This window comes from Neovison vison, chromosome 4 (assembly GCF_020171115.1).
Source record: "Neovison vison isolate M4711 chromosome 4, ASM_NN_V1, whole genome shotgun sequence".
Classification (NCBI taxonomy): Eukaryota; Metazoa; Chordata; class Mammalia; order Carnivora; family Mustelidae; genus Neogale; species Neogale vison.
This window is the reverse complement of record NC_058094.1, coordinates 19,140,218-19,384,010: the sequence shown is the minus strand read 5'-3', so window position 1 is coordinate 19,384,010 and position 243,793 is coordinate 19,140,218. Positions and strand designations below refer to the sequence as shown.

Genomic DNA, 243,793 nt, shown 5'->3' with positions numbered 1-243,793 from the left:
AGAAAGAATTAGCGATATAGAAGACCAAATGACAGAGAATAAAGAAGCTGAGCAAAAGAGGGACAAACAGCTACTGGACCACGAGGGGAGAATTCGAGAGAAAAGTGACACCATAAGACGAAACAACATTAGAATAATTGAGATTCCAGAAGAAGAAGAAAGAGAGAGGGGAGCAGACGGTATACTGGAGAGAATTATTGGGGAGAATTTCCCCAATATGGCAAAGGGAACAAGCATCAAAATTCAGGAGGTTCAGAGAACGCCCCTCAAAATCAATAAGAATAGACCCACACCCTGTCACCTAATAGTAAAATGTACAAGCCTTAGTGACAAAGAGAAAATCCTGAAAGCAGCCTGGGAAAAGAAGTCTGTAACATACAATGGTAAAAATATTAGATTGGCAGCAGACTTATCCACAGAGACCTGACAGGCTAGAAAGAGCTGGCATGATATATTCAGAGCACTAAACGAGAAAAACATGCAGCCAAGAATACTATATCCAGCTAGGCTATCATTGAAAATAGAAGGAGAGATTAAAAGCTTCCAGGACAAACAAAAACTGAAAGAATTTGCAAACACCAAACCAGCTCTACAGGAAATATTGAAAGGGGTCCTCTAAGCAAAGAGAGAGCCTACAAGTGGTAGATCAGAAAGGAACAGAGACAATATACAGTAACATTCACCTTATAGGCAATACAATGGCACTAAATTCATATCTCTCAATAGTTATCCTGAATGTTAATGGGCTTAATGCCCCAATCAAAAGACACAGGGTATCAGAATGGATAAAAAAACAAAACCCATCTATATGTTGCCTCCAAGAAACTCATTTTAAGCCTGAAGACACCTCCAGATTTAAAGTGAGGAAAAGAATTTACCATGCTAATGGACATCAGAAGAAAGCAGGAGTGGCAATCCTTATATCAGATCAATTAGATTTTAAGCCAAAGACTATAATAAGAGATAAGGAGGGATACTATATCATACTCAAAGGGTCTGTCCAACAAGAAGATCTAACAATTTTAAATATCTATGCCCCCAATGTGGGAGCAGCCAGCTATATAAACCAATTAATAACAAAATCAAAGAAACACATCAACAATAATACAATAATAGTAGGGGACTTTAACACTGCCCTCACTGAAATGGACAGATCATCCAAGCAAAAGATCAGCAAGGAGATAAGGGCCTTAAACGACACACTGGACCAGATGGACATCACAGATATATTCAGAACATTTCATCCCAAAGCAACAGAATACACATTCTTCTCTAGTGCACATGGAACATTCTCCAGAATAGATCACATCCTCGGTCCTAAATCAGGACTCAACTGGTATCAAAAGATTGGGATCATTCCCTGCATATTTTCAGAAAACAATGCTCTGAAGCTAGAACTCAACCACAAGAGGAAGTTTGGAAAGAACCCAAACACATGGAGACTAAACAGCATCCTTCTAAAGAATGCATGGGTCAACCGGGAAATTAAAGAAGAATTGAAAAAAATCATGGAAACAAATGATAATGAAAATACAATGGTTCAAAATCTGTGGGACACAACAAAGGCAGTCCTGAGAGGAAAATATATAGCGGTACAAGCCTTTCTCAAGAAACAAGAAAGGTCTCAGGTACACAAACTAACCCTACACCTAAAGGAGCTGGAGAAAGAACAAGAAAGAAACCCTAAGCCCAGCAGGAGAAGAGAAATCGTAAAGATCAGAGCAGAAATCAATGAAATAGAAACCAAATAAACAATAGAACAAATCAACGAAACTAGGAGCTGGTTCTTCGAAAGAATTAATAAAATTGATAAACCCCTGGCCAGACTTATCAAAAAGAAAAGAGAAAGGACCCAAATAAATAAAATCATGAATGAAAGAGGAGAGATCACAACTAACACCAAAGAAATACAAACTATCATAAGAACATACTATGAGCAACTCTACGCCAACAAATTTGACAATCTGGAAGAAATGGATGCATTCCTAGAAACATATAAACTACCACAACTGAACCAGAAAGAAATAGAAAGCCTGAACAGACCCATAACCGGTAAGGAGATTGAAACAGTCATTAAAAATCTCCAAACAAACAAAAGCCCAGGGCCAGACGGCTTCCCGGGGGAATTCTACCAAACATTTAAAGAAGAACTAATTCCTATTCTCCTGAAACTGTTCCAAAAAATAGAAATGGAAGGAAAACTTCCAAACTCATTTTATGAGGCCAGGATCACCTTGATCCCAAAACCAGACAAGGATCCCATCAAAAAAGAGAGCTATAGACCAATATCCTTGATGAACACAGATGCAAAAATTCTCACCAAAATGCTGGCCAATAGGATTCAACAGTACATTAAAAGGATTATTCACCACGACCAAGTGGGATCTATTCCAGGGCTGCAAGTTTGGTTCAACATCCGCAAATCAGTCAATGTTATACAACACATCAATAAAAGAAAGAACAAGAACCATATGATACTCTCAATAGATGCTGAAAAAGCATTTGACAAAGTACAGCATCCCTTCCTGATCAAAACCCTTCAAAGTGTAGGGATAGAGGGCACATACCTCAATATCATCAAAGCCATCTACGAAAAACCCACCGCTAATATCATTCTCAATGGAGAAAAACTGAAAGCTTTTCTGCTAAGGTCAGGAACAGGGCAGGGATGTCCATTATCACCACTGCTATTCAACATAGCACTAGAAGTCCTAGCCTCAGCAATCAGACAACAAAAGGAAATTAAAGGCATCCAAATCGGCAAAGAAGAAGTCAAACTATCACTCTTCACAGATGATATGATACTATATGTGGAAAACCCAAAAGACTCCATTCCAAAACTGCTAGAACTTGTACAGGAATTCAGTAAAGTGTCAGGATATAAAATCAATGCACAGAAATCAGTTGCATTTCTCTACACCAACAACAAGACAGAAGAAAGAGAAATTTAGGAGTCCATCCCATTTACAATTGCACCCCAAACCATAAGATACCTAGGAATAAACCTAACCAAAGGAGCTAAGAATCTATACTCAGAAAACTATAAAGTACTCATGAAAGAAGTTGAGGAAGACACAAAGAAATGGAAAAATGTTCCATGCTCCTGGATTGAAAGAATTAATATTGTGAAAATGTCTATGCTACCTAAAGCAATCCACACATTTAATGCAATTCCTATCAAAGTACCATCCATCTTTTTCAAAGAAATGGAACAAATAATTCTAAAATTTATACGGAACCAGAAAAGACCTCGAATAGCCAAAGGGATATTGAAAAAGAAAGCCCAAGTTGGCAGCATCACAATTCCGGACTTCAAGCTCTATTACAAAGCTGTCATCATCAAGACAGCATGGTACTGGCACAAAAACAGACACATAGATCAATGGAACAGAATAGAGAGCCCAGAAATAGACCCTCAACTCTATGGTCAACTAATCTTCGACAAAGCAGGAAAGAATGTCCAATGGAAAAAAGACAGCCTCTTCAATAAATGGTGCTGGGAAAATTGGACAGCCACATGCAGAAAAATGAAATTGGACCATTTCCTTACACCACACACAAAAATAGACTCAAAATGGATGAAGGACCTCAATGTGAGAAAGGAATCCATCAAAATCCTTGAGGAGAACACAGGCAGCAACCTCTTCGACCTCAGCCGCAGCAACATCTTCCTAGGAACATCGCCAAAGGCAAGGGAAGCAAGGGCAAAAATGAACTATTGGGATTTTATCAAGATCAAAGGAAACAGTTAACAAAACCAAAAGACAGCTGACAGAATGGGAGAAGATAATTGCAAATGACATATCAGATAACAGACTAGTGTCCAAAATCTATAAAGAACTTAGCAAACTTAACACCCAAAGAACAAATAATCCAATCAAGAAATGGGCAGAGGACATGAACAGACATTTCTGCAAAGAAGACATCCAGATGGCCAACAGACACATGATAAAGTGCTCCATATCACTTGGCATCAGGGAAATACAAATCAAAACCACAATGAGATATCACCTCACACCAGTCAGAATGGCTAAAATTAACAAGTCAGGAAATGACATGCTGGCGAGGATGCGGAGAAAGGGGAACCCTCCTACACTGTTGGTGGGAATGCAAGCTGGTGCAACCGCTCTGGAAAACAGCATGGAGGTTCCTCAAAATGTTGAAAATAGAACTGCCCTATGACTCAGCAATTGCACTACTGGGTATTTACCCTAAAGATACAAACGTAGTGATCTGAAGGGGCATGTGCACACGAATGTTTATAGCAGCAATGTCCACAATAGCCAAACTATGGAAAGAACCTAGATGTCCATCAACAGATGAATGGATAAAGAAAATGTGGTATATATACACAATGGAATACTATGCAGCCATCAAAAGAAACGAAATCTTGCCATTTGCGACAACGTGGATGGAACTAGAGAGTATCATGCTTAGCGAAATAAGTCAAGCGGAGAAAGACAAATATCATATGATCTCCCTGATATGAGGAAGTGGTGATGCAACATGGGGGCTTAAGTGGGTAGGAGAAGAATCCATGAAACAAGGTGGGATTGGGAGGGAGACAAACCATAAGTGACTCTTAATCTCACAAAACAAACAGGGTTGCTGGGGGGAGGGGGGTGGGGTTATGGACATTGGGGAGGCTATGTGCTTTGGTGAGTGCTGTGAAGTGTGTAAACCTGGCGATTCACAGACCTGTACCCCTGGGGATAAAAATATGTTTATAATAAATAAAAAAATTTAAAAAAAGATATATGACGTACAGACATTTTTCTCCCATTCTGTGGGTTATCTTTTCACCTTATAGTTTTATCTCGTATATTTACGTCTGTGATCCATTTTGAGTGGATCTTTGTGTAAGGTACGATTAGGTGCTCACGCTGGTGGTGGAATGTCCAATTCCAGGTCCCCACAAAGTGAAGGGGAAAAGGGAGAAGAGGTGGGGAAGGCGGCCAGCAGAGCAGGTGACACATGACTCCTGGGCCACGGCTTGCCCTATAAGCGGCTCAAAGAACACAGCCCGTCGTCCCCTGGCGGGCCTGTTCTCAGTCACAGGGAGTGTCTAAGGGCAAACAGTGTATGCAAAAACCATGGGAAGTACATGGGAAGTACACAGAAGGACAAAGAACATTCTTTTCCCACTCGGCTCCTTCCTGTTATGAGCTCCTGTTGGGCCCCCCAAAGCTTGAAATCCTGTACAGTGCCAGACTGCTCAGGTCATTCGTGGCCGCTCAGGACATAGTTCTTAGGCCCTACGGTGTGTGGCTTTTCGCCCAAGTCCGGAATTGATGGCAAAACCCAGAGATGCGAGGATGCATCTCCTCCGCTGGCTGCCTGGTGGCAGTAGCCAGCGGACGCGGGGCTCGGAGGGGCAGCGTTTCGGAGCAAGCGGCCGGTCGGGTCTCAGCGGCACAAGCCCTCGGGGCAAGCAAAGCCGGCTGTGGTGGGGCCTCAGGCTGGGCCAGCAGCGGAGCGTCTCGGACGCCGGACAGTGGCCTGGAGGGAATCTGCTGTGCGCAGCAGTAAGCCTCCGTGCGCTCAGCATTGTTTAAAATCGATATTCCCTAACTGCAAGGTAAGGAAGTTTAGAAAAGGAAAGTCATAATCATAAAATACGATGCACTTCAATATGGAGATGCTGGCGCACAACCACACTGAAAGGTCAAAGAGCTCAGACGCCGTGTCCCTGAGGTGCGTGTACACGGAGTCCGGTGTTCCCTGTCGATGACTCGAGCCCCGCGTACACATTGGCTCTAGGTGACTCATTCTGGTAACATGTTTGATAAAACGTCCTGAATGAACCAAAACCACAGTCTTCCTTCCATATACGTGGTAGGTCCATACCTAGAAAATTCAGAATGTATTGAATCGGTCAAAACATGTTTTCCTGTGTCAGGTGTAGTCAGGGTCTAGGCTCAGATAAATCATGGGTTTCACCTACCCGAACAACTCACAGGACAAAACAGTTGTGTGGGAAACGGTCCCCCGGGATGCGGGGACTGTCCTCCTGTCGCAGGACATCTACTGGCAGTGGCTCCTGTTCAGTGAAGGCCAAGTGTCTTCCCCCGCCCCCCATCATCGTGAAGACAGAACGAGCACAGATCCCCAAAATGTCCTGGCAGGTGCCGTTCTTACGGAGAATCACCTTTTAAACAACACATGGACTCCATATCCGTATCCATATGTCTGTGTTTTTATCTGTATTTTGCAGAAGTTGCCCTTAGGAACTTTGTCACAGTAGCACTTAAGAGATGGGTCCTTGTCACACTGCGGAATCTAGTGCATCTAAGCGCTGGGATTTGTTTGGCTTTTAATGATCTTCCTGACCTTTTTAGCTTCATTTTACAACGAACGCCACCAGGATGATTCTCCCATGTTAGTCTTTGTGCACTTTATCTCTAGAACAAATTCTTACAGTCAAAAGGTACATTATGTTAGAATTTTTCTAGATATTGCCAGATAACCTTGCAGATAGTTGCCAAATGTAGACCTACTAACGGCCTTATAAATAAATGCCTGCTTCCCCATCACTCTCCACCACTAGGTAGTATGGAGAGTTTTAATCTTGGCCAATTGGTTCTTTAAAGATAAAAAGAAGGAATTCGAGGTGTCCTACTTAAAGTCACTTTCAGATCATTTTCTTTTCCCTGGTTTCCCCCAGCCCTGATATGTCTTTTTATCCTATAAGACATTCATGTGGAAAAGAGATCAGACTTCCAGTGCCTTCTAGGGTAGAACAGGGTCATGACTGAAAGGCAGACCTAAATTTTGGCTCTAAGAGTAAGAACTTTGCAACAACTCTCACTATTCAGCAATGGATGGACCTGCCTTGGGAAAGAAGGAGCTCTCATCCCATAGCTGGAAACTTTCCATGTCAAGCAGAATGAACCGTAAGGGATACATATACAAGGTTGGCATTCCCCCAAACGTACTACTTAGACCAGGAGCGTATGTGGGATGACTCTGGGTGGTACAGACTTCTTAAAAAAATTTAATTGGTGCACATTCATTTTTATATGTATATATTATGTTGCACTGTTACTAGCAAATCATATACCCTAAGATGCTAGGGTAGTATTGCTAAAATTATAAATAAACTTTGGGCACTAATGGGCTTGATGACCTCTGAAGTCTCTTCAAAAGTGAGATTCTACAGTTCTAAATGTAATCTCACTACTCAATTTTCAAATAGTAGAAAGACTTCTCAGCCATAGACTAAGATTAATAATAAGCAACTGAAACACAAACCAAGTTGTCGTAGGACAGAGAACTTAAGTATTTGGAGCTTGGTGGACAGCTTAAATTCCATGAAACTTTTTAGTTAAAATGAGAGCCAAGATCCCCAAGTCCCAGATGCAGAGGCATCCTGAAATTATACACACACCCCCCCCCAAAGCCAAATTTTCCAGTGGCATCCTCCTTTACCCATTAGCACCTTCTGGAGCCAGTCCTGGAGGAAGAGAGCAGCAGGTTGTGTCTTCACACTCCCTCTATGGCTTTGATGAAACCACCAGCCAGCCGGTCCACCATATTCAGAGGTGAATATTTATTTAATTCATATATAAATTTTACATGACATCCATGGTGCTATAAACATAGGCACATTTTTTTAAACTCAATGTACATTCAAAAATTACTCCCTCACCCCCGTCCACTCCAATCCCCTCAAGATATTTGTAAAAGGCAGGCCAGAAAGGCTTCTCATTAATTTTAGGCGAATGCATTTTTTAGCATTTTAATTATATCAATTGAAAGAATTAATTAAACGCCCTACCTGGGTGTTCTTAAGAGGTTTATGGTTTTTTTCTTCTACTTGGTTCAAGTCAGGAAGGAGATTGGTAACTATATTTCTATTGGCCTTCTTTATATCTTTATATCCCTGGGATGCTTAGAGCTCCCTGAACCTCACCAAGAGCAAATGGGTGGCTTCCTACAAGTACAGCTGAAACATCAGTCATTAGTATTGATTGGCCCTTAAAGGGACAAACGCAAATTTAATAATTCATTGATTCCAATAAGAAACGGATTAAACACAGAGCAGATTGGACAAAAACAAATTCCCCCAAATGAATCAGCTGATTCTCCAACTCTACCCAGGCATGATCCAGACGTCTGATTGTGTGTCATTCACAACATTCAAACACACATCAAGACAAGATTAAAATCTACAGTGTAAAATCATTATGTAATTTCTTCAATTCAGAAACAAAGAAAAATGAGTATTTGAAATTGATTAACCATAGCCACTCTGATATGACACACATAACTTTGAAGGAAAAAACAAGGATTCATATACATAATTCTCTTAGTAAAATTGTCTACTTCTTGCTAGTACATTTTAATTCAGAAAATGCATTAATTTATTCAAATGTATTTTTTCTAAAATATAAATATTTAAATTAAGTTTTTATAAATGCAGAGAATGTAATTTGTTGACCCCACCCAGATATTAATCAGTCTAAAACTCAAGTGATGAAGAAATATTTGTAATTATGATCATTTTAATTCATCTATAAATATAGAATAGGATCTTTGCAATTTAATTATGAGTAATTAACTCATACTTCCTGTAGTACTGAGCACCTTAGATTACATATTGTTGAATTGAACTATTGGCCTTAATATATGTATTTTAATGTTATTTACAATGCATAATTCTCTTGTATGACAACATTCCAGTGACTTCGAAAATACATAATGAAAGAGTGCAGTATAATTCACAAACGAATCAAAGCTTCCCTATAATATTCAGGTGGGACTTCACTCTTAGCATTTTAAAATGGGAAAACGAAAAAAAAAAATCAGTGACCTAAAGCTGTGTTTCCCAAAGTGTTTTTGTATTTTATTTAAGTAATCTCTACTACAGCCAACATGGGGCTTGAACGGAAGACCCCGAGATCAAGAGTCATATGTCCTACTGACTGAGCCAGCCAGGCACCCCTGGTTGGTTTGTTTGTTTGTTTTAAAACACTTGCTTCCCAAAATGCTGTCAGAAAGGAGCTCTGTAAGCTTTAAAGTGTAGGAATGGTACAGGGGGTCCCCCCTTGAAGAATCACAATGTATACATTGATGTCTTTGAGGAGGCCCACAGTCATGATATCTGTTTCACTTTCTTACCTCTATTATTTAACACATTTTTGATCATCAAAACTCTTATTCTCACTGCCCCCCCTCCCCCAACAAAACACAACAAAACACCACTCAGTCAATGCCCTTTGGAACTAGTATTACTTGATACACACTTTGGATGCTGCTTTGTAACTCAATAAACGTATGTGTCTCCGTGGGCAAAATTATATTCCTTTAAAACAGTTTTGACTTTAAAAGCTCTTTGCATAGGTAGTTGCTGAAAGACAATTCTGAAAAAACACACAGATCGAATCCAGAGCATTTGTTTACGTAAAGTACAAGGGAAAGGAGAGTTACAAATGCTTACAGAAACTCTAGAGCTAATTTTTAAGTTCGAGGAAGGCGACTCCAAAATCAAATAATACAGGTGTCTTTTGAGTGAATTTGAATTGAAAGGTAAAAATAAAAGCATTAAATCAGCAATACACTCTATGTTGTCTGAAAATATTCTTGTAGAAAAATACCAGGTCATTATATTATTTCCCTGCAATTCCTAAGAGCTGTGGAAGCTGTCAGAAATCTATGAGGCTACTCTAGGACTGGTCTGAAAACACATGCACGCGAGCACAGGCAGAAACAAGGGTCAAAAAACTGCTCAGTACTTCTGCTGAAAACCACAAAATGGGGATAGTTAGTTAACCTCATGTGAATTGTTTATATATATATATATGTATATATATAATATGTTATATATATGAGATATATATGCCACATATATATCTCAAGTGACAATCTTTTAAAAAAAATATCCGTAATTTCCTTTCTCTAAGTAAAGCTATGAGTCTTGGCTCGGAGACAGCACGCGTTGGTCTGAGTGCAGTCGCCCGCTGAACCACTGCTCAGGCACATCACCCTTCTGCACCGCAAAGCTTTGCGACATAAACAGTCTACTTTGGCTCAGATTCCACCAGCTTCCAGCTCAGATCAGTAGCTGAGGCTTTATTTAATTCCCACTCAGCGTACGCTAATGAGAATACCGCTGGGTCATTCCACGTCACTGAAAGGTAAGTCATTAGGAAGAGAATTATAGCCGCTTCATACTTCAAATTGAAAAGGTGGGTTTCCCTTTGAAGCACTGCTCTTTCATTACAAGCGAAAGTCAACTCAATTGGAAGGAGGCAATAAATCACAATAAAACAAAAGATCACTGTCACTGAGGACAGAGAGGTGAAAATGTCCATTCTTCATCTACTGAGTTCTTGCTTAGCTGGGTGAACCAGCTGCCTAGGACTGGTAGACGAGTTCTCGTGGTCATGATATCCTTGACTGTCATTATTTCAAAACCAGGTTGCGTATTTATTCCCATTCGCCCTCACCTTGTTACCCTTCTACTGTTCTAGAAAGCCAGTTTTCTTCTGATATTCCTCGTGGTGCTTTCTTGCCCTCCCCTCCCCCACCCCTGTGGTTGGCGAAGCGGACAGAGAAGTCTGGGGCAGTGGAGAGGACTCGGGGATCCAAAGCCGACCATGGTATGCCACGCCTGGTGCGCCGTACACGGTGTCTGATGGCACCCGCCGGGGGCGCAGCCACCCTCCTTTTCTCGAAGGCAAACCCCCCCTTGGTTCAGGCCACCAAGCCCAGTCTTGTGATCTTCGCCGAGAGGAAGGAGTGAATGATGAAAACAATTGGCTTGGGGCAGGAATGAAGGTCCAGTTGCTGAAATCCCAAAAGAAGAGAGCATGTGAGCAATTCTAAATCGACGCTTGATGCAGAATTATGGTTTTATTTTTTTATTTTATTTTTTTTAAAGATTTTTATTTATTTATTTGACAGAGAGAGATCACAAGTAGGCAGAGAGGCAGGCAGAGAGAGAGGAGGAAGCAGGCTCCCCGCTGTGCAGAGAGCCCGATGTGGGGCTCGATCCCAGTACTCTGAGATCATGATCTGAGCCGAAGGCAGAGGCTTTAACCCACTGAGCCACCCAGGTGCCTCAGAATTATGGTTTTAAATCCTTGCCCCCACCGTGAGGTTTAAAAAAATAACTCTGTGAACTTATTTTTTACATATATCTTTGTTCCTGATTAGGTTCTGTGAAATTTACATATACCAATAGCATAAATGTTGATGTTGCCTTTCTTGACTATTGAAACTGTTTGTTTTTGGTATCCAAATAGTGAGAGGTAAGCTTGAAGCAAGACTCAATGTCACATCAGAAGATTCAGTTTGAGTCGTGGTTTTAACATTTTAGGGGAAAAAAAAAAAACCGTTTTTGAGATATGTAATCTTAGACAAGTCACTTAAAATTTTTCCTAGTCCTACCTAATTCACAGGGTAATTAGAGTATTCAATGAGATACTGCGTGTGACCCCTCAGAATGGGGAAGCCACGCCGCTCAGCGGCTGTGTCCCCAGTGTCCTGTGCCCTTGGACTGTTGTAACATGTGTGTTGCCTGTCCGTTAAAGCCCCGCTAAAGTCTTTCCCTTCTTAGCAGTTCCTACATGTGGCCCAACCTGTGATCAGAGAGAATGAGAGAGAGGAGTTGTTCCCAGTCCTCTTCTGCTGACGACACTGTTGGGGGACAGCCACCCGAGTGTGTAATAACACCTAGCAAAGTTAGGGATGTATTAATCATGAATGAGGCTGAATATTTCCTCTACATCATCTTATTTAATTCTCACAAAACCATTATGAGCTAATGGCCATTATCGGCACGTTTTATAGGGGAAATTGAGATCTGAAGAAGTTCTAAGACTTTCTGTGATGCCAAAGTTGGGGAGAACCACAGTGTTCTGTTTCACTAACACGGAATGCAACTTTTGGAAGGAATCTAATTTTATGGACAGAGACCCAGCTCCAAAGACATAAAAGGACGTGCCCAAGACATTTGGTGAGTTAGTTACAGAGACAGAAAGAGAACAATTTATTCCATTTCCTGCAGCCCGTGTCTGCTCCCTTCTCCAGAAAGGGAGAGGGAAGGCCTGGCGGGGCCTGCCTCCTGGGGCTGGAGAACCAGGCCTGGGGAAGCTGTGCGTGAACTTGCCCTTCTAGCCGGATGGACTGACGGCAAATGTGCAGTCCTGCCTACATCTTCCAAGTCAGGTTGTAATTACAGGCTTCAGAAAGGCAGAAATTTAGACATAAGTGATTTTCCTCACTGGCAAAAAGAACCTTGATTTTTCAAGCCAAGGCTAAGGCCAAGAGCCTTTTGTTTTTTGGTTGCTTTGTTCTTGTTTTTGTTTTGCTAGGGAGCCGTCACCTTCAGGAAAGAGCACTGGGTCGAACAATGGATAGAGCAGCAACTGAACTACAAGTATTTCGAGTAAAATGGACTTTCAGATCACTTGTGTCTTTCCAAACTGCTGCTTCAGGCTGAACTTACTGAAACATACAAACAATAAGACAAAAATCCTGTAAAACCCAGCAGATCCATTTGTTAAAAATATTTTTATTTATTTATTTGACAGATAAAGGCAGAGAGGCAGGCAGAGAGAGGAAGCAGGCTCCCTGCTGCATCCCAGGACCCTCACTGAGATCATGACCTGACCTAAAGGCAGAGGTTTAATTCACTGAGCCACCCAAGTCCCCCACAGATCCATTTTAAAAGGAAGATGATAGGCTGGGAACTGTTTTCCGAAAGCGAGTTCGGATGGGGGGGGGTTGCTGTGAGGCGCCCCTTCCACAACAGCCCTGCTCAGACTTTGAAATGAAGGCCTCATGCTCTCGAGTGTGGTCTCGGTTCCACGCTTCCATCAGCCCCTGAATTCTTTCCAGAGAAGTCCCAGTCCAGTCCCACTGGAGAAACCACTGAAGGGGCTGGAGGCGGAGGGAGGGATTACGGAAGGCCACAAGTTTCACCGAAATTACTAGAGCTTTGAGATTGAGGTTTACCTCTGCATTTTATATATTTCCCATCCCTGTAATCAAACAGAAGTCAATGAATATTTGTTGACTAACCTAGTGACTTAGGAAGGACTTAAAGAGAGCCTAGTTATTACAGATTCAAGGTCCTCTTAAAAGTTCAGCATTTGACAGCTTAAATGAGATGCTAGGTCTTCCTGAGAATGTCAATAGCTACGCTGGCTGGAAAGAACAGGTAATTCTCACCCTTCACAGAACTGAAGAAATACACTTTTTTTTTATTGTAATAGGCAGTGACGATCGATCGCAGAAAATCATGAATTTAAATACCCTGGCTATTTGCATATTATTGATAGAAGTCTAAAAGCTACTTTACCGACAAATTTGCTAATTTTGTTAGGCATTATTTGCCATTAGCCCGAAACTTCTGGGCCCTCGTCTGGCCTTCTCTGCACGCGGGTATCGCTGACCAAGTTTCTCTTTGTTCCCCGCTGCCCCTTCTGCTCCGCCCCTGTTTCCAACCGTCTACCTCTGTTCTCCATGTGCTGTGCTCCTCGGAGACCTGCCCCCGGGGCTGGCCCTGCTCAGCTTCCATCCTTGTAACCCCGACCAGAGCACAACGCCACGGCTAGGTTAGAGACTTGATACTTTTTAAAAATGAATGGTGCAGGGGCGCCTGGGTGGCTCAGTCAGTTAAGCGTCTGGCTTCGGCTCAGGTCATGATCTGGGAGTCATGGGATCAAGCCCCATGTTGGGTCCCTGCTCGGTGGGGAGTCTGCTTCTCTCTCTGCCCTCTGTGTGCTCTGTCTCTCAAATAAAATAAATCAATCTTAAAAAAAAAAAAAAAAAGAATGGTGCATTTTGAAGCCGGTGGGACCCTATCTTATAAGAATTTAATTCTAACTTTCTAAAAGATTCCTTGGTTCAACTATTTAATTGGTATGCTAGTGTGAACAAGACCGCAGTAAGGAACTTTGGAATAATTGGATCTCATCATAGTTTTTCAAGGATCAAAGAAGACATGAACTTGCATGTACTACTTCGTAAACAGTCAACGGCCACATAAATAATAAGGCCATGGTGCAGTCACAAGCCCTCACGGATGTGCTGCCCAGTGAAAAAGATAGGAACTCACGCTGTCTGTAGAAACATACTTACAATCTCTCCATCCTTGCCTCCAAAATCTAGATACAGCATCCTGATTCCATCATCTGAAGACATTTTCAGCTTTTCATAGGGAGACTGGATGATTGTCTTGGGAAAGGTACCCTCCTGTGGTTCAGTGGTAATGGAAAATCCGTTCTCATAATGTATGGTCAGGCGGCACTCCTGGTTTTTGTAGGTGCAAGCTGAAGGGGAGAGGGGAGAGAGTGTAGTAGCCACAGCCAGGTCCGTCCATTTTCCTACGCACTTACCCCGGTCCGTCTCCTCGGTCCCAGGACCGGCCACACATTTCTCCCCAAGTTGAAAATTAATCGTTGCTCACGAAAATATTCCCCTTGGACTGATTTGGATACTGTCATTTAACTTGACCCATGAAACCAAGGGAAATAAGCTGAAAGAATTCCTTTTGCTGGGATTTACTGAATTTTATCTGGGCTCTAGCCTTTCTCTGACCGTGCGAGCGTACTTGCCTTCTGCTGGCCTTGTCCGGGGGGAAAAAAGACCTGACATCTGATAGAGGGTGAGCCAGCTCTGAGTCGTCATCGTCATCGTCATCACACACACACACACACACACACGCGCGCGCGCACAGGCACGCACGCACGTGCACCCCATTGCCACACCCCCACCCGGTGAAAGGAGTGCGCATTCCTCCATCCTGTTACCAATGTGACCCACCGAAGAAGTCGGGAGTGAGCAGCTTAAAAATCATCCCATTTTTATTTTTTTATAAAAAAGTCCAACAAATCTCATTTTATAAATAGAATTGAGTGTTTTAGAAGGTTCCCTGGCGATCTGAGGATCGTGGGTCCTGGGGAAGCTGGACTGCAGAGAGATTCTCAGACGGGGCCCCTTCCACGGAGGAGTCTGCTTCTCGTCTCTGCTCAGGGGGTGGTCACAGGGGACCTTCTGATCCCAAGGAACAAAGCTAACACCTCTTGATCAGGACAGCCGTCCGCTTTTATGTGTGGTCCTCACTGCGTTTAGGAAAAGATATCAGGGCTCGAAGCGTCTGAGCTGACGGGGGACTGCCCCAGAATCCTAGTTCCTATTTAGGAAGACTTGCAAAGGTTTAAACCTTTGATCAAAGAGTTCTGGAAAAGGTTATTAAGTATCAGGTTGGATTTTTCGGCTCACAGAACAACGCATTTAACAGACCCCAGCAGGCAAGTAAATTGGCTGAGACCTTCATATACATCTGAAAGCTCTTTAGGGAAACCAGACGTTTTTCTGGGAGGGGAACCGAGTCAGGGATGGGGTGGGGGGTGGGGGTGGGCGGGGGGGGGGTTGGGAGGAGTAATGGAGCATTAAGACTGCTCTGTCCCATCCTTAGCTCAACTCAGCTTTATAAAGCAAACCGAACCTCACCTTACCACCTTACCACAAACTTCTAAAGCAGGACCTTAGCTAATATATTATAGGTGAAATGTGGCCCAATTGAGGTGGCTTAGAATTCGAAATTCAAGTTCTTTCCACTCTGTGCCATGTATCTTTCTCAAACTCTGGCAGTCCGGATGGAGAGGGACCTTGGCAAAGAGTCAGAGTATTAACTGTACGGCTGGGGGACCTTCCAGGTTTGGGGGAAAGGGACAGGGGACTCTATCTGCTCACAGAATAAGGTAGCCTTTAATTGGAGCTCTGGTTAAAAGTGTACCCCTTCCTCCGACTTCCCATAGGCATCTTTCAATTTGTAACTAAGGGTTAATATTTCCCAAAGGTCCACTACATTCTCTAATAGATTTCTGAGTCCTTCTGAGCAGAGCCCCTCCATAAATCTCATCTTTTCAGAAGGTCCACAGACCTCTGCCATCCCTGCCGTCCCGGGATAGCCAGAGACAGTGGCATGGGTCTAGGTATGGTTTCCCATCTTGAATCCTTATTTCTGACCCTCTTTACTTCTACTACCTATAGAATAAGTGGGCGAATGAGCTTTAAACAGGTTTTTCTTTTTTCTGCCTCTGTATTTGAACTTTAAAGCTATGCTCTCAGACATTCAGAATCAACTGATTGTGGTTACTTTCAATTCTAGTTGACCTCAGCTGGTGTTCACGGCCTTCCTGTAATGGAACTGATTATCTGAAGATGTTCTCAGTCCACACAGGACAAATCGAACACATTAGCAAGTTAATTGAAGCTCTGATTAAAACACAAGGCCCATTCCTCAACTCTCACAAGGCATCTTTCTATCTATAACAGGGATGCACCTGCGGTCACGGCAGAGAATTTCTTCTCTCCCACCACCGGGCTAGCTCAGTGCACACAGTTGTTTGTTGTTTCCTTTGGCTGGTCCACCAACCGCTCTGTGGCTTTCCTGTCTAAGTAGAGTTCAGCATACTGAGAAAGAAAGATTTTGCAAAATCTGCGGAATGTAAACTAAACCAAATCCACTTGGCCTTTTCCATTCTTTCCTAGAACACTCCTGAATTTGTGGCAAGGGGCGTGAACTTCACCAGCATTTTCACATATCACGTATCACGTATCATTAGGTCTAGTTTTCTGGTCTTCCAACTCTCAGGTCCAAAGCTCTAATATTTTTTGCTGTACAGATACAGCATAAGAGTAAGAGCTTTGGGGACACTCTCAAAAGGTTTCCGGCAATGACGGGAAATGGCGGGGGGCACCAATCAGTTTCAGGGTAATTACAAAAAGACAGCCATTTTGTTGGAGTGTCTGCAGCAGACAGTCTACAAAACACCTGGCTTTTCATGTTTGCATGAGTAGAGGGAATGTGGAGAAACCCTGCCACACACTGACGCGTGTCCCATCTTTTCGACTACTCCTGAGTGGGAGTTGCTCCTGGGGGAGGCTGCTCCCTGGTGCGGTGCTGCTTCCAGAGAGCCCCACAGCCCAGGAGCAGCTGTAACACTGGGATGTTACCAGGTACAAATTCTCAGGCCCCAACCCCAAACGGCTGAATCACAGCAATCTGAGGTTTTAGGAGTAAAGCAAAAAGAACTTTACTTCTGTTGTTTGGAATTGCTGCACCTAAGATGACTTACGGGAAATCTGTTCCTCTAGAGCACAGCAGTACAGCAGCACTCTGGGCCATGATGGAAATGTTCTAGATTGGCACCACCTTTCATGGTAGCCGTTAGGTAGGCACAGGGGGTGACTGAGCCCTGGAAATGGGGCTCATGTGATTAAGGAATTCATTTAGTTTTAATTCATTTAGTTTTAATTAATTACACTGAAATAGACACACAGGACCAGAAGTTAGCATACTGGACAGCACAGGTTTGGGGACATAATGACAGGGTAACAACTAATTGTTAATAAACACAGAGAGAGCTTATGTGTCAAGCACTGGGCCAGGAGATTCATGTGGATTATTTCTCTTCATTCTCGACAACAACTCTGTGAGGTGGGTACTATTATTTCCTTCTTTTTACAGATGAAGAAAACAAGAGATTCGAGTAAGAGTAAGTAAGAGATTAAGAAAGAAATAGGAGGCATCCCTGAGTGGCTCGGGTTGTATGTGTCGGCCTTTGGCTCAGGTTATGATCCCGGGGTCCTGGGATCGAGCCCCACATCGGGATCCCCAATCAGCGGGGAGCCTACTCCTCCCTCTGCCTTTCTCTCTCTGTTTGTCATGAATAAGTAAATAAAATCTTAAAAAAAGAAAGAAAGAAAGAAAGAAAGAAAGAAAGAAAGAAAGAAAGAAAGAAAGAGATAAGACTGGAATTTGAATCCAGGGCTTTCTGGCTTACATCCCACACCATGGCTGTCTCCTTGTACTGGCTCCCCAGAGACAAAGAGAAGTGAAAGAACAGGAGAAAACCTGACAGAAGGGGGAAAGGGGACAGTATTGTAAGAAGCAGCTGGTGAGACTGAAAGGTGGATTTTCTGGAAGACTGTTGCTGAGGAGAGCAGCTACTCTGTCACACATGCCCTTGTTATGAGTGATGGCAGGAGACGTGGAAGAGAGCTTGGCCTTCAATCTCAGAAACAGAAACAATCCTAGATCTCAGGACCAGGAGCAACAGCATCAACGACACTGTTAACTGTACATGGTGGGGGCTGCTGAAAATCACCAGGTTCATGTGGACTCCACCTTAGCAAATATACACCATTAAAAAAAAAAAAAAAAAAAAAAAAAAAAAGATTTATTTATTTATTTTAGAGAGGTGGGGAGGACCCGAGAGAGAGGGAGAGAGAATCTCAAGCAGACCCTGTGCTGAGTGTGGAGCCCACTGTGGGGCTCGATCTCATGACTCCAAGATCACGACCTGAGCCAAACCAAGAGTTGGATGTTTAACGGACTGAGCCACCCGGGTGTCCCAATGTCCAATATTTTACAGTATATACTTAGCTTATTCACTTTAGCTGAAATTCATATTAGTTTCTAGTCTCTAATTTTATCTTTGGCCAATAAAAAATTAAATTATCTATATATTTACATACAGATGCATTTCTATCTATCTGTCTGTCACCTATCAATCACCTATCAATCATCTGATTTGGAGAGTGGCATGAAAATCATTCATCACAGCTGCCTGAACAGAACTGCTGGGTTTTGACCAGCGCTACAGCAGTGCGTCCAGGCCTCGGTAGGCCCTGGAGTCAATGAAGAATAGGCTTTAGAAGGACACGACGTAGTGTTCAAGTCGGTCCTGACATTTATTAGTTGTGAGATCCTGGACAAGTTACTTAACCTTTCTTAAGGATTTGCTTCCAGATTCGGTAAAGTCAGACTGGCAAGAGAATTGTGAGGATTCGATGAGAGAAGGCAATGATTTATGACATGGGACACACACAGCCCTGAATCCAAAGTTCCACAAATCTAAGCAGTATTTACACTGATATGTGCATTCCATTTCATTTAATTTTTTAAATGTTGGTCTTGCCTCGACTCATTGAGTTCTGGACCCATAATAGGGTTGTTTCTCATAGTGTGGAAAACACCAAGAGACATTATATGAAATGCCTGGCACGTCCTGAGAACACTCAATAAATAAGATGGTATAGAAGGGGTCTTCCTGGGGCGCCTGCATGGCTCAGTCCTTAAGAGCCTGCCTTTGGCTTGGGTCATGATCCCAACGCTGTGGGATGGAGCCCCGCATCAGGCTCCCTGCTCAGCGGGGAAGCTGCTTCTCCCTCTCCCACTCCCTCTGCTTGTGTTGCCTTTCTCACTATGTTTCTCTCTGTCAAATAAAAAACCAAAATCTTTAAAAAAAAAAGTGTGTGTGTGTGTGTGTGTGTATGTGTGTATACATATATATATGTATGTCTTCCTTCTACAAACATGTAATCCATGTAAAATAACCCACTTAAATAGTCCTTTCTCAGAGCTCTGCCTGCACAGGGCCGCTGTGCGCTCCTTCCATCCCACCTCGGCGTCAACACTCAGACCAGGGGCACCGGTGTCTCTTCTCAAGGCTCTGCCCTTTGCTGTTGAAACCCACCCCCCACCCCCAACCCATGCCTCTGCTTTCTGCTCTTTTTCAGAAACTGGTGCTCCAGTTTCCCCCACCAACTCCGTGAGCTAGCAAAGTTATTATTTCCAAGAATTTTACTCTGTGATAAGTGACTCAGAGTCAGTCTCTGCTGTTAAAAACAAGAACCCGGTGGGAGGTTGGGGTACCAGGTGGTGGGTATTATAGAGAGCAAGGATTGCATGGAGCACTGGGTGTGGTGAAAAAATAATGAATACTGTTTTTCTAAAAATAAATAAATTGAAAAAAACAAAAAAAAAAACAAAAAAACCCCACAAAAACAAAACAAAACAAAAACAAGAACCTGGTGGGAGGTTGGGGTACCAGGTGGTGGGTATTATAGAGGGCACGGCTTGCATGGAGCACCGGGTGTGGTGAAAAATAATGAATACTGTTTTTCTGAAAATAAATAAATTGAAAAGAAAAAAAAAAACCAACAAAAAAAACAGTAACCCTGCTAGTCGGTCTGAGTGCCTCAAAGCTTGTGCCTGCAGGAAGCCCCCCGGGGGGATCACAGGTAGGAAAATGACCTCTGACTCTCTAGGTGACCAACTCTTTTTTTGAAGGGAGATGGGAAAGACTGACATTTCAATAGGGCACACGGTGCCCTAATCTGAAAGCATTTAAGGTCACTTCTAGAATTCCAAACAGCCCAGAAGGCCAAGCCTGGAACTACACTGAGGAGGGTGGAGGACGGGGCGCACTGGTGCCCAGGGAGCCGGTGGGACTCACCTGTGGTGACTTCGGTGACCAGTTCCGCCGAGTTGTGGCAGCCCTGCACAATGGTCCTCGTCCAGTGGGAGAGGTCCCTGCTGCTCTCGGCCCTGAACAGGTGCGTTTCAATCCCCTGCCTGGTGCCCGTTCGCGTCGCGAAGGACAGATCCACACCAGCCTGAGGCGAGCCTTTGCCCGGACCTGAATGGACCAGCCTGTTGAGAGAGAAAGAGAGAGAGAAAATCATCAAACCGAAAACCACTGTGTTCCCCTGACTTGTCACCTGGTAAAAAGCTCCCAGATTGGTGATTTGCTCTCGGTTTTCCGCCCTAGACCCAGAGGGTCTGCTCTCGAGCTAGTGTTCCTCGTGGTTTTTCTGCCTTCTACGGAGCCAGCTTGTCCCCAGGGCTAGAGTGGGACTTAAAGGTGCCCGGGGGCCTGCGTCTGGTGACACGTGCAGAGTTGTTGAATGACATGCTTTTAATGAGACAAATTCAACAACGCTTGCTCTGCCAAAAAGAGAATTAAGAAAGCGCAAAAGAGAACAATTGGAAGCACGTGTCAGTTCCTTTCTCTGTTCCATTCCTGGGCATGTGTATGTCCCAGGGCGAGCGTGACACTGTTTCCTGCATCAGACTGCCTTCCCCTGTGTTCCTTGTGGTTCGCAGCATCAGGCTGCGCCCAACGTCCTTCTGGGGACATGTCCGACGGGCGCACAACATCCAAGTACAAGCAAACCAGCAGGAGACTCAGTGGAGGAAGCAGCGATCTGTGCCCTTGTGCGAAGTGATCCTGTGCCCAGGAAGAGCTGGTGATACTGGGCTTCCTGAGAAAAGGAGAGAAGTGGGGCACCGGGGTGGCTCAGTGGGTTAAAGCCTCTGCCTTCGGCTCAGGTCATGATCCCAGAGTCCTGGGATCGAGCTCCGCATCGGGCTCTCTGCTCGGCAGGGAGCCTGTTTCCCCCTCTCTCTGCCTGCCTCTCTGCCTACTTGTGATCTCTGTCTGTCAAATAAATAAGTAAATCTTTATTAAAAAAAAAAAAAAGAAAGAGAAGCAAGAGAACTGTACTTTATGGGAGATTTCAGGGGATTCCGAGGGTGATCTTTACCGCGTGATGTTCACGCTGGCCTTAAAACACACGCCCAGCATAAAATGTGACTCGTGCAGTAGATGTTTTCCGAGAGGCCAGACGGAAGAAAAGAGGACTCTCAGATTCCAAGTGCTACCCTTCTGAGCAGCCACTGGCTCCTACTTCTCACGTGTCCCCTTTAACCCCCTGGGTCTCTCCTGCTCTCTCCTGCTCCTTTATATCTCTCAACCTCCTTTGGAGAGAAATGCCGCTATCAATAATTTGCAGGCTAGCACGAGTATAATTTAGTAAATGTTACCTCTCCCCAGGATATTTGCATTTCCAGCCTTATCTTTTAATACAGAAAGAAACACGATGATTTGTTAGAGGAATTCCAGGTGTCTATTCACTTGGTGCACGGGAGAGGTACTTTCTTAGGCAAAGGGCTTATTCTCTCCAGATTAAGAACCGCACAAAGGAAATCCAAAAGCTTATTTTCTCTCGTAAGCTTAAATATTGTAAAGCAAATGTACTGGTGAAATAAAACATCGCATGCTGTTGAGTTTCTAGCAACGAACTTGTGGTATAACTCCGAGGAGCTTTCTTTTGTCCACAAATTGGTGGGAGGTTTGTTTGGCAATGCTGACCTGAAGAAAAGGGTTCACTGAAAAGCTTTTTGGTTGCAAAATTCATTGAGGATAGAGAAGTATCCAAGAGACAACGAATGTGTGCAAGAATAGGGAGAAAAGGGAACCCCTGCACACTGCCGGTGGGCATGGAAATTAGTGCAACCAGATTGGAAGACAGTATGGAGGTTCTGCAAAAACAAAATTAGAATTAGAACTACCAGATCCACCAATGCCACCTCTGGGACTATGTCTGAAGGAGGCAAAATCAGTATCTGAAAGACATATCTACAACACCACATTCTCTGCAGCACTATTCACAAGATCCAAGATACAGAAAAGATACAGAAACAACCTACATGACCACTGATGGGTAAATGGGTAAACGGGGCACGTGTGCCCAAGCATGCTTACCCGCACACACAACATGTAGTATTCAGCCTTAAAAAGGAAGGAAATCCTGCCATTTGCAACAGGATGGATGAGCCTCCAGGGCATTATGGCTAAGCAAAATAAGGCAGACAGAGAAAGACAATGTTGGGTGTGACCATTCAAATGTGGAATCTGAAAAAGGTCCAGCTCATAGAAACAGAGCAGAATGGTGGCTGCCAGACGCTAGAAGGTGGGAGAAATGAGGGAGATGTTGGTAAAAGGGTACAAACTTTTAGTTATAAGATGAGTAAGTCCCGAGGATCTAATGTACAGCATGATGACTGTACTTAATGATAATACTGTATTACATACTTGAAATTTGCTAAGAGAGTAGATCTTTTTTTTTAAAATTTTTTAAAAAGATTTTATTTATTATTTATTTGACAGAGAGAGATTACAAATAGGCAGAGAGGCAGGCAGAGAGAGAGAGGAGGAAGCAGGCTCCCTGCCGAGCAGAGAGCCCGATGCGGGACTCGATCCCAGGACCCTGAGATCATGACCTGAGCCGAAGGCAGCGGCTTAACCCACTGAGCCACCCAGGCGCCCCAAGAGAGTAGATCTTAAGCATCTCCCCACACATACATGCCCAAAAGTAACTAGGTAAGGTGCTAGGTGTATTAATTAACTTGACTGCAGTAATCATTTCACTATATATGTATATGAAATGATTATTTTATGTATTTTAAATTTTATCGATTACATCTCAACACAAAATAATAATAAAAGAGAAGGTCCATGAATCTCATGGAGAGAAAAATCTGGGACAGTGTGCTGACATGGTTTCCAAAATCTAGGAGAGACTAAAGGAGAAGTAAAGCATTTCTCAAAAGCCTGCCATAAGTTTTAAAGGGACTGAGGGCCGGGTAAAAAAATCATTAAGAACAGGTATAAAAAACAGAGTTTACAGTGTTTTCTGAGTTGCTCAGAAGTGCTTTTATACTCAATGGCGTTTACGTTTTAGTTGCTTCAGGAAATACACCTAGTTCTTCCTTTTTTAAAATCTTAAAATCTGTATCAGTTGGGGGCGCCTGGCTGGCTCAGTCAGAAGAACACGCAGCTCTTGACCTCAGGGTGGTGAGATCAAGCCCCACGTGGGGTGTACAGATTACTTAAGTAACTGAAATAATTTGTGAATTCTATGAAATAACAGTATTAATAATAATACTGTAAACTGTCCACGTTCGGCACAGACCTAGCGTACGGTTTGTACTAAGTATCACTCCCATAACCCCTTCCCTACCCTTTGTGCCTCCACCTTCAGAATCCTTATTTTTAAAAATGCAATTCATGCCTCCCACGCTTGGGATTCAATATCATAAAATACATTAAGCCCTTCATCCAGTGTTTAGTGATCATAAGAAACATTCCGTAAACAATAGTTCCCTTATGCCTTCTCTAGCCTGGCATGTTCTCACTTTCCATCCCTAAATTTCCACCGAGGGGACATCAGCTCTGCCACAACCGAGGGCCAGCAGAAATGTAACACAGAGGCACAAGTGAAGGGAGAAGAAGATACACTGTCCTCGTGGAGAATGTCACTTGTTTGTGAATTTCCTACCAATATTAATTTTCCTCCAGGCAGACTATAAAATTGAAGCCAATAACTGGAAAAATGCAATTTATTGGAAAACTTGCTGTTGGCAGATCTGGGTATAGGGAATGAAATTATTAACCCAGTGAAACAAGGTATGAGAAAGGCCTGGATCCAGCTGTTGGGTACAGGGCACAGGGAGTCCCTGACGGGGAAACTCGGGGTGTTACAGGCAGCAATGATGAGGAAAGAGCCGTCGGAAGGAAGACTGCTGCCGTAGTATTCGTCTCATCACCAAATTTCATTCATTGAAAATAGAAGAGGAGAAATGGATTTTTCCACTAATCAAGCATGGATTATCTAGTCTCTCCGTCAAAGAACAAGTTGATTTGGGATCTGAAGAACAGACATGCTGAATAACGCGTTCCTTTGAATACACCAGCACCAGTTAATGAAGCATGCAGGGCTGTCTGTAAACAATCAGAGAAAGCAAATTTCCTTTTCCGCTACCTAATGTGCATATTGGTAACAAAAAGATACTTTTCCAGATTAAAATCGAGTGATCTACAGGGTGGCGCACTTGGATAAGCATCAGACTCTCGATTTCAACTCGGGTCCAGATCTCAAGGTCCTGGGATCAAGCCTTGTGTCGGGCTCTACACTCAACACGGAGTCAGCCTGGGCTTCTCTCTCCTTCTCCCTCTGCCCCTCCCTATTCCCCCCTCAAATAAATAACTAAATCTTTAAAAAATATCAGGTGAACTACACCCAACATCCACACAATGTGTATGGGTATACTCCTCTGCGTGGAGTATTACACAGACCTTGAAAATTATTTTATAAACACATATGACCAGTGTGGGGAAATGTATATAGATCGATGGAAAATCTCTGGGTATGCAATTCAACTATGTACAAGAAAAACTTGGAAATGAATCCATGAAAACATTGAGCGATTTACTGGGTGATTTCATTTCTTCTATAAAGTTTTCCATTCCACTGAAAATTTCCACTCCGCTGAAAAATACATACGTTCCAACACCGAGCGTCATATGTGTTTTGTCTGTCGTTTGTTTAACACTGGTGTCACGTCGGGGTTGGAATACCAGATGAGCTCTTCTATGTCCTCCTGCACGTGCTTATGTCGGGGTGGATCTAAATGATCCCCATCTAGCTCTTCAGCCTTAACACATGCAGTGGAAATGCCTATCTCAACGTGAAGCTAACTGAGCCACGTGGGATGAAACCTACAGCTCATTAATCCCTTACGCGAACCAACGGGCCTCCAGCAAATGAGAAAGAAGAGATGCTGAGACCTGCCAGTTGAAGTTACAGGACACTTCTGGATTTGGGGGTGCTCCGAGGGGCCTTAGAAGAGCTTCCTGCTCTGTTCAAGTCTTTTCTATTCAAATGACCACCAAAAAAGTCCCAAAGTCATTCATTCATTCAATCAATAAAGATTTTGCCATTCGCCCACTGACATATCCTACCCGCATTTATGGGACACTGCTATGGACTGAATTGTGTCCCCCTAAAACTCATAGGTTGAAGCCCTGACCCCCAGTGTTGACTATATTTGGAAATAGGGCCTATAATGAGCTAATAAAGGTTAAGTGAAGGCACCAGGATGGGGCAGGGCCTCAGTCAGTAGGAGGGTGGCTTTTCATGAGAAAAGAAAAGATGCCAGAGATCTCTCTCCCTCCATACACACACAGTGGAAAGGGCAGGTGAGGACAGAGCAAGAAGGCAGCTGTCTATAAGACAGGAAGGAAATGCTCACCAGAAACCAACCCTGAGAGTACCTTGATCTTGGGCTTCTAGTCTCCAGAATTGTGAGAAAATAAATTTCTGTTCTGTGTGCCGCCTGCTTTGTAATATTTTGTTATGGTGTCCTAGCCGACAATAAAAGCACCTACTCTATGCAAACCCAAGGCTACCCATGGTGTGAGTAGAAAAGATGAGTCCAAGTTCAAGAGGAGAAGTGCCCTCTTTCCTCTGATTCTCATAGACTCGTCACTCCAGGTTCTGTCCCCGTTCTTGGGAGTCTCACTCCTAGAACATGGAAGAAAGTCGGAAACAGCCTCTGGCAGATGTCAAGTGGAAGAAATGAACCAGGGTCAGGTGGCTGGGTGGAGAATTATTCCTCTTCAGTGGGGCAACCTGATTACTATGGAGGTCTTTCTCCAGAGGTTGAACCTGAACCTGGAGTAAAAGCCGTCCCATCACAACAATGGAGAGCAGTGGATTTTGGCACAAGGACAGAGAAGAACCCTACATTTGTCAACATATTTGTCATTTCATTCCTATCAAGATGTTGGAAGTATAGATTTCTTTGCTCTTTATATCATTCCCAACTAATTGCTTCTGTCAACAGTAGGAAGCCGGAGACAAGCCACAGAGATGTGGACATGTACTGCTACGCTATCTTGAGAAAGTCCAAACAGAGAGGTTTTATAAATCATGGCAGTGCAGAAACGAGACAAGGCCACCTGACAAGGTAAGACCAAGATCCTTTCTCTTCCCTCTTTTTAGTCATGTGGGCTGCCATGGGAGTAGAAGTGGCAGCTACAAGGAAGATACAGAGGAAAACAGTGGCCTGATGACATTTATAAATGTTCCGTGAAATCTTTCGCTAGATGAATTTGTATTGGCATCCGACTCCAACCAATTAAATAATAATCAGCTGTATAACACTGGATACTGTATTGTCCAACTGTTCCCTGAGCATCACCATTCAGGGCTCACAGGCATCTCCAATCAACAGAGGCTGAAGCCACATTGCCCAAGTTCCTTGAGATCTTAAGAACCCAATACCTGGGTTCCAAATGAAGAAACACCAGGACCCACAAGCGCTACGTCCACTGCGAAGGACAGGTTGTTTTCACTGGGAGTCAAACCACTATTCAAAAGAAACAGTCATGCAGAGGGGAGATGGAGGCTCCACGCAAGGGAAGGTTTCCTGACGATGGCAAGGATGACACGAGTCGCTCTGTTTAGATGTCGGTGGTGTGCGAGGATAAGGAAGACGCAGCTGGCCTCTCCAGGCTAATAGTGATATTGACAGATGCCTGAAGGAAGATAGGACTTGAAAATCCTTGCTTTGCTGCTTTAATGAAAAGAATGCTTTTGAGATGGGAGCCTGAGTGAAGAGACACAGAAGCGGAGAAGGGAATGGCACTTGGAAGAGAGCTGCCTGCTGCTTCCGATGAACTCGAGTCCTTGCGGGGAGGCTTATACACCGAGGAACTAACTGTAAGGGCTTACACGCTGCAGAAAGGAAACTTGGGCCAGGGCAGGGCGGTGATCTTTAGGAACTCAGGGAGAACAAGTCAGAGGTTCCAAGACTGGAAAAGTGAAAATGATATCCTGATTTTCAGAGCACGGAATAAAGTGGATTCTTAGACCTCATTCCCAGGCCAAATTCAGTAATGGATTCCTTTAAAGTAGCCTTTAGTAAGTAGACTTACAGCAGCTCTCCCTGATTCTGTTGGCTGAGTAACTCCATGAATACAAGTTTTCGAAAATGTTTTAAATATGTGATGAGTTCAGGGGCGCCGGGGTGGCTCAGTCAGTTAAGCCTCTGCCTTCAGCCCAGGTCATGATCCCAGGGTCCTGGACTTGAGGCCCACCTCGGGCTCCCTGCTCAGTAGGGAGGGAAGTCTGCCTCTGCCTCCGCTCATGGGTTTTCTCTGTCAAATAAATAAAATCTTAAAAATAAAAAATAAAAATGTGAGTTCAGTTTTGGAAAGGAAAACACACACACACACACACACACACACCCCCCGACCTATTCTGAAATGCTACGGAACACGGGGCAGCGAAAAGGCCCCCCTCATGGGGTCTTTGTTTGCAGGCCATACTGGTGAACACATCACTGTAGCTGGATTCTGGACACTAAATAGCAGGTGAAGGTCAGCCGGACATTAAGATGTTTTAAAGTCATCAGGTGCCCATTTGAAAGGCAGGGCGTCGGGAAAGAACGTGTCTGCTAGAATTTGTTCCATTCTGCCGGGAACAGCCTTTTGACGTTCCTCTCAAGATTCTTCCCAAAGATTTTTTCTGATCTGCAGTCTCAAGGGAGACTCTGAAATAGCTATTATTTATGTTTCAATTATTTTACATTTTAAGCTATTTGTGTAGTTTAAAAATACGACCATCTGTCTCTTATCTGTGGCAGGGACAAAGCAACAGCAACCAAGAAAATGCTCTCTCCCAGAGAAGATAACTTTCTTACTCAGTTGGAAGAAGACACGGGCAGGCAGCCTGGGACAGGCTTTCAAGTTGCAATTCACACCCAGTTTCTAAGTTTTATCGGAACCTGCGTGAGAAGCCCAAGGACATGCTCTGTTCCCTGGTCATAGCATTCAAACACACGTTCCCATGGTTGGAACCAAAGCCACAGACTCCAGCAAGACTCTGTATTTCCTATTATCTGGGTATATGAGTTACTGAACCACTGAAAGGTTCATATAACATGAGTGGGGCGAGAGAATGAAGACTTGGATGTGAGGGGACAGAGCAGAGTCAGAGAGCCCAACCCGGCTCTCTGCCAACCGGGTGACCTTGGCAAGTTACCTACACCCTCCATGCCTTGGATTCCTCGAATGCAAACTGGGGATAGCTGTATGCCTACCTCATTGTGTTGTTGCTAAGGATGAAATGAGTTATGTGAATACTGCATGGAACAGCACCTGGAACAGAAGACACAGGTGAAGCAACTGTTACCATTAGCTCGATCAGGGAAGCAATTTTTATTGGATTGTTCCGTGCTGTCCGTGTACAATCCAAAACAATTCCAGGTCCGTGGCAAGCACTCAGTAAATATTTGCGAAATGAGTAGCCAGAATACAAGGTGGACTCTTTTCCAAGAAGTCTGTGATTAAGGGCTGCCATGAGATACCCTGACTTCTCTCCCACCCTGGGTCTTCCATCCACGTGAAACAGTAGCTGATGCTGGATCCAAAGAACTTGGATTTTGATCCACGATATGCTCATTTCCAGATTAAGTCAATCCTGGCGAAAGGGATCTAGAAAGGTAACTGGGATGCGATGTTTTATGGGATTAGCCTAACATCCATTTCCTATTCCTTCCTTCCAATCTACCTTTAGCAACTTTAGTGTTTTCAGCGGTGACTTGGTTGTTTAGGGAGTCAGAGTTATCTTCTTTTCTTCTTTTTTGGTCTTGGAGTAGAAGGTGACCATTTTGTCAAAAACAAAAACAAAAACAAACAAGTCCTTAAGATTTCACATTCAAGGTTAGCTGCATCCAAGCCACCTACATTTAAATATAAATGGGTCTCTCACCCACATTAAAAAAAAAAAAAAAAAAAAAAGGGTGAAATGTTTCTGAATTACTGCAATGTCCCGAAGTGGCTCACAAGGAGGATTCTACAAGGCTCAGTGTGGCTATGGGATAAACCCATTCACGGGTCAAATTCTTTGTCTGAGACTTGGGGGAACTTGGCAGTAGGAAATCCCCTCATTCCCACAGAAGGCCAGGCAAAATGCATCTCTACCAATAACCGAGATACTAGACTGCACACGGTTTCTGCGTCTTCAGATATATCCCTCTGACTGACTGGTTTTGAGAAAAACAGAAACAAAAAAAACCTGTCTCACAAAGGATGCTCATGCACTAATTTAATTCTGGATGGGTGTTAGAGAGTGTTGCATAAAATGTTCCATACAAAAACATTATTATTAATATCCTTAATTAAAACAAAAACAGTTGCAGCACACAGATTCCGCCAAATTAGTGAAATTACATATTAGGTAACTGGGTTGCTAAGCAATATTACATTCTCATTTTACTTAATTGCTGTAATTAGCATCTCCCGGCAGATGTCACAATGCAAGCCACACACACACACACACACACACACACAAAAAAAAAAAAAAAAAGAAAGAAAGAAAGAAAGAAAGAAAGGAAAACAACTGGTCCGATCTCGTAAATGGTTCAGGTGCTCTTGAATACTTCTATCCGTTGGCCATCCCAGTGGGACCCAGCAATGAACAGGGTGTCTAGGCAGGTGAGGGGAAGGTCACTAAAAAGCCCACGATACCAGAAAGAGGGGCCACACTCCAGCCTGTCAACTATATGCAGAAAGGAAATTACAGTGAGAGACAATAATGAGCTCTTCAGGTCACCCACAGATTTAATTCACCTCCACACCCACACACTTGCTATGTCTAGAAATGAACAAGGGTTACCATCTGATGGGTCATCTCACATCGTGACCATCCATGGTCTTTTTATCATTTTAAGTTAATAGTCTTTTTATCATTTAGCGATCTTAGAACTTTTTTTGCGGGGGGCAGCAGGTGGAAGGAGAGGAAGAAGCAGGGGGAGCAGCAGCAGACAGAGGGAGAGGGAGAAGCAGACTTCCTGCTGAGCAGGGAGCCTGATGCGGGACTCGATCCCAGGACCCTGGGACCATGACCTGAGCTGAAAGCAGATGGTTAACCAACGGAGCCACCCAGGTATCCTGCGATCTTAGAACTTCAATTTTTAAATATATTCTTTGAGTTTTCTGGTTATCTCTTCCATATTCCCTTATCCCATCCATGTTTTAATTACCTCAACGTACATCACCATGAATACTGAATATGTATTATAAAAAGACCTTCAAGAACTCCATGGAAGAAAATGACAATTAAAATCTGTTCTCTTTTACTGGGAAAATGAAACCACGAGTGGATAACCTGAACAATGAGCTTTTATAACTCTTGGCTTTTAGCTCTCATATTCAGCACTCTTTTAAATCCCCCTACCATCGGCACTTGGTACAATGCTGGCCCCTCACAGGAGACCCTTAAACATTTCTTAAATTGAACCGGACATCCCTGCTCCAAGGAAGAACCCATCAACAGGCCTGCCGTGTTGTCACAAGCATCATTCAGAGCTGGCTTTCTGGAGCAGCAGGAGGGGGGGGGGCGGAGAGTTCCAGTCTCCCTACTCATCTCTCCTTATCTCCCCCACTTCTCACTCACCCAACTCGAAGAAGCTGCTGGATTAATAGGAGGCAAGACAGGAGGCCGGCAGCTAGTGTGAACCCTTGGATCCCGAGGCCAACGGGATGGGCAGATGTGAAGGCGGCCTCTGCACTTCTCAGTGTGACAGAGTGTGCACCTACGGGCCACGCATGCTACCCTAGGGAGTGCCCATGGTGTACGCTTGCCCACCTTCCCTCCCTAACAGAAGAGGCCTCCCAGGTTTAGCATGAAAACCACAAGCTGATTGTAATTTAATGTATGACCCACACAACTGGCTCAACTTCCCCTGGTGTAAAGCATTCCTGAAATTTCTAGGCTGGCCTGAGGCAGCAACTACTTTTAGCACTCAGAAACGGGTTAGTTCCTGAGGCACCGAAGATAACCCAGGGTGGTTAAGCGAAAGGCCGGTGTCTTTGGCTCCCCGTGGAATCAAAGGAGGGAAGGGCACATTCATCCACTCCAGTCTCCAGCGACCCCTGCCTTCTCCAGGGCCCCCAGGTGGGAGAACATGGCACAGAGCAGCAGCATCCCCACCACCGCCACGCCCCCCCCCCCCCCCCCCCCCCCCGCAAGCTCTGTATCAGCCACCCGGACCAGGTGTGGCAGAATTCCTGGCTTGCATCTCCTCTAGCATTTCAGAAGCACTGCGACCTGAATCCTTATTCTCTGTAGGCCTAGCTCACTCGCCAATTCTGACGACGGTGACAAAAAAAATAAGCTTCCTCCATATGGGCAAGAGTACCTTTTTTTTTTTTTTTAAATGTTCAGCAACATCAAAGAAGCTTTGGCTAAGCAAAAAAATGTTTTCCCAAGGACTCATAAAAACTGAGGGATGAGAACAGCTAAAATTAGTGTTTGAAGACTTCCCAAACGCACTGTTACCAATAATTGAGCTACTGAGGCACACAGGTGCCATCCCTGTTTTCCGGCAGGAGAGGTGACAGCTTGGAAACTTCTCCACATAGGTGTTGACACCAAGAACATGTCGCGAGCAAGGCTAGTGCCCCTCTTATGAAACACAATCAAATTTTCTCTCTTCCAGAAAAATATAAATTAGATGTGCCTGGGACTACCAAAAAAAAAAAAACAACCCCAAAAAAACCCCAAACAAACTAAACAAATCAACTATGAATTGTCTGAGGGAATAACTCGATTTTCAAAGAACCCTGTTTCCTTCTGGCTCTGGCCCTGCCGGTTCTTGTACAAGAGAAAATACCATGTCTGACCTTCTGAACGAGGCTGCCCAGCCCTGCTAAGGGGGAGGGAAGGGGACTGGAGGTTGCCCATCACTGCTGGGCCCCGTGATGCTAAATAAGGCGGTTCTTCTGTCATGGCTGTGGACTGAATCCTTTCCTGCTGTCATCCCACTGGCTCTCATAGGCTGAGGCCCTAACCCTCCGTGCGTCTATGTTTAAAGATAGGGCCAACAAGGTGATCATGTAGGTTAAATGAGGTCATAAGGGTGTGGCCCAGCTCCGGGGCAAAGAAGTCACAGAGGCACACAGCAAGGGGGCAGCCACCTGCGACCAGAGAAGAGGGCTCTCACCGGAAACCAACCATGCCGGCGCTGTGGTCTTAGCCTCCTTAGCCTCCGGGACTGTGAGAAAAGAATTACCAGTTGCTTTAGCTCTCCCGAGCTGACGGACGCAGCCATTAATTCTGTCATTTTTCTGATCACTGCAATAGAGTTTCTGATCCTGGTTTTCAGGTGAGGAACCAGGATCCGAGGGGCGACAGGATTTGCTCACGGTCACACAGCCTGTAAACTCTGGGGCTTGACCAGGCGAGCCTGGAATGTGAAGCCCGGGCTGTCAAACCCAATACTGTGATCTCTCCTCTCCACCAGCAAGTTAAGTTGCCGTTTTTCCTTTTTAAGGAGCTGTTTTTTCAGGCTTTCTGTTTGCTTGCTTGCTTGCTGAATGACTGACTGATTGATTGCTAGGATGGGCTTTAAAAGGTTTCTTCCATAGTGCTCCAATGATAATCTGTGCATTTCAGTTGCTCCCAAGTTTTTAGTGTGATGAGGTTGTTTTTCAAATGTGGCCATTGTACTGTTAACCCCCCCAAATAGAGAAAGGGTTTAAAAACAAGAGTAATAATAACTAAATTTATTTAGCACTTAGCACGCATCAAGCATTGCCTTACGTCTTTACGTTATCTAATGTAACTTTCTAATACCTTACCAAGGTAGGTACAAATATTATGCCTGTCACAGATGAGGGACACGAGGCAGTAAGAGATTACAAAGTTTGCCCAAGTTTCGGCAGCTGGTACGTAGCTGGGATTTGGAGCCATGCTCGAAGTTTCCAGATCTCTGTACCTGGGATCATCCGTGCAATGGGGTGCGAGGCAGGGTGTCAAAGAAAGCTAAGGCAGAGTACAAAATATCAATGGAAAATTCCTACAGGATTATGTTAGGTGAAAAAGCAGGGCGAGCAAACGGTACATTTGAGGAGCTTCCGATGACTCGGCGAGCACTGGATCCAGGACAGCCTCTGAACGCATGCATCGGCAGTTGTCACTACGTGGGGCGAGAAAGTGCTTCTGCAGGACGGCAGGGAAGGAAGATCCACGTCCCTGCTCAGGGTCTTCCAACCGGAGGCTCTCGAAATGGAGCCTGGGCCGGAAACACCTGGGCGGTCTCAACTCCAGTGCCTGAATCCACTGGTCTAGAGCCCCGGCCGGGGTTGGGGGACATCTGCACCCCTAATGAGCTCCCAGGTGGTGCTCGTGCCCATGCTGAGAACTGGTCACAGCCCAGGGCAGAAACTCCAGGTCTCCAATGGCATCCAGAGCCCTGTCTTCACTCTGTCGTGTGATCTGGGTGGCTACCTTGTGCATGACACAGTTGTCAGAAGGGTGAAGGAAAGATCTATATAGCTCTCCTCAGCTACTTCAAAGAGCCACTAAAACTCCAGGGAATAAGAACGTGCTCTTTTGGGAGGCTGCAGGGAACAGTGGTTAAAAAAGTTTGCTCAGCTTGGGGCGCCTTGGTGGCTCAGTGGGTTAAGCATCTGCCCTCAGCTCCTGATCCCAGGGCCCTAGGGGATCGTGACCCCACTCAGCGGGGAATGTGCTTCTCCCTCTGTCCCTCCTGCTCTCTTTCTCTCACTCGCTCTCTCTGTGTCAAATAAATAACATCTTTTTTTTTAAAAAAAAGGTGTGTTACGAATCTTAGGTCTATCTCTTACTAGCTTATGACTTATCCTCTTAGCTCGTCAGTTTACTTATCTGTGAAACAGGAGAGGCAAGGGGTGGAGGGTCAGTTAAATGCGGCCATTTGCCTGATGCTTTCGGAGAATACTTACTCCTGAACCTTGCCTACTGAGCCAGATCTCCAGGGCAGGGTCCCCAGGACCAGCCTCTTTAGTAAACAGCCAGGTGATTCTTAAATTGGGCATGTTTTGCAAAATTGAATCGAATCCATGTAAAGCACCAGGCCTGTATGTAGGCTCCTTCTACGGAGGTCAGCCACTTGCTGATTAGCAGCTGGGCCTGTTTGCAAGTAGTCTCACCACGGCCTTCTTGATAATGTCACTCAGCATGATTAATTAGTAGATACTCTGTAATAAAATTTTAGAAGACACAGCTCTATGTCCATAAATAAAAATTACTTGAAGTGTACATTTTAGATTTGTGTACATTACTATTTACAAATCATATTTCCTTTTAAAAGATTTTACTTGACAGAGACACAGGGAAAGCAGGAACCCAAGCAGAGGGAGTGGGAGAGGGAGAAGCAGGCTCCCCGCTGAGCAGGAAGCCCGAAGCGGGGCTCGAACCCAGGACCCTGGGATCAGAACTGGAGCAAAGGCAGACACTTAACACTGAACCACCCAGGCGCCCCTACAAAGCATATTTTTTTTAAAAAAGATTTTATTTTAGAGAAAGAGAGTTCACATGTAGGGAGAAGGAGAGGGGAGATAATCTCCAGCAGATGTTGCACCGAGCTGGGAGCCTGACAAGGGGCTCAATGGGGGCTCCATGTGGGGCGGGACGCAGGGCTTGTTCCCATGACCCTGAGATCATGACTTGAGCAGAAACTAAAGTTGGATACTTAACCCTCTGAGCCACCCAGGTGTCCCTATAAATCATACATTAAAAAAAGGTTTTAAGAGGAAATTTTAAAAAGTCACAAGTCCTCTTCTTTTGAAAAATGCACTCGGGGCGCCTGGTGGCTCAATCAGTTAAGCGTCTGTTCCGCTCGGATCATGACCCCAGGGGTCCTGGGACTGAGCCCACATCGAGCTCCTTGCTCAGCGGGGAGCCTGCTTCTTCCTCTGCCAATCTCTCTCACTCTCTCTGTCAAATGAATAAATAAAACCTTTAAAAAAAGGAGAAGAAAAATGCACGCAAAGACAAATCACGCAACTAGACAGGCTACATGTCTAAATGCTCATCTGTGCAGGACACGCTGCCCCGTGCAACCGCATGGAACACGGCAAGTAAATGAGTCACTCGATGGACTTAAATATGTGGTTGGGAAGCAGCCAGTAGAAGTACTGGGGTAACGTGGTAATGGAAGGATCCAGAATTTCCCTTTGACTTCTACCACCTCTGGCACTGAGTTCTCTGCCAGAAGCGAACAGCTTCAGCCCAGCCTCCCATCTCCAACAGCCCAGGGGGAAGCACTCTCCTGGCAGGAGGAAAACAAAGATGGAAACTCCAGCTCCTGCAGGCGGCAAGTCCGCCACTAACTCGAAGGGACGAAATAAGAAGGAACCACCAGGGCCACCATAGCAACTTGGATGTCCTCTGCCTTCCGGGCTACAGCTGGAGGTCAGGGGCATGTCGATAAGCCTAAGCTCCCCATTGCCCACAGGGCTCATACGCGCCGACAACAGTCTTACTCTGCAGTTCAGCGGCGAGGCGGGGTGATGAGGGAAAGAGACAGTAAACTGAGAGGTCAATTACCGTCACTGCATCTCCTTTGCATTTAGACGGTAGGCGCCGATTTCTTATGATGCCTCTTGTTCTAGACAAGCCCAGGTGGCGCTGAAAGGGTCTCCGTTTTTATCTCCACGGTGGATGCAGGCTCCTGGTTTCAGGCTACTCCTGTGCTTTGCTCACAGCCCAGACCTGGCATGCCCGTGGCTCCTGAGCCTGTCACAGCTACTTTCGGTGCCCCAGCCGGACCTCCTCAGATGCCATTGGCTGCGCCTGTGCACCCCTCCCCCCGGAGACACCGATGGTCTGCTGTGTGGACGGCCAGAAGACCCTGCAAGATGACCTCCCTTCAGACAGCCTGAGCTATGGACATACGGTCGCTGGAGTGAGTCAGTCCAGTCACTCGCCTGGATCAGGACAAATTCAGAGGTAGTCAACCGAGGCTGCAGGGTGGTGCTGTCCAACAGAACCTTCGTGGGGATGGATATGTTCTACAACACAGCAGCCACCAGCCACAACTACTGAGTGCCTGGAACGTGGCTAGTGTGGACTGAGGCGCTGGATTTTTTAAAATCCCAAATGCAAGCCTGCATGAATAAAAAGGCAGCCTCCGTGTCAGAATGCCTAGAAACTACGAGGAGAAAGCTATGCCTGAGGGTAAGTTTTATCTTCAAGTTGCCTGAGAGTTACAGAGAAACTTAACCTTTCTCAGACTTCTGTTCCTGAAAATCAGTCTACGAGGCATGAGGCCCATTTCTCTTCTTAGTACCTGGAAGACAGTGACTAAGGTCTGATCTTTCGTTGGTTGCAGTTGGGAGAATGTCTCAGAATCTGCACATCAGTGCCCGTAGGTGAGGGCTATGGAAAGTGCTGGTGGTTGGGCTGAATTTGAACGGACCCCAAGACACAGCCTGAAGCTCCACAGGAACATTTTAGGGTGTCTGGACTCTGATTGTTGTGATTTTATTGTAAGCATCAATAGTGTTTTCGTAGCTACCCTGCCAAAGATTTTCAGGCTTGGGATACTCAAAAATTAAATTACTGTTTCGCTTCATTTCATTTCATTGATAGCTGAATGATCTAGGTGTGGCCCCTGACCCCTGACTCCTTGAAGGCCCTCCTCCTCTACTCACCTCTGGGGCCAATAATCACCTTCTTCGGGTCACCCTAGCTGTTCTCCATAAGTGGAATAAGAGGGCTTTGAAAGGCGTTTCGGCTCCACACACCATTGCCATTTTACTCTCCTGTCCCCTCGTGTTCTGCCCCTGGGTCTCATTCTGCTCCCTGCACCCAAGCCTTGGCTATATCCTGTCTGGCACAACTCGGTCCCTTCAGAACTGGAGAACCCACCTTGCTTCTATCTCTCTCTCTTGCTCAGGACTGATGCCCCCAAACCTCCGTCCGCTATGCTCTCTGTCTGTCAGACCAAACTCCTTCTAGAATCTGTCCCACATTGTTCAGTAATTCATTCCACAGACATTTTAGGGCCCAGTATCACCAAGCCCAATGTGGGGGAGGCCGTAAGCGTTGCGTTAGCATGCCTGCCTTCTAGGTCAAGAGGAGAGATAGAGGGGAAATGAAAGCTATGCCCATTATCCTAAAGCACATATGGAAAGAGCCGGCAACGGGAGCCAGGAGCGCTCAACTGCTTGGACCAAGACTCAGATCTGATGCGCTTTTGTGTTCGGAATTCAGACCTTCAAAAAGAGGGTGAGCCCATGGTGCATTAAGATAATGTGTCGCATGAGCAATAAACAGGCACTGAAGGTCTTACGAAACAGACAGACGTGGCAGCACCACCAACCAGAAGCTGTGGGATCTCGTGCCGAGTAAAACGTAGAAAGCCCAGTCCCGGCACACTCCCGCATGACAACCTCTGTGCCCCACGTTTGAAGACCCTTGCTTGACCATGCTACCTGAATCTCAAGACTGCAAACACAGGGGCATAGTTCGTCTCAAAGGAACCGGGGAAGGTGACAAGGCGCAGGCCATCTCCTAGATGTCACTGCTCCTTCACGATGGACAAGCATTTTGTTCTGTGGCCCTGTGTGGCCCCACGCTGGGCCATAAAGGGTAATTCACCTATCTGGGTAGAAATGTGTGGTTACATTCTGGAAGCCCTCTCTGTTCCCGACGCAACAGGAAGCGGGAATGTAACATGCTGATATACTCGTAATTGACTAGAAGGGTTTCAAACGGAAAAGACATCAGACTCAAACACAAGGCCAAGGCTACCTGGTGGCAAGAAGAGGGTACGTGTGAACTGGGCTGAACCAGGCTTCCTTCCTCCGCGGCATGCTGTCGTAGATTAAAAGGTCCTTCTCGGTCAGCACCACCAGGGCTGGCTTCCACTGCTTCTCGCTCTCCCCGGGCACCTGGAACAGAAAGCAGGGTGCTGTCGAGTCACAGCCTGAAAGGAGGAGGGACTGGAAAGGAGAAGCTGCCTGCCCCCACTCCCCCAACACCGATCAGAAGACCCGACCATAGGAGACTTGTACTCAGGTCATGAAATAAAAAAAGAAACCATGCTTGATTCTGGAAAAGATGTTTGCTCCAGGGCCCTGGCGTGGATCCTCAGTACAGCAAGAAGGAGCCCAGCTGCCGAACATCTGTCACTGTTTCTCACCTGCCAGTCAGCACTGAAATCATTATTTCAGAGTGGGATGCAGATGCTTGGGGGAATAAGCACGCCCAGATGGTTCTCTGATAGAGCGCATTGTTTTTATTAGGAAACGGTAAGGTTTGAGAGCTTCTGAAGAAATATCCAAAGGCTCCGAAAATGTATTATGGAGGCAAATGTCTGTCTGTCTGGAGAGGTAGGAGACATCACAGCCTTTCATTGACACTGTTTCTGCAACTCAGGCAGCATCTTAAAATTCTCTTAGTTCCACTTGGCACAGAAAATTCCTTAACTCTGGGGCTCAGGCTTATAAGCCACCCCCCCCCACCCCACCACCGCCAGTGTTGATCATTGCAAACTCTGTACATGTTTTTCATCTATGAAAATCCCCTCTTTCCAACATGAACTCTGGGCCCTGTGATAAGTCTTTATGCTCAGTCTTAACACACTCAGTGTGTTAACCTTGTGACTCGAAGCTCAGATCCTACGGCAGAAGCATGAGCCTCACATGGGAGCCTGCTAGAAATGCAGAGTCACAGGCCCATTGCAGACCTATTGAATCAAATCTGCATTTTAGCAAGACCTTCGGGTGGCTCATTAAAGATTAAGAATCACTGTGCCAGATGAGGTCAAGGTCATCTTTGACGCTGGCGATTCAGTGAAGATTCCACCCTTTCATGACAAACCATGGTCCAAAATCTATTCAAAATTAAGCTAGGCAGCAAGCTGCCTAAGTGATAAAGCTAATTTCTTCCCTTTGTATTCTTATCGTTACTTTTCTTAAGTGCCACAGTGACATCTGTATTGAAGTGGCTTTAAGACAGAATGATCAAAGCCGAGAAGATGGGCAGGATGGCGGAAGGGGGGACTGGAAAGATCCGTGGTTTTTATGGGCTGCCTGAATCTGGGTCCCTGCTCCATTATTTATTGCCCGGGTAACTCTGGGAGACTTATTATTCTCTGTCCTTCTATTTCTTCACCGATAACGATAGTATCATACACAACAGTGGTTTAGAATGTTGCTTCTGGAGCTGGAATGCCTGAACATAAATCATAGCTCTTTCCAATTTACTAGCTGGGGGATCTCGGCCAAGTCAGCTCATCTCTTTGTACCTCAGTTTCTATACCTGTAAAATGGGGAAATAACAGTATGCATATGAGAGGATTGTGGCTAAGGTTGAGTTAAAATGTCTAAAATGCTTATCACATGCAGAATATGCATACCTCTTAGTAGCATATACCTCATAATGCTAGAGGGGAGATTAAATGAGACGGTACACGGGGGTGCCGGGCTAGCTCAGTCAGTAGAGCATGTGACTCAATCTCAAGGTGGCAAATGCAAGCCCCCAGTTGGGTGAGAAGCCTACTTTGAAAGAAAGAAAGAAAGAAAGAAAGAAGAGAAAGAAAGTAAGTCTATAGTATGCTTAGCATAACATCTGGCAGATGGTAAGGCCCTCAGTGAACCAGAGGGTGGGAAACTGACTCACTGGTTTCTAAACTTGTCAAAAGGAATTCTTTGGATATGGCAACAATATGTCAAAGTACAGACTTTCTTTGGAAAAAAAAATGTATATAAGGAAAACCAAGAATATCTTTGGTGCTATATAATTTCTACTTAATGCTTTTCCTATCCATCCCAAAGTTCTTCCAGGAAGAATCCATAACACAATGATCATGCATCCCTTCCAAAAATTTAAAATAAAAACTCCCCTTCGAGGGCACCTGAGTGGTTCAGTCGGTTAAGTGCCTGCCTTTAGCTCAGGTCATGATCCCGGGGTCCCGGGATCAAGCCCCACATTGGGCTGGTTCCCTGTTCAGTGGCGAGTCTGCCTCTCTCTCTCTCTTTCTGCTCCTCTCCCCTGCTTATGCTTTCTCTCATTCCCTCTCTCAAATAAATAAAATCTTTAAAAAAAAAAAAAAGCCTCCCTTTCTAGAAAGAAGAAACCACTGTAAAGTTATTTATACTAGAATGTGAATGACTAACCTGATTCATTTCTCCCATTAAGCATTTGATACATAATTTTAAAAATCTAGTTTTAGCCTAGTGCTTTTTCCAACAGAACAACAGCATCTTTAAATAGATCAAAATGAATTGTTACAGCAGACAATGTACTAGACCTCACAAGGTAACCAAGCTATGTTCTCAAGGCATAGTATCTGGGGGGTTTGGAATAAAATTTTTCCAGTCTCTATGTTATACCTAGTAAATTTCTTTTCCAGTTCATTAAATCAGACTGAAAAAGATACAAATGATCCTCCCAAAGTGCCTTTCTTACCTAGTCGGATCTGATCAATTAACTTTGGGATCATTTAAATGTGAACACAACTAAGTATCATTCTTCAGAAACAATTTTAAGTTTGCAAAACAAACCTTAACAGTGAATGCCAACAGTAAAATGCAGACCTTTCTAATGGTGAAATCACCAGCTCAGCCACATGTCAGATAGTATATATAGGTATGAGTAATTCTAAAGCCCTAAAACATTTTCTGTCATTTGTTAAAGAGAGCTTCGTGGATTTGTTATCTGTGCTGTGAGAATACTCAGTGAGCATTTTCCACAGCTTCTGTGTGCAGAGCTTTCATTTTAATACTATGTGAATGCTCAAAGCTAGAAATCTGCCCATGAGGACAACTGACTTTCCAAGGAGAAAAATGTTATGCTGAAAACGGGGTTTTAATACCATTCTTTGTGTTGCGTGAGCTTACACCGCAAAGCCTTCCGAGAACACTTTCTTTTTCAGGCTGGTGCATTTGTGCTGTTGTTCGGTGACAACTTCCATGACAAATCGCAATTTCCAGGCACCCAAAGGTTCTCCAGCATGAATGCAACCATTCGGGGATGTGTCTACATTTTATTAAAACGTGACTCCTGAAACAGATGTGACAACTTCCATCTTGATCCCAGCCACCTGCAGTGGCAGTATCTTAAGAATCAATAGTGCTTCTCATGAAGAAGGCGAAGGGGAAGACACGGAAACAGACACACTGTTCTGAAATGACCCTAAAGCACAACCGGGGTGAGCTGAATGCTGTCCCCTCAGTCCCTTTGGCAGAGCCTGTTTACAAAATGACAAGAAGAAGGCGGGGGGGGGGGGCGCCTGGGTGGCTCAGTGGGTTAAAGCCTCTGTCTTCAGCTCCGGTCATGATCTCACGGTCCTGGGATCGAGCACCGCATCCGGCTCTCTGCTCAGCGGGGAGCCTGCTTCCCACCCTCTCTGCCTGCTTGTGATCTTTCTCTGTCAAATAAATAAATAAAATCTTTAAAAAAATGATAAGAATAATTTGAGAGAGTGGGAAGAAGTCACTGGTAACAACCGAGGGAAGTAGAAATAAAGGTAGGAAATCAGCACGTTTTATCTCTCAAACTTACAAAATGTTACATGTCAATTCTATTTCAATTAAAAAAGATGAAGGGAAGTAGAATCATTAAATCCTCTATTTGGGACAAGTCTCATAAGTCATCTACATCAGCAGCTTTCAAACATTTAAAAGTCTTTGATTGCTCTGATCAGATTCAATCACAGGTCAAAGAGCAAAATGTAGAACAATGGAAAGAGGCCCTATATGAGGGTACAGCCTGGCGGAGATCTGAGACTTCATGTATTTCTTTGTCCTACCGCCAGCCACGTGCCAGCCACACCTCTGAGCGAGCTTCCTAGCAACCACTGGGATACAGCTGGAAAATTTCTGACCTCGTTTTCCCTAAAATATCTAGAATCTGCAGATCACTTTTAGAGAGACTGTTGCACCAAAACCTCTCCCTACCTTTTTCTGTGGTTATTTCCAAAAAAAGAATACTACTGCAGTTGCCTAGACAAAGTTGTAATGATACAATCAATAATACACATGGAAAGCTTAGAAAAGTGTCTTGCATAGAGTAAGCAAGCAAACCTTTAAAAACAGTAGTTATTCTTGGGCGCCTGGGTGGCTCAGTGGGTTAAGCCGCTGCCTTCGGCTCAGGTCATGATCTCAGGGGCCTGGGATCGAGTCCCACATCAGGCTCTCCGCTCCACAGGGAGCCTGCTTCATCTTCTCTCTCTCTCTCTGCCTGCCTCTCTGCCTACTTGTGATCTCTCTCTGTCAAATAAATAAATGTAATCTTTAAAAAAAAAACAGTAGTTATTCCAAATTCTAAAAGATAGATACCCCTATATTTATAGCAGCATTATTTACAAAAGCCAAGATATGGAAGCAATCTAAGTGTCCATCGCCAGATGAATGGGTAAAGAAGATATGATGTGTGTGTATACACACATATATAAGATGGAATATTACTCAGCCATATAGAAGAATGAGATCTTGTCATTTGTCACAACTTGGTTGGACCTAAAGAGTATTATGTAAAATGAAATAAGTCAGATGGAGAAAGACAAATAATGGTAGATTTCACTTATATGTGGAATCTAAAATACAAAACAATGTTAAAAAATACAGAAGCAGACTTAAATATAGACAATAAACTTGTGGTTGTCAGGTGAGGGGGGGATGGGAGAATGAAGAAACAGGTAAAGGGGAGTAAAAATTAAAAACTTCGGTTATAAATAAGTCATAGGGATGAAAAGCACAGCACTGGGAATATAGTCAATAATGTAACTTTCTATGGTGACTGAGAGTAATGGCACTTACTGTGGTGATAATTTTGTAATATATGTAACTGTCCAATCACTATGCTACATATCTGTAACTAATACAGAATTGTATGTTGTCGACTATACATTAATTTAGAAGAAAATGCTAGATATTCTACTACCACATCAAAGTAGGAGTAAGTGATCAAACAAAAGATCTGAATAAACGTGGGCATGAATTCCTTGCCTTTCTGGGTCTAATGTCCTCCTTGGCCAAAGAATGTGGTAAGACAGAGGCGCCTGGGGGAGGGGGCTGTCAGTTAAGTGTCCAACTCTGGGTTTTGGCTCAGGGAGTGATTTCAGGGTCCTGAGATCGAGCCCCGAGTCAGACCAAGCTCAGCGCGGAGTCTGCTTAAGACTCTCTCTACCTCTCTCTCTGCGCCCCCCACTCCCCCCCCCAAAATAAATAAATAAATCTTAAAAAAAAAAAAGGGTAAGACAAAGTTATTGCTAACAGCCTTCCAACTTGAAAGTCAGACCGTCTTTTTCAGTTTAAAACTCCCAGCTCCCAGGCTCGGACTGCTTTATAGGACTCTTGCTTTATTATCTCTTTTTTGTTCCGTGGACTCTGTTTACAGGGCAAAAACCCCAATGTATGGATTCTTTTTTCCCCACCCAGGCCAACCCACTCTTCCTAACACGGCGATTTTCTGCCTTCTACTTGAGCACAGGGCGGAGGTACAGCTCCGAGGCTTTGGAGCCAAACCACAACGTCTTAGAAATCTGGCTTTGTCACTGCTCAGCTAAGGGATCTGAAGAGATTTCTTAACTGCTGTAAGCACTTGTTCACCGATGGGTAACACGCCCGTAATGGCCTCCTGTGCATGTACTATGAGGATTAAATGAGACCGGGTATACCAAGTCTCCCATATGGCACACACTGGAGGTGCTCAACTATCCCCATCACACGGCTCCCGTGCACGCTTGCTTCCAGCTCCCCGGCTCCGGGAGGAAGGTCTGGATGCGAGGCGAGTGGCTAATGGCAGAATAAAGAAAAGTTCACGGAGAAAGAAGGTCAATCGCAGCTTGGGTTTGGGAGCTCACGGCTATCTCAGCAACTTTTTAATTTAAGTCTTTTCACCTCCGATTGCAAGGAATGTAGAACAAAGGATGAGATAGCAGGGTAATAATAATTAGCGGTTATCAACTTCCAAACGCTTTACAAACAGGAGATAATTAATCTTGCACCAGCTCTCCGAGAGGCCGATGGAGACCCCCTCCCCTTCACCGAAGGGAGAGGAACACGTCTCAGAGTGGCCACGGGAACACGGGCAACACGCGAACAGGCCGCAGTCCACAGCCCTCTTCTAGCTGGTCCCCAACATCCCTGGGACCCAGCAGTCGGGAGCCAGGTGGGACCTCCCCACCGGGATGTGGAACCGAGTGGAAAGGAAGAGAGGGCAGAGAACGGGAACGGGAGCGGGAATGGGAGCGGGACCAGCCAGCATGCTCGGAAACAAGGCTCGTGGGAGCCTCAGCTCTGCTGGCCTCACTACTGGGTTTGCTTCTCTCTTCTCACCCAGCTCCCAAACTGTTGGCACCTGGACCACATGGTGAATTCACAGGTGGATGGCATTGGGGGGCAGATGGAATGAATGTGTCCAGTTCACTAGATGTCAAGACAATGCTGAAAAATGTTAGAGCAAGCAGAATGAAAATAAGGAAAAGAGAAACACGGTTCGGCTGCGGGACGCTTCGGGAGGGTCTCATTTTTACATGCCAGCGTCCCAACAGTAGCAGTCCCCGATTTCAAACATGCTCCCTCCTGCCAAATTTTGAAACTGGCTCTGCATTTCCGTAAGCTGTCTGCAGTCAAGCCCCAGATTCAGGGTTTGTAGGTAGGACTTGCACTAGAGTCAACGTACGAATTAGCACAGCAGGATTGTAGATAAGTCACTCCCGGGGTGGCGGGGGCCACGCTCCCGCTCAAGGCTCTAGAAGGAAGAATTCTCCCCTGCCTCTCCCAGCTTCTGGTCACCACTGGTGTTCCTTGAAGCCGCGCCAGTCCCATATCTGTTTCCATTGTCACATAGACCTTCTGTGTCTTCTCGTGGCCTTCTCATCAAGACACCTGCCGCTGGATTCAGAACCCCCTCCCCCCCATTCCAGTATGAACTCAACTAATTACATCAGCAAAGACCCTATTTCCAAGTCAGGTCACATGCTGAGGTCCCGAGTGGACATGAATTGGGAAGGGGCGGGTAAAGCCAAGACATTAATCGTAAGACCACAGCCAGAACCCACAACATTTTCAGTTAGTTTTCCAGTTTTCTCTTGGAACATCTGGCAACATGGAGTATGTTTTTTGAAAGGTATCTTGTTTACTGAGTATGCAGAAGGTCAGATGCTAATGTACTCTAATAGGAGCCTTCCATGGCTCTCTTAAAAGTAATGCTTTGGTCCCCGGGATTTCACAATGGAGCCAACCTAAGGGCAGATGGCACATATCCAAGGAGATGAGTGCAGAGCCTGGGTTTTACATCTTCTTTCGTCATACAGCATCATGGAAAGAGGAGACAGAAAGCACATGAAGGTCTAGTCCCCATCGAGGCACAGAGCACTTCAACCACGTGAATCTGGCCTTTCAACTGTTCTGTCTCGTTTTGCTTACTGCTAATGAGATGGGTGTATTCTAAGATATGTTCCAGGAAGTGATTCCGAGGTCTCTTCTTGCTTCCTAAAGTCTGCTGGACTCTACTCGGTGACTCTGTATCTCTGTGTCACTCCCAGCTCAGGCGACCCACAATCATTTCGGACTAACAAGTTGGAAGAACCAGACCAGCCACCCAAGCCGCTGTCTTGTTAAGCTGGGTCTGATTTTCTACCCTACACTCTTCTCTGCCTTTTGAACAGCAGAAGGACAACCTTACCGGAGAATCCAACCACAGGAAGCGGGAGGGGGGCTCTCCGCCACCTCCTTGTGCCCATTGTCTCTCTCAGTCTAATTAACTTCCCCTCTAAGGAAAGAGGGGCTGTGACTCTAATTGTTTGGATCTAGACCTGTCACGGGGTCTTTTTTTTTTTTTTTTTAACAGTGGGCATTGTCATCTTCATCACAGGGGTAAACGTGTATTAAGAACTGTGGTCACTACCCACTCACTGCACATCGTATTTGCATGACGGGAACACATATGCTGGACTGGTCCTAGGACAGACTGGTCTTTTTGGTCCACACCGTTCACTCACTTCAATACCCAAGCATCCTAGATTCAAAAGAGGCCACAGGAGGAAAGACACATCATTTCGGCCATGTTCTACAGGTTGCCGCATTTACCTGAGCTTGGTATTAATTAGGGTTTATTGGGCACTTGCTTAGCTACTAATAAATATGGGGTTTTCTTTTCTTGTTTCTCATTAGTACATCATTCCTTCTCACTCTCAGTTGGGAATCCCAGAAAAGAGAAGGGGTGTGTGGTCACACTACCTAAATTCTACTCTGAACCACCTAACACTCCGCATTCTGGAAGAAAATCTGGCCATGAACTTGGACGCTCCAAACTGGATTCTGCTATGTGTTCCCTTGTCATGCCCATTTTGAATAATTCTGCCTGGTTTTTTTTTTTTTTTCCCTCTCCTGCCCACATTAGTTTTTACCACTAGACAGTTGATTCTCTCCTTCCTTCCAGAGATGCTCTGGCTCCGTGGCCATTAGCTGTTTTCACCTCCCTCACCCAGCTTCTTGAATCTCGAGTTGCCCGACCTGTCAATTCCTTCTCTCATTAGGGAGCCCCAACTCCTGGGAGCCTATCTCACCAACCATTTAATTTAGAGGGAGAATATATTTGCTTCTCCACTCGGTGTCTTGGCTCAACTGGGAACAACCCGAGTTTCCCCCCAGGACCTGGCGACTTCCTTTGGACACGTCCAAACACCAGCTGTTCGAAGTGGAGACCGCTGCGGCTACGAAAATGAATTCCTTACACGGCTTCGTATGGGTTTGTTCTTTGAAACTTGTAAACATTCCCTTTCATCTTGTTTACTTGTGTGCTCAGCTCAACCTTTTCTGAGGGAAGTCCAAAAGTAAATTTCAACGCTGTGCCCTGCCTGAATTATACAATACTGTAATTGAGCAGTGTTGGAATTGTTTGAGATTTGCTCTATCTTCGGACCTCGAGAGTAGAAGCAAGTTAGAAGGGGCACTTAGGAGAGAAAGGTTTAGAGAGAACATGACATGTTGGATTCTGAGCCTTTCAACCTGACGGTTTCAAAATCTACATCCCAGGAAAATAATTCTTTTATTAAGGGGGGGCTAGACTAAAGGGGTAAACGTGTATTAAGAACCGGCCGTGTGATGAGCATGGTGTCCCTCTCTCCTCCAAATTCAGATGTTGAAGCCCGAACCCCCAAAACCACCGAATGTGACCATTTTGGGAAAGATGGTCATTGCAGATGTAGTTCATTAAGACGAAGTCATACTGGAAGACAACAGACCCTAAACCAATATGGCTGATGTGCTGATAAGAGGGGAAATGTGGTCTTGGGGAGAACGTCATGTGAACATGAAGACAGTAGTGATCAAGCCCCAGGATGCCAAAGCTGGCCCGCAGGGAGGAGACAGGCATGGAGCGGATACTCCCTCACAGCCCTCAGGAGCAAGGAAGCCTGCCAGTGCCCAACTGGTGAGTTACTGGCATCCGGAACCTCGAGACAATCCACTGCTGTCGTCTGATTGCTGGAGCTCCTTACGGCGGCCTTAGGAAACAATACAAGCGCCGCGCTCAGCTTCCCCTCCCTCAGTCCCTTCGACACCTTGAGGCGTGCGTTATTATCTGTGTTTTACAGAAGGAGAAACTGTGGCTCAGAGAGGTCCCACACTAGCCAAAGTTATGCAATGATAGTTACAAAGCCACTTACGTGCCTTCCTGACCTCAAAACTGTGATATTTTCAGATCACAAAGCTGCCTCTCAGAAGAAAGGAAAAGGGGGGTGATGTGGGGACGGGAGGAAAAGGCAGGAGGGAAGAAGACCAGCTGGGAGCTCGGCTGTAGTGTCTCCCACGGACTGGGGTGCAGGGGGTCCAGCTCTGTGCAACTCGGCAACACACTCCTCCTTCCTTCTTTCCCACCTCCTGGCCCACGGGGCTCCACTCCGGCCAGACGTCGGCTCAGCACAAGTTCCTCTGAGTAATCAAAGCTCTTTATTCCCCAAGTCTCACATCTGATTAAAGTAATTCAAGACTAAGTTGTAAATGACTCATAACCCTTAATACGTCTTTCCACTGAGGGATATTTCTATTTATAACGAGCAGCTGGGACAAAATTAGTCTCCCATGTTTATTCTTCATTGCACAATTGAACGGCTAGTAAATGAACCATGTCTGCTTTCTAAAGGCAGTGAAATATTCTATTATACTATAAATTTAATTTGCATGTTTTTGTTATTTTAGCACACCTTATTCTTTGCTGGTGGTGTTCACTCTGGTACCAACATCTGCCAGTTTTAAGTCCAAATTAATGAGCTGTGCAGTTCTCAATCAACCATGTATCCTATGTTCAGCAACACAGAACAGAGCACAGTAGGCTATGAAATTTGGATATTTGTAGCTACCATACATTCCTAGATATTTGAATCACTAGGAAGTTAAGCGGTTCCTGGTCCTTCTAGCTCCTGGCTGAGAAAACTCCAGATCCAAAGCACATGCTTTCAGCAATGTTATAGTGGCTGTATTAACCATAGAATCTTCTAGACAAGGAGTCACAAATTTAGAGACTACAGAGAACCAGATGTAAAAAAGAAAAAAGATAACCCACACCCCATTTATGGGGGAGATTCTTTTTAGCATTGGCCAATGCTAATTACCATTACCAGGGAAGGTAGTAGACACAGTATTGCCAAAAGAAGCATTTCAAGAGAGTTTGTATTTTTTAATGTGAATTCTCCTTAGTTTTAGAAGTTCATATATGAGTTTCCTATCGCTGCTCTAAGAAATCACCACAATTTATTTATGGTATTTATTCTCTTATAGAGAATATTCTGGTATTTATTATTATATTGTGGTATTTATTCCCTTATAGTTGTGGAAATTTTAAGTCCTAAAATCAAGGTGTTGGCAGGTCTGCTACTTCTGGAGGCTCTAAGGGACAATCCATTTCCTTGTCATTTCCAAACTCTAGAAGCTTCCCTAATTCCTTTGGTGCATGACTCCACATCAAACTGCCTTTTTATCCTTTGCTTCCATCACCTACCCTTGACTCTGACCTTCCCACCTTCCTCATTTAAGGACCCATGTGACTAAACTGTCCCTCCCTCTGGGACAACCCAAGATAATTTCACCATCTTGAGGTCCTTAATTACATCTGCAAAGTCCTTTTTCCTATGTAAGACAATGTATCTATAGGTTTTGAGGATTAGGATGCGAACATCTCTGGGGAAGCATTATTCTGCTTATCAGTTGGCAACTAATTCAAATTAGAAAAACAGTAATATGAAGTGAAGTCATATGAAGTCTGGCACTTCTTTAAAAATCTCCAGCATGTCCTCTTCCCTCCATCCCACCCCCAAAATGGGTAAATGGAGAAAACAAGATAGATAGACTATAGGCAGCCATAAAAATTGGGTTATGTGTGAGGCACCTGAGTGGCTCAGTGGATTAAGCCTCTGCCTCTGCTCAGGTCATGATCTTAGGGTCCTGGAATCGAGCCCCGCATCAGGCTCTCTGCTCAGTGGGGAGCCTGCTTCCCCCCACTCCCTGCCTGCTTCTCTGCCTACTTGTGATCTCTGTCAAATAAATAAATAAAAATAAAATTTAAAAAATTGGGTTATGTGCACCTGGAGGTTTATTATTGGTTTTTTCTTTTTAAATGAAAAAAGTTCCTTTAATAAAAATTAAAATAACTAAATAATATGGGGACTGAGAAAATACCCCTGCAAGGCAGCCAGGCATGGCCCACAGACTGCCAACCTGCTGTTAAGTAAAGACACCTACTTGAGAAATACACAATGCACAGGTGCACAATCCTGGCAAACAGATTTGCAGAACTCACAGGCAGGGTTCCCCCGAGTGCCTTGTGTTCCTCTAGGGCCCCCAACAGTCCGCTGAAGTACAAGTGTGATCTGAATTAACTGAAGGCTGAGGTATAACAGGGGTATTAGCTGTTGAGACAGATTGGCTAAGAGCAGCCTCCATCCTCAAAATCTGTGTGTGTGTGTGTGTGTGTGTGTGTGTGTGTACGCGTGTGCACGCGTGTGTTTATTCATTGTGGTTGAGCTCATGGCTCCCTTGAAGAAGTACCACCTCTGTCTCTGCATGAAAATGGATACCAAAAAAAGTGGCCATCTAGTGCAGGGGATCAAGTGAAGGGTCAGGGAAAGATGTAAGTTAGTGATCTTGCAAAACTGAAGTTTACTGGAGAAATTCCTATACAGTGGCCTCAAGATCTGGGGATTCTCCAGAATAATCCTCTGGCCCTAACATGCTACCGATTTCTGCCCCTTACTCATTCCTTCTAACTTTTGAAAACACTGCCTCCGGAAATTCTCATCTTGGGTGGGATGACTGTCCCTATGGGCTCTTGGTTCTGTATTTTTGCGAGGTGTCCATGGTACGTGCCTAACGCCTGGGATCTAGGGGGTGTTCCACAGACTCCAGCTGAACTCTGAAGGATGGAAGTCATACCCAGATAATAGGAAACCGTCACCATCCAGTCCTGTTTAAAGAGCCCAGGCGCCCGTGACCAGGCGCCCGTGACCTCTGTGTCTTTCGTGGGCTTTCTTCACCCAGCCAGGGCTCCGATTCCCTGTTTCTTTCACAAGGAGTGAGCTGTCCAGACTCAGCTTCCAGAAATGGATGAAAAGCTGCTTCTAATCTGTGACCCTCACAGATAATTAAATTAGACTCTTCTCAGTCTGGTGGGGAAAGCTATTTTATATTTTCATTAGCTCCAAAGGGCCTTTTCAATTACAGTCCCTGTTTGGTAAACAAGTTATCTTTGACTAACAGCCTTTCCTTCTCTAACACCCGGGAAACATGGCCTTTACAGGGATGCTGATGTGCAGCAGAAATTCATAATTTGGTAAAAAGTTATCTTTTGAAAGGCAGTTGACATTATCATTAAATCCGAAAGGAGTGAGTTCTTAAAAAAAAAAAATCTCTGCTTCAGCATCTTGTTTTGTTCTCACTGGGTGTGTCTGTGGAGAATTTTATTTCTCCTTCAAAGGAGAAAGGAAGGGTGCTTTGAAGGAGGAAAACTATTAAAATGTAGGGAGTGTCTAGCTTCTCAACACCATGTCAGCATTTTCTGAAGTCATGCCGTGGTCTTACGGCTCTCCAGTAACGTCAGCCACCGTAACACTATTTACTGTATGAAAGAAATACCAACATGTTCGCTTCCAGTTGGCAGATTTTTAAAACTAAACAAACAGAAGCAAAAAAATAATTCATTTCTTAGAGATACCTCAACATTCGCGTGACCAAGGATCTCAGTGACAACTTCCAAAGTCCACTTATCCTACTTTTAGTTTAAATGCCTTTATAAAACCTGCCCCAACTAGGAAGATTCTTTTTTTTTTTTTCCCCCTCTCTGACCTCCTGGAAGCAAAGATGCAATGTAGTATTAAGACCATAAATCTTGCTGTCAGACAGTTCTGGTCTGCAAGTCAGCTCAGCTATCCGCAGTGTGATCTTGAATGAGTTACTTATCTCCTCCACGCTTCAATTTCCTCATCTGTAAAATGGGGGTAATAAAAGTCCCTCTCCCGTAAGACCATTAGGAAGATGGAATCACATAATGTGTATAAATGGCTTATAGTACAGTGCCCAGCAAAGATCAAGTTTTCAAAAAATGAGTGTTTCTCAAAATGTGGTCTGCAGATCACTTGCATGGAATCGGCGAGGCTGCGAGTTATACATTCTGATGTCTGCACCTTCCAAGACCCAATTATTCAAAAGTGCTAGGGGTTGAAAAAAGAAAAGGCGGGTGCAGGGGCGGGGGGAGGGAAGAAAGTGCTAGAGGCAGGATCAGGAACTTGCACTTACAGCAAGGCCCTGGATCGGTCTGGTGTGTGCGACTGTTCGAGAACAACTACAATGAGTGTTAATTACAGTCACCATAATTCTAATGTATAAAGAACTCATTTTCCAAAGACCAGTCCCCTTGGATTCCCTGCCTCTGTATCACTGGGGCACTTGGTGGAAAGACCAATTCTTGAACCCCAAATCCACTGAACGCTGCTATCCAGGATTGAAACTATACATCTCTGTTTCTGCAACTTCTCTGGAGACTGTGATACACAGCCTGCTCTGGGATTCCCTGGCCCATATAACTCACTGTGATACTGGCTCCTAGCCCTTCATTTTTAAACCATTTAGCCAGTGTCCATGATGCTATGAAAATGTCTGTTGTTAAAATCAGCTGACCTGTGGGGCACCTGGGGGGCTCAGTTGGTTAAGCAACTGCCTTTGGCTCAGGTCATGATACTGGAGTCCCAGGATCGAGTCCTACGTCAGACTCCCTGCTCAGCGGGGAGTCTGCTTCTCCAGCTGACCTCTCTCCTCTCGTGTGCTCTCTCTCAATTAAGTAAATAAAATCTTTTTTAAAAAATCAGCTGACCTGGGGACGCCTGGGTGGCTCAGTTGGTTAAGCAGCTGCCTTCGGCTCAGGTCATGATCCCGGCATCCTGGAATCGAGTCCCACATCGGGCTCCTTGCTCGGCAGGGAGCCTGCTTCTCCCTCTGCCTCTGCCTGCCTCTCTGTCTGCCTGTGCTCGCTCTCTCTCCCTCTCTCTCTGACAAATAAATAAATAAAATCTTTAAAAAAAAAAAATCAGCTGACCTGAATGAGGTGTGTCTGCCCGAGTATACCTCTGAGCTACGATGGGCTCTTAGAAGAGGAACCCCTCCCTATTTCTTCCTAATGTGACATCCATGAACATTTGATTCCTGCATAGTTTTTCCAAACCCTAGTCATTCATGTACCATTTTCATGATTTTTGTTGACTTCACTTATACCATTAATGGGATTCACCACTAGCCACTCACCCAGTATCTATTTTCTTCTTCTTTTAAGTAAAAGGACTCCAAGATTATTAGAAGTGACAATATGTCCAGTTACAAAATTCTATTTCCCAGATCCCAATTATACTTCCTGTCCCCCTATCCAACAACCCCAACACTGACGTCTTCTGTCTTCACCCAGTAGGCTTGTTTCTATATCCAACTTGACACTCATTTGGTTGGACCATATGCACAGACACATCCCTCACGCCTCTTTCAAGTCCATTGGCATGCTCTTTGTAGCCGTCCAACAAGAGATGATATAAATGTTATTTCTGAGCCGTAAAGTAACTGTGAAAACAGGGTGACGTGTTCTCCCTCCTCCTTCCAGCCTTGCATTCTCTTCCTCAGATTGCCTTTCTGCAACACACAACCTATTTGTGGCCGACATGTTCCCTTCTGGAGTAAAAGAACCACAAAGAAAATTCCAAGGGCATTTGAACATTCTATGGAAGCCCAACAGCAGCAAACGAGACATAAGAAGGCAGTGAATGTAGTACCATGTCAGTGTGGAGATCGTTCCAGGCATAAACATTTTTCTCTCCAAAGGCTTATAATTACAAGTTTCATACAAAACTACCTTTATACTATTTAAATAGTAGATCCAACTTCAGATTTATAAAACTGTAAATGCAGTACACTGTTAAGAATCTAAAAAACAGGGTGCCTGGATGGCTCGGTCATTAAGCATCTGCCTTCAGCTCAGGTCATAATCCTGGGATCAGCCCTGCATCAGGCTCCCTGCTCAAACTGTAAATGCAGTACACTATTAAGAACCTAAAAAATGGGGTGCCTGGGTGGCTCAATCATTAAGCACCTGCCTTTGGCTCAATCATTAAGCACCTGCCCAGAGTCCTGGGATCAAGACCTGCATCGGGCTCCCTGCTCAGTGGGAAGCCTGCTTCTCCCTCTCCCACTCCCCCTACTTGTGTTCCCTCTCTCTCTGTTTTCCCTCTCTCTCTGTGTCTACTTGTTTTCCCTCTCTCTCTGTGTCTCTCTCTGTCAAACAAATAAATAAAATCTTAATAAAAAAAAAAACTAAACTAGAAAACGTGGCTTTTTGAATAAGGAACACTTTGTCTTTTTTTTTTTTTTTTTCCTGTCCGGCTTTCCAAACACATTCATTCATTCAATAAACATTTTTTTAAAAAGACTTTGTTTATTGAGAGACAGAGCAAGCAGGGGGAGCAGCAGGCAGAAGGAGAAGCAGGCTCCCCACTGAGCAAGGAGCCCAATGTGGGACTCTATTCCAGGACCCTGGGATCATGACCTGAACTGAAGGCAGATGCTCAACCCAGATGTCCCTCAGGGAACATTTCTATAGCGTATAGGTCTGCTGGGTCCTCTGCTCAGTGCCTCGCTGCCACGGAAAGGTGGTATAAGGCAGACAAGCCAGGAAGGAGTAAATAAGCAGAAATATAAAAAAGTAACTGCGGCAAGTGTTACAAAGAAACAAACAGGCTAATATGATTTGAATACGCTTTGAATACGCTATAAAGTGTAACAGAAATTTTCTCTTAGGAACAGTTCAGTTGCTGTCCTCTGACAGTTCAATGCTCTAGCTCTGTAGAGAATTTTTCTAAATCTAAATTTTGGCTTCCGTGATATTAATCATCCATTAGTGTCACTTGCAAAAGTACTAAGGATTTCCTTAATGTTTCTAAAATAGGGATAAACACTTTTAAAAGGACTATCTTTACTTTGATTTAATAATTTATAGTCTTTGAGAATATTTACACGGGAAGTCTGAAGTTGACCAAATATTTTTAAGACGTGGAAATCTACAAAATATTATGGTAACTCTTTTAATAATGGATGGTTATCCATCCATTCATTCAATTACGTAAGGAGTCCTTACCAAATTTCTACTACAAGCCAAGCCCTGGGCCAGGCTTCAGGGACTAAACAATGAGTACGACTTCACCCTTACATCTAAGGGGATCACCGTCTCAGGAACACAAGCAGGAGGAGACCCGAAGGGCTGGAAGAGGAAACGTTCGGTGTGTTCCAAGCAGGAAGACACTGGTCCTGCCTCATAAGATGAGGGTTAGAATGGAAGAGAAGTCATCTGTTCTGAAGCGACAGCAGGGACTCTTCCAGACACAGAAGAGGAGGAAGGTCCAAGAGAACAGTAGTGGTGTAGGGAGAGCTTAGGAAGAGAAATAATGCATCCAGAGAATGGTCGCCAGTTCTACGGGGCAGGCGTGTTGGTTGAAGAGGAGAAGAGACGACACGGGAAAGACAGCAGCAATCTGAGGGGTTACAAAACCACTAACGTTTTTTAACAAAACATGACTTAACTTCCCCAAACCCACATGTTCTGTGCTTACAACATACTCCTGGTGCAGGGTCTCGCCTTTTAAGCCAGGCAGTGTTGCGGTGAGTGAGTAGGTCCTCGGCAGAGTTTTGGTGAGAGTTGTCTCTCTTGAACCTGGAGCACAAAGACCACACCAATGGCGGAACCAGGCACCATCACTAAGGCCTGCTCCCCTGCACCGTGGAACCCCCTCATCAGAACCCTTTTGGCAGCTCCATTACCTCAACAAGTTGAGATTCTGTGCCCTGGTTATACCGGACGCGTGACTAGGAACCACCCTAAACCTTTCTCATAACACGGCCATGAATTCGTGCCTCATACAGGGTTGGGCGCCATGACAATATCTGAGCCTTGGTTTTTTTGGCCACGTGGGGTGGCGGAAGCAGAAGATTGGCAGAGGAAAGGCGGGGAAGGCATCTGGCTAGCCACCTGATTGGTGATGCTGGCTGAGAGGCCAGCCCTGTAGCAAGATCTAATCTACATCATTTTGACTTCTCTCCCCTCCCCTCCTGCTCCCCTCACTCCCTCTGTATGCCTTGCTCAACTGGCAGCAGGAATCCCTTAGGATGTCTTGCCGAGGCAGAGTCACGGCGCTGGCTCTATCCCTCGAGCTACTTTCAGGGGATGCTTGCGGAGCTTAGCGGGTGCTTCCCACTCAGGCAACACCCTGGACTTCTGCGTGTACCCCAACTGCGCGGCTCATTCCATTTCGCTTTTCTTGGTATCGTAAATATTTTTTATAGACTGGACCTAGCGCTACCCCTCAAATGAAACCCTACTGCCTGACTCAGCCTTATTCCTACTAGAATGAGCTACATGTTTTCATTTAGCTCTTCTCCTTCAGCCCCAACTTCCTTCTGTGGTACCACCCCCGTTTTACTGAATGAGCATTCCAACACTGCGGCAGAAAGAGTTTCCTTTGTGAGAATTTATTTGAGTTTTAATTTAAACATATGGTAAACGATCTCCACGGTGGTTCCTGAGTGTGTATTTAGGCAACAGACTCTACAGTTTCTTACCACTTTAGTTAAGTTGCTATAATAATATTATTATTATTATTATTTTTATCTTTTATTATCTTTTTTTTTAATATTTACCAAACACCAGGCATTACTTTATAAGCATATCTCATTTAACCTTAAAACAATCCTGTGAGGTACACAATTACCATCCTCGTTATAAAATTAGGCAAGCTGTTGCTCAGAGATATCGAATCCCATACCCAGTTTATACAACTCTACTTTATTGTTTATTATGCCACCATATTCTGTGGTTTATTATTGATGGACACACAAAGGATGCCTGACCCCAACACTTAACAGTGCCTAGCATATAAGAGATGCTCACTATGGTCTATAGAAGGCCAAGTGGTAACAGGAAAATCCCTCCCTGAGGAAGAGGAACACGGTTACAGAATAGCTTCCCTCTACGTTTTACTCCCACTGGAAGGAGAACCAGAAACGCCTACTTCTGTTGGGTAATTGGTCAAGGCCAGATCACTGGAATCTACGCCAGCTTCAGAGGCAAACGCCCTGTGTTTAGAAGGGTCTCACACTTGGTTTAATGCCTTCTATTGCTGTCCTGAAATTCTTAATACCTTTTTTTAAAGATTTTATTTATTTATTTGACAGACAGAGATCACAAGTAGGCAGAGAGGCAGGCAGAGAGAGGGAGGAAGCAGGCTCTCCGCTGAGCAGAGAGCCCAATGCGGGACTCGATCCCAGGATCCTGAGATCATGACCTGAGCTGAATGAAGGCAGAAACTTAACCCACTGAGCCACCCAGGGGCCCTGAAATTCTTAATTTTTTTGAATAAGGGGCCCCACATTTTTACTTTGCAGTAGGTCTCAGAAATCATGTAGCCAGTCCTAACTACTCTGTAAGCTCCATAAACATAGACACTATTTTGTTTACTGTTATATCCCCTAAGGATATAAAGATTAACTTGACACCCAGGACAAGTTGGGTGTAGAGCAGGTGACCTGCGTGTGTTTGTTCAAACAGTAGTTCTTCCTTATTTGTGCTTCCAGTTGCCTGAGGTCAACTGCAGTCCAGAAGCAGATGGTCCTCCTTCTGAAGTATCATCACGAGGTCATACAACAGCCTAACACTGTGTCATGATGTCCCCACCATTCCCCCCACTTCATCTCATCACACGGGTGTTTTATCATCTCGCATCAGAAGAAGAGGGATATAGTATCATATGATAGGGGTACAGGGCAATAAGATATTTTGAGAGAAAGACACCACATTCACGGAACTTTTGTTATAGTACAGTGTTGTAACTGTTCTACTTTGTTCTTAATCTCTTTGTTATTAATCTCTTACAGTGCCTAATTTTTAAATTAAATGTTACCATACAGATATTTATAGGAAAAAACAAAGTTTATATAGGGTTTGGTACTATCTGTAGTTTCAGACATCTAGTGAGGGGAGGGGGGTCACATCCCATGGATGATGGGAGGAGCTACAGTGTATATTTGTGTGTGTGTGTGTGTGTGTGTGTGTGTGGCTTAATGAAAGATTAACCTGAAGAAGAAGCCAATGACTTACTCAAGAGACTCTAAATTTTTGGCAAGAAGCTCAAATTAGATTGAAGGCGGGAGAGTCTAGAATGTTCAGGAAACCACAAAAGAGCCCTTGGCTATTACCAAGACTACTAGACAAGGGGGCACTGGTCTCAAAGGGAGTGACCTAAGAGGTAGATACCTGTAGACTTCACAGACAGGGTTAGGACTCTACCAAATGGTTGAGACTGCCATCACTGCTGTAAGCATACCTGTGCTCATATTGTGTTTTTGTAATAGTGTGTGTGTCTTCAACCAGACAGTGAATCACTCATTTGTCTGTTTGCTCTCTGTTCCATTTCTTGCTCTCCTCCAGTGAGATGGTTAGTTTCATGTGTCAATGTGGCTGGGTTATGCTATCCACTTACTCGATTAAACACTAATCAAGGTATTGCTGGGAACGTATGTGTAGATGTGGCTTACATCTATAATCAGTTGTTTATATTATACTCCATGGTCCTCTGAGGTCCCTCTGATGCTCAGAACATCGCGGGGCATACTCTGCCCGCCCCTCCATCTGGACCCAAACTTATTCTCCCCAACACACCCAGAACCACCTAGAATCACACCTGAGGGCTCCAGCACGCCCTGCTTCCCTTCCTGGGAAATCCCACACTACACCCACTTGGACTATGCCCTGGGCCATGAGCATTTCCCATGATAGATTTTTTTTAAAAAAGGAGATTATCCTAGATAATCTGAGGACCCCATCTAATCAGTCCGAAAGTCTTATTGGCAAAACTGAAATTTCTTTGAGGAAAAAGAGGTTCACCTGTGGAAGACAGCTTCGGGTCCACCCATAAGTCCTCTAAGTCTCTCAGTTTCCAGCCTGCCCTTCTCAATGGTCTACCCTATTGATTTCAGATTTGCCAACCCCCACAATCACACAAGCCAATTCCTTGAACTGAATCAATCTCTCTTTCTGTCTCTTTCTCTGGCTTCAGAAGCACAGGTAAACACCTGTGCTCCCTGACACTCAAAAGTCATCTGGAAAGTAGTATTTACCTTGAATGTAATAAAAATCAGTCTACGATGTATTACTCAGGGTCCAGTCAAGAAAACAGAGCACTGCCTGGTAGTCCAGAGGACAGATCCTATGGAGCTGGTTACAAAGTCTTTGGAACAGCTGAAAAGTCAAAGTGGGAATGAAGGATCAACCCTAGGCCAGCCAAGGCTTGAAGCTCTTCCCACGGTAGAGCGAACAGGATGGAGAAAGGGTAGTAACAAGAGAACAGCTCAGGAGGGGGAGCTTTTGAGGACCAGAAAAGGAAACAGAGCCATGGTGGGAAGACAGGGAGCTGGCCCATGGAAGAAGGGACTGTCAGGAAGAAGCTAGAACGAGACGAGGCATAGCTGCTCTAGGAGATGGTCCTCCAAGCAGAGAGAGGGAAGAAATACCTCAGCTCCTCCATGCTCCTGCCCTCCAATTTCTACCTGTGCCTCACACTGGCCTAAGTTAAGTAGGTAACAGTGTCTACTTCACAGGATAACTGAGAATCAAATGAAGTATCATACGAAAAGGAGCTAGCACGATTAAGTATTACACGGAGTGTTAACAGGAGGAATACATGAGGTCAAACGTTATCAACCATGGTTCCTCGGCTGGCCTTGCAGGACTCATCAGATAGGAAATGACATCACCGTCCTATCGGCACACCCCTAGCCAAGTCTGATCCCCGCTACCCCGTGCTAATCACATTTTTTAACGACAGCCCTTCCGATTGCCTGGAATGGGTTGTCTGCAAGGCATCCTACTTTCCTGAAGGAAGCCTCTGTAGAGGAGGGTAATGCACAAAACCTAGACCCTAAGCCGCCTGCCACTCAGCATCATGGAGTCACAAACACACTTCTGTCCTTGGATCATCAGTAAGTCCTGAAAATTAGCCATTTCAAACTCAAGAACACACTTTCCGTCTTTTCATCTTTCGCTTCCAACAGTTTATTTCTTCCTACAGCGTCTTCTGATGTGCTTCTCATTTACCACGCTGTTGGATTTAGTCTGCTTCATCTCTGCCTTAGAGAATTGGTGACCTTTTCCATTATACTCACTTTTTCCCTAGAGCCATCTTAAGACCTGAGGATCAAAAGGCTCAAAAGGCATTCATGCCATTCTTGATAAGATTGGCCAGAAATGCATACCAACTCCGGGACCTCCTCACTCTCTCCCAGGAAGGAGTATCTCAGAACAACTCTGGCTTTAGACTCACAACGTGGGGAGTAGGTTTTGGGTGGAAAACACATTAACCAAATGACAGCATCATGGCTCCCTGATGTACGGCGGCTGTTTACCAACTGCTCTCAGTTTTATGAGTCTGTCAATACACTCCTTTGGACCTCTTTGGCCTCAGACAAGCCTCACCTCCAACAAATTCTGGAGTCCTTTCCTCCTTGTCCTCCTGAGTGTCCCACACAGTTCTATCTGCTGTCCCTTCTCTCCCGCCCCCATAAGAGCTCAGTTCTCTGTCATTTGCATTGTGTGCAAAGAGGTGTAACCTAGGTTAAAGAAGTGCTTTACTTGATCAGCAAGCATTCTGGTTTCAGCGGCTGCAAAGATCCATTCTCATTAAATTAAATTGAAGAAGGGATCATTCAGTTGACAACGACACGATACAAGTAAAAACAACAACCCACAAACAACAGACCACTGGAGTTTAGCTTCACTACTTTCTCATTAAGAGGATATTAGGGAACAACCTCTTCTTACTACTTCTATTATAACAGTCACTAATTATCTACAGTTGACCCCATGCGTGAGAACAACGAAGTTATCTATAAACATAGATTTTTTTTTTAAGTGTGGAAAAAAAAGGCTGAAAGCCTTGCTAGAAAGCTACCTAGACAAAAAAAAAAATATGAAGAGTCCTCTGTCAAACTAAGACGTGGAGCGATTTTTACAAATCCATTCACAGTGGAACAGGCCATCCCAGCTAAATGAGGTGATACGTATTCAGTCACAGGACAGAGATTCCCGAGCACACGCTGTATGCCAAGTGCTGTGCGAGCAACTGGGCACGTCGTGACGAGCAGAACCAGACAGCGCTCCCCAGATGGAGCTTCTAGGCTGGAAGGGGGGACAGATGCTCCATAAAGCATCAAACAAACAAATATACAATTACACGTGGTACTAACTGCTGCCACTTACGAGGCTTACACAGTAGGAGTGCAACTGAGTCAAGCCCACTTTCTCCTACTCTGGATGCTATTCTCTTGCTTTGTTCTATTTATTTATTTTTTTTTTAAGATTTTATTTATTTATTTGACAGAGAGAAATCACAAGTAGATGGAGAGGCAGGCAGAGAGAGAGAGAGGGAAGCAGGCTCCCTGCCGAGCAGAGAGCCCGATGCGGGACTCGATCCCAGGACCCTGAGATCATGACCTGAGCCGAAGGCAGCGGCTTAACCCACTGAGCCACCCAGGCGCCCCTCTATTTATTTTTTTAAGATTTTATTTATTTATTTGACAGAGAGGGATCACAAGTAGGCAGAGAGAAGGGAAGCAGGCTCCCCACTGAGCAGAGAGCCCGATGCGGGGCTCGGTCCCAGGACCCTGAGATCATGACCTGAGCCGAAGGCAGAAGCTTAACCCGCTGAGCCACCCAGGCGCCCCTATTTTGTTTTAATTTTTATTGAAGAACAGTTGATGCCAGGTTATGCTCGTTTCCCATGTACAAAGCTTTTCTATTCTTCATTCTGCTGTTCCCTCTGCATTGATCGCCCTTAATGGCAAGTGTTAACCAGGTCAGGGAATCCGATATGCCACTTGGAATAAAGGGGACATGGGTGTGACCAGCTTTCTGGATGTATTTTTGCAAACAGCAGATCCTTCACCCACCCCCTGTTCCCATGGCTTTTTCTTTCTTTCTTTTTTTTTTTTGCGAATGTTTATACAGCTGTTAAAAAGAAAAAGGAGGGAAGAATCAGCTTTTGGGACTCACTCAATAAAACAAAACACAATATCCAACCAAAATAGATACTCCTCTCCTGCTTTGATTTTTCCACCTTCTCAGACTTTAAACAATCAGTTCCAGAGGGTTTTGATTTGTAGGGTGGAGAATGGCAAGCACTGTGAGGTCAGTAACATTTCGCTGTGACACCAGGAGTGACAGTCTAACTATTTAACAAGAGCACAGCCACCCAATCGAAGAGGGGCGGGGAGCATGGAAGCAAGCCCTGGGTCCCAAGCGGGAGGCACCAGCCTCGGGGACACCTGGGAGGCAGCCTCACCAGCTCACATGGCACTTTTCTGGCCTTCCCTTGTGTTCCAGCACCCATGCCTGAGTCCTGTAGTCCAAGGTCTTTCATCCAATCAAATGCTGACAGATCAAAGCCTATGTCACTGTCGCCCGGTAAGTGGTTGGGAAGAAGGCACAAGCACTCCCTGTCCTCACGGGACTCGAAGTAAAAGGCAATGGGGCGCCTGGGTGGCTCAGGAGGTTAAAGCCCCTGCCTTCAGCTCAGGTCATGATCCCAGGGTCCTGGGATCAAGCCCCGCATCAGGATCTGCTCAGCAGGGCACCTGCTTCCTCCTCTCTCTCTGCCTGCCTCTCTGCCTGCTTGTGATCTCGTCTGTCAAATAAATAAATAAAATCTTAAAAAAGAAGACGAAGAAGAAGAAGAAAAAAAAAAAGGGAAGGGGACCCACAAAGTTGCGAACTGCGATCGTGACCAAAGACGAGATGAGGGGGCAGAGAGAGGGAACGGCTCCATTTAAACACGCTCATTCTTACAAGGATTGTTAGGGCTTACAGGGTTAGTCTTGTACAAAGTATTTGCATCTTCAGAAGGGACAAACCACTAAGCCAAAGAAATGAATCCTTAATGATGGGATTTCAGCCATAAAATGGCATAATGAGAAAGTTATTTGGAGAGACGGCACATCAGACAGGGGTTTTTCCTAATCCCATAAATCACCTCATCTAGGAAACCATCCCAGGAGCCTATTTTTAAAGCTTGCCCGAATTCACAGATACAAAAAAAAATCCTTGTCTAGAAGGGGATAAATATGGAACTGTTCAAGGCGTTCCTTCTTAGGATCAAGCAGGAAGGGAGGAGGGCCTTTCAGTGTTTATTTTACCCAATTCTGTATTGTTTGAGTTTTTAATGAGTCTTTATGATTTCTGTCACTCACAAAGTACGTGTGTGTGTGGGGGAGGGGGGTCTCTTCTAAAGAGCTCATGTCTTGATGTAGGAACCTCAAATGATTGTGATATTTGTGTAGAATTTCAAACCTTAGTGTTTGCAGTAATTTGTTACAGCAGCCATCAGAAAGTAGTACCCCATGTGGGATGGGGCATTAATTTGCCTCTCACAAGTAGTGTGAAGGATCTTTATAAGCGTGTGTGATTTGCACGCATCTGCTGAGCAGCCAGTGCTCTTGCTACATTGGCATTTTTTTTTTTTTTTTTTTTACAGAATGGCATTTTTCAGGAGTACCAGTTTAAAAAAAAAAAAAGAAAAGAAAAAAGAGTATCCTTCACAACAGAGCCACAAAGAAAGATACTAATGAATGAGTTTGCTAACTGATCACCACTTTCACTGGTAAGCCCTTAATGAGGACTAAGTCAGCAGCTAATTATGCAAAGCGAGGGTGCGGGAGCACCTCCAAGAAGGAAGCAGAGCGAGCTCATCTGGCTGACTGGGAACCGTCCGGTACCCCTGTGCCACACGCACAGCGACGGGACCCAGCCTCCTACCAGGAATGATCCCATTCTGTGGTCTTGAAGGCCTGAGATCTGCAGAGGCCTGAAATCCCAAGAAAGGTTGTGTTGTGGTTCTGCTTACTTACACATAGTTCAAACTAACATCAAGACTTCACTTCAAAATAGAACATATATTGTATGCTGAAGGAGGAAGAGTCTCCTGGTAGATTCTTTCCAGCTGTAAAATTCCTCATTCATTCCCCAGGGCTCAACCTCTCTCTTTTTTGGAGAGCACCACTTTGCTGATGCTTAGAAATGACCACTGGGTAAGCCAGCTGCACATGGACCAAAGCCATCAGCTTTTACCACATCCTTTGCTGCTACTCCCTGCTCCTCATGGTCCTCGAAGTCCTTAATCTGGCCTCCTGTTTTCCTTCCGGGGGTCTCTCTGATTTTCCAGGCTTATCTGGTCTTTTTTTCTCATGGGATTCCTCAAACCCCACATTAATTCTCCATCCTCACATTTTCATGTTTGTTCACAACAGAACCATCTGGACTGCTCTCCCCCACTTCTTACCATCCCCATCCCTTAATGTCCATGCACCCCCTCCAACTTGTCCTTAGCTGCAAAAGCACTTGGCATACACTTACTCTATGCCAAGCTCCTAACTCGGTACTGGGGCTACAGCAGGGAAGACAAACCAGGCCTCTACCTCCAGGAGCTTAGTGTCCAGCAAGGGAGATAAAAATTAAAAAAGGTAAGTCAACAAATAATTCAAATTGTGACAGGCACTGTATTAGTTTCCTATGGTTACCACACCTTGGTGGCTTAAAACAACAGAGATCCGGGGACACTTGGGTGGCTCAGTCAGTTAAGTGTCTGCCCTTGACTCAGGTCATGATCCTGGGGTCCTGGGATGGAGCCCCACATCAGGCTCCCTCCTCAGTTTTTAAAATCCTTTTTAAAAAATCCATTCTCGGTTGGGGTACCAGGTGGTGGGTATTATAGAGGGCACGGCTTGCATGGAGCACTGGGTGTGGTGAAAAAATAATGAATACTGTTTTTCTGAAAATAAATAAATTGGGAAAAAAAAATCCATTCTCTTACAGTTCTGGTCTGAAGTTCAAGTTCAAGTCTGAAAGTACTGACACTGAGCTAAAGTCAAGGTGCCTACAGACCCGAGCCCATCTGAGGCGCTAGAGAATAATTTTTTCTTTGTCTTTCTAGTACCTACAGCTGCATTTTTTGCAGGCCTTGGCTCAAGGGCTCCTTCCTCCACCTTCAAAGCCAGAGAGTACAGTGTCTTCTCGCCCTGAATGCTTTTCTCTGCTTTTTTGTGAGTTTCTCTCTGCCCCCCTCTCAGAAAGACAAGAGGGATTGTGATTGCACATGGACCCACCAAAATAATCCAGGATTACTCATCACAAAATCCTTAACTTAATTACATATTCAAAGACCCTTTTTCCATAGATGATAACATTCACAGGTTTCAGGGATTAGGACCTGATACACCTGGAGGTTACTGAGATGATCACACGGGCTCTGCGCAAAACCATCAGGATGGGAAGAAGGGACACTGCCTCTGAATGACATGGCCAGGGAAGGTGAATGCCATGAGGGACATTTAGGTCAAGAATTAAAGAATGAGAACAAATCTTGGACCTTGATTCTTCATCAGGGCCCATCTCGAAATATAAATGTACATTAAAAGTTAATCAAAATTCTATGCAAATCATCTGTATAATGGTGAGCTGTATAAATGTGTCATTTCCATCTCATGAAAATCAAGCTTACTGCCTCTTGAAATGGTAAGATGGACAGAAATGACACTAGTGCATGTAAGGATTTGTTTTTTCTATGTTCCTGAAGCTAATTGCTGGTTAGAGGCTTTTGCTAAAAACCCTGATTTTGTATTTATTTATGCCTCACTTCAAAACAAGCTTGAAGAATTAAATAACCGTTGACAATGATAAAAGCTTTGATAAGGATATAGGCCATCGGTCAATTCACTAAATGTTCAGACTAGCCATTCAACTGTTGGGAAAATCCACTTCTTCTATTCATTTGTTGCAAATTATTGGATATTAGCCAATTGAGCCTTGAAATCTATAATTTAAAGAATCATTAAGGGTTTGTGGTTATTTTGCAAATGTCAAAGATGTGTTTTACTTGTAAAGAATAGAAGATTGGTAAGGACTGTTGTTTTTCTTATAATAGATGCTTCTCTTTAAATATTAAATGCTTCTTGTCTTAGCAAAAAGTAACAGCTATTGAAGAAGATCTCTGGAATGCAGATAATGTTCTCTCTACTGATCTAGATGCAAGTTACAAGGGCGTGTGCAATTTGTTAACATTCGCTAACTTCGCTAACATTCGCCTCGCCATACTGATAACATATGCACATTTATGTATGTATGATACTTATCAAAGTTAAAAAGCCACAATTCATTTATTGCTAGAACAATCAGAAAATGCAGTACAACAACAGGAAGTACATAACCGCCACCATTATTTCCTGAAAACTGTAGTTGGAATGTTTCAATTTACCTATTCTTTATCTATCTACGTGTATTGATGTGATGATAGATTAAAAACGTGACAGATTAAAGGCAAGCCCATCTAGAAGTGGGATCTAGATCCCTTCTGCCGGCTAGCCCTGGGACTAGTTCTGCCTACCAGGGTGCAGCAGACTTGATGCTGTGTTAACTTTGGAGGCTGGGTTCTAGAGGGGGGAAACTTCTGCTTTTGTACTCTTGGACTGCTTCCCCCCGGGATCCAGCCGCCATGCTGCAAGGAGTCCAGATCATATGGAGAAGGTACACGGAGAACCCATGTGATCCAGTCGACAATCCCAGCCGAGGTCCCAGCTGACAACTGCCTGACATATGTGAGCGCCATCTTGGATGGGCTGACTCAGTCAAGCCTCCACACACCGCTGCCTCAGCTGATAGTAAATGGAGAAGTACTTTTCAGCTAAGTCCAGTCAGCTCACAGAACTGTGAGAGTAATAAATGATTGTTTTAAACCACTGCAAATTGCAATCAATAGGTAGAGATATTACTGAGGAACAGAGAGCTGAAATTCTCCACTTGTCTTTTCTATTTACAAATTGATCATTGAATTCACCTACAAACTGTCTTGGTCAGCACAGTGTTGTGTCACTATGGTTGTGGGCTGGCCAGGAGAGGAGGGAAAACTGGGGTTGGTCCTCGGGAAGTGGGATGGACCACAGCTGCAAGCCTGTGGAGTGAAGGAGGCAGAAACAGACGCCGCAGAGCAGGGCCATCTTGGAAAATCTGACTAGAGAGGAAGACAGAAGGAGAACCCAGCATAGTTAGGCCCAGTCCGGCTCAGACTGAGAAAAGGGACTTGGTTAGACTGAAACTGGAAGAAAAAGCACACAGTTCAGGTGGGTGGGAAAACATGCTATCACGTCTCCACACTCAAGCAGGTGAGAGAGCTTGGTGCCCAAGAGTCTCAGACAAAGGACGAGGGTCATAGCATTTAGGCTGGGTGCTGTCTCCCAGTCCTTCCATCCCACTCTGGGGAATAATCCTGAATCTCATCGAAGAATGGGGCCAGCTCCTGCTACTTATCATTAGGGTGGTCTCGAGGTGGGAAGGGGTAGGCAGCATGCGGGGTGCATGGGGAACTTGGATGTTAGATTTAGATTTCCCAAGTCACATGAGGATGAAAATATCTGATATCTGAAGACATCTTACTTGGATGAGACGATCTGAAATTACCATAAAAAATGTAAATTGGAAGGATGTTCCCCAAAATACCTCACAGACATCCTTCTGTCATGCTGAGCCTGACCCCATCTCTAACCTCATCATTTCCCTCAGGCTAAAAAGCAAAGACCCTCATTGTGAAGCCCTCTCCAAAACAAAAAATAAAAGTGATGTATATCATGAACCATGTCGTCCACTTCCTGCGTCTCACCCCACCCACTGTCCACTTCCTGTTCCTCACATCATCCACCGTCCACTTCCTGCGTCTCAACCCATCCACCACTCGTATAGCAAGCCCTGCGTGGGGATGCAGTGGGAACTCGGGATCACCAGCCAGGCACAGAACTGGTTAAGAAAGCAAGGCACAACAGCCTCCTCCAAAGGAACTGCTTTGGTCACATGTTAATGGCACAGGGAAGCTCTGCTTAATCATCTGGATCTGTCTACAAGATGTGCCTGCCAGCCTACACGCATTTTCCACTCGGTTCAATCAACCCAGACTTGGCACTACGAGCCCTCAGACAGTCCCAAGCATATGGCTGTCTAGAGTAATAAAGGTGATAGCCAGATAGGGCTCCCGGAGTCTGGGGACTACTTTCTTTCAACCGAGTCTTTAAGCTCAAGGCGTAAAAAGATTCCATTGAGTTCCGTTTAGTTGCTTTTACCAAGAGTATGAAAGCCGATCTTTTGGTTCCCAGCTCATCTTGTCTATTTTCTGAAGAAGTGTTCTAAAGCAGAGGCTTCGGTATTTTTTTCAGCGGCGACTCACGGTGATGAAGACATTTTAAACCACTGGCCAGTTCACCCAGATGCATACCTCTGTGTGTGTGTGTGTGTGTGTGTGTGTGTGTACGTGTGTGTGTGTGAAAATGGAAATGACCATTTTGCCCAACAGTATTTTTACAGTGTCTGATGGTGAATTTTCCACGTCAGGCTGGCGAGGATCTGGTGCACAGCTGTTTGATCCAACAGTCTAGGTGTTGCTGTGAAAGCATTTTTTTTCGATGTGATTGTTTAAATCAGTGCATTTTGAGTACAGCAGATTACCCTCCATAGGTGGGAAGGGCTCTGAGATCCCCCGAAGAGGAAAGATTTGGTCTCGGCTGCCTTTGGGCTCAAGAATGCAGACGCAGACATAACTCAAGCCAGAACGGCCAGCCTGCCCTGCGGATTTTGGTCTCTCTCATTCTGTGTGTGTGTATGTGTGTGTGTGTGTGAGTATCCTATCAGTTCTGTTCCTCATACATTATGTAAAACACAGGATATTTTCTCTTTCATTCTAATTAATTGAAAGAAAAATGTTGTTTGCCATTCACTCTAGGAAGTAATGACTTTCAAAACCCAGCTTTATTATCATATGATTGATGTACCACAGACTTCGCCCCCCCCTTTTTTTTTAAGATTTTGTTTATTTATTTGACAGAGATCACAAGTGGGCAGAAAGACAAGTAGAGAGAGAGAGGGGAAAGTAGGCTCCCCGCTGAGCAGAGAGCCTACTCTGCGGGGCTTGATCCCAGAACCCTGGGATCATGACCTGAGCGAAGGCAGAGGCTTTAACCCACCAAGCCACCCAGGTGCCCCTAGCATTCACCGTTTTAAAATGTAAAGATCAGTGAGTCTCACTGTATGTATAGCATTGTACGGCCACCACCGTATTCTGATTTTAGAATATTTCTGTTATCCTCAGAAGAGTCCCTGGACACTTTCTTGGTCATTCTCCAGTTATCACTTGTCTTCTGAAAAGCACTGTCTAAAGCGGTGTTTCTCAAAGTGTGGTTCAGAACCGGCATCATTAGCATTGGCTGTGAGCTTGTTAAAAATGTAAATTCTTGGACCCTCAACCCAGACCTCCTGAACCAGAAACTGCTGGGGCAGGGCCCAGCCATGTAGGTGGTGATTCAAGAAACTTTCCAGGTGATTCTGTTGCAAGGGAAAGTCTGAGAAGCCCTGCCCTGTGGAACATGACCTGAAAGGAGGGGGGCCCTTGCCCATGTGCTCGAGTGTTCTCTGCTCAAGGATGAGAAGGGGCATCCACTGAGTGCCCCAGTGCCCAGAGGTTCTGTGGGATTCAAGTTTCATGCAGAAATCACCTCAACAGGTTCAGACCTAAAATTCACTAATCACTTGCAGGAACAGCTCATTCTAACAGGATTAGAACGTGTTTGTGTGAAGTTCCTACCTCCCCACTGGTGGGTTTTGAGTGTGAATGATGAAAAAGAGGTGCTGCTGCCCTTCTCCAGAGGGACTAAGAGCGTGGTCAGGCTGGGGCTTTGGGGGAAGGGAATCCTGCTCCCCCCTGGAGGGTCCTTGTCCAAGCGTGCAAGGAGCAGGTTGCTTTGGTAGAGAAGCTGTGTGAAAGAGGAAAAATTACTCATATGGGCCCAAATAAAGAGAGTAGGAGGTGAAGATGCAGAGGCTTCATGGAACCCAAAGACCATGGGGAAGCTGAGCCAGGCCTTCTGAAAAGGGGAAAGCCAGCAGAGTACTTCTCCATCTCTCCCTTCGCCGGTCTGTGCATATGGCATAGGGCGCAGCTTTCTCAGGGCTCATGGAGGAGAAGGGATTCTCCTACCAGAGTCTCCATCACCTGTCCATTAGGCTTCCATTGCTAAGTGTCCCATTCTTCTGTCTCCCCAAATATCAACTCTTCTTTTCTCATGTGGTCTTGTCATAGGCCACTGATTAGCCTATGAAGGCTTACAACCTTTGTGTCTTATATCCATACATCCAACGATTCCACAAATAGAAGCATTGGATCTAAAGACTGAACAACAGTAATGATTTCTGGGTAAGAAAGTTAGAAATCAGGATTCAAAACCAGGCACTTGTGTCTAGTAAGACGTGCTTCTTTATTCAAGCTATCGCTATTCCAGAAACAATGAACGCACACAGTATGTATGTCAAAGTTGCTACTGAAGGACTGAAAGTGCTTGAAACCTCACAAGGAGTGACATCTTGAATCTCAAAGATGAGGTCCATACTGCATTTTTTTTTTTTCCAGAGAAGAGAGAGGGTGTGGGGGGAGAGGGGCAAAGAGAGAGGGAGAGAGAGAATCCTAAGCAGGCTCCATGCCTGGTGTGGAGCCAGATGTGGGGCTCGATCTTATGACCCTGAGATCATGACCTGAGCTGAAATCAATAGTCAGATGCTTAACCCACGGAGCCACCCAGGCACGCCCACACTGCATTTTTGTCTCTACTTTCCCACTGACAAGCTTGTGCTCCTGGGATGGTACAGAACATTCCTGAACCCACATTCCTCATATTTGAGGAGTACAGTACAGATGATGTATAAGATTCCTTCTTCGGGGCGCCTGGGTGGCTCAGTGGGTTAAGCCGCTGCCTTCGGCTCAGGTCATGATCGCAGGGTCCTGGGATGGAGCCCCGCATCGGGCTCTCTGCTCAGCCGGGAGCCTGCTTCCTTCTCTCTCTCTCTGCCTGCCTCTCTGCCTGCTTGTGATCTCTCTCTGTCAAATAAATAAATTAAAAATCTTTCAAAAAAAAAAAAAAAGATTCCTTCTTCACTATTTATCAGACTTATCAGTGCAGACTCTGCAGCTCCCTTTCTCCAAACTGTGGAGGAACAGCAAGAGATGGGCTGAGTCCTCCACAACTGACAGAGGCACAGGACCTCTATCAGGAGTCAGCGAGCTCCTCATTCTTCATGACTGGCTCTGGAAGGAGAGTTTACTTACTCCTTCTGCCACAAGGCTTGCCAAACTCCCAGGAAATAGCTACGCGGCTAATGGACTATGTAATTCCCAGGGCCCCTTTTTGCGTCTGGGTGTGCTTCTTCGGAAATTTCACTTAGGCCAGGAGTAATGTACATTCTCAAGACCACCCATGACATACAGCCTTGGCTAGTGCTTGTTACGTAGCCATGCGAAGCTGTGTGGTCAGCTCCTTTCCTACACTGTGCTCTTTAGGGATCCTTGCTTCACAGATGCTAAGTTGATGGCAATGGAGACGGCATTGTGTTGCAAAGCAGAGGGTTATAAAAGAGTTACAAAAACTTCTATGAAGATTCTCCCATATTTCTTAAAGTTGGGATGAGAAAAAACCTGCCACAGCTCTAAGGAGAGACTGCATGAAAGGTGCATGGAATTAGGCTTTGGCGGGGGGGGGGGTCAGTTCAACCCATGGGTTGTAATTATCAGCCTTATGGACTCTCTAAGAGAATTGGGAAAGGCACCCTCTTCTGGACGCAGCCCTGCAGGGCAGACCAATGAGCCTTTATGTTGAAAAACAGAGCCCTTTCCTCTCCTGGGGGTCAGGCTCCCGCCACCATCCACAACAGGAAGCTTAGCAAGTAGAATGTCAGTGGATTTTTCTGGATTTTTCCCCAACTAGCCCCCATTGCTGGACACCTCCGAGGAGCTCAAGGAGGCTTACAAAGCAGCTCCGTGAATGCCAACTGCATAAAGACAAACAGACCAGACCGGGGTTTTAATACCCTTTAAAGTAAGAGAGACTACTCTAAGAGTTTATACTGAGACATATATATTTCAGTCCAAAACATTACACTGCTTTTTTGAAATTTTTCCTAGGTGCTTTTTAGTTGAAGAAAAGAAAACCAGATTTTGGTTTTCAATATGAAAACATAGAATAGGATGTTTGTGACTACGTAGGTCTTATCACTCTACCTGGTAACCAAAAGTGGATAAAACCCACCTGCCGGGACAACTGAAGATCACTGGCCACTCAGGGAAAATTTTCTTTCAATAAGCTGTCTTTAAAAAAAATTGATCAAACTGAGTATTTTCCGTGTCCCATAAAACCAGGTGGGGGCAAGAATTCAACACGACAAAGTGCACGAAAGTGCTTTTAAATTCTGGAGACTTACATAAACGGCAGTCACTTTAATTTGCGAGTTAGCCAAAGCCAAGCTTAACAAGAAACCAATAGCAGCATTCCTGTTTAAATTAGCAAAAATGTAAGAATGCTTTCTACTCTTGGGGCACTAGGGTGGCATCCAACTCTTGGTTTTGGCTCAGGTCAGGATCTCAGGGTAGAGTGAGACTGAGGCCCGAGTCAGGCTCCCTGCTCTGTGGGAAGTTTGCTTGAGATTCTCTCTCTTCCTCTCTCCCTCCCCTGCATGCATCTCTCCCTAAAATAAATAAAATCTTAAAAAAAAAAATGCTCTCTGGTCTTACTATTACATAACATTGTTACAAAAGTACTATCAATATAGCAACAGAAATAAAATAGAGGCATAAAAAACAGGGAGGACAAGTGGTAAGAGTGTCATATTTTAGGGCTGAGATAATTGCAGACCTGAAAAACCCAAGAGAGGCAATTAGAAAACTGACAGAAACAATAGAAGAATTCAACAAGTTAGCTAGGAACAAGATTAACATATGGAGATCATAGCCTCACATATGCAAAGTCAGTAAGAGTCAAAATGAAAGAAGATCCTATGTGTAATAGCTAAAGATAACTAAGAAATAGAAGTACAAAACCACACAAAGAAAATTTTAAAAACCTAGTGGAGGGACACCAAGAAAATCTAAACAAATCTCCACTTCTTGGAAGGGACTACTCATTATCATAGAGATGTCACCCCCTCCTTAAATTAATCTATACATTTAAACCAATCTCAATAAACCCCACCGCCTAACTTTTCGCTCTGGTAATGGAAGACCAGATGTCTTGAAAATCCTTATGTTCCAAATACCTGAACATGCTAGATAAAACCGGATTTGAATGAGTGTGTGAAAGCCTCGGGTGCAAGAGAAAAAGAGGGAAGTGATGTGAAGCAATGAGTTGATGCTACGACCAAGCAGGGATAGAATGAAAGAGAGGTAATTAGTCTCTATAACCCCAAACAGGTTTCAGCATCATGTATGATTATTTACTGGGCAACTCTGTGGGTGGCCACACTTACAAAGTGAGAGGCTGTAATTAGCGTCTCTGCGTAAATCTGAACCTTTTAAGGGCTTCACAGCTAGTGAAAGAGTAGAGAGAAAAAAACCCGTCTTCATAGCATCTTATAATTTGAATAGGATAAAAGTTCTCCTCTGATGCTTTAGAACCACAGGCTTAGAGGATTCATGAGGGTCTGGGGTTGATATTTCTATAGCCTACATGATCGGGGAAACCCCAAGCAGGGTAATTAACATAAACATTGGCCTGAGCCACTGAAACTCTGGCAGCACCTGTTAGATCTTTCTGGATACAGCTGCTTCATAGGGACACACCTTTCACCCACCCACATGACATTCCCACGGTTAAACACCCAGCAGAGATGAGCTCACAGTCCAAAATTTCAAAGCACATGGGATGAAAATCCTCCATGAGAATGAGTCAACAGACACATCACATGGGGGTTCTTAGACCACTACAACCTTATGGTATGGGCTAAACTGTGTCTCTGTTGGCCCCTACATCCATATATTGAAGTTCTAACCCCTAGTATCTAAGAATGTGATTGTATTTGGAGACAAGAATTCTTTAAAGATGCAGTTAAGGTAAAATGAGGTCATTAGAGTGGGGCTTAATCTACTATTTGTGTTGTTCTTATAAGTAGAGCAGTTAGGAGGTAGACACACACAGGTAGAAGAACATGTGAGAACAGAGGGAGAAGATGGCCACCCACAGGCCAAAGAGAGGTCTCAGAAGAAACTAACACAGCGGACACCTATTGTCAAACTTCAAACCTCCGAAAGTGTGAGAAAGTATGTTTCCACTGTTTAAGCCACTCGGGCTGTCCTACTTTGTTATGGTGGCCCCGGGGAAACAAATACGATGCACTATAACACAAGAAAGGACAGACACGTAGCAGAAGTCTGTTTAAAGCATTAGAAGCCATACTCATAGAATAAGACAAGGACTCTTGCTGAAAAGCCAAACAAACACTAAAGAAGTGCTTCAGGAAAAAAAGAAACTGAATCCCACAGAAGGAGTGGGAGTGGAGAACAACAGGGAACAAAGAAACCAGTCAACTTATGATAAAACCCAAGCCAATATCACTGCTGGGTAACAAGAGTGACGACCAGTCTGGGGAATGTAAAAGGAGGTGGTGAGTAAGATCCTGAACAAAATAACGTGGAAGACAGGAGTGGCGTGAAAGCTTCCTAAGATCCTTGTATTTGAGGAGAAGGGGTTAGAGATAATAATTTTGTTTGGATTTTAAACATATACACATACCAAAAATTAAAGGGTAACTATTAAAACAACAGGTGAAAACTATACGATTACCAAAATGAGCAGAAAGGAAAAATAAGAGGAAGAACAAAATAAAAATAAGACATGGGCAAGAAAAGAAATAAAACAACAGAAAAAGCAAAGATCGTAACATAGGAAGAACTCAGTGTCGAATTGCCTGCTTCCTTCCTCTGTGGTTCATGTTCCGTGTTCCTTAAACTGAGGGAAATGATGGGGTAGACCACGTATACAGCTCTGTGCTAGGGCATTTCTCTCACCAAAGACCTACGCGGGGGATCCAGTGACCACCAGCCAGAGTCCCGCCACCAGGCAGGATTCCCTGAGCCCTCAGAAGACTCTGGTTCTGCAAGGTGAGCAGTTCTAACCCATCCTGCCTCCCATCCCCAAGGGAGCCACTCTTGCAATATCCAAATCACACTGAAAAATGAATGGAAAATAGTGTTCACAATGGGCACACATTAATTTTTAAAAATCAGTTAAAAAAATCACCAAAATGGCTTAAAACCAAACCAAATCAATCCTCTCATTTATTCTTCCTCCTTTGCTGCTTGGGGGGAGGGAAGAGAGATGTGTCTCAATTTATCTCCTATTACCTGTCTGTGTGCATGGACATTCCAGCAACGCTGGGTCACTGCTCTGCCTGATGTTTGCCAATCTTTGCATAAAATACTTGGAAAATTCGCTCCATCTGCTCTGGAAACATGGCACAGACCAGCTGCCCCACGAGAAAATACGCATCCCTCAGAGGGGCAGAAGGGAAATTTACTAAATTTGTATTTTCCACACAAATCTTTTCTTTTGGAATACTGCACAGGGCTGGACCAATGTACTTAGCCCACCTGATCTCATAATTAATCATGGAAAGACTCTGACAGTTATTGAATCGAAGAGGATTATGTTTTGCCTTGCACGTTTCTCTGTGGATCACTACTTGACTCTGAAACTTCTCACTTTGTCATTTCCTTCATTAATCAGCTACCTAAGGGCAGGGACTACTAAAACCCTTGAGCAAGACTGATCCTATAGCAGGCAATCAACTAAAATTGGCTGAATTTTCTTATTAATGCTAAATAGAACACTTATGAAATTAATGCCAGTTGTTATTAGTCCTATCCACCACTCAGCCTGGAATTAATTAGATCTTTCTTCATGGTCATTTTTAGCCACCTATTGGCAAGAGAACCAAGAGTGCAAAAAAGAGAGAAGCCACAAAATCAAAAGTTATCAAATCACCACCAGAAGCTCAGGTTCGGGGGAAGAGTCAACAAAGAAACTAGAATTATTATTTTAAATTATTTCTGAATATTTGCAGTTTTTTTTTTTAAAGGAAAAAGTATTCCCTATGACAATCTGTGAAGAAAATTAAATCAGAGAAAGAAGACCTCTGAGACACAAAGTGATGGGTGGGAAGGCAACTCCCAGAGTTACCAAAAAGGCAAGGCCAAGTACGTGGTGATGTTCCTTCTGATGTCTCTTCTAGCAAGAGTCCTGGCTCGAAGGACTCTTCATGGTTTTTTCTTCTATGTATTAGCAGGGTTGACTGGTTCTTAACTAATGACCCTTTCTTCTAGGTTAGCTCAAATATCTTCTGTGTACAGCCTTCCATGAGCCCCTCTACACATTGAATGTCTGGCTTTCCATTAGATTTCACTCCTATAGCACATAGATCATGGTGTCTGTGGTTGACTGCTAAAATTTCACTCCAGGGCTGGACAGAACACTGGAGGAGAGTGATCATGTTTATTTTATGTCTCCACCTGTATAGTGGTCCCAGGAATAACATTAACAACAACAACAACAACAGCTGTTATCACCATTAATGAGATCTCACTACAGCAGATGTTGCTATGGTCTGAATGTTTTGTCCCTCCAAAATTCATATGCTGAAATCCTAATGCCCAAAGAGATGGTACTGGAGATGGAGCCTTTGGGAGGTGATTAGGTCATGAGGGCAGAGGCCTCATGAATGGAATTAGCTCTCTTATGAAAGAGATCCCAGAAACCCCCTTCCCCCATGTGGGGATCCAAGGAGACATCCAGAGCCCAGAAAAGGGCCTTCTCCCTACCCACTTGGCACCCTGGTCTTGGATTCCCAGCCTCCAGAACTATAAGAAATGCATTTCTGTGGTTTATAAGCCACCCAATCTGTGTTAATTTGGGTAACAGCTGCCCAGAAAGACGAATACAGATGTAATTAGCACTTTGCCTACATTATAGCATTGAATCTTCACAAAAGCTTCATGAAGTGATGATACCCCTTTTCACTTTTCTTACAAAGGAGTTCAGAAACATGGAAGTAGCTTGCCCGGGGTCACACACCTAGTAACTCACAAACACCAAGAAACCAAGTTCTTCTTTAGCACAGCACACAGGACTGGTTATGAAACCTCAGCGCAGGTGAGGGTCGCCAGGGACTGGTGGAAAATGCATATTCCCAGGCTCCGACCCTGGAGTTATTCTGATTCAGGAGGTCTGGGGCAGGACCCAGATGCAATTTCACTAGCACCACTCCCTCTCTGGGCAGGGCCGACAGAGAAACACTGTAGTCTGCTGCTTGCCCACCAGACACTCAATCAGCGATGGTGAATGAATGAATTTAACAGTTATCAACAGTCACACAAAATAGGTACGTGACATTCTTCTCATCTGTCTCTCCCTGAGTAAAGATGGAAAATTATAATGGTTGAGATTGAGATAAGTCATGGTATTCGACACATTCAAATGGACGCACCCAGGTGGCTCAGCTGGTTCAGTGGCTGACTCTTGGTTTCAGCTCAGGTCATGATCTCAGGGTCATGAGATCGAGCCCCATGTCAGGTTCCGTGCTCAGCACAGAGTCTGCTAAAGTCTCTCTGTCCCTCCCCCTGCCCTACGTCCTACCCACCCCTCCCTGCCCCACCACCTGGCTCACAGGCTCCCTCTCTCTCTCTCTCTCTCAAATATATAAATAGTTAAATCCTTAAAACAAAATAAAAACACATTCAAATGGGCTTCTTTATATCAGGACTTCTCAGAGCCTTTAATATAAGCAAAATGTTAATGGCAAAATACAGCATTTGCTTCAAGGTAATTTTTTAAAAGATTTAGTTATTTATTTATTTGAGAGAGAGAGAATGTGCATGGGTTGGGGGGAGCAGAGGGCAAGGGAGAGAGAATCTGCTACCACAACGTCATGACCGGAGCCGAAACCAAGGGTCAGAAGCTCCACTGACTGAGCCACCCAAGTACCCTCACTTTAAAGTCATTTGGTCATGGAGTCCACTCCTTCCGTTACTCTTAGGTGACCCCTTCAAACAAAGACCAAAACAAAAGGAGAAAGAAAAACAACTGTAATGACAGAGTTTGGAGAATGGTGCCTTGGAAAATCAATCACCACTTACATTTACATGGGGCTCTGCAGTTTACAAAGTGCCTTCGCATGGATTACTACCATCGCCATTTCTAGGGGTGGATGCAGAAGCTCAGAGAGACTAGCAAGAGTTCATCTAAGAAGAAAGAGCTCACAAATGCAGTGCGAGTGTCAGACGTGGGCCCCTGGGCTCGGGGTCCACTGCTCTCCCGGGGCACATGCAGACACACTTCTTTCCCATAGAACCTTAGCGCCTAAGGGAAGCTGAGCAGTAAGAGTGCAAAGCCCTTTACCTTTTCCTTGCCTCAGTTTTCTCATCTGTGAAATGAGTCATCTGGAACAAACTTAAGAGCAGTAGTACCTCACCCGAAGTCAAATAGCTATCTTTAGTAGCAAGGCTCTTACAGTCCGTTTTCATAGCTCCTTAGTGAGTCCAAGAGATCTGTCTTGAGCTAGGAGGCAGTCACCGTGCCAGGAACTCTGCCGGCAATGAGAGAGGCACAGCTCCCTTCTGACACAGGATTAGGTCTCACGGAATGTGCCGGTAGAAATGTTTGTGTGCAGATGCCTTTTGAAAAACTGCTTCCCAGACCAGAGTACCATGCCCTCTTGTGCCCTGACTCTGGCCTGCCACCTCCGGGGGGAGGGGGGCTGGACAGCAGGGACAGCAGAGCATTGCCTTGAAATATCACCAGTGTCCTTGTGGTCAGTGCCACATGGCCATGCCCGAGGCTCTGAAATCTACCGTGACTTACCAGCAGGGCTGGAAGTCAGCTTCCCTTTGATAATAAAAGCTATTACCTGACTCTTTAAACATTTCAACTTTCCTCCCCATTTCACAGCTCATAAAGCACCTCTCTGATGTGGGGGGATTTTTTTTTTTTTTAAATTTAAGAGGAGCTAGAAGACAGCATGTTTTTTTCCACCTCCTGATTGCTTACGGCCTCCCCTAAGCTACGATGATTGGGCAATGTCGCTGTTCTCACTGCTCACGTCTCTTACGATGCCCCTGCACGGGGTGTCTCGCTGCCCTCCTCCCAAGCGCATCTCATCGCGCGTCTGGTGTAAGCGTTGCCAGAGCCCGGGTTCCTTTGGACGTCGTGCAACTCAGGAGCTGCCCATTAGCATCGGAGCCAAGAATCAACACGACCGCTCCAACAATATGTTGGAACTTGGGTCAGGCCTCAACTGAGGCCTCATCAGACGCAGAAGTCAGCGGGTTGGCCCTGGTTCTAGAGCACGCGCTGAGTATTCTGGGCTCAGAGCAGCCATGGGGGCAAAAGGCAAACGTGGGGCATTACATATTGAAGGGAGGGAAAATCCCTCCGCAGGACCCATGGGCCTTCGTGGTTATCGATGTGCCTTTCTGCTCACATGAGGAATGTGCTGGGTTTATCACCCAAAATAAGAAAACAAGTGGCATTATCATATTTCCAGGAATCAAACACCATTCATCAGGGATCCAAGTAAGCAGCCCCAAGGTCAGGGTGAAAAGATTTATAGCACGTCTCTTACATCAAATGTTATTTCTATCCTTTAACTGATGTAAACTGGTTTAAATCCAATGGAGGTAAAATGATAATGGCATGTGTTTTTCCTGTTTATTTCCCCCTTCCTTTCTTTTCTTCTGTCTGTTCTTTTTTGCTTCCTACCAATTTCTTCCTTAAGCTCTTACTAAGGAGACAGTAATAAATAGCTCTTTAAAAAACTTGGGGTGCCTGGGTGGCTCAGTGGGTTAAAGCCTCTGTCTTTGGCTCAGGTCATGATCTCAGGGTCCTGGGATCGAGCCTTGCAACAGGCTCTCTGCTCAGCAGGGAGCCTGCTGCCTCCTCTTTCTCTGTCTGCCTCTCTGCCTACTTGTGATCTCTGTCAAATAAAAAACTAACCGTTCTGGGGCACCTGGGCGGCTCAGTGAAACAGTGGACTCTTACTTTTGGCTCAGGTCATGATCTTGGGGTCCTGGAATTGAGCCCTGCATCCAGCTCCCCAATCCCTGCTCAGCAGGAAGTCTGCTTCAGAATTCTCTCTCTCCCGATGACCCTCCCCCAGCTAACTTGCACAAGAAAACACATGCACTCTCTCTCTCTCTTAAATAAATAAATCTTAAAGGAAAAACTAACTGTTCTCCCCAGAGTGAGGCCTCCCAAATCACCCCCTGCCCATGCCTCATTTGGCACATAAATCCTGCTCTCACGCTTCTTATCACCCCTTCTGGAGGACAAAAAATTTTAGTAGGAGCGGTAAAATTCTATTAGGAAAGAAGGGCTTCCTCAGATCTCCATGCCTGTCGTGTTTCTAAGCAATGATTTGCTAGGTCATTTTGGGTAGGACTCTCGTGCTTTTACTAACAGTTTCCCTTTTTGTTAAGGCTGGCAAAACGAGTAGACACCACCAGAAGCTGGTGATTTGGGAGATGGTTACCCGACCCACATGGGTGTTTAAGATTAGCTTGAGTTTCGTAGGCCTGGTTTGAAAAAGAAGAAACAAACAAACGGAAAAAAAAAACTCCATGTTTAAAATTACAGAGCACGCAGGGCTCACATTTTCATAAAACCACTTAAAAACGAAAGGTCAAACTAATCACTCCAACACGGAGAATCAGCCTTCTTGTCAGCACGATTCAAAGAGAAGCTTCTGTTCTCCAGGATCACACCTATCTTGGCAGAATTCCAATAAGCACTTTGCACCATGACAACCGCGAGGCAGGCACAACATCTCGGATGGTGTCTGTGTCCTTCCTGAAAGGGAATGTGGCTTCTGCACGAGAGCAAAGGAGGAATGAGGCTCACGTCTCTAACCTGGGCACACCTGCACACAGGCATGGGCTCACGCGTGCTCTGGGAGTCATGGGCCACAGAATCAGGGCGTTCTCAGGAGCACTAAGGGAAATAGACATGAAATCACTTCAGAAAGCCCTAAGGCAAATATCTCATTGTTGCTATGGTCTCAATGTTTACGTCTCCCCCAAATTCATATGTTGAAAAGCTAATGCCCAAGGTGACAGTATTAGGAGGCGGGGGTGGGCTCTGGGAGGTGATAAAGTCCCAAAGGTGGAACCCACGTGAATGGAATTAGTGCCCTTATGCAAGAGACTCGACAGAGGTCCTTTATCCCTGGGGCTCCTCCCCCTGTTAGGACACAACAAAAAGTCGACAGTCTAGAAGACAGCCCTTATCTGCCCCTGCTGCCACCCGGAACTTGGGCTTCCAGCCTCCAGAACTGTGAGACATACATTTCTGTTATTTATAAGCTTCCGAGTCTATGGTATGGTATTTATTATAGAGAGCAGCCCAAACAGATCAACACAACTGTTTATTATAACTTCTGCAGTTCTGAGTTACCAAGGAAGAACATTGGTGTGGGAGAGTCACTGAAGTGCTCACTTCTAAATGGATTTGGGACCAATACACAAGGCCCTAGGCTGTATCTCATAAGAAGCAATATGCTACAGTTCTCTAACTTTTTAAAAGAAGGAGAGTCATGAGCTTGCGGATTTGCATTATGGGGTGAAGACGGAATTGGTAAGTAAAGCTCACTAGAACTAGGAGCAAAGCAGAACAGAGCACCCGGCCCAGTGGTAGGCACTCACAAATGTTGCTGAATTATTTTCCTTAAGAATTTATGCCATTCGGTTTCATCACGCATTTTGGGTGTGGTGTCCCTCGTGGTTGGCCTCAGTTGGCACCACACCATTGCCCAACTATATTCCAAGGTTCTTGGCAAGACTCACCTTCAGGCACCTGGGTCTGAGAGGCGGGAACCACTGTCTACAGGAATGGAGGGTGCTGAGCTGAGCCAAGCAGGGTGAAAGTGAAAAACAGAACACGTTCAGACCAGGAGGGATGCCCACGTGACCGTAGAGTAGATTTTCTTACATTACTAAGAAATAGTCTTGGAAGGCAATTCCAAAGAAGAATTCTAAAAATGCAATACTCCTGTACCAGCACAGGAGTGAAGGTACAACTGCCTAAGGGTGTTGCTAAGAAAGGCAGCATCACCCAAATATATATATTCCGCGTTCCAGCCACCCAAGATTAATGGCCATTCTGAAATGAGGCCATGCATTATGCGCCTTTTGCACACGCAATTCCTGCTACCAAGAAAGTCTTTCTTTTCCCCATCGTTAAGATTCCACTTCATACCGTTCTTATGCTCCTAGGCACCATTAGCAGATTCCTTCCTACGAGCCCTTGCAGATTCAACACAGAAATTTAGAGCAGGTATATTTAAAATTCTTAGTTTCCACATCTATTGTTCTCATTTGTCTGGGAGTCAGAGAACATCTTGGTATCTTGCCCTTTATAAACAGTTATCTAGAATAACTCACCTAGTCCCTTAACTTCACATTCCTCATTCCCCTCATAGCACTTGCATCTGGATTGTTTTTCGTGTATCCTCTATCTCGTCTGCCGAAATGCACGCTCCAGTGCAGTGAGAACTTGGCCCACTTGCTCTCTGTTCTATTCCCAGAACTTGAACCTGCTCGCATATTGTGTGTGCTCCACAGTCATTTACTAAATGAATGAATTACAGGTACGAAAACAATGTTTATCGAATGAATGAGCAAATAATGAATCATGCATTTGATTTTAACAATCACTAAATTATTTATAATCAAAAAGATGTTCAACCTCTAAAAGATGATGTAAAATCTGTGTTTACACAGTTCCACTCTGGATTTGGAGCTACTGGATTTTAGACAAAATTATCTTTCAATTCAGTTATTCCAGTTAAAGCTGTTAAGCTTAAAATGGAGGGAAAACTATATGGCAGAGGGTCCAGGAGTAGAAAACCAAATTCCAGGAGAAGATGGCTTCTAGGGGCACCTGGGTAGCCTGGTCGGTTAAACGTCTGCTTTTGGCTCTGGTCCTGATCCCAGGGTCCTAGGATCCAGCCCTGAGTCTGGCTCCTTGCTCAGCGGAGAGTCTGCTTCTCCTTCTCCCTCTGCTCCTACACCCTCCTCCAACCCTACCACTCCCACTCCGCTAGTACACCCTCTCTCAAGTAAGTAAAACCTTTAAAAAAAAAATAAAAAGTTGGGCTTCTACGATTGTAAGGTCTGCTTTCTCAAAATAATATAAGGGTACAGGGTGAGGTTTCTAGCGACCTGAATAACTAGCAATTATTTTTAAGGCTCTCTTTTGCTACCAGGAAAGTTTAAATACAGGGACATCTGGGTGGCTCAGTCGGTTAAGTGTCTGACTTTTGATTTTAGCTCAGGTTGCGATCTCAGGGTCAGCAGATGGAGCCCCACGTCAGGCTCTGAGCTGGGTGCAGAGTCTGCTTAAGATTCTCTCCCTCTCCCTCTGTGCTTTCCCCACGCCCTCACCACACGCACTCTCTCTCTCAAAAAAAAAAAAAAAAAAAAGCTTAAATATAAAATGGAGAAAACAACAAAATACAACTTTATGTATTAGAACCTAAACTTTGAACAAATACTTGTTCCTTCAACTTCTGATCTCTTCTAGGGAAAAGAAAACACAGGGATTATGAATAACTTTTCGTATGCTTTTGCTTGAAATTCATTTTTACACGTTTAGTTATTTAAACTTTATAATACTTATTATTTATTGCTTTATTTAATTGAGTTTATATAAAGCTTAGAAAGGTGTTTTTATAATTTATAGTTGGTTAAATATGGAATTACCTCTATAAGTTTAATAAATAGGGTCTTAGTTAAAATTACACATATATATGAATTTCATATTGTGTTTACAGGGAAACTGAGACAGATTCACAATCAATCAATTGTACTTATGACTTATGACCTCTTTCCCAGGCATCATGTAATAAGCTCCTTTATTTACGGACTTTCTCGGTGAAATTTAAAAGTAGGCTAAGTACAAATCTTTTCACTTTTTGAGGACCAACTCAAGTCTGGTTTTTGCCACCAAGCTTCTCCTAGAAAACACAATTTATACTGTTCTTTCTCCTTTCCTAATTTTGGCAGCATTATTGTTGGGTATATATTTTTATTCAGGTTTCAGTCCACCACAGACAGCAGATCTTTGGCCTTCACGCATTTAATACAGTTGTTACCGTGCGTGACCCCAAATGCCGCTGGCTTGCAGTCATTTGTAATTTTGCTAGGGACCAGTTCTAAAGGTGCAGGCTGACTTCCCGCCACAGACCTGTCTATCTGGCTCTGCTGTTCTCTTCATACGTGACGTCATTAAAGACACACACACACACTGGGTGCCTGGGTTGCTCAGTTGGTGAAGCAAGTGCCTTCCGCTCAGGTCATGATCCCAAAATCCTGGGATCGAGTCCCGCATCAGGCTCCCAGTTCAAAGAGAGTCTGCTTCTCCCTCTGACCTTCTCTCCTCTCATGCTCTCTCTCACTGACTCTCTCTCAAATAAATAAATAAAATCTTTTTTTTAAAAAAATTTTATTTATTTATTTGACAGAGATCACAAGTAGGCAGAGAGGCAGGCAGAGAGAGAGGAGGAAGCAGGCTCCCCACGGAGCAGAGAGCCTGATGCGGGGCTCGATCCCAGGACCCTGGGATCATGACTTGAGCGGAAGGCAGCAGCTTAACCCACTGAGCCACCAGGTGCCCCTGTATTAATGTCTTTTTTATAGACACAAAGGATCAGAGACTTAAAAAACAAAACAAACAAAACTTGTCTGAAGTCATTCAACCAGTAAGTAACAAAGCAGGGATTAAAATGCAGGTAGGTCCCGGTCCAAAGCCCTGCTCTCCTCTTCGAGATCCTGCTTCATCACTAACCCCTCCTACACATTCACTCAGTCAGTTCTTACTCGATTCATTTGACTCCAACCTCATTTCAAGGCCCTAAATTCACCTTAGCCAAAATGCTTGGTTCCTGAATTCAACCGCTAAGCCAGAGACAATTACAGTGCCCACTGTGCGCGCGCGCGCGCACACACACACACACACACACACACACCCCAAGGACACTTTATGTGTTCTGAGCGCTGATGCTACTGACTTCGGGCTGTCTTTGTGCTGTGTGTCTGTGTTGGGAGATCTGCGTGCACAAAACAGAATGTTCATCTGAAGTTTTTGTGAAATGCAGACAGGCCTTCATGCTCCGTCTTCACGGATCGAGTCCCCTGACACAGTTTTTTCCCCATTGCCTCTGATATAGATCAGGTTCATTTGCATTTCTCCCTTTCAAACCCATTACTTCTAAGGAGCAGAAAGCAGCCCTAAGGTAGACAGCTAACCAGGGAAAAGGGAGTCTAGGGATGCTGCATCTGAGAGGAAACCAGGGTAGGGTTCCCACAAGATTTAGTCCCTCTGTACGTGGAGCAAAGAAGAAGAGACGAATGGGGAGGCTGGGGGGTAGGAGAGGGAGACTGGAGAGGTAGATGAACTACACAGACCTGTTTCGTAAGCCAAAACAAAGTCTCGTAGACAAGTGCAGTAGGAAGCATCGCTGGTGCTACTCTAGAAGTCTTTCAGGACAAGAGGAAGGTGTCCACACTAATTAGGGAGAGAGAGGCCTTGGCCCATGGGCCATCATTACCAGAAACCTACACTCCTCTATCTCCTCTTCCTGGGACTCCCCAACGTTTTACTCTTTCCTTCTCTATTTTCCCAGAGATCTCTTCAACCCTCTGATCTTTTCTACAAGGTCCTCCCAATCTCTATCCCGACCTCTCATCTCACCCAAGTTCCAGACCAGCAGGCCCCCACGAACCCAAAGGCAAAAGAGCAGTAAAAGGATTTTATATTTGCATAATTCTGAACCGTTCTTAGGACACTTCACGTGGATGGTGGGGTGTCCTGGGTGGAGCCAATCACGCCCTGGGCTGAGAGTCTGAGATACACAAACTTTAGTCTCACACGAACTTTAGTCTCACACTTCGCGTAAACTAGCTACATGGTTACGGTCAAGTGACATGACACTGCCAATTCATATTGTTATTTTTTTTTTTTCTGTCCCTCCTGAATTTCTGTCCCTCCTATAGCTCTAAAGTTCTGATTCTTAGAACCCATGGAATAAGTAAATCATGTACCTGAATTGTGCTATTTACTGGGGGCAAGAGAGCCCAGAGCCGCCTAAGTCCAGAGCCCTCCTTTCCGTTTTTATTTTTATTTTTAAAAAATATTTTATTTATCTACTTGACACAAGCAGGGCAAGTGGGAGAGGCAGAAGCAGACTCCCCACTGAGCAGGGAGCCTGATGCAGGGCTCGATCCCAGGACCCCGGGGATCACGACCTGAGCCGAAGGCAGACACTGAATGATGGAGCCACCCAGGCGCCCCCTTTTCTGATTTTAAATCTAGTGCTCTCATTAGGAAGGATGGTAAGTTCATAAAACATTAAAGGCACTCAAAGACCACCACTCGTCACTCCTGCATCTCCCTCAAAATTGAGAAGCTTGACATTTTCAAATAAAGGAAGCCCTAAGTCATACCGAGTTTATGGTCCAAGAATCCTCGTGTGGAAAGATGATTTTTCAAAACACAGAAATGAGGGTCAGGTGCCTGGGGTTGCTCCTCTCCTCTTCCAACAAAGCCATGTTGAACAGGCAAAGTGAGACTGTATTTTTTCTCAGAGGACTCTATCGCAGGGTCTGCTGCCAACAGGGAATACATTTCTGGCTACTCACGCTAGTCCACTGACTCACGCATCTCACGCCACACACGGTCTGGGCTCTGGAGCAACAAGCCTCAATAAGAAATTGCCTCTTCTCTCTGCCAGATTGTACTTGCATGACCAAGACAGATCAAGTAGTTTAGGATCTCTCCCTGAATCCTTATGAAAAGGAAAAGGGTAAGAGTAATTCTGAGAATCCTTCTTGCCCTCTGAAGCTCCGTAAAGACCCTCATTTTCATTTTGACTCAGGCCCTATGATAATATGGGTGTTCGTAAATCAGATTCTAGAACTCTAGATACATCTGCACGCCTGTTCCTAATTCTACCTAAAATCAATAAAGGACTTCAAATTTAATCACTCTGATTCAGCTTACAAAACCTGAAAATACCAACTTGAAAGAGTTTCAGGCTGAAAAATGAAACGTGGTTATTTGCATTGTATTTGTAATATTGCAACCTAGTCCTATCAGAACTAATAAAAAGCCCATGCCAAAAATGTAAGGCTGTGGAGGGACTCTGAAAATGACACTGGGAATTTCAAAGCATTAGAAAGTAATTCTTCCAGGGTGTGGGGGATAAAGTCATGAGTAAATGCCAGGGTGAGTTACTAGGATTTGACTGTAGTTGTAAAGAAAAGGAAACTTCTAGGTGGTGGCTAGAGCCCCCTGCGTGTCCCAGAACTGGCTATCACTATCTCTTTGCCCCCTGAAGATCTTATGTATGTGGGCTGGAATGTTTTTTCCCTGCATGAACACACCAGGGATTACAGTAGGTATCACTTGGTCCTCTGCCAAAATTCCCTTCTCTAGGTTAGAGCCCTCAGACTTCATGGTATGTGAATAATGACTGCCCACAGTAGAAGCCTTCTCTTCCTCTCGAGGCCTGCCCTGGCCCACAGGAGTGGCCTCTCTTTACCTGCAAAGTAGCCTACAGCCAGTGGCTGACTCATATGGGGACATAAAATCCCAACTCTTCTGTGTAAGGTGGGGGTGGGTAGTCTGGGCTGCCCATCCTGTTCCAGAGCCCCCTGTGGGACTGGGATGAGGCTAGACTCTAGCTGATAGCACATTTTCTTAGCTTCCTCCCCAACCTCTCTCGATTTAACCATTGCCTTACAGATTTCTCCTGAGTGCCCTCTCTGTAAGTCCCTCCTCTAGAATCTCCAGCTCCAACTTGGCTTCTAAAGAATCCTAAGACACTGAACATGCCGTATGTGCTGTCTTGATCTCTTGGAGCCTCCCAGGGCTCCTGTTCTCATTGGATATGCCTCCCAACCTCCGTTCGCTGCACTCCCCCAGTCCTAACCCTAATGGGTTTTACTTCTCTGACAGCCCGCAAAATGATTCAAACAAGCCAATTCCATACTCCCATTGGATCCAGAGAGCATCTCGCTCTCTAGTTACTACAAAGCCTGTCTCACAGTCCCTGCTGTTTCCCCTGCCCCCTAGTAACCCTACGGGGTCCTGCAAAGCTTGCAGCATTGTCCCCAGGCTCTCAGTAAATGTCAGTAATGAGCTGCCACCAGGCTCCTCTGTCCAGTGTTTGCGGTCATGGGATCTGCCGTCTCCTGCTGTTCAAGGTGGAGCTCTCTCCCTCACCAAGGGGGTGAATAGAAGGTGATCAGAAGAATCAAGTAATGGAAATCAATAGGAAAATCTTTTTTTCTTTACTGAAGAGAGGAAGGTTTTCTGGAAGAGATCTATTTCATAAAGGCACAGTGATAGGTGATGACCAATAAGATAGAGTTGAGCAGAGTGTGCTGGCCATACAGCCAGGCACAGAGCTTTCCATCTTGAGGTCTACACATGTCTCCCAATAGATCAAGAAGGGCTCATATGAATTGGTGGGAATCAGCCCCACAAGGCCTCCCATTACCAAATTGTGCTGTGAAGTCACGCAGCAAAGTGGGCATATTTCCATCTTTCCATTAGAGCTGCTTCTCCGCCCACCTAGCCACCCCCATTTTAGATCCCCCATTTCTCAGAGAATGCAGATGGGCGCAATCTGCATTCACATGTGTGCGGTGGCTTTTAAGACTTGTAGTGAAAGACCAACAGGAAGATAACCAGGCTGTTGCTGGTTTTCCCCAGTCTTGATCCATCTCAGAGGTGAATCACTCCGGAACTGGATGACTTGCCTTTTAAAAGCAGCACAACAGGCCCATTAGCACTTAATTGCATTAACAGTCTGTTTCCTAGCATAACAAACAGACTTGATTTAGGGATGAGGCAAATCAGGGGTAGCCTGGACTGTAGTTCTACTTCTACTTATCTGATGGGAGTTCCCTCAGGTCAGAGACTATTTTCACTCTGGGAAGTGGTGGGAAATTCCTACGTAGGTGATTTTTAGGCAGATGGTGAAGCTGATATATTTAGAGGCTCCAGAAATATCGTTCCCTTAATTACACTTTCAAGATCTTGATTACCGGCAGCCTGTTTCACTCTGACCAAGGCTATTTCACATTTGCATTTGAGATTCCTCTAAGGGAGCTGGGCAGTGCAGCCACGGGATGAAACTGGTAATATTCGCGTGGCATTTGGGTGGATGAATAAATTGTTATTGTTGAAGCTGAAAAATAATGATGGTCTCGGGAATGATGTGAGATATAGGGAACATATGTTGACAGATGGGAGACGGGTAGATAGAGGCAGATGGATAGGGACAGACAGAGAGCCGGATGGATGGAGAGAGGGATGAGAGAGAGATAGAGGAGGACATGGATGGATGAACAGGTATAGGGCCAGATGGATAGGTGGAGAGAGAGAGAGAGACAGTTCTGCCTTTGCACAGCAGTGCTGGCCAATAAAAATGACTGTGCGAGCTGAAACCATACCGAGTGCTCTCCATCACGTGGAAAAATTAGTATTGTTCTCTAGACACTTAAAATTTTTTATTGAAACATTAAAAATGGTCTTTCTGTCAACTGTAAATATACAGGGAAATGAAAAAAGTAGTCAAACCTATTTACTTAGTAACCTATCCCTTAAGACATAAGGAAGACTGAGAATTCATGTATTTTTTTCCTTTGTCGAAAACTTGAGAGCAGTGTGAACAGTGCTTGTTGCCTTCTCCTCATCGCGTAAGTGAGGTTCTCAGTGAGCGTCTTTTCCATGCCTTGACAAGCCATCCTACTCCTTTCTAAGTCTGGATCAGCCGGCAACATTTTATCCTTTCTACTTTCAGCGAGGCGAAATGTCTCGGAGCGCTACCACACTGGGAAGCTTCTCACTTCTTCTGGGGCATCTTCATCCTTTCTTCACTGCCTTCTGCATGCACAGCAAGATTCTCTGGAACAGCACTGGCCCCCAAACTCCCAGGGTCAACCAGTTCTTCCATAATTCTATTCCCGTTTGATCAGAAGCTCACTTCCACAATGATCACTTTCTACTTGACCGTACTTTCATCTTTTTTGGACAGCTCCCCTTTCTATTATCCATTCTTAGCAAACATCATAGATGTATCACCGGGAAACAAGGAGGAAACACCACGACCCGCTTTGCAGTCTGTGTGAATGAACACACATGTGGTGACCGGTCACTGACCGACTGTGAGAGAATCAGGGGATTGGTCACCAGGAAACACACATTGGCTGTTCACATAATGATTTTCTGAATGAGGAGCTGGCAGCAAAAAGTCTGTACTTTATAAACTTACTCGCAGTTATTAGACCATAGTAACTGAAATATGAACTGTGTTGTTGAGAGACTGTGTGCATCGATTTGAATCATGATAACCAAATTCATAGTGCTTGCTTCAGTAGCACATATACTTGGAACATAACTGAATTCATAGATATTGGAAACACTCAAAGCAAGACCCACTCTGTGTGTGTGTGTGTGTGTGTGTGTGTGTGTGTTTTAGTCTTCCCCTAACCTGTCCTAACAAAGACCATTTCAGTCTTTGTCGGTCCTGTTCATTGGACTTCTATAGCACAAAACAGGAAGAAAGAGGAGAAAGGCAGAGAGAGGATCACTGTGTGGACAATAAAGACTGAGACCTGCCAGATAGGAGTGACAGGAAGAACTGAGAAGAATCTCTTTCTCTTGGATTTCCTTTTTTAGGATCGTGAAAGGAATGAAAGTAGTTCAAGATTAGGATGAAAGTGGATAGGAGCGAAAAAAGATTTTAGGAAGGGCTGCACTGTCCTCATATGAGCATGTCCCCTGCTATGGACTGAATACCCTCCCTTCCAAATTCATAGGTTGAAGCCCTAATGTGATGGTATTTGCAGTGGGGCCTTCAAGGGAGGTGATTAGGAGGGTGGAATCCATGATAGGATTAGCGTCCTTAAAAGAAGAAGAGAGCTACCATTCCTTTCTTTCTGCCCAGTGAGGCAACAGTGAGAGGGCTCTCTGTAAATCAGAAAGAGGGCTCTACCAGTATTCAGTTCTGTGAGTGTCCTGATCCCAGACTTCCAGACTCTGGAACTGTGGGAAAAAAACTTCTGTTTATAAGCTACCTGATCTACCGTACTCTGTTTCAGCAGCCTGAATGGATGAAGATCCCCTTTATTTTCATAAACACACATAAAATATTTGAGTTCTTTTGATATGTCTCTTTATGAGAAAACAATGCTTTTGGTATGTGATAATGCTCTAATTTTGGATTCCGGTGGTTTCATGTAGACGGACACATGTTCCCTGGGTCCCTGTAGGAGCTCAGCTTAGTGGAAAATTCTGGACTTGAGGAGTGGAAAGAAGGGTTCATATTGTCCCTGCCACTTGCTGGAGGAGTGAATTTACTCCTGAAGGCTTGCCTCATAAGATAGGAATTATTTAAACACATCGCCCGCGACAAGACTAGACACACAATAAATACTAATTACCGACTTCCCTTCCTCCAATAACACCCTGGGGAGGAACAGCTATATAAATGTTCCCATTTTTAAAAATCTGAAGTGGAAATGAGGAAAGCTGAGAACTGAATTTGCATCTCAGAGCTCCCAACTGGATTTTTTGTTGTTGTTTCCCTGTGCTGTTTCTGTGTTTTTAATCCGATAAGAAACAGTTTGCAAACTAAGAAAACAAAGTAAAGCAAAGGCAACACCTGATGAACTGAGCACAAAAGGAAATCCAACAATTCTGCCATGTCCCTGTTGGTTAGCGTTTTTCTAAGTAGCAAGAATCAGAGCCTAGCTTCTTTTTCTCTTGTTTGAAACTGGACCACTGAAAACACCTCAGTAATAATAACTGCAAAAACATGAAAGAACAATGACTGAAAGACTGTGTTTGGGGCATATTATATTTTACAATTCCAGGTAGAGATCAGCATTGATAGGCCCTTTGGGTATAGATAGGCCCTTTGGATATACGGCTTGGAAGGAGGTAAGAGGTTTAAGATCAAGAAAAACAAGGGAGCAACCACACTGGTAGACTTGACCCATCTACAGCTGAGTGTGTACACAGGGAAAGCAGCACAGGGCCTGGACTGTTACTGTTACAGTTCAGAAGGCCAGGAAGTGAAGGAGAAAGAAAAAAGATGGCCCCAGCCCAAGGGCAGTTGGCCCAGTGCTGACCCTGACACTGTAGGAAGTCCAGAGAACGGCTACGAGAGTTCAAGGAAAGACTAAAATCAACTGCAATGGATAAGCTGCAGTGGATTCTTTTAAAAATTAGAGAAATAATGATATCATCACATTTTCCACTCTTTAATTATTCCTGTTTCTTGATTTAGAGTGTGACTTCAGATCAAACACTTACCATTCTCTGGGTCCCAGATTTCTCATCTGTACAAAGAAGAGGTCGGTTCAGGTCACTGTCGCAGTTCAGGCTGCTATCACAGACTACCACAGACTGGGTGACTCAAACAACAAGCACTTGTTTCTCATAGTTCTGGAGGCGGGAAGTGTAAGAACAGGGTTCTGGTGAGGGTCCTCTCCCTGGCCTTTGGAAGGCCACCATCTTGCTCTATCCCACATGGTGGAGAGAGAGTGGTCTGGTCTCTTCATCCCCAAGAAAGGGACCAGACCCTTCGTGGGGACTCTACACTCATGACCTCATCCAAGCCTCATGACCTCTCAAAGGTCTGACCCTCAAATACCATCACACTGAGGATGACTGCTTCAATATATGCATTTGGGGAGGACAGGAATGTTCAGTCCCTAGCAATTACCTCTGAGTCCCTTCTCTCTGATACTATAGATGAAGGTTCCCTCTTGTCCACCAAATCAAATTCAAATCATCTGTCCAGCTTTCAAGATCTTCCATAATTGGATGCCACCCAAGGTATCACATGTGTCTGATTGCCTTTAGATCAATCTCTAGCATGCCTTCACTACAAGCTATATTAATCCATTGCCTCTACTTTTTTCCATGTTCACTCTCCTCTCCTGGAGACCACTGAACTCTCTCCATTGCCTCAAGGACTCGCCATTTTGTGGGAGCCATTCTTCCAGTCCTCAGACCATCTCAGAGGAAAGAATAACATTAATACAAAGTTTTCCTCCTGTGTACTATAGAGGAAATTTTAGGAGTGGTATAGGCAGGATCTTATTTATTTATAAGATTTTATTTATTCATTCGAGAGAGAGAGACAGAGACAGAGACAGAGCACACAAACAGAGGGAGAGGCAGAGGGGTAAGGAGAAACACACTCCCTGTTGGCCTGGAACCCCAACGTGGAGCTCAATCCCAGGACCCTGAGATCATGAGCTGAGCCAAAGGCAGATGCTTAAGCATCTGAGCCACCCAGGTGCCCCACAGGCAGGATTTTAAAAGGGAAGTTGTTGTTGTTGTTTCGTATTGTTTTAGCTCATGTAAATGCCAGTTCTAAAAATCTGAAATTAAATTTAATATGTATAAGTCATGGCCCAGAGCTGCTGCTATTAATCACAAAAATCAAAGATTAACAGCATAAGAAAAGACAAAGGACATCAATTTAAGGTAAATTACAGCTGAATATATATAGGATCACACTTTATAGCTTTACAAATACCAAGCAAATTCTCTGATATTTGTGATACTATAAGAAGGCCACAGTATTAAGGATTTGCCTTTCGTTGTAACATTTTGCTGAAAACCATTTGTATGCCTCCACACTAGGATTCAGTATTAAATATTTAATCAAAAAAGATTCCAGCTTGGATTTTTTCCCTAGGACTTGATCTGTGGTAATCTTTCCAGAAGTTCTGAAGCTGAAGGCAATAAAAGACATTCTTGCTTCTGGTAATTGTCCATGGTAAGTCATTACCGCTCTTAGGAATACAACACATAATACAATTTGAAGAAACATCTGTAATGGTTACCTGAAATTGGAAGAACAATACTATTCTAAAACCAGAAAGAGTTTTTATAAGCCTTTATTCCTGCTCCATGGGAATGCCTAATAATGACTCTACTGATAATATGGTATAAGCAGACAACTTATAAGCGAGAAAATGGAAACTTTGGGGAAAATTTCAACATTATTAACGACACAATTTTATTTTCCAGCTACACAAATAGTAATGAAGTTTGTGTTAAAAGAGATGGAGGGAAAAAAGAAAAAAAGAAAAAAAAAAAAAGAAGAACCTCCAGGAGTTGAGAGCATCTCCGTCTCTTTGAAGTAGAGAGATATGTGGGCTCGACAGCGCCCTTTGCCCCCCCCCAGGTCTAGTCTCTACCCATTTCCCCCCTGCTTATGCCTTTGGAGACAGAGCTTATCCAGATGCATCAGAGGGGCTCCCTTGCCTCTGGCCTGTGGTCAACCTCAGCCAATGGGAGACACCAGCAGGAGATCAGTGGGCGGGGTCACAGGGGTTGTACTTCCCTCCCAAAGACCATAGCTCTCAGCGGTGGCCCTTTTCTATAGCTCCAAGTCTAGCTAGTTTCAGGTAATTGCTCCTTTTCTTGCCATTTCAGATTAAGGGCTGGCTGTGGCCTCTTGCTGTTGTTAGCGCTGGAGTGCTTCTCCATCTCTTCTTGGTTTTCCTTACCTTGGCCACAGTATACAAGTTATCCCTTCGTTAAATCCATTCCAATCACTTTTGAGTTTGCCATCCACTTCCTGCCAGGACCCTGAGATCTCCAGAACATCTACCCATCTACTCAGGCCCCTAAGCAGTCGAGGACATCTTTTCATCCCAATCCTTTTCTCCTCCTCTAGCAGATAATGTCTGTTGCTTTGGCTTCCCCAGAATCCATTCAGTCTGTTCCTTGTACAACAGCCAAACTTTCCATTAGAGAACCACCTCTCCTCATTTCTCAGGGCACAAGGTTTGGATGAGACTGATCTCAGCACAACCCAGGGTGAACATCTGATCTAAGTCAGTTCCGTTAGGCTTAATCTCAGGACTTCTGTTGGAACCATGAGGGCAAAGAGGCTTTTATTCAGGTAGACAAGTAGCCGTTATGGAAAACATAAGCCTGGAACTGTCGGGCCAAGAATGAGGGCTTGCCTACATGTACACCAATGAAGTGGGCAGGGTGCAAAAAGATGGAGAAGCAGGCCTAAAAACATTATTTGGATCCCTGGATCCCACCATGCCTGAAGTTGATCCTTGGGTACTGTTCGCTATGTGTTCTCAAAAGTGATACATCCCTTTTTTGCTCAAGCTGAGTTGAGCTTTCTGTCATTTTCAATGGAAAGACCCCCCCCACACATTTGGAGGAAGTAAAAAGCAGAGAGTATTGGGAGACTGTTGACTTATAAAATGATGCCATTTCCATCTGCTGTATTGTTTTCATCGAGAACCCCAGCACACAGGTCATGAGAGGCTACCTGGGTTCTTGTTTATTACACTTTCAGTGTACCACCACCTGCACTGTTCCTTTCATCCTTTGAAATCTGTTTGAGATGGGACAACACCAAATCAAACAACCCACTCTGTGTTGAACTTTGTAGCTGAGACCCAGGCATGAACTGGTAAAAACAAAGAACAATGGTGGAAAACAGCCTAATGCTGTGTTCAAGTATTATTTTCAAGGGCTGTTTGACTGGGCCTTCTCAGATGACATGGTTGCCCAGCAGGAAAGCTGTTTATTGCGACAATCATCATTCCCATTTACTGCCTATTACAATGTGAGTCACTGGGAGGTCAGACTGGTCCAAAAGCCCAGGGTTCCTGAGCACTCCAGGTCAAGTTCAAGGGACAGCAGTCAGGTATGTGGATAATGGCAAAGGCTGAATTCTTTGACATGAAGAGAAGGGTTAACTCCCAGCAGACGGCTGCAAAGTGAGTTTTACTGTCTTTAAGGTATCATGTAGCTTGGGAAAAGAAATCAGAGGGACAGTGTTAACATGTCCCCAGGTCCTTTTCCACAGTAGCTGTCCTCCGTGAGAACAAAGATTAAATCTTCATTCATCCTTAAATACTTCACTCCTGCCTAGTACCTGGCCCTGCACAAAACAGGAGCTCACAAATGACGACCTTCAGGGCCTGCTGGCTTTAGAATACAGATAAAATATAAGATAACATATCAAAAGAGTCCACACCTGGTAGTTGCTAAGGCTCTTTGTTATTATTGCTATTATTTTAAATGAACGTATCTACATTTTTTTTTTAAGATTTTATTTATTTATATGACAGATAGAGATCACAAGCAGACAGAGAGGCAGGCAGAGACAGAGAGGGGGAAGCAGGCTCCCCGCTGAGCAGAGAGCCCAATATGAAGCTCAATTCCAGGACCTTGAGATCATGACCTGAGCGGAAGGCAGAGGCTTTAACCCATGGAGCCACCCAGGCGCCCTCACATATCTACATTATTAATAAGCAGGTTCATGAAAACTCACAGGAACCCGCTTTTTAAGCAACCTTTCCACTTCCTCACCTCACAAGGCACAAGGTCCAATGCACGTTTGAGTTATTTTCCCTCACCTTCACGTGTGTGACAGTCAAGCTATGCATCTACTCCCTCACTCACCCATTCACCAATCTGCTAACACCTGCAATCTGCAACGTACTGGACTCTACGTGGGGGAATCAAAGCTGATTAGGACACAGCGCCCCACCCACCGCCATGTACAACACAAGCCTGCTGGAGCTGGACAGAAAGTCCAAACAGTGCGCAAATGAGAGATCCAGCCTATGGAACAAGGCAACTGAAAGCATGGTTGCCAAAAGTGCTGGGCGTACCCAGGGGTAGAGGCAAGGGGGCGGGAATATCTACTCCGGAGGGAGACTTTTCCTTACCTTATCTGCAAGCCAGCCGAGATGCCTGATCTCTCGGCTCCCAGCAATGCCCGTTTTCCCCAGCTGCTCTCTGACCTCCGCGATCACTTGGGTCAGCAGGTCACTAACGTTGGAATGGATGGCACTGAACCAGGCCTGGGCGGTGGCGGAGTCCTTGCTCCTTAGGATCACCGTGTGCTTTGCATCTGGAGAGTGGATTTCAAGCTGCCTAGAGATGCAGAGAGAGAAGGGTTAGAAGCTCCCTAGTAGGTCATGCTTTGTCAAGTCCTGGGACACAAAGGTGAATTAAATTCTCTGCTCTTGCTTTCGGACTTTGCCAGCTTTGCCTGGTTTATCTTAATGCTCCCCTCATTCATTCATTCATTCATTCACTTATTTGTTTATCCACAAACATTCACTGATAGCTAAGGCATTGGTCTAGATACTGAGGACACAGTTATTCAACCCCCAGATCGCCTGAATTAAGGATGTCTGGTTTTCCTGTTATTCAGCTGACTGGCTTATTCACAGTATCATTTCAAGACTTCCAAACTTAGAGCTGATACTAATTTGCTTTGCCTCTCAATCCACAGAAGATCTTAAGAATGTACTTACATGCTTGCTGCTAACACAGGAAGGGGACTGGAAATAGCTAGCACATGCTTCATCCTACTGTTCAGAGGTAACTGTGAATATTTAAGAACCAAAGATGACCACACTTTGCATTCTTTCGGAATCCTGTCTGTGGCACACTTCCTACCATTTAATCCTTGGGCATGTGTAATGAAGAAATGAATCGGCCTAGGAAGGGGTAATAGTGGAGGAGAGAGGTACACTAAGGGCTCTCTTTAAGGCAGAAGAAGAAAGGAAAGAAAGAGGGCACCTGGGTGGCTCAGTGGGTTAAGCTGGCTCAGGTCATGATCTTGGGGTCCTGGGATCGAGTCCCACATCGGGCTCTCTGCTCAGCAGCGAGCCTGCTTCCTTCTCTCCCTCTCTCTGTCTGCCTCTCTGCCTACTTGTGATCTCTCTCTCTGTCAAATAAATAAAGAAAATCTTAAAAAAAAAAAAAAAGAAAGAAAGAAAAGAAGGCAAAAATCAAACACCAAAGCCTACCCTGGAGGTTCACAGGGACCACCTGAGATATAAATGAGATTTGCATACTGTGATTGTGGTAAAAGAAGGAAATTCTAGATAGATTTTTTTTTTAAGTATTCCTAGATTAACAAGATATTGCAAAAATAGTATATATGGACTGTATAATGGAACCCTCTGTCCATTATAACCTTCTCCCAGTTTTTCCCTCAGGTTATGGAATACAATATGGAAACTGACATTGGTACAACGTAGGTGTGGTGTTTTTGTGCCACTTTGCCTCCTGTGAATCACAACACTCGGAATACACGACTATTCCAATCCCACAAACCCTCCCTCCAGCCACTCCTGATAGTTACAATGCTCCCCTCGCCACTGTCACTCCCAAATCCCCAGCAACCATTAACCTGTCCTTCACGCCTGTACTGTTTACACAGCTCATTTGTATTGCAGGGAGAGAAAAAACCCTACATTTATTCATTCATGTATAAATCCAAGTAAATATTTTTACATTGATGTTTGCATCAGAAAGAGAGGAATTGGGGAAATTCAAAACTGAAGAAAAATGATCCATTTGTTACTTCATCCCTTAATTATTATGCTACCATGCATTGAAAGTTTACTTTTTACATATGGATCTCCTCATTTCTCTAGGACTGATTATTATTAGTCCAATTTAATAGAAGGAAAAAACTACAGTTTGGAGGGAGAGAGAAGTTACCCAAGGCCACACAGTGATGTTAGGATTCAAATCTATGTTGGTTAGGCTCCTAATCCCAGGAATTTAGCTACTGTATTACACTGTCTCTCCTTTAAAAGGGACAACATCCCATGGGGGGGCACTCGTTTTCTTCCACAGCTGTCTGAAGTCTCATTCTCATGCTCAGTAGTGTCCTGAGTTTCAAAATAACAATTTGCAGATCCCCTGAAAATCAGAAGTCCCAACGCAACCTGGCCTCGTTAACATTCGAAACCAAACTTTTAGAGCAAGTAAACCTTTTTACTCACAAACTAAAATTGTAGAAAAGGAATGATTTAGAAAGTAGAATGTCTCTGGGGGAGTTTTAGCAAAAATTAGCTTTTTTTTGGTCAAAAATTTGCAAAACGAGGCTCCTCACAAAGACTCCAAAGGTTTTTGGCTTGTGTGTGTGTGTGTGTGTGTGTTTGTGTGCGAAAACAGGGCATTCTTCAGGTGACATCTGTCCTCAGAAGAAAAGAAATCTCATGCCTTTTGGGTACTTTTCAAAGAAACAGGAGGTAATTCTTGCTTGCAGTTCTCACTCTTCAATAAAGTTACATAGTCAAATACCAACCAGGGTTCTCAAAAAGCATTCATGTGCTTTTCTTTTTCTCTTTTTTCCTTATTTTAAAGATTTTTACTTTTTTTTTTTTTTTCAAGTAGGCACCCTGGCCAGCATAGAGCCCAACTTGGGGCTCGAACTCACAACACTGAGATCAAGACTTGAGCTGAGATCAAGAGTTGGACACCTCACTGACTGAGCCACCCAGGCACCCCAATATTTTATTTGTAAGTCATCCCTACCCCACATCGGGCTCAGAGCCACAACCCCCAAGATTGAGAGTTGCGGGCTCCACTGACTGAACCAGCCGGTGCCCCTCAGCGCTTTTCAATTTATCCTAACGTGATCCGTTATTCTAGAAATTGAAAACCTGCAACTATTTCATTTATGCTATTTTCTTTTGAGGATCCGGATTTGCTTTTAAACAAATGATAGTTTGGGAAGCCGCCACTCCCCAGATATCACACACACAGACACAAACGATATTCCAGCAAGGAAGAAAGGAAACAAAGAACACCTTTGTTGGGTTGCCAGCCTGTCCCCAGAGGAAAGCTGACTTGTAAACAAAGGTACAGGCTAATGATACAGAGACCTGTTTCTCCCAGGCCCTCAGAGCATTTATCATCACTAATTTTTAAGTAAACTTTTCAAGTACAACCTGCAGACAGAAAAGTGTACAAATCGCAGTGCACAAATGTACTTTTGCAAAGGGAATACATTTGTGGAACCGCCACTCAGATCAAGGAACGGGACATGACACGCGGGGTCCCGGAAGTCCCCTTCATGCCCCCTTTCCAGGTATCACCTCCCCACCCCCAACCAAATCGCCCCTATTCGGATTTCTATTACCAGAGATTACTTTTATCTCAGCCGAAATGTGTTTGTTTTAGTCTTCACTGGCTGCTGTTGCCTGAAATACAGGGAGGATCTTGGACTATTTCCGGGGCAAACAGGTCCTGTGCTTTTAGTGGTGGTTCTCAAAGTGATGCCCACCGGCAGCAGCACCAACTAGGGAACTTAACTAGAAAAGCAAATCCTCGGATCTAACTCTGAAGCCATGGAATTAGGAATTCTGGGAGTGGGACCCAGGAATCACCCTCCAGGTAAGTTTGATGCAACTCAAGTTGGAGGGAGGTTGCTCTAGGAGTTCATAAGAAGCCCTGAGCTTGGTTGGTTGCCAGGGTTCCCAGTAGCCGAAAGGTGCACTGAGCTCCTTCAATCAGTCTTGCAACCCCAAAGAAAGAACTCAGAAGACACAATAGAGCGACCTGTGGCTTTTTATAGTTAAAAAAGGAAAGGCAAAAAGATGACAGAAGTTCTCAATCAAAAGTGTTCTTCAGAAACCCCTGAATAGGTTTTTGCTTTTATTTTTAATTACTTGACTAAACACAGATGCTTTGGACCCCATTCTAGATCTACTAAGTAGGAATTTCCAGAGGTTGAGGCCTGGGTATTCACTTTAAGTGTTCCATAAATTAGGGGCGCCTGGGTGGCTCAGTTGATTAAGCGTCTGTTTTCAGTTCAGGTCATGATCTCGGGCCCCTGGGATCAAGCTTCTGCATGGGGCTCCCTGCTCAGCAGAAAGTCTGCTTCTCCCTTTCCCTCTACCCATACCCTCTGTTTGTTCTTTCTCTCTCTCCCTCTCAAATAAATAAATAAAATATTTAAAATAAAAAAAAATAAATGTTCCATAAATTATATTGATTAAGGACCATGGCAGGCCTCTCTGAGCCCAAGTTCAAGTCCCCTGTAAAGCTGTGCCTATAGCTGACTGTTACCAGAAGGCTTCTGGGCAGGCAATGTATCAGCTATCCACTGCTGAGTAACAGCCTCCCCCTGAATTTAGTGGCCAATGGCTGCAAAACGTTTATTATTTCACAGTTTCTGAGGCATGTGAATTGGAGAGTGGCTCAGTTGGGTCGTTCTGGTTCAAGGACTTTTGTGAGTTTTCGGGCAGGGGGTCAGCTGCAGCTTCAGGCATCTGAAGGCTTGCCTGGGGCTCCACTTCTTAGACGGGGCACTCATTTGGCTGTTGGTGGGGAGGCCTCAGTTCCCCGCAATGTGGGCTCTTCCAGAGGTCACTGAATTTCTTCATGGCATAGTAGCTGGTTTCCCCCGGAAAGCAAGAAGGAGTTGCTCTTCTTTTTATGACCTGGTCTCAAATACACACACTTTGGCCTAATTTGTCACTGAAGCTCCCTTTACCAAAAGGTGATCCTGTGCAGTGCACGTTTTAGAGTATGAACAGCTAGAGAAAGAAAGTCCGTAACTCCATTCCCGGCAGGCGGTGTCATCCTTCCTTCTTCACCAGCCTACTTTCTCACCGATTTAAAGCACACGTGCCAGATGGAAGCTGTGAAGCACGTGGGGTTTGGGGTCAGGCTGGCTCTAAAGTTTGTTGGCTTGTGAGGCATCACGCAAGTCACTAACCTCCCGAAGCCTCAATTTCCTTATCTGTAAAATGGCTCAGTAACCTTGCCTCTTAAGATTTTTGGAGAGACCAAATGAGATAACGTGTACACGAGCTGTCACAATGCCAAGCTGGTCTTGATCGGTTCTGGTTTGCAATGGATAGTCTTCCCAAACGTATGCAACACAATGAGAGGGGCCCCCCATGGCGGGGAGAGTTCTCCAGGATTGGCTTTGGTTCAACTCTTTCCCCAAGTCCAGTGTGGACTTGAAGGAAAATCCAGATACAGGAAAAACAAAAAAGTAAACAAGGACTATGTCTGACATTCTGGAATGGAAAAGGAAGGGTAACTTTGGGGAGAGGCATGAGTGTCTTCTGCAAGATCTTGGATGATTTGGGGTAAACTTGAGAATCCATCCCCTGTTATCCCCTTTGCCTCTGTTCTACCTAAAAGAGCCCCATGAGACCCACGTTCAGGATGCTGATAGGAATTAGGGCCAACACTGGAGCTACAAGAATCTGCCAAGGCCCCTTTGTTTTCTCAATGGCTGAACTAACCAGCAACGGTGAGGGTGAAAGGAGATGGGGAATTGTTTTACCTTCTGGAAATATTTTGCTGATAACATATATAAAAGAACCATTTTCATATATTTCACGTAACCCATTTTTTAAAAGCAATTTCAACCCCAGTAAGTACTTCGTCCATCTGTAAATGTACAGAAGGAGATAAAGATGAAGAAATGAAGTAGAAATAGAGGAGGTGAGGCGTGCGGAGAGGAAACAAAGGGAAATAAGAAAAGGCCTAGGGTGGAAATATTACTGTGGTTGGGTAGCTGACGTCATTAAAGTCGGGGGACTCCAAATGCATGAGACAATGGAAGCAAAGAGAGCACAGGGCAGGGGTGTCTGGGGGGCTCAGTGAGACAGGCAGACCAACTCTTGGTTTTAGCTCAAGCCATGATCTCTGAATTGTGAGTTCAAGAGCTCCACACGGGGCTGTGTGTTGAGTGCGGAGTTTGCTTAAGATGTTCTCTAACCCCTTCCCTCCACCCCACCTCTCTTAAAAATAATAATAATAAATAAAATAAAATCTTTTTAAAAAAGAAAAAGCACGGGGCAGAACAGTGAGAGTAGTGTCCTATCACTGAAGTCAAGCTGATCTTTATAAATGCTTGTAAATGTGGACACTAGGCTGGGAAATGTATCCAGGAGGGTTCAACAAGGAGGGAAATTGGGTGAAAAGAGGACAAGATTAGAAAGGAGACTTTGCTGTCTCATATTCTGTCTTCTGAGTTTTGTCCCAGGTATCCATTGTGTATTCACTGTATTGGGATGGCAGAGGAGGAGGAGGAGGAGGAAGAGCAGGAGGACCGGGCTGTAGGTTACAACAACCTTGTCTCATATCCAAGCTCTGTCACTTGTGAGTGACACAATCACATCTGTGATTCTGTCTACCCAGTTTCCATTCCCCTTTCTGGCAAAAGGCTTTACCCCCATTCTCAGCCTCAGTGGTTTGGGGGCTCAATGGCTTGAGTGTTGTAGGTGTGATCTAATTTGCCTCGTGGAGATCTGGCCCAGGACTTCTGTAGGAGTAACTTCCAAGGAAGTGTTTTTTCCTTATCACATCTACTGTGGGGTCAGAGAAAATCATGGATCTACTGAAGGCCATCTTGCCATCAAAAGGAGAGGGTCTGCCTACAAATGAAGCCAACACAAAGGAAAACAAAGCTGAGAGGCCTGGATCCAGCCATACCTGATGCACAGCATATCCTTGTACTTTTCTCCTATGTTCCCCTTTTTGCATAAACCTATTTGAATTGGGTTGTCAAATACGACTACGAGTCCTGACTCACTGGCCACAAATAGGTCACATAATTTCTATGAGGCTCGAGTTTCTTTATCCCCTGTACAACGGGGGTGGGATGGTGATGATGATAATGATGATGAAGTGATAATGATGATAATAACGGAAGTGATAATAATAAAACCTTCACAGGGTTACTAGAGCATCAAATGAGATAATAATTGTGAAAGTGCTTTGTGACTTGTAAATCCTGACATTAGCAGGTGCCATGTATGCTTTCGGCATTTTAAGACTCTTCTGTAGGCTCAGTAGCTGGGAAAAGGCACTATACTGGTGAAGACAGCGCTTTTGAACTGTCGGCCCATATGAGCAAGTTAGTCCTTTTCTAGCTACACCATTAATAAAGAGACAAGGCATGCACATTGAAACAAAATCCAAGTAAATCTCTTGAGTTACAAAATGGAGTTGGAAACATGCGTGATTTCTTAATACATGTACACAAAGATATGTTGTGTCTATACGTGAGTTTTCAAGAGAACTTGCGGTGTTTATAGCATGTGTTGGGTGTCCCTATCCCCAAGAAGCTCACCATGTATATAGTAGGATGAATAGCATCATTCCAAATTCATGACTGCCCAGAACCTCAGAATGTGACTGGTTTGGAAACAGAATCTTGGCGAAGTAATTAAAGCAAGATGGTGATGAGATCCTTATCTCACTCATCTACCCACTGAATTAGAGTGGGTCCTAAATCCAAGGACGTGTCATTGTAAGAGACAGAAAAGACATGGAGACACAGAGAAGAAGGCAATGTGAAGATGGCCATAGAGCCTGGAGTGATGCGTCCACAGTCAACAACTGCCAAAGATCGGCAAGTATCGGAAGCTAGGACAGAGGCATGGGGTGGTTTCTCCCTCAAAGCTTCTGGAGGGACCAGCCCCGCCAACTCCTTGATTTCACATGTCCGGCCTCCAAAACAGAGAGAGAGTACATTTCTGTTGTTTTAAGCTTCCCAGTCAGTGCCCACTTTGTCACGGTGGTCTTGGAAAACTCAAACGCGGTATAACCATCTTTTTGCACACAGTTGAATGGGAACTGCGTTAATGTGTGAAATACGGAGGTGCTGAAAGTAACTCGTAAGATGCAGATCACTTAGGACTACGGCAATCATGCTTCCATTTCAATGGCATGTGGGAGTTACACAGTTTTCTCCTTGGCAAAAACAAAAACAAACAAACAACAAAACACCAAAAAATACCCTTACCCCCACCAACATTCAATTCTACAACCAGAAAGAAAAAGGAAACCCTCCTGAAATGAGGGACATAGTAACCCCTGCTCAGTAAATGAGGGTGCCTTCTACTTCCCTCTTGGCATTAAAAAAAAAAAAAAAAAAAAAAAAAAAAATCTCGACAACCTCCTTGCGAGCTGATGAGTCTTACATTTCTGGAGCCGGGAAAGAGGAGGGAGGGAGCACCTTAAGGGGCAATAAAGTTAGGACAGTTGATTGGAGCTATTTTCAGCAGGACAGTCTTTTATGACTCCTGTTTTGTTCCCCAGTTGAACTGACCACTGCTTGATGAATTGTATTTATCTGTAGTTCAGCGATAAAGTTCTTTTAATTCCCCGCTGAATAGAAATATTTAGGGCAATGCCACAGCTGTGTTTATTCTCACACTCCACCACAGTTATGTAAATACTGCCTATGGAACTATTTCTGATAAAGGCCCATACCAACCCTGAGGAATTACACGCTCACTCGAGATGTCTGCCAAGATGAGCAGTTTCGATCCAGCTTGGCACAGCCTGTGAATGATATCACAGCTTCTCAGAGATCATTTGGCAAACCTCGCAATAAAAGAGTAATTTTCTTACCCTCTTACTCTTTTAAAGGCTCCCGCTGAGACAAATAACATTTCCCAGAATTCTCTGCTCCCCTGTTCAGAAACATGAGGCTGCCACATAAAAACTTGAAGCCTCCCAACACAAAATTGATGAGTAGAACCTGCAGCCTGGCAACAAAGGCTTCACGTGACCTTTCCCCTCCAATGGGAGGCTGGAGAAAACACAGATGAAGGTAGTTCTGAAGAGAAGGCCTGCGGCCTTGCTGCCACCATTGGGAATGGAGGGGAATTCAAACCACGTGGTTCCTGGTCATTATGGCTGCTCCCAGCTCCATGAATCTGTGATTCCCAAGGCTGATACAAAAGATTTCCTCACAGACAAATATATGGCATGCCATGAATACTGGCTATCTCTAGATAGTTGAATTTTGAGATATTTTTATTTCCATCTTTCTGCTTTTCCTGCATTTCTAAATATTTTGCAATATAATCAGACAGATAAGAGGAAAAAAGTTTAAGAAAAGGAATGTTGGCATCCCTTTTTCACTAGGAAAAGTATCTTTAGGTGAATAAGAAAACACTAGAGAAAAAGTTAGAAAAAATTTAGAATCTTTTCTTAAATCCTCAAATTGGTTGTTAACTAAAAAAGACTTCAAAAGAAAGAGATAAGAGATCTCTATTTACAATATTCATAATGAGGAGGAGAACCTGTCCTGTGGGGATGAAAACTCCACCACCACCAAGTGAAAGGATGTTCACTTTCCTCATTTTGTCCCTTCCACCAGCCTGTGAGATGAATGGAATTAGTGTGTCTACTTTACAGATGAGAAGATGGCCCCACAGGGGGGATAACTCGTTCAATCTTCCTGTAAGAGGAAAAGCTGGAACTGAATCCCTAGCACGTGACTACACAGCCTGTGTCTTAATCATCAGCTCCAGCGAGCAGGGTGTTTGCACAATGTGGTTTGTTGCTTACGAGAGTAGAGAACATTTCTCCTCCTCTTGGTTGCTACTCAGCATCTTTCAGACACCCTTCCTGTGTATTTGGAAAGTTTTCAAAATTATGAGTTGTGCTTCCCCATGCTAGAAGCCAGAATTCGAGTTCCCCATCTTTCCTGCTGGTGGGCTCAGAGCCCCTCACCCAAAATGGCAAGGAGACACCATGAGAAAGTGGTTGACATCTTTGGCAAGTATGGCGGCGGCGGCATCCAGCTCTAACTGGCAGTGGCGGCAGATCTTGGCCAGTCCCGAGCTGTTACTGGTGCAAGCTGAGGCAGTTGCCTAACTGTGGCATGGTTGTTAGATGGCAGCAGCAGTGGGATTTCTTCTAGAACAGCATTCGCAATGCAAATGGGCATTGAGCTTAGCCTGCCTCTCTGACCACTCTCATATCTTCAGCCAGAGTTGATTCTATTGCCTGACACTACAATCCCCTGCTAAGAATGCAGATTTCAGAATCTCGTTGCCATGATGGGGACTACTGAGATCACCTAAGGAATATGTCAAGTGTGAGCAGTGAAGAGAAAAGGAGCCAGAAAAGGTGTTTTGCTATTTTTCACAAAATCCCATTTCAAAAACAGGTCATGCATGATGTAGTTTTCTGCTAGGCTCGGAGGGAACCTGACGGTATCTTTCATGTTGGGTAGCTTTCAGTTTTTCGGTAACACATAAATTTACAAAATATGTGAAGAATTTCAGCACTTCGACTTTCCTAGGGGAATGATATCATTATCAAAGTTTTAGGAGATGAGTCAGCTCATGTCAAACTACAGAAACATTTTGTTTTTCCACTACTGACTTCATCTGTACCTCACAGAATATTCTGTGATTTGACCTTGCTCAACTGATTTTTTTTTTAAAGCCATTTAAATATATAATGTGCTATGCAGGTCAAATAAATTTATATTTGTCTCTAGATTCTTAATATCCTACGCTGACAGCATAAATAGTCCATCCCAGAGTCCGGTCCAGAGCAAAGCATTTGCAGTCTGAACATCTATTTTTGCTTCCTTCGAATTAGATTATTGGGGGCTGGAGTTAGTAAATAAAAATATACAATGCTCAGTTAAATTTGAATTGCAAGTAAATAACGAAAAGTTTTTAGGGTTAAGTACGTCTTGCGCCTTATGTAGTGGTAGAAGTGGTATAAAGAACAGGGATTAGAAAGTGCATAGAAAATAAAACTGATAATCTTCATGATGGATTAGCTCTGAGGGATGGGGAAGAGGGAAGTGTCAAGGAGTTTTCCAGCTTAGCTGAATGAAGGACAGTGTCTGTCTGTTACTAAGATTAAAAACTGAAAATGGTTCAGATTGGGCAAAAAACACGAGTTTGGGTAAATTTCTCCATCTTCACTTAGGTATCTTGTAATAACCTCAAACTTGTAATGTAAACATAGACCACCTATGCCCCAAGGGTCTGTCTCTTCTATGTTTATTTTCATGGAATCAACATCTTCCCAATAATCCAGGTTAGATGACCCAATCATTCTTTTTTTTTTTTTAAAGATTTTATGTATTTATTTGACAGAAATCACAAGTAGATGGAGAGGCAGGCAGAGAGAGAGAGGGAAGCAGGCTCCCTGCTGAGCAGAGAGCCCGATGCGGCACTCGATCCCAGGACCCTGAGATCATGACCTGAGCCGAAGGCAGCGGCTTAACCCACTGAGCCACCCAGGCACCCCAACCCAATCATTCTTGATGTCTCCTGTCCTCTTCTCCCAGGATCCATTCAGTCTTCAAGTTTTATCAATATTACACTGGTGGTATCGCCCTTTCAAAAGAGATGGCTACACTGTAAATTAGCAAGTTTTCACAGCGAAACTAGGGTAAGCGCTTGTCTAGGATGGGATGTAAGGTTTATTTTGTAGGCCAGCTTTCAGTTGCCTGAAATGGTATCAGAGAGCCTGAGGACTCATTCTAGACTCAACAAGAAAAAGGAGCATCATCATATACTGACATCTGCCATGGACATGGGAGTGGGGACTTGCAGCAATCATGCTGTCTAGTTGATATTTCCAGAAAGTGTTTTGAAACGTAGCTCTCACATGTAGTTCCCCACTACCCCAAGCTTGGAGAGAGTCGTGGCTTTCCATCATCCAACAGTTTCTCTTTCAAGGCTTATCCTTTTAGAGTGTATCTTTCCCTCCAAACCGTAAATTCTCTGAAGGTGTGATACGTATTCTGTTAATCTCCTCCTGTTGTCTGACACACAGAGGGGCATAATCCATAAATTTCTTTCTTTCTTTCTCTTCCTTTCTCTCTTTATTTTTATTTATTTATTTTTTAATCCATAAGTTTCTCCTGGGCTAAGTGAACGGATGCTCTATTACTAAAAGTTTGCCAGACTCGATGGTGGCTCCCTTTCTAACTTCTTCTTCTTTTTTTTTTTTTAAAGATTTATTTATTCATTTATTCATTTATTTATTTATTTGACAGATGGAGATCACAAGTAGGCAGAGCAGCAGGCAGAGGGAAAGGGAAACAGGCTCCCCACTGAGCAGAGAGTCCGATGCGGGGCTCGATCCCAGGACTCTGAGATCATGACCTGAGCTGAAGGCAGAGGCTTTAACGCACTGAGCCACCCAGGCGTCCCCCACCCCCTTTCTAACTCCTTGTTAAAGTTCTACAACCACCTCCCTTTACATTGTGTTTTCGCCTTACTACATGTGAACTCTTTCAGTCTTGAATAATGAAATTTAATTCTATGGTACAAAGTGCTTCAGTTTTAAATCACAAGATTTATTTACTATAGTTAAGTAAGTAAAGTCAAACATGTTTTAATGTCCCAGAAGGGTAGTTACCACAGATGATGTGCAACAGTCAATTCTGAAGCATTTGGTTAATTTCACATTACCTTGTTTATCAGACAATTTGTCATACGTAATTTTCTTGGACTAAAATAATCGATTTGTGATCTTGCCAGCCTTGCCATGTTGGATGTAAAAGCAGACAGACTTGCAACTGTGTAAATCAGGGTCAAAAGATGACACAAAATTAACGCAACAAGGAATACTTCTATCTCAGAGGTAAGAACAGGAGTGGATGCCCTTTAAGTCATTTCTGTGGGATGTTTGGACAAAATTACAAGACGGCTTGTCATTCGTTAATCAATTATTTTGAGTGCCTGGCACCTAGCCGTGGAACGAGGCACACGAGGGGAAGGGAAGTGAACACAGATATGGTTTCTGTGGTTCCTGAGATTCTAGGCTAGCAATCTTGGACAAGCACACACTTTAAGTTTTCAAATAACATGAAAAATTCCTACCGTGAGAGAATAATTTGTATCTGTTTTAGGAACAATCTTTCATTCAGTTCTTAATAAACTAAGCAGTAATTCACCACCGTGATGTCCACAGCTGCTTATACATAGTAATAGTACTTCACCAAAGCCAAAATATCACTCATCTGTCCTGTTTTAATTTCTACTAAGTCTTTCTATTTAAGGGGGGAGGAAAAGAAAAGGGGAGAAGGACAAAAGCACTGTATCTCCAGTGCCTCTATACAGAGAAAGATGTCACTGGTGGAAGGCCATGAAGCTGTCACTATCTTTCCACGAGGATTCTTAGTAGCCACCACTCAGCAGAGAAGAGGGCCCCAGGAGAAGGGAAAAGTTGGATGAGATGAGAAGGATCTGAAAAGGATCTACACCACCCAAAGGGACTAGAATAGCCACGGAATTGGGGTTCGGAAAAGTGGAAAGGACCATGGGCAATTTTAGTTAGCAAGGGAGCACTAGAGGAAGAAGAGAAGCAGAAACCAAAATGAGCCAGTTAACTGGATGAACGAACGAATGATCAAAAACCGAATTAGCAATCCAGAAAGAATTCAAAGGTCATTTAACCCAACCACTAATTTCAAAGGTGAAAAATCTCCAGGAGGAGAAGTAATTTATTTATCTGTGGTTACACCTGCAGGTAGTAGAATTACTGAACCTGGAATCCAGAATTCCTAACAACGATGTTTATTCAAGATCAGAGGATGGGCACAGAGAACTCACACACTGGAGACCACCTTGCGTTTCTTTACAGTCTTCCAGAGGGCTGGTCCTGAATTTGGGGCCAATACCTCTTTCTGCATTTGAAACAGTCACTGTAATACTTTATAGATATTTCACTGTCAAAGTATTTATAGAAATGACAGCTTTATAATTATTTTCTCTGTGAGGTCTTTGCTCAAAGACATGTTCACCTCTTCTGTAGATAGCAATAATCATTTCATTACTTGAAGGATTTAAACAAGCACAAACAAATCAGCTACCCACAAAATTGCTATGTTAAAAAAAAATCTGTATCTGAACTATCTAGACAAGTTTTAAATTGTCATGCAATTCTGTACTGGTTGCAAGAGAGGGTGAAAATCAGAATATTGCTAATGATCATCCCAAGTTTCAAAAGGTCACGCTACATGAAATTCAATCTTCTTCATTCTTACAGTAAATGCCACGGTGCCAAACAAGTTGGGAAGAGAGTCAATCTCTCTGTGAAGGAGCAAAGCTGCGGGTTAGGTTTGTTTAATTTTGTTTTGACTTTATTAGTTTTTTTCCCCCCCTTAAAGAAAATATGTGTTAAGACAGTAGAACAGAAAAGTTGTTACCCATGAAGGAAATTTACTTAAAGCTTCTACTTCTTGACATGCAGGTGCATGGGGAGGAAGAAAGGGGGGGGCACGCCATAGAGGGGAGAGGAGAGTGCCCTGATTCTGAGGTTGCTACCTGGAACAGATGAGCTCCTGGGCCGCTCAGATGCCTGCCTCTGCCTATAGCATTCCAAATATGTGTTCCCTCCAGATGTGCAAGTCAACTGATTGAACTTTCTATTTTCGGCTTTGTACCCCTGGGTAATCTGCACGAGGGCTGCTTATCAATTAGCCTGGACTGATCTAATTATATATTTATTTATTTCAAGATTTCAATACATCCCCTCCAAAAAAAAAAAAAAAAAACCTAAAAGAAACCAGATACTGATGTGGGGCAAGTACCGATAACCTTAATCACATCTGAATCACTCATTCAAAAATATTTATTGAACACTTACTCTCGGCCGGGCAGTCTGCTAGGTGCCAGGGACACTGAGTCCAACAACATAGCCATGGCCTTCAAAGAGCTTATTGTCCATGGGGTGGAAGGGATGTGCTAGCAGACAAGAACCCAGTGATCACCCTTCAGGAGAGGCCACATGGGACAGTGGTTAGAATGTCATTAATGGAGTCAGTTGGCCTTGCTCTGTGCACTGCCTATGAGCTGAGCATCCTTGAGTGGAGACCTCAACCTCTCTGCATCCTAGTTTCTTCATCTACAAACAGGATAGGCTGAGTTCTAAACAAATACAACCCCTGGAACAGTTGACAATCCTAAAGCTTAATTAGTTTGAACATTTTTTATTTAAGTTCAATCTAGTTATCATATAGTGTATTATTAGTTTGGGGGCAGAAATGAGTGACTCATCGGTTGCATACAACACCCAGTGCTCGTTACATCAAGTGCCCTCCTTAACACCCACCACCCAGTTACTCCATCCCCCACCCACCACCCTCCAACAAATTTCAGTTTGTCTTCTAGAGTTAGGAGTTTCTTATGGTTTGCCTCCTTCTCTGTTTTTATCTTGTTCTATTTTTCTTTCCTTTTGAAGGAAGGGGATAAGTTGGCTAAATCAAAAAGGAGGAGTAGCCACAGGGAGTATCCCAGGGAGAGGGGTAGCCTGAGCAAAGGACAGAAGGGGAAAACTGCATTGTACATTATGGAAAGTGTGTATAGTACTTTAAAGGCTCAGACAAAATTTAGGGGAGAGGTAGGCAAGGAAGTGGGAACAGAAACGGGTGAGTCCAGAGAGGACACACTGACAGAATTTCATTTAAGCAAGGGACGTGATCAAGCTGTATTTTAGTGAGATCACGCTGGGAAGAAGGGATTGGAAGGGACAGAGACTGGAGGCATGGAGACTTGCTTGGACATCTTTGAAGGGAAAGGGGTGGCAGCAGTAGAAATGCAAAGGAAAGAGCACTTTAGATATTAAACGTTAAACTATAGCAGAGTAAGAAGAGCATTCTATTCTATTCTATTCTATTATGATCATCTGATTTATGGATACTTTGATATACTTAATACAAAGATTGAATTAATTAATACTGAATCTTATCTTTGTATCTTTGGGAAAATGTTTCCTCCAAACATTGAATTCAAAAATACCCAGGCATGGATGCAGGAGTCTGCGAGGCATGGGAGAAGGCCGTGGGATATAAAGATAAGTTGGATGGAATCCAAGCCATTTATAGCCTAGTGAGGGGGATGGTACCAAAATAATTATAATACAGGGCACAACAGGTGTGCCATTAAAGAAACACACAGTATCCCAGGGAGGCATGTTGGAGAGTAAGGATCAGGAAATAGCTCAGGAAGAGAAAGGCATTTGAGATGGGGCTCTCGTATAAGAGGATTTTGACAGGTGGGGAAGGAAGGGGGGGCATTCCGGTTGGTGGGGACCACCCATGACCAGGGACAGAGATGCTAAGAGTATTTAAGAATAGCAAATAGCCCAATTTTTCTGGAAACTATTTCTATAACTGCCCTGATTTTTTTAACAGTGTTGCTGACATCTAACTGACATACAATGAAATGTACTTTCAGTAGCAATAGGTTTAGACATATGCACACCTGCCGAGATGACTCTGCTTCCCTCCATTTCTCTTACAGCTCAGTTTGCATGATCTAGAATTTCAATAAACAGAATCATTTAGTGTATATTCCTTTTTCATACACAGTATAATTATTTTGAGATTCATAAATGTTGTAGCATGTATCAGGAGTTCATTCCCTTTTATGACCAAGTAGTAACCAATGTACGATACACCCCTGTTGATTTTAAGGAATTACACAACTGTGTATCAAAGCGGTTATAGCAAAATGTTTGGAAGTCTCAGTCATTTAGGTGGCCGGCCCTTGATTTCAGCCAAGGTCATGGTCTTGGGGTCATGGGATTCAGCCTCATGGCAGGCTCCAGGCTCAGCTAGAGTCTGCTTGAAAGTCATTCTTTCCCTCTTCCTCTGCACCTCCCCCCTCATGCTTTTACTTTTTCTCTCTCAAATGACTAGTAAAATCTTTTTTTTTTTTTAAAGTGGTTGTACAATTTTTCATTCCCATTTAGTAGTGGATGGAAGTTCTAATTCTTCCACATCCTTGTCAACACTTGATATGATCAGGGCTTTAATTTTAGCTAAATTAAACTGTGTCGAGGTATCACACTGCAGTTTTACCTTACATGTCTGTAATGACCGATGATGTGTATCTTTTCTTGTGCTTATTTCCTATTCAGCTATCTTCTGTGGTGAACAATATTTTCTCCCAGGTTGTGGCTTGTGTTTTCATTCTCTTAAGAATAAGTTTTAATTTTCATACAATCTAATTTATCAACATTTCTTTATGGATTGTGATTTAGGTGACATATAGAACTCTGACTGATCTAAATCCACTAAAGCTTTCTCTTATGTCTTCTTCTAGAAGTTTTATAGTTTTAAGTTTTACATTTAAATTGATGACACATTTAAACTAGTTTTTGTATAGGGTATAAGGCAGGGATTGGAAGTTCATTTTTCGGGGGGGCATCTGAATATGCCATTTTTGCTACACCACTCACAAAAAAGACTACTCTTCCTCTACTGAATTGCCTCTGTACTTCTCTTGAAAAATCAGTTGTGCACCTATGCAGGAGTCTTTTCCCAGACTTTGTATTACATCTCATCAACCAATTATCTATTCAACATCAGTATCCCACTTTTTTGATGACTGTAAACTTTATAAAAACTCTTAAATGATATAGTGCAAATCACCCAACTTTGTTTTCTTCAAAGCTCTTTGGCTATTTCTGTATGAATATTCTATTTGCATTTCCATATGAATTTTTTAATCGATTTTCCAATTTCTGTAGAAAAACTCATAGTGATTTTGATGACTGTGGCAATGCCCCCACAGATCAATGAGGGGTGAGCAGTCTTCTTAACGAGACAGTCGTTCTTTTCTGTAGGCCCAAATTTCTATTTGCCATCATTTTGAAGGACTTTCTTTAGCTCCTGTTGCATACACCTGCAGGTAACCAGTTCTTTCAGGTTTGTTTGTTTGTTTTATGTCAGAAGAAATCTTTATTTCACCTTAATTTCGGAAAGGTATTTTTACTAGATATAGAATTCTATCTTGACAGTTTTTTTGTTTTTTTTTTCCTTTCAGTACATGGAAAGAAAGACATCTTGCTTGACTTTTTCATTTGCATTGCTTCTAAAGAGAAATAAGCTGCTGTCCTGATTGACTCATGCTGCTGTCACAGGGTACCATGGACTGGGTGGCTTATAAACACGAATTTACTGCTCACAGTTCTGCATACTGGGAGGTCCAAGGTTAAGGATCCTGCAGATTCCATGTCTGGTGAGAAGACATAGTGGAAGGGACCAGGAGTTTCTAGGATCTCTTTAAAAGGGCAGTAACCCCATCATGAGGGCTCCAACCTCACACCTGAACACCTCCCTGAGGTCCCACCACCTAACACCATCACACTGAGGATTAGGTTCCAACAGGGAATTAGGGGCAGGGACACAAACATTCATCTAGAGAAGTTGCCCTTTCTTTGTTCCTTTTTATGCACTATCTTTTTTTTTTTTTTTTTTTTTTTTTTGGCAGCTTTAAGCTTTTCATCACTGGTGTTGAGCAATTTGATAATAACATGCCATGGTGTCACTTTCTCCATGTTTCTTGTGTATAGAGTTTATTGAGCTTCGATGGATTTGTGGGTTTGTAGTTTTTATCAAATTAGGACAATTACCAGCCAGTTATCAGTTTTTCTTTGAAGGTTTTTCTTCCTCTACCCACTTTGAGGAGCCAACCATAGGTATATTAGGCTGCTTGAATTTGTACCATAACTCACTGATTCTCTGTTCATGTCTTTATGTATTTTTTTTAAGATTATTTATTTATTTGACAGAGAGAGAGAGAGCAGGAACACAAGCAGGGGGAGTGGGAGAGGGAGAAGCACGTTCCCTGCTGAGCAGGGAACTTGACATGGGACTTGATCCCGGGACCCTGAGATCATGACCTGAGCTGTAGGCAGATGCTTAACGAATAAGCTACCCAGGTGCCCCTCTGTGCTTGTCTTTAAAAAATTATCTTCTCTGTTTCACTCTGGACAGTTTCTGTTACTGGGTCTCTTCTGTTATTAATGTCATCCAATGTGTTTTTCATTTCATACAATGTAGTTTTCATCTCCAGGAGTTTGATTTGGATATTTTTTGTATCTTTCAAGTCTTTGGTTAGCTTTTTGAAGGCATGGAATACAGTTACATGAAGTGTTTTAATGTCCTTGTTGGCTAATCCTAATATCCGGGTCACTTCTTGATCAATTTCAATGGACTGGTTCTCGTTTTCATCAGGAAACATATTTTTCCTACTTCATTGCATGCCTGTTCATGTTTTAGTAGATGCCAGACATTACAAATCTTACCTTGTTGAGCACTGGTTATGTTTATAGTCCTAAAAATATTCTTGAGAGTTTTGTGTTTGTTTGTTTTTTTCCAGGACACAGCTAAGTTACTTGGAAACCATTTATTTGATCTTTTCAGGTGTTGTTTGCAAGACTTGTTAGGCAGAACTGGGGTGGTGTTCCACCTAGAATGAATTCTGTCCCTCTGTGCATTCTGGACTCTGTGTACTCTTGTGAATCCTGACATCTTCCAGTCCTGCCTCAGGAAAGGCATTATTCCTGGCCTTACGTGAGTGTTGAGCAATGTTACCTCTAATCCTTTGGGGGTAGTTTTCCCCTTGATCTTTCGAAGTTTGCTCACATGCCTGCTGATCAGTACTCCGCTCACCTTGAGGGGATCCTCTTTAAACCTCCAGATTCCTCTCTGTACAGCTCTCTCCTCTCTACCATCTGTCTTGTGGGGGCTCGCTGTGCTGATCTTTCTGGACTCTTTCCTCCCTGTCTTCCCAACTTAGGGGGCCTTTTAAGCTCCACTGGGGTGCTCTGCCGCTGTGCCATTCCCTGAAAACTCTCAAGGCAGAAAGCTAGGGCAATCTCAGGGACTGTCTTGTTTCCCATCTCACAGGAACCACTGCCTGAAATCCAAGGTCTCGAGCACACATTTCGGCTGTGTTTGGATGTTTCACGTAGGAGGGAGGATAAATCAACTTCCTGTTACTCTGTCTTGCTCAGAGTGGAAGTCTTGTACCTTGCCCAACAATATTAAGTCTTTAAGATAAAGTCTTTTCAGCATGATAGTCTTCATAATGAAGGCATTATGGCATTCACCATCACTGATGTATAAAGGAACAGATTAGACTGTCGTCACTTCATGTCAGTTCAAAGGCATTTATTAGGTAGTTACTGTGTTTATAAAGATGAACCCACCCAAGACGGGCTCTGCCTTCCTGGCCCCAGTTTCTAGATACAGCAAACAACTTTGAAAGGAACCAATTATAGGGCCTGTATATTATCCATGCTTTTAACATTCCCTCTTTCTGAATGGCACCTGCCAACACCATCGCTAATTATGCATAAAAGACAGCTGGAAGGAATAAGAAACTCGAGTCACAGGATTTTGCTAATTTTAAGCAGCCCTTAGGCTTAAACTTAGGGGCAGCAGTTGAAACTCTAGAGGGAAAGGCTTTATGCTGATGAGCTGTTAACTTCTCTAGTTCACGCTACTGTTCTGCTCCCGTAACCAGGACAGAAAGCTGGCTCTACTTCAGACAGGAGGAGATAAAGCATTAAATGCTCCCCTCACCCCTGAGGATCTGAGGGAACAAAACAGGCTGGGGTACGGTACAAGGTTGAGGACATCGAGGAGCTGGATTACATAGAGCCATCTCCACGGTGCTTCCAATTTTGAGATGAGCATTTCATAAAAGTCATTCGAAGCAATATGTTGACCTTTCAGGAGTTGGAGCAGCTGACATTTTGCCTGGATCTCAGCCAGGGTGGGTGCTATTCTAAACGAGAAATCAGTTATCCCATCTGCACTGAAGGAACTTTTCCTGATCATTTGTTAAAGCTTTATTTCCAAGGCACTGAGTGCATTTAATTTTCCCATCACCGTCCCCTCCTTAATAAATTCCTCCCACCTGTGGATTCACTAGGAAATTAAATTTCAGCTCTGGAAAACAAACCAGAAAAAAGGACGTTTGACCAGAGGAGGAGAGATTAGTTTTGGGAGAGCCCAGTGATCGAGTCAAAATGAAAGTGCCTCTCCAACGGTAATGAGACGGATTATATTAAAATGCAGATCGTGGTTCAACAGGCATGGAGTGTGGCCTGAGAGTCAGTGTTTCTCACAAGTCCTTATGTGATGCTTTGCTGCTGGTTGTCTCTGTCGCATGCTTTGAGTCGCAAGGAGCTGGAAGATACTGAGACCTCGTTCATGTTTCATTTTTCCACTAAATCACTGTCATAACCTGGGAACCTTCTCCACTGAGCTTCAGTTTACTCTGATATAAACTGTTCTTGAAGGCTCCTTCCAGATCCTAAGAATGAATCGTGTTCCTGAAAGTACAGGTCTAGCTTCCCTGTACGTGTGAAGGCTCGCATGCTATTAGCGGACCCTGTGTCAGGCCCTGGCTAGTCACGTATGCACTAGATCAAACCCCTGCACTAAGAAATCAGTTCAGAGAGAGAAGCAAGCAATGAGAATGTGATCCCAGGCATGCTCTCAAGTTGTTTCAGCAATGGCTGTAAGAGGACACAGACGTCTGAGAATCTCGCTGTGTTCTGGAAAGCAGGTAGGAGGGGATGTCCATCCTACAGCGGATCTCAGACTTTAGTGTGCATCAGAATCACCTGTGAGGCTTGTCGAACTACAGATCACTGGGTCCCACCCACAGACCTCTGAGAATTTGTATTTCTAACAGATTTCCAGTTGATGCCAACGCCTCCGGTCTGGCATCGCACTATGGGAAACACTGTTCTGGACTTCAACACACACCAATGAATGGAACAGGTTTTTTGCTTTGGAATGTAAGATTGGGAGGGGTCACAGTTCAGTGGAGGAAACCGGGCCTTCCTTCCCTCACTGCATACAGAATGGTTAGGGTAACACTGGGAGGGGTGGAGAGGGGGGGTGGGTAAAGTCATAATACTATGCTGCATGAGCTCTCCAGTCAGAAAGGGCTGGGCTCAAATCCCAGTCCTCTCACTTTACTGCTTGGTCTCAGTATAGACAGCAAGGCCCCCCTCCCCCCCAAAAGGTTGGGGTTTCTCAGAATAACAATAGCAGTGATTCTGTCTGGGGGGAGGGAGCCAGAAAAGACTGCCCAGAGCAGGTAATACCTCTTGATGATTTGAGGACCACTGGTAGCTTGAGAAATAATCTGTTAGGGGTTAGCAGGCAGGGAGGTAAGTAGATGGTTCTAGGAAGAAGGGTCACCACGGTATCAAACTACACAGTGCTCTAGTTGATAAGTGCTTTCTGGTACGTGTGCATATATTATGGCCTTGTGAATAGAATCTAATTTAAGATTCCTCGAGAGAAACTAGGTCTTTAAATGAGTCCTATGTACAATTCCTCTATGAAGTCAAAAGCAAGACAGGTTTTAGTGCTAAGCGCACAATGACCACAGACTCAGAAGTGCCTCCTAGCAGTTAGTTCTGTGACATCTTCAGTTCATGTACCTGTGACCTTTCCGTTTCTATCAACCTTACAATGCACCTACCATTATTATTATGGCCATTCTACAGATAGGAAGACTGAGCCCCAAAAGGATTAGATAAAATGCCCAAGGTTATTAACTAATACTGGTTCAGCCAGTATTTACTAGTTAATCAAGTCTATTGGATCAAGTTTTATGCTTTGGGATTTTTTGCTTTTGTTTGATTATTTGAAAAGAGGATTTTCTATTCGCTACCTAATGATTAGACACAATGAGAAAATCTGTTAAAACTATAGATTTCAGGGGCACCTGGGTGGCTCAGTGGGTTAAAGCCTCTGCCTTCGGCTCAGGTCATGATCTCAGGTCTTGGGATAGAGCCCCACATCGGGCTCTCTGCTCAGCAGGGAGCCTGCTTCCTCCTCTCTCTGCCTGCCTCTCTGCCTACTTGCAATCTCCATCTGTCAAATAAATAAATAAAAATAAAAACAAACAAACAAACCAACCAAAACTATAGACTTCAAAGCTCTTTCTATGGAGGTTCCCATTCTGTGGGTCTGAGATGGGGCCAGGAGTCTATATTTTTTTAAATTTTTAAAATGTTTTAATTAACATATCGTGTATTATTAGCCCCAGGAGGAATCTGTATTTTTTTTTTAGAAGATTTTTTTTTTAAGATTTTATTTATTTATTTGACAGACAAAGATCACAAGTAGGCAGAGAGGCAGGCAGAGAGAGAGGAGGAAGCAGGCTCCCTGCCAAGCAGAGAGCCCTATGCAGGGCTCGATCCCAGGACCCTGGGACCACAACCTGAGCTGAAGGCAGAGGCTTTAACCCACTGAGCTATCCGGAATCTGTATTTTTAATCACTGGCTGCCCCCACCCTCATCCTTGCCACTATATAAATTTGGGGAAATTTGAAAAGCATCATTACCTGTTGTAGTGGGTTGAAAAATGCCCCCCCCCAATTCTTATCTACTAGAACCTCAAGGCAACCCCTTACTTGAAATTGGGTCCTTACAGATATAATTAGTTAAAACGAGGTCATCAAGGATTAGGGTAGCCCTTAATCCAATGACTAGTATTCTTATAGGGAAAGGATACAGGGTGCCTGGATGGCTCAGTCAGTTAAGCATCTGTCTATTGATTTTGGCTCATGTCATCATCTCAGGGGTTATGAGATCGAGCCCTGTGTCAGGCTCCACGCTGGGTGCGGAGCCTGCTTAAGATTCTCTCTCTCCCCCTCTGCCCCTCCCTCCCCATTCATGCCTGCATGTTCTCTCTCTCTCTTTCTCTAAAAATAAAAGAAAAAAAAAAAAAAGACGATACAGAGATACATACACACAAAGGCAAGGTTAGAAAAGACATGCAGAGTTTGGAGTGTTGTGACCAGCTATAAGTTGAGGAATGCCAAGGATTGCTGGGAGCCACTAGAAATGTGAGAAGCAAGCTGCCCCCAAGGCCACCCCCTCCTCCCCACCAGCCCCTAGATCCTTTGGGAAGAGCAGATTAAATCTCTCCAGAACTCTGAGACAGTAAACTTCTGTTGTTTTAAGACTTCCAGTTTTTAGTAATTTCTTATTACAGGCCTAGGAAACAACTATATTTGCCTTGGGGTAATTGTATTAAATTAACATTCTGACATGGAACTCTGGTAACAGTGGTTGCTTCTTGGGAGGAGAACCAGGTGGCATGGACAGAGGAATTAAAGGCTATTTTTCTCTGAATGTCCTTTTGTGCATAGTCAACTGGATGTATGTATTAACTATTGAAAAAATAAAAGAACAAATAAATAAATTATTAACAATTTTCAAGTGATGCCCTCAAGCAACACACTTGGGACCAGAGCCATGAAGTGGCCCTCCATCAAAGAAAGAAATCCTTTTAAAGCCATTTGACATGAAGGGCTCATTCAAGAGTGACTTCCAGAGTCTGTCTTGGGGGTCAGGGTGACAACGCTTGTACAATGAGAACAGAAGCTCTTGAAGGTGACACAGAATTCTGGCAAGACACAGAAGATCAGAATCATGTATCTGTTAGGATGAAAATGGGGGACCCAACTGCCACTCCTTCATGTTCAAGAACACACCCCAAGAGATAAACTGACCTAAGTCAGGTAACACACATGTAACATCATGAGTGTGAGAGCCACGGGATCATTCATTTTGGTCAGTGTAATATTTCTTGGGCACTTCCTGTGTGCTAACCACTAGAAATATCGAGATGCATCAGGTGCCTTCCTGGGCCTGTCCTGGGCCTGTCGGTCCTCAAATCCATTCCTTGCACCTTCCCTGACTTTGCTTAGTATCACGAGGGGATCCGTACTTGAGGCTTCTGTGTCACATGGCTTCTGCCCACAGCAGACAAAGGGGGAGACCAGAGGGCAAGAGGGAGGGAAAACTCAAGCTGGCTTCTCAGCTCATCTTTGACCATTAAAACCAATTCACTGCATTCCATTTGTTGTTTAAAATGCACCCCCTCCTCCCCAAAAAAAGCCAAATAAAAATAAAAATAAAATAAAATGCCCAGAGTACTCTGTTTTCCTGGTTGGACGCTGACGGAAATGCTTCTGCCGGCTGGATGTGGATTTCCTGTGGCTGTGAGCCATCCTCTCTGCTTGGGCTACACAGGTCAATGCGGGGACAGCTGGACAGTCTGGAACAGCACAGATCTGCCAGAGTCCCAGAAGTGCCTGCAGCTGGGGCCCTCTAGACCCACTGTGAGTGCTTGGCTCCAGGGCCTGCACCTGAAACCCAAGGGACAGACACTGACCTTCCCCAAGCCGCCCCCAAGGCCACCCCCTCCTCCCCACCAGCCCCTCTGGGCTTGAGTTCACAAGCATTTCCCTTTCTTTGTTTTCTTTCTTTCTTTAAGACTTTATTTATTTATTTGACAGAGAGAGAGAGAGAGTGAGCACAAGCAGGGGGAGCAGCAGACAGAGGGAGAGGAAGAAGCAGGCTCCCAGCTGAGCAGGGAGCCCGATGGCGGGCTCGATCCCTGGACCCTGGGACCATGACCTGAGCCAAAGGCAGTCGCTTTACCAACCGACTCCCTCCACAAGCTCCCCTCCACAAGCATTTCTATGCTTCAGGTCTGCCCCTGCAATCAGAACACTGGTCACACAGAAGTCGGGAAGCTCTCTGGAGCTCATCACAGTAGAAACGCCACCCAACTCTTACAAATAAGCTCACAGAAGTCAAGGTCCATGCTGCTTTACATAGGGTCGTTTTCCTCTCAGAAATGGTGTGCTATGGCTTTTGCAACCTAATATAGTGACTGAGGCAATCATGGTAAAGGATTTTTCCATCTGGGGACCAAGAGTATCTTGGGGAATTTCCAAGGCCCCACAGAGATCACAGCGGAAGAAATTCTAAACATCTGTTTGGCCCCATCAGTGGAAACAGGCAGACCGTAGGAATGCAGAGTGGGGAAGCTGAGAAGCCCTGCCCTATCTCCTGGGTCTTCCTTGAGTTCTCCTTCCCTCATCCACTCATCGGTCCATTCCTTGGCACACACCTTTGTCCAGGGAGTATGCATTCAGTGCCTGTCCTGAGCCAGTCACTGACTGGGCTGGGCGCTGGGGAAAGCATGTCAAGCAAGGGCAAACCAGATCACTGTACTCATGGAGTTAGTGAGAGTAAGAGGTCAGTCAAATCAAGATACAAATAAATGTCAAAACCACCACATGGCAAGAGGTATAAAGGGTGACACATGGGGACTCAAGTTGAGGAAGCCCTGGGTTTCTCCTGGGTCCCAGTGAAGGTGTGATAAAGTGAAGACTTCTTTAGTGAGGCATATTTTTCTCTTACATTCTTCAGCTTCATACCTTATGAAATAATTCAACATATACCATTTTATTTTCATACCCATGCTGCAATGACAAGAATTTTAAAAGAAGGTTGCGGGTACCTGGGTGGCTCAGTCAGTTAAGCGTCTGCCTTCGGCTCAGGTCAGGATGCCAGGGTCCTGGGATCGAGTCCTGCATCGAGCTCCCTGCTCAGTGGCTTCCTTCTCCTTCAGCCTGCCCTCCCCCAACTTGTGCTCTCTTTCTCTCTCTCTCAAATAAATAAAATCTTTAAAAAAAAAAAAAGAGTTTAAAAAAATAAAAAAGGTTGAGAATTATTGCAGGGGAAGCTCACCTGCCTGAAAATAAGAGACTGGTAGACGTGAGGGTAAATAAGAGAATAGAGCATTTTCAAGTCTTTTCTTCGTTTATCAAAAATCGGTGGTCTTGGCCAATACTTCAAATGTAAGCCGTTATAATCTAGAAAGGGGGAAGAAAGGCCAGAAACAAACACACAAATCCTAGCATTTCAGCTGGGACAGAATCTGGTTATACTCTAGTGGCATCTACTTTTGCTGAAACCAACAGAGGCGAGACTTCCTTTTGGACAAAAGTATTCTCTAAACTCACAGGGAAAGAGCATTATCCACAGATAATAACAGCTCCCAAAGCAACACCTCTAACCGCAGTAACACAGCATGCTTTTCACATGTTCTTAGTGTGAAAAGGCCGAGTCGTCCTTTATCAGGTACCTCTAGGTCGTGCTCACTCACCTGGATAATGTCAACTAACAAAGAAGCCATATGATTGCTTTTAGACTCCACATTAAAAACTATAATGTGGGGGAAAAACTATACAAAGTGAGAAAGAGAGGGGGAAATTCTTCATTTACTAACTGTTAGGGTCCGTGATCAAAGGAACGAGACTGATACAAAGCGAAAGTCAAGCAAAACTTTATTTCGCGCCAAGCATCAGGAATCAAACTACCGGTCAGAGCTACCTCTTACGAAAAGGCGGTGACGATGAACCCAACAAGGTCACTTCCAAGAAGGCCACTCTGGACGAGGCTGCTCTAGATGACGTTGCTGCTCCACAGATGAGGCCGCTCCATGATTGGAGCCGTTCCCAAGAAGAGGCCACTCCCAAGACAAGGCCACTGCTCAATGAAGTTTCTCCCCGGACAAGGCCGCTCCCAAGAAGAGGCTGTTCTGGACAAGACCATTTCCTGGATGAGGCCACTCCCAATGACGAAGAAGCAACAATGACAAGGAGGACAACCCAGATGACACAGACTCTGATCCCCACGATGCTACTCTGACCAGGCTTCCACCCGGAGGAAGCCACCACTGCGGACAAGGCCACTTGTGGTTCGGGGTGGCGAGGCATTTTGCAGGGAGGCTGCTGGTGTCTAGGGGCCGTTGGCATCTCAGGGCTGCTTATGCCTCCAGACTGCTGGCATCTAGGGGCTGCAGGTGTCAGGACCGACTGCTGGCCTCTAGGGTCTGTAGGCATCAGGACCGCAGGCGTCGAGGGACCGCTGACAACTGGACCGCAGATGTCTCAGGACCGCAGGCGTCGAGGGAACGCTGACAACTGGACCGCAGATGTCTCAGGACCGCAGGCGTGGAGGGACCGCTGGCAACTGGACCGCAGATGTCTCAGGACCGCAGGCGTCGAGGGACCGCTGACAACTGGACCGCAGATGTCTCAGGACCGCAGGCGTCGAGGGACCGCTGGCAACTGGACCGCAGATGTCTCAGGACCGCAGGCGTCGAGGGACCGCTGACAACTGGACCGCAGACGACTGGACTGCTGGGCCGCCGGAGGCTGGAGGCTGCAGGCGGCGGCGCTCGGGGCCGGAGGCTGGAAGCTACAGGCTACGGTGCTCGGGGCCGCCGCCGGAGGCTGGAAGCTGCAGGTGGCGGCGCTCGAGGCCGGAGGCTGGAAGCTGCAGGCGACGGTGCTCGGGGCCGCCGCCGGAGGCTGGAAGCTGCAGGTGGCGGCGCTCGAGGCCGGAGGCTGGAAGCTGCAGGCGACGGTGCTCGGGGCCGCCGCCGGAGGCTGGAAGCTGCAGGTGGCGGCGCTCGAGGCCGGAGGCTGGAAGCTGCAGGTGGCGGCGCTCGAGGCCGGAGGCTGGAAGCTGCAGGCGGCGGCGCTCGGGGCCGCCGCCGGAGGCTGCAGGCGGCGGCGCTCGGGGCCGCCGCCGGAGGGCGCAGGCGGCGGCGCTCGGGGCCGCCGCCGGAGGCTGCAGGCGGCGGCGCTCGGGGCCGCCGCCGGAGGCTGCAGGCGGCGGCGCTCGGGGCCGCCGCCGGAGGCTGCAGGCGGCGGCGCTCGGGGCCGCCGCCGGAGGCTGCAGGCGGCGGCGCTCGGGGCCGCCGCCGGAGGCTGCAGGCGGCGGCGCTCGGGGCCGCCGCCGGAGGCTGCAGGCGGCGGCGCTCGGGGCCGCCGCCGGAGGGTGCAGGCGGCGGCGCTCGGGGCCGCCGCCGGAGGGTGGAGGCTGGACCGCCAAACGCGGTTATAGCTCTTACAAGAGCTGTTACAGCTCTTCTATACACCGTTGACTCCCCTGCTCTTCTGCGACTTCCACCGCTCTCCGCTCCACTTCACCGCTCTCCGCTGACTTCTCCGCTCTCCGCCGACTTCACCGCTCTCCGCCGACTTCACCGCTCTCCGCCGACTTCACCGCTCTCCGCCGACTTCACCGCTCTCCGCCGACTTCACCGCTCTCCGCCGACTTCACCGCTCTCCTGTAGCAGCCGCTGCTCTCCTGCAGCAGCCCCCCAGCCCTCCTGCAGGAGCCCCGGCTCTCCTGCAGGAGCCCGGGGCTCTCCTGCAGGAGCCCCCTTTGGCAGCCTGGCAGAGCAACCTTTATGGGGGTGGTTGAGCCCCGCCCCTACACAGGTGGCCAATTGAATTTCAACCTTCCCAGCGGATATACATACGGCCTACTGATTGGATGTCTCCACTCAGTCTGCCCCACCCTTACACTAACGACACCCAGCTCCATGAGAATTACTGCTATCTCCCAGTAAATATCAGCTTGACTGAGTTGTCTGGACATTTCCATGATGACCATATTGGTCACAAGAGGTTTACACTGTGGTGTCAGACTGGCTGAGATCTCAGTCATCTAACATAACCAACGTTTATGAAAGTAACACGTTCATCCCCTGACGTGAGTGGGGTGGGGATCTGCTCCAGTAGGTCACTCAGGACGCCCGGCGTAAGGAAATGCCGCCATTTCAAAGCTGCAGCTCCAAGAGCACATGTGCCCATCAGGGCCTCACCTCAAAAGCACACACATCATCTCTGCTCATGTTTCATTAGCCAGAATTCGTCACAAGGCCCAACACAGCTACAGGAAGACTGGGAAACTCTGTGGGAACAAAAGGACTATTCTCTGCCACAGCAACCTATTTCCCAAACTCAACAAAACCGATGCAGTAGGAGAGGTACTATCTTTGCCACAATTCCTCCAACCATATCAAGGTGCAAAGTCTCCATTAAGCTCTTGTTTTGAGTCTTGGCGGGGGAAGGAAGAGAATTAGCCTTTCTTGAGCTCCTACTATGTAACCAAGGCTGTGTAACGGGTACTGTGAGTTGGCTAACTCAACCTCACTGCACCCTCTTTAGAATGTAGAATTCTAAAGTAAGTAAACAAACAAATAAATAACCCATGTTCCCAGATTCCCTTATAGGGAAGGTTTTGTAAATATAATAGGTTCTGCCCAATATATCTTTTATGTACTCCCAGGAGACTGGGAAGGTGGAAGTTCAGACTGCCACTGGTGGTGAGCAAGGATGTCAGGGTCAAAGGCAAGGAGCAAGGGCAGCTAGCCGGAACTGCCAGCATCCATTCACTAAGTATCCTGCGTGTCACGAGATAATCCCAAGATGCCAATTCCCTCACCCCAGTTCCCTGATTCCTGGATCACTCCCCTGGTCCTGCATCATTTTGAGGGTTCCAATGGCAACCTCCTAGTTCTCTACTTTCCTGATTGTATCAGTTTTAGAGACTCTTGAGGGTCATTAATGGAGACCTAGTCTAAGGCCTTCCCATTTTTTGCAAGCAACTAATTCCTTAAATACCTTTCTGCTTAAGTCACTTAGAATGGTCTCTTGTTTCTTTCATGGCAACCTGACGGATGACATTTACCACATTTTTTTTTAAAGATTTTATTTATTTACTTGACACAGAGAGAGAGAGATCACAAGTAGGCAGAGAGGTAGGCGGGGGTGGGGAGCAGGCTCCCTGGTGAGCAGAGAGCCTGATATGGGGCTCCATCCCAGGATCCTGAGATCATGACCTGAGCCGAAGGCAGAGGCCTAACTCACTGAGCCACCCAGGTGCCCCCATTTACCACATATTATTATATATATATATAATAAAAGTTGTGAGCTCCTCCAGCAACTTTCTGAGAACTCTTAAATGTTGAAATGAGTGAACCTGTACTTTTAGGGAATCTAGGTTTGAGCACAAATAACTGCAGGCATAAATTTGTTTTAAATCTCACATTATAGCTTTACAATACATGGGAATGAACTCTGTAATAAATTCTGTTCTCCCAAAATTCACAGGGTAATTCACGTTCCCGGAAGTACACCTTTCCATTCAGTGGCTTTATATATTCCCTGATTTAACCAACCTTATCCAAGATGGTATACACCCCTCATCTTTTTAAAAAATATATTGTATTTATTTACTTGACAGAGACAGCGAGAGAGGGAACACAAGCAAAGGGAGTGGGAGAGGGAAAAGCAGGCTTCCTGCTGAGCAGGGAGCCTGATGCGGGGCTCCATCCCAGGACCCTGGGATCATGACCGGAGCCGAAGGCAGACGCTTAACGACTGAGTCACTCAGGCGCCCCTACACCCCTCATCTTGAGCACATCTAATCTGTGTAAAAATTCTAAAAAGTGGCCCTTACTAGGCTTTCATTATTTTATTATTTACAGATGGATTCACTGGGGCTTCTAGGGTTAAAATTAGGTGTCCAAGATCACAAACAGCCAGGATTTAAACCTAGGTCTTTCAGTTTTCAAAGCCACGAGCTCTTTCCACTGTAACACGCAGACTTCTAAGAGAGCTACAGTTCATTAGTTCTCAGCCACTCCAAACACTGGTTTATAAATGGTTTGGTTAGTTCACTTAGCTCAGGACTGGTATTACTAGTTAGCTCTTCTCTCTTTTCCAAGACCTCAAAAGCTATAAGTATCTGTCTCAAAATAGTGTACTTCCCATTTTAAGAAGGATTAAAAAGAAAACATGGATGGAACCCAGCAGAAAGATCGTAGAACTGGAACAAAAAAAATGACTGAAACCCATGTTCTCCATTGCTGGTCACCCACGGACAGTATTATTCTAACTCTGGGCACTATACCTCATGGTAATAGACTCGTGAAGCCTCGAAGCCTCATAGCAACTGAAGTCAACAGGATTCTGAGAGGACTGCGGCATCAAGAGAAATGTTGTTTCCAATTCCTATGCTGGCTCATGCTCGCACACGCTGTTCTATCTGTCCCTCTCCTTCTCTGTGTATCTGACTGCAGGCTGGTGAATTCTGCCATCAAGGCTTACTGGAGTATTTCTAAAAAACTGTGTGGCCGTGGTAAAATTCCACCCCTGCTTAGTGATTCAAACCCTGTCTCCGTCTTTCCTGGAGAAATTAAAGATACTATTTGCAAATTGACCCACTTCTTCAAGCTGCCAGCTCCTACGGCTGTGGCATCAGACAGAGAAACGTATAAAGTCACAGTGTGGTTTTCATCTGTCCCAACAGCTGTCGTATACTTTCCAACTCAGTATTTTACCCAGGGTTTTCCCGGCACTTAATAAAACTATCTAAAAAAAAATGCTTAACGCATCTTCCTGCCACTGAAAGAATCCTTTGGTGATCTTTTGAGAAATGGAAGTTTCTAGAATAAAAGGGCGCCTGGGTGGCTCAGTGGGTTAAGCCGCTGCCTTCGGCTCAGGTCATGATCTCGGGGTCCTGGGATCGAGTCCCGCGTTGGGCTCTCTGCTCAGCAGGGAGCCTGCTTCCTTCTCTCTCTCTGCCTGACTCTCTGCCTACTTGTAATCTCTCTCTGTCAAATAATAAATAAATAAAATCTTTAAAAAAAAAAAAGAGGTAAACGGGAAGAGGTTGCCATTTGCTAAGTGCCTACTTCAGTCTAAGACATTAGGTACGTTACCTTATTTAACCCTTAAAACGGTACATACATAGAAACACTATCTCCCTAATTTTATTTATATATTTAAAAAATTCAAAGAAGGTACGTAAATTGACCAAAGTCATGCAGATAATTTATAGAAGAGCTAGCAAGGAAACTCAGACTGGCCTGGCCTGAAAGTCAATCATCTCCAGATTGCATAACACATCCCACAAAAAATATTGCCAGAGAAAACCAGCTCTCAGAATTCTAACTGCCGGACCTAGTGTTTTGTTTCCAGGTGACATAAGGAAACATCTTCTGATTGCCTGAATATTTAACAGTACAGGAAACAAAAACAAATTGCACTATTTGGGCCTTTCCTGTGTGTTTCATAACAGAGGTGGAGGAGAGGGTTTTATTCTAAGGGGAAGAAAGGCACCACATTCCAACTGCAAGTGTGTCTATTCAGGGTAAATGATCTGGCATTTTAGATGAGAGAAAATTAACATGAAAAGGATTTTGCAGTTTTCACGCCACTGATCAACAGTTACGGCACAAACGGACTCCTTCCTCTCCTCACATCTCCGTGTGTCTATGGCAGTGTCACTGTTAAAACCGGCTTGGTGTCTACGGCCATACCACCCTGAACGCGCCCGATCTCGTCTAAAACCGGCTTGGTGCAGTGACGGCAGCACTCCTACCCCCATCCCCAGCTTTGTCCTAAAGGAAGGGGACACTCCCGCCGCACGTCTGCTTTCCGAGGAGAGGACGACCATCCATCAGGAAAGCCATTCATTTCTCGGCTAAGGCCCCCAACCACGTCCGGCTGCCGGGCCCATCCTCAGCTCCCGCCTGGAATGAAGTCAATAGGCTTTTTCCCTGAGCATCACTGGCCTAAAAGAAATCTTGATCCGGGTGGTGGGTGGCTCAGTCGGTTAAACGTCTGCCTTTGGCTCCGGTCATGATCCTGAGATCCAGGGATCGAACCTCCTGGCTGGGCTCCCTGCTCAGCAGAGAGCCTGCTTCTCCCTCTCCCACTGCCCCCATTGCTGGTGTGCTCTTTCTCTTTCTCTCTCGAATAAATAAAATCTTAAAAAGAAAATCTTAATCAAAACTCTAGAAGAGGCATAACACCTTTTATGTAGCAGCACCTTGTAAATATGGATTTGGGGCTGTCCGAGATGTTTTCATCCAACAAGGTCAGGAAGTGAAGGTTTGATTAAACTACCTTCTTCTCAGAACTAGTTATCATTTGTTGCATATACATTAGACCCATTCTCCATGTAAATATGCTTCTTGTGATTTTAGTTTTTCTGCTTTTTGCCTCCTCCAGATTTGTTCTCTGCCCTTCTTTGCCTTGCTCAGTGCAGTAAGTACAACTATACCCAGCATGTGTCTCGGTAGACACATGTCTACGCATGTCTACTCTGGTGTCCAGTTGTACGTAGCCAATCAGAAGCACCAAGAGGAGATCCTAGGGCAGGAGGGGGTTAGATTAGGGATACGGCCATGCCCCGAACCCTCCCTGGGCCTCGGTGCACCTCTCAGGGTTCCAGGCCTCACCAGGTGGCAGGAATTTCTCTCTCTGCTCTGGCCCCAGGGCAGAAGCAGAGTCCCGTGGTGGCTGAGCCCTGGGTGTGTCTCCATGTGTCCTTGGTTCCGCTAATACAACCTGCCCTTCTGGAAATGGTCCCTTCACAAAACACTCTTCAGTTAACCTTTCAGGAGTGACACCAGTCACCCTGCCTAGCATCACTGCAATTGCCATTCTGTATTTACTGAGTGACTCCTCCATACTGTTCTAAGAACGAGGGCAAGTACAGAAGAAATGCAGGACACGCTGCTCCTCTCACCGTACTGGAGAATCCAGGCAGGGACATCAGACCATCAAAAGACAGACAGACTCTGACTCTGAATCAAGGCAGTATCTCCAAAGGCTGAAACTTGTCTTGTGCTTCTAGCGACTCCCACCCTCCACCACAACACACCTGTCCTTGGTCCCTCCACTGAACGCCAGTGTAAGCACCTCGCAGTAGGACTCAGGGATGACTGACCATAGCTCTATGTCCACAGGTGACAGAGCAAAACTACTTCTGGACTTCTTTTGCCTCATGCCTTGAAGCCCATTTTTTTAAATTTATTTTTTATTTTCAGCGTTAACAGTATTCATTATTTTTGCACCACACCCAGTGCTCCATGCAAGCCGTGCCCTCTCTAATACCCACTACCTGGTACCCCGACCTCTCACCCCCCTGCCCCTTCAAAACCCTCAGATTGTTTTTCAGAGTCCATAGTCTCTCATGGTTCACCTCCCCTTCCAATTTCCCCCAACTCCCTTCTCCTCTCCATCTCCCCATGTCCTCCATGCTATTTGTTATGCTCCACAAATAAGTGAAACCATATGATAATTGACTCTCTCTGCTTGACTTATTTCACTCAGCATAATCTCTTCCAGTCCCGTCCATGTTGCTACAAAAGTTGGATATTCGTCCTTTCTGATGGAGGCATAATACTCCATAGTGTATATGGACCACATCTTCCTTATCCATTCATCCGTTGAAGGGCATCTTGGTTCTTTCCATAGCTTGGTGACCGTGGCCATTGCTGCTATAAACATTGGGGTACCAATGGCCCTTCTTTTCACTACGTCTGTATCTTTGGGGTAAATACCCAGTAGTGCAATGGCAGGGTCATAGGGAAGTTCTATTTTTAATTTCTTGAGGAATCTCCACACTGTTCTCCAAAGAGGCTGCACCAACTTGCATTCCATTTTATCAGAAACTCCTGCAGATTTTGGTCCTTAAAATCTCTCCAATTCATCCAACTTCTCTGTAGCACAGGGCGGGATGCTCTTCTCTAGTACAGGGCGGGATGATGTCTCACCTCCATTTCTGCAGTAGCCCTCTGACTGCTCCCCCAACCTCAGCCTCCTGTCTAACATAGAATGGCTTAGCTCTGGTCATGACCATGTCCACAGACACTAGACACATTCTTCCCATGGAGTGCTCCAAAGAGATGGAACTTCCTCTTAAATAGCGCTATGCGTTTTCTTGCCTCGGTGCCTAGACTTATTACTATCTCTGTTGCCAAGAATACCCTCTCTGTCTGCCATCCCCAACCTTGGATCTGGCTAACTTCTATTTTATTATTTATTCTCAGCACCAGACATCACTTCCTCTGACAATCGCACCCGCCACCCCCCTCCAGAAACAGAATTTTGGATTAGGTAGTGTGCCCGTGAAGGAGCTTCCAGAACCTCCTTCCTTCTGCCTCGCCTTTTAGGGTCTGTTCTGTAACTGCCCACTTGCCTGCACACATTCCACCCCCTCCACCAACAGTAAGGTGAGTCAGGGCAAGCACTCTGCCACTGTGGCAGCTCAGGACCTAGCCAAAACCCCGAAGGGTCAAGACTGTCCATCAAAACGTTTAAATTTAAGAAGATGAAAGAAATCTCAACCAGGCTGGATGTCGCAGCAATGTGAAAACTCCTATCCTAGTATTGTTTAGGAGCAAAGAAGGTACCTGACAACAGACACAGGAAATGTATGCCTAAGTAGATATTGTCTAATTGTATCTATGCTTCTCTGTGCCCCCAAACTATCCATGCTGAGGCAAGTAAAATTACATGTGCGAGCTGAGGAAGGAGGGGAGGGCTTGTTCTGTGGGTCCCCCTCTCACGCTCTTCTACCCATCCCACGGCAGGTGATACCTGATGAATGGAAGATGCCTGCATTAGAGCACTGGGTTATTTTCAGAGGCTTCATTATCTCAGCTGGAAAATCCTGGGGTAGCTTTTTTGCAAACCAAATGGAGTTCAATTAATGTATCCAGAGCAAAGGATCAAGACCTAAATATTGAGAGTCAACATTAGCAAAAGTCTCTCAGCTCCCAGATGGTCAACTTCAACCTCCTGAAATGCTCTTAGAAGAGGGGAAACTGAGATTTTCCTGGAATGGTGCTTTGAGGCACGGGAAAGAACTAAAATGAACTCATCTTATTGGGTATCGATGAAATCACGGAACCATGGTTGGTAAGCATTCTCCTCAACTCCTTTTCTCAAGGCTACCCAAAAATAGTTAAATGCCCCTTTTTACTAGCTTACCATTGCCAGGGAAACCTTACTAATTTATCTCCCACTGATTAAAAATATATGATAATTAGGATGAATACTCAAGTTTATCTATGGAGAGAACAGATTTTCTTAAAAATAACAAGGCTAGGAAAATGTTTTTCAAGCTCATTAAAATGAACCTTTTGTGTACTCTGTTGTATACAAAGATGCAAATCATGCAAGGGTTCTTTTGGGAGGGAAACACAGTGACTTGGCCATTCGTGTTCATCGCCACTCCCTTAAAAGATCCCAGTAAAATATATCTAAGCCCTAGAGAATGAGTGCTCACCACATGTCTGGAGGGCAGATAGCAATGGATCAGACAGTGTCTGAGAATAGACAGCCCAGTGATCAACTGCAGAGTGAAAAAGGAGCCAAGAACATTACAACCTAAAGGGCTTGTATTCTCTGTAGAATTCTAGAGAAGTGTGAGCTCCTGGCTCTGGACACCTGCAGAGGCTTGGAACCTTCTGAGAGAAAGAAAGAGTTAACAGTGATGCAGGTCTAGAAACAAGGTCCCATGTGAGGTCTGCAAGCTGAGTGGTGGGGCTCTCAGAAAGCTTACAACCAGGTGTTCTCCCGGTTGGACCCACCCAAATACTGGATAATTCTCTTAAGTAATTCAATGGACCCAGACCAAAGTTCCAAACACCAGCATCTGCAGAATTGGAAGAGATCTCTTGGTAAAGCTGACTTCCCAAACAGTAACTATATAAGAATTTCCACCAACAGATAATCCGTCTCTCCCTCCCCTGCCCCACAGAGGTTCCAATAGGTTTCTTCATCCGTCGGTGTAAAAAACGAGCAGATAGCAAAGGATCACCAAACACCTGAGGAAAACTCCAGCAGGTCCGATGAAGAGCCAAACAGAGACAAAAAAATAATAACAACAGGAGAGACAACGAGCACAAAGAAAACAAAGCTAATGAACCGTCTTCAACACGTAAGAGGAAAATACAATATCCCTAAGAACAAAATTCCTTTAAAAAGGAACACCCAGAGAGTAATAAGCTGAAACATAATAGCTGAAATTTAAACACACTATGTTCATGAGAAAGGTCCCAAAAATATAGTTAAAAAAAAAAAAAAGTGACAGAGGTAAGAGAGAAAGAAACAGACTCAGAAAAATCAATCCAGGAGGTCATCTTTGCAACAGGGGACGCAGGGAGAAAGAAAACCGGGCAGGACATTGCCAAATACATAATATGGAAAAATCTCTGAGACCTCAGATATGCGTCTCTTTTGATTAGTTTACAAACAGGTTTCAAAATGAATGATAAACACCCGTTGCTTTTTAATAATAAATCTTTTAGACCTATTTGATTTTTTAAACTGTCTTTATTGTTTTAATAACATTTCAACTGTCATTTAAAATAACTTTTGAGGGCGCCTGGGTGACTCAGTCAGTTAAGTGTCTGCCTTTGTCTCAGAGCATGGTCTCAGGGTCCTGGGATCCAGTCCTGCATCGGGCTCCTTGCTCACTGGGGACCCTGCTTCTCCCTCTGCCTGCTGCTCCCCCTACTTGTGCTTTCTCTCTCTCTCTGACAAATAAACAAATAAAATCTTTAAAAATAAAATAAAATCAAGTAACTTTTGAAAAGGAGTATCTTTTCTATTTTCTTAGGACTATTGTGAATGCTAAAGCCACGTCCCCTTACTTTGCCTAACTATGTACACTTAAAAAACAACACAACTATTTAGAACATTTCCCTTTTCAGATTTTTTACTAATTCAGCCCTACCTCTCTGAACTTCCCCTTCCCAACCACCTTTAAGCAAACTGTTGAACTTATTACTATGTATTTCACTTCCTGAATTTCTCAAAAGCAGAATGTGAGCACGGTTGCATCAAACACAAAGGTCATCTCTCTTTTTATGTGTACCCTTCTAGAGGAATAAAAAGATTTCATTTTATTTCAGTGGTTGTCTAGGTAAGAAGCAAGAAGAGATAGATGATAGATGTGTAATAGAGGCTGTAGTAGATAGAGGTGATAGACAGTCAGACAGAGGGAGGGACAGAGGTAAGAGACAGATACAGACAGATGAATAAGCATGACCAAAATTGTGCTCCTGGTGGAAGAGAGAAGTCGGCACTTTCTAATAAAAGTGGTAGATCACCCAAAAGGTAATATTCATGGTTTTTTTGTTTGTTTGATTTTAGTTTTATACATGATTGTAAAAATTTAACCTAGACATATGAGGAAGCTTCCAGGTCCATGGTAACCTACGCAAATTCAGAAATCCTTCTGCTGTGAACACCTGGATATACTAGATAAGATGTAATAAGAAAAGTTTGCTTGTTTGGGCTTTAATGTACTACCGAGCTTGCAAAAAAAGAAAAGGAAACTCCCAGATGTCAATAAAAAAGGGGGTGGGTAGGTAGGTGGATGGGAAGGCACTCAAAACGACAGTGGTATTATTCAAGTTGGTCGTAAGGCATTCTTAGAAAGTAGAGTGGAGTGGGGTCATGGCAGGTAGTGGGTCAGTAGTGGGAGGCGCTGAGGACTTGGAGTTCAATACATACATGACAGTTAAGGGTCTGCTAGCCCATGACTTGGGAAACTGGAACGAGTTTCTTGCACAGAACCAGGAATCCCAAAAGGATAAAAATCTCTGTGAAAGAATGTCTTACAAAATAATCTCTGCTCCACAGTTTGGGGAGGTGACCTGGAAACTCCTTTCTTCTGGGGGAAAACAAAACAAAACCCTTCTTCCTCCCCTTGTATCCAGGACGGAGGTATTCTGATTGAAAGTTGCATTCATGGGGTGCCTGGATGGCTCAGTGGGTTAAGCCTCTGCCTTTAGCTCAGGTCATGATCTCGGGGTCCTGGGATCGATTCCCGTATCGGGCTCTCTCCTAGGTGGGGAGCCTGCTTCCTCCTCTCTCTTTCTCTCTCTGCCTGCCTCTCTGCTTACTTGTGATCCCTCTCTGTCAAAAGAATAAAATCTTAAAAAAAAAAAAAAAAAAGAGAGAGAGAGAGAATAAAGAAAGTTGCATTCATGGCACAGTTATGCTGCCCGGAATTAGGGGGATGTCTACACTGGCACCAAATCATCACAACAGTTAAATGTGGTCAGCTTAGCAAGCACACTGTATACATAAGGAAACCAGAAATCAGAGAGATTTGGTAATTTATCTAAACTGAAAGGACTAAGTGACAGAGCTGGGATTCAAACTCCTCTCTTCTAGCTTCAACTCCAGAATTTTATTCACTGATATTAGCAGATGGTTAATTTGGGCCTCTTTTTTAGACACTAAAACTGTGTCCACTGACCATAGCGCCACTGTAAATCGATTTTATATTTTCCCTTTGCAAAATGCAAAATGCAATGCCATCATGGTACACTGGCAATACTTTCCATTATGAGTCCACCATGGTCTGTCCATCCGAGAAAACAGAACCAAGAAAGTACACACTGCATGAGCCTCTTAAGAGAAGCCCTTTTCACAACCAAGGATTTACTGTGGAGAGGAGATGGAGAGGAGAACTGTGTGAATCTTCCTCATTCCCAGATGGACTAACAGAGGGGCCTTTTCAATAGTATTCCAAGTTTAAAGAGTATGGTTGAAAACTCGACATAAGCTTTGGGTGAGGGAGACAATAGTGCACTCCCAAACATTGGGAAAAGGAGGAAATAAGGCTAAAATGGTAAAATGATTACTCTTTTCTGGTGGTCACCAAAAGACCATGTCTTTACAAATGTGAACTAAAGCACTCAGGATTATCTAAGACTCAGAACAAAGTGATATGGGAGCAATGCTGGGGAGTCAAGAGTAGAAAGAGATTTAATTTGATGAGCAAAAATGAAATCCAGTATTCTGATCCCCATCAGGAATCAAACCGGGTGACCACAAGGGGAGGGGGGCATCTACCTGGGGAGTCCCGTGCCCTTAGGAACAGCCCAAAGGAGATTGGGGGGGGGTCTCGTTAATATAGTAATTTTCATAATGGCCACCTTGGCAAGGCTCTCCTGATCCCAGGAGGAGTGGCTTCCAGCTTCCTTGTCTAAAATACGCTGCTTTTTTTTTTTTTTTAAAGATTTTCTTTATTTACTTGAGAGAGTGAGAGAGAGAGCATGAGAGGGGAGAGGGCGAGAGGGAGAAGCAGACTCCCTCCTGAGCAAGGAACCGGATGCGGGACTCGATCCTGGGACTCCAGGATCATGACCTGAGCTGAAGGCAGTCGCTCAATCAACTGAGCCACCCACCCAGGTGCCCTAAAATACACTTCTTAAGGTCTGTTAGCATCTCTTGTACTAATAACCTTGGTGACAATTTAATTTCTTGAATGGAGAGAATGCATTGCTTAGGCTGCCTTGAAAGTCCAGACTAGTTTTGTTACTTGAACAAAATTCACTAATGGGTTTTTCTGGTTTATTTAAGTTTGCTGAGCCTGGCAGAATAGAAATGCATTTTTTATTTGTTCTTTTATTCTCAAGGTTATTTAATGGAAGTTTTTTTTTTCTTTTAAAGTTTGAGAAGATAAGAATACTGAAAATGGACAGGTGAATCTGCCATTTATCATTAACATATATTTTTGAATGCCTGCTTTGTATCAAGCAATGCTCTAGAAAGCTGAGATTTTAAAATGGTAACAAGGGTGTTCCAGACCTCAAGGATCTTAATGACTTTAAGATCTAGGTAGGCACATAAGAAAAAAATCTCAAGTCATTATAAAGGGTGCCACGATAGATCTACACACAAGGTAGAGTGGGACCAGTGCCTCACCTATGCTGAATTTTAAAAGGTGACTAGGAAATGTCAGAGAAGTGAATAATTTAAGGGTGACTGGGCCATAAATGATGACATGGGTGGAACTGGACACTTAGGGAAGATCTAGATCCTTATAAGGTTTTTATGTAATATTGTGGAGTTTTGAGATTAGTGAAGGGGACAGGGAGCCGTCTAACTCTTGAATGTTTCAAACCCCCTTGGCTAGCTGGGTGTAGGGTAGATGACGAGGATGGGGAAGAGGCAAGTTAGAAAGGAAGCGCCTTGTAGGGAATAGGTCCAAAGAGTCTACAGAATGGGGGATATAGCTCTGGACTAGAGGAGCAAAGAGCTGAATATGAACAACGAGGTATTTATGAAGCAGAATTTTTTAAAAAGTGTTGTAATCATTGATAACCACTAGCAGTGGCATATTCTTGTGGATTCGGTGCCTGCTGGGTAACCTTTTCCATAGAAAGAGCAGCAATCCTGCCTGCTGTTCTATGGCTGTTTCTATTTGGGAAATTGAACATTGGAGTTTTTAATGCAAACTCTAAGTAGCTGCGTGTCACCAGCCAAGGGAATTAGCCCCAAGATGCTGTGGCATTTGTCATCAGTGCTCAGGTTTTAGCATCCAGGAGCCCATTAAGCCCTGGCCATTGTCCCTATGGTTCAGGAGAGCCGTTCTGCCAGGTGCTGAAGTCACAGGGAACTAGGGTATCATGACTAAGAACCCAGGCTTCCTGTTGGAACCCTAGACCTACTGTCTGTTTCAGCTCGCATTTCTGAACTAAATTTCACTGTCTATAAAATAGAGATTAGAGTATCTACAACCCAGGGTCATTACTTAGACTGAATGAGATAGTTGCTTAAATTCACACATAAGTGGTAGAACCTCGATTCCTTCGTGGATCTAGCTGATGCAGAGTCAACTCTCCCTGTCTCCTTCTTTCTCTTTCATAGTTAACATATGCATTATTTTCAGCTTTTAAGAAATGTTACAATTTCAGTTTCTATCTCTCCTTTGACCCAAGAGATATTTCACAAAGAGCTTTTAAAAATCCAAGAAGAAAGGCTTTCTGTGCCTTGGTTTTGCAAGTAATTTTCTCCTTTGATTCCACTATCCTCAGAGAATGCTGTTTACGGTATTCCAACTCAGGAGATTTATTGCATTTTTTGGTGAGCTGATCTATAGTTAATTTCATCAATGGTCTATCCGGGATTTGAAAGGAAAATGTATTTTTTGTTATCAGTGCACAAAGTTTGTGATGTATCCCTATCTCCCTTATGAATTATGTTGTTTGGGTCTTTTTTATCTTCACTGACCTTCTGTCCACTTGGACGAAGAGTGTGTTGAATTACCTGCTATTAGTACATTTTTATTTCGTCTCGCGTATTCTACAGTTTCTGCTGCAAAGGCCACTGCTGGGTTATTTGGTGCGCATTCACAGGTGGTCAATGCTCGTGCACCCTGGCCTTAGCAGCAACCTGTCCTTTGTCCTGTTTTGTGCTTTCAGTCTGCATTTTACCTTATCATGTTTCCAGATCAAAACTGGTACCTTTGGTCAGCGCTGTTAGTTTGCATTTGCCTTGTACGCTTTGCCCATCTCTTTGGTTTTCGCCTTTTAAAACCACTTTGTGCTAGGCCTGTCCTGGGCTCAGCCCCGAGTCGGGTTTTGCAGAGTCTGCCTTCCTGACTGGTACATTGTACTTGGCCCAGCATGTAACCAGATTTCCATAAAATATTTGTTTCCTTTTTCCTTTCTTCTCTTCCTCAACCGGGGTCAAGACTCACCTGAAACCATGTTCTTTTCTCACCCGGTCCCCAGCTTAACTGAGGTATAGTTAACAAAATGTTAAGATCTTTAATGTGGACAGCATGGTGATTTGATGCACACGTACACTGTCAGAGGTCAGTCTCATTATTCACAGTTCTGGGTCTGTCCGGACGCCAAGTCCCCTTCGGACGCTCTGGTTTAGCTGAATTCCCGTCTTCAGTCCTGCCCCGTGGTTCTCACACCCTGGCAGGAGAGGGCCCTCCATACCTCCCATCAATGGTGGCCTCGAAGACCACGGATATACCACTTTAAAAATACATTCCTTCTTCTGGCTTAATAGATGGAAGTCTCCAATGTTTGAGCCAAGACCTGTTGTCTCCCAGAATATTCTTTCAAACAGAATATTCTTTCAAACACAATTCAATGCCTTAGTTATAGCATACAGTCCACAGCCTAGATCTCATTGACTTAAACTCTCTCCCCAGGCATGAATCCTTGCTACAATATTCCACACTTTCTAGTCTCTGCATTTTTCTGGCATTGGCAAGCTGACACTCTCACCCACGCTACAGGCCTGAATTTGAAACCCAGGAAAACCACATATTAGGCCTAGGATATTTGGAACTTACATAAGAGCTGAACCTCTGTTTTTTTATCTACAGAATAGGGACAAAGCGAAACTGAGAGGGCCAATAAGAGGGCCAAGGGGGTCACAGATCCAAGGACTGGACAGGAGATGTGAAGAAGCAGGCAGGTAGCTAATAGAATCTGTTCCTCCCCCCCACAACCAAGGGTACAGCAATCGGAGCAACAAGGAGAGTCCGTCCCCCTCTACAAGGAGAAGCCTCTACTAGGCTCCCGCCTGCAGCCATATGGACCAAATAATCTCACCAGATCTTTCCATGGTTCTAGAAAAGCAGAAATCTGGCCTTCTCATGTGAAATTTCCCTATGATTCGAGTGGTAAGTAATTCCAATTTCTTTAAAACACCGGACAGGCCCTATCTGTGGGCTGGGTACACCCGTTGGCGGCCACTTGGCAGCCTCTAGGCTGAAGTAATTAGCGTAATGCCCAGCACGAGATAGGTACTTGGTAAATTATGAATGCACCAGATCTTAGACACCTTAGACATCAGACTCTTGGAAGAAAAGACTTGTCTGATTGGGTAGCCGGAGACCAGGAAAGATCAGGCCCTGAGTGACCAGAACATCCAGCTGCAGGCCCAGGACATCAGCAGAAACCGGGCAGGACAAAACAGAGAGCAGGCTGGAGTAGCTCATGGCAGAATTCGGCAGAATCCTTTCCAGTCTGCCTGCTCTGACTCCTCTTGGGCTGACACTCCCCTCTCTCTCCTGCAACCGCAGCTCTGATCCCCGGGCCGACCTAACTGGTATGGGAGGGGAGCAGGCTAGATCCTGCAGCCGCTGGAGTCAGAAAGGCTAGCGGCTTCCTTAGAGCGAGCTTATTAGGAAGAGAGCAAAAAAAAGCTCTGAGCTCTGAGCCAAGGAGGTAACTTCCTCCCTGTCCCTATTCCCTTTGGCTTTTCCCCATCAGCGACTCAGAACGGAGCCAACTACATCCTGCCCGGGTGGGTTGCAGCTGTCCCACACATGTTACAAATAAGGGCCAGTGGAGCTGTCCCTATTTTTAGCGCTTGAATGCGGATGCCAAGAGCTCCGAGATTCCCCATTCGCCGGCTCAATGCCGCTCCCTCTCCTCCACATAGCTCTTATGTTTCCTCTCAGATAGATGTTTTCTTGTTCCAAGGAGCTAAAAGTAAGATATCTAGGGGAACAGGGACCCCAAATATTTGCTTGTCTCGCTCAACTTTTTATGATCACTACAAACTAGGTGATGTATCTCTCCCATGGCGTGAGAAATCATGTGCGGACTTCAAGAAGCATCACTCCAGGGTTGGATCAAAGCCACTCCTTTTTCTCTCTTGAGCAAAAGAGAGGTTTAGAGCAGAAAACGGCATTAAGGATCCTCTCATGGAAACTTCTGAGTACACAGCTGAGGGCACCGAGGTCTGGGGCGGGGGGGCTGACGTGCTTACTACTACCTGACATTAATAACAAATATTATTACCTTATATTCGTGAAGGTTTTCCTGCACTAGCACTTCACATGGATTTCTGGCTCAGTGAGGTATCTATTTCAACGATTCCCATTTTACAGATGACAAAACAGGGTTACTGGTTTGCCAAACTGGCCCAAAGTCACCTACACTAGCAACCAGGCAAGACCAATTTAGGATCCTGACTCCCAATTCTTAACTCTTCCCAGAAGTAAAGCTCAGCACAAGATGAGTCATGAGGATCCAAGGAAGGAAGGAGGACGGAGGGAGAGAGGGAGGCCGGCCGCGGCTTCAACATACACGTGATCTCGGCGGGGCCCTTCCAGGCTTTTCTCTGGGACCTGCTGAGTGTCTGGCGAACAGGAGCACGGCGCTCGCCCCCTCAGCGGCCACCCTGTGGCTGAGACCCAGAGACCCCCGGCCTTCTTTACCTGTTCTCGGGGTCAGCAGAGGCCAGGCTCCGGGTGACAAAGCACATCTTGAGGGGGATGTTCTTCCGATCTCTGTGGAAGGAGCAGGGCTGGGCGGCTGACGGGGCGTCTGAGGACCCGGCCCCTAGGCGAGGGGATTCGGGCGGAGGCGTTTCCCAGCCAATCTCCGACACCGGGGAGCCCTTCTTCACATAGGGTGTGGCTTCTCGCATGTATTTCACTGCAAGGAAAGGGACAACGGCAGTGCTTTTAAAGTGCGTCAGGGTGAATTTCTGGAAGGTCTGATTGTGTTTCTGAAACTTGCAGTAGACGAGCTCCTGATACCCAACCTCTTAAATTCTGAACAAGACTCACGAGTTCTTTTCCTCTCTAAACAATTTTTCTCCCATCCAAGTACTAACCAGGCCCGACCCTGCTGAGCTTCCGAGATCAGACGAGATCGGGCGCGTTCAGGGTGGTATGGCTGTTATTTAAATTCTATACCAAAGTGGTATTTATTTATTTATTTATTTTTAAAAGATTTTATTCATTTATTTAACAGAGAGGGATCACAAGTAGGCAGAGAGAGAGAGAGAGAGAGAGGTGGGGGGAAGCAGACTCCCCTGCCGAGCGGAGAGCCGGATGCGGGACTGGATCCCAGGACCCTGAGATCATGACCTGAGCCGAAGGCAGAGGCTTAACCCACTGAGCCACCCAGCTCCCCTCAAATTGGTATTTAGAACTTGCTATTACAATGACCTGAACTTGAGAATTAATTTCAGCTTTTTTCAATGATGGCAACTTTTATCTTTTCTGACTTAAAGAGGCATTCTGGTGAAGAGGCTGAAAGACAAACGGACAGAGGAGGAGAAAGCATAGGGCTTAAAGACATAAATTGTTCGATACAGAAGCAGGGGTTCTGGTCACCATGTTCTCTAACCACGCCCCTATTCAGAATTAAGAATAGGCTTTTCAAGTTAAGGCTGATGAGAAAACATATATGCAAAGAAACAAACAAATGAACAACAACAAAAAAAGCCCCTCACATAAAAGGATACTTATTTTGCATGGAAAGAACTTGTAAGAGCAAAAATACCTTCTGTAAGAGCTGAAAACTAGGGCCAACCTAAATGTCCATCATAAAAATAATAAATTGTAAGACATAATAGTCATTTTTACAAATGAGATGAATTTTACAAATGATGAAGAAAGACCTACAAGATCTATTATTAGTTTAAAAATGGTAGAGAGAAGTGCACATACTGTAATCTTTTGTATCTAAATCATAAATTCATAGGCTTGCATATATACAACCATTTCCAGACAGGAACATAAGAATATGTTAATAGCAGTTAGCTCTTGGGAGTGGAAATAAAAGCCAAGCTGATGGAAAGATAGACTTTACTATTCACTTATTACCCATTTATACCATTTGTATGTTTGGCCACTATGCACCTATTACTTCAATAAAATTTTTAAAAAACAAAAATATTTCCAGAGCTGAGTGGAGCAGACCGAAAGTCTGCTCTTTGACATGTTTCCTCGGGCTTAAGAAGTTATTTGCCTCTTCTGAATTTAAGCCTTTGGTCCTTAGATAGCTTTTGTACTGAGAGGCCCACTAGATTCTTGGAATGTGCAACATGAACTTCCATACCCTTCTCCCTGTCGCTCACAGGGTTCGGTTCTGTGATGCTCTGCAGAGGGGAGTGTGGCTAAGTTCCTTACTGCTATCTGTTATTACAAATGGCAGTGGACTGGAATGGGTACACACTGGAAGATATTTACTCCAGATCTTTGATGATTCAAGTCCACAAACTAACACCTTTATGGGGCAAGACATGGGGCCAGGCTTATAGAGCCTACCAAAATAAGCAATAGGTAGTTTCCATCCTCAAGAATCCAAAATCATGGGTGACTCTAATGGATGCTGCTGGGTCCTCTCTGATCCCTTCCACCAGCCTGAGCATGTTTTTCTTAGATGCTCTGTGTTGGCTGAGAACAACTCTTAGCTGCCCACCTGTTCCAGAAAACAGGTTTTGACCCAACAGAAGCCAGCAAGTTTGGGAAGCTACAGAGTCACTGCTTGATCCCCCAGACAGAGGATCTGCTTCTCAGGAACCCCACCTAAGAGAGGGACATCATACAAATCCATAAACGACAGCCCAAAGCAGAATGAGCTGAGTGTTATAACAGGAATAAAGTATGCCAGAAGAACTCACAAGAAACTGAATCCAGGCATATAAGTGACCAGTTAGGTTCACAGTGATTTAATAAAGCCAAACACACCAAGATGCAAACTATATGGACAAGTATTCGGGAACTCGACCACAGGTATCAGAAATAGCCATACTAATTCAAGACGGAGATGTCATTTAGTACCAACACATATTTGAAAAGAAGATTTCAGGGTCTTAATATAAGTGAATATAATTCACTTAATATAAGTGAATATAAGTGCAATTAGGAGAAAACAGTTCCAAGGTCACCACAAACCTGTTAGCACAAGGTGCTGTTAGAGAAGAAAGGACAGGTGTATTTTTAAAGAATGGTTTATTCCTGGGCAATATGCTTAAAGAGGAACACAAACATACCTAAGAACAAATGCAGAAAATTTAGGGGGACAGATGTAAGCTGTCCAAAGCTGGAGTAAATAGACCTGTTTTGAAGACACTGAATTTTTTTTTTTCTCTAAAAACATTTTAGTAGAAGCTAGAACACTGCTTAGCTTTGTACATTATAGACTGATACTTATTACATACAGGAAATTCAAGTATCGGCTGAGATAGTTTGAAGGCTCTCCTTTGGTTGTATTATTATTCTTCCAGATGGAAGAGGGGTGAGTGTGGTGAAGTGGAAACGCAGAGATGCTTCATGAAGCAGGTGTCATTTGAACTTGGCCTTAAAGGGTAGAAAGGGGGCGCCTGGGTGGCTCAGTGGGTTAAGTCTCTGCCTTCGGCTCAGTCATGATCTCAGGGTCCTGGGATCGAGTCCCACGTCGGGCTCTCTGCTCAGCAGGGAGCCTGCTTCCCCCCCTCTCTCTGCCTGCCTCTCTGCCTACTTGTGATCTTTCTCTCTCTCAAATAAATGAATAAAATCTTTAAAAAAAATAAATAAAGGGTAGAAAGGACTTTAAAAAGTAGAGATAGTGATCTCTCTCTGTCAAATGAATAGATAAAATCTTTAAAAAAAAAAAAGCAGAGATAGGAATAACAGTCCCTCTTTTATATAATGTACTCTGATTTACAGATCATATTGCATCCCATAAGAAAGGAAAGTTGGGGGTGCTTGGGTGGCTCAGTGGGTTAAAGCCACTGCCTTCGGCTCCGGTCATGATCCCAGGGTCCTGGGATCGAGCCCCACATCAAGCTCCTTGCTCAGCGGGGAGCCTGCTTCCTCCTCTCTCTCTCTGCCTGCCTCTCTGTCTACTTGTGATCTCTGCCTTTCAAATAAATAAATAAAATCTTAAAAAAAAAAAAAAAAGACAGGAAAGTTGGGCCTCGGTTTGAAGGGGAATAAAGAACCAACATTTCTTATATACCTAACAATGTATGGAACCAGAGACTTAACATGTCTTTCCACATTTAAGCTTCAAAATGACTATTCAAGGCACCACCATATTTATAAGACAACGAAGGTCCAGAGAAAAAATGTGTAAGGGATCTTTCACTTTCTGAATATCCACATACCTGCAAGCAATGAAAGAGTAAGTTGCTCCTCCTTTCAGACTCTGCTAAAAAGAAATGTCGTGGAAAGCTATTCTTATTCTGATGGACACCAGGAACTTTACATATATCATCCTTTCCAAGGCTAGCATTATTTTACTCATAACACAATCATGCACAGAAGTTTAACTTATGTGGCTGGTAAGTGGTGGAGCTGGTCTGACTTCCCAGAGGTCACATTCTTTAATGAAATCTGGCTACCTCACCTCCATAACGGAGGCAAAAATGACAAGCTAACAGGTGTGGACTTTATTCCATAGGCAGTGGTGATATCCATTGTGGTCTTGGTCTATGAGTGAGGCGATGACAGAATCAGAGGTTCGCTATAGAGAGAACTCTGGCAAAGTAAGATCAGGTATACTAAAGAGAAAAGACAGCAGAAGTAGACCCACTAATTACAGAGCCATGGGGAGTTACTGTCAGAGGTACCTGGAGCTATACTCAAAATACACATGGAAAGCATGATGAATCCCAGAAATATATGGTTTGACCCACTTATGGGCAGAAGCATGGGAAGTATGGCAAGTCCAAGCCTAGAAGCAAATACTGACCAGGTAACCACTTCCTGTATGGCACAGAACCTGGGGACTTTATGAAGGAGAGAGAGAAGATGCAGCAACACCTTGAAGAAAGGACTGGAAATCATATTCAAAATAGTAATCCTTTTAACTGACCAACTGAAAATAAGGACAGAATATATTAACAAAGTAGGGATGATAATTTAAAGATTTATGCATTCATCTAAAATCTACCAGTCATTCATCATATGCTGAGGACTATACTGTCCATGTGTGATGATCAAAAAAAATATGTCCCTGTTTAAAAAAAAAAAAAAATGTAAGCCTAGAAAAGGGGTAAGGGAAGTGGGTAGGTGAAATGAGATCTTAAGTTAATCTTACACCTGGTTTAAGGAGGTCCCAAGCTAGACAAGTCTCTAGGACACGGGCAAAAATCAAATGCAAATCCCTTCTAGAGGAAGACAATTTCATCCTAGTCTTCAAAGAGTCCCTGTGAATCACTTTCAAGGGCAATGAGCAGTATAACTTCTAAGAAAATGTTGTTCACATAGAAACAAGGTAGTATGAGCAAGAACTAGTAAAAATAACTGGGAGCAGTGACAGTCCCAACAGAAACTACAAAGCAACAAATCACTTTACCATGTAAGGAAAGTTTGAGAGAATCTTCTGGAGACTATTTTTTTACAAGGTTTAATTTATTTATCTGCGAGAGAGAGAGAGAGTAGGGGGGAGGGAGAAAGGGAGAAGGAAAGTGAGAATCTCAAGCAGACTCCCTGCTGAGCGTGGAGCCGGACGTGGGGCTTGATTTCAAGACCCCGAGATCATGGCCTGAGCCCAAATCAAAGAGTCAGATGCTCAACGGACTGAGCCACCCAGGTGCCCCTTTCAGAGAATATTTTTTAGAAAGTGACCTAACAGATTGGTAAAATAACCAAACAGAATATCTAGTAGTAGTAGCCAAAATAAGAAGTATTGCTATATAATTATAATAAATAAACCAGAATTAAAACTTCAATAGGTAGACATATCAATGAAAAAATTACTGAATTGTAGATCAGAAGACGTTTTACAGAAGGTAGCACGAAAATATAAAAACATGGAAAACACTGAATAGAAATGTAGAGGATTAAGTGAGAAGGTCTACCGTATGTCTAACTGGAGCCCCAGAAGTTAAGAGAATATGCCAGAGGCTAAGGATTTTCCTGAGGGACTTCAAGAAACCTGACTGAACTTCGATAAACAATACCCGTGTTCTTCCCAGTCAAGACAGAGAGAAGTAAGGGGTCATCCTGCTTTCAACCTCAAGTAGGCTAATCCTCTCCTTAGAATCCATGCTTCTTCAGAGAACTTTAGTGATCACCTCGCCCTCTCACAAGTTTTGTGGGGAAGATTCAGCCAAATCCCTAAATGAGTCCAGAGATCTCTGGTACCACCAGAAAACAAGTTTGCAATTTCAAGAGGAGGGGGAAACCAACAAGGAAACAAAGAGATGATCATTACCATTTCTGAACAGGATAGGCTGAAATCACCAAAATATTTTCACATCAGTCTTGAGGAAGAACAGGTAACATCAACTCATCCCTGCATAAAGCCCCTTTGTTCAGGAATCTTGCTTCTTGTTGACATGTATAGAAAAGAGAACTTGGTTTTGTGTATAACAAAGAAAGCAACAGAACATTGCCACTGGATTTCTCCAAGGGCCCACAGCTTCTGGTGGGTTTTTGATGATAAAATTGTCAGAATATCCCTTCTGCTACAAGCTTGGTCATCAGTTACGAGGAAAATTCTACTGTTGAGCTGTCCCTCTCTAATCACCAAGGGAGGCCTGAGGCTAAGTCCCTTCTCCCCTCAAGCAGAGAGTAAGAACAGTGCTTCACACCTGGGTGTGGTAAAGCGGTGCCTCTAACAGAAAACAAAGCATGTGTGAAACCTTTTCTTTTCTTTGTGCTTCAGCCTCTTGAGGTAATTCCTCACACTGCAATCAAAATAAGGAGAGGACAGTCTAATTCAGGGAGGGTAAAGTGTTACCCAAAGAGTAGATTTGACTGCAACGGGTGTCCCAAATTACAGTGTATTAAATGATAGAGAGGTTTGTTTTTCTTTTACTAAAAGTCTAGAGCAAAAGAAAAGGGCTGCCAGGATAGCTTTGCTCCCTAAAGCTGTCAGGAGCTCAGCCCTCTGCCCCCTTCCTGCTCTGCATCTCTAGCCTGCCATCTGATAACCCAAGATGGCTGCTTGAGTTCCAGCCAAAATGGGAATTTTGACCAAATTCCCATCAGCAGGAAGGAGGAAGAAGTGTAGGACACACGACGCTTCCTCCCTTAAGAAGCTGACACACTCTATCTGCTTACCAACCACTGGTCAGAATTTAGCCACACGGCCATGTCTAGAAGGAAAAGAAATTTTACTCTTAACTCTGGTGCCAAGCCAGCTAAGCGCTGGTGGGGAAGGGAGGCTATTGTTGCAGAAGAAGAAGAGAACAGATATTAGGGGAGGACTCTCAGTTTCTACCACACAAAGATGCCCCTAATTCTGTTAGCCCATCACAACTAGACATTATACTGCATCCGTACAAATAAATGCATTGGAGAGATCCATTAAAAGGCACAATGACTAGATTTCAGAAAGTCTACTAAGTGTTTTTTGTGTACTAACTCATTAGAACTTCACAACAATTCCGTGATGGGAATCCTCGTTTTACCAAGGATGCAGTGACAGGAAAGGGTTAAGTCATATCCCCAGATTACAGGGCTAGAAAAGGCAGAAGCATGAGTCAAAGCCAGTCGGCCTGGCTCCACAGTTCATGCTTTTAACGACGAGGTACTACTGTTTCTCACACTTTTTTTTTTTTAAATTAATTGAATGTGTGTGTATGTGTGTATATTTAAGCCAACATTTTTATGCACTGGGAGAAAACATCCAATTAAGCAGCTATTGCCTGTCACATAAGAGAGCTTGATTCTGTAAGCCTAAACTATTAAACTATGGCATTTCAATAAATGCCTTTTAAGATATTGTAATACGTATGCATAATAGAGGGTTTAACAGCTAGTGTTTGCATAATTACACCTTCATGTGCTTACAGACCGTAATTTCAGGCAAAGAGCTGTTGAAACCGATCAAGAAGCAGCCAGGCCCCAGTTCAGGGTGCTCATAATCAGAACTAATTAATAAACCATGCCCTTTCTGGGCATCAAGAATTAAAAAACTGTGGTGGAGCAATTAACATTCCAGTCTTCACTTGCAAAAAAATAAAGCGGGAGGGGGACCAGAGCCTAGAAGGAGTGGTCTTCAAACCAATAATCCACCAAGTCACTTTCAATATGTTTCTGGTTTGTCATCTCAAGGACGAGCAGCGGTGAGGCTTTCCAAAGAGCCTTCCGCAGAGCCCACGTTTGCGAAGGCCCCAAGTTGCCACAATTAAATCTTTGTTGAAGCGGCCAGATGACATTTGGAAGGAGAGGCAACACACAGGCTACTAATGAGGAAATGCTTGAGGCAAATCCAATCAGCTTGCCAACCAGGCTGGTTTCTCAGGAGCCAGCGAGTCCCTCCGACACGTGCAAATCTTCTTCTTAAAAATAACAACAGAAACAACAACAGACAAAAAAAAAAAAAAAAAAAAAATTCCAGATTACAGGAAGGGAAAGAAATATTTCATTCCTCTGGGGGAGGTGAACACAAAATGGGCATTTTCTAATGTAAAGGAAGGGGAGAGGGGGCCAGCCGGAGGCAAGAAATCTGGGCACTGGGACTGTGGGTGAAGGTTGCAGGTTGGGAACAGGTTGGTGACAAGGGGATTTGCTAACAGAAATGTTAAGATGTTCCCTTCGAGGCATTAGCCCAGGCCATCTCAGAGAAGAAAGGAGTGGAAGGAGATCATCAATATTTCCAAAAAGGCCAAGAAATGATGAAGGAAGGAATAAATCTTCAGGACTGCGAACCTCAGGGGAGGCAGTCTTGAGCTGGCAAGAGAATTTGGCCGCAGGAGTTGGGGACCAGAGTTACAGCTTCAGCTGTGCCACTAACTAGCTCTCCAGCCCCGGGCCAGTCACTGCCCTCCCGGATCTCATTTTCCTTACCCGTCAAGAGAGGGAAATGAGGTTCCTACCCTTCCAACGTTCTATAATTCTTTGGGAAGCTGCCTCTTCTGACAATATTTTTTTAAAAAAGTTTTTTCTTACCTCATCTTGCTCTTTGTGTCTTCACCAATAAATAGCTCTGTTAAAATGTGGGCCCCATTCTTGGATTTTAGGTGGATGTATCCTGTGACTTTTTAACCAAACTCTATGGGCATCTGACACATGTGACAGGAAGTCTATGTAGAGACTAGGTACTCAAGTTATTTTTCCTTTGGTTTGCAGAGTTGTCTAGAAGGATCATTATTCTCATTCACTTTACCAGTATTTATTTCTCTTGCCTTCCACTGGGGGAGGGGGTCCTTCAAGGCAGGATTCTAAGGGACATTTGAAGGATGACCCCAAGTCACTGGTGAAGTCATAAGGACATTCTGGGTGAGGGTATCGAGTTTTATTTTATTTTTTTTTAAGATTTTATTTATTTATTTGACAGAGAGAGATCACAAGTAGGCAGAGAGGCAGGCAGAGAGAGAGGAGGAAGCAGGCTCCCTGCTGAGCAGAGAGCCCGATGTGGGGCTCGATCCCAGAACCCTGAGATCATGACTTGAGCCGAAGGCAGAGGCTTAACCCACTGAGCCACCCAGGTGCCCCTCGAGTTTTATTTTTTATTTATTTTTATTGTGTTATGTTAGTCACTATAAAATACATCATTAGTTTTTGACACAGTGTTCCAAGATTCATTGTTTATGTACAACATGGTACTGAGTTATAATGTGTGGCATCAGGAGTAAGATAAACTGGTTATGAATTTGCTTAGTAATTGTTGGCCTCCTCTTAAAAATCTATCTCAAAATTACCCTATTTTAGATAGTACAGTGATTCAATGTATTCTGCCCTAATTTTTCAATGAAGCAAAATTATTGCCCCCAGAGATGCCTCCAGAGACCCAGGGGGTTATCCTATCCCATGAGTCCTCACACGGCTCAGAAACACACTGACTGGTTTGGTTTATCCATTAATACAACATTTAATGAGCTCCTGCTATGCACAGGGCCCTTAGTGTTGGAATTATCCCAGTCAGCAAGACAGACTGGGTGCCCACCCTTGAGTGCCTATGGTGAGGTGTCCATGTGCATGTGGGGGATAAATATAGGGCACTGCTCTGAAGGACACATACCCCGGAGGACTGGGGTCTGTCCCCAGTTCACACAGAGCCCCTCACAAGCCGGCTCCTGCCCACGTCTTGTCATCTCAGCTGACTTACTCCCTCTTGGTCTCCACAGTTCACACACCAGCCATGAAGAAATTACCTTTCATTCTCTGAACATGGCACGCTGGCTCTCTCCTGCCTCTGTTCTTTGCACATTTGGTTTCTTCTGCAGGGAAACATCTTTCTGGAAAACTTTCCTCTCTGCATCTTGTAAGCCTCAGTTCAGGTAAAACCTCCTCAAGACCTCCAGATACGCCGACCTGAAGCTCCTTGTGACCTTTCCTGGTAGCAGCAGCGTCGGGACAGAGACGTTACGGGAGGGCTTATACCACGCAGCTCACCGTGGTCATGATCTTACGCACACTTGAGCACTTACATATCACGGTTCTTTATTTATACACAAGTGTCTCTGGTGCAAGCAGGAGGCCCTCCCAGCTGAGTGACTACTCTACAGGAGAAGTTAAAACTCTATAGAGTCTGGAGTCACAGTACATAGTTTCAATCTTGCCTCTGCACCTATGGCAGGCAATGAACTGGGAGGTTGCATTTCCTTCCTCCATCTGTAAAATGGGAATAAATAGAGGTGCCAGCCTCAGAGAGCTGCTGGTGGATCAAATGACAGAGGGCTCCGAACTGTGTCGAGCACATGGTAAGTGCTCACTAGAGAAAAAGAAAACGCGGTATTCACATCTATATCCAAGCAATGAACAAATTGTGGAATTGTTGAGCAAATGAATGGCAATGTTAATAGGATCTTTTTCACAGATTTGTTCTTAGGGAGGAGTCTTATAACTAAGCAGCAGAGGCCAGAGGATATTTGTCACATGTCCAAAGTTTTAAGACAAAGAAGCAACAGATGAAGGTCAGAAGTCCATATCCTCTATCCTGTAGAATGGGGGTTGGCAAGCTTTTTCTGGAAAAATCAAGAAAGAAAATTTGGCGGGGCCTGTGGACCTTCGAGTCTCTGTCACAACGATCCCATTCTAGCATGAAAGAGCCACGGACTAGATGCAAACAAATCAGCCTGGCAATGACATTTTCTTTACCAAAACGGGCAGTGGGCCTGATTCAACCCGGGGAACTTCAGAAAAGTAGCAATAACTAGCAATTATTGGCTACTTACTACGCATGGGGCCTCACTTAAAATGTCTGAGGTCTACTAGCTTATTTAAAAACAATTCTATGGGGGCACCTGGGTGGCTCAGTGGGTTAAAGCCTCTGCCTTCGGCTCAGGTCCTGATCCCAGGGTTCTGGGATCGAGCCCCACTTCGGGCTCTCTGCTCCGGAGGGAGCCTGCTTCCTCCTCTCTCTCTGCCTGCCTCTCTGCCTACTTGTGATCTCTGTCTGTCAAATAAATAAATAAAATCTTAAAAAAAAAATCACTTAAAAAAAAAAAACCAATTCTATGAAGTAGGTTTATTATTATGCCTACCTTACAAGAAAGGCGAGTGGTGTGGAGGCTAGAGAGACTTGCCCAAGGTCTCAGAGCAGTGATTGACAAACTAGGACCTGGACCGATGCATCCCGGCTCCAAAGCGTCCAGTCCTGATCACTAGAAGGGAACGAGCTCTTCCCTTGCCCTCTCTACACTGCCTCCCCATGCAGCCAAATGCTGCTGCCTGAGTCCTGTTTGTCCAACAATGAACATTTTAGGAATCAAGCTCTTCAAACACCATTTTGTCTGAAATGTCTTCCATAGATTCCTTTTCTTATATTGAACCCAAATCTCACTCCTATACTGAGGGTTCATTGATCACAGCTCGACTCTGCAGAAATACACAAAGCATCCTGAGTGTCGTATAAACTATTAATACATAAGTGTTTGGCCTTCTTTAAAGTAAAAGATAAGCCAGATTACTTGATAAATAAAAAGATAAGCCAGATGTTGCTTTTACTACTTCAGGTTCCTAGATAAAGCTGGAAGAGGCACCCAAAGCCTTAGAAGATAAAACTAAGATTTTAAGAGTTTCACACAGGTGCGCGCCCCCCCACCAATAAATAAATAAATAAATAAATAAATATAAAATAGGGATAAGATGGAAATTCTGTCTCTGTGGATTCAAAATAAGCATCACTGTAGCATGCAGGATAGGAAAACCTATATTATAGTTACTGTGAAGGAGAGTTCCAGGGATTTCCATAACGATGGCCCCCATAATAAATAGGACGTTAGGCTCCAATGATGGAAATATGGTGATCACAAAAGGAGAGGATGGTTCCCCTCTTTATCACCCTCATTTGTGCATACCTGAAACCCTAATAGGTTGGACAATGTTTAAGATTTATTTATTTTTATTTGAGAGAGAGAGAGAGGGTGCACACCGTGGGGAGGGAGGAGGGCTTGGTGGGGAGGGGCAGAGGTAGAGGGAGAGAGAAACCTAAGCAGACTCCACACTGAGCACAGGGCCGGACATGGGGCTCCATCTCACAGCTTCAGGATCAGACCTGAGCTGAAACGAAGAGTAGGATACCCAACCAACTGCATCACCCAGGTGCCCCAGGTTGAATAATGTTTACATGAGGGTAAGAAGAATCACCAGGTTGTGGAAAGGTTCAAGAAGCAAAGAAAACATAAATTAAAGGAGAGGCCCTAGAACACAGAAGGGAAGGGTCTGGAGTCTGATTGCTGGGGTCCCATTCCTGGCTCTCCTATCGCTGAGCTCTGTGGCCTTAAGCAAATTACTTAGTTTCCCCATATGGTAATTCTCTCACCTATCTCAGAGGATTGTTGTGAGGACGGAGTGACTTAATTCAAACTAAAAAATGTACAGGGCACTTGGCATAGTAAACACCATAAGAGTCAGATACCATTGTCAGGAGTTAGCCTCAGAAAGAGATGATGGGACCTAACAAGTGGTGGGTTGGGCTCAGCTCACTCTGTGCTTCTCTGTAGGGTAGGGTCACAGTTTGTGAATACAGATTACCAGGGTAAAACCTGGGCTCAATGTAAGGAAGACTATGATGTAGGGGGTTCCCTATTGCTTGTGACATTCAAACAGAAACCAGAGGGTGATATGTTCCATGTTGCAGAAAGGATGTGTCTCCTCCCTGGAAGGACAGATTGTTTCTAAAACCCCCTCAAGTTCTCACATTCTATGTTCCTTCTGGAATGTGGGTGATTAAGATATCTACTCCAAAAAGACTCCAATACAGTGAGACAGGTCATGGTTGTATACCAATAAAATCACGCCATCCATTTCTTTACTCTTACGTGCTTATTAGCTACATATTAGTTATATGACATGAGGACAGTTCATTGAGCCTTAGAATCCTCACCTGTACAAAGAGAACACAGTGCCTTCCTTAGGGAGGCCATACAATGCATTACTTCAATAAATGAGCTCCAGAGTCAATGGATTTCAGTTGAAATCCCAACTCTTCTATTTCCAAGCTGGGCTTCTTTGAGCAGGGTATGCAATCTCCCTGTCTCTCAGTTTCCTCACCTGATAATAACAGGACCTATCTCAAAGAATTGTTAATGAAGATTAAATAATTTTTTAAAAAATGAATACAGGGCTGCCTGGGTGGCCCAGCTGGTTGGGCGTCTGACTCTTGGTTTTGGCTCAGGTCATCATCTCCTGGTCAAGAGACAGAGCCCGGCATCTGGCTCCCTGCTCAGCCTGGAGTCTGCTCCCCCTCTTCCCCTCCTTCTGTCCCTCTCACCACTCACACTCTCACTTTTTCTCTCTCTCTCAAATAAATAAATAAATAAATCTTAAAAAAAAAAGGTATGCAAAGCTCTTAGGACAGCGCCTGGCATACATGACATACTTAGGATATACTTGACACTCACATTTAACTACTGTTACTATTGTGTCGTTGTTGCTCTTCTGAGATTTAAATGAGAAAATGCACAGTGGGAACACCGGTATCTTTTCTATCAAAGCTGTCAAAATCATCAATGCTTGAAAGTATCATTTCATTATTTATTCGCTGCAGATAAATTAAGCCCCTCCTCTGTGCTCAGTGGGACTAGACTTAGCAAGATGGATAACTGGTTAGACTTAGAAGTTACTGCTTCTGAGAATTTTATGATCGTGCCAATCAGAGAAGACACCAACCGAAAACCTGGGGATTGCTTTTGAATGTAAGTCAGCACACACACAAACAGCCTCAAGTGTATTCGTCAGAGTGGCAAGCACTGAGAGGACATGGATTCTGATGTCTGCAGACTTGACCTCTCAACAGTTTGCTGCAGGCTCTTCACCGTTGCAAATAATCGTAATTTCTCCTCCTTGGGAAAATACAGTAACTATTTTAACAGCTATCCCCTGACATCTGAAGACAGGAAGTGAGTAACGGATAGAAAGGATGTCTGATACTCAAGCCCTAATATTGTTCTTACTCTTTCTTATACAGAGGATCCTATGTGAATAGGACTTTACGTCAAAAGGCAGGAAGCACTGCTCTCCCTCCCTCTTTACAGGCATCTCTGGAAAATAAACCTCTATTATTCCAGGTGTAGCTTGGTGAAAACATCCTGCAACTCAAACTCAGCCTCAGTAAATTTGCAGCTACTTTTTGGTGGCAGAAGCCCAGAGTCATAAAGCTTTTCCAAAGGAAACCACATTAAGTAAATAAAATGTCATTACCAAGAGCAGACTCAGGCCAGGTCTGAGAATTTTTTGTTCTTGTTTTTTGTTTGTTTGTTTGTTTTACCCTAAGGTATGCTATGGACCCAAAGCAATTATACAGGCATAGGGAAGAAAGGGAGATTGCAGGAAGGGATTTTGAAACATCAGAGTCTCCCCAACTAGAAGAAGTTATGAATGAACACCCACTAACACACTGTAAGTATGTTACAGTTTAAAACACTTCCATGTGCACAATCTCACTGCCTGCTTACGGGCCTCCACAGAGCCACGCATGAATGAAAAGTCCTTCAAAAGGCTGACTATGCACGTATCTGCTTGAGACCTCTACAGCTCGGGAGGTAAGAGACTAGCAACCTTCCCCACCAAATTCTACACTCTGTCAAGCATGTGTATTATGCACACCCAAACACATCTTGCTCAATAGAACGATGCCTACAGAACCCACCTGATGTACTAGATTTTCTCCTAAAGGCCAAATATAGCTTGGCCTTGTTTGTAACTCTTTGGCACGAGGAATTGTCAAGTACTATAAGAAGTCGGGCGCCTGGGTGGCTCAGTGGGTTAAGCCGCTGCCTTCGGCTCAGGTCATGATCTCAGGGTCCTGGGATCGGGTCCCGCATCAGGCTCTCTGCTCAGCAGGGAGCCTGCTTCCTCCTCTCTCTCTCTGCCTGCCTCTCTGCCTACTTGTGATCTCTCTCTGTCAAATAAATAAATAAAATCTTTAAAAAAAAAAAAAAAAAAGAACTATAAGAAGTCAGTCAAGATGGCCGAGGAGAGACCTATGAGCAAGCTTCTTGGATCTGCCTGTCAGAGCCAGGGGAATAAAACCTTACACGTTTCTCCTCTGAACTTCCAGAAGCTTCAGTGGACTCTGACCAGTCAAGATAGAAGGACTTGTTTTTGTTTGTTTGTTTGTTTGTTTTTTCCAACTTATTTATTTTCAGAAAAACATTATTCATTATTTTTTCACCCCACCCAGTGCTCCATGCAAGCCGTGCCCTCTATAATACCCACCACCTGGTACCCCAACCTCCCACCCCCCCCACCCTTCAAATCCCTCAGACTGTTTTTCAGAGTCCATAGTCTCTCATGGTTTGTTTTGGTTTTTAAAGAAGTCTGGAAGGGATGCTGGTGAGCACCAGAGAAGAGGTAATAAGACTTTTTATAATAACTAGACCCCTAGGAAAATTTAACAATAGAAGAGGTGGAGGGAAACTGAGCTACAGAGAGTTTAAATATCTTACTTCCGGGAAGCAGAAGCCCTGGAATTGGGTCCCTCATGTTCTAAATCTAGTATTTCATCTAATAAATCTAATAACCACAGCCGTAACAATACAAGAGATTCAAAAAAAAAAAAAAAGAAAAGAAAACAATACAAGAGATTCAATGCCATGGAGATACAGGCTAAATGACTATAGCTAAGGAGTAATGAGTTGCTAGGAAAGCTGGCAAAGTCTATGGATAGGCAGAGGTTAAACTAATAAACATTCTCTAATGGTCATGTCAGAATTCAAATTATCAAAATATTCTACATCTGTCATAAGGGACGAATCTAGAGGTAGCGTAGGAAAAATAAACAAATAAAAAAACAGACAACCCTCTGCAGTATTTGATGAAATAAAAAAGGTAACAGAAAACCAGTATTCTTTTTTTGGGGGGAGAGGCAGAGAGACAGGGAGAGGGAGAATCTTAAGCAGGCCCCACACCCAACATTGAGCCCTACACAGGACGTGATCTCACATCCCTGAGATCATAACCTGAGTCGAAATCAAGATTCAGATGCTTAACTGAATGAGCCCCCCAGATGCCCCAGAAAAACCAGTATTCTAAATAGAAGGGAAAAATAACAGATACAAAAGAGATTAAAAAGATAACAAGAGAGGAGAAGGGAGTTGGGGGAAGTTGGAAGGGGAGGTGAACCATGAGAGACTATGGACTCTGAAAAACAATCTGAGGGGTTTGAAGGGGCGGGGGGTGGGAAGTTGGGGGAGCCAGGTGGTGGGTATTAAGGAGGGCACGGATTGCATGGAGCACTGGGTTTGGTGCAAAAACAATGAATACTGTTATGCTGAAAATAAAAAATAAACTTAAAAAAAAGTAATTACATTGGAACACTGAAAAAATAAAATAAAACAAATTAAAGTAATTACAATAAAAAAGATAACAAGATAACACTTTTGACAGATTTATGATAATAAATTTGAAAACTTACTAAAACTGACCGAAGTAGAAATAAGAAGTGTGGCTAGTTCTATAACACTTGGAATGGAAACCCTGGTTAATATTTTTCCCACAAAGAAAACACCAGAACAAGATGTTATCAGAGAATTCTACTAAATTTTCAAACACAAATCAAACTATTTCAAACTGTGAAGCTAGTATAATGTTAATAACTAGACAGAGAAAATTTCAGAAAGGACACTTGCTTTCCTTTCCAGAAAGGAACTCACTTCATTCATAAATAGAAGTCCAAAATTCTAAACAAAATATTAGCAAACCAAATCCATCAATATATCCAGAAGACAGCACAACTTTGGCCTGGGGGATCTGGGGGACCTTGCCTCGGAGCCATTTTTGACAGACTTTGCCTTAGTGCAATGAAATTTAAAGTAAATATACATTTTTCATTATTTTTTCAAATTATGCAATATTAAAGGTGTTATATACATTTATATATTTCAAGTACTCTTTCGGCCTATAGTATACCATTGAATTTAATACCTAGAATAAGCAAACCTTACCACTGTATCAGTACTTGTCTATAAAAGCCAAATCATGAATCAAAAAAATTGATCTGAGATATTTTTCAGGTTGCCGGCCCCAGGCTTGTTAAAACTCTGGTGTTGGCCTCTATCAACGAATATCTATGGTTTCCAGTATTCTACCACAAACGATGGTCTGTCTGTTGCACAAGACAATAAGATTTCTGGTTTAGATCCTTTTCTAAGGGCTGACAGATATGGCTTAAAACATTTTCTGGTGATTATTTTGAGGTTCATATTGGTACTCAGGTAAAGGTGCCTTTTGGAACATTTCTGAATGTGTGCTAAATACTATCCAGTTGAATATTTATAGCAAATATACGAGTTATGGGTCACTAGCCCCATTTAACAGATGCAGATACTGAGGCTCGGGGAGGTCAGGAAATGTTTCATGTAGCCATTTGCGGAGGCGTCAGAACATGAGCCATACTGGTCTGCCTGGAAGCCTGCAATCCTGTAGCTAAACGATACTGGTTCTTGAATAACCCAATAAGCTTCCTGTTCAGTTTGAGCTTTCCGTTCACAACACCCACAACCTCCTCCCTCATCTTTCCTGCTCCTAGATTAGATCTCAGAGCAGAGAGAGTTTTAGAACAGGAGGAAGGCTTTAAGTCATCTGTTCAGTTCAACGGCTACTTCCCTTTTGAGCTCTGAGCCTCACTCTGCCCTTTGCTTGGCCCTCGGCTGTCTGCAAAGAAGGTGAGAGAAGGGGAAGATGGTGGAGATGCAGATTAATTGAAACAGGAAAATATCACTAAGGTTGCCATCTCTACAGTGATCCTAGGGTGTTCGGTATCTGCCAGTTCCCTTTGTCCTTGCTCTCTGTCTGTTGTTGGAAGGTCTGCCTTGGTTGGAAACGAGAAAGGGAGATACCATTTATGGTACAATTTTTTTTTTTTTTGTAAGAAGCTATAAATATATTACCTGGTTTAATACACACAGTAACCCCAGGAGATTAGTATTGTGAAATGGGAAATCCTGGCTATGAATTACAGACTGAATGCTCTCACTATTCATTGACCTGGCCATCCGGGTTTCCCTCCATGCAAACTTGCCATGGAGAGAGCTGCAGATAGAGCCAGAGAGCCTGAACCAGAGAGTCCAAAGTATTTCTGCTTTGTAAAGCGGTAAGTGCTTTACTGTCTATTAGGCTCTAAATTTCTCACTCCTTCTTTTCTGTTCAACAGATAATGCTTACCTAAAATATATTACCTTTTAGGATAAGCTTACAAGTCATACAGGATTTGTGACCAGAGCAGGTCCAAGAGGGTTCTGATATAAAATAATCAAATACTTCTAGTCCTACATGCTTAGAATGACAGATGCAGAACTTATGCTATTACAGCAGTGTATTCTGTTGGTCAAATATATATGTTAAAAAAAAGACTTCCTTTGTCTTCTATTCTTGAGTAATGCCCTAAAATACTTTTTTTGTTTTTAAGATTTTATTTATTTATTTATTTGATAGAGAGCACAAGTAGGCAGAGAGGCAGACAGAGGGAGAGGGAGAAGAAGGCTCTCTGCTCAGCAGTGTGGGGCTCGATCCCAGGATCCTGAGATCATGACCTGAGCCGAAGGAAGAAGCTTAACCCACTGAGCCACCCAGGCACCCCCCCTCAAATACTTCTTAAATGGATATTCTGCTTTAAGAAAGCCCACCCACCTTAAACTTTATACTATACTAATTACTTCCCAGAAATAGTTCTTTCTAGTTCAACAATCATTTACAAACATTAAGACATATTTCAGTGAATCATACCCAGAGTTCATGGAATCGTAGTTTTATAAATGCATTATACTTGGAACGAATTTTCTACCAGAACTTAGAAATACATGGCATTATTTATACAGTGAATGAAGTACATCCAATTCTAAATTATTCAGTAATGTCCATTGCCAAAACAAAGATGTAGGGAGAGAAGCACTGAATTACTAAATCTTAGCTATATACGCATTTCTCTAATATGATGAAAAATTAATTATGTGGCTACTTGGAAAGGTACAGCACAAAGGTTTCACATTGTTAAGACACAGAATAATGAAAAAACCCATTAATGCCACAGGATCATTTATTTCTCCTTTAACCAAAACTGAATAATAGGAAACATTCATTGGTAATTCACAGACACTTGTGAACTATCTATGAATGACCACACTTATGCCTTCACGACAATGCACGGCACACAAGGAGAAGCTGGCGCCCAGACGGGCTTGCTGGTGAATCATTACACACACAGGTAAGCTGCAGAGTGGGAATCTGAACCCAGTTTATCACTAGCCGTTAATCATTACACGTGCTGCGCACCTTAGATGCCAGTCTTCTTTTGGCTCTTTCTAGCATCCAGCACGTGCTTTCAGAAACCCATCTCTACTCCCGGGATGAAAAGCATCTGAAAATGCACTGACCGAAGACTGGAGTAATATAAGTATCATTACTCTTGGACACTGAGCTAGGCTGGAAAACCTTGGACTTGAGAGTTAGGATCCCCGGCTGGAGGCACAGCTCTCTCCTTCAACTGAATGACGATGGACAACAACATTCCATCTTCCTAAAGCTCAGCCTCTTCGCCTATATATACCAATAGAAACGGTAATTTTCAAAATTTAGGCATAATTTATATACAGCAAAGTACTCAGATCTTAAGTGTATCATTCAGTGAGTTCAGATGAAAGCATATTAAGATACAGAACATTTCCGTCGGTCTAGAAATTTCCCTCATGTTCCTCTTCAGTCAACTGTCCCTCAAGCCATCCCACAGAAAGGCAACCTGATTTGCTTACTCTAGAATTTTCTATAACGGGATTGTACTGCATGTAATTGTTTGCAGCTCTCTGGCTTCTTCTACTGCGCGTAATGTCTTTGACATTCACCCACGCTGTAGTGTGTTATTAACTGTCCATTCCCAATAATAACACCAGGATATAAGCATTAAAAGAGATAATGTATATTATTACCAATTAAAGGCTTTTCCCCCAAAATAGTTATTATTCAAAAGAGGAAACCCAGGAACAGAAGGGGAGGAATACCTAACCCTGTCACAGGCTGAAACACATTTGGAGAAAGGCGTTCATTATTAGCGGCTCTCATGTCACACTCTATATATTTAAGGGCACTGATGGCCGAAACACTTACATTTGACGTTTTGGGTGAAAGCGGATTGAATTTAGCCTACCAGACCAGAAATTAATTTTCTGCCAAGCAGAGACAACTCTGATAGCATACTTTCCCAGTTCTGCCCACCACAGAGATGGAGGTCCACCTACGTCAGAAGATTACATTTGAGAGACCAGCATGTGCAAAGCCACGCATTAAAGCTAGCCTGCAGCAGGAAGTGGAGTTTATGCTGTCACTTCTGCCCAGCTGTATCATTCAGTGTTCACAAGGGAGCAGGAACCTGCCCTCACAAGCATGAAACCAATACTGCATTTCACAGAAGGCGATTTGGCCACAATAAATAAATCCACGCTCTAGAAGGAAACAGAATCACTGAGATGCATATCTTAAGTCCTTTCTGGCAGAGGCATTCTTCACTAAAAGCATGCTGTAAAGGAGAAGCAGGTATCATTCCCAAAGGGAATTTTTCCCCAAACTATACTTAGCAGAAGGTGAGGTAGAAATATTCCAAGTCCAATCGCAAACTCTCAAGCAAAAAGTTCAGAAGCCAGATAAGTTTTGGAAATGACCCCTTGTTCAGGCGGTAGCTCAGGTAAGAAGGACCCCGTGCAGGGAAACATGAAAGTATACAAAGTTTATCAAAATATCAAGTCACAATTAGAGCTAGGTGTAGGAGAGATCTCCCGCAAGAGAGAAGGTGTAAGCCTGTGGGTATAAGTTTCTACCCTGCTTCCCGCAGGAACATCTGTTCTTACATTCAGCACAAACCACCCCTGATATTTATTGCATTGGCTAAATGCTGAAAGCAACTGAAATGTTAAACCTCTTGATCTGTCAGCAGTGAAAAGATGAGCTACATAATAGCACAAAATGGAGAAATTCCATGTACCCCAAAGACATAAATCCCCATCACCACTGAATTCTTTCAATACACAACTGTAGAAGTTGTAGAAGACATCCAACCTTTATCTTAGAATGTTCTCTTCATTTTCCTATACACGCATAGCTCCGTCCCCTTTAATAAGTTACCTCCAAGGTCATTCAGTCATGACTTAACCCATTCACTTCTCCAAAACAGGTTTAGATTAAATGCAGGAAAAGTAGAAGCATGTGTTTGGTTCCCATTAAGCTCACAATGTCCCTCTGGGAGAAACAGAGAGTTTGGTTCATTATCCTGTTAATGAAGGATAAATTGTTTATAGTTAAGTGGGGGTTTACATTTTATTTCTATCCACTGCTCCAGTGTCTCAATTCTCATCAAAATGTGTGGCTGACAGTTACTCAACAGAGCCAGAAAACATCAGCAAATGAGTTTGCATCATGTGAGTTGTGGATCTGGGGGAGAAAAGTGGTTAAGAAAGAAAGAAAAAAACAACAGACTTGGGTTTTATGATTTAAGGATGTCCCCTTTAAAAGAGTAATAAACAAAAGATGCCTAGAACATATAGAAAAACAAAGAATGTGGGTAGGAACTTGATTACATTTGTATGCAAGATTTCATGTGATGTCAAGCACTGAGACAGTTACGTGGCAGGACCCAAGGGTCCCATTACCGGAGGCTGAAATGACAAGGAAGGGAGGGGGCACTGCTTCTCCATTGTCTTCTCCTCTTCAACCATCTCCTATCTGGGAAGCACCCCTGGGTTCACCATCCTGTCCTGCTTGCACAGCAGTGGCAGGAAATATTTTGAGAAACTAATCAAGAGTCTGGACTAATCAAAAAGCCCAGTCTCAAACTCATCAAGGAACTAGGGTTTCTAGAGAAAGTGATGAAGAGAATCAGCTAATAACAGCCTGTGCTGGTCCTATTTTATGTTGGAAGATTCCTTCTGATTTAATCTAGACACAATCCCTCGGTCCTCTTAGAACTCCGGGAATCTTCTTCTTGGAGAGTTACAAGGGATGGTTTAAATCATCCCTCCTGCTGGATTCTGGGCTCCTTCACAGGGGAGAAAACTCGGGTCTTTCATCCCTGTTGTTTAAGGGCTGACCTCATCATCAGTGCCCAATAAATGTTTGATGAATGTGTGAATAAATGAATGAGAGAATACGGGGAATGAATTTTTCCACCCCAGGCACGTCTGCCATAGACTGACTGCCTGGGGATAGAGAATACACTCTGTGCAGAATTCTCTTATTATTGATTATTTTCACTCAAAATACACTTCAAAGTGTTTGCAGATACTAGTAACTTTAAATTTGCATCCCTGTTTAAGCTATTCACCTAATAATACTGTTGTTTTCTTCACACATTCATACAGGAAAGAAATGATGTCTTAGCCAACATTCTAGGCAAACTATCCTATCCTGTGAGAGTCAATGCTTTGCAAATTTCAGATGTCCCTCCTCCCTTGCAGAGGATGCTAAACGTTAAGATACAGATCCCCGGTTCTGGACAGGTGATGTTCAGGATCTTAACACGTGATAAGAAGAAATTTAACAAGGAGAAATGCCCACAACTACACGCAGAGAGAGCTCCCTCTCGCTGGAGGTTTCTGGATGAGGCTGGAGGTGGGCCGGGCAGCACCATGGAGAGGAACCCAACATCCCATTTCAGTTGAGATGCCCCTGACCTTCTCTTCAACCCGAAATCCTAACATTTCACGATTTGGCACTGCAAACGGAAGTTTTTGCCAGTACTGTAAAGTAGTTTCGGGGACGGGAAGAGGGGAAAGACAAAGAGGACTCAAGCCTGGGCTTCTCTGAACAGCAACATCCTTCCTGATCTCCTCTTGGGAACCTTCATGAACTTCACTATTGTAGCCAAGGGAGCCAGTCCTCTCCGCAGAAATCCTCTGGTATCCCCAGAAATGACCCTTTGGTTCACAGTATGAGGCCCTCCAAGTTGTCATTGAATCTTCCCCTGGATCAACACTCTACGCTTTCCTGTCCAGCTCTGTTTCCCCTGGGGAAGGGGGTTCAGCCTTCCTTGCAAACTAATCTCGGGCCTGTAGGAGGCCGCGCAGAACAGGAGGCAGACTGATTACAATGTTCCGATTCTGGTCCTCAGGCCACTAAGGACCTCACTGATAATGGAAATGCAGTTTAATGTTCCTCTCAGTTCTGCCTAGACGATAGGAAATATCACCTGATATCTTGGAGCCTGAGATGCCGCCCACTGAACGCCACTCAAATGGGCCCGCTCTCCATTAGGGCTGCTCTCCCAACTACACGAGTGGGGAGTTGAGACACTGGGCCCTCGCAGAAAGGCAGCCCAAGACAAAGAATTGCTTGGACGACTCCAACGGCCCCGGGCATGTAACTAAAACTCCCTGCTCATCAGCTACATTTTTTTTTCTTTTTTTCTTTTTTTTCGGGCTCCAGCTTTGCCAGCCCACGTTCTCTCTGATTTCGGTTTTACTAACGGAGATTCTCAGCTAGCAGATAACACTAAGCCTCCAGCGCACTCAGGTTTGCCTTCTCCAACACGAGGAAGTTCCCAGCTTTGCTGCAGAGGCTGCATGAGGGTCTCCACGGTTGGGTTCAGCCTCAGACGGGTCCTTCCTCTGGCCCAGATGGTCCAGGGCCAAGGATGACGTGCAGGGTGGAAGAAAGCTGAGGAGGGTCAAGGCAGACTGTCCACTTGTTTTGCTCAAAACAGGAATGGGGCCAGGGTCAGAAACTACTTATTCAATCCCCACGCTTTTAGAGAGAGCTCCTCAGTGCATTCTAGAGAAAACAAAAATGAAATGGGAAACAGAACCCTCCGTCCTCAAGTGCTTCAAAGAAGCAAGAACGTCCGTGGTGCCTGAGGACAGGCTCCAGGTAGAAGGCAAGAGGTTCTGGATGTGTCTATCCACCAGCCTGGTGCAGTCCTGCCCTCTGAACCAGGCAAGAGAGGCCACGCCCCTGAGCTCTACTCCCAGAGGGCTCTGCTCTGGTCCTTCTCTGGCCATACTCCTCCCCAAGGGCTGAGAAGTCCTCCAGGCCAAGGGGATGCACACACTTGGAGCCTGTGTCCCTCCTTCAGGATCCTGAAATTTCCTGTCCAAATGCTTCCAAGCTGAGGAAGCATTTAGGCATGAGGTCATGTAGGCATCTCTCCTCCCTGTCTGTCTTGAGGCCTACTGAACCATACTATGCCACCGTCCAGGCTCAAGAGGGGCAAAAGGGACAGTAGCTTGCAGGGGCAAGGTGTGGACAGAGCCTGTGTGGACTGGGGGGGTCCATACATGTGGCCCAAGAGCTCTGTGGCAAGCTTCAGGCCGGGCCCACTGCTCCCCTAGCCCCCCACCAGCTTCCCCTCCACTGCTTCCACGAGTAGAACTCCAAGGGATCTGAGGCTTCAAGATAGCCAGCCCTGCAGGTGTCCAGACAGATTTCCTCTCATGTTTAGGAGTGTGACTGATAGTGTTGAAATAGTACGTGAACCTCCGTTTGTACTCACGCCCAGAGCTTCGAAGATACTAGGGTCTGGTCTTAACGCTCGTCCTGCCCCACCCCCGACCCGCCCACTGGTTCTGGGAGGGAAAGGGAAAGAAAGAGTAAGCATTATTCGGAAGGTGGGACGTGAGGGGGTTAGAGCGCAGGTGGGAGGTGCTACAGAGCGCCTCGAACCAATGGGGAAGTTAAGGAAAATGAAAATTGCCAGGAAGAAATCAAAATAGAGCACCTTCGCCCCCTGCATTTCTAACTCCAGATGTTACAAGCGTTCAGGCAGAAAGGTGTCGATTCTGTGTAAGGAAGAATATGCTCTTCTGCCTTGACAAGCAGCAGGGTGACAAAAAGCCTTGTGTCACACTGGAGAGAGTCCACAGAAAAGCAACATACAATAATCCGAGTTTTCCACAGCTGGTTCCAAGTGACCATCCCCCGCCTCTCGCTCACGGCACCCCGCACAAATTCGCACCCCTACTTTGTGGACACACAGATGACTGGTGGGCCAGGTCCCTCTCTGGCTCGCTCGGGCTGAGAGGGCCCATGGGCTAACGTCACTGCCTCGCCTTTGCTCTATGCAACGTCCCGGTGTGAGAAGATGGTCTCAGTGCCGAACTCACCGGAGTCCGGAGTTCTGCCCCCAAAGCAGAGCCTGAAACAAGGACTTGGGGGCAGGTGGCGTATTTAGGAGGTGATATCAAGAAACTCAAGTGAGGATGTGGAGAGAGAGAGACAGGGAAGTGAGACAAGGCAATACGGCAGGCCAGGGGTTACTCTTAGCTTTCACCTTCGCTATGCTGGGAGGTGCCTGACCTTTTTTTCCCTCCTCTTTTATGCAGGAATCCAATTATGTGAGTCATGGCAAATGCTCAGAGAGCTAAAAGCTCTCATCCTCATGTGTGGAAAACGATTTCGAATTATCCATATTTTAATAAAAATTGTATACTCACTGCCAAGACTAGACCACAGCTGCAAATTCTCTTTGAAGTCTGGGCTACCACCACACCTTCTGGTGATGGGTCCTACAGTAACTGCATGGGCGAGGGTAAAGGGACTGGCAGCAAGAGAAGCAAGAGCTCACGAAAATAATTTAGATCACCTCCTGGCGTGCCATGTCCACAACAGCCCGAGTTGTACCATACGCTGCGGGGGGAAATCTCCAGATGCCCAAGGCTAAGCCATATTAGACCTTGCCTCCACCCACGCTCTCAAATCTCCTCTCCCCCCGGCTCCCCACTTTGCCCCCGTCTGAGGCTCCAGCACACAGGCCCAACATGAGCCAGAAAGGACAGATTCCCTACCCTCCTGACAACACACAGTCAGATGTCAAGTCCCTTGGACTCTCTGACCCTGTAACCCCGTTCTGACAACTGGGGGGGTCTTTCTTTATTCATCAGATCTGCCTAGGACCTCCTGCCCTGCCCTGCTGAGTGCATCCAACTTCCCAAGCAACTGGTTGACTCAAGTGGCCGGATCACATTACTGGCTTTCCCCTCTCCACCTGACCCACGGTGAGGACCGCTAGCCCAGCGTGAGTTACGACAAGGCGAGTCAGAGGGACACACACGAGTGCTGTGAGGGCTTCAGCCAGGATCTTTGACAAACCCAACCTCTGAAAGGACAGTGAGTGAATCAAGTGTCGTCCATACAGAGGTGACTTATGGACATCGTTACTGCTCTGGCAGGACATTGGGCTAATCAGAAAATAATGCTGCCTAATCTCGGGTAATCAGTGCCCGGCGGAAGCAGGAGAACATCTCAGAGTTACCTGATGTGAAGGAGGGTGACCCATGACCAAACTCCTCCAAGACACCTCAGTCTACTGGACGTCAAGTATTTTCTAAGAGCTTCTATACAGTAAGCTTGGGCAGGAGGTGAAAGGACTCGAGTCAGGCATGAGGAACGATCTTCTGACCCTAATTACAGGATTTAAATACTTGGATGTGTTCCTGGGGCACTCTTGGGTAGGCTCGCTGTTTTCCCCGCTTTGATACCTTTGTTGAGACTTCCCGCTCACAAATAAGAGATTTAGCCCATAGCTAAATCAGTGGCTTCTTAGCTAAGTTCCAGAAACCTCTAAGGTGTCATGGAATCCCTCATTTCTACAAAACGTGCTTTAAGGGGTTACAAGGATATTTGGTTAAGATTTCACTTTTTAATAAGAATTTACTTTTGACTATTTGCAAAGCAGTAGTAAAAAGGAGTGCTCGTGTATTCTAAAGGTTCTTACCCGGAACTCTGACACATTGGAGCACACAAGGTCAAGACTGCTCTTAACACAGCTAATTCACTTCTGCAGAAGCTCTGACATCGAGCTTCTCCTGCAGCACATCTTTGGCTAATTGCTGTGGACTCTGTTACATAATGAGGACCACTTCCTAATACTTACCTGCGTGGCCGTGGTCTTCCCATCGGTACACAACCAACATAAGGTGCCGAGACACACAGAACACTGCAGCTGGCATCCCCAACTTCCAATTACAAAGAGTGGCTAATTGGAACAGCCTTATTACTCTAATTGGCTTCAGAAGCGGCACTTACAGAATAAATTCATACAAACACAACCCTACCGCCATTTTTATTAATGCTCTGTCTTTGGGGGAATTTTTATTTCTGCTACTTACTTGGAAAAGAAATAAGTCATGGTTAAAAATTAGTTTGAGACCATTGGTTTAGATCAAGGTGGGTAATAACTTCAAATAGTCCTTTCTGGTCTGATTTTGTTATCCCACCATTTGTTCCAACCATAACAGAGACATGAAATTTTAATACGCAAGTATATTCATGGTGATGTGTTGTTGTTAAATGAGCAAAGAGGGTTCCAATGAGTCCTATACAGCATATTTTATATATAAATATATGCACATAGATACACGCATGTACGCTACATATTATATATGTTCAGAAAAGTCTTAAAGGGTGTATGTCAATGTTATATGTTATACAAAAAGCCAATTACAATTATTTTTAGAATAAAGCAAAGCAAAGAAACATGACATTGCTCCATGTAGAAAGAGAGGTGTGATTGGCACGTACTTCCAAATGCAGCAAGCAAATAGATGTGCGAGATCAGCCCGGGGTTTGCTAAGTACTCTCTCTATTCCTTCATTCACTCCCAGTTGGCGGCTTGGCGAAGAGACACATGGACAGACGCAGTGAGGACATACAGAGCAGTGGCCTGTGTGCTGGCTTTGACGTAGAGACAACAACTGGGTCCAAGTTCTAATTCTGTCCTGAAAAGCTGTATATTCCCATTCACGCTTGACCATTCTCACACTCAAATTTCCTCAACTACAAAATGAAGACAGGAATACCTACCTAGTAGGACACTGTATATTTAAAAAAAAAAAAAAAGTCGAAATACACTTATAGCCCGAGTACTGTGCCTAGCTCATAGTGAAGGTCCTAGGATGTGTCTCCTGCTGCAAGGTGCTTTCAGTGCAATGGGAAAGGCAGCTGAACTTCTCGCTCATTCACCATGAAGGAAAGAGATTACTTCTGGCTCTGCCAAATCTTTTAGGCCCCCGAAGCTAGAAAGCCAGGAGAAACAGCAAAGAGCAGAAGGCCCTCGGTTGTCTGTCAGTCCTTCAGCTTAGGTTCCCAGCAAAGGCTGTCCCGTTTCAAGGGACAACGAACAACACGTGCCTGGGTAATATGACTGTCAAAGCTCTTGGATGCCCTGGCAAGCTGTGGGCGCGGAATGACAGCTGTGGGCCCAGCCCCGCCTACTTTCACTAGTTCTAGTTGGCGTACGTTCTTTGCTGCTGCTAGAGAACACAGAGTCCCATCGTCGTGTGTCACCTGCTACTCTCAGAATAAAGTTCTCTCCCCAACAAGCTGAACTCCTCAACCCACACCCTATTCCAGCTTTCTGACTCTGACAGCTATTTTCAGGAGTGAGTCCCTTCTAAGGAACATGGAATACAGGAGAGTTTTGAATAATTTGATGGCAAGGAAGCACTGGATTTTAAACACAGGGCTGCAAATTAGCTCACGGTACCTTGTACGATCTCTAACTCAATGTGAGATTGGAGCTTTGAAAACCACTTTTTTTTGGGGGGGGTGCGGTCTTTCATTGTTTTGATGAAATAGAAAGCACAGAAAAGGGGCCCCCAAACAGGGATGACATCAGCTAGACAGGGAGAGAGGCAGGCAGGGGTGGCAGCGGGGCGAAGCAGGGAGAGGTGGGCTGGGAGCACTGACGGAGGTGGGAGGAAATGCACCAGGTGGAGCCTGACTAGGGGGGAAGCAGGCGGGGCGGCGGGGGGGGGAGCAGGCGGCGAGGGACAGGAGTCAGCATATCGCAGCAGCTGCTGCTGGGGTTTCATGCGATAGCCCTTCAGCCACTTCCGACGTGAGCCACGTCTGGTTTCAGGTTGGGCTGCGGCGGGCCATTCCCCCAGACCCTGAGAGCATCCCCCCAACCCCCCACTCTGTCCTTTTATTAAGGATCCTTGACACACGATGTTACATTAGCTTTGAGTGTATAACAGCGACTACACAAGTTTACACGTTACACTACGCTCGCCAGGGGTGCAGCCACCATCTGTCACCACAGGACGTCATCACAGTATCGTTGACTATATTATATTCCTTATGCCACGGCTTTCATTCCTGCGACTTATTCATTAACTGGAAACCACTCCCCTTCACCCATTTTGCCCACTCCCCACCCCTCTCCCCTCTGGCTGCCCTCAGTTTCCTGAGAGCCTCCCATCTTGAAGCTTCCCATCCCCTCTGCTTCCGAACTTTGTCCAAAGCTGCAGAACCCACTCAGCCAAGTGTGGAGGATTTAACGTGAGGCAGGGAAGCGGGAGGCAGGGGGACAGAACAAGGGTAGGGGGAGGAGTTGGTGGGTCCCGCTCCAGCCTTCCAACCCATGGAGGTGGGGGCGGGGTGGGGGGAGCCACCCTAGGTGAACTCGGAATACTTCCTCACAGGGTCGCCAGTGAGACTGAGCCCTACCTGCCCAAAGCGGTAACCAGCTCAGGATCTCAATATTGCACTCTTCAAGGACTTCCCATTCTTGCCCCCATCCATCTCTCTGCCCTTACTCCAGTTTCTGGAGGTCGCCTCCCACGGAAACGAGCTGCACCTCAGTCCTCATCTCAGACTCTGCTTTCAGGGGACCCCAAACTAAAAGAGGATGGAAGGAAGGAAGCTGTTGGTGGCAGCAGCCACGAGAGAGAAAGAGCACATATTACGTCCACGTAGGTCCTACAACACACAGTATTAATCACGGTGACACTGGGCTGAAAGGGATCTGAAGACACGACCTATGTCTGTCTTCTTACCTTAAGGCAGCTACTTCATCATGCTAGACGGCAGAGCCTTTCTTAAAAGTTGCTGTGGGAAAATTCCTCAACATCATTCACAAACCCTATGAAGTTAAGGGTTATCATTATCACTGATAATGAATTAGACCACGAGTACCAAAAGCCTAAAAAAAGATACCATTCTTAGCTTGTTATAAACCAATCCAATCAAGCTGACTGATGGCCATGTGGAAGGTCAGGGTGTGAGTTCAGGGCTCATTATCCTGAATTACCACCTCCTTTCCCACCTCAGTAAGGGCGTCTGCTTTTGTCATGTATTGGACAAAAGCTAAAGTTTTCCCTGCTCACTGGTGCTGTATAAGCAAAATGATTTTGCACCATCTTATTTAAAAGCTCTGTGCTCATTGAATTTCGAAAATCTGTTTTTTAACACTTACATTAAAAAAAAATTATTAGGTATCACTTAACAACCTGAATATTATTTTAGCTCTCAGGCTCTCTCTTCTCCAGCTTCTTGGATATTCTCAGAGACATTGATAAAAATTATAAATTTTATTGGATAAGAATTCATTTTGTCGCTCTGTAAAAGAAAAGAACCATATATTTTCATAGCAAAGCTATTTTCTTGATAAAATCACCGTCGGTGGATTAAATTTCTCTTTCAACCTTGATGTCAAATATGCAATTCCCAGAAATATTCAAATGGCTAAACAAATTTACGAGTAAATTTCAGATAGCATATAAGAATGAGGGTAGACATTTTGAAATAGACTCCTATTTAAATAATCATTACAGGGAAAAATCCCACCTTCAGCAGAAAGAAAACAGTTCCACCAGATTTTTTTTTTTTTTCCTTCTCATGGTACAAATTGGGGAAAAAAAAATCTGAGTTCTAAAAGGGAAAATTAGAGCCGTTATCTGGACTATTGGTGACAGTCCTCGGAATGAAAAAAGCTATTCAAATCCAAAATGCAAAGAGTGCGTGTAGCGGGCTGTAATTGACAATGAACTTCCAGTGGTGTTTCCAAGAGGCACATCCTGGCACCGTGCAATGGTGGAGGCAATTAAACAGTCATAAACATCTGAAACTGGAACGCTGACAAGAAAGCAGCCGGGCATGACTAGCACTAATAGTCTAGCAGTCCATCTGCAGTGCCCCTCTTCAGCTTAAATAATGTTTGCCAGGATTCTCAGTCAACACTGTCTCTCTCTCTTCTTGTGTTGAGCCTCAGGAATTGTATGGATCCTGCTGTGATCAAGAGATGAAGAGGCACCGGGGTTCTCCTGAACAGGGGGGCTGGAAGGTGGGAGTAGGAGAGATCAGAAAATGCATCTCCGTACATGCCCTCCCCTCCTGACCAACACGGGAAGGAACGGGATCGCTGACACATGGGGGCAAAGTGAGTCTCATCTTGTTATTCGCATTTGCAACAACTTAAAAGCTCCAGAAATCTTCCTGGAACTTCAGGGATGTCTGCTGGGACCTAGGCTGAGGTAGAAAGTTCACTTCTCCTCTTTGGTGTCCAAGGGCTGTCTCCAGGGCGTGTAACCATCTAATCCGGAGAAGGGGCAGGCGAGTGGCATTAGAAGCGTGCAGATCAGGGTCCGAGTTCCTTAGCTGCTGTTTACTTGAGGGGTCACTGGGAGAAAAATATTTTTCTGCTCAGTTTCCGGTCTGAAGAATAATGGTGATAACTGTAACGACCTCATAGGGTTGCTGTGAGCCTTCAACACGATCAGTAGGCAAAGTGCTTCCCGTGCCACCTGTGAGTAATACTCATGGCCGCTGCTTTCAGAGACAAGGAAATCTAAGGCCAGATTTCCTTCTCACAATGTGTAGAATATTATGACAAGACTCACGCTGAAGTACAGACAAAATGCTGTAGAGAAGATTCATGACACAACAGAAGTTTCTATCATTCCTGTGTAAAACCCACCATGTGCCTAACACGGGGCTGGGTGGTTTCCTATGAGAATTCTCAGATCACTGAGTGAATAATGTCTAACGAATTCTGTGTGAGTGTGATTCCAAGCCCTCTGGTCTTCTAGCTACACCTCCTACCTTATATCTCATAGCTTAGAAGCTAGCTTCCTGGGCAAATCTTTCTTGAGCCTTACTGTGGGATGGTGTTACCATGCAAATACCATTTCTCCATTCCCTCTCTCTTGCCTGTAACCTTTGTGAATTATTAGTTGAACAAAATATTTTTTAATGAACTCCTATGTGCTGGAAGCTTTTTTTCTTTCTTTTCTTTTCTTTTTTTTTTTAAGAAAATCCTATTTCCTAACCAAGGTATAGAACTGTGTAAAATGTGTTTTACTTTGTGGAAAAAGAATACATACATACAGAATGTTCTGAATATGTCTTAAATAGTTCTGGAATATTCTGGAAGAGACTGGTAATTGTGGTTGCTTCTGGGAGGGGTAAATGAGAGCGAGAATGGGAGGTGAAACTTTTGATTCTTGTTGAATTATGTACTCCGAGCACGCGTTCAATACTTAGAATTATTTTTTAAATGTTTCCCTATGGAGCTATAATTATTATTAGATTATTATTTATTATTATTAATTTAATTATGTAATTATGTAATTATTAATTATTATTGTTAAATTATTTTTTAAATGTTCCCCTATGGAGCTATAATTATTATTAGGTTATTGTTAATAACTCCATGTTCTACCCATATGTTCTTATGCTTATCAAAGATGCCCACAATGAGAGTCCTGTCACTTTTGGAGCCAGCTGAAGGAGGGCAGGAGCCCTACCTAACTTAGCATCAACCTCACAAAATGACAGTGTCACTGGAAAGCATGCCTGATGTGACATTCCATTTGTTGGATCCAGTATTTCTACACACATACTTTTTTTTTTTTATTTGAGAGAGAGAGAGAGCATGAGCAGGGGGAAGGGCTGCAGGGAGAGGGAGGAACAGACGCCTCACTGAACATGGAGCCCGATGCAGGGCTCGATCCCAGGACTCTGAGATCATAACCCAAGATGAAGGCAGATGCTTAACCACCGAGCCACCCCGGCGCCCCTCCACCCACATATTTTTAAGCAAAGAGTGAGGGGTAATGTCCCAGAACCCTGAATACAATGGCTACTGTCCCATGGCCACTGTGCCAATGACTGTTGCATCAGGTCAAGTTGCAAACACAGAGATTGTAAAAACGATCATCTCAACATACAACGATGCACTGGCAAGTCTATCACCAACCCCAGTGTGACGGCCCAACCACAAATTCCATTGATGTAAATCCAAGTATCTGCTCAAGTGAGCTGAGAACCTGCCATAGACACCAGGGGCTGTTCTAACGAATTCTAGACCTTCACCTCAAACTGAACCTCAAAATGAGTTTCATTCTGCCACAAGCTGTTTTGCAAACGGTAGTGTTACCGTCACTCACGCCTCTTCAGTATGTTTTATGTACACACGCATCATCAATGGGTACAGTGTCCTGCAGTTAAGGTCGCTGGGTTGAGTTGGAATCTCAGTTCCACTACAAATGGAGCAAGTTACTTAATATCTTTCCCCTTCAGTTTCATCTTCTATAAAGTGGGTATAGTGGCATCTATCTTTCATGGCAACTTAAAGATTTTAAATAGTGTATATCTGAAGAGAGCCTGGCTTAGCTTAGCCTGCCACAGGGTGGTTTAATAGATCTAGCTATGAAGAAAAAGTACAGGTACTTTCAGTTAAATGAATAAACTGCAGTTTTATAAATCTAAGTCAAATTATACCTTGTCTATTTTAGTTTGCTTAAGGGTGGGGGAAAGGATGCTTCATTCTCTCAACTTTTTTTTTTTTTCCTACCTGTTAGAGTAAAGAAAATACATGACCGTGATTATCAAGAACCACACAGTTCCAGGGGTGCTGGTTGGCTCGGCTGTTAAGCCTTTGGCTGCCTTCGGCTGCCTTCGGCTCAGGTCATGATCCCAGGGTCCTGGGATCAAGCCCTGCATCGGGTTCCCTGCTCAGCAGGAAGCTTGCTTCTCTCTCTCCTACTCCCCTTGCTCGTGTTCCCTCTCTTGCTGTGTTTCTCTGCCAAAAAAGTAAATAAAATCTTAAAAAAGAAGAAGAAGAAGTAGAAGAAGAAGAACCACACAGTTCCATAAAAAGAGGCAGCAGCTGCTTTCTTCCAGATCCAGAAAGAATGAAAGATGGTCAACAGCAGGAGACCGGGAATGGATCAACAGGGCCAACATCAACTTGGTTGGCTGGTTTCGGAAACCCCCAATGGGCCAGGTTTGCGAGAGTTGACTTCTGACATTTCTTGACTATTTAGTGTTTCATCAGCAAAGCCTGGCGACTTGGCCTTTCCAGGAGTCATAGGGTGTCAGTGCAGAAAAGGACCCGAGTGAGCACTCAGACGTCAGGCTCCGGTCACCAGGGAGGAATCTGGGGCCCACGGAGGGGACACTTGCCCTAAGTCACTCAGAGAGCAAGTGCCAAACCCAGAAACAGAAGCCAAAACTGCAAGATGCCTGCAGCAGAACCTTTCCCTCTGTCGTTCCGCACCCCAGCTGTTAGAAGATACCATGGGTTTAATTCTGCGAAATTATCATGACTTGTTAAATTTTTAACTTCCCCCTGAAACGAACTTCAACTGAAAACACTCAGCATTCCCAAATGTCGTATCATCTCTGCAAAGGCAACTAGTACGATGATTTTATTTCATGAAAATGGGGGGGGGGGTGTAGAAGTAGCGAGCAGTGATTCAAAACTGGAGTTTCCTCCCACAGCCGCATGAAGCAATTTGGCTCTTTTCAAGATGCTTATCTCTCCACGAGGGGATGAAAATTAAAAGTTGGAAAGCTCAAAAACCTCTGTAAAGAGTTTTACTCCTGACACTTTCAGCAGGATATGGCGGCTGTGTTCTCTTCTTCCAAGGGCTCATATGACTTGTGGGTAAATTGATTACTTTTTGAAGTCCCCTCTGGTTATCAAATAGCTTCCGACAATTTGTGTGTTTACTCATTTCTACAACCTTGAGCCACTGAGGGAAAGACAGCATTACAGTTTATGATTAAAAAAAAAAAAAAAAAGGCGAAAACATCCAAAATGATGTTTGCCGTCTCCAGCAGAGGCACATTTAAAGGAGACTTTTCTAGAGACTCTGAGGATGGGGGTTCTGGGGTCTTGAACGTGCCAAGTTTTTCTTTTGCTTTCGAATCATTATGCCAAATCATTTCAAATCATTTACTTCAGTTCAGAGCTGATCATTTTCTTTTTGAAATAAAGGAATAATCTATGAATAGGGAAGGTATGCAACGCTGCTTTGAGACACCTGCAGGCCGTCAGATTGAAAGGGCATGACTGCTTCCATAATGAGCATTAAGTCAACTTTATCTGCTTTCACTTTTGGGAGTTTGTACACTGGGATAAAACACATTGCTTTCAAGGGGCAATTCAAACCAAAGCTGTTAGCAATTATCAGGAATGCTGGTCCAGGGGACGGACATCAGAGGGAAGTGACAGAGAAAACTAATTTTACCTAATAGACCCTGATTGGGAGTAAAATTATATGTACGCAAAGTATGAATTGGCCAAATATCGTCTCTAAGAGGTACTTACAAAGTGGTTAAAAAACACACACATGATAACTGATTCCAGAATCATTTGGTGGCCTGTTCCCTTCCTTTTCCTGAAATGAATCATCATACCTAAGGACTGCTCTGCATAGGTCAGACTGTCTATCCGTGTTAAAAATCTGGTTGTGGTTTTAAATTGAGGGGTAGAAAGAAAACCCAGGGCCAGCCACTGGTGGTAAAGGCAGAGGAGTTGGTTTCATTTTTTTCTTAAAAAATCGGTTCTATGGTCAATACATTGCTCGTGGAGTTGCAGGCTCAGTGACACTGAGTCTGTCTTAAACTCCCACTTAGCCAACCAAGTAACCTTTCTCTGTCTTCACCTGCCTTCCCTAGGAAGGCTGGCTCGGAATTCCAAGCTCTTTGGTCCCTGCGGGAAGAAGGAAAACGGAGCGTGGTTCTGTGTCTCTTGCTTACTAGGTAATGAGGAATTATTAGCTCTAAGCTCCACGTACAAACAACCCCATCTTTTCGATCCCCTGCCATCTCTACGCTTTCATTGATAAGCTCCCTAAGGGACACAATTGGTGATAAATTTCACAACTCCCAGCACTTAGCAATAGTCAGGCAAACTCTATTTAAATTTCAGGATCCAGTAATCACCCTGGAGAAGTAGGCAATGCCTCAAGGAGGAGTAGCTGCCATGATGACTTTGTTGCAATTGCTAGTTTAAACTAGTTAACGCCAGACTTGCCCACTGTACTGCAGGAGGGTATAGTATCTGTCTAGTTCAAGGCTATCATCCCAGGATTATAAAATTCTGTTAGTAATAATACCAACCTGGAGGCTCATCATGAATTAAATACCAGCGATGAATGTAAAGACCTCAGCACAGTGTTTAGAACATATCAGATATTTGATAAATACTTTGTTGAATAAAAATAACAGAGACAGGCAGAGAGGAAGCAGGCAGATTATAACTTGAGAAGTTCAAGACCAGCGCTAAATTTTATTTGCACAGCAGTCCTGAAAGCTAATATTTACTGAGGGCTTACCACGGGCCGGGCTCTCTGCTACCTCCTCCATCTATGCTTGACAGCAATGTTAAGACCACTTCATAGACGAAGATGTTGCGATCTTTGGGACATAACACTCCTTTAGTTACCAAACGAGCAGATGGCAGCTCTCGGGTTCACAGGAGGCTTTACCAGTGTGTGGCAAATTGTTAGGGCAGCCCCTAGCACATCCACACACGGGGGAGACATGCGTCAGGCAGGGATTCTCGCAGGAAGGAAGAAGAGCCAGGAGGAGGGAGGAGAAGCAGAGTCAAAGTCAGTTCTCAATGATTCTCCCAAGCATTTTTGTTGTTAACCTTGACCTTTGGAAGGTACCCCTTAGACTAATGGATCGTGAGGAGTGAGAGACAGAATAGCTAAGACTCAGGATATTTTGAAGAGACCTTTGGCAAGTACAAGGCTTTGCAGCAGGCCGACGTCAGCTGAAAGCATGGTGGTGGTCTGGGGGAGACATAAAGAAAAACTGTGAGGGGCGCGTGAGTGGTTCATTCGGTTAAGCTTCTGCCTCGAGTTTCGGCTCAGGTCATGGTTTCGGGGTTGTGAGGTCCAGACCCACGTAGGGCTCCACACTCGGCACGGAGCCTGCTTCTCTCCTTCCCCCTCCCTCTGGCCCTCCTGCTCAAGAGCGCTCTCTCTCAAGTAAATAAATGAATCTTAAAAAGAAAAGGAGAGGAGAGAAGGGAGGGGAGGGGAGGAAAAGGGGGAAGAGAAGAGGAAAGAAAAAAGAAAAGGAAAGCTGAGAGCCAGGGAACATGAATCTGCTTATCTCAAAAGTCTATCAAGAGCTACTTTCATTTGAGACCAAAACTTCTGTGGCGGGAAATTACATTTCCATGATGTGTGTGGGGAGGTCAAGAAGCCAAGTATATACCAAAAGGCCTCATGAACACCTTCATGTGAACCAGGCTGGATTTGATGAGGGCGCTTCTCCCTCAGCCTGCGCCCCCCAGGGCTTGCCATGCCAACCAACCACCTATTAACATGCAAGGGCTGATGTGGCTGGGCGAAAGCATGGAAGCCTTGTAAGCCAGAAGCTGCAGGAAAATTAAACCCACTTCATTCCCATCGCCCTCTGATTGCATTACCATACGGAAGGCGCAGGTGCATCTGGGTTTTTCTCCTCAATCACACCTGGGTGAAGTACTCATTAGCTCTCACCTGTGTCGTGACGCGTTAACATTTTCAATTCTCTCTGTCTCAGTCTGTTTGGGCTGCTATAACAAAATCCACAGACCTGGATGGCTTGTAAGCAACAGGAAATCATTTCCCACGGCTCTGGAAGCGGAAGTCTGAGGTGAGGGCCCCAGCAGGGCCCCGTGAGGCCTCCCTTCCGGGCCCCAGGGTTTTCACTGCAGCTCAGATGGTGGAAGGGGCTAGGGAGCCGTGGGACGTCTCTGTCGTAAGTGCTAACCCCATCGGTGAGGAATCCATCCTCAAGAGCTAAGCACTTCCCGAAGACCCCACCTCCTAAAACTCTCCTGTCAGGCATCAGGACTTCAACATAAGAATTTGGGGGCACATGGGGTGCCTGGGTGGCTCAGTGGATTAAGCCTCTGCTTTCGGCTCAGGTCATGATCTCAGGGTCCTGGGATCGAGCCCCACATTGGGCTCTCTGCTCAGTGGGGAGCCTGCTTCCCCCTCTCTCTCTGCCTGCCTCTCTGCCTAGTTGTGATCTCTGTCTGTCAAGTAAATAAATAAAATCTTAAAAAAAAAAAAAGAATTTGGGGGCACACAAACATTCAGACCATAGCATCCTCTGTTTCTTCTATTGATCTGTCCACATCTCTCTCTCTTTCTGCTTTCTCCTCTCTCTCTCAACAGTTTGAAACATGGAATCCAAACTTAAATGTCAAATGGTTTGCTTGTCCACTGACACACTAGCATGGAAGAGTGGCCACCTAAGTGATGGGTCCACCTTCAACTTGTCCTGTGACCTTGAACATATCACATAATCTCCCTGAATTTGTTTCTTCACCCATAAAATAGAAGCATTAGTAATAAGTGTTTTCTATATGCCACGGGGCTATGGAAAGTTCTTTCCAAATGTTGTTTCATTTAATCTTCTCAATTTCATGAGACAAGTATGTATTATGACCTTCATTTTTCCAAAAATATTCAGGGTACCTATTGCATAGAGTTAATGCTCCAAATAAATTATACAACATGAGAAAAATACTTTGTCGACTACGGGCACTAAAGAAATGTTAGGGGACGCCTGGGTGGCTCAGTGGGTTAAGCCGCTGCCTTTGGCTCGGGTCATGGGATCGAGTCCCTCATCGGGCCCCTTGCTCAGCAGGGAGCTTGCTTCTCTCGCTGCCTCTGCCTGCCTCTCTGCCTACTTGTGTGTACTCGCTTACTCTCTCTCTCTCTCTGGCAAATAAATAAAATCTTTAAAAAAAAAAAAAAAAGAAATGTTAGTTAGCTATCAATTTGTTCTCAGTTTAAACAAATCTCATCATTTGTATAGTGGATGTTCCTACTGGTGCTTTCTAAGGGGAGGAGGAAAGGCAATTTATATCCAAACCTAACATCATCTCCTATAAATTACCAGTTTTTTTAAACTAGCAATTTTTGATAAAGAAATGAAAGCCAAAATGAAAACAAGCTCAGAAAAACCTAACTGCTAGCACTCTCCAGAGACTGGAAGACACTGGAGTTCTGAAGTCGATTAGGAGAACAGGGAGTTGCTGACACTTTTATGGCTGAGGGCAAATCCAGGGCCAACCATGCCAAGGTCTATCTTCATGAAATGTGGCTTCAGCAAGTTCTCCACCTACCCTTGTAATGCAGTCCTCACTGGTTCCTTGTGATTCTCTAGTTCAGAACTTTTCTCAAGCCTCTGTCATCTGTAATAAGTATAATCCCATTTTTCATCTCTAGTAGCTCCCCCTAGAAGACAACACATAAGTGGCTAAACCAATCTGGTTGAAGTGTTGATGAGTGCTAAGCAGGTACTGTGTTACCCCCCAAAGTGGGAACCTGACCGTGTGGTAGGCCAGTGAATGAAGAATTTTAGGTAGGCCTACTTGTCATGAATCATCCCGATATAGGCTGTAACATTCACCCAAACTTGCAAAGCATGTTTTGGATGAAGTAGGACTTTCATACAGAGTCTACGGCAGATGATCCAAAATCTTATGCAAAAAATAGGATAAAGATTATAATTTTCAGGGTGCCTAGGTGGCCCAGTTGGTTAAACGTCTGACTCCTGACTTTGGCTCAGGCCATGATCAGGGTCTGGAGATCAAGCCCTGAATCAGGCTCTGCAGTGGGCATGGAGCCTGCTGGGGATTCTCTCTCTCCCTCTTCCTCTGCCCCTCCCTGCCCACTCAAGCTGTCTCTCTCTATCTCATTTAAAAAATTAAAAAAATAAATAAAATTTTTAAAAATATATTTTTTTTCTAATAAGGGAAGCAAGTCTTGGAGAGGCTAAGTGATTTCATCCTTCCTGCCGTCCCTTAATACACCTCTTCCTTCCTTCTGAAATGTAACAGAAACTTTCCCCCCTACAATTCCCCATTCATCCTAGCTCTGTCCTCAAAAGCTGTCACTGAATCATCAACCAAAAGCCTCAAAAACCCTATGTAAATTGCAAAACGCTATGCAAACATGAGCTATCTAGCTTCACAGAACGCACACCTCAGCATCAGTTTTTCATTTTTGTTTTTTTGTTTTCATTTTTGTTTACAAAAATGACAACATTTTTATTGTTGCTTGGGGGTTGTTCTCCTTCACCAAGCAGGGCAGCTCCAAGAATTCCTACATCTGGGCTCCATTCTGTTCCAATCAAAAGTAACCAGAAGACTTCACTCGTCAACCATTTCTGCAATTTATGAATAAGCTAAAATTGCAAAGCAAATCATTGTTCATAAGAATAGTTCCTCTGTCTGACAGCCGAGGTGGGTGTGATAGGGGCACAGCAGAGAACAACAGAAGCAAAAGCCATCCTCAGAGTGGGGCAAGTCTTCTCCATGAAACTGTGAATAGAGCCATGTTTACTGAAAAGCTCTTGTAATTTCAAGAGAAAGAACAGAGTTAATCTGGAGGGAGCTCCACGCATTATTGAAATTATTTTTAAAATGATCCCTCTCCCTCCCCAATTTACCTACACCCTTTGTATCCTCAATCAGGGAACCTTGCTGGCGGTAGCAGATGGAGGGTCTCATTCGGTATCAGGACCCAGCGGGGTTGTGAAGTTGAGGGGAAACTGTCCCAGCCGATCCAAGGAAATAAGCTAGCTAAGAAGAGAGGAATTCCAACAGTGGCTGTGGTTCTGGGACAAAGGCATTCAGTCTGGGTTCAAACACAAAGAGGAACTCCTGTCAAAAAAGGGAATTTCCCAAGGAAGCCTTAATGTTTCTGTGCAAGCATTTACAGACTCAAGATGGAGAACAGGACACCGGGGCTCCTAATGAACTAAAATTACCTTTTGCAGAGGAATTAGAATGAACTGTTAATTTGATGTTGGATAGGAAATTATTTGGGTGTCGTGGAAAAAGGAAAAGAAGAAAGGGTCAGAGAAGTTTGGGGTCCCCAGTGTTTGGATTGGGGAATTAAACACACTTCAAGGGCTTCTGGAACAAAAAGATTAATGCTGAGTTCCACACTCTCCTGACATTTACCTCAGCTACTAGGTATTAAATATTTACAAATCACTTGGGCTTGGATAGTGCTTCCCAATTCTTCTTCAAATTTTTGCCTTCCTCACAGAGAGGGGAGTGTTGCTATTACTCCTATGTTATTGGTGAAGAAATGGGGGGAGGGGGTCATAAATGCCAAGTGACTTATTCAAAATGGCAGTTAATGGAAGTTGGGGCTGGTGTGAGGGAAAATGATGCAGTCAGGCATGAACCCATATTCCCAGAGGAACCGATCCAGACCCAGGAGAAATGCGCTAATGGGCCTAAAAGAAATTCAACAGGAAAGCAGTTGCCTGCTTCCTTTCTATAAAGAAAAAAATTTCTATGATCTGTGTTTGCCATGGGCCAGATACTGGATTCTTACCCCTCCACACACACCACCTATTTAAAAAAATTCTTTAATTTTAGTGACATGAGAAGAGCTGGAAGGGAAGGGGAGTGATGTGCCACTTACAGATATGGCCGAAGACAAGGCGGAGTCCACAGTGAACATGGCCCTGATCATGCTCGCCATGTGCCGAGCCATGAAACCCTCACGTGAGAATGGGACACGTGCCAGCTTCTGTATTTTGCACAATACAGCATCCAAGTTCATCCAAGTTCTCCATCACCTGCACCTCTTTCTTCTATAGAGTGATCCCCTCAAGGAGGCATCATCCATTTCCTTTACCGGATTTTGCCGTCAAACGATAATAATAACTAAGAGTTATAAGAGTATTTATACGTGCTAGACACATTCTCAGCACATTAAATCTATTGACTCCATCTTCACCACAACATGACGAGGCAGTTACAATGATTACTCTCATTGTACAGATGTGGAAATGGAGGCCCTGTGCCATTTTCACTCACGCCAGCTCTTCCATTAACTTTGCCGTTCTGAATAAGTTGCTTGGCATTTATGACCCTCTCCCTCACTTCCTCACCAATAAAGTAGAGGAGGAACAGCAATACTCCCCTCTCTGTGTGGAAGGCAAAAATTTCAGAATTAGGAAGCCCTACCCAAGCCCAGGTGATCTGTAAGACTAGTTCCAGCACAGCTGGTCAGCGGCAGAGCAAGGACTTCGATCCACAGCTCAAGCTCTCAATCCCTTAGGCCCAGTAATAGTCTCTCAGCCTTCTGCCCCCACCCTTAGGTCAGGCCATGAGTCTGCACACATGACGTATCTTCTTGGTGTTCTGTGCACCCACGTCCACTTCTTAGAGCTCATTTCCTTTTAAATGAGACATTATCTTTACATGATGCTCTTCCCAAGGTATGTCCAAGTTTCCCAAGTCTTAATGGCAACCGTTCAGTGATTTTATTTCTTTGAATTAAAAATTTCTAGGTAACTTTGATTCACGTCCTCTACACTCATACTCAGATACACATGGTTAAAACTGTAACCATATAATATGGTATTTTACCCTATCCTGGTTTTTAAAAATATGAATCTGAGCATCTTGCCCATTTTTACTTTTCTGTATCAAGGGGGCTGCAAGCCAAAGCCCATGGGCCAGTTTGGCTCTTGGCTTGCATTTGTACGGTCTGTTTGCTGAGAATATGAGAAAAGGTTTTTTTTTTTTAATGTTTTTGAAGTTGTAAAATAGAAGGATGAGGGAAAAGAAGAAAAAAGGGGAAGAGGAAGAAAGAAGGTGTGTATTAAAGAGCGTATGTGACCTCCAAAGCCTCCTAAAGAGCGTATGTGACCTCCAAAGCCTGTGATATTTGCTCTTTGTCCCTGTATAGAAGAAAACTGCCAATCTCATATTTTATATAATTTCTAGAGTTTGCCAAAGAAAGGTATGTCCCTTTTTCTCTAGGCATTTTGTTCTGTCCACTGCCATAATCAAATATCCTCTTTATCTGATGAGCCCCTATCTGAGTAAATCAATCAAAGAGAGATCGTAGGTCTGATGTGGCAGTATTTAGTGGTATGCTGGAGCATAATGGGTCACGTGCACGTCTGCCCAAGTCAGCACTCGATGCCTTTGTCCTGGTACCTGGCATCAGCCACGGTGGGAGCATTTACGGCATGGGAATCGGCAAACACTGGCACATTTTACCTAACTGTTTGGGAGAAAAATACATCATAGTAACTCCTCATTCTCCAAAACCATCCCAGGGTCAGGATTAAAGTTGGGTATGTGTAGGAGATACATACAGAGACTGCCTTTTACTTAAAAAAAAAAAAAAAAAAAAAAAGTTGTTGAGAAAGTAGGAGTTTAAATCGAGAGTCACAAACCCAAATATCCACAAGGCCTGGGAGGGTAGATTATGCAAATGAATGGGCTGGATCGGGGGAGACAGACCATGAGAGACTGTGGGCTCTGAGAAACAAACTGGGGGTTTTGGAGGGGAGGGTGGTGGAAGGTTGGGTAAGCCCGGTGGTGGGTATTATGAAGGCACAGATTACTGGGTGTGGTGCATACACAAGGAATGCTGGAACACTGAAAAGAAATAAAATAAAGTGGAAAAAAAACACAACAATAGGAAATGACAAGTCTGTGCAAACAAGAGGACAAAATCTAAGTTCAAATTTTTAAAAACGAAAGGAAAAAAGAGAAAAGCAAGCCCTTTGCCACTCAAGCAAAACACTGCCTGACAATTTATGGCCAATGGCTTCAGGAAAACATTTTGAGATAGGAAACTGTGCCTTTAAAAACATTTTCTAGGGGGCACCTGGATGGCTCAGTCAGTTAAGGGGCTGCCTTCCGCTGAGGTCATCATCTCAGGGTCCTGGGATCGAGCCCCACCTGGGGCTCCCTGCTCAGCGGGGAGCCTGCTTCTCCCTCTCCTCCCTGCTTATGCTGTCTCTTGCTATTTCTGTCTCTCTCGCCAAGAAATAAATAAAATCTTTAAATAAAAGAAAAAAGCAATAAAAAGGATTTTCATGAGCTATAAGGAAAAGTGTACCGATGCAGGATTATTGAGTAAGAGAAGAATTACTGAAAGAGGTAACAGGCTCACCTGTCCCAGAGGATGTTTTTCAACTGAAAGGATCACATTCGTCAGAGGCCATTTATTTTCCTACGGAAGGCAGAGGGATTCACTGGTGAGACAGCCCCTAAGTACCTGCTCCAGCTATAGGAGCTTCTGCCTATAGTTAGGGTAGATGTTCTCCCCTTTTTGGACATTTGTTAACTCTTTCAACCATATGGGTGGCATTTCAATAGGCTGTTCCATTCATGAGCTTTAAATGATCATAGACAGACTAGAATCATGGGTTTTCCTTCCTCTTTCTGGAAATTATTAGACTGATAGGTTTTGGGTTTTGTTTTTGATGGGGACCTCCACACAAACATCACAGAAGGCCCCAAACACAGCACAAATGTCTCAAAATGAAGCAAGGGCTCTCCTGTGGCTCTTGCAAAAGAGAGGGAGGAAGACAGGTCAACTCCAGTCTGGTAGGGGGTGTGGGGACAAGTAAAACCAATAGTGACCCCAGAGAATAGACCTACACCAAGTCTCAATTAAGACTTTTTTAAAAGAACTTATTTATTTATTCATTTGACAGAGAGAGATTGAGAGTGCAAGCAGAAGGAGCAGTAGGGGGGAGAAGCAGACTCCACACTGAGCAGAGAGCCTGATGGGGGGCTCGATCCTAGAACCCTGGGATCATGACCTGAGCCGAAGGCAGATGCTTCACCGACGGAGCCACCCAGGCACCCCTCAATTCAGATTTTTAATAATGACTGGAAGGAAAGAAAGTATAAAGATTTCCAAGTGTGCAAAAATAAGACATTCCAGAGAAATATAAAGTGAGGTGATGTAAACTACAGGAAGGTCTCTGGGGCCCCACAGAGGGTCACTGGAGAGGCTGCCCCTTCCCTGAAGGTGAATAGAACAGTGCACTTAGGGAAAGAGGACACCTACAGAAAAAGGATGCCAAACCACCCTTGTAGTGGGAGAAAAACATGGAGGAAGCAAGGACACTGTATCCTAAAGACAGCATCAAAGGTCGGCAAAAAATTCTGCATCACAAATAGTCTGTTTTGTTCTTTCTGCCCCCATCGACATTATACCTATTCTGTGTTATGATCGGAAAAATACCATAACTAAAGTTGTTTAAAACCAAAGGACTAAAAAGCCTTTTGTCTATCTGCTTTTACAATCGCTGCGGACGGACTGTTGGTGTCCCCCTCAATGCCTATGTCGAACTCTTCATCCGAGGGGTGATGATGTTAGGAGGTGGGGCCCCTGGGGGGTGCCCCTTCTTCGTCAGTGACATCAGTGCTCTAATAAAAGGGGCCCGAGATATAGGATTGTTAAAATCACTAAATCGTACACCTGAAATTAATATAACACTGTATGTTAACTATACTGGAATGAAAATGTTTTAGGATTAACAAAATAGAAAATAAAAAATAAACAATAAAATTTTAAAAGGCCCAGAAAACCTCCTTTGTCCCTTTTTCCGTGTGAGGACACAGTGAAAACACCGCTGTGTGTGAAACAGGATGTGGGCTCTCACCAGACATTAGAATGAGCCAGCATTTCGACCTCAGGTTCCCCAGGTACTGTGGTAAGTAAATATTTATTGTTTACAAGCCACCCCATTTATAGGTTTTTATTCCAGCAGCCTGAACAGACCGAGGGAACAATCCATAGGATACTGGGGACCTTTAGGAGCAGGCATAACCCAGGACAGAATCTCTGTGTTGAATGAGAGTGAAAGCTCACCACATGCCAATGGTGGGGGCTGGCATCTTGTTCCCAAATTCAAGACAAAGAACTGAAGGAGGAGAAATTTCTCAGTGTTCTCTCTGTGGCACTCTGTGTGCAAATCTAACATCGTTCTTGTGCACACTCAAGTCCTTAGAACAACAGAACTCCTAAAGAAAAGGTCAAAAAGTTCTACAAGCAGGTATCCGGACAATAGAGCCAAGATTCTTCCTTTAGGACAACTATCAAAACTCAAGCTGTTCACGGAAGACAGGTACAGTCTAAAGTGATCTTACTTGCCTGCTGGGTTTCTGGTCGGTCCCTTAGCATAACCCAAAATGCCAATTCACAGACTTGCTTTTCTCTCATGAGTGTTAAGGAAGGTGTGGAGTTGGCAACTTTGCCTGGCACCTCTGCGTTCTGGGACAGTGACTTGCACTATGGAATCAGAAATTCTTCTTTCTGGACCTTTCCATTCAGTTGCATAAGGAAACCTCTGATTTGTAGGAACAGAGTATGTGAGGGCAATCCCAATGAAGCTTCATCTTCAAAGGACACAGACCTTAAAACGACACCGAGCCCCTGACTGTGTTTCATTATCACTCAGAGTCTGGAGATTGCAAATAACGCAGAGGTAATTACGGAAGCACATTTGACACCCTTTCCTTGGCTTCTTGATCAATGTTCCTGCTACCTGGCCAGCATCACTCTAGTTAACGGATGGCTGTAAATGCAGGCAGAGTGACCAGATCACAGGAACGAAATCCTGGGTGAAGGGTCCTACATGGTTCTATGCTGACGGGCCTGAGCATCAGTGAAGGGAGTCAAAATCTAACGGAGCCTGATTTGCAGCAGGGGTATAAGGAGTGATTCTCCATCTCCTGATAGACCAAGACCCTCTTGTAGTCTCTGGAATGCAACATTAAAGGAACAGCAAGTAGTTAGGGACTGAGGCACACTGAGGGGGCAGGACATCCTGGGTTTTGTGGGTGTCATCTTTACTATGTTGGCAGGTGGTACAGAAATAGCTAAAATCTTCTCCTTAAAGTGTGTGTCTCATACTAGAGCACGGAGCCCCAGGCTTTAAAGTACTGTTATACTGTTAAACCATAGTGTCCGATGAAAGAAACATAGGGCTTTTTCTTTATTCTGGATCAGGAAATCCCTCCCACAAAAAGCTAATGTGCTAAGGAAATTCACGTCTTTGCCTGCGAGAAGCTGATTCAATCAGCCTTGGAAGAAGGGCCTTCTACTTCTCTCACACTAAGAATTAACTAGTACTTCTCATTTCCTCTAAAAGCAGACAGATCCATTTAAGCCAAGATCAATGTTAATGCAATTCCCCGAACTAGGAAGACATACGGGTTCCTGGGGCTACACAAGGTGATGATTATGAATTATCACTTGTCTTCCTCCTTCTACCCAGCCTTCAGGCTGACTCGCCTGGAGAAGGAGGATCATCTCATTCAATCAGATACAAAACAAAACTTTCCAGTGACTCTTTGTATGTTTGATATGGCATTAATTCCATGGTTTACCAGCAAATAGAATGCATTACTGTAATTGCAGAGGACTCAATGGGCATAACTTTTTCCTTTTATTTTAATATCTTACTACTTATTTTTTAAACGTTGGTAGAGTTTTTCCTCAAAAAAAGAAACTCTGAATGGATGCTACACATAGATTAATCTGGGACATATTTCAGTCTCCTGAAACCAAAACAAGGGACTAAGGGCAGTTTAACCTTGAATATGTGCAGAGCTTTTAACCCATTAATGTCACTTTTATTAATTTGCCCTAAGAAAATTAGTAAGTACTGCATAAAGATTTAGAACATCAATGTGGATACTTAGGTAAGCAGAAAGCAATGTCTATAGCCAACAACTACTGGATATTCATTCCAGTAATACTCTAAAGCAATGAAGAATAATTAAGTACTTTTTTCCTTTTTTCTTTTCTCTTCTCTCCCTCTCCACTGCCCTGCTCCCCACCCCCGACTTCTTCTCCCCCCCCCTTTTTTTTAAACCCAATAAAGATGTCTATGGTGTATTTTAAACTAAAAAAAAGCAGGTGAAAATACAGAATATATAGTACAGCCCTATTTTTGTTTTAAAAATATATAAGCATATGCATGCTCCCTCTGTACCTATACAAACAAAATAATCTAGAACAGCACACCAATTTTGAAAACATAGTTGTCACTCAGTGGAGAGATAAAAAGTGATTATTTTTTCCTTTTTCTTCTATTTTTTCCCCCACAAGAAATACATTTCTCACATTACTAGGCATTTTCTGTTGAATGAGATGCTGAAGTGACTTGTCTGCCAGAGTTTTAACTATTCAGCTCTTGCGAAAGAATGTCTGTCGGCTTCGCTAAGTCACCCAAACCTTGCACTCCCCTTTGTCCTGGGCAACTGGGCATTCTCTTAGGCAGGTTACCCTGAGTCCACTCAAACAAGCTCCGTTGTAGCAACAGCTGACATCCTGCCCCACTATCCTGAACGTAAAGACTCCTGTAATTCTCTGTATTTACAGCACAGGGTTGTTTGTTTGGGACAAGTTTTTTAACTTGTTCTAAAAATATATGCACAAAAATAAAGATGACGGAATAATAAAAAAAAAAAACTTGGTCCTCATCCTTCCGTGGTCTGGGAATTGTGGTCTGGAAATTCAACACAAAGGATTTGTTGTCTGAAGCATCTGGCACATGTGGGGAGCGTGGAGACGAGAGGGGGAGGGGGGGTTGGTGAAATGATCTGCTGTCTGGGAAAAGCCCGATTTCTGCAACAGGAGGCTACAGGACTGCTCTGGAACTGCCCAGAGAAACGGAGACATGGGAAGTTTCCTGAATTTGCTGTGTCACTTTGAGGCAGAGAATTCCACAGAAAACTAAACTACATGAATTTCTTCTAAGGGCCACATGGTTACTACTTCTGTGCCCAATTACAGACTAGAATGGCGCTGATGACCTATGTTTGTGTCACTGCCTAGGGCAAGCGTTCTGGTTTCAGTGAGCCTGCTGTGGTGACCACAGTCCAGGTTGAGAGCCACGCAGTCTCGGGCACTTAGGTCCCCGGCCATGTCACTTTGCAGCTGCAGGGCGCTGAGTGAGGTATTGGCATCCATCTCTCTGGGCCTCAGTTTCTTTTCCTGAAAATAACAGACATACTGCTGCCATCCTTGTATGGATTTTGTAATTGTCAGTAATTATATACGTAGTGGGCAGCATCCTATCTGACACCCAAAAGAAAAACAGTAAAGGTTAGCTACTTTACTAATAAAAGAAATATAAGTGATAAAAATATGGTGGTTTTTTTTTTTTAAAGATTTTATTTATTTATTTGAGACAGAGAGAGTAAGAGAGAGCATGAGAGAGGAGAAGGCCAGAGGGAGAAGGAGACTCCCCATGGAGCTTGGAGCCTGATGTGGGATTCGATCCTGGGACTCCAGGATCATGACCCAAGCTGAAAGCAGTCGTCCAACCAACTGAGCCACCCACGCACCCAAAAAATATGGTTATTTCTAACGCTGGTTATATAATATCATCTTCTAGCTTGCCTGTTTTTTTAAACTCTGAATCAGGGAAATGCCTGAAAAAAATTCAGAGAATAGCCTTCCAGGAATTAGTCAAGAAGGTCTCGGTCAAAGCCTATTTCTAGCTCATTCTTTCAATGACCTGTTTTCCCCAACTTTATAAATTAACTGCTATGGCAAACCTTCAACAGCCCCACGATAAAGGGAGGAATAAAAGAGAAAGGATAAGCATGCTCCTTCTTTTATGCAGGGTTGCAGAGTCTAGGTGCAACGGAGGCCAAGTCTTAAATTATTCCTTTCGTCGTACGCTATTAGTTGACCAGACTACTAACTGAAAAGCCAAATCTTTTTTTTTTTAAGACTACTTAAAATGTATTGATCTTTCCATGTCAAGAGTTGGATCAATATACTCTACAAAAACTACTATACAGTCCCTCTATGTTTCTGCCAAGTACATTTCATTCTCCTTCTCTGGTGGTATCTTGTGGTTGTCTGTGTGCCACGAAGAGGCTCTCTCTTGGGGCTGATGGCAGAGTGTTTTGGTTATTCTGAAAGTCTTATGAAAATATGTTGATAAACATTTGCAAAGAAGAAAACTGAAACAGACTTAGGGGAAGTTAGGAACCGAGTAACTTCCTGTCTTTCTATTTCCACTGAAAGCAGCAGCAGCAACCCTCATGTCAGACTGAAACAGGAGGGCAAGGTCTGCACTGGCCTTTGGATCCCTGTCTGCTGAGTGTTTACTTGTGACTCACCTAACTCCTCATTTGTCTAGGTTCTGTTTCCTCCTTGGATGAACAGACTGTCCAAGTCTTTGTACCGAAGCCCTTACATGGTCCTTTCCAAGTTTTAAAGTTTTTACTTTATAAATCTCTAGCAAACACAGGATGTGAACAGAAATTTCTACTTCTGGTTTTTCAAATAAATCATCATATACATGATGATTTTCATTATTAATAAGTATTAAGAAATCTCATGTGAATTTTCAAGGCCAATCTTCTCTACCAGAGACAAATTATTCCATTACTTAGGGTAATAAGTCCGCCTTCCTTCCTTCCCTCCTTCCCCTTCTTCCTTCCTCCCTTCCATCCATCTAACCATCCATCCTTTTCTGCCTCTTTCATTCATGTATTCATCAAAATGCACCCTACAAAGTCACAGATTCCTCTATCCCTATCTCCTAAAACAAATCCAGGCACATAATGAGCCTCATTATACATGGTTTGAATGAAGAAATAAATAAGAGAGGAGCCTGGGTGGCTCAGTGGGTTAGAGCCTCTGTCTTCGGCTCAGGTCATGATCCCAGGGTCCTGGGATTGAGCCCTGCACTGGGCTCTCTGCTCAGCCGGGAGCCTGCTTCCTCCTCCCTCTCTGCCTGCCTCTCTGCCTACTTGTGATCTCTGTCAAATAAATAAATAAAATCTTTAAAAAAAAGAGAGAGAGAGAGAAAGAAAGAAGGTCCCTTTGCTCATACAGCCACACTGCCATTACTCCTCTGTAATACAGTAAGCATTACTATACCACAGTATTTGGTATAGTATACTATACCACAGCATTGTTTTTGATAATTATTTTGTAACTATAACTTCCCAGGGACAATGCCACTGACCCTGCTTGGGGTTGGGGCAGGTGATGCAATGGGCAGGCCAGATACAACTTAACCCTTGTTCCCTCGGAGCTAACAGTTGAAAGATGGTGAGAACCACTGAGCAGATAATTACACAAGCAGTACCATTGTTACATGTTCCTGGGTGGAGAAGCATAAGGATGTTTTAAGAACATACAGAGGGAGACCCAGTCTTGTGAAGAAAAAAGTAGAGAGTGGGGACAGGTCAGAGCAAGGTGCCCTGAGTTAGTGACAATTAAGCTGGAAGTGAAAGGGCGGGCAAGAGCTTGTCAAAGGGAAATTAAGACGGAGGCAGGGACACAGCAAGCAGGCAGCCCTGAGGTGAGAAGTAGCACATCTGGGAATGCCAAGAGCCTTGGCAGGAACGCGGCCAACGGGGCAGAATGAGATGGCGAGGGGCGGAAACTGAGGGATATTCAGAAGGTGGAAATGGCAGAGCTTGAGAAATACATTCATGAAGGGGCAGGAACAGAAGAATCAAGTAAAGCCTCACGATTCTGGCCTTAGTAACTAAGTGGCTTTATCTTGAACTCATTTTTAGAATTTTAGTTCACTGGATCAGTGTCTTTGGGGAGGGAGGGTTGCAGAGAGAGAAACGCAGCAAATGGCTCCCAATTCCTTAGCTTGTCCAGCAAAGCCCCCCAGTGGTCTGACCTTTCTTTCTCTCTCGCATCCCTTCCCCAACACTTTGCTTCAGGCAAAAGCTCACAGCTCCCACGCATTTGCTCGCCTTTCCTTTCCGAATCCCGCCTTTCCTTTGGGGAAGTCCGTCCACCATTCTCCACCTAATTAACATTTCAGCTTTTAACAACATCCGACAGTCACTTCCTCTCCGACACCTCTCAGAATAGGACTGACACCTTCCTCCTTCATTCCCTCCTGCACCTTCGGGCCGCAGACTTTCGGCTTAAATGCTAGACTGGCCAGGAGGCATATTTGCAAAAGAGGGTCACCTTGCGCAGCAATGAATGTGTCCGAATTATGCACTGGGTGGGGGTGGGGAAGCTGTGGCTCATCACAAACGGTCCCGACTAAAACGTTACTCAGCTTTAACTAGTCTTTACCATGAGAACGGGGGCTAAAGTTAGCAGATCTGAGCTCTTCCAAAGCAGCTTGAGATCAGAGGGCACGTATGTGTTAGTGTGTGTGACAGCACATATGTGTTGGTGTGTGTGGCAGCACGTGTAGGCACGCACGTGGCAGGGTGCAGTTGTGTAATCACTCCGTTTTTCAACTTTGACTTAAAAGGACATTTCCTTTTTAGACCTTGTGGGCCATCATGCATACACCAGTTTATAACCTCTGCTCTTGACATTCTGTCTTCACCCGGCTTCCTCTGTTCATCTCTGCTAATCCTCTTTATCACGTTTCCTGAGTCTTCTCGTAAGCCTTCTGAAGGCAAGCTTTGTGGGATATTCATTCACAACTCTATGCCCCAGCAGCAGCCCAAGCCTCCCTATGCCCAGGGCTGCACAGACCCTGTGTCTGGCTCATCGCAGGTCCTGAACAAATAATGAGAATTAATGCATTCAAAACGTTAATCAAGCCATAGAGATCTGCTAAGTGTCCCCAGCAAGAGATCACTTGCTGGGCTCTCAACTGCCCCCAACACCAACTGGCTTGCCGGAAACACTTTCGTTCGTGATTTATTTGCTGATTTGGTTTCTCCCAGTGTCACTTTCTGCAGGTAACGCACAGAGGGCTTATTGTTCCTTGACCAAAATCAAATCCATCTTTTCATGTTCCCTCTCTCCTAAATCATGGTCCTCAGATGCCAGTCACTGGGCTCTGACTTCTGAGCCCATTCTGTTGCCAATACAATTTGTAAAGTGCTCTCTGACCCTCAGAAGAAAGATGCTGCAGAGGAGAGAATTGATTATAAAATAATTGAATACACCAGGGTGTATCTGGCCTTCTGTTTAAACGGAATGGACTCACGAAGGGTCACGGATGCTCATTTGTTCAAAGTAGAAGGATGCTGAGAGATAAGGATGAGAAGCAGAAGGGACATTGCCATCTGTCATGAGGTGTCAGGTGGAAAACGAAGGGCTGGTTTCTATTTTACAAGCAGAACCAGCTTGATGCATAAGCAGAGGGAGCCGGGATTGAAGACTGGGAAAGGCGTCTGGTGAATTTATAAGAACCTTGCCCCCTCCCTTCATCCATCCCTCCAACCCAGTATACTACAATTCAAACTGCAAGCACACAGAATCAGCCAGCTCCTTCAACGTTACAATGGTATTTTCTAAGGAGAGGAATCATAACCAACGGCTAAGGGGTTCCATCTAACGACAAACCCATGAGGGCCCACTGCAGCTTCACGGAACAAAAGAGGGAGGGACAGAGAGTCACAGGAATGGAGATGTTCTTCTGGAGAGGACCAAGGAGTGAGAGAGTGTAAGCAAAATGTCAAGTAAGACCTGAAGTTATCTCAGGGTAGGGAACAGTGGGGAGTCGATGTGAAAAGACGAAATGTATGGCCCTCAGGAACAGGACACCTAGAAAAACTATGCGAGGATATTATCTCTAACAAAAGCATTTCAGACATGACACCCTGGCAGAGGAGGTAATTTGGGACAGGAGGGTTGGATGAAACCCCTCAAATGACTCCAAATACATGTTTATTTCTGCTTCTTTTTCATACAACCTTTTCAGATAGCCATACAAAGTATGTCTTAAAAGCTAGGTTTTGCATGACCTAAGCCGAAGGCAGCGGCCTAACCCACTGAGCCACCCAGGGTCCTGGGATCGAGTCCCGCGTCGGGCTCTCTGCTCGGCGGGGAGCCTGCTTCCCTTCCCCTCTCTCTGCCTGCCTCTCTGCCTACTGTGATCTCTCTCTGTCAAATAAATAAATAAAATCTTTAAAAAAAAAAAAAAAAAGCGGTCTGTCCCCACGACTGTGTCTCTACCCGCGGAGCTGGCACTAGCACTACTGGCCCTGGAAGAAAATGTCTGGTCTCACAGCTGGCCCCATTTTTCCTTCTCCCTCATGCATTTGGCTCATGATTACAGCTTTATTCCCTTGTACGCCAATGGGATATTTTATTGCAAATAAAAACAAGTTCTCATCCCAGCAGTTCCTTCAGCTCTTAGTTGGATCATCCTGAGCTACTGACTTGGTTCTGTTCCATCCCTTTTCTGTAACATGGGGTACGAAGAGTAGGACACTTAGCTGAGTACAGTGTCTGCCCACCATGGGCGCCCAAGAAACGTCAGCCACCATGATCACGTAGCTTTGCCCACTCATTCGCATTTATTCATCTTGTTCTAGCTGAGAGCAGTTAGCCACACACGGTGCAACTCAGCACACGGCTCGCCACGTCCCTGAAAATGTTTTAGGGAAGGTCGGCATGACAGCCCGCTCCCTGTTGTTGGTGACAGGCTCCTTTTTCCTCCTGCCTATAAAACCTCCCCAAAACACTGTCTCATTAAAAACAACATGCAAAATAAGAAAAAAAAAAAAAAAAAAAAGAACATCAAGTTTGAAGAGATAATTAACAAAAACCAAGCCTAGCAGAAGGCAGGTTTACTTGGTTCATTAGCCAAAAAGGTAATGAAAAATCTAATTTGATCTCAGGCCAGACCACCTGGTTAAGTTAAACCTCCCAGAAACACTAGGGTTAGCAATAAGCAAACAAACACATATGTATACATGCATTATAAGTAAGTTTAAATAAATATTAAATATATAATTAATATCATATATGCATATAATTTTATATATTTTAAATACATCATTTTAAAAGATTTTAAGTATTTTAAATTTTAATGTTTATGTTGATTTATATATTATCTATATGTTTATATAAGTGATATATATATATATATATATATATAAATATTATTTAAAAATCGCATCTCTGAGATGGAAGTTGTAACAAGCAATTGAGCTAGAATTCAGACTCAGGTTAATTAACTCCAAGACCTGTGCTCTTATGGCAACAGTGTATTACCTCTATGGCTCATAGTAGTTCAGAGATGCTGTCAAAGAGATCCTGAAATTAGGAGGTATTCTGGACTAGATGCCCTTCCACTTCCCAATCCTCCAAATCCTTAAGACTCTAAAATCCATGATGTGACTATCTGAAATAGTCATTCCCTCCCCTCTCCCCAACCCCAACGGCATCTTCTATTTTCTTACTTTGCTTTAGTTTTCATCACAATACTTAACACACCTGGCATCAAAGTATCTATTTGTGTGTGCGTTCTGTTTCTTTCACTAGAATGTAAATGCCATGAGGTCAGGAACTCGAGGTCATTCATACCCGCATCTCTAGTACTGGAACAGAACAAACATGGGTTCATTCAGTGGATGGCTGTTCATGGATGGATGGGGGCATAAGGTGCAAGAATTTATTTTGTGGCAGGAAACCCACTTGGGTAATGATGTGGGAAAATTTCAGAGCGGGGGCTTGTATTCAAAAGGCAGGGTCTGGGAACATTATCTGAATGGGTAGAAGGTTGAGTATAAGAGGGTATAGGGAGTTAAAGTTGGAGAAGTAGGCTAGAGACAACATATGGAGAGCCTCAAATGCCAAGATACTTGGCAGAAGCAGGAACATGGAAACCATCTCTCTTCCGTTGAATTGAACAGGCTGAGTGGGCCCTTGCAGCAAGGCCTGGGAAGGAACCATCTATACCTTTAGGGTCTATAGTAGCTGACCTAGATGGCATCATGTTCTGTCCAATTCCCTAGCTTGGGCTAATGGGGCTTTAACTTTCATCAAGACAATTAGCTCAGGATCCGAGATAGAAAAGAAGAGAAACTCAATCAACAGCTACATTCCCTGTGGACCAGGTGTCTAAGGCCTCCAGGAGAAAGAAATTTAAGTCCAAAGGTCCAATTTTTGCCTGCCTATACAGTCAGGTCACATCTTCAAAGTTGTCCTTCCCAGGCTAGGAGGAATCCCATCTTTTTCCTCACGGCACAGGATGGAATATAAGGTCTCTAACTACATGTCCCTTTCCTAGGAGATGTCAGAATTGACAGTAACCAGGGCCACAGTTTATTGGTGCTTGCTCATACGTCCAGCTTTGGGCTGGGGACAAGGTGGCAGATATTAATTGGTCCATAATCCTATAACAACATTGCAAAATTCTAACTTTCAATTTCTCAAGGTCACACTTTTACTCAGTGGGGAAGATGGAATCCAGACAGATCTATCAGGTTCCCAAACCTGTTTTCTACTGAAAGGACTGCATTCCTACATGATACTGGGTAATAGGTCCTCAGCTGTCAAAGGCGAGTGAGCAATGATTAAGGGGAATTCTGGGGACAGGAGCAGGGTGAGGCGCAAGGGCAGGGTGATCAAGGAGGCTGAAGGAGAGGAAGCAGGGAGGAGCCCACGAGGGTCCTGCTGGAGCGGAAAGGAAGAGTGCACAGGAATGCAGACACAGGACACCTAGGCCAGGAGCTTGTCATAAAAGGCCAAGTGGCCAGATGTGCCAGCCGTGTTCAAGTAATGGAAAGGTCACGCCGAATAAGGAGCTCATTCATTCTGTGTTTCAAGAGAAGGCAAAATGAGGAAGTACAGCATTCATGAAAGCAATCCCAATCACCCAAGATGTTTCTAATGTCCTTTTCTAGTCTCCTTGGCCTAGCATTCTTTCCCTCCGTCTGTGAAAAACTTTCCTGTATGCCAACCATAACCTGGGGGTGTCCTTCCTTCCTGGCCACTGGGACCGCAAAGACATAGACACTAGAGGGAGGTGAAGTTAGCCAGATCTCCCCCTCCGCCCAGGGAACAAGGGACACAGAAAGAACAAATACCCAAGCCTTTATTGAGAGCTGGATGTGTATGTGAGCTTGGGAAGTTACTTGTGTGGCTGAAGTGTTCTGCGAAGTGGAGAACACCAATCTCACAGAATGAAGATGAGCAGAGAAAATTCCAGATTGAAAGAGGAAAGGAGGATTATTAGGGAGGCAGGGAGAAGGATGGAGAAATTGAAATTGACTGATTCGTAGTAGTCAAGCCCAGATTCTACTCACCCCTGAAACCTACCCCTCCACGTTTTGTCAAGAGATTAAAAAAATAAATGCTGATTTTTTTTCTTTCAAACCAGTTTGAGTTGGATTCTGTCACCTGCAACCACAAGAACCCTAGCCCAGTCATTAGCGAACCCCAGTGCGGGTTGAGGTAAGGGCACGAGCTCCCCACCTCTGGACATAATTAAGGAAGGCGTAAGACACAACTCTCATTAAGGAGATCTTAGCATGCTAATTTGGAGATCCTCTTAAGTCTAAATTCAAGGAGAGCTGCGAGATGGTCAAGAACATGCTCTTCATTTGTGCCTCTGTCCCTTCTGCATGGGTCATTGGCTTCATTATCTCCAGCCCCATTAATGTCTGATAGCATCTGGCAATGGCCTACTTACCCTCCTGGGGAGATTTCTCAATCACTCTGATAAAAAAAAAAAAAAAAAAAAAAAAGACAGAAGAGAATTTACCTTTGTTTCCATGCCAAACCAGGGGCCCAGGGTGCCAGGGTTTCAGTCTCAGGACATAGCCAGAAAGACTCAAAGCTACTAACTGATCATGCATCTTAATGCTATGATCTCCAAAGAGAGCTCAAGACGCTAGTGTGGCCATCTTACTCTCCTCAAGGAAGTTGTCTTTAGTGAATAAGGCCATTGAGATTGTGTATCTGCTTGCTGCCTACATCCATCTTACTCTTTTGGGCCCACATAGACCCTCCTCGTCAGCGTCAACCCACTCAAGAGGAGGAAGTGTTTCTGATGTCTTACAGCTGTTGCTCATAACCATAAGGGCTGTTTACAATAAGGAGTTTACAGCAGGTTGTGGCCAAGCGTTCCAAAGTTCTAGCATCTCCAGATGCTAGAGCTTGGTTCTAGAGAACTAGGTTCCTGTTCTCTATGGAGATCACAACAGAGCCACCCTGTGTTAGAGGACATACCCAAGCTCAACAGTTTGAGGCTGAGCTTCTTTCCTACATGACACCTTCAGAGGACAGAGCGAGTGGAAACACTACCGACAAGAGTCAAGACCAACCTAAAAATATTCACGCATGTCTACCTCTTTATAAATGCTTAGGAGATTCTCCCTGATCATTGACGATTACCTGAGATTCGACTGGTGGTCCACTTTGAACTCTTTTTTTCAGAAATGAGCCCACTTCCTTCCCAAATGGGAGTTACTTCCTGGTTAACTTTAAAGAATTAAAAATCACACTGAACATAGTTGTGCATATTCAGAAGTGGCCTTACAATACTGAGGGGCCCACAGCCAACACTGGGTGTGCATAACTGTTAACAATCACTGCTTGTCAGAAACGGCAACAGAGACCTTCTCCTACAAGAGGCAGCCCTTAGCCCATCCTCTGGTACTTCCCATTTTACCAGATCGGCTGGGCTCTACTGACTCTCTCTTGTCCGAGACTAATCCAGTGGTTTTCGTTCTGAACCAGGCCACTAAATGCTGCTTTGGTTGGCCCTCCAGTATACCCCACAAGCCTGTAAGCTCCTTGGGGGCAGGCCTATGTCTTCACTCATCTCTGAATATAACAATCCTCTCCAGCACTTCACAGTGGCTCAGTAACTGTTCGTTTTCAACTCAAGCACAGCACCAAAGAATTTGAACTTACCCAGGACTTGTGACCAGGCTGGGGTAACCTAGGGCTCAGCAAACTTTTCCTGGAAAGGGTCAGATAGTAAATACTTTGGGCTTTGCTGGCCGTAGAGTCTCAGTCACAACTACTCAATTCTACCACAGACAATACACAGATGAACGAGAGTGCCTATGCCTCAGTAGAATTTTACTTCTGGATACGAAATGTGAATTTGATATAATTGAAATTTGAATTGAAATTTACCAAACTGAATTTGATATAATTTTTACATGTCATAAAATTTTTTTTTCCTTTTATCAGCCATTTAATGATATAGAAACCATTCTCAGTACAGCTGTAAAAAAAAAAAAAAGATGGTGAATTTCAGTTTCTGATTTGACATGGGAAGAGCTCAGATGTCATCACTCCCATCCTCATGGCAAGAACAAAGCTGAAAAACTGGAAATCAACAATTCTTCTCAAGTACCTTAGAGAACTGAGATCATAGAGCAAATCAATACCCTCAAACCTAGGGAGATGGACAGTTACAGAGAATCACATCTTACCCGAACAGGGACTTTGCTGGAACCAGCACTGGGTAAGAACACTTAATAGGTAACTGGCTGACTATCCTTTAATTATTAATTAATGGATACTGAGAGATTAAAAACTCCTGAAGCCAAGCCTTGAGGGGCTCCCACAACTGCCTGGGTTTTATCTCAAGGAACCTCATAAAGTTTCTCACTGTAACTGGTAGAAATTCTCCTCAGGCTTCCAGCAGAGGGAAGAGGAAGATGCCATTTTGAAATACACCTAGACTGTTCTGTTCTCCTTAACAAGACCTCCCCTCAATGGAAACTATTTTACCAGAGCCTAAACCACTAACAGGGGTGTTATCAGAGCCTAACTGATGTGAGACAAGGGAAATACCCAACTTGAGCCCCTTTTGGCTTCCTGTCTCGCCCATGGTATGAAAAAAACTCGTGAGAAGCACTTGTGAAGAATTTTATGCAGTCAAATTTATTAATTTTTTTTAACTCTCTGCATGGAAAAAAAAAAAAGTCCATAAACAAAACCAAAAGACAAATGGGAAACATATTTGCAACTAAGGGGAGGCTAATTTCCTGAAACTATAAAGAATGCCTATAAAAGGTAATCAACACAACACGAGAAATGGGCAAAACATCTAAACAGGAAAAGAAATGAAAAGGTTCTTGAATCTTCAATGACAAAAAACTCACTGAGAGTTATCTGTTATCATGAGATAACAGAGTGCTTCCCCCGCCCCATGTCTTACCCCCTTGTCTTACCACCGTCAACAGGGCTCCTGTGTAATAATGGGATAACTGAAAAGAAATGCAAGGCTCAGATCCTACTTACAAAGGAGTCTCTAGGGAAGCCCAAGACAACAGGGAAGATCAAAACAAGGACATCGGAGGAAAGTTAGCTTCTGACATGGAGAGCTCCTATGGCAATCAGTAAACACAGTCCAGCTCCCAGGCAGGTGAACAAAAAACCCAGGTGGTAGGCCAGAATTGGCCATAGTTCTCCCACCCCTATGCAATGTCTGGGAAAGCCAGGCATTCCCTGCCACTCTCTATAGTAGCAAATAGGATGCTCAGGCTCACATGCAAAAACTGGCCTAGTCCATGCTCATACGGAAGAATGAACAGGAGCCTACAGACTTACCCAAACACAGTCGTTCTATTTAAGTCATTTTTTCCTTATTTTTTACAGCACATAAAATTTTAAAAGGCAAAGAGAAATCTCTGAACACGTTCCATTACCTAGACATACTGTACATTTTTAACTGAAGAGATCTCTCCTAGACCTTCTCCATACAGATAGTGGTGATCATAAGGTAGAGGCAGCTGGAACAGGCTTTTCAAAAGCATCACTTCATAGACGTTTTCCATACTGCTGTACAATCTTTATACTTGTAATTTGGAATAGGTAGAGGACATTCTGTGGAGCGACCAGACACTTTTAGTGGGAGGGTTTCTTTTTATCAAAAGCATAACCTGGACTGTGACACAGGTCTCACATGAAGGCTGGGTTCCAGCTATCCATGTTGCCATAGTCTGACTGTGGCCACCCCCCACCCCCGAAACTTCACATATTGAGATCCTAATGTCACAGGTGATGGCCCCAGGAGAGAGGCCTTTCGGAGGTGCTAAGGTCATGAGGGGGCCTTAACAAGAGACCCCAGGAGGAACATTCACCCTTCCCTCTACTGTGTTAAGAATCTAATGAGAAGTCTGCATCCCAGAAGAGGGCCCTCATCTGATCGGCTGGCACCTTGATCTTAAGAGTTCCAACCTCCAGAGCTGTAAGAAATAAATTTCTGTTCTTTATAAGAAACCTAGTCTGTGGTATTTTGTTACAGTAGCTGGAATGGACTAAGACACATGACCTTCAACTCCTGGACCGCTGGTACCCAATAAAAATAAAACCACTGGAAAAGAACCCAAAAAATTCTTTACAAAAATATCTCGATACCTCTTCAAGAACAACCTGTTTTTCTCAACTTCTCAGAAGTCTTGGCCAGCTTCAGTGGGACAATACCCATGTTTAGAAGCCACCGGTACCATGATCCCAGAGAACTGAATCTCATTACTCATTAGGTCCTGGCTAAACCTTAAGGGCTGAGTATTGGGAATTTCAAGAGTCACATCAAAGAGCATGGCACCAGCTGGCAGGGAACATGAGCCAGGCCAGCATTTTTACAAATGTCCTCCCTGTCGCCACAGCTATTTTCACTGACAAAGACCCTGCTGTTTTCAACCCAATGCAGGTCCAACAGATTGCACTTAACTAGGAGAGCCGTTCTGCAAAGCAGGCAAAATGTTGACCGGGATGAGACCAGCCAGGAAACCCACTTCCTTTATCCCCTGATCAGGATGAAAAGAGGGACGGGGTTCATGAAAGGCTGTGCATTAGGGTCTGATCCCTGTGCTGTCATCTCGTGTTACCTGCATGAAAGAAGGGGATTGTTTGGGTTTGGAGGGTGGGGGGACTTTGCAATCCAGTTGCTAGTCAGCCGTGGGCTCGCTGCCAACGAAGTGACTCTACCATAGGCATGTTCCTTGTCGGTTTAGACTGGACTGTACAGTGCTTTTGGCCTTCTAAGAGTGGATTTTATTAACATTTTGTCCCTACCTCTGTACAACCTAAGGCTGTGGTCTTTGGGGACAGTTTCCTTGTTTAATCTTATTCGTTCATGCCCCGGAATCCAATACAGTGTTGGGTTTATTTGTTGTTTTTAAAGATTTTATTTCTTCATTTGAGATAGATGCTCGAGCATGAGTAGGGGGGAGGGGCAGAGGGAGAAGCAGTCTCCTGCTGAGCAGGGAGCCCCAAAGTGGGGCTCAATCCCAGGTCCCTGAGATCATGACCTGAGCTGAAGGCAGCTGCTTGACCCACTGAGCCACCCAGGTGCCCCTCCAACACATTGTTTAGTACACAATGGGTGCTCAATAAATGCCTGCTGGAAGAAAAACAAAAACAGAAAAACTAGGCAATGGAATTTTGCCTAAATAGGATAAACATAAAAATAGCTAATATGTATTGAGCATTTAACCTTCCAAGAGTGCCTGACTACAGTCCCTGCTAGTAAGTAGAATTAACATCCCTATTTTTCAGACGGGCCTACTGAGAAATGCAGGGACAGAGCCAGGCACAGAGCTGGGCGTGAAGACCAGTCTGTCAGCACAACACTGAATGATTTTAGAAACTTCTACCTCCAGCACGTACATGATTCCCATGAAATTACTTTTGATATTTAGACATGAGAAGCCCTACACCTCTCATTCCTACACACACTTATTTCCCAAGAACTGCTTGCTAATGACGCCCATTGTAAAATGCAAAGCTCTTTATGAAAAATCAGACAGAGGACTATAGTAGTAAGAAATGCAGGCTTCCCGGAATACTCAGAAAACCGTTTCACTTACTCCACCATCAATGAAAGAAGCCGATTCTATTGTTGGGCTCTGTAATTGTTAAAATATTCTTTCTTCCTGGAGGAGCTGAACTCTGCCTCCCTGTAGCTAGCTCACAGTTCCAAGGGCCTTTGTCCTAAGGGAACTGACATACCCCCTTTCCACAACCAACCTGGTGGCCATCTGGAGCTTATTGCCTGGTCTCCCTACATTTATTTTATTTCATTATTTTTTAAAAGATTTTATTTATTTATTTGAGCTAGAGAGACAGACAGAGAAGGGGGGGGTGCAGAGGAAGAGGGATAAGCAGATGCCCCACTGAGCAGGCAGCCTTACACAGGGCTGGATCCCAGGACCCTGAGATCATGACCTGAATGGAAGGCAGACACTTAATCCACTGAGCCACCCAGGTGTCTCTACCTAACATTTTTCTACAAAGTCCCACCCTTTTTAAGATACCAAATGGCATGATATTAATAAAGAGCACAACTTATTTTTAGCACATACAATTTATAGGGCATTTTAAAATAACATACCTCTAACAAAATAAATCACAGACAGATCAAGATATAAACTTAAATATAGGAACCATACAAATACTAGGAGAAAAATGACCTTCTAAAATTATCTTAAGCTGAGGTAGCCCTTTGCACATATGACATAAAACCAGAGGGCCATTTAAAAAGATTAGTAAACCTGACTATATAAACATTTTTAAATTACTGAATGAAAAAAAAAAACCACTAAAAACAAAGTCCCAAAACAAATGGGAAACTTACTTGCAAATAAGGAGAGGCTGATTTCCTTAAACGATAAAGAACCCCTACAAGAGTTAATCAGCCTAACAACAAAAACAAAAAGGAAAAAAAAAAATGGGCAAAGAATATAAACAGGAAAAGATATTTAAGTCTCTTAAATCTACAACATGATACTCAACCTCACTCAAAGTAAGTGAAATGCAGATTCACACCTACCAAGCTGTTTCTTTTTAACTGATCAGACTAGCAAAGATCAAAAGTTTGATAATGTAACGTAATGGGCTTATATAAAAATGCAAAGATGTGAAGATGTCGATGATGTCCGTCCTTCTCCTTCTCTCCCTCCCTCCCTCCCTCCTCTCTCCCTCCTTCCTTCCTTCTTTCCTTCCTTCCCTCCTTCCCTCCCTCCCTTCCTCCTTCCTCCCTTCCTTCCTCTTTCAAAAAGTAAAGGACCTGATGGGGAAGAAAGGCTGACTACTCTGGGCCAGTATTTTATCCACTTTCCCTTACTTAATCTTCACAACAATGAGGTTACTTCTATTTTTGTAACTGATGAAAATGAGGTTCAGAAAAGAGAAATCATTGACTCAAGCATAGCAGCGAAGCAGGGATTCAAACCCAGGTATGACTGATTACAAAGCCTAGCCTCTTCCCGCCCATTCATCTCTGTGTTCCTAACAGGTTTGCTCCTTGGCACATAAAGTTTTGAATCTATTATATCTTCACTATTGATTGTGCCATTTATCAATGTGAAATCATTATACAGAGCACTTTTTGATTCAATGCTATTTTTCTCATTGTTATCCACTTACCGTCTATTTTATTATTAAATCATTTCACACATATTTGAGTACCAACCGTATACCAGCTATCCACTGGCAATACCAAAGTGAATAAAGTCCATCTTCAAGGTAACTGAAGACGGTATTAACTGATAGAACACTGTACAGTGCAGTAATGGACTAGACAAATTTTATTCAATTAGCAATGAATGCAGATTACTGTCTTTTTAATCCACTCTGCAATATTCTATGTCTGAAGAGAAAAATGTACACCTATGTATTTACCATAATGCATACACTTTGGGGTTTATTGTTAGTGTTCTTTTGTTTCCTGGCTTTTTTCTTTTCTGCTATTTTTTTCCTGTATAACCTATGTTTTTTTCTCCTAAATCCACTTAAAGACAAGTATCCTATTTTCAGTTATAAGAATGGTTATCACAGAGATTTTTTCCACAAATACACACACAAAAAATCATATTTATCTAATCAAAACAAGTAACAAGAAAGTGTTAGGCCGTGTTTTACAGGATACCAGAAGTGCACTCCCCTCCATTATCCAGCTGTAATTAGTTAATCTGGGTTCCCAGAACTAGTCATTACCTTATGCGTGTGCACTCGTGTGTGTGTGTGTGTGTGTGTGTGTGTGTATGCACATGCACACATGTTGTTCAATCGCTTTCAAAAACCTTTTTCGTCCTTTGTATCTAGCTTGTTTCCATAGTTACAGCAATTATTAGCATCAGTTCTTATGCTGACCATCAGTATTTTTATTCGCCTGACCTTAAAGTTCAAACAAAGCTGAACAAGGATCCTCTGGGGACCCCTGCAGTGGGTGGGAAGCTGGAATCAACTGCTTCTAAAATCCCCCCCTGCCCCAAGGTACTTCATAGCTGTCCACGATGTGTATTAAGTGTTCAGATGCACCCCAGGCTTATGTAGCTCAACAATACAATCAGCTTCCTGTTGCAGTCGAGCACCTGGCTTGCTTATATACTCTTGAGACCTTGCAAATGCTAACAGTCACAAACAAAAAAGGCACTAGAGTTTGATAATGTAATGCAATGAGTTGTTAACAGGCCCCAGAGCTAGACTATTTTGGTTTAGACCTGGGCTCTGATGCTTATTACTGTGTAACCTTGGGGAATTCACTAGCATCCCTGTACCTCAGCCTAAAATGGGGATCACAGCCCCTCAGAGGGTTGTTCTGGGCCTTCGGTGGGATAAAACACAGAGTCCTTCCAAGACGCCTCCCTAAAAGTCTTGTCTGTTCCTTGGCGTTCAGCAAGCTCTGTTGCTTCTTGAGCACCGTGGCCTGATTCTTACCACTCGTAACTGCAGTTTACCTTTCTGTCCTTTCTGACACTAACCTGTCTCACTCCTGGGACCTTGGAGGAACGGAAGGAGAAACGCTACCCTCTGTCCCCCTGCAAGAGTCCCGCTGCAATCCCTCAGAGCGAAGGGGGTCACAGCCCAGCCCAGCAGCGGGATCTTGCTGGGGCCTGGATCATTTCACGGCAGCCGCACACAGTGGGTTTGCTGAGCTTCCCAAGAGCCACACAATCATTCTGATGATCCGGGGCCTCTGCTGGAAAGACAGCCAGTGGTTCCTGTGTATGAAACTCACCGCAGAAAAGAGCAGCAAAGCCAGCAACAGCTCTCCTGGGATGGAGGCTACCCCGCTGGCACACGTTCACACCCCACCAGTTGTGAGGCCCCTGGCCACGACTACCCTAGAGCCAGGAGCGGCCGACACAGCCCGCAGCCTTCTTGGACTCTCCTGTGGAGAGATGGGGTTGACTTCTCTTCCTCCTTCACGTGGATGGACACTGGGGCTGCTCTCACTTACTCAGTGCATGGCTGAAATGACCCGTTGGGCCAGTTTCTGGGTCCAGACTGAAGAGACTGGCAGCCACCCCCTGTGTCCCTTGGAACGCTCGCTCTAGGGGATCCCAGCAGCTGCCTCAGGAGTCTGTCTGCCTGAGCCCACCACACTGTGAGCTCAACCAAGAATAAAACAACAAACCACCAGCACACATAAAAACACCTACCAAATGTTCAAGGTGGTCCTAACATGTGATGTTCTTAGTATTGTGTGATCTACCCAAACTCACATAGCGAATTTGCTGTTGGGCAGGGCCTGGAACATCAACAGTCACGCACCCCTCGCCCGGGGCTCGCTCTCTCCTCCAAGTGGCTGTTCTCACTAATCCGTGAGCAGTTGCTGCCAGGACAATAACCGCTCTTGCGAGGCTCTCTCCTGTTAGTCCCACACGGCCAGGTGGTTTTCTCTTCCCAGCAAACACTGATCCTCATAGAGGGACAGACACAAAGAGACAAGAAAAACAAAGACCGTTCATTCTGCCAAAAGGCAGGTATGTGTGGATCATTTCCTTAAACTTTTCTCACCTCATTCCCTATACCCATCTCTGCCTTCATGATATGAGCTATGCCTAAGAACTGGGCATTCTTTGCCTGATGTCAAGTGCTTACCGAAAAACATTAGACCTTAAAACAACTCAGCCTTCAGTATTACACAGGAACATATAAAATTTGCATGTATGAAGTTCCTCTTAAAATACAGTCTCTTAACAATGGAATCATTTAGTCTAAATGGACCATGCTTAATTTTCTCAAGCAATGTATTTCTGGTACCAATCTTTGCCTCTGTTTTCATTGGGCTGGGGAATGGAAAAGAGAGCAGAAGTATAGAGGCACGGTGGAATTCTAGCAGGAAGAGGCACGGGACACTCTCTCTCTCCCGACGGTTCCCTCAATGGAAGGCTGAAAGAAGTTATCCTGGGGGGAGGCTGGGCAGATCTAACAGCGACAGTGACCCCGGATTTGTGGCTGGAAGAGAATGGAGCCAGCAGCCTCATATCCCCAGGAAAGGAAACTGCTCTGTCCCAGAGGGAGGTGAACAAGGTTTTGGGAAAAGAGAAAGGTCGAGACCCGGTCAAAAATTAGAATCTCAGAATCCAGAGAGTGAGATGAAAGAAGATCAGAATTTATGGAATTAAAATTTATAGAAACCCTGGGAGGTATTCTCTTCTAGCCTCTATTATTTCTGTTTTCTGAAGAGGAGAGAAACAATTGTTTTGCAGGAAAAAGGACGTGGAAAATTTGTTTCCATACAATTATAAAGAAAAAGATTTAGGGGAAAACGTATAAGTAATTTCTGTTCCCTTAGATCACAAGTGATTAAATTTCTTTGGTAAGAAGTGAATACAACTAAGATTATGTAAATGCTTACATGTTTTTTCTTAGTCAATCGGTTTGGACAGGAGAAGACTTTTATTGTTTTCAGCCTTCTTTCCAGGCAAGACTCATTTTCAGCTCAAGGGTCTGACTTGAAAACAATGGAAAACACGCTTAAAACAAAACTGTGCCCTTTTCTTTGACACTTAACACCAAACAGAGCTTTAATCAAGTTCTCTAAGCATCTTTATATCGGAATTTTGCCCTACTAACAGAGATCTCCCAAAATATGCTACTCTAGGGAATTCTTTTGGGTAACAATGCTACACGTTTTATCTCTTTCCTCTACTTGTGCTGTCAAGAACTCTCTAGACTGCGTAGATATGAGGTGAGGGACACACTTTCTTAAAATATGTATTATAACCAAGGAGGCAGATAAACATCTCCCTGCATCCAATACCACTAGATTCAACTAAACTGAAATGAGAAGGCTGGGGAACACCCAAACTGCTGTGCACCGGCCACAGAAAGGAAAGAGGAGAGAAGAGGTCTTAAACTGGTGGATTCTGGGGTCCAGAGCAAGAATGGAAGTGCTCGAGCATTCATTCAGGGCTGGAGGGGTCCCTGGAGGGAATGGAAAGAGAAGAAAAGAAAGGGATGGGAAAAAATTCAAAACTTCAGATGAGATGCTCCTGGCTTTATCCACTCAAAGAAACAACTTCTGAATGCTTATTACAAAATTTTCCTGGTAGTAGTTGAGGATACAAGCATAAATAAGATACTGTCTGGTCCCCTCCGGAATCCTCAAGTTAACAGGGAAAGAACCACGTAAAGAAATAATCACAATCCAGTATGGCAAACACAGGAAAAAATGATTGCATCCAACATCCACTATATGATTGCTGCCTGCCAAACATGGTGACTTTACACTGATCCCATTTAATATTTCCAAACACCCTACATCATAAGTACTGTGACCATCCAGATGAAGGCACTGAAAGGTGAGTTATTTGCTCAAGCAAATGTAATTGTTCAAGGTCACTGATATCAGTGGGGGGGGGGTTAAAGCCACATGTTCTGAATTTGAGGCCGCATTTTCTCTCTCTCTCTTTTTTAAGATTTTATTTATTTATTTGACAGAGAGAGAGAGATCACAAGTAGGCAGAGAGGCAGGCAGAGAGAGAGAGAGAGGAGGAAGCAGGCTCCCTGCCTAGCAGACAGCCCAATGTGGGACTCCATCCCAGGACCCTGAGATCATGACCTGAGCGGAAGGCAGAGGTTTAACCCACTGAGCCACCCAGGCGCCCGATGCAACTGGTTTTAGAAGAATATTCCGGTGGTACGACTGATGGGAGCAAAGACACAGGACTCATAAGCATGCCTGATGAGGGCACAGGGAGACATTCAGGGTGGCTGCAGAGGGGTTTACAACACAGTAAAGCCTTAGTAGCTGAGCCCGGGTGTGGAGGACCACCCGGTTAGCCCATGTTCAAGGGTATGGATGTGATTCTCAGAGCCTGGGGGATCTCAGACCTTTTTACGGAGGACGAAAAGCACAATCAGATTTGCATTTTAGACAGATCTCCCTAGCAGCCATGTGGGGTTCAGAGTGGCTAGGATGCAGTAATTGGATTTGCAGACATTTGGGGGTTAAATTGACAGAACGCAGTGCGTGAGAGAAAGGAGTGTAGGATGAATCCGAAGTTTCTAGCTCGAGAGCCTGGTGGCAGATTACAAAAACTCGGGAGGCAGAGGTTTCTGGGGGAAAGTGGTACGCGCCGTCCTGGCCTGCTGAGTTTGAAAAGCCTTTGGCACATCAAGTGGGGCTCCCATGAGGCAGCCCAAAGATAATTACAAAATTCCAGGGAAGACTTGTTAAAAGTCATGGAGTTAAACTTTTGTCATACTGCATGCGTCTAAGACCCAAAGAAAAGGAGTTAATAGGAACAGGACAGGGCAGGTAAATGGTCCCTTGCGCCTGGTTTGTTTCCTGCGTGTTTTGCTGGGAGGATGGGATGGCATGTGTGCGGGGGTGGGGGGGGAGGTGGGTAGGGTGTGTTCTTTCCTCCGGCTCTTCCTCATATAGTTGGGATCTACTGAAAAAACCAGTTGCAGGCTTTTGGTCCAAGGCATATTCATTCCGTATCAGGCTAACCGCACCCTGGTGATCCCAGCTCCGGAGAGAACACGTGGCCCCAAGTTCACTGTTGTGGTGAAGTCCTGCTCTGGCCTCGGGCAGGAGAGCCAAGATCAAAGCTCACAACATAAATATTGCGCTGATTAAAACCAAACTTTCTGCTTTTGATGTCAGCTAGCCTCTATTGTTGGTAGGAACAATGCAGGAGTGTAGCAGGAGGACCCTAGCTATAAGTATAAGCCAGAATGGACTCGATAAAAGAGACAGAGACAGAAAGGGAGAAGAGAAGGAAGGAAGAAAAAATAGAAGGAAGGAAAGAGAAGAAATAAAGGAACTATGATATTCCCAGGGAGTGACGCAGAAGCAAGAAGTATCTTCTGTTGAGATCCGCTTCTGTGGCGGAAAGAGCAGAGCACATTGGATCAGGAAACCTTCCTACTAGACTCATTTTGCCATAAACTGCCCTTGGGGCGTTAGGACGCCCTGCACCTTTGCAGGCTATAGAAACTGTCTCCAGTCCTTTCTGGCCATCCCACATCCCTGTTTCACGGCTGCTCCCAGGAGATGCTCTTTCTCCTGGCGTACCACCTTCTTTCTCTCTGGCAGCGAAGGATGCCTGATCTCTCCTAGGGGTAATGAGACACAGGGGAGGTGCCTGAGCCATTTCTGAAAACTCTCAGAGGCTGTCAGGGGCCCAGCTCACTTCCACTTCTGAAACTCCCAATATGCCATGAAATTAAGAAACGCCAAAACAGGACCAACAAAATTCTCGCATATCCGCAAATGCTTGTATTTCACAAATGACTCTTATTTACAGCCAAAATAAAACTTCATTTGGGAACAGTATCAGGAGTCCCAATTTGAGTCCTTTTATGAATCTGAGGCCTAAGGCGAAATGGGCCACCTGCTCCTCTTTCATAAATCGGGTCATTTCCGTACCGCCAGGAGCTGAGCACATCACTATCACGTGGTTCATAAAGAAGTACTTAAAATTACGTGGATAATAAAGAAGTACTTGCTAAATGAAAAATGCACACATGGATGAATCAATAGTCTGCATGTCCTAGGGGTCTGCATACTTCATTAGGAAAATGGTAAGATGACAATATGGTTATCTGAAAAGCATGCTGATTATAGTCGGGCCCTGTAACTGGGTAGATCCTCAGAAATCCCCTTTAATCTATAGATCTAAGGGGGCATAAATTAAGACTCTTACCTATGAAGTAGAAACAATATCCCCATTTTCACTGTAAGCCTCCAATACCAATCTTCAACTGGGATATATTTCTACCATTTAGATTTACAATGAGGAAGGACAGAACTCTCCAGAAGCCAGAGACTAGGTCCCCAAGAGAGCACATGCCAGAGTTTTGTTCATAAATGTTTTTGAAGGGATTAGGAAGAAACCTATGTTGAAGCAAAACTTTACCCCATGGATAAATAGGACAGCCAAAGACCGACAAAAATGTTGGATTCGGAAGAACTCCAAGACCATGCTTATTGTTTTGATGTTCTAAGTATCTAGTCCCCACCCAAACAGTTGCAATTGCTCTCAAAGTTTTATTTTTCAGCCAATGTCTCCTGCTAGATTTTCCCAGTTGGTGGCTATGGATTGGAGAGCCATCTTGGAGAGATAAGTTAAAAAAAAAAAAAGCGAGAATCAGCTGCCCAATGTTGATTTCGGACACCTCAAAATGGGAGGGTCAGTTCTCGGGATTGCCCATGGCTGGTCCAAACTGCCCATGCAAATCTGTGCTTCAAATTCATAGGCCTTGGAGGGAAGCAAACATGACTTGACATGTACCATCCTCCCAGGGTTCATGGAGAGGATTAATGAGTTAATAAGCATTTAGTACTCTGCAAGCCACAGGTGACTGGCAAACATTATTAGGACCACATTTTTTCCTCCCCAAATGGTTCAGGCTTTGATCAGAAGGTAAAAATCCCAAGAGAAATGTGTCCTTCAGATACGGGAAACTGGATGTCTGGTCTTGGGTAACAGGCCGCCTGTAAAAATGCCTTAGGTTGCCCAGTCACTGGTGGCGGGGACAGATTTACCCAATATGAAGGCAACGGTATTCCCCAAAGCACTATTGAAAGTAACCGAAGTAATAAGCAATTCCAATTAACAGTGGCATTTGCAGCAGCAGCAGAAACACTTTGGTGAGACTGATGTTTCCCTGAACTCTGTCCCTTCTCAAGCCGGAAACTTATTTAGCTGTTGTGCAAACTACAGTTCTGTGAACACGGTGCACTTGTTTGCTTTGGCCACATCCAGACTTTATGCGCACGCGGACATAATCTAGTCAGACTGCAATAACTGTACTTATTTGATATAACTCAGGTGGTTTCCAAGACTCCCATTAGCAGGGAAAATACAGAGTTATTAAGTTCATTTTAGGCTTAAATATGTCTCCTTCCTGGAACATTGCCTCCTAACTAACTCTATTTACTCTCCAAGCACAAATCCTGTGAAATGGTTAAGCAGCTAAAATTTACTGAAGGATCTTCTGTACCCTGCAAAATGATACTCTATTTATCTTGCTACGGAGCATGCCTGAAACTCTAGAATGATCAGAGTCACCCCAAAAAGGGAAAATGCCAGTTGCTTTTGGGAAGGCAACAACCTCCAAATCAAGAGTCCCAACTCCTATTATCATCAGGATTCTAGCATTTCTGCAAACCTTTCCATTTTCTGGACAAAAAAAAAAAAAAAAAAAATGAACCTAGCAGGGTAGTGAAGAGTAGATTTCAGGATGAGAGAATGGAGGTGGGGAAAACACTCGAGAAGCTATTGCAGAACCTCGGAAGAAATACAGTGAGACTCTGAAAGAAAGTTGTCATGGTGGGAATTCAAAGGTGGACGATTTCCGGTATGTGGTGGGTTTTGTGCTAGGGGCTGAGTCTTTGTTGCCATAGAAGGGTCCAGGCTCTATAAGCTGCCAGCACACACATACATCACCAGGACAGGGATACCACGGTGGCTCAGCTGGTTAAGCGTCTGTCTTTGCCCTCAGTTATGATCCCAGGGTCCTGGGATCGAGTCCCGCATCGCTGCCTTGCTCAGCAGGGAGCCTGCTTCTCCCTCTGCCTGCTGCTCCCCCTGCTCGTGCTCTCTCTCTCTCCCTGACAAATAAATAAATAAAATATTTTAAAAATAAATTAAAAAATAATAAATCACCATGACATCTCTTAACTGCTATGACTGTGGCGTAAGTAAGATGTCCCCAAATCGCACACCGGGAGGACGCTGAGACTAGACAGTCAGGAAGAACTTCACAAAATGACACACTGAACAGAATCTCACTCATCTGAAAAGGAGGGAAGTAGCTTTCCTGGCAGCATGAGCCACGCATGTTTGCCAAGCTCAATACCTATCACCTGCTGAGTCATTCATTCATATATTCATCCAATCATGCCTTCATGCATTATTCATGAGTTCCCTAGGCCTCTACTGTGTGCCAGGCTCCACATGGAGCCCTGGACATGTTATATTGAATGAAGCCCAGTGGGGACAGATGAAAACGTGGCGGATGTCAGGCTATACAGTTTCATTTATATCCTGATGTCACTAGGGATCCAGCCAAGGATTTCTGAGCTGCCAATGACATGATCACAACTTCTATCGAGTAAAATAGTTTTGGCCAAAAACAAAATATGAAAATGAAGGATTAGAAAGGCCGGTGAGTGATAGCCCAGACATGAAGACACTGACTGCCAGAGTGGAGAAACAGGATGGTAAGACCCGACCAGGGCAAGGGCAGTGGGCACAGAGGCAAGGGTAAGGATTTGCACACTGCCTGGGGGCAATGAACAGAGGTCCGAGAGATGGGCGGGTAGAGAACGCCCGAGCCTCAGTTTCCTGATTTGGATCAGTGGGAAAAGTGTGAGTCTGTTACTCACTTGACGGGCCTTGGAGGAGGTAAGTTTGAGCAGGAAAGTGAAAGACGAGCTGGGGGCATACCCTGTGTGAGAAACTTCTGGGTCACTCACGCAAGAATGTCCAGTGGGCCTTCGTGAAGCTCAGGACAGAGGCAGTTGCTACAGAAAGGGATTTGAATGTTGTGTGCAGAGAAGGACAGGTGAAACAATGAGTAGAAAAGCAGCAGAAACAGACAAAATCTTACCAAAGCCCATTAGAGACCTACGGAGGATGATGACCTTGGGAAAAGAGATACGCGGCAGAATAGGAGAACTGGGAAAGGCTGCTAGTGTGAAGTTAACGAGGCAAGAGAGAGATTCCAGAAAGAGGGCTGGGAAGTAGCCATCAGCACTGAAACCCAAGCCTTTCTACACTCCCTTCACCACCACCAAGAATGTCCAGTGGGCCTTCGTGAAGTTCAGGACAAAGGCAGTCCTGAAAAAATAGTCCCCACAAAAAGTCCCCACAAAATTTGTTTGTCCCATTTTCAGACACATCCTTTAACATCTTTTCCAGCTATGCCTGAATACTGATCTGTGGCTACAGTAATTGTAATAGTTGAGACCAAGACCCCCATGAACACCAGTGCTGGTAAGACACCCAATGTGATCAAGGGCTAGAAATCTGACTGGGCTCAAAGGAACCCCAAGTGGTGAACAGGAGAAAACCCTGTTAAGTGTATCTGACTTGTCCTCATGGATGACCAAGGCATTTTCTAAATTATAAGTCAAAGTCATTTATTTGCTTAACAGCATTTCCAGAAAAATCTGAACTATAGAAATGCTGTGTTTCCAAGAAACAGTCATGGTTTCTTTGGCTCCCTGTTTTTGGATAACCAACTGTAGTTTTCTGGAAGGGGTAAGGTACAAACCAAATCAGGCTAGTGCCCCCCCCAAACATCAGCTGACAAGTTCACAGCAGTCTGGTCAGCTCTTAAGTCTGAAAAAAGAGCATCTTATCTCTGTTAAACATCTCTCTATTTTTCCAAGCTTTAGGATAGATATTTTTCCTTTTATAAAAGTAACATAGGATGTTCCAAGTTCCATATATTTAAAATAAATATATGCAGACAGAAAAATATAAAAGAGCAATAACATAACAAGTCAGGCCCAGTTTGAGCTTGAGTAATTAAACCAAACTCTTGTCATCTTGTGTTATGCCCTGTGGAGATCATCTCATCCCTGGGTTTCCTTTGACTGACGCTAAAGCTCTTTTCTCAAATTAGATCCATAGAGAATAAGAGCCCTAAAGAGGCCCGATGACCTGCAGGCTATCAGGAATGTCTGCTGAATCAGTGATTCTTCACTTTTAAAACTAGTAAGTGCTGGGGGAGTGAAGAGATAATGTCTAGAGCTGATCATCAAGGAAATGTAGCATAAACATATCATTAAAGTTAGGGTGGTAACCAGTAAAAGAGCTAAATATGGAAACTGTTAAAAGTGGTTTCCTCTGGGAAGTGGGCTGGTTGGTGGGGAGGGTGGGGAAGGTTGGGGCAGGAGTCTGTGCTTTTCATTATAAGACATTTTGTACTTTGCAACTTTTTTAACCAGTGGCATTTTTATTTGGATAGTACGAAAGCGAGAAAAAGCACTGAAATGTTTCTATTGTATGTACACTTACTTCATCCTGCGTGATATAGATTTTTGGACTTGCAACCACAAAGCAGAAAGATAGAGATTTTCTTTTATTTTAATAAACAGTCTTTAATAGAAAGACTGAGATTCAGGTAAGTTAAATACACTACCTAAGGCCACAAACAGTACAGCCAAAGCAAGAATCCAGCCACTCTGGTAGGTCTGTATTTTATCCACAGACTTCCAAGGTGCCCCCTTTGGATGAATTTCCCGAAACAGGAAATAGATTTATTCTTATTCGGGAAGTTTTTAGGCTATACTACAGGTCCTCCTGGACAATTACTCTATCACAGCTCAGCCTTATTAGACATCATAAATGTTACAGAGAAGGGGCGCCTGGGTGGCTCAGGTGGTTAAGCATCTGCCTTTGGCTCAGGTCATGATCTCAAGGTCCAGGGATTGAGCCCTGCATTCTGCTCAGTGGGGAGTCTGCTTCTCTCTCTCCCATCTCTCTCCCCCTGCTCGTGCTCTCTCTTGCTCAAATAAATAAATAAACTCTTAAATAAATAAATAAAATAATATTGAGAAGAAGGAAAGTACCAGAGGCTGGGATATGGAATTAATTTCCAAGAAGTCAGCATATGGGGGAAGGAGGAACACGGACACCCGGTATGATCACCTCTAAGCAGCCAAAGTCTACCAATCTGCTACAGCTGTTCTTTTTTTTTTTTTTAAAGATTTTATTTATTTATTTATTTGATAGGTAGAGATCACATGTAGGCAGAGGGGCAGGCAGAGAGAGAGAGAGAGAGGGAAGCAGGCTCCCCACTGAGCAGAGAGCCCGATGTGGGGCTCGATCCCAGGACCCCGAGATCATGACCTGAGCCGAAGGCAGCGGCTTAACCCACTGAGCCACCCAGGTGCCCCTGCTACAGCTGTTCTATTGAAGTATCACAAACTGGGTGGCTGAAGCAACAGAAATTTATTGTCTCCCAGTCCTAGAGACCAGAAGTCCAAAATCAAGGTGTCGGAAGTGGCTCCCTTTGAGGGCTGTGTTCTAAGGCTCTCCCAATGGCTGGGAGCCACCCAACTTCTCCCTGTGACCCTTCACAGGGTCTTCTTTCTGTGGCTGGCTGCCTGTCCAAATTTCCCTTCTTATAAGAATTTTGTAATTATTATGGGCTCACCCTACTTCAGTATGACCTCTTAACTAATTACATCTGCAACAATTTCAGTTTTCAAATAAGTTCCTCTTTTAAGGTACCAGGAGGGGGGAGGGTTAGGACTTCAAGATATGAATTGGTGGGGAGGAGGGGACATAATTCAACCCATAACACTAGGAGAAAACCAAATCCTTGAAGCTTTTCCCCAAACATTCACAGAGTTTTCTAAAGATTTTTTTTTCTTCTAGGAATATAGCCCATTAAAAGTAAAACTCAATTGGATAACAAAATTTACTGGTTAGAAATTCATTTTACATTATCTAGGTTTGAACCTCCACTAAATAAAATAGAGAATGCTAACCATAGTATTATGGCCTCTAAGTGACTGTATACTCTAGGATGCTTTGGGATCAAAGGTAATAATAATTTAAATTATGAATCAATATGCATATGTTTATCCACACACATGGAATGTTATAAATGTAACAGCTGTTATCCAGTGAAGTCATTGCCCAACAATGTAAAAGCATTCATCCTATAACTACATTAGAAGAGTCAACCCTCACGTGGATATGTCACGTTTTAGGGGGTCTTGTCAATTATAACCATAGAGCGGAATGAAGTCAGAGTGCCTTAACCTGGGGAGACACACATAAAAATTTAAAATCCAATTTACTTTTTCATTTGACCATGATATTTACCTTTTGCTTTTCACCCAGAAAGAAAAACAAAGACAACAGGTTTCCTTTTGATTCCTAGTCAAATCTTCTAACTACAGGTCTTTGCAGCAAGGACACATCACGGAAAACTTAAAAGGGGAAAATTTTCCTTTTATTCAGTCTGGCTAATCAATAGTTCTCCTAAAATAAGCAACTGTTTATTAGCTTAAAGAGCTTTTGCAAACCTATCTAACTTGGGAGAACTCTTCAGGTTAATTTTGAAAACAAGTGCTGGCAGAAAACTCAGAGTAGGAAATATTTCTCATTAGAGTAAATTATAAAGCTGATAATTTTCCAAATACACCTACTCTGCACTCTTCGTTTGTTTTTGCTAACTCATTCATTCATTCACTCACTTTTCACTGAGTCACTCAACAATTATTGACAAATCCTAACCTAAAAGTGGATCACTTTCCTCAAATTTGTAATATTACTGTTTAAAATTGGAAGGCACTGTTTAAATTAAAAGCAATATTATATATTAGACTTGGCCCTGAATACTCACTAAATTCCTATGTAATCAAAAGTGAGATAATGAGCAAAAAATATGTCAATACGTGTAATGAAAGCATAAAATAAAATGAATTACGTTTTGTCATAAAAAATTCTTTCTCCTTGGGCACCTGGGTGGCTCAATGGGTTAAGCCTCTGCCTTCGGCTCAGGTCATGATCCCAGGGTCCTGGGATCGAGCCCCACATCAGGCTCTGTGCTCAGCGGGGAGCCTGATTCCTACTCTTTCTCTGCCTGCCTCTCTGCCTCCTTGTGATCTCTCTCTCTGTCAAATAAATAAATAAAATCTTAAAAGAAAAAAAATTCTTTCTTCTTATCTTAAATCTTTTTTCAGATACTTCCTCCTCCTCCTTCTACTTGCCCTGACGGAAGCCTGGCGTTCCCTTGAAAATACCACTTCCTTTGTAACTCTTTCCAGTTCTGTACCATTTCTTTGACTTCTGTCCACCTTCAAAAGCAAAGAAGAAAACCCAGCAAACTCCTCGTTCCCTATTGTCCCTTCTCTAAACTCGAACCCCTAAGATCTCTCAATGAACTCTGCCCCAATGAGCTCTTCGGAGGCGTGGCCAGTCATACTCAAGATACCCTTTCCGGAGAATGTGCTTAGAACCCCCACTAAGTGAGCTCCTGGCCACGTGCCCTTTCCTGGACACGGCTCTCTGGGCAAAGGAGAGCTCCCTGACCCAGGTCACACCAAACAGAGTCCCTTTCTGTCAGGAATTTGGAATTGCAATACTCTCTGCTCAAAATGTGAAATGATGTGAAAAAACAGCATGGCCCAGGAGACACCTACATCCGTATTCATTCATTCATCCTCCGAGCACTTACTAATTGCCCGTGGCTAGCCAAGTACTAAGGTCCTATATGGCACAGGGTTTTCAAGAGGTAGGAGGTAGAGGAATTTAGCTAAAGCACTGCCTTTACCTGGAAAGTTAGAAAAGTAGGTTGAGGCTAAAACTGTAGTAGGTTCAGATGGAAGACCAAAGATTTGGGTTTTATGTTGCAGTTACAATGAAACAGAAGCTGGTATTACAAAATGTTTCTGAACTGGTTCGTAAAGAGAAGCCCTCTGCTTTCCCATCACTTGCATTTTATGACTCATACCTTGAACGTAACCAAAATGGACGGAAATACAATTCCAACCCACCTTTTTCATTACTAGGATTGAACTATCTCTCATACTGTGGTTCTCCCGATTCAGTGCAAGGCAAACTCCAATGGAAGCAGAGAGAAGAACATGGCCTCTCTATGGGGCTCCTGGCCCAGTGATCAGAAGCACCTGGGAGGCAGGGGGGTGCTTTGTTAATAAGCTTCTATCTCTGTAATCTGCTATAATGCTTGGAACACTGGAGATCCTCAGCCAACATGTGCGGACCCAAACCCAGTAAGAAACATGCATCGTTTGAGCTTGGAGATGCAACAGGGGGGGAATGAGTTAAAAAAAAAAAAAATCACTCAGGGTTTCTGAACGAATACCTTGCTGGGTGTGGAGAGTAAGTCTGGGAAATGCACTTTCTTTGGCATAAAGAGGGGGCTGGAGGAAAAAGGTGGAAGGAGAGCCAAATACTTTCAAAGAACAACATTATGTCCTAAGGACAGAGTGATTTAACGGTATGCAACACACCTGTGCTTGCCCAGCGGCACCGTGATTAAGAAACACTGTTATCGCCTTCCAAAGGAAGTTTTCTGAAACATTAAATAGGATAACCTCCTGGTGGATTTTTCCACAGCAATTGCAGCAACCACTTCTAATCATGCTGCTAAAAAGATAAGGCAAGCTGGGGTCTGAAAGGGAGGACACAGGCTGTCCGTGAAGAAATGCTGTCCCCAAATGTAATCAAGCACACAATCTATCCGAGTCACAAACTTCCTTTTTAAAAATTTTTGCCCCCCTAGTCCTAGGTCTCTGACAACTAGAATTACAAAGATTTGGGCAATCAGGGTCCAAATTTTTGTGCAAACCAGCTATTTAACTTCAAACCCTACACTGGTTTAGGTAATCAAAATACTGATTTTTCTAAGGTGATTTTAAAAAATCCTGTTTACAAGATTCTAGAACACCTTAAGAAACAAAGATTTAATCTGAATTGTAATGCTGCTGCCAAAGAAGAACAATGAAAAAAACTGGAGTTGTTTTGTCATCTTCATACATACATGGGATCGGAAGCACATGAAAGAACTTTATCGTTTTAAAAAAGATTTCATGTATTTATTTGAGAGAAAGAGAGGGAAAGAGCAAGAGCAGGGGGAGGGGCAGAAGGTGAAGGAGAAGCAGGCTCTCCGCTGAGCAGGGAAGGAGGGGGACTCAATCCCAGGACCCTGAGATGAAGACCTGACCTGAAGGCACACCCTTAACCGAATGAACCACCAAAGTGCCCCTCAAAGAACTTTGTAACTGTGACTAGTTTACAGTGTCTTTCTCGGTGATAAATACATCCCTCAACTTATTTTTAATACAGGTCAAGCATGATTAAAAAAAACACAAACAACTTTTTAAGATGTAGAAAGAAGAAAATCCTGCAGCTGGGTTTAGTTGTGACAATAAGATCCAGGAAATGAAATCTTCTTCCCAAGTGTCTCGTGGATCAAACTAGAAGAATGCGCAAACAGCTGGTGGATTTAGTATGAAAGAAGGGCAACTTCTCCACCAATCAGTAAGAAGCTAGAGAGACTTCAGAAGTCCCTTAGACCATACAACGTCCCAAAGCCGGATACAACTCACTGACTTCCAATGGAATGCTGGAAATTTTGGACAAGGGGATCTTGCTCTGTCTAAACTCTCCCCATGGCTCTCAGACCCGCCCCCCCCCCCGCAGCCCAAGTTAATTCACAGTGGAAGAAACTTCTCAGGCCTTCCCAGAGAAAGCTCAAAGGGTAAACCCCTTTTTTTTAAGCCAACTGGAGGTCCTCTGCAAAGCTGTGGGTTAAAGAAAGCTATTGGTTGGTTCATCCATTCAACTGGTATTTACTGAGTGCGGCAGTGAGTTCCATGCAATGCTCTGAGCACTGGGAATATAGCTGTGAACAGGGGAGACAAATAAGAAACCAATAAACAACATACAGTATAGCATATGTGTGTGCATATATATATATACATATACACACACACATATAGATATGTATATAAACATGTACTTCGAGGTGCCAGAAAGAAAGCAGGGTAAAAATAAAAGGGGTGGTTGTTAATAACAATTAGTTTTTATTAACAGTTTTTTTTTTTAACAGTTAGTTTTGTAGCTGCAACATCAAGATACCTACTCTTCAATTCTCAGATGATAACTACTTCACATCATGTTGGTAATAATATTAGTTTTTATGAGTAATTCAGTCCATGCTGATTCTGGATTTATGGCCATCTTATTCCTTGCCCTTTGGCCTCATTTCTTAGGGGCTGCTTCCCACTCTGGTCCTTCTAAAATTGGGGATGAGGCACGGTCTTTGGAGAAGGAACCACACCCTCATTCTGCTGCTCTTTTCTTCTGAGAAGGGCCTGACAAAGGCCCCAGCCACCTTCTGAGCACCTCCTTGGTTTACTTTCATCCTTACAAAACCATTTTTAATGATCCACCCGCCGATCAGTCTCTCTCTGCTGACTCACGGTTTTGTCACTGGTTGGCTGCAAGTCCACGATTTTGAAAGCCATGTAAATAAGGAGGCCAGTTCTAGCATGTAGAAACATAGGATGCCCGGTGAAATTGGACCCGCAGGTAAGCAACCAATGTTTTTGAGCCTATCGATGTCCCGTGCAATATTCGGGGCATATTTATACTTGGAAAAATGCTCTGTATCCAATAACTGTGTTTCACCCAGGAACCCTGCATATGAAGACTTAGGGAACTAGATTAATGATCTCAGAAGCATGGATCTCAAGTTCTGGCTCACACAAAAAAATAGAGAAACTGCTCCAAAGTAACAGTACCATGGCAAAGCCAACATGCATGAGAGCAAAATTCAGTGGTGCCATATGTATGTCTTGCAGCAACCTCGAACAACCTTTGCCAGCACCTAGCCCTCTCAGCACTGACTCACACACCTAGAGAGAAATCTCTGAACACTTAGTAAACGACAGATGGTCTCATTAGACATTTGACAAAGAGAAAAAACTGTGCTAGGTCTCAATTCCTATTTGCTCACTCCCTAAACTCCCTGCCAAATTTTTATGAACTGTATTCCAAAGCCTCCTATGGGAGGTGTAATTTTTTTTCCCCCTCCCTAGGGCTGCTTTAACGAAGTGCCACCAACTGGGCAGCCTATAGCACAGAAGCAATCTCTCCCAGCTCTGAAGTCAAAGTGCTGGCAGGGTTGGTTCCTTCAGTGATGGCGAGTCTGTTCCAGGCCGCCTCCAACTTCTGATGGTTTTCTGGCAATCTTTAGAGTTTCTTGGCTTTAGATGCCTGACTTCAGTCTCTGCCTTCAGGTTCCTATGGTATTATCTGTGTGTGATGTCTGTGTCCAAGCTTCCCTCTTTCTAAGGACAGGAGTCTTCTGGGGGCTCAACCTGTTCCAGGGTGACTCCATCTTGACCAACCATATCTGCACTGACCCTATTTCCAGATCTACATTCTGAGGTATGAGGGGATGCACTTTAGTGTATGAATTTGGAAGGAACACAGGCAACCTATGAAAGGGGGTAAATCTGTAAAAGTGTCAGAAAGACTGGAGAGGGAAGCCAAAACCCAACCAAACACATCTGTACACGAAAACGAACAGGCAGGGTATGGGAAGTGGGAGGCTCCCAGAGCCCGAGTCCTGCCACAAGAATCTGTCCGTCACACGCCGGGCGGGAAGGGGCTGGTAAGTGGACAGAGGAAAGCTGCTGGCATGGCAAGGATACTGTCTCCACACAGCCTGGAAGCAGGCAGTGCTAGACAAGAATGACTTCTTCCGGGTCCCGTTCAGGCCCTGCCCTGGTTCTGCACAATCATTCCCCACCGTCCCCACTTTCAGGATCCCTCCCTCACTCTACGGTAACACTGACTGTCTGTAACACACCCCTGGCAAAACTGTTCTTTGTGTTTCCTGCTGGACATTCCGTCACTACAACTGTATCAGGGAACCTTCTGATTGTCCCCAAGTGTATTTTGCGTGCATGTTTTACATTAGATGCACACAAATAGACATATATGAACACATCTAAAAAAATGAACTAGCTGAGAATGGAATTTTACAAATCAGTGTCTGATATTCCTTCTTTAAATAGTTTCTTCTTGGGGTGCCTTGGTAGCTCAGTGGGTTAAGCGTCTGCCTTCGTCCAGGTCATGATCTCCAGGTCCTGGGATCAAGTGTTAGGCTCCCTGCTCTGCAGAGAGTCTGCTTCTCCCTCCCCTTCTGCCTGCCACTCCCATGTTCACGCTCGCTTGCTCCTTCATAAATAAATAAAATCTTAAAAAAAAAAAAAAAGTTTCTTCTTTCAGATCATTCTTCCAGGCTTTATGGGCTTTTTCTTTTTTTTTAATTTTTTTAAAGATTTTATTTATTAATTTGACAGGCAGAGATCACAAGTAGGCAGAGAGGCAGGCTGAGAGAGAGGGAGAAGCAGGCTCCTTGCTGAGCAGAGAGCCCGATGCGGGGCTCGATCCCAGGACCCTGAGATCATGACCAGAGCCAAAGGCAGAGGCTTTAACCCACTGAGCAACCCAGGAGCCCTGGGGTCTTTTCAAAGAATACACAACTTAAGTGAGTTCTTGGAGCAGTTATAAAATTATATTGATTATTTTTCCCTGATAGATACAGATTGATACACATACCATACCAGGAACACAAGGTCTCCTGTTACTTCATTATTACTGAGGAGGAGAGTACATTTTCTGGCAAAATAAGAAATAATGATTCTGATATGAGTTATAACTCAAAATAAAATGTGCCCAGATAAAATAAAAAAAATTTTAAGTTTTTAAAATATTTGAAAATTAGTAAATCCATTACAAAATTCTATTTTCCAAGTTTTAAGGGAAAGGATCACCTTTGTTACCTTAGGCCCTCTTTCAACTGAGAATTAAAATAATAAAGGCCTATGGCCTGAAGACCCTCTTGAGCAGCTATGGACCCAATACCATGTATGTTATTTTATAGTCAGCAAGTTTCACCAGCCAACGCTGTTTCTTGCTTTTCCCCAAATCCTGCCATGTTAGGGCCACGGCTAATGACCACCATAATTGCCATAATTGGGCCAATTCTCTTCGGTTCTCCGAGGTTCTAAGACAGAAAAGACCTGATTGATCCCTTCTCTTAGAAACACAGTCTAGTGGGGAAAGACAAACAAACATACTTTAAAGACAGTCAACACACTTGAACTCTTTATGTACTGAGTTCTGTGTTCCCACATCAGTCCTATAAAGAAAGTACTATTGTCCTCCCGCTGTGATCCATGAGAAAATGGAGTTCTAGGGAGGTAAGGCTATTGCCAAGGTCACACAGCTAGTTGGTCCACTTTGCTCACGGCCAGTCCTTATCTAAAAAGGTCAACAGGACCGAAGCTGAGAAACACTACACTCCCCTTCGACTCAATTAATCTAACTTGTGCATCATCGACTTAACAGGAACTGCAATCCACTAACAGGAAAGGCAAAACTCTCTATTGACCACACATTAAAAGAAATTAAAAGGTAGGCACAGGTAGCCAGAGCTCTGCTTCGCAAAGTTTCCCAGGGCAGTATATGGCATCTTGATCGTGCCCAGACCAGCCTTTGTGAGAGATTTGGGATGGAAGTCTGTCCGGATCTGAGCGCAGTCCATCTTCCACCAGGTTTCCTCTGAACACTTTTAAATTAGGCCACGTGGTCCCGCCGGAGCCCGCTGGCATGTATCTCCTCTGCAGTCTGGTCCACACCGGGGAGGCTGCTGGCAGGGAGTGCCTGCAGTTCTCGGCCTGGGGGCATCTTTTGGGCAGGGGAGTACTCGTGACCTCAGGGGGATGCCCAACAGAAGCACCGGAGAGGTATGCCCCCAGCAATAGCCCTTAACAAAAGGATGAGTGGAGAGTGGATAAGTTTTACCTGTTCTGTCCCACCTCAGGGGGAAATATGCTAAGCTCCAGAGTGACCAAGTGGCCTATTGTGGGGCCATGATGGCCTTGATGGGCTCATTCCCTTTACTATCTCCTGTCCCCACTCTACCACCAGTGCTTCCTGGGATCGTATCCCAAGTAAACATCTTACCCTGAGATCCTCAAGTCAGTTCCTGCCTCTAGGGGAATACAAAAATGGAGCAAATCTCAAAATAGATGAAACTATTAGATTATGCATACGTAACACACTGAAAAGCAAAGCAGAGGGAAAGGAACTTGGAGACATCCGAGTCAATACTGGTGGGAAAAAAATCTTCAAAAAACTATTAATACGTTCAGAGAGATCAGCAAAGATGTGGCATCCACAAAATAAGAGGGTGCTATTAAAAAAATGAGCAATGAGAGTAAGAAAATGTTCCTGGAACTCAGTGATATGACAGATGAAATGTTAAAAAAAAAAAAAAGATCAATACAAGAGTTGCAGATAAAAATCTAGTGATTCTCCACGAAAAAGAACAAAAATAAACAGAAAGGGACAATTGGAGAAACAGCAAGAAGACAGCAACAAAAATCAGTTTATTTTTCAGCACAGTTATCAATACAGAGGGTCCCATACCAACCAAAAGAATTTCCATGCACAGAGAGCAAAGAAGAGGGAGGAGGAGAACCGGCAAAGAAATAAAACAAGAAAATGTTCCAGAAATGAAGCACAAGAGTATTCAGACCACAGGTCCCAGTCTACTCATTAAATGGCACCTTTAATGTCACAGTTACCTTTTTTATGACACCCTGGGGCCCGAGGAGATACTTTCCAATTCAGTGTTTTTAAGTAGTTAAATCCAAACAATGTACTACATCTCTGTGTCCTAAAAATGTAGCATAGTTTTAGCTCATCTGTGTCCATCCAGGGCTTAGAAAATTGATGAACGAAAACCCCACACCAAGGCCAATCACTAGATGCAACTCAGAATATCAGTGATAAGAAGAATTTAAAATTTCCAGCAAGAAAAAGGAGGCCACACGTAAAAGAAAGAGAATGAGACATTTCACTGCAGAAAGACCTCTCACAGAAACTCTTGAAAATTGCTGAGGGAAAATGTTCATTCAGACTTTGCACACCCAGAGGGTAAGTCCAGTGAGAGAACCGATTAAAGATATTTTCACCTATTTACCTCCCACACATTCTTTCTCAGGAAGCTACTGGTGAATGTGCTCCAGCAAAAACTAGGGAGTAAACCACAAGTGAAGGGGACAGAGGCTCCACGGAAACAGAGGAGAAAGCTCAGGACAGTGTGAGGAAGATGGCCGCGCACCAGACGAAGGGAGAAGTCGTCCGTTGACAGAGCAGGAAAATCAACAGAATGGGGGTGTGATTTGCCATGTAAGAGTGGCTGAAGTGATTCTTAGAAATTTGATAAAGTTTGATAAAGTCTGAAGTTATTCTCAGAAATTTGATAAATCTAGTACTGCTTTTGGGGAAAAAAAATTAGATAGGTATATGAAAATGAAGCAAACGGGAAAAAAGGAGAAACTGTTAGAAACTGCAAGAAATTTTATCAAAACTATCCTGTGGCCGGAAAATGAAACAATGTTGACATGATGACAATTTTATAAAAATAGAATGATTTAGTCAATAATGGCTGACACTGAGAAATGAAGAAGCAGAACATAGGCATATTATATTTGGAATATTAGAATATACATTTATATATGTATATTAGAATTAGAAATATATTCAAATATTCCAAATATTATGTGCCTACCATGCTATTAGAATATATATTTTAATAATAATTACTAAATTATTAAGTAAAACATGTATTCTAACATTTGGGGGACAATAAAGAAGGTATTGGGGAAGGGTGGGCAAAGGAATGCTATATTATATTTATATTATATATTATATTATATTATATTATATTATATATTATATAGCATTACATTATCTTAATTTAGACAAATTCTAAACATGAAGAACAGAGGATAGTTTCTGGATACTGCAAGCAAAAAAGAAAAATCATTAAGCTTGATTTTTACTGCAGATAAAAAGCTTTCAGATGAAAGCATCTGAAATGCAGGGTCCCAAATAGCCAAGTAATTACCTATATTTTAAGCTTCACTTTGCTTATGTAACCCCACTGTACAAGTCACCTCTTTTGTAAGCCATTCCTTTGCACACCAGGTATCCTTAGTAGCTTCTGATACTCCCTAAATTCCGCTACAGTATTTACATAACTTATAATTATAGAAATAGTTGTAATTTATATAAATGTGATTTATTACTCCACACCTGTCTCCCTCTGGAACTTTCGATTTCAGAAGAGGAATTTCATCCCATCCCCCTGTAGATTTTTACTTCAATCTACTGACAAGGCGCCACCTTTCAAACACTACAAGAAAAATTATTTTAATAACTAGTTGTGTAATTATTATACACCATATGTCATCAATCCAACTGTCCTTTCTTTTTTTTCAGATTTTATCATTTCTGATTTGAGGAATGTGCCTTAACACTGCTGGAGGCCCAGATGGAAGCTGAGTTCTTGCAGACAGAATTTACAACTACTCCAATCATTCATTAGGGGCCCTCCCCATTTGAAACCATTTTACATCATCTGCCTACGTATTTTTTTTTAACTTACACTGACACTGTATATTCAGACCTCAATATTTATTAGAACCAACTTGCATTTAAAACCTCAGTAGATAATAATTTTCCTTCCTTCTACCAAAACCCAATCTGAGATGTGTGAGTTCCTTTGTTGTCCCTTTCTGTGGGATAGATTTATTTTTCACTTATCCCTGTGTTGAAGGGATAGCCCCGACACCGTAATTCTAAGCAGATATCCTATTAAGACACGCCCATCTTAAACATTATCTTTTCTTTTTCAAGGGCACATGAACAATGATCTGTCTTCCACTGGGTTGTCTCTTGGATTCCATGAAATACAGTATTAAATAAAAAAATAAAAAACCAAAGTATAATGCTGGCTTAGTAACAGTTATGTAAATATTTCACATTTTAACAAAATATAAAAAATGTGAAAAAATATTTCACTCTTCACATTTTAACAAAGGAAATATTTGGGTTTTCTTGGGCTAATAAGATCTCCACATTCCTATAAGTCCTAGACAATTTTTCAAAGAATTCTGAATTTTGCTGTGTAGGTTAAATCTATACTTGCCCACTTTCCCTTTACAAAACACTTTTCTGCACGTTCCTGCAGATCAGCATTTTAAGACAAAGTTCGCATTTGTCCACCAGAAACCACAGCAGCCTACACTGTGATTTGGCTGATGGAAAACATCTGATGCTGCTAAACGTCATCAATGAAACAGACCCTTGCGGGATCCTAATTCACCTTTATAAGGCAAACCAACTCTCCCGGGCCATCAGTTGCATCCTTTGGTTCCCAAATATGGCAAATCCCAAACTCTCCTTTGTGTCCCCTAAAAGACGTTCTATCACGTATGCTTGACCCCCTCATTTCCCGTCTAGGCTTGGATCCTCTATCTGCAAACCGTACTTAGCTAAGCGTGAGACATGACATATTTTAATTAGTAAATATTTAGTGCTTACTATGTTCCAGGCAATGAGCTAACCACTTTCCATACATAATTGCTCTCCTCCTAACAATGAACTTACTGATTAAGAAATTGAGGCTTGTAAGTAGGTCACTCGCTCAAGCTCACACAGCTAGGCAAGAAGCAGAACAAGAATGTAAGCCCAGTCTGAGCAAATCCAAGGCCCATCCTCTAAACCACAGCATTATACTGCCGTGAGAAGGAAACTGCAAGGAAAAGAACCAAGAGCCGGCCCAAGAACAGGATCTACAACTATGGTAACACTCAGCAACGGGTCCTCAAATCTGAGATGGAGCTTCCCACATTTATCAATGAGCTACAAACGACGCTTCCAATCACAGGAAGGGGAAGTAGTTTTAAAAAGCACTGAGCCACGGGATGGGTCATCATCTTAATTTCCGTCATAATCTCTACTGAGCGTGAACTTTCCCATCTTGTCTGTCCCACTTTGGAAGTGGGCCTCATCTGCATGGGTCTGTTAGGACACTACTTCGTGGTGTTACATATTTTCTCTGGAGTCGCACTCTGCAGGCCGGAGCTGAAGGCAAGCGATTATTATAGATCAAAGCCAGTGAAGTAGGTAATGAGGTCTGGTATATAAAACATTTGGTATAAATGCAGGGGAAATTCTGGCCTTTCTTTAACATGAACTGCTTTGAAATGCATCATTTGCAATAGAATTCCTAGTAGGCCACTAGCTGCCGGAGAATAATTTCCCTTCACCAAACAGACCACTGGTAGCTTCGGCTAGATGTCTTTCACAAATGTGGAGCTGTGTGCAGTGAGTTATTTTTAAAACACACTCCATGGGGTGAGTGCTACAACGCACCACGGAACGTGAAAAGCATTTCCCTCCACGGCAGAAAACATGAAACTGAAGGACAGTCCTGATCCACTTCACATAAGGAATATGGTCTGAATTTTCAGGCTGATACATCAGCTTTAAAAAAAAAAAAAAAATTAAAATATCTAAGCAGACAGTTTTCATCTCCCTAGGTGGAAAGTGTTCTTACATATTCAGACTTGTAGGTCCCTTAGCCACAGGGGGGCAGAGGAAAGGTGGTTATAAATACAACATTAAAAGGATAATTACATTTTCCAGTAACTTTTAAAAATCATGTCTGGCTCCTCTTTTGCCTTTCAAGACCGGTCTATGTTAAGTAAGTGCTTCCCAGGCTATAAAGTGGCTTCTGTATTCTTCGCTACAGCCCCGGATAGAGTTTTTATTATTGATGCTAAAAGTGGATCCTTACCCCAGTCCAACGGCATGAGTGCTGGAGGACAGGAACCATCAGAAAAGGTCACCAGGTCCCCAAAGTACTTTCCCTCTTCCCTTCCTTCCTTCCTTGCTGTCATTCCTTTCTCTTCTCCCTCCCTTACTCCCACACTGACTCTCTTTCCCTTCTCCCTCCCGTCTGTCCTTCTATTCTTTTCCTTCCCAAGACATCTTACCATCAGCCTAATACATTGCCGCGTACTATGCCACACAGGCTGGGGTAAAAAAATCACACCCTTTCTATGATGAATCTCAGAAATTCACCATCAGCCTCAAACGCCCCACCTCCTCAGTAACTGTCAACTCCCCAAAATCAAGAGGCCATGCCTTCCACCTGTCAGACTTCCTTTCGTCCACTGCACAACGTCTTGACACGATGCCTCGTGCAGTAGTTAGAGCCTGGCGGGTGTGAGAGAATCCGATGTCCAGCTCCCCCATTTACAAGGTAACCTTGGACCAGTCCCCTCATCTCTGACTTCCATTTTCCTCCTCTACAAAAAGCGAGGGGGTCATTCCCCCAGCCAAATCATCCACAGAGGGTTCACCTGGTGACAAAATCACAACGTGCGGGAAGCCACTTTTACAAACCTAAGCCCCGTGGCGGAGGGGGCTCCTTCCTCAGCACAAGTCAGGGTCGAGCGTTTGAACCCCGGGCTGCTGGCTGGGCCCGTGAGGCTGGGTCACCTCAAGAGAGCCTCGCCTACCTTGCACTTCTTGAAATGTGAAACTCAGCATGACATTTCCCTGCCTCGCACACTTCACCCTGAGAAGGAAATCTAACTCTGTAACAAGGCCTAGAAGCCGCAGTTCCTGCTCAGTTCTCCGGTCTTTTTTTTTCCATTCTCGCCCTTTAGCAAGGCCAGAAGGCCACACTCCCCCCACCTCTACCCACACGGAGCTTACAGCTGAGAGCCAAGCTCTTTGTCGGGCTGCCTTGAGACCTCTGCCTTCCACAGTCCTGTCCAAGAATGGGCCGGATGCCCTTCCGAGGCTCCCACTGCATCCCATAACACCTGTGATGTAGCACTTTCCACTGCATCCTGTAGCTGCCTCTATGGGGCTTATCTGTGCTAGTCACTGTGATATTGTCCGTCATGCACAAGCTCTAGTGGTATATGGCACACAGAGGACACTCAGTAAGTTACCTGTTAGGCAAATGAATGTATGAATGAATGAGGAACTCCTCTGCCACGTGACAGGTCAGGACTGTTTACCGTGGTGGAGGACATTCCTGAAGAGCTACCGGGGGATTCTGTACCATTACCATTTCAGCAAACCAGATGCAATATGCAAAAAAATGTCCCCTTCTGCCCCCAAAATGCACACCTCCTAGTCTCCAGATCCCAACCACAGGTTACCTTGCCTGGCAAAGAGGAAGGAGGGTTGCAAAATGAATTAAGGTTGCTAATCAGGTAAGTTATAGTTTAAAATACATATATTTTTTAAGATTTTATTTATTTATTTGACAGAGAGCAATCACAAGTAGGCAGAGAGGCAGGCAGAGAGAGAGGAGGAAGCAGGCTCCCTGCTGAGCAGAGCACCCGACGCGGGACTCAATCCCAGGACCGTGAGATCATGACCTGAGCTGAAGGCAGAGGCTTTAACCCACTGAGCCACCCAGGCACCCTAAAATAGATTTTAAGAAGGGAAATTATCCTGGACTATCTCTGTATGACTGAAGTCATCACAAACAAGTCCTTAACAATGCAAGAAGGAGGCAGAATAAAGTTTGAAGTGGTATCTTTTTTTAAGGGTTTTATTTATATATTTGAGAGAGAGAGAGAGAGAACAAGTGGTGGGGAGGGGCAGGGGGTGGAGAGAGAGAGAGAAGCAGACTCCCTGCTGGGCAGGAAGCCCCAATGTGGGACTCGATCCCAGGACCTGGAGATTGTGACCGGAGCTGAAGGCAGATGTTTAACCGACTGAGCCACCCCAGCGCGCTGGTTGGAGTGTTTTGATGTGGGAAAGACTCAAGCTGCCACCACAGGCTAAAAATGTAAGGGAGTCAGGAGCCAAAGCTCCTGAGTGGTCTCTAGAAGCTTGTGGAAAAAGCCAGGTGACAGATTCTCTCTTAGGGGCTCCAGAAAGGAATACAGCACTATGAACACCTTGAAGTTAGCTCAGTGAGATCTGCATCAGACTTCTGACTCTAAAAAACTGTAAAATAATATATTTATGTTTTAATTTACTAAGGTTTTGGGTAATTTGTTAGAGCAGCAATAGAAAACAAATAGAGTAGACAAGAAAGCAAGAAGACCTGAATTGGACAAATCATGGGACCTCTTGGAGCTTTACTCTAATCAACAAACCAGGGATACGCGTCCAGGGATATGCGTCCCTAACCTGCTTCTCGCATAAGGCTGTTCGTGAGACTTCAAAGCGATAAGTCTGTGTTTGAATTTCAGCATTGGTACTTATTCTCTGTGTTTTTTTGGCAAGTGACTTTGATGATCTGTGCCTCAGTCTTCTCATCTGGAAATAGTTTTGGTTACTGTGAGAATCCAATGATTTAGTCCACGTAAAGCATTTAGAAAAGCATCTCGTGTGATGCAAGGAATATATATAAATGTTAGCTTTTATTACATATATAAAGAGTCTGCAAAACGGTAGGCACCACAGGGTCCTGCAGAGGATATGGTCCGAGACCCCCAGGGGATGCCTGCCTAAAACCACAGACAGTACTACTGACCCCTATATATACTACGGTTTTTTCCTATACAAACCTAACTATGGTAAGGTTTAATTTATGAAACAGGCAGTAATAATAAGTTAGTTAGCACCGACAATAACCAATAAAATAGCACAATTACAATATACTGTCATAAAAGTTCTGTGACTGTGGCCTTTCTGTCTCTTAAAAATATCTTACTGTCCTGTACTGGCTCTTTCCATGATGAGGGCAGATGTTAAGAGGCCTAGGTGAGGAGGTGAAGCCGGGGGAGTGACGCAGACACTGTGACAGAGCTTTAGGCTACGGTGACCTTCTGAGAATTTCTCAGAGTGGGGACTGTCTGCTTTCCAGGCTGCGGTGAACCTCGGAAAACTGAAACCGTGGAAGAGCAAAACCCCGTATAAGGGGGACTACTATAAAGAGGGGCAAAGCCAAATCAGCGTTCCTTTTCTTAAAGATCTATTTATTTATTTGAGAGAGAGAAAGAGAGCACGCATGCGAGCAAGAGCGGGTAGGGCAGAGGGAGAGGGAGAGAGAATCTGAAGCAGGCTCCTTGCTGAGCACAAAGCCTGACACAGGGCTCAAGGTCATGACCTGAGATCACAACCGAGCTAAAAACCAAGAGGTGAACGCTTAACTGACCGCACCACCCAGGTGCCCCCAGAATCAGCATTCTTATAGAATACTGGCTCATCAGGAGAGTGGAGGGTTGGGGCGCGTGGGTGCCTCCATGGATTAAAGTCTCTGCCTTTGGCTCAGGTCATGATCCCAGAGTCCTGGGATCAAGCCCCACGTCTGAGTGGGGAGCCTGCTTTTCCTTCTCCCTCTGCCTGCCACTCCCCCTGCTTGTGCTCTCTCTCTCCCTCTCTTTCTCACTGTCAAATAAATAAAATCTTTGGGGGAAAGACAAAAGGGTGTTGGATCTGAATTTATAGGATATAAAGTGAAATAAGGTTTAGCAATAGCTTAACTTAGCTTCCTAGCTTCCCAATGAAGAAAATCAAGGCCCAACAAGAAAAAGCATCTTGTGAAAAGAGTAACTGCTAGTTAAAATGTAAGCACCCGAGTTTCAAGACTCTAAATTCCACAGTTCTTGGATATTCTTTAATAATCCGTACATCCCAGGGGCACCGGGGTGGCTCCAGCTCATGCTCTCTCTCTTAAAAAATAAGTAAATCTTTAAGAAAAACGATCCTGTATCTTAAGTAAACTAAGATTCTATAAAATGCAAGTTCTTGTCCAATCCTGAGATTTCATGCCAACCAAATCACTGCCTCTGCCTTGCGCCCCATCTCCCTGCCCTGCCATCCCTACTTCTACCACTAAAGGAACTGACTGTGCAAGTGACATTTTAGATGATCTCAGCAGCCAGGCATTCCTGGGAGCAGTGCTGGGGGAGGAGCTTTGATGGACAGGGTTCCTGTCAACAAGAGTCTCTGACCTTCTCCACTGAATTTCTACTTCTTCTGGTCCAGCTCCCTAGGATACCTTCTGGACCCAGATAAGATTCTCTTCACCACCCACTCCCACCTTCCCTATCCCAGTATGAGTCTTCCAGAACATTCTGCACTTTCCAATCTGGACAAAGTTATGGAGAAACTAACTTTATTGTAGTTTCAGTTACAAAAATGTTGACAGGTTCCAAATTACTATTTTGCTATCAATCTAAGGGCAAAAAAACCTCATTCCACCCCTGACTCAGAACTACCAGGATATTTCTGCAGCTGTGCCCAGCTCCACCTCACAGGGGGCCATTCACTCCGTATCTGTGTACACCGTGTCCCTTGATGGTATGGGGTTCCGTATCTCCATGGCTGAATGCAGGTTCCCTGCCCCTACTCCCGCAAACGGGAAGTGAGTTCATAACATGAAGACATCTGGTCTCAACTTTGATGACTATCTGGTGAAACACTGACTTCACTAGCACAGTATATTCACACTTTATTTTCAGCTTGAATTACAATGTAATCTCCTTGCAGGCCAGGTGTTCAAATGACAGAGACCCTGCCTCTTTGCAAAATAGCCCCATTGTGGCAGCAGCTCCCTTTTTTGGGGAGCCAGGCACTCGGTGCCTTAAGGTTTTTAGACTCAATCCTCTTCCCTGTTCCTCCCTTTTGCATAGCCCACACAATTGCTTCTCCTGCTCAAGGCTGTCTCGAGCATTTCAGCATATTTGAAAAGTGGGGAAGAACATCCTGAGCGCAAGAACTGAAGAATCTTCAACTGAGTTAAGTACACAGTTGAAGGAGAAGCTCGGAGTATCAATTTCACCCAGAAGTTACAAGGATGAGCTTTGAAGTCTGATAGACCTGGAAGCCTCCTCCCTGTGTTATTTTTTTTTTAATATTTTATTTATTTATTTGACAGACAGAGATCACAAGTAGGCAGAGATGCAGGCAGAGAGAGAGAGGGGAGGAAGCAGGCTCCCCGCCGAACAGAGAGCCCGATGTGGGGCTCGATCCCAGAACCCCGGGATCATGACCTGAGCCGAAGGCAGAGGCTTTAACCCACTGAGCCACCCAGGCGCCCCCTCCCTGTGTTACTTTAAGCAAATAACCCACTGTCTATAATCTTGTTTCCTCATCAGTAAAAGGAACAACAGTACTGGCCTCACAGATTACAAAAAGTGTAAGGAACAAATGCAAGTAAAGCCTGGCACATAGAAATGCTCAAGAAATGTTAGCTGTTGCCATGATTCCCTTCCTACAGAGGAATGGTCTCCTAACATTACAGTTATGTAATAATAATAACAATAATAAAAAGTATACTAAAAATAAGAACTATAAACCCTAGCACAGTATGAGGAATGGACTATCCCTTGGGAGGGACAATTTCAGCTTCGCTTCATGTAATTATAACTAATCATAGCAGCCATTTGATGCATGTTCTTTTTTTTTTTTCTTTTACTCTCAAATTCTCTTCCATAGAGCAGCCCTGCAAAGCAGGAATGTCCAGCCGAGTTTTCTTACTCCCGTTTTTCAGGAGACACTAAGGCTCAACGCGGTTCAGATAACTCTGTGACAGACTGGAACTAGAAGGCAGGCTTTGAAACTTGCTCTTCAGCTTTTCATTTCAGGGTGTTCCATGAGCAGTGGTGTTGATTCTCCACTAGAGGGTGCATGTCATGGAATGGGGTGTGTACTGGCTGCCCGCTGCCCCCCCCCAAAAAAAAACCAAAACAAAACCAAAAAACCCACCAAATCCGCTCCAGAACAACAACAAAACAAAAAACAAAACAAGACCAGTCTAAGTTAAAAAACTGCATTTTCCATATAAATATATCTTTAAAACATCTCCCTAAGCCTTCTGTCCCAGCTGATTACATCTGCAAAGCCACTCCTATGTAGAAATTCAGCCATTGAGATTGCACTTCAGAATACAGGCGAGAAGGTATGTGATTTTTTTTTTTTAATTTATTTATTTTCAGAAAAACATTATTCATTATTTTTTCACCACACCCAGTGCTCCATGCAAGCTGTGCCCTCTATAATCCCCACCACCTGGTACCCCAACCTCCCACCCCCCCGCCACTTCTCTGAAAAACAATCTGAGGGGTTTGAAGGTATGTGATTTTAAAAAGGCCTGCCGGTGGTTCTGATATGCCCCTTCAGTTGGGAATCCATGTATTAAGCTACAAAAGAGATGTGTGATACTGGCTTTCATGGTCTGTGACCTCTCCTACTGCATTTAGAACCAACACTGGAACTCAGAACAAGAGACACTGTTTCAAGGAGGGCCTCTGTTTGCTTCTCTAGATTGCAGTAGATCTCTGAAAACACAGGCTGGGGATAAGCGATAAGACTGCTGCCCCAAGTCCAGGTAGTTAACGTCTAGGAGGCTCACAGGCCTTCCCCCAGAGGTCCTGTCTGCAACACAGCATGACCTGTTGCAAGAATGTCACAGTAGAGGCTTTTACAACACTCACTCTTCAGTTGCTGCATCTGTAAAATCACATAACTGATTCTTTTTCTTTATTTTCAACTGCAGGGAATCACCTTACCTTCCTCTTTTTGAGAGGTATTTTTTGTCTCTTTGCTAAGTCATTATTCATTAAATTGAAACCAAGGAAAAGAAAAGACATAATGAAGGGCAGTGCCTTGAAACAGAACTGACCTGTTTTTTGTCTCCTGGTCCCCTGATAGTTTATAGTAAACACTGCAAGCTAAGCAGGTGGCCCAGCGGTTTACACTCCAAACTACACTTGCCCCAGATCCCACCTGCCCCTGTCACACAAACCAACACACACTTAAGTCACGAAAACTTTTTTTCTGTTTACTTATGTTAATCATCAAGCCAAAGCAAATAGCCTTCCAGTTTCTGGATCCAGGGTAGCAATTAAATATGAAGACATCACAAATCCTCTAGATAAATAAAGGTGTGTGTGTGTTGGGGGGGTGCCCTCTGTATTCCCAGCAGGAGGTAGACACCATGTGTTGCATCAGCTGTCACATGTAACAAAGCTGGTTTCCCAACTTTGAACTTTCTCAGTTTCACACACCAGCACCACATCTGGTAAGCAGGAAATTGACCTAAGTCCTTAATTTAGGATTTAAATCAACTACCAGTTTACAAGATCTGAGTTGAAACATTCTTGTTTCCATGGCTATGGGTTCATTGATTTGTTCACTCAGGACGCAAATCAACTCAGGGGAAATGAACTGTAACTAAATAAAAGACCCCAGACATCTCCACCTACAGTGAGGGGAAGCTGAATAAATAGACAAAAATAATTACATGATATTTGTACTGACTGAGGTTTGTACAAATTAAGTTATGGGCCAGGGAGGCAGATATCAAGTAAGAAATACAGATGAGGTGGGAAACGAGAGTGATTATCCACTTAATACCCTACTGCCTTTCTGCACATAACCGCAAAAGGGTACAAAACAAGGGCTACTTGCTCTCTCCACTTGAAAAATTAGGAGGGTATGCACACAGGATCTCAAAGTCCATTATTAGAAGCCTCACACTCAGGGGAAACTGTTTACAAATGCGAAACTGTTTCCACCGCACTAGGGAAAAATCCCGGGAAAAGGCAGGCAGAAAAACTGCCTCAGCAACCCTCCACCCAGAGCAGCCTGGAATCCAGACTGACCGGCCAAACACCTGGCACCGAAAGGGAACTTCTGCGTAAAGCTGCAAAATACTTCCCAGCTCAAGGCACAACTCGCCAGCATAACTCCGGGTTCCAATCCGAGAGGAGGAAAGTCCAGAAGGATAATGGGCTTTTAGCGTTCAAACAGGGCCACTTCTAACTTCTTTAGGACTGAACCTTCTTAAATGGATTGCCCAGGCTTCTGAGAACATGGTGCCCAAGCGGAAAACTAAGAGAGTTGCGGTTTTTCAGGGAGCCCTCACCGCAGCGCCGACGGCTGCCCTTCCTCACAGTGCCACTTTCCGGTCCGTACGCTACCCTCGGATTATCCGCGGGTAAAAATGACGCACGGTGCCCTAAGCATCTGACCCTGCGCCTGCCACGTAGCTCAAGACACCCTGCTCGCCGAGCCTCTGCACACACCCCTGCTGGGTCCAAGCCCGCAGCGACTCTAGGGTAGGGACAAGTGCCCCCCCAGGTGGGTTCAAGTTGTCCCAACTCCCCGCCATCGCCCCCCACGCAGGGCCACCGGGTGGTGCCGGCACCTGGGTAAGCGTGAGGGTGCGGTGGGAGGGTGAGGGGGTGTGTGCGCTGCCCGCGCGGCGTTAACCCCTTACCTTCCAGCAGCACCTCCTTGCCCGCGCGCTTGAGCGCCTGCACCGCCTCGTCGTGGGTGGCGTCCCGCAGGTCGGCCCCGTTCACGGACAGGATGGCGTCGCCCACATACAGGGCTTGGGTCTGGTCCGCCGCGAGCCCCTTGAAGATCTTGCTGATGAGGATGGGCATCTTGTTCTCCTTGCCCCCCTTGATGCTGATGCCCAGCCCGCCCAGCTCCTGCTTCAGCACCTTCACGCCGCGCTTCTGGTTGGAGATGGACTCGGGCACCTGCTCCGGCAGGTCGGTGAAGGCGGTGCGGACCCCGGCGGGCGAGTCCGGGGGCTGCGCGCCGCCGGCGCCCCTGCAGAACGAGCCATTGGTGGCGGTGCCGATGCCGTTGTACGCCGCGGCGCCCTCCTCGCAGCTCAGAACCAGGGCGTCCTCGCTCAAGTTCACCAGAACTTTGTGCCAGCGATCCCGCACCAAAACTTCCAGCAGCCCGCTCCGCTGCGCCCGGCCGCCTCCCCCGCCGCTCGGCCCCGCCGCCGCCGCCGCCGCCGCCGCTACCGCCATCTTTCCGGCATTCTTAAAATGCCATGTGATTGCCAAAGGGGGGAAAAGTGGGGAAGGGCTGCGGGGGAGGCCGCGGGCCCGGGGAGCGGGGAGCGCGCGCCCCGCAGGGAGGAGGCCGGGAGCGGGACGCCGCTCCGGGAGTTCGCACGCGCGCTCGGCGCGAGTTGGCAGCCGCAGCCCGGCCCGTTCCCCCTCGCCTGAGGGGTGGAGCGACCTAAAAGAAGGACAGACAGACTCAGGGGAGGGGAGAAAAAAAAAAAAAAAAGCAAGCCCAGCGCCAGTTGCAAAAGCCCAAACCTAGGGGAGCCGCGCCGCAGCTCGGCGCGGGGAGGGCGGGGAGGAGGAGGCGCGCCCGCGGGGAGGGGCGGGGCCCGCGGCCCGGCGGCCGCTCACCTGTTCCAGCCGCCGCAGCCCCGGCGCTCCCGCTGCCTCGCCGCTCGCCGGCTCAGACCCCCGCCGCCGCGCTCCCGGGAGCCCACGGCGCGGCAGGGACGGCTTCCTCGCGCCCGCTGCCCTCCCCAGCACGGCCCTCTCCTCTCGAGCCTTCCTTCTCCGCCGGCGCCCACACCGCTCCCTTGCCCGGACCGCTCCTCCTGCCTGGGTCCCCTCCCTCGACGCCCCTACCCCTTCCCTTTCACTCCCCCCCACCCCCGCTGGATTGTCCCTCAGTCCTAACCCCCCAACTCTATCTGTATCCCTCTCCTCACGCTGACTCCCTCCACCCGAGGCTTGGCTTCTCCTGCTGAGTTCTTACCTATCTCTCCTTCGCGGGAGGACTGCCAGGTAGACTCAGACCGAGGCCCCGGGTTGTCCTGAGAACCCAGCGTGAAACGTCAGCATAACCCGAGTGCCCACCGGAAACTTCCTCTCTTTAAACGCAGGACAGCTTTCTGCCGGATCTCTGGACAGGTCCGTGCTGGTAGGGCTTTTCAGCAGGTCACTGTTTGTCCCAGGCCCCAGGAACTGACGCCTTCCCAGCTTTCACACCGAATATGCTCAGTGGTTCTGTCCTATCTTTGCCCCCACCAGTGCCATACCAAATGTTTCCTGGGACTTTCTCTTTTTTTCCCCAAGATCCAATATAGGAAGTTCACCATTTAAGAACTCAGTGCCAATGGATTGTATCTGAAAAGTTCCTTCACTGGCTACTTATTTGGATCTCAGGCTGCATTTTTTTCCAGAAGAACAAGATGATAATTGTTGGGTTACCTGACGAAGCCAGTCCGGAAATGCCAACATAACCCGGCGCACAGCTGAACTTCCCAGAGTCCTCCTGGTTCTTCAAAGTCTTAGGGTCTCCCCCCACCATAGTTAGGTGTCATGGCCTTGCCCACTCTCTAAAAACAAGAGAGTTTTAAGTCTCTCTTGAATCCCCCATTTCTTTACACCTTTCTCTCTTCTGTCCAAAATCAAAACAAAACTCTCAAATCTGCTCATTCCTAAAGCAAACCCCACCCAGCAAGGTGTCCAGAGGAAAGAAATCTTCCCCAACACATTCCCACTGACATGTATCACCACCGACATGACCCAGCATTCTCTAACCCTTCCAGAATGACCCAAACTTTTTTTTTTAAGATTTTATTTATTTATTTGACAGACAGAAATCATAAGAAGGCAGAGGGACAGGCAGAGAGGGAGGAGGAAGCAGGCTCCCTGCTGAGCAGAGAGCCTGATCCCGCTTGATCCCAGGACCTTGGGATCATGAGCTGAGCCAAAGGCAGAGGCTTTAACCCACTGAGCCACCCAGGCGCTCCCGACCCACACTTGTAACTGACAATTCTTTAAAAGTCAGATGAATCCCTAAAAGGTAGCTGGAGTCCCAGGCAGGGTCCCCAGATGACATGAAAACATTTGAACTTCTTTTAAGAAGTCACTGAAGGCAGATGAGTGGAGACCGTTGGATTAATGCTTCTGTTTGCAGCTCCCTCCTTTCCTACAGTTTTAATCCACCAGTCTTCTAGAAGATCTGTGTTCTTTCCTGTAAAAGTACCCACGGCTGCAGGGCCAGCAACCATAGGATCAGACAGGGAGCCTATAGGGTATACCACTGTGGGGTGGGAAAACCAGTTGGGATTGCCCTCTGCTTTAGAGGCCGAGGATTCACTCCTATCACTCTTTAGGGAAATCAGAGCCTGAGTGTCTATGCAATGACCCAAAACATTAAGGAGGAGCTAGGCACCAGAACCCCATTGTGATGACTGAGAAACCAAAACTGATACCCTCCATTTCCATCATGGTCTTACCTCCACTCAAGCAATGTGGGAAGCCCAGACACAACTCGAAGTGACTTATTGATTTGCCGTAAGATACCACAGGCTCTGGAATGGTACTTTCTGAGAATCTCTGTGATCAACACATTTTTTCCTGTGTAAGCTGACCTGCATGGGAAGGAGGAGGCAGCTTGTTGAAAGTGGCATCAAAAGGAGAGACAAACCCTGAGTATCATTAGGCCTGAGACGCACTTGGTACCTGGAGGTGGCTTTGTCAGTGGAATTATCCAAACAGCACCTATTCTGCACACTTTGCACATAAGAATTTATTCCTCCCAGGGATTCTTAGGGGTCCTTATCCCTATCATCATTCCCATTTCATGGGTGAACAAGTAGAGATACAGGTTTAATAACTGGCCGGGGCCTGTCGCTGGTCAGTGGCAGTCAGGATCTGAAGCCAGATATGAAGAGTCTGGCCCCTGAACCATGGTCCTACAGTCTCCTGAAAACTCCAGGCGTGTTAGCTGCAGGGTATATCCTGCAAGGAGGCCAGGCTTGCCTCTGGGAGGGAGCACCTAGCTGTCCTGACTGTAGAAAGGTAGCACCTGCCCCTGCCTCCAGCCTCTCCCTCTTTCCAAGGTTAGCCACCACTCTGCCCTTCCCTCATTGATCCTTTCTTAAAAATTTTACCATAGACATGTTCATAAATTGAAGCTGGTAACTGTTGTGGTCTTACAGGCCTAGAAGTCCTGTCTCATTCCTCAAATACCTTTGCATCTCTGGCCTCTGATAGGCAACTCGGATTCTCAAGGGTAAACCTTTTCCTCAATTTCTTAGTTCTTCGCAGAACTTGAGACTAGGGCCCAGCAAATCTCCTTAATATTTACTGTTAGACAGATGATCCCTTCCTACAGCTCCTTTTTTTTTTTTTTTTTTTTTTTTTTAAGAACAATCACTGGAAAGTACTGAAAAGGTTTCCACCTTCCCCCTTTTATAAGGCATCTGAACCTCAGAGTGTAGCAACGACGGAATCAAGGCCACAGAGTGGGTTTGGGGCAAGGCAGCCACTGGGCTCTCGTGACTGCTAGTCCAACTCCGTATTCCCGAAATTATGACTAAATTCCCTGACCCCCTTTTCCTTAAACCAGATTTCTTTTGCTTAGCTCTATCTCCTGCTCTGTTTCCGCCTTCTGGCCTAAACTTTTGATTTTCATTTCCCACCAGCCAGAACTGGGAGGCTCCTCTGTGGGCCCCTTTCCTCGTGGGATGTGCATTTTGCTCCAGGGTGTGTGTGAACGTAGATTTGCAGAGCGCGTCACGGGATCCTCAGCCCCCCAGCACCAAGGGCCTAGGGACAAGGAGCAGTGTATGTGCATCCAATCGTCCCACAGAGTTTGGCTGTGAACCTACCAAATCCCAGGCTGTGCTCTAGGCGCTGTCATCTGGGAGCAGAGAAACTGGCAAAGGTGCACCCTATGGAGCTTACATTGTAGTGGGTGGTAGAGTGGACGTAGAGAAAGACTACAAACTTGTAACATATTTTCTTGCAGAAGTAAACACTGGAGAGAAAATAGAGCAGTGTGTTAAGAGTCAAGAGTAATCAGGGCAAGAGACCATGAGGAGACTGGGAGTGGCGCTGTTATGGAAAGCCTTTGGGAGGGGTGACTTTGGAGAGAGACGTGCATGGTAAGAAGAGGGCAGTCTTGCAAAGATCGGAGGGAAAAGATCCCAGGAAGAAGGATGTGCCAGTACAATGCACCTGAGACAGAACCCAGCTTGTCTGGTTCATGGGACGGGAAGGAGGTCAGGGTGGCTGGGGCAGTCTGTGGGAGGAAGAGAGAGGTAGGGGCAAGCTCAGAGAGGGAGGCTGGACCAGATCACAAGGTAGGGCCTTGGAGGATTGCAAAACAGACCTTCCTCCTTGTCCTCTTTGAGCTTCAGCCACGAAACACTTTGGATTGTCAGTGTCAGTTTTTAAAACACTTTGGATTGTCAGTGTCAGTTTTTATTTCAAATGTTGCTTACTGTTACCTCCTGAGTCAACTTCTATGGGGTTGAACACATGACCCAACGTTTGGGTTTGGAAAATATCATCACTGTATTTTTGGCCATGCTTCCTAAAAAGCAGGTAGCACATCTTTAGGGAGATTTGTCCAATATGCAGATGGACAGTGCACCCAAGGTGAATAGTAAAGAAGAGGAGACAGAGGGCTTCTTCATATCTGGTGGGGCGGGGGTGGGGAATAAGAGAGCGGAACTAGAGTGAGAGAGAA

General features: G+C 44.4%; 1 protein-coding gene and 1 long non-coding RNA gene across 2 annotated transcripts; one reads left to right on the top strand and one right to left on the bottom strand.

Moving 5' to 3' along the window:
* Window positions 1–9,379: 9,379 nt before the first annotated feature.
* SNTB1 (syntrophin beta 1) lies at window positions 9,380–239,592 on the bottom strand. Its single transcript, XM_044245024.1, has 7 exons — window positions 238,758–239,592; window positions 141,556–141,775; window positions 96,467–96,674; window positions 38,014–38,153; window positions 20,259–20,455; window positions 14,089–14,279; window positions 9,380–10,788 (listed from the first exon to the last, which is right to left on the bottom strand). Exons 1-7 carry the CDS (start codon window positions 239,308–239,310, stop codon window positions 10,696–10,698), a joined length of 1,602 nt encoding a protein of 533 aa, XP_044100959.1. The 5' UTR covers window positions 239,311–239,592; the 3' UTR covers window positions 9,380–10,695.
* LOC122904335 lies at window positions 115,445–133,852 on the top strand. Its single transcript, XR_006384186.1, has 3 exons — window positions 115,445–115,644; window positions 132,152–132,479; window positions 133,324–133,852. It is a non-coding gene; the product is annotated as an uncharacterized LOC122904335 (long non-coding RNA).
* Window positions 239,593–243,793: the final 4,201 nt, after the last annotated feature.

Bases quoted from the DNA above. Each gene is read 5' to 3' on its own strand.
- SNTB1 (XM_044245024.1), bottom strand. From the start codon at position 239,310: ATGGCGGTAGCGGCGGCGGCGGCGGCGGCGGCGGGGCCGAGCGGCGGG. The intron at 20,456-38,013 runs GTAGCCTTGGCC...CTCTCTCAACAG, and splicing joins TACCCTCTTCTTGCCACCAG to GCTGGTCCATTCAGGTCCGG. The intron at 10,789-14,088 runs GTAAGTATGTTT...TTGGGATTTCAG, and splicing joins GAGGCAAGGATGGAGAGATT to CAACTGGACCTTCATTCCTG.